This window comes from Choloepus didactylus, chromosome 21 (genome assembly GCF_015220235.1).
Source record: "Choloepus didactylus isolate mChoDid1 chromosome 21, mChoDid1.pri, whole genome shotgun sequence".
Classification (NCBI taxonomy): domain Eukaryota; kingdom Metazoa; phylum Chordata; class Mammalia; order Pilosa; family Megalonychidae; genus Choloepus; species Choloepus didactylus.
Window position 1 is genome coordinate 18,475,406 of NC_051327.1, and position 288,358 is coordinate 18,763,763.

A 288,358-nucleotide genomic window follows, 5' to 3' on the forward strand; every position below is an offset into this window, starting at 1 on the left:
ATCAACCTAGGGGGCCAGCATCCATCTAATATGAGTTCTGGGGAGAGAAAGAGGAAATGGAGGGCAGGAAATATAAAAGGAATAATTCAAGAAAGTTGCCCGCAGCCAAAAAATGAATTTGCAGACTGAAAGTGTTCACCAAGCACACTACTCAGTGAATTAAAAAAAAAAATCTACATCACTGCGTAATTTCAGAATATCAAGGATTAAGAGAAGAGCCCAGAAACTTTCATATACAAAGGATTAGCAGTTGGAATGGTATCAGATTCTCAATAGCAATTCTGGACTCATGAAAGTCAATAGAGTGAAGTCTTCAAAATTCTGAGCAAAAGTGATTTGCAATCAAGATTCCTAACCCCCACTATCAATAAAATGTGAGGATAGGATAAAAGCAATTTTAGACTTGCAAAGTCCCTTTTTCTCCTGATGTTCTGGCTAGAAAGTCAGAATTTTAGTTTCCCTGTGCTATCAGCACTTCCCAACACTGGGTCCACCTCAGGGTGAGGTGGCAAGAGCAAAAGGGAAAAATACAGGGATTCCCCACCCTCTTCCAACCGTAAGAGCCCTGTTGTGGTTTGCTAATGCTGCCCTTATGCAAAATACCAGAAATAGATTTGCTTTTATAAAAGGGGTTTATTTGGTTACAAAGTTGCAGTCTTAAGGCCATAAAGTGTCCAAGCTAAGGCATCAACAAAGGGTACCTTCACTGGAGGATGGCCATTGGCGTCCGGAAAACCTGTTAGCTTGGAAGGCACGTGGCTGGCGTCTGCTTGCTACCAGGTTGTGTTCCAAAATGGCGTTCTCCAAAATGTCGCTCTTGGGGCGTTTTGTCCTCTTTTAGCTGCAGCTCCTCTTCAAAATGTCACTCCCAGTTGCTGTCTGGTCCCTTTGTTTGTGAGCTCTTTTTATAGGATTCCAGTGAACTAATCAAGACCCACCCTGAATGAGTGGGGCCACATTTCCATGGAAACATCCAATCAAGAGGTCACACCCTAATTGAAGGTGTCACTCACAGTTGGGTGGGTCACATCTCCATGAGAACACTCAATCAGAAGGTTCCAACCTAATTAACACTAATACATCTGCTTCCACAAGAGTGCATTAAAGAATATGGCTTTTTCTGGAGGACATAATATAGACAAATCAGCACGAGCCCCTGTCCCAGTTTATTTGATAAGAAAGGAAATTTGTCTCTCGGAGTTTTCAGTGTCCGTGGGACAGCCGCTGACTCTGTGGTGGCTGCTGCCATCCCAGGAGGCAGCTTTGTGATGGGGCCTGCTTCAGAAGATGATCAGGAGAGTAAAAAGTGAAAGAAAAAAAAACGAGGTTCCCCTCACACTCTCTGCCAACAAGAGACCCCCTTCCTAGTTCTCTGGCCAGAACAACAAGGTTTTCCTTGGAGCTTATTCTTTCTGCACTTACTTCACAGTTCCAAAATGTGGGCAGCCCTAGCATCTAAACTGGGAGATGTAGACAAAAAAACACACAAGGGAACTCACAACTATCTCAGGGATTCTCAGGGATTCTTTGAGTTTTTGTATGGCCTGTCAATCCACCTCCTATGATTTACTTTTCATAGCCCTTAGGTATTTGCTTTCTGTGTTTTGTCCAAGATTTTTAATTGTAATCAGTGGGAGAAGTGAGACAGAGTGTGCTCACACAATTGTGGCTGAATTCAGAATCCTACGATCATTTTGTGTATACTTACATGTTCAAATGACAATACTACACTTACTTATTAATACTAACAACTGGCTCTGAGACTTGAGAATTTCTCAAATTGAAAAATCATTTCATCTGTGAATGATTGAAATTTATTTCTTCCTGTTGAATCTTTATACCATTTTCTTGCCTTATTGCAGGTGTTTGCAACCTTTTTGGACAGGCCAGGTAGTACATCTTTTAGGCTTTGCAGGCCATGTGGTTTCTGGTGCAAATACTCAACTCTTCCACTGTTGTGTGAAAGCAGAGATACACAATATGCAAATAAGTGGGCATGGTTGTGTTCCAATAGTGCTTTATGTACAAAAACAGGTGCAAGGAAGTACTCTGGAAAGGCAGAGCAAGGACTTCTGAAAATCTGCTCCACCATAAAGCATTGAGAACACTCATTGGCAAAAATTGTCAAAATCAACTTTTTCAGAACTCTGAAAATTAACCAAAGGCTTGCAACAAACTGAGGAGTGTTTATTTTTAAAAACACGGCTGAACTGTGGTAAGAACAAGGAGCTTTGCGATGTTTTAACTTGCCCTATTCCCATCCCTTCTCTCCAGCTCCGCCGTAGGCTTGAAAACCAATAGCCTTATAAATATGATAGCTGTGAAAACCAGCAGGCCAGCAGTCACTGGAGGGGGCAAAATGGATGTGGAGCTCTCCAAAAATCCCCATCCCCAGAGAATTGTCATTGTTTGTTCTATTTGACAATTCTCTGAAAGCTCCATTCTCAGGGACTGTCTTTGTTTGATGTGACTCAGAGCTTGCTCTATGAACAAGTGTCAGGTCATTTGCCAAAAATAATCAGTTGTGATTATTAAGTATCTTAGGTGCTGCAATGGAGAGACACGTTAGGGTTAACAACAGGCTGAACAAAAAGCTTAAAGAACCTTGGGAATGAGATTCCACTGGAGGCTTTTAAAAACTCCAATATATTTCTGGGAATCTAGAAGGCGACACACTTGTGCAGAGCTGTGTGCATACTCAGGAAAGACCTGAGAAGACGCTAATCTCTCACCTCTGCCTGACCTTGAGGCTGTGCCCAAATAGGACGTGAAGGCTAAGGCAGAGTTGAAAAAAACTGCTTGCTGCAGCATTGAAGGCAGGCCCCCAACACACACAGAGCCCACCCTCAACCTCTCCAGCAAAGGAAATCTCTGTCCAATCATCAGCTGACCACTAAGCTAACTGAACAGAGACTTCAGTGGCCACACACAACACAGAACACAGACTTTACAGAGTTAGTTCAGGAAAAGTCACTAAGCAAACAAGCAGTAACAACAACAGACCCTGGGAAGGAGGTAGAATCTGATTTCCAGAGTTGGCAGATTATATTATTTTAAATGTTCAGTGTTTGACAAACAGTTATGAGACACGCAAAGAAACAGGAAACTGTCCCTGAGGAAGCCCAGATTGGACTTATAAGACTAAGACTTTAAATCTGCTATTATAAACATATTCAAAGAATTAAAGGAAACCATGCCTAAAGAATTAAAGTAAAAACACTGTAAACCAACTGAATCTAACCAACGTCTATGGAACACTCCACTCAACAGCAGCAGAATAAATATTCTTCTCAAGTTTGCAGGGAACATGTTCCAGGAAAAAAAAATTAGGTCATAAAACAAGACTCAATAAACTTAAAAGAGCTGAAATCATACAAAGTATATCCTTTGACCTCAACAGAATAAAATTAGAAACCAATAACAGAAGGAAATGTGGGGAATTCACAAATATGTGGAAATGAAACAACACTCTCCTAAATAGCCAATGAGTCACAGAAGAAATCACAATGGAAATTAGAGAATACTTAAAGATGAATAAAAGTGAAGACACAACATACCCCAAATTATGGGATGCAGCTAAATCAGTGCTTAGAGGGAAATTTACAGCTGTAATTGCTTGAAATAAAAAAAGAATAAAATCTCTTCAATTTAAAAAATTAACCTTCTACCTTAAGGAACTTGAAAAAGAGAGCAAACTAAATCCAAAGAAAGTCAAAGGAAAGAAACAAAAAGATTAGAGTGGAAATAAATGAAATTAAGAATAGAAAAACAACGGAGAAAATTTAAGAAGAAAAAACACCCAAAAGTTAGTTCTTTAAAAACATCAACAAAATTGACAAACCTTTGCTAGACCAACCAAGGAATAAAGAGAGAAGATCCAAATTACAGCTCAGGAAAGAAAGAGCTATTATTAAAAAAAAGAAAAAAAAAAAAGGCACAAAACAGGCAGGGCCAGATTTGGCCCACAGGAAGTAGTTTGCTGAGACTGACTTTTTTGTATCATCTAGAAGTGAGTAAAAATGATGATGTGCTTGTCCTTTTTCCAACCTTGGGAGAGAAATGTTCAGTACATCACCAGTAAATTTTGTTAGCTGCCGTTTTTGTATATGCTCTTTATCAGACAAGGAGGTTTCCTTCTATTCTTAGTTCAATACCATAAATAAGTGCTGAATTTCATCGGATGCTTTATCTACACCTATAAGGATGATCCTATGATTTGTTTTGTTTTTTAGTTGGATGACAACTCTTTTTCTCTTTTATTTCTCCTTTATTCTGTTAATGTGGTGAATTTTATAAAGTGATTTTCAGCTGTTAAACTAGCCTTGTAGCCTTGGAATAGGATACACTATGATTTTTATATATCTCTGAATTCAGTTTGTGAATAATTTGTTTAGGATCTTTGCACGTATGTTCATGAGGGATATTGGCCAAATGTTGTCTATCATTTGAAACATCTCTCTTTATGTCTTTTATACAACTTCTTATGTTAAAGTCTGTTTTATCTTATAATAATTTAGCTACAGCAGCTTTTCTTTGGTTCATATTTGCACGGTATATCATTTCCATTATTCTATTTTCTACTTTTCTGTGTCCTTTTATTCAAAGTGTGCCTCTTATAAATAGCATATAGTTGGTTTTTTAAAAATCCAATCTGACAATCTTTATCTTTTAATTGGATTGTTTGTGTTTTATTTACATTTTATGTAATTACTGAAAGAGTTTAGTCTACCATCAGGCTATTTGCTTATTTATTCCATCTGTTATTTTTTCCTTTATAGCTCTTTTTTTTGCCTTTGTTTGGATTAATCGAGTATTTTCTGTTATTCCACTTTCCTCTTCCATTCACTGCTGAGTTATATATTCTTATAAAATTCCTTCAGTGGTTTCCGTAGCTGTGTGTTCTGAACATCAGCAGTGGCTATATTTTAGGTTTCTGGTAAATCACTAATAGGATTTTCGTTCATGTCCTATGTTGGGGACATACACTTTTCACCCAGATAAAGAATAAAAGTGGAAGCTGATGGGATAATAGGACGGCCTGAGCCAGATGACATTATCTGCTCCCTCAGGGACCCCTCCAGTCTTGTCCTTGGGGTGCACTTGGGTTTCGCCAATGGGGAGCCCCGGGTCGGAGACTGGAGGGGGTGAGCAGAGCAAGGAGGGGTGTTTATTCCCCTGGGTCCCTCCCTGTGGGCTCACCCCTCAAACGAAGACCCCTGCTTCTTCCCTGGGCTTTCTCCAAACCCCCCTCTCTCTCAGGGGTGCCAGCAACCCCTTCTGCCCCCCAGCCCTTGGGCTCTTACCAGCTCTGGCTCACGACACTCTCCCTTTGGTTCTTCTGCACCCCACTCACCCCTTTAAACACAGTCTCCTTGAAATGAAATCTTTCTCGCATTTCCCCAGTTGGAATGTGCCCTCTGTCTCCTGTTGGAGCCCGAGCTGAGGCCCTTCCCCACTCCCCAGCCTCCAGTGCAGCTCCAGTGGGGCCGTGGGGCCAGTTCTGAACACCGCACCGTGCACAGGCTGCAGTGGCGGCTCCCAGCTGGGGGGCAGGAGCCAGCGCAGCCCCTCTGTCCCCCTCTTCCATCCGGAGGCTACACGCTCCCCACGGAAGAAAGATAGAGTGGGGCTGCCTGGCTGTGTGTGAGTCAGAAGTCCAGGTTGAATGGGTTACAGCCCTGAGCTGTCAGGGTGCTATCCTGACCCAGGATTATATAGTCTATTTACTTCTATAGCCTGCTTGTCAGGGGTGCTTGCCTTTTCCCCTTCATTCCTCCCTCCCTCCCTTCCTCCCTTCCTTCCTTCCTTCCTCCCTTCCTCTTTCCTTTTCTCCCTCCCTCACTCCCTCCCTTCTTCTCTTTCTCTCTCTTTCTGCCTTCCCCGTCCTCCTTCACTCCCTCCCTCCTTCCCTTCCTTCCTTCTTTCCTTCCTTTCTTCTTTCCTCCTTCCCTCCTTCCCTTCCTTCTTCTCTTTCTCTCTCTTTCTGCCTTCCCCTCTCTCCTTCCCTCCCTCCCTCCCTCTCTCCTTTTCTCCCTCCCTCCCTCCCTTCCAGCACTTGAACCACGGGCCCTCCTGGCTGTGGTGACTCTCACGCTCCATGACTCCGGGAAGGCAGTGTGCACCTTCCACTAGAAGAGATGAAATGACCACACCCATGTTCCCTCCTGAGTCCCGGCCCCTCCCCTCTGCCACACACGCGTGTGCACACACACAGATCCCGAGCATATGTCAGGTCTCAACCGACCAGACAGCCCCAGATGGAGCAACAGACACTGAGAAGGTGGCAGGCGCCTCCTGCGTCCGGGGCTGTGGGGCCGCGGTGCCAACCCCGGGAGGCTGTGGTCTGCGCAGCTCGGTGCTCTGAGCTCTTTCCTTTCCAGAAGCTTCCTGACTGGGGCCGCCTTTGTGGCTGTCTTGCTTCCTTGCCATTTTGTCAGCCTGGTTCTCCATGTCCTCCTGATTTGAGCTCTCCAGTGTTCTCCAGTGAATTCCTTTGCTAGTTTACCCAGCCAGAGTGGGTTTTGGTTGCAAGCAGCAACGATTCCCAATTCATATACTATTTTTCCACTTAACGTATTTCTGTGCCATTAAATATTATTCAAAATATTGTTTTAATCTGCTTGACCAAAAGGGGGATGTGAAATGAAATGCAATAAAGCTTCAGTGGCTGAGAGATTCCAAATGGAGGCAAGAGGTCACTCTGGTGGACGTTCTTACTCACTATATAGATAACACTTTTTAGGTTTTAATATACTGGAATAGCTAGAAGTAAATACCTGAAACTACCAAACTCCAACCCAGTAGCCTTGACTCTTAAAGACGATTGTATAACAATGTGGTTTACAAGGGGTGACAGTGTGATTGTGAAAACCTTGTGGATCGCACTCCCTTTATCCAGTGTATGGACGGATGAGTAGAAAAATGGGGACAAAAACTAAATGAAAAATAGGGTGGGATTGGGTGGGGTGATTTGGGTGTTCTTTTTTTACTTTTACTTTTTATTCTTATTCTGATTCTTTCTGGTGTAAGGAAAATGCTCAAAAATAGATTGGGGTGATGAAGGCAAAACTATATGATGGTACTGTGAACAGTTGATTGTACACCATGGATGACTGTATTGTATGTGAATATATCTCAATAAAACTGAATTAAAAATATTGTTTTAATGGTTGCACAATAGTTCATCGTATTTAGCTACTATAATTTATTTAACCAAGCCTTAGTGTTTGAGTGGATTACAAATTTGTATTAAATACTTACCATGTATTCAAATATTTAGTTTCAGTTGCAGCCATCTCCTTAGGATGTTTTAGGAGTGAGATTACAGTGTTAGTGGTAACATTTTAAAAGCTCTTGTGTCATAAAAGCCAATTATTTCCCAGATGTTTTAGACCAGTCTGTATCCTCACATGGGTGACAGGCAAGAATGCTCAATTTCGGTCCACTTGGCAAGATTGGACGATATAATTTTAAATAATTTTTGATAACCTTTCATAATCTCCTTGATGTTTTAATGCGCACTTCTCTGAAAACCAGTGAAGCTGAGTATTTTAAAATATATTTATTACATATTTTTATTTTTTCCTTTGTACATTTCTTGTTGATCATTTTTCTATTGTAATGTTCATGTTGATTGAACTGTAATTGCTGTTTGTATATTAGAGAGAATCCTTTGTCATATTTGTTGCAACTATTTTATCCTTGTTGGTCATTTCCCAATAAATTTAGTTAATGGGTTTTTTAGTAGTTAAAGTTTTTTAAAACACAAAGAGATTTAAAGTTTTCTGTATTCAATTCTATCTGCCTCATTGTTTGTTATTTTTCTCATCACTTTTAGGTTTAAAAGTCTTTACTCGCTCCGAGATCAAATATTCATCTATAGTTTCTTCTAGTTTTTAATGATTTCTCTTTTTACATGTAAATCTTTGAAATCCTCTGGAATTTATATTGGTATGTGGTGTGAAGGAAAGATCTAATTTTATTTCTTTCCAAATAGCTAACCAAATGTCCCGGCATCATTTATTGAATAATCTGTTCTTTCCCCACAGATTTGCAATGCCACCCCAGTAAGCGCAGACACGGTGGTCGCCATGGCAACAGGGCTGCGGTGACAGCGTTTGTTCTCACCGGTGCCCGGCAGAGCTCAGCCTGGTCTCACTGCACGGCTCCCCGAATTAAGATGCACCTTTTGGTTTTGTCTTTTTAAAACATTCTCCCTTTAGATCCATGATGCAGGAAAAAAAAAAAGAAAAAATGAGGCCGAGCCCCTTCCATGCCCAGTGTGTGATGGGCTGGGTCCTCCGAGCTGGTCAGGGCAGGGGAGTGGGGGGTGGCGGGGGCAGCGTGCAGTGAGGTGAGGAAAACGACGGTGATTTGCTCCAGTTATGTCCTGGGAATGTGGAGGGATGTCGTCATAGTCCTAGAATAGCTGAGGGGTTGGGAATGGGATGGGTATGTTTGAAAAGTGCGGCTCCAACGTAAAACTGAACAGAGGCTGTGCTGCTGCCCAGCAAGGGCCAGGCCTGGGTCCTCAGCACCCCAGACCCTTCTGGGCTGGCAGTCTCTGCCATCAACAGGGACAAAGCCCACACTTCCTGCTCCCTGGGGATTCAGGCTTTCACACCCTGGAGTCCTCCTACCTTATCAGGTACCTGTGTCCGGGCCTGGGAGGACAAGGCCTGGGCCTGCCTTGTTGGCCAAGGAATGGGGTGTGGGAGGAGTGGGGAAGGGCCCAGTGAGCCTGTGTGCTGGAAGTGGGGATGGGGAGACAAGCTTAAGATGTTTGACAACCCCTTTGACAGCAGAATGTTGGGTGACTGCAAAGCCCCCTGCTGCAGTGGGGAGAGCAAGTTCAGGGTCGTGGCAAACCACAGATAGAAGGGATCAGAAGTCATGAGCAGGTAGAAGCTCTGGGCCGGGGACAAGTGACGACTTGCTGAGAGAGGAGGGATGGACACTCGGCAGAGCCAGTGGGACTCAGCGGCCCACTCCTGCCATCGAGGCCCCGGAGCTGACTCAGATCCAGCTCTGCTCCCCGGGGCCTGCCCCTTACCAGCCCCTACCTGTGGGTTTCCCCAAGATCCTGTTACCCTTCCAATAAGCTTTCACTGCTCGAAGCACTTGGTGTGGGTTTCTGCCAGCGTGCAGGGGGCGGGGGAGTTGTGCCCTTGGCTTTCGAATTGGCACAGCTGTGGGCAGTGTGGTCAGCCCTGGGTCTCTAGCCTCAGCCCCCTGCCCTCTCCCGCTCCCCATCCTCCTTCTCCCTGAGGACCGGGTACTCGGGCCTGCTAGAGCCCTGGCCCAGGTGTCTTTCCTTTCAGGCCTGGGCAGTGGCCTGTCCACTCTCCCCACCTCTGGGAGGGCAGGTTAATGGAGAACACAGCAGGGCAAAAGGTGGGGTCAGTCCCCCGACATCCTCACACACAGCTGGTCCCCAGGTGCTGCCTTTTGCCTCCCAAACACCTCGAAACTCTCCTTTCCTCTCCTCTCTGTCGCCTCTTGTGGGCCTCCTGCCCTCTGGTTGGAGGGAGCTTTCCAATCGGAGTCCACAGTGGCCACTGTAAGAGCGTGGGCTCCAGTTCAGCCATAAAGAAGAAGAAAGCACCGATCCACGATCCTACCTGGGCAAACATGGAAAACATGATGCTGAGCGAAAGCAGCCGGTGTCAAAGGACCACCTTCTATGTGATTCATTTATATGAGGTGTCCAGAATAAGCGAATCTATAGAGACAGAAAGTAGCTCAGTGGTGGCTTGGAGCTGGGGGTGGGAGGTAAGGACAGAGAAGCCATAGCTGAAGGGTACAGTGCTCCTTTGGGGGGTGCTGAAAATGTTCTAAGATGGATTGTGGTCACGGTTGCACAACCCTGTGAATATACTAAAAACCACTGACTTGTACACTTTAGTTGGGTGAAGTATATGTTATGTGAATTATATCTCAATAAAGCTGTTTCCAAAAAATTAGGGGGTGTGAGCTCCAGGGTCCAAAGGCCCTGGTTCGACCACTTATTAGCTGTGCAACCTTGGACAAGTTACTTAGCCTCCCTGGGCCTCAATTGCCTTGCTTGTAAAATAAAGATGAGAATAGCACCTGTTTCACAGGGTTGGCATGGGGACCATTGAGTCAACACATGTGGGTCGCAGAACAGCACCCGACAAACAGTGAAGTGCTCAAGAAACGGGAGCTGCTGTCACAAGTTGGGTGATCTGGGCCCTTTGTTCCACTTAGTGGAAAACCAAAGCCCAGAGACATTCAGGACCTACCCAGAGCCACTGTAGTGGTTGAACCCCCAAAAGGGTTGCCAACACCCCAACCCTTGGAGACTGAGACTGTTGACTCTATCTGCAGATGTAATTGAGTTAAGCATCTTGAGATGAGGACCTCATCCTGGATTACCCAGGTGAGCTCTAAATCCACAGACACCTGGCGGAGCAGACAGACAGAGGGGAGGGCCACATGAAGACAGAGGCGGAGCCTGAGTGATGCAGCCACAAGCCAAGGAATGTGGGCAGCCACCAGGAGCCGGAGGAGGCCAGGCGGGGCCCTGCCCTGAGCCCCCAGAGGGATCGTGGCCCGGCCGACACCTGGATTTCTGCCTTCTGCCCTCCAGAGCTGGGAGAGAGCATCTGCTGTGGTTTTAAGCCCCCAGGTTGGTGGTAATTTGTTACGACAGACAGAGAAGCAAATATGATCACGGAGCTCATCAGCTACACAGGGTTCTGGGCTCCCATTTCTCACACAGGATGTTCATCATGTTTGTCTCTGAGCAAACGCTGGAACCAACCCCTCGTGCCATGAGGGCCCTGGAGGTGCTATGACCCCTTTTTCAGACGAGGACACTGAGGCCCAGGGCCTGTGGTCAATAGCCCATGTCGCAGAGCTCACGGACGGGAAAGCTGGGGCGTGTGCGGGAGGCTGTCTCCTCTGGGAAGCACCGGCTCATCAGATTTACCAGCCCCAGCCTGAAAAAGTATTTAATTTGCCTTTTACAACACACCGATCGCACGTTAATTAACTGGCAATTGAAAGTTATAGGTGGCATTAGAATTTATTAATAACATTGGAAATAAATCTCCCTGGAATTCAATTAATTGAAAATCTCATGAAATTCTCTTTTTTATAATCCATTAAATAGTTCTGGAAGAGAGGTGTCCCAGAAACCTCCGGGGTGGTTGGCATCGCAGGTGTGAGATAGCTGGGGTGGGGGAGGGGGCATCCGTTTGACCCGCCTGCTGCCTCGGTCAGTCTCCCACTATGGATTCCCCATCAATCACTCTGGTTCATGGCTCGGGATCAAGCCCGGAGCTGGGGTTTGGGGGTGCCGATGTGACCCTGCCCACCGGAGCTCCCAGCCTGGCTGGGGAGACAGAGCTACATGGGCTCCCTTTTGATCCGGGGAGGTGAGGGCTGGGCCTGGGGGACCCAACGGGACCTAAACTGCCTCTGGGTGGGACCCAGGGCTGGAGCCAAGCGCTCCGGCCAATCCGGAGAGCTCCCCCTTGTGGGTCTCTGAGACATACCAGGGGCAGGGGAGAGGAGAGCATGCCCTCCAAGTGACCTTCATGAGCAGCCTGGAGCGGCCGCCCACAACCCACCTCACACAGGTAAGACTGTTCCCGGTGCATTCTGGGAAGGGAGAGGCTCATCCCTGGAAGGTGTCCCGAGACCCTGGGGGTCAGGCGAACATCTGATTAACTCCCAGCCCCATCCTGATTCCCCTGACCCAGGGGAAGCGGGAGTGGGGGCCCTCCCACTATGTGGTCAGGGCGGGGTGGGGGGTGCCCAGTTGGGGCCTGGCCTGAGTCCCGCAGACCCTCAGGGCTTTGCACCACACAGGGCTGAGCTGGGCAGAGGGGTGAGGAGGGGGTGAGCCGTAGAGCTCAGCCACAGCCAGGCCCTTGGGACCAATGGGAAGTGGGGGGCCTGGGGGGGAAAGTGCTACTGTGCTGATGTCACACATACTGCACCCAAGTGCACACTCACGTGCACACGCACATACATGAGCACAGTCACACAAACATGTGCCACACCTGCACATTTGCACGTGTGCACAGTAGCATGCACACTCATGCACACGTGCACACACGCACATCTGCACATGCACACACGTTTATGTGCACACTCGCAAGTACACGCACACATGCACACATATACACAGGCACCCACACTTGCACCTGAGCCAGCTGGTGCTGGAGAAGTGTGGGGTTTGAGCCGGACACTGGGGCGTGGGAGAGCAGGAGCGCGCGGGCTGAAGGGCCTGTGGAGCCCGGATGTGGCTCCAGGGTGTGGGCAGAAAGGTGAGCAGAGGAGCCTCTGGGACAAGTCCAGACAGGCCTGGGCCGGGAGAACGTGGGGTGAGGTGAGGTGAGGGGGTGGGCTGTGCTAATGCTCCCTCAATAACCCCTGGGTGACTAGTGCAGGTGCCTGGAGGGGGGTCTCAGGGAGGTCTTGCCAACCCTCCCTACCTCCGGCCCGCAGAGCTCGGCCACTGAGCGGGATGGGGCCTGAATCCCTCCCCCGGACGCTGTGCGTGGAGGGGCGGTTTTGGGCAGAGGAGGTTGGGCCCAGCATCCTGGCTGGGGGCTCTGGGTGATCTGCTTTGCCTTCTGAGTCTTGGGGCACGTGGGCTGAGATTAGCGGTGCAGGTCCCCAGGTACAGGACAGGACCAAAGAGCACGTGGACCCCACCTATGTCCTTGGAGCGCGGGGGTCACATGAGGCAAAGGGTCCCAGAATTTTGCAGCTAGCCGAGTGCGGGGCCCGCATGCGGACCTTAAGTGCTGGAATGCCCTGGGCCTTTTCCCAACCTTTCCCAACCTGCTCCCGCACATTTCCTGCAGCCCCAGTCACCACCCTGTGGCCAGGGAGATGGATCCACCAGCCGGACAGAGAGCAGGCCCTGAAATGAGAGATGCTCCCAGCCCACTCCTCGGGCTGCAGCAGCTGCACAGCGGGAGGCAGGTGGACACAGCCCAGACGCCGGGGCCTGGAACAGGGGAGCCACTGCAGGTTCATGAGCTAGGGAGGATCACAGCCAGCCGTGCCTTCCAGAAAGATCACTCGGCCACCCAGATGGAGGGGAGGAGGGGTCACACGGCAGGCGCCTCAGCTGCAGGTGCCCCTCGGTGGGCCAAGCGATCTGCTTGATTTTTCTGATTCTATAAAGAAGGGGGAGGAGCTCTGCCCTTTGCATCTTCAATAAGGCAAAGGAAAGTTGGGAGTGAAACAAGTTGGAGCAGTGACTCCTGGGCTCAAAACCAGGGGTCCTCATGTCACTCCGATGCTCACAGTCCCAACAACGACCCCAGGGCCCTTGACCCCACACCCCCAGCCTGCCTCCCCCGGCGGCCTGAGGACCTTGTCCTTCTGTCCCCTCCGTCCCCCTGCTCCAGCCACTGCAGCCTCCTCACTTTTCCTTGAGTCCCTCGAGGGTGACTCCAGCTTGGGTTGGTGCCTCTAGCTTTTCCCCCACCTGCTCCCACACCAGTTATAATTGTTTGCTCAGATGTCACCTTTCCCCAGTGAAACTCCCTCGATCTCCCTATTTGGCACGTGCCAGCCCCCAGCCGCTCAGCTTTTCATGACGCTTGTCACCTTCTAGCATATCCTAGGAGCTACTTTAAAATATATAGATATGCAGGCTATTTGCACATCTCCCACTGGAATTGTCAACTCCCTAAGAGCAGAGAATCTTGTCTCTTTTGTTTGATGAGTGTCCCCCAGGGCCTAGAGGACACTGCCGGGCTCAACAAAATTGCTCAATGATTTGTTGAATGATTTCCTGCCCTGGGAAAAGAAACGAAAATGCTGAGGACCCCTCCCTGCCAATTGACACACACATGCACATACCCACACACACCTGCACACCTGCACACATACTCCCTGCCTGGGACAGTTGCCCAGCTGTCCCTGCCAAGGTTTCAGGCAACATTTCTGAGTGAGCTGTGCCAGCCACGGCCGGGCCTGTGGGCTGGGAGAGGGGTCCACTTCCTGCAGGGCCTGGAAGCCAGACGCGGGCTTGGGGAGTGTGTCACGAACCCATCAGCAAACAAAGGCAGCGTGCAGCTCGGGCAGGCTCATTCTTTTTTTCTTGGATCCTGTCCCTTTCCTTCTAGTGGCTAATTCCTTGTCATCTGGCTAAACGTCCCCTCCTGGCCAGCCCTCCCTGGTGCCCAGGGTCCCCCAGAGCAGAGTGGAAGGTCCTTTCCTTCACAGATGGGCTGGCTGGTCCACCAGATTGCAAACTCCCAGCAGAGGCCTAGGCCCTGGGCGCACAGTAGGCACTTAATGCCCACAAATGTCAGTCACAGGATGACTCAGCAGCCACCTGGGACTCTGAGTTGTCCAAGCTTCCCACTAGAGCCCATGGCCTCCTGGGGGCTCAGGTGGAGAAACTGTTCCCAACTCCAGGCCTGAGGCAGGAAGTTAAGGGTTAAGGGGCCCCTGCCCAGAGTTTTGAGGCCTCCCCTACTCCTTCTGCAGCCCCCAACTGTGAAGCCAGGGCCAGGCCCAGGCCTCTCTCACTCTCCCGGCCCCTCCCTAGGTTCCTGAGGCAGAGCCAGGCCTCCCTGCCCTACGGCCTGGGGACTACCCTGGCTCCAGGGGCTCCCAGCCCGAGCCCTCCTGGGGCTGAGCCAGGCACTGGGGTACCTTACAAAGGGCCGGCAGGCCAGGCCCCCCACCCCCATGGCTGCCAGCACGTGACACCTGAGTCCACCGAGGTCGGACACCTTTATTGTCAGAGCATTACAGCCTGGCGGGGCCGGTGTGGACTTCCGGCTGGACCTCCAGGAAGACAGAGGGCGGCTGAGGGCGGCCTGAAGCCTCAGGTGAGGGCGGTCAGGACTTCCAGGGCTGTTGGGAGGTCGCCAGGGCCCCGCGGGACCAGCCCACAGCCCCCCACAAGCACTGGGAGCACCAGAGATGGAGAAGTGGGGGGAATTTGCCAGGGGCACAGCACCTTTGGATTAGTAGTTTGTTGCCTTGGCAGAGTCCCGGGTCCTGGCCCAGAGAGACAGGGGAGCACAGGGGTGGGCCTGGGGGCCCTGGAGGGGTGGGGGTTGCTCTGGGCAGCTCAGAAACCTGGTGGCCCGGGGGCCTGCCTAGGAGCCAGCCTAAGCCCCCAGCCCTGGGACAGGAGCCGTCCAACAGGGCCCGGGCTCTGGCAGCTTTCCTATCTCTCGCTTGTGAGGGGACATTGGACTTGCCAAGTCACACACAAAGGATGGATCCTACAGTTTTCCCAGAGAGGCTGGGGAGGGGGCAGCGGGCTGCAAAGTTCCACCCCTAACGGCCCTCTTCAGGGCTCACGTTCCCTGAAAATCCTCCTCAGGGCTCAGAGAAGGGTCAGGGCCTCAGGCAGGTGGGTGGGCTCCAAGAGATCTGGGGGTGACAGTGGGTGATGCGAATCTAGTTCTGGGGCTCTCCCACCCACAATACACTTCTGTCCTAGCCCCCAAGCCTGGGGGACTGTCCTGGGCTTGTTCGGGGTCTCCCTGGCCTTGGAGGGCAGCTGCCGGATCACACAGCAGGTCCGAGCCCCGGGGAAGGGGGTTGAAGAGTGTGGGCCCGGGGCCCCGAGAAATGGCCGTGCTGGGCTTCCTCGTGAAGAGGGGAAGCTGGCAGGGGAGGGAGAACTCGGGCTCCGGAGCCAAGAGGCCTGAGTTCAAATTCTTACCAGGCCCTGGGCGGGTTACTTACACTCTCTGAGCCTCTATCCCCCCAACCCCTTGTACAGCGGGGACGGTAAGCCTACCTCCTAAGGATTAAATGTGACAATGGACAGAGGCCCCTTGCACAGGGCCCGAGACATCACGGGGCTTGATAAATGACACAGATCAGGATGATTCTCATATCCATCTCCCAGCCCACCCAGACCCTGTCTCCAGCAGGGAGTGGGGAGTGGGGGAGGGCAGGGGAAGGGGGCAGGTTCTGGACCCTGCCCCTGAAGGTGCCATCTGTCCCAAGGCCCCCAAGTCCAGGGAGCCAGTGTCCTTTACATCTGTCCATGCCTAGAGCCCAGCCTCACTTGGGTGGTCTTTGGGAACCAGCAGCTGCGTGAGCTCCTGGGGCAGGTCTCTGATGGGGCAGAGTCTTGTCTGGGAGAGCAGGGCTCCTACTTCTTGCTGGCACAGCCAGCACTCGTGGGCCCAGGGCCGGGACCGAGCCGGGCAGCAGGGGCACCATCGAGGGGGGAGCCACCCCGCTTCATCTTGAGGTTGGCTCTCAGGGCGGCATCCTGGCTGGAGCCCCCATCTGGGGAGGTCAGCGGATCTGGAAGGAAAGCAGCAGAGTGGGCTTGAACCTTTGCTTTTGTCCCCCAGCCAGTGAAGAAGACCCTGCACCTAGGGTGGACGGGGCAAAGCAGCAGCTTCTGACTTCTCATGCATTCATTCACCCATTTATTTACCCATTCATCCCTCCATCCATCCATGATTCATCCATCTACCCACCCATCCATTTACCCATCCATTTACCCATCCATTCACCCATTCATCCAGCCACCCATCCCTTCATCCACCCATCCAGCCAGCCAGCCAGCCATTCACCCATCCATCCACCCATTCATCCACCCATCCATCCATTCATCCATCCACCCCCCCATCCATCTACCCATCTATCCATCCACCCATCCATCCATTCAGCCATCCGTTCATCCATTCATCCATCCACGCATCCGTCCATCTGTCCATCCATCCAATCCATCCACCATCCATTCACCCATCCATCCACCAAACCATCCATTCACCAATTCACTCATTCATTTGTTCACCCATTCATTGTTCAATAAATGCTGAACAGGGCTAGAGTCCAGTCTCCTCAGTGGCACTACGCTGCCAGGAAGAAACCTAGAAACCCCACTCAACACTAGAATGGAAGGTCCCGGGGAGCACTATGAGAACAGAGAGGAGGGTTCAGGGAGGCTTCCCAGAGGAAGAGATCTTTGAAGCAGATCTTGAAGTAGGAGCTGGAGTTCACCAGATGGAGCAAAGGAGCAAATACACAGAGGTGGGAAGGACCCGGGGTGTTTGGGTGGTAGGTCTACGAGGCTGGCATGGGGTTATGCTGGGGAGTGACCTGGGGAGCTGGGCTGATGAACCTGGATGGCACCCATGGGCAACAAGGAGCCATAGAGGGTCCTTGAGCAGGAGAGGGACACGTTCAGACTGGGGATTGGCAAGACCATCTGGCAGCCGGAGGGGTCTCATGGCAGCAAGGGAGGAGGGAGGCAGGAGAGGACGGAGATGCCCAGTTGGGCGGCCCCGGTGCTCACCATGGACCCCGATCATGTGTTCCAGAATGAGCACCCGCTCCGCCAGGATCTTCAGGGCCTCCCGCAGCTGCTGCACTCCTTCGCCCTGCCAGGGAGGAAACGGGCAGGGTCAGGGCTGGCAGCAGGGCCGAGGCGGGACCACCTTGCTCCTTTGTGCATCTCCTCCCAGCCTCCCCCTCCCTCCTCTCTTCCACCTGGGTCACCATCATCTCCACAAATCGCCATCGTTTCCTGCATTATCTACTAGGGCAGACCCTGGGAGGGCTGGAGTCGAATCCTTGTCCACAGAGAAGGAACTGGAGACACAGGGAGAATACCCAATGTTCCCGTGGCCACACAGCCTGGAAGTGGCAGGTCCAGGCTTCCCACACAGGACCCGTCAGTCTCAAGCCTGAGCTTTTCCTTCTGCTCTGGCTGCCTGGCTGCTGCCCCTTCCGGAAAATACCCAAAGAAGACAGAGCGCCCAGTGGGGGCCGGCCAGAGGGAGGGGTCTGCCCCTTTCCTTCCCAGCGCCCTGCCAGCCCCAGAGCCCCTGGCCGGGTTAGTGCAGCAAACGGGGCTCCCCGTCGGCCAGGTGTGGCTGCTCAGACAGGAGGGAGTGAAGAAGGAGCTGCTCCTTTGGGGACACTTAGCAAGGTGAGATGAGGAGTCTACATTCTACCTGTTGGTAGGAGGCCTCGTGCCTGGAGACACGTGAAAGAGCCGAGACCTGGAGGCTGATTTATCAAGACAGGTGCCAAGGCCACTTGGGCAGGGAAAGTGACGGTGCAGAGATGAGGCCGCTGTCCTGCCAGCCCAGCCCTGGGAACCGGCAGCAGCACGCCCGGGGCTTCTGCTGTTTCAGACTGACGGGTCTGTCGTTATGTTTAGATTAATTTAACTTAAAACAAAATGAAAGAAAGCACCCCCCCCCTCCAAAAAAAAAAAAACAACAACAACACATCCTGCTGGGTTGTAAAGAGATGTCTTCCCATCGGGAAGCTGATGTGCAGTGTCTGAGGGCTCCAGGAGCAGGGCAGGGGAAGGGACATGGGTGAGGACTGCAGGGTTTGAGGTCCCCTCTGTCAGTGGTGAGTGACCCAGATAAGCTTCACGTCCTGGGCCCCGGATGGCTCTTGTTATGAAACGGGGTGGGGGTGGGGGTCATGGGTAACTTCTCAGGCTCCCATCACAAGGGACCGCTGAATCTGCTCCCCAGCATCTGTCACATGTCCCTGCCCACCGCCTCCTGCATCACAAGGTTGCCCCGAATCCGGTGTCTTCCCCCTTCTCTTGTCCAGCAAGGACCCCCTAAAGGTCTCCTCCCCACCCTCACCCCAGACTTGCCCCTCCAGACCAGCTGTCACACAGATGCCTGTCTCCAGTGTCCACAGGGCACCCCCGTACTGAAAACTTCACCAGACACCCCCTTGCTTCTAACCTTCCCAAGCTCACTCATTCAGTGTGAGCTGCGGAACCCCCGGCCTGGCCCGCTGAGCTCTCAGCTTTGCAGGCCATCCCTGCTAGACCCCAGCCCTCACCCTCACCCATGGCCTCAGCCTCACTGTCCTCCTCCCAGAAGGCAGGGGATCCCCTCTGCTCACTCAAGCCCTGCACCCCCACCTTACACCCCTAGCATGAAACCCCCTCCTCCCCGACCCCTCCTCCCACTTCCACCTGCCCTGTACCAGGCACTGTTGGAATGACAGCTCCGTCCCTGGAGAGTGACTGACAGCCCCGTGGCTCCTCCCACCTCTCCCAAAGGGCTTCCCTGACCCCCACCCCCGCCAGCCCGAGCCACCCCTTGTGATCTCTCCTTCAGTCATCCGTGTCCCCGCTAGGCTGTGAGTCCCTGAGGGCAGGGATCCCGTTTGCCCCGTGGCCGCAGCACCCAGCTCGGGCTGGGTGATGGGGGTCAGTCTGGAGCCGTCAGAGCCACACACCCCACCCCACGCACACACTGAATGGCCCCGATTCTGCAAACACGAGGGGCGGGAGGGGAGCCCAGGTGGAAGGCACACTCACCTCCGCAGCTCTCTCCCCTTCTTCCCCCTTCTCTCCGGGCTCACCCTAGGAAGCAAACACCATGCGGTCACCAGCCCCTGTCGGAGGGGAGTGCCCCGCTGTCCTCTCTCGGGTGACTTGGGCAGGTCCGAGGGCCTCCAGGGAGTCGCAGAAAGGCTGGGCGGGCAGGGCCTGGGGACAGGACACCGGGACACCGATGCCACGCCCAGGCCTCTGCAGTGAGCAGAGTGGGTTGGGGGCTGCAGCCCCAGGGCACTGCTGCACAGCCCGGCACCGGGAGGTGTCCAGGGTGGGCTCTAGGGGCTTAGTTCTGCCCCTGGGGCTGGGGGTGAGGGGCGTCAGGCTTGGAACCACAAGTTCACATCTCGGCTGCTCCAGGGTCAAGGGGTCTGCCTCTCGGGGTTCCGCCTGTCTCTAAATGGGATGGGTAAAATGGGCCTCACAATGACATCTGCTGTGTGGCCTTGAGCAAGTTACCGCCCCTCTCTGTGCCTCCATTTTCTCATCCCTAAAATGCGGGGACTTGGAGTGCTCCCCTCTCTGAGTTATTGTGGGGGGAGTATGCCAACATTTGCAATGATCTGATGCTTCATCTCTGGTGCTTGTTTCTAGGCTGAAGCACGGGGAGAAGGCCGGCTTTAGAAGCTGACACTCCTGGGTTTAAAGCCTGGCTCTACTATTGCTCTGCTGTGTGACCTTGGGCCAGTTACTTAACCTCTCTGAGCCTTGGCTGCCTCATCTGGTAAATGGAGATGATAAAGTATGGTCTCAGCTTAAGTAAACAATGGATGGGGGGCTCCCCTGGGGTCAGCACACGATGCTCAGCCAAGGCCAATCCCTCCTCCCTGCCCCAGGCCCCCTACGAAGGGCAGCAAGCCCGGGCAAGAGAACGCGACTGCCTCCTGGGCCCTGGAGGCAGGAGATGAGATTCAAATTCTTGCCCCCACGAAGGGTGATAAGAGGCCAGCTTGTCCAAGCCTCTAAGCCCAGAGAGGAGAAGGGACTTGCCAGGTCACACAGCCTACAGACCCGGCCCTTGCTTGCACATCCTCAATGAGGGGTGCATGCCCCTCCCAAGATCACCCCTTCTCAGTTCGGGTGGCTTAGGCTGCGCTGGGGTCACCCCTTCCCTTCCCTCTGCCCCGTCTTGCCTGGTTGGTTAAGGCCGTGTCTGGGAGAGCCCGTGGCACTGAGCTCAGGCCCGGCTGCCCAAGCTAGACCCCTCTCCAGCCCTGGGTCAGAGCCCACCCCCCTGCAGACGTAGTGTCTGCGGGCGCCCGGGCCCACTGCACCAACTCGCACTTACAGCCGGCCCCGTCACGCCCCGCTCGCCAGCCAGGCCCTGCGGGAAAGCAGCCAGCAGTTAGCCCCCCATGCCCGCACCCCCACCCCTGTCCCGGCCCCACGAGGCTCCAGGCCTGAAAGTCAGGAAGGGAGGAGGATGGCGTGGGGCCAGGGGGTGGCCCAGGGCCTGGAGCCTCCCCCCACCGGCTGCTGTGGGACCCTGGGCCTCAGCCGAGCCCTCAGTCTTCTCACCTGAGAAATGGGCAATGCTGAGTGTTGTCGGAGGAGAAGGGAACGGATAGAATCCCCTGTCCCCCAGCGCAGGAGAGGGGGCCCCTTTGAGAACGAGTGATCTTACCAGCCGCCATGGTGATCCCCGGGGGGCTCCCCGGGGCTGCAGGCCGTGAACCCGGAGGCCCTCCAACAAATCCCACACCTCAGCCGTCCACAGTGGAACTCTTGGTTTCTCTCCATAAATCTGCCCCCACCTCCCCCCAGGCTCCCCACCTCAGCAAGTGGCTCCGGGATCCTCCTAACTGCCTCGGCAAATACCTGGGAGTTGATCCAGAGCCTTCCTTTCCCCCACTTGCCAGATTTATCCCCTCCGCCAGACCTGTCAACTGCATGTCCAAAATATGTCCGTTCGCTTTCCCATTCCCCCACTGCCACCCTTGCAAATCCCCACGGCATCCCCCTCCCTGCACTGCTGTGGCTGCACCCTGTGTGTCTCCCTGCTCAACACCCCACCCCAGACTCCCACCTTCCACTCCCCACAACAGCCAGAGAGGCCTTTTAAAGGTGCAAACCAGACCATGGACGCCCCTTCCCTGAGGCTCAACCTTGACAAAAATCCACATTTAGCTCTCAGGGTTAGCCACCCCCACCCCACCCCCATGTCACCTCACGCCAGCTCTGCTGTGCTCACCGCGTGCCAGCCCATCACCTCCCCACCCTGCCCCCCAACACCTCTACCAGTGGCCCCTTTTCTGATTACTCTCTATTGCACGCCCCCTTTACTTCTTTCACCACCCAGAGCAAGCTCTGTCACTTTCTCACGTGCTTCCTTCCTTCCTTCTTCATTGCCTGCCTCCCCCATCAGACTGTCAGCCACATGGGGAGAGGGTCCTTGTCCTCTGCCGTGTCCCTGGGCCTAGGACCGTGTCTGGCACAACTGAGGTCTCAGGAGAGATTTGTTAATGAATAAAGCTTTTACTCAGGATCTCCTAAGTGCCCGGCATTTTACAACTATTGTCGCCTTTACTCCTCCATCAAACCTGCCTGGGAGGGATTGTATCCGCATATCACAGATGGGGAAACTGAGGCCCAGAGGGTCAGTGACTTGCTCAGGGCCACCAGGCTGGGAAGTGGCAGAGATGGCCCTCAAACCCAGGTCTGTCTGACCTCAAAGGAGACAGTAGAGGCCACCGGTTCTCCGTCATTGTCCCTTCTCACTCGCTGTCCCCGCCCTAGTGACCCCCACTCCCACCCCTCATCAGTCCTCAGAGGCCTCAACTCCTTGAACAGAGAAGGAGACGGGGGCTGGGTCACCAGCTGGCCACAGTCCACAGTGAAACCTGACCTGGCCCCTGCATGGTGAGCAGAAGATGCTGTTCTGACATTGGTCACTGTGGGCTAACCTTGGAATCTATCTCCAACCCTGCAACGTGGGGGCCTGGCTGGGCCCTGACAAAAGGGGTTCCTTGGGGCCTATTCACTGGAGCCTTGGGGGGCTGGAGATGGGCCAGGAGCTGCTGGGTGCCCTCCGCCATCCCAGCCCTTCCACCCTTAGGGAAGGACCCAGGCTCACAACAAGGAGGGTGGCAATGGCTGAAGACCCCAAGCCCCCACGCCAGAGCCTGGTCACACCCGCTCATAGGGGCTGGACAAGCAGCGCCCTTTGTGCCCTCTTGGATCCCCCTGGGCCTGGGTCCCTACAAGGCTGCTGTCGGCATGGCCTGCAAAGCCACCTGGGAGACCCCAAGAGCAGATACCTGGCAGGATGAGGCTGTCCCCAAACCACACACTGCATTCTTGGCAGGGGGCAGAGGCTGCTGGAGAAAGCCCGAGAGGGACATGGGGTTGCCCAGAGCCTGCTGGGCCCCCCACTCTGCCTCTCCAGCTGTGTGATTCAGACCAGTGGCCAAACCTCTCTGTGCCTCCACTTCCCACCACTGCTGCTGGCTGGGGGCTGAGCAGCACCAGGCCCTTTCCGGGGAGGGCTTCGCCCACCTCTCGCGCCCTCTCCTGCCCCTGCTCCTGTCCCTTAGGGCCGTGCCCCTCCACCCTGGAGGGAGGAGAGAGCCTTGGAGAGCAAGCAGTGTTCCTGGCATGGAGCTCCTGGCAGGCCTGGGGGCCTGGGGGCCTGGCCAGATGCTGTCCCCCCACCATGCCTCCCGCTGCTCTCCTGCCCTGGGTCTGGGGGGCCTCCCACTCTCCTGCTCCTCGGGCCAGGAGGGGCTTCGGCAGCCCTGCCCCACCTGGGCCCCACCCACCGGCCTGCCACTTGTCGCCCCGGGCCCAGGGTCCTCCACAGACGCTCCCCGCCCGTCCCTTCCCACACCCCGGGCCCCTCGCCTGCCCTTGTCTTCCGTGGCACAGCCTCCAGTTGTGAAAACACAAAGAGGGGACAAAGGGACAGGGCTCGAGCAGGGACACCCACTCTGGCTTCTAGAACATAAGCTCTAGAAGGGCTGGGGCCATGGCCCCTGGTCCCACGTATCCTCAGCACCCAACTCGGGGCCAATGTCCCCCAGGTGCTCAGTGAATAGTTGCCGAATGAATAAAGGGGTGAATGAACCTGGGGGACCCCCAAAGCCCAGGTCCAGCCCCTCACAGTGTGGCAGCCCCCTCTCCAGCCACCCCCACCCCCCAAAGCCTGAGATCCGGGACGTGGCACCCCACCAGGGCCAGGCCCCCAGTGGGGGCTACAGGAAGCTCCACTAAGCAGGACACCCCCAAACACCCCCCTTTCTGCCCCCAGACCATCCTGTGTCTCTGCTCCTGTGTGCCTTTCCTTCCAGGCCCCCTCGACTCCCACCCTCTGTCCCTGGCATTTTATTTTTCTTTCCTGCCCTGTGACAACCCCCCGAGGGAGGCCCTGTACTCTCCCCATCCCAGCCAAGGAGCAGCTGGAGCCCAAAGGGGTTGCCTGGCTGCCCAAGGTCACACACCAGGCAGGCTTCGGGGTGCCCCCTCCACAGGGTGACTCTTGGGGAGGAGCTTGGGGCTGGGGGGTGGACACCCTGAGCTTCCTGGCCCAGGCCCACCCATGTCCTCTGGGTGATCTGCCTCTTCGGGCCTCGGTCGACGCGTCTGTGAAATGGGCACGGCGCTCCCACCTCACTCAAGGGGCCTGGCACAGGCAGAGGGGCAGCAAGGGGGCTGCTGGCAACGGAATCGGGACCCACGGCTACCTGTCCCGCTGTGGGCTGGGGCCAGGACTGCTCCTTCCTGAGAAATGCAGTGGGGCTCCTCCTTTCTGGGGGACACAGTGCCCTCCCAGACCCTTCCCTCCAGGCCAGAAGTGGGAACGTCCTTACCTGGGATCCGGGAGCACCTGGAGGTCCTGGGGGGCCGTGCGGTCCTGGGGGGCCTGGCAGCAGAGCCACAGATGGTCAGATGGGGTCAGAGAAGCCCGTCGCCCCCCATCGGCTCCAAGAGGGACATTCCCCAGCACCTGCCCAGGTCTGAGTCCCACGGTGGCAAGTGAAGGTTTGTGGAGTGAATGGTGGGGTGAAGGCGGCACACGCTCCCCAGGTCTCTAGCCCACCCCTCAGAGCTGGGAGCCCCAGCAGCCGCCCACCTGCTCCTCCTCCCAGACCTGGGCGACAGAGGGGGGATGGGAGGCCAGGATCCTGCCACCACTGCCCAGACAGGGGTACCCTGGAAAACCCCTCACATCTGCCCCTACTCGGAACCCTGGACCTGACTCACCCCCTTCCTCAGCCCCCAGAGCCCGTGCTTCTTGCTTCCGACCATCCACCCAGGGCCAATTTTCAGAAATGCCAACCAAGATGGGTCCCTCTCGGGGCCCCTGAAGGCCTCAGCCCGACCCCTTTCCACCTGCATCTCCCCAGATGCCCTTCTGGAAAGTTCCTCTGCCAGTGCCACTCCTTCCACCCAGAGTGCCTTCCCAGCCCCCTCTAATTCCCCAGCAAGCTCCTTCCTATTGGCCTTTGCTACTAGCCTTTGGCTGAGCAGCACCTCCTCCAGGAAGCCTTCCCGGTACCCTCTTCTAGGCAAATCTCTGATGCAGACTGGTCATTGCCCACAACTGGTCCTCTGGCGTGAGGAGGAGTGAGGCCTCTGCCCCAGAGTCCCCACACTCCCTCGGATCCTATCCTACCCTAACTGACTTGTGATATGTGTGTATCATTTGCCTCTCTCCACTAGAATGCTCATTCCCTGCAGACAGCAATCTTTGTTCTGTTTATTAACGTATCTGGGAGCCCAGAACACTGCCCAGCCCACAGCGGGTGCCTGGGAAATATCTGTCAAATACATGACAGAATAAACGAAGGGCAGGGAGTGAGCTCCCCGGCCTGCAGCTGTCCCACATGACCAAGTGGTGCCCTCCATGCCACCCCACGGCCTCGGCCGCTCATTCTTTCTCTCGTAAAACCTGTGTCTGGCGTGACACCCACATAGCTGGGGCAGGGGGAAGTGCTGGCAAGGTGGGGGGCCGGCCCACACCCCACTCCTCTCCTTCTCCCCAGTGAGGCTCGGGGGAGATGGGGAAAGGCCTGGCCTGAAAGCCGGCTCCCAGCCCACATCAGGAGGACCCCCCACCCTCCCCCCAACCCCGACCCTTGGTTTTGGGCCTCCTGCCTCTCACCGGCGCCTTCCCCGCGAGCTCCCCGAGTGACCGCCTATGCTGACCCCATGCTCCCCCTTGGGGTTCATCAGTCTAGACCCTCAGGAGAAGCGCAGCCCAGAGAGGGTGGAGCCTCCCCCCAGGCCACACAGCAGAGCCGGTCCCCAGCACCTTGCCGAGGCCACGCGTGGGTCCCCAACCGGCCTCCAACCAGCCAGGCCTGGGAGGAGCTTCAAGTCCAGGCCTCCTGTGCTGCTGTCCAGGCCACTCACCTGGTGGGCCAGGGGGGCCCCGGGGCCCCGGGACGCCCGCCAGCACCGTGTCCACGATGGCTGAGGCCAGCCGGGAGTCTCCGTCTGCAGAAGAGCGGGGGCTGCAGTGCCGGGGGCTGGCCCTGAGGCGGCACCCAGGCCCTCGGAGCCGGGTCGGGCGCCGCTGACCCCACTGGGCCTCCCAGCAGCCTGTACTGCACCCGCTGCCCAGGAGAGCACATGGACGCCCGGGGAGTCCGAAGACAGAGCAAGCCGGTTTGGCTTGGAGTGAAGCATGAACTCCTACCTGATGTTCCAGGCCCTAAAGGACGCTGGCCCCACCCTGCCCACCTCCCCGAAGCCCCAGGCTGGTGCTGTCTACCAGCCGCCACCCCAGAAGCCCCCCCTGATGCTCCCCAATTGGCTCATGCCATGGGACCTCCTCCAGGAAGCCCTCCTGGATTGCCCCTCTGAGCTTCAGGGCGCCGGGGCTGTTTCCATCATGACTGATTGCCCGGCCTGGGGATCTGTCTAAGGGCCCTCCCTAAGGGTCAGCCAGACTTTGCCCCCACCCCATCCCCAGAGCCAGATTCACAGCAGTCAGGCCCAGGAAACGTTGGGAAGGCGGCTGCCTCCTCTGTCCCCACCCCCCTCTGCCACTCCCCGACCGCCCCTGCCCCAGCAGGCGCCACAGCCCGCGGGCTGGCCTTCTCCACTCTTCCCAAATGCTCGCACCCCGGCCCTCCAGGAAGGCCACCCTCCTTGGGGGCTGGGGGTGGGTCTGAGGACTCCAGCTGCCAGGTGGGAGGTGCCAAGCGCATGCATTGCTCCCAGGCCAAGGCAGCTGCAGGATGCCGCCCTGGGATGGCTCCTCCGGACCCAGGGTGAGGGCTGCTGACACTCCCCCAACCCCAACTCCCACCCCCGGTTCCCAAGGGCTTCAGGGGGGTCACTGTGACCACGGAGAGGAACCCGAGTCTGCAGGCAGTGAATTAGCATCGCTCCAGAAGGCCCCGCCCAGCCCAGGGCACCCTGAGGGCAGCCCTGGGACCCCCATTCCACTGGGAATGAGTCCCTCTTGGGTGGAGGCACTGGCTGGGGGCTGTTTTTTTAATCAATCCCCAGAGCAACTCCATCAGGGAGCATTATTCTCTCTACTGCTCAGATGGGGAAACTGAGGCTCCAAGTCAGCGCCAGGATGCAACCCCCAGATCAGGGCCAGGCTGCCTGGGGAAGAGAAGCCCCGGGAAAAAGGGTCTCGGGTTTTTCTGACAGCTGGGGAGGAGGTCCCCAGGGCTGGCCGGACCCTCCAGAGGGGAACTGGAGGCTGCTGACCAGGCCCCACTTCTCTCTGTGGACAGAGGTCTGGCCCACCCAGGAGAGATCCCCCTCCCTGAAGCTTCCTGGGGCATCTTTCCTCCGTACCCAGCCACGGCATTGCTGGATGCCCCCACACCCCCCACGTGACTCTCCCGGACCCTCTCCACGGGCAAGCAGAGCCTGCGTGTGCTGGACACACTGTGGGGTCCACACGGGCAAGGGCCGGGTCTGTTTTGCTCACTGCTATATCCCCACTGACTAAAACCGCACTCGGGGCACAGAGCAGGCTCACAACCTCGGCCGTGCCACTGCCACCAGCGGGCAGAGGGCCATTTGGGGGTTCAGGACCCCAGGGCAGGGCGAGCACCAGCCCCAAACTCCGCCAACCAAGCTGAATCCCAACCCCCCAACTGAGAGGGGCTCCTTCCAGGGATCCTTCCCGAGCAAGGAGGGTATGGCCCAGCCCCCCGGCCCACCCACGCTCAGCGCGGCACTCACTGGCTCTGTCCGTGGGTGGCTGCAGGGAGTAGAGGACACCTTGGGGGCCATTTGGTGAGAGGCCCGGGCTGCCTGTGGGGCCGGGTGGTCCAGGGGGGCCAGGGTGCCCCATCTCTCCAGGGAGCCCACGGGGCCCTGGTGGCCCCAAAAGCCCTGCAGTTGGGAGGAGAGGAGTCAGCATGAGGACAAGGGCTGGCAGCCAGGACATTACACACAGGGAAACCAAGGCCCTGAGGGGTCAGGACTGGCCCAGGCCACACGGGCGCCAGTGGCTGCCTCCTGACCCACCCACTCCCTGAAGGAATGTGCTGGAATGGAACTGAAAGGGCTTCCCCTTCCCCGCCCGGTATACAGGGAGCACTGGGGATGCAGGGTGGGAGGTGAGGGGGATGGGGAGGGCAGAATCAGGCCCGAGCTCTTCCTGTCTGCCCCCACCCCAGGACACGAGCCGGGGGTCGGGGGCACCCAAGGTGGGCTGGCAGCCCGGATTGCCAGGAGCCTGCGTTGACCAGGGGGCACCCACCCTGCAGGGCCCAGGAGGAGCTGAGGGAGGTCCCTGGAGGTGTTTAAGTGGCTGAGAACAACCCCCCTGGCAGCCCCTCCCCCTGCCATACCTGCCCCCCAAGTCCCCTGGGGCCTTATCTTTGCTGGGTTCCTCTGGAGACTTCCTGAGGTCCCGAGTTGGGACGTGGACACACACAAAGGGGACAGAACTGCGGCCAGCAGCTATGGCCCACCTAACCGCAGCCCAGGGTGACGCCTGGCCCCTCGGTGCTCAGGGTGGGAGTAGAGGGGGTGGGGAGGAAGGGAACCTGAAGCTCCCCAAAATGTCAGTTGCTAACCCAGCAAGATCAGGGGTTATGGGACACCTCGCCTCTTCGGGTGGGGAAGAAACCCCAGTCACCGCCCCCTGGGGGATGAGCCAGGTCTGGAGGTCCTTACCCGGGGGCCCGACTGGGCCCTTCTCTCCTGTCTGGCCCCTGTCACCCTTGGAACCCGGGGGCCCCACAGGCCCTGGTGGTCCCGTCTGCCCCGGGGGACCTGCAGAGAGAACAAGATACAAGGCATGAGCACCCCTGGGGGGCTCCAGGCCCCACCACCGGGGCCGTGTGATCAGAGCCACCCCCGGGAAGGCCCCTGCCAACCAGCAAAGCCCCCACCATCACCTCCCACCTGTCAGCCACTACAGTTTGCAAACCACTTTTGCACCTACTACCTCTTTGATCCCAAGAGGTGCTTCCATTCCCATATTCCAGGTGGGGAAACTGAGGCTCAGAAGGTCTGGTCCCTTGCTCAAGGTCACAGAGCCGAGCAGGGGATAGGCCAGGCAGGAACTCAGGCTTCTCAGCCCCGAAGCCCTTTCTCTCCACTTCCCACCGCCCCCCTGCTCGGGAACTGGGCTGGTTGCAAGCACCCCCCAATATGACCTCCTCAGAGACCCCAGGGCTCGGGCTGCGGGAGCCCTGAGGGAGGGGCCTGTCCAGCCCCAAGATCTCTAGGCCCCCATGGTTGGGTGGGAGTAGAAGCTGGACTCCCCCCCCCACCCCCACCTGTCTCCCTCTGGGTAGCCTGCGGAGGATGCTCAGGTACATTTGCTGAGCTGACCCTTCCAGCTCAGGCAGCACGCGGTCTGGGAGGAAGGATGTGGCCGGAGGGGAGGAGAGGGGGTGCTGCTGCCTCCAGGAGACGCCCACCCACAGGAGACACCCACCCAGGACTTCCCGCCCAGGGTCACCATTTGTAGAGCGTGTGCCCCACCTGGTGGCCATTCCTGGGAACTGCACTTTCCCATGGTAGGGAGAAAGGATTTACCCAGGGGACCCCATGTCCGCCCCATCCCTCTTCCCACAGCCTTTGGGGGCGAGACCCTGGGGATAGTGGCTAGAGGGGCAGCAGGCCTGAGCGCACCCCTCCTGCCACAGCCTCCAGCCTCCTCGAGGAGTGCCGGGTACCTGCTCCTCCAGCCTGTGGAGCACAACCTCTCCCACTCCCCGGGCGAGCGGCCCTCCTCCTCTGCCTGGCCCCAGCATGACAGACACACATACAGAAAAAGGACAGAAGAGGCAGGGGGAGGGGGCTGGAGGTGTGTGTACTCAGCTGCATTTGGGAGGGGTGCTGAGAACCAGGGCGCAGCTGAGACGGGCCCGAGGGTGCTGAGATCTATTGAGGCAAATTGCCCCTGGCTTGCTGGGTGGCCCCAGGCCAGTTACCTAACCCCTCTGAGCCTCAGTTTCCATCTCTATAGCCCCAAGCTTCATGAGCTTATTGTAAAGATTAGAAAGAATATCTGTGCAGCCTTGAGTGCTACAACAATATTTCATCACTGGCACAGCACAGCATGGACACTGACTGGTCAGAATGACACCAGCCCACACCACGGGGCTCGGCTGGACTGACACGTGCCAGCCCAACATCCACCTGAGTCTTCCCCCGCTGGCCTCACTTACCGGCAGGACCCGTGGGTCTTCTCCTTTGGGGTTCCGGGTGGGCGAGAGGGATAGCGTCAGGGAGGAAGTCCTCATTCCAAGGTGGCAGGGTGCTCTGGGGGGCTGGCAGATCATTGTCTGGGCCCGAGGGCGGCTCTGCTGCTTCCAGCAGGAGAACCTGGGCCGGGAGAGGAGCAGAGAATCAGCCCTGCCAGGCTGGGGGCAGGGACACGTGTGCAGGAGTGTGTGTGTGTGCAAGGACAGGTGTGCACTGGGGAGTGTGTATCTGCAGTGGTGTGTAACTGCAAGAACAGGCATATGCAGGGGCGTGTGTCCAGGCACAGATGTGTGCAGGGGTACATGTGTGCAAGGAGAGGCGTGTGCACAGATGCATATGTGCAGGGGTGTGTGTGTAAAAGGGATGTATTTGGGCAGGGACAGGTGTGTGCAGGGGCGTGTTTGCAGAGATGCATGTGCAGTGGTGTGTGTGCAGGGCACGGACCCCGCCAGGCCTGTAGCTGCCCAGCCCTGTGCCCATGCATCATGCTCCTCAGTGGGGTCGTGGCCCCCTTTGCTGGGTGGTCCCCCTGCCCTCCTCTCCGTCCCTTCTGGACCCCAGGCTCGGGCAGGGCCCCATCAGACGCTCCCAGGTCCCCACAGTTTCCTCTGGGGTACTCACCCCAGGTGTGATTACAGATCTGTGGTTGAGCGACAAGCTGTCACCCCTACACTGGCGATTCAGGGAGCCCCCACTGCCTGGCATCATGACAAACTTCTTGCCCAGGGAATGTTTGTGGACGGACGGACAGATGTAGGATAATGAAGGGCTTGAATGGGCTCAGCACAGAGCACCATGGGAGGCCATGGTTACTCGGGCCCAGCCTGGAGAGCGGCCTCGTCCTCTCCCCTTGAGGGGGCAGGGGTCGAAGTCCGCAGGCCCAGAGGGTGATGGGCACCCAGGTTCAGAGGCCCCGGGGTGTCCCGCTGCCCCGAGGAGGCCGGCAGGGGCTGCTGCATGCCCAGGCCTGGCCCTGGCTGAGGCCCCAGCCGGCCTCCTCTCAGCTCTCCCAGGGCCCTGGGCCGGATCCCACGGGGCTGCTTCCTGCACCCCCCAACCCCGAGTGCCCCTGGCCCAGGGGTCAGCTCTGCCCACGGGGGGAAGAGGTTCTGGGTCTCGGGGTCCTCCGGCCCCGCTGAATGCCAGACCCCGGGGCCGAAGGGTGTCTGGGGGGTTCCGAATGCTGGGCTGAGGCTGGGACTGGGGGGTGGGTGGCGCTGCGACAGGATCACCACCACGACCTTCAGTTCCACAAAGGCCTCCCCAGGGAACCGGCCTCCCACCAGCGCCCCAAAACCCAAACCCTGAGGACTCCCCCAGGCACTGCCCCCTGCATCCTCCCCCTCCAGGAGGGGAAAGGCCGTCCTCTTGGCCTCCTCTCAATGCCCCTCAGCCCTGACGGCATGGCCCTCACACCTCCCCTGGCCCCGGGCTCAGCACCTGCCTCCTGTCCCCCCAGCCCCACCTACAGCCCTGCAGCTGCTGCCCTCTCTACCAGCTCCCCCCTCCACCTGCCCCCTTCCCTACCCCCCACCTATCCCCCCTCCACCTGCCCCCTCCACTTATCCCCCTCTACCTGCTCCTCCCCCACCTGCTCCTCTCCATCTACCCCCTTCCACCTACCCCCCTCCACCTGCCCTCTCTACCTGCTCCCCACCTGCTCTCCCTTCCACCTGCCCCCACCACCTGTCCCCTTCCACCCACCTGTCCCCCTCTACCTGCCCCTCTTCCCCTCCTCAGGCCTCCTGCACAGCAGCCAAGTGAGCATCTGAATGCAAAGAGAACTGTAAAGCCCCAGCCCCAAACCCTCAACATCCTCCCACTTCTTCCCAGTTGCCCATCTGAGCTCTGATGAGCCGTCCTCCGCCCCTGTGTGCTCCCCGGCCCTCTGTGCGGCGGGGCCGTCCCCTCCTGTGGGTCCCTTGGCCGCCTGCACAGCCGCTTTGAGCTGAGGGCTGGGGTGGGGGAGCAATCGCACTGGCTGGGCCGTCGGGGGCGCAGGGCAGGTCGCGGCTCCTTCCCGAAGCGTCAGCAGCAGTGCAGGGTAGGGCTCCCCAGGGGCAGGGTCTGCCTGGGGTGTGGGGGCGGAGGGGCGGCCCCCTTCTTCGGCTCTGAGACCAGATAGGGTGGGTTTGAACTCCCACTCTCCCAGCCTTTCTGTGACCTTGGGAAGCGTCCTGACCTCTGTGTGCCTCAGTTTTCCCATCTGTGAAATGGGGGTCATGATGCTGACCCCCCTCTGGGCTGTGAGAGGCGGTGAGGGTGCAAGTGGCCTGGGGGGCAGACTTGCCAGGGATCCCTGGGAGCAAAGTGACCTCCTGTGGCCCAGCCCCAGCAGGCGAGACCCCAGGGGCTGCTCAGAGCTGGGACTGGCACCCAGGGTCCTGCCGGGGCTGCTGGGCCGGGCCCTGCCGCAGGCAACAGAATAGCTTCTCCTCTTCCCACGGCCGGACCCAGCTCTCGGATGGCCCAGGGGCTGCCTCCCACCGAGTCCCAGGAGGCCAAGGCCCCTCCCACCCCAGCCTCAGGGTCTCCATCTGTGTGTGAGCAGGTGGGTTCCATGAGGATCCCCATGACCCCCTCCCATGACCCCCAAGGCTGTGACGCCCAGGGCTGCTTCATGAGCCCCTCCCCTTTCTGGTCCTTAGGACACCCCAAGAAGCCAGAAGGGCCCCTGGGCCACATCCCAGGAGAGGAAATAGAGGCCCGGAGGCTGTCAGCGAGCTGCCCAAGGCCCGGGCGAGCGGTCAATGCCCCCATGCGGTGTCTCGTCCTCTGACCACAGCTGTCCTCCCCCACGGCCACAGCCACAGCCATGGTCTCAGCTGAGTCTCATGGTGGTCAGGGCAGGGAAGCCTCGGACACACAGCAACTCATGGTGTAACCCAGTGTCTGGGTCCCCAGAATCCCCAAGAGGAGGGGGTGCTGCAGTCCCCACCCCAAGTGCCCATCAGTCCCTCCGTCCTCTGGGAAACTGGCCACGGTCAAGGTTAGGGGTTCTGGGGTGTGGAGGAGCCGAGGGGGCCATCCAGGGGATTGTGGATGAGGGTGGTACTGACGGGGTGGTCTGGGGCAGTGGGTGTGAAGTGGTGGGGGGAGACTGCCAGGACTTGGCATCGGGGGGCTGGGGGCAGGAGTGTGGGGAAAGGCAGGGGTGGCTCCCCGTTTCTTGCCTGGCTGCTGGGGACAGTGGGATTGGCCACAGTCAAACAGGGGCACGGGAGAAGGGGCACGGGAGAAGGGCAAGTGTGGGGTGGAGGCGATGAGCGCAGGGGGGTGGGATGAGCCTCAGTCTTGGGGGGGCCCAAGTGGGGGTAGTCTGGAGCTGAGGTGGCCAGCGAAGGTGGCTGAGGGGCAGGCAGAGCTGGGAGGAGGAAAATTGGCACCGTATGCCTTGGGCAGGGGCAAGGGCATCTGGGGCAGGAGCACTCCTGGTTCCTGGGTGCTCACCCTGGTGGTCCTTTCGGGGCTCAAGGCTTGCACACGACACCATGGCCCACAGAGCCCACTGACCCAGGCACAGGAGCCTCGCCACGGCCAAGTTCACATCAACCCTGGCGGGAGTCCAAGCCCTCCTGGCCCGGCTGTGGCCAACCTCCTGGAGAAACCGATCCCATCCATGCCCAGGCCATGAGCTCACCCGGGTGGGCACAGTGGGTGTGGGGACTCGGCCCAAGAAAACCAGACCGCAGCCCTCAAGGGCAGCAGCCCAATGATGTCACCGTGGCCCCGCTGACGGGCCAGGGCGCCAGCCCAACGCCCAGAATTCCTTGAGGTTCATGCCGGGAAATCCCCGCAGGCTCCCTCCCACTCGTGGCCCATGAGGTCAGAGTGCAACTGAAGGGGAGGAGCAGGAGGGGCCAGAGGGTGCCTGGGAGCCCTTACCTCCCTCCCCACCCTCCTCCAACAGCCTGTCCCAGGCATACAGGATGCCTAGTGTCAGGGTGGCAGGAATCCTGGGATCAGCTACTAGGTCTGGGTCTTTTGGCAATTTGCCAGTGGTGGGCATTGGACATGGAGCAGGCCCTGGGGGTTGCCTGGCTCCCATATCCCTTCTTCCGTTGCTCCAGAAGCCCCTGTTGTGTATGTGTTGGCAATGTCTTTCTGTTTGGCTAGATACTCACTTTCCCACCCTCCTTTGCAACAAAGGGGTGGTCATATAGCCTAGTGCCTTTGCGAGGATGTGATGCCTTGAACTGCAGCAGCCACTTTATAACCATGAGGACAAAAGCCAAGTTGTTAAGGAGGCAGAGGAGAAGGTGGTTCTTAAGGACATCAAGGAGCCATTATGCCAATTCTGTGTCCTCCTACTTCTGGACTTCTGCCTGAACCAACAAATGTCCTTAGGAAATAAGCTACCTTGGCTGGGTTTCTGTTACTTGCAGCCAAACAGATCCCACTAGACGAAACAGGCTTCTTGTCTGAGGGAGCAGGAACCTCAGCTTCCGAGCCTTGCGGTTGCCATTGTCTCATTTCAGCTGCCTGGTTTCTGACTCCCCGTCTGGGGCCTGGCTGCGGCCCTGGCCTTGCCCAGGCTGACCCCAGCCGCTGACCTGAGCTGACCTTAGCTCCGTGTCCTCTCTGAATCCTGCAGGGTCTCCTGGCCTCAGGGAAGCCTCTGGGGCTGCTGGGCTGTCCTGGCAACTGGTCCCCTCCCTGTCTCCAGGGTGCTACCTCCCGGCCCACTGACCTGAGGCCAACACAGTTCCCAAGGTGGCCTTGTCTCCCCAGGGGTCCCCTGGGCATGCAGATGGCAGGTGGGCAGCTGTAAGCTGCACCCAGACAAGATACAGAAACCAGGAAGAGTCTCCCGGCCCCTACCTGAGAGCTGAGAAAACCATCAACAGGAGTAGGCTGGGGAGCCGGCTCTTCTCCCTGGGCCCAGGCTGGCTCCTCACCAGCAGAGGCCACCCCTCTGCCCACCCCAGACTCTAGATCCTCCCCCAACTCCCCAAAAGGAGCTGCCTGAGCTCACCCCTCTACACCAGCCTCAAACAACCCAGTGGGGAGGTGCAGGGAAGTGACTCCTTCCATTTCCATTTCACGGGCCAGCAGATGCAGGCCCAGGGGGAGCCCAGATTTGCCAAGTCCCTGGAGCTGCTGGACTGGACTTGGTGCTTCTGTGTCCCAGAGCTGGCTCCTCCAACACCTCCTGCCATCCCTCCCACCAGCCCCAAGGTTGGCCTAGGGGCCCCGGAGCAAGCCCTGCCCCAGGCCTGGCCGCCTGTAGCCCTGGCATTTGGGCCTGGGCGGAGGGTAGGGTCACGGCTGGATGAGCCACGTGGGTGGGGACAGCTGGCACAGTGCCAGGCTTCCCCTGGAGCTGTGACTTTTAACACTCCTGGATGCTGGGCAGGTGCCAGGGCAAGCTGTCGGCCTCTGCTTTGTGCCAAACCTCACTGCAGCCTCAGAGGCCTGGCCTGGAGACCCTGCCTTTCCTAATACCTTGGGTACCAGAGCAGACCCCCAGCATCTTCCCCAGCACCACACTAACCCCTTCCAGGGCTGCCGCAGCCCCCAGCTCTGCCCACTTGCCCCCTAAAGCCTTCCACCCCCAGAGAGCTACTGCCCCGAGGAGGGCTGCAAGCAGCTGAGTCCCAACCTGTGCCCAGGGCCCTGGGCTGCTGGAGGATCTGGATTCATGCCTTGGGGCCTCCCACACCAGGTGCTCTTCAAGGGTGTCTCCCACACACCTGTATCTGTCTGCAAGATGGGACACTAACCCTTCACACCTGTTAGCACTTTGCCATTTACAAAGTCAGGGTATCACCACCATTGCATGCTTTGACTCATTCTAGAAGAGGCCACGGGAGCTCCGAGAGAGCTGCCCAAAGTCACCCAGCTGGTGGGGTGGGGGTGGGGGATGCCACACATGTCAGACTCTAAGTGACTCCCAGTGACACTCACCTGGTCCCCACTGATGGGGTAGGGGCCTCAGGGCCATTCTCTCAGGGCAGGAGGCCAAAGGGCAGTGGAGCGTTGGCTCAGGTCACCCAGTTTCCCGGGCCCGGCCCTGCCCTCGGGATCCAGGCAACCCCGGCAGGTCTCGCTGCCCCAGGGGCTCCCCAGAAGTGCGGAGATGACCAGTGTGAAGGAGGGTGGAGCTGCGGCCCGCCATGCATGTCACCCTCCGGGGCAGAAGCTGCTGGGGTTCCACCTGGCCCTGGCTTCTGACTGCAGCACCCACGGCTCTCTCTGGCCGCAGGAGCAAGCTCAGCAGGTATGCAGGTGTAATGCCCAGGAGAAGCCTCCATCCAGTGCTCCCCATGGTCTCCCAGGGGGCCCCGAGGGACTGAGCCCAGCTGCCCACACTGGTTACCTGCCCATGAACACACCTGGACTGCTACCTCCTCTCCCCTGCCAGTGCGGCCTGGGGCCACCCCCAGGTGAGTCACATCCCAGGGTCTGCCTTGGGGGACTCAACCCAAGACACTTTCCTTCCACGGATGTAGACGGGCTGGGAGCCGGCCCCCCACAGCACCTCTGGGCCCAGTCCCTCACCGGGCCGTGGGCATGGGGAGGAGACTCAGGCCTTCCAGAACTCCGGGCACTCAGCCAGAGACACGGATGTGCCACGCTGGGGGCTGCTGTCCCTGCCCAGGAGGAGCCCAAGTGGGGGACAGCAGCCCCGGAAGGTCCACGACGGCTCCTCTCTCCTCTGAGAGTTTAGCTTCCCAGCATCCCCTCCTGTGCTCACCCCAGGGGGCTGGTGCAGGCCAGAGCCACCCTGGGACCCAGCACCCTCCAGCCCCGGGACCAGGCTGCAGCTGGCGGCTCAGGCCTGCTGGGCTCCATCGGGCCACACAGGCAGGTACCCGACAGCTCCCCCCCCCCGGCCCCCCAGGCCCAGGCTCCCAAGCCCATCTGACCTTGGCCTCCAGCGCGGTCAGCCGCTCACTCATGCTGCTGAGCTGGGTGCAGTTCACGCATTCTGAAAAAGGAGAGGAGCAGAAGTGAGGCTGCCGCGGACCCTGGGGAGAGCAGCCCAGCCCGAGAACATCTGCCAGGCAGGGCAGGGCCTGCTCTGCTCCTTCTGCCTCGGCAGCTCCTACCCAGCCTGCAGAGCCTCATCCTCAGGGCCCCCTCCTCTGTGCAGCCTGCCTGATCTGGGAAACTTCTCTGAGCATCCCCAGCACATAATACACTCCATTTAGCCAGCAAAGGGGTGGCGAGTATCTCTATTCCACGTCAGGCAGAGTCAGCCCTGGGGATGCCAGGTGACAGGTGAGCTCCATGAGGGCAGGGTCCTTGTCTCCTCATTCACCTACGAATCTCAGTGCCTGGCACAAAGTAGGGGCTCAAAAACAAATCTGATAACTGAATGAATGAATGAATGAATGAATAGTAAATAAGATTCGCTCCTGACTTTGTGAATGACGGTCAGAGAAGGAGCTGAGCAGAAAGGCCAAGCTGGGGACGGCCACTCTAGGTTGCAGGAGCACATGGGGGGATGGGGGACACCAAAGCCAGTCTGGGGTGGGAGCAGTCAGGGAGAACCACCTGGAGGCGGCGGCATCTAAGGTGAGACCTGAAGGATGCACAGCGGTTGGCCAGGTGAGGAAGGGGGCAGAGGCCAGTTTCATCAGAGGGAACAGTAAGTGCTCAGGCCGAGGGGCATGAGAAGGGGGCAAGGCCTGCCGGCAGCGTGCTCCTGGGAGCCTCCCGGGGGCAGCCGAGGCTGGATCTGCCCAGTCATGTAAGGTCTGGGAGTGGGGGCTTGGATGGTGGCCTGAGGCCAAGGGGAAGTGACTGGAGGGTTTTAGATAGGGGGAAGTCAAGTTCAGATTTGCATTCTTAAAAGCTGACTCTGGTGGCAACCCAGTGCCCAATGGGTGGGAATGGGAGATAATGGGGGACAGGGAGGCCGGCTGGGAGGCCCGTAAGGGATACCCCAGACACACAGCAACCTGGTCTGTAATTATCTATTTATGTCTGTCTCCCCCACCCTGGAGACCCAGAGCTCTTTAACAAGGAAATAAATGGTTCGAAGCTGTTCCAAAGAGCATTTATTGCTCTAGAAGTCAAGGGATGGCCTCATTCCTCTTCGTCGTGGCTCAGTTCAAAGCCTGATCCTACAGGAGCCCTGTTCGGGTTAAACAGACACAAGAGACGTCTGGGTAACTCATCAGGTCCTGCTTGGCGTGCTGTGGCTGACACAGGCCCCAGGGATGGGTGGAGGCCGGGGGGCTACCATCACAGCCTGCCGGGTCCCCCACCACCACCACCGTGGCCCCTGACTGTCCCCAGATTGTTTTAAGCCTGCATGCAAATCACCTTGCAATTTCCTTGTTCTGTAATTTCCATCCCTCAGTGAGTGATGTGGGGAGACCACGGGGGTGCTTGGTAGTTCAAATCCAGCTGCCTTCTGCTCCTGCAGCCTTCCTGGGTTGACAAGTGCTCTGGGGGGCTGGTGGAGGCCCTGCTCCCCCCGGCTCCCCCCATTCCCACCCTTGGCTGGGCGAAGTCAGGGGTTTACAAGCATCTCTTCAGAACAAAACTCGTTCTCCCTCTCAGTAAAACCTTGTCAGTGACCCCAATACATAAAACAGACTAAAGATGGATGTATAATCAAAGAAACATTAAAACAACTCAAAGAAGTTATGCATTTTTCTGACTTTGCGCTGAGGAAGGACTTTACAAAAGAAAAGCTCTAGAGGGAAAAGCTTTTTGGTTAAACATGGTGGATGGAACACACATGTTTCTCTCTAGTTTCTCCCAGAAAAGTGACCAGAGAGAAATAAAAAGGTTTAAAATTTCAAAGCAAAGAGAAGGGTCCATGAGACGAGAGCTGCCAATCACATTTTGCAAAATGGAACGCAGCCCGCCCCACACCACCTCGCAAACCAGAGGTGGGGTCGAGGTTAGACCCCAGGCTTTCCCGAAGGCTGGGAAGGCCCCGGCCGGGCAGGGGGCTCCTCCCTGGCAAAAGGGACTGGCCCGAGAGCCAAGGCCCACAGACACTGACATTTGTGGAGGCAGCTCTGTTGACAAGGCCCAGCCACGCAGAAAGAGCCTCAGGGGCTTTCTGGCATCTCCCTCTTGAATACAGACTGTCAAGGATTCCTGGACTGTAAAAGGAAAGCCTTTAAGGGGGAAGACAGGTAAAAGCAAATATGGTCTCCTTTGTCCGCCTCCTGCCCCGTGCCCTAACTTTTCCCATCCGCTCACCCGGGCACACCCTCCCAACAGCCCCCTCGCGCATCTGGAAGCTTGCTCATGAGGCGACTGTGCCGATGCCGATGGGGTGGGTGCCAGGGCAGTAGGGTTGGGGCACCTGCCCCTGAGGGGCTGACTAGTTGGGCAGAAAAGGCCCAGGGCCCTTCGGGGCAGCGTGTACTCCAGGGAGAAGCGTGGCCTCGGGACCAGGCCTGGCCTGATGACAGAGAACAAGTGACTTTCCCACTGGGGCCTCAGTTCCCTCCTCTATGTAATGGAGGGAGGGCACCCCATCCACCCACGGGCCAGCTGGAGAAGTGGAGGAGGGAATGGACGTGGGCGAGCTGTACATTCGAGCCCCAGTCACGGAAAATGGCCACTCCCCTGCCCAGGGTACTGTGCAAGCCGCACATTCCTGAGGCCCTTAGAGGCCCCAAACACAGTTTCCAGGTTCTGAGGCAACAGAGAGGACTCTCGGCAGGGGACAGGTCAGCGAAGGGAGGGGCGAGTCTATTTCTGGAAAGTGTGCCGGGCTCCTGCCCAGCCTGCTCTGGCACGGGCACCCTCTTGGCAGGGAGGGTGGCCTGGCTGTCAGCGGGCACAGGGCGTCCAGCTCCCCCGGGCAAAGCGGCTCCACGGCCTGGCCAGCGGGCAAAGAGAGGCCGCCAAATCGGCCGCCCCACACCACCTGCGCCTTGGCAAGTGCCCCGAAGCGGGTGGGTTTTATGGCCCCCCTGGCACTCTGTCATCGACAAGCAATTAAACGATGTTTGTGTAACTTTAATTATTCATCAATGCAGTGGAAACAGAGAAACAGTGCTAGTGGGGCCGGCTCTGCCAACTCCAAGCCCTATGACCCGCCCTGCTCTGGGCCTCAGTTTCCCTCTAAGACAAGGGCCCCAAGGGCTCTAACTTTCTGGAATGCTAAGGATTCCCACATTCCAGTCTCCTTTTGAATGGGGCCACAGCCCATTTCCTGGTCTCGAAGATGCAGACGCAGAAACCAGTATTGGAAAATCTTTGCCAACGTCTGTAGGTTGGAAGTATGGACGTGCCAGGCAAACCATTGTGTGTATGTGAGTGAATGTGTGTGTGTGTGTGTGAGAGACAGAGAGAGAGGTGTGTGTGTGTGTGAGGGGCTGTATAGTGGACAGACAATCGTAAGAGACCTGGGTCTGCTCTGCCACCAACTTACTGTGTGGTGTAGCTTGAGTGAGGCCCCTCCCTCCCTGCCCTCAGTTTCCCCATCTGCAAACGGGCTTGCATTGGAAGCAGCACTGAGGGCTTAAGCTCCAGGACTTTTTTGCTCCTGCCACCTGTATCCCCTCCTTGTCCCTGCACTTCTGGGCTCCACCCCCCCGCCCCCAATAGGACGGGAGGTGGCCAAGTCCTCTCGATGGGCTCCGCTGCCCACGGAGTCTGCTCTGTGGCCCTGGTGGGGGGAACCAGGGCATGCAGGGGGCCCGTCCCCAGAAGCCCAGCTTCCGTGGCCCTCTGTGAGAGGTCCTGGAGTAGAGTCCACAGGCAGGGGATGTGCGCGGGGTGGGGCCCAGCCAGAGGAGAGCCCCAAAATCCACCTGGAGACCTCTGACCCCAGCCCAGACTTCCAGGCCCTGTTAGAAGAGGAAAGTTCTGAGGAGGCCAGTGGGATCAGATGCCCCGAGGGGAGTGGGTGCAGGGGCCCATGGTTTGGCCATGGGTGGTCACAGGGAATCAGAGGAGTAAGGAGATGCTGAGTGGCCTCGGCTTGCCCCCAGCGACAGCATGCGAAGAGCTGGACTGGGCCACGCCGAGGCATCAGGCATCTTTCCAGTCTGTGTCAGCCTTGGCACACGCATTGTTTTAGTGTCTCCCTCCTCCCCCACTGGGCCTCTCGGGGTCACCAAGGACCCACCTCCACCGGTCAGACTTTGGTCATTTCAGCCTCTGCTAGAGACACTCAACAGCTTCCACTGTCCCCAGGAAAAGTCCTTGTCTTAGCTCGGCTTACTGCCCCTGCCTGCCTTGGCCACTTTTGCCTTCTCTTTCACAACCATCCATCCTAGCGAGGCCATGCTTCCTCCAGCCAGGCCACACCCCTCCAACCAGGCCACACCCCTCCAGCCAGGCCACACCCCTCCAACCAGGCAGCCAGGCCACACCCCTCCAGCCAGGCCACACCTCCTCCAGCCAGGCCACACCCCTCCAACCAGGCCACATCTCCTCCAGCCAGGCCACACCCCTCCAACCAGGCCACACCTCCTCCAGCCAGGCCACACCCCTCCAACCAGGCCACACCCCTCCAACCAGGCCACATCTCCTCCAGCCAGGCCATGCCCCTTCAGCCAGGCCACACCCCCGTCATTTTCCCCACCCTACAACCCCCAAGGACTAGAGGCACCTTGGAGTCCCCAAGCTTTTATACAAGCGTTTCTTCCTCAGGACAGCCCTCTTCTCTGCCCCCTTCTTTGTCTCACCAACCATTTCATCCCTGAAAACTCAGTTCTGACCCAGGCAGAAAGACACCCTGGCAAGCCCGTGGGCAGCACAGCCTACCAGGGCTCTGTGAGGAGAAGAGCTAGAATCCTGTGAGGACCCCGTTTTCAAAATTCCAGGGACGGGGACAGCAGCAGGGGCGTGAAAGTAAGGGCAGGAACTGTTAGACCTCCATGAGGGAGAGCTGTGAGGGGAGAAAAGTACCTAAATCTCTCAGTCACCTCCTAACTTAAGAATCAAGTAAAACAGAAAATCCTCTGCGGTGATATCCCAGCACCCTAACCCCAGCTGGCTCCAGAAGACAAAGATTATTCACCATCCCACAAATCATAAGGTTGTTCTCTGGCGAAACTGACCAACCCAAGAAAGAAGACTGGAGATGGAGCGACCGTGGGCCCAGCAGAAGCCCCTGCGCTAAAGCCCGTGAGGAGGCAGAGCTGCCGGGCTCATGCAGAGTCCAGCCAGCCCCAGTGTCTGACGACTACATCTGAGCAGACAGCCTCTAACATGAAAGGCAAAGACCAAACACCAAACAGAAAAAAGCAAACTCGGAAAACAGTGACCATGCAGTGGATTCAAGAAAACACAACAACAACAACAACAACAAAACAAAAACCCTCTAATATTCTTAGAGAGATATGAAAAGATATTGCATCCCTGAAACAACAGGAGCCTATTAAAAAGGAACATTCAGAAAGCAAAAGTGAGCTTTTAGAAATAGGGGAAATTTTTGATATAAAATATTCAGTAAAAGCGTTAGAAGATATGGAAATTTTCTAGAAAGTTGATAACATGGGTGAAAATTGGACAGAAAAGATAAGAAAACTGGAGGAACAATCCAACATGTGACTAACTGAAGGTTCCAGAGAAAAAGACCAGAGAAATGGAGAAAACGACATAAGAAGATCTTCTAAAAATGAAGGCATGAGATTCCGAACTGAGAAGGCATACGAAGTGCCAGAAGAAAAAAGGATTCACAAGAAAAGCATGTTATCACAAAATTTCAGAATCCCAGAGATAAAAAAAAAACTCTAAAAGCTTCCAGAGATTAAAAAAAAAAAAGAGGAGGCCTAAGGAAAAGATCAGGAATCAGCATGGTGTTGAACTTCAGAGCTGTCAGTGGAAGCTGGGAGACAGTGGTGCTCTTTTGAGGCAAGTGGGTTTCCTAGCTAATGTTGGGTATCTAGCTCAGTTATCCCTCAAGGGCTGAGAGTAGAGTTAAGGTATTTTTAAACATGCATGACCTCAAAACATTTACACTCCACACACCCTTTCTGAAGAAGATGTTAAAGGATGTACTCCACCAAAACAAGGGAGTAAGTAAGAGAAAGGAAGACACAAAACAGGGATATGCAAAAACAGTATCAACTTCCTAGAAAATAAAAAGTCTAAAGAAAGCAAAGACATCTTGGTATGCTACCTGATTTGGCTGTGAATTCTATTTACCTTGATATCCTGTTCTTTTTATTTGTCTATTGACCTAAACTGATTCATGACACAAATATGTTGGGAGGATGGGAGGATGAGGAGATGTGGAGGCTGGGGCAGGGATTTTTAAAAAAAAGAGCCAGAGTATTCCACAAGAGGAAGTCAACAGAGAATCTCCAAGATTAAAAGAAATAGCAGTGTATAAATGTTCTTTACAAAAAACAAAACAAGACAAAACAAAAAACAACTATAGGGAGCAAAAATTGGGAGTAGAGGGGGGATACAGGAGACTACCTTTTTCATTGTAAGTCTTGAACCACCTATCTGTATTTTTCACACAATATGCTTAAGATATGGAATATAATTAATGTTGTTAAGTAAGTAAAAATGTTGAACATGCTAATGATACTGTGTGAAAAATATACAAAATTTTATCAGTATTCTGCTTACAATTATATAAAAAAGATGGACAGTCAGGAAATGGAAGGCAAAATGGAAAAATAAAAATAGTTGCAGTGGTAGGGTGGTGGGGTTGCGGGTGACTTTTTCCCAATTGTCTACCGTTTCTGGGTGGTGTGACATTGTTTTGGCTCAGTTTCCCGATCTGAAAATGCTGTGTGGGGAGGGGAGATGTGGGGGGAGAGAGCAGAGTCTGCTCTGACCTTGGCCCTTTGCCTCAGCCTGAGTCCCTGGGCAGATGCATAGACAGATGATAGAAATGCAAAGCCAGTTTCTATCAGGAGGTCATAGGGAGGGCCCGGCACCTGGCTCCTCGGCTTCTGCTTTGGCAGGTTCTGCATTCTGGGCTTTGTGACCCCCTCACCTCCACCCTTCAGCTCTGCCTCTCACTTCTCCATCCAGGCTGGGCAGATCCTGTGGGCTCCCTGGGCCTCAGGGAGGAACCCCCAGCCCCAGGTCCAGTCCCGGAGAAGGAGGCCCCCCCTCTCTCCTGGGCCTGCCATCCGCTTGGAAAACCAGCCTTCCTCTCCTCTCTCCCTCTAAGGCAGAGGCAGGCCAGGCTCACCCTGGGAAGCTGGCACAAGATTGCTATCCCCATTTTGCAGATGGGAAAGCTGAGGTTTGGCAAGGGTGGGAAAATTTGCCACAAGTCTCCTGGCCAGAGACTGAGCGGGAAGTGCATGCTGTTTGCTCTTAACTGCTCATCCAGATAAGGCCTGGCATCAAGGCCAGCGTTCACCATGCCTGCTCCACTGAGGGCCAGTGCTAAGGGCTTCACCATCACGACTCACAAAATCCCGGCATCAGCCTGGAAGGACCCTGTCATCCCTCCCTCTTACCAAGGAGGCAGCAGAGTAATGCGAATGGCCAGGCCTGACTGCAAGCAGGGAGTAAGTCCGAGCTGGGGCGGGTGCCCAGGGTGTCTCCTCCCAGCCGCCCAGGCACCTCACCTGTACGAGATTCTGACCTCACTCAAGCCCCTGGTTTAAGTTCCTGTAACGGGTGGGAACCCAGCTGGCAATGCATGTGGGAGACAGGGCAGGCTGGAGTTCCCAGAGCCTCCCAGAGCTCGCCGGGCCCTAGGGCCTTCGAGGCAGGATGATTCTAGATTTCTCCCCACCTGGTGTTTCCGATTCAGCCTCTGGCTTCATGGTGTCCTGTCTGGTGCTGGGAGCCCAGCCCTGGGGACAGCACAGAGGCCACGGTAGAGTCTGCGCCTGGGAAACCACCCTTCAGGTTAACTTCTAGAAAGCCGCTTGTCCCAGGTGACTGAAGACAGTTTGGGTTTCTCTAAGTCACATACCCCAAAAAGGAATGGTAGAGAGGACAAGGCCAGGCCAAGGGTGGGAGTCCTGCCTTGTGCCACCCCTGCAGCTCCCCACCAGATGCCAGCACAATGAACCCCGTTGGGGATACAGCTGTGGCTGTCCGCCAAGTCCAGCCGTGGGGCTCATGGACAGGACAGAGTCATTAATTCCATCCTTCTCTTTATCTGGGATCACAGAGAAGACACGTTGTTTTCAGGAACTTCTGCCAAGACTTTTATTGAAGAGTAACCTTGGAGAGGGGCAGCCTTGCACGGCTGTCCTCACCGTGGAGACACAAATCCCCTAAGGCCCACCTACGCTGCAGCTTCCCGGAACACACTTTACGTGGGCACGGCTGTCCTGTCCCCAGGCCCCGCTTGCCCAGCCTGGACCTGACTCCCTGGAGGCCCCCGTGGCCTGCCCGAGCTGCTGGAGAGGGTGGGGAGGTGCATCCCTCTCCCACACGGGCTGCCGACCACACGGTTTTGCTTCCTAGGGTTAGCCTGGAGGGAAGGGGTAGAGGAGACCACAAGCGAACACAGGGGTAGCTGGCCATCCCCACCCAGCAGCCCCCGGACTGTGGAACTTTCTGGTGATGTTCAGAAACACCCCATAGGGAAGGGGCCAACACTGGCAAGTGAAACTATGGGGTGAGACAAATCCCCTGGTCTATCGCCACCTTTGCAAGTGAGGAAAGCAAGACTCAGAGAGGTTCAGCAAGATGCCCAAGGACACACAGCCAGAATCAGAACCCAGGTCTTCTCTGCCCATGAGGCCTTGCTAGGCTGGGCTGGGCACACCAGCTTCCAGCAGGGTGGGCTCAGGGTCCACACACAGTCCAGGGCGTGACCTTGCAATATGATGTGAAGACAAGCACCTAGGCCACGGCTGGGTACGGACGAAGACGGCCCGTGACGTCTGCACCTGCCACAGCCCGGGACACTCTGCTGACCCGGCCAGCCGAGTCTGTCTCCCTCCCTCTCTACCTCCACATCAGCCCAGAGCTCAAGGCTGCTGGGTCTTGCGCAAGAAATCCAGAGAGGAATTATTAGAATTGCTGAATGAATCTAGCAATGTTGCTGGAATATAAAGACAGTTTACAAAAACCAACCATATTTCTATAGACCAACAAAAAACAAATAGAAAGTGAAATTTTAAAATGATACCATTTACAGAAACATCACATTACCTAGGAATACACTTACTGAAAACTTGAGTGTTCCCGAGGACCCCGGGTTTTGTACACCCCCCGGCTGTGCTGCCCTGCCTGCCCCAGACGACAGGTGTTTGGGGGGCTTGCCCCAGGAGCGTACTAGGGGGGCCCTCACACTCCCTTCTTCAGCCCAGAGATGCTCCTGAGGGCGTCGGGACATGGCAGTTGCATCTGCCCAGGACAAACACAGGGCACGCTCACCCCTCTCTGTCGTCTGGGGCAGGCAGGGCAGCACAGCTGGGGGTGGGTGGGTGGGTCCTTATGGCTCCAGGCACACAGAGCTGGCCCTCTCCTCTGAACAGTCTTTTGGATTTGAAACATTTTGGAGAGAAGCTCATGTGAGAAGTGACTGTCCATCTGTCCCCCGGCCCCTCGCAAGCAGAGGGCACTGCTTACAGGCACAGCAGTCTCGTCACCAGGGTTGTCACACTCGGAGCACTGGACTGTGCAGTACGGCTCGCCCCGAAACGAAACACCCCTCTTCACAGCACCCGGCACACCTCCGCCAGCCGCCGCCTTCTCTAAGCGCTGGGAGCTGAGTTTGGATTCACAGTCGTCCTGATTCCTTCTCGGTGTGGATGATGTTGGCTTTAGCTGGAGCTTTCTCGCCGGTTCTCAGTGGCCATCGTCTCAGTCGGCCACGGCTGCTGTAACAAACACCACCCATCGGTGGGCTTCATTCAGCAACAGAAATTATTGTCTCGTGGTTTTGGAGGCTAGAAGTCTGAAATCAAGGGGCCAGGGGACCATGCTTTCTCCGAGGTCCATGGTGTCCCGGAGGTGGCTGGTCGGCCACTCATCGCTCCGTCACACGGCCGTCTGTGTCCTCCTGTCTCCTGCTCCCTGTGTCCAATTTCCTTTTCTCATGAGGACTTGAGCCATATGGGGTTCGGGTCCACCCTGGCCCATCTGGCCGCACCTTAACTGATAACACCTTCAAAGGTCCTGATTGCAAATGGGTCCAGCCCCACAGGACTGGTGCCTGGGAATGAACACATCCCATGGGGGACAGGATTCTGTCTGTTTATCACACTGATGCAAATGGAGTGGTTCTCCCTGGGCACCCGAAATGCTCACCTGGGCATCATGCACTGAGCACCTGCACACAGGTGTGTCCAGCCCTCTTGGACAGTTGATGAAAAGGAGGCTTCCAGGGGTCAGGAAGTTGCCCCATGGGGCAGGAGCCCAGAACTCAGATGCTCCAAAGCCCATATGCTTTCCACAGCAGTTCTCTGCTTCTGATGGTTTTGGGACCTGGGCAAACTCAGGAGCAGGTGGATGACAACTTCAACATAACCTGGCAGACAGGTGCAAAGCACCAGCTCCCAGGTAAAGGGCATGAGCTTTGGTGCCTGGACTCTGAGGCCCGCTGGGGCCGCTCTGACTTTGCCATGGCTGGGGTCACCGACTGGGCAGGTGAGTCTGGACAGGTTATGGCAGGTTAATTTGACTAAATTAATATATTTATCATGGGCAGTGTTTCGAACGGGCCGTGGAGTGGCTGTCCTCCAGACTGGACGTGGCTGGGAGAAGTCCCCGGAAATCAAAGGCAGGAGTACAAAGGGTAAGACAAGCCTGCAGTTGAAAACACCTCTGGGCCCCCGGCTAGAGATGGGTTGGGGTCTCCACGCTGTCTGCAGCTGAGGCCGCTTGCAAGCCGACAGCTGTGTTCCAGTTTGCTCAGGGGAGGGATTTCAAGTCTCGCAGGAAAGCCTCTCTGGACTTGAAGGGGGTTTCACCACAACAGAAGGAAGTGACCCCGTCTCCGCAGCCTTTTGGGGGAGGGAGAACACTGGGAGGCAGTTCCCACATGTGTTTTATCTTTAAGGGTTCAGCAATTCAGCTGCTTCTCTTGGGCAGATTTCTGCGTCTCATGTTGTTAATCTAAAGTTATTGTTTAAAGAGTTCTGACCCTTTTTTCCTCATCCAGAAAGAAATCATAAATGCCTCCAGGGTCCCCCAAAGCTGGCAGCCAGCCTGCCCGGGCCTGCAAGATGACACTGAGTGCAGCCGAGAGAGACGAGCCCTGTGATTCCTGACCCAGTTGGACGTGTGGAGCCGACCCTGCCAGTGCCGGGCGTCCCTGGGAAAGAATCCCTTTCAGCAGGGCTTCAAGGCCAAGATCAAGGTTCAGGGGCAGTAAAGCAAAGCCAGCTGACCGGGAGCCCCCAGACCAGAGGAGGGGGCTGCCCAGCTCTTCTGAGGGCTTTGGAACCCTGGGGGGCCTGGGAGATGCACCCACAGCCTGCCTGGGGCTGGGACCTCAGCTTCCCCCAGCACCCACCAAGGCTCAGGAGGAGGTGGGGACTGAGCTCTCCGTGGGAACAGAGGAGGCGCCCCAAACTAAGCAAGAACCCCGAGCATTGCTGGTGGGAATGTAGAGTGGTGCAGCTGCTGCAGAAGAGGGTTTGGCAATTCCTTGGAAAGTGAAGCAGGGAATTCCCATAGGACCTGGCAATCCCACTTCTAGGTCTACACCCAAAAGAACTGAACGCAGGGACTCGAACAGATGTTTGCACAAGGACGTTCACAGCGGCATTATTCACAGTAGCCAAAAGGTGGAAGCAACCCAAGTGTCCGCTGATGAACAGCTAAACGAAATGTGTTATATACGTACAGTGGAAGATAATTCAGCTGCAAACAGGAACAAAGTTCTGATTCACGCTAGAACACGGATGAATCTTGAGGATACAGTGTTGAGTGAAATAAGCCAGACACGAAAGGACAAATGTATGATCTCACCGACATGAAATCAGTGGAATAAGCAAATTCATGGAGTCAAAATTAGAATACAGGTTACCAGAAAGGAATGAGGAGCTAATGCATAGCTGGTTCAGAGTTTCGGTTTGGGGTGATGGACGGGTTTTGGTAACGGATGGTGGGGATGGTAGCGCAACATCTTGAATTTAATTAACACTGCTGAATTGTATGCTTGAAAAGCGGTTAAAATGGGAACTTTTTTGTTGTATATGTTACTGCAATAAAAATTTAAAAAGAAAAGTACAGCAAGAGGAGGGCAGCAAGGTCGCTGTCTCGTTCTCCCCCTGGTGGTGGGACGGGGCAGTGCAGGGCAGGACGAGTGACCCAGTCAGCCAGAGCTGCTGTAACAAACACTCCCGAGCAGCTGGTAGACAGCAGGGATTTATTGTCTCAGGTTCTGGAGGCTCCGAGCCCAAAGCCAAAGAATCTGTCCCACGTCTCTCCCCTGGCAGCTAGTGGGTGGCCAGCAAACCATGATGCTTCCGGGTTGCAGCCTGGCTTGGTCTCTGCCCCTGTGGCGTGGCTGTCTCCCTCTGTCTGTCTGTCACCATCTTCGTCACTGTGTCCAAATCTCCTCTGCTCATAAGGACACCAGTCACACCGGATGAAAGTCCTGCCCTAATACAGTTTGGCCTCATGGTAACTAAAAAAGTCTCGACAAATTTCCCATTTATGAATAAGTTCACATCTATGGGACAGGGTGAGGACTTGAACGTATCTTTTGGGGGGACACAATTTATTCCATAGAGCACGGGGCCCTGGGCAGGGGGAAGGAGGCTGGGAACAAGCTCCGCAGCCTTCCCCGTGGCTGCGTGTACCTGGGCAGGTCCTTTCTGCTCTTGGGGTCCCTGTTCCCCCGAAGGCAAAAGAGGGCTTCTGGCTTTAAGTCTGCATCCTGCCGGGCTACACAAAGGGGCCTCGGTCTCAGCCGTGGGACCATCTCTCGGTGGTGATGGTTGTTTGGGGGTCTCAGAGGCGAGCGTGTGGGGGCTCCCTCTGACATGGGGTCTCCTGAGTTCTCTATCACAGGCCCAGGCTGGAGGGGCCACAGCTCTGACCTCATGTTGAAGATGGGCTTAGAGCAGCTGTTTCCAAATGTTTTGTAAAAGTGAGAAGCATTTTTTATTCCATGCAAAATTGTGCCCAGAACCCAGAACCCAGATAGACAACAAATAAAAGAGAAGCTTCCCTGACTGAAGTGGGGGGAGCCCAGAGTCCACTGACCCAGTTGCCTCCTGGCCCCTGGGGTGGCTCGTGGGCTCGGGGACCGTGGAGCAAGGGACAGGCCTGTCTCAGTGGTCCCCAGGGTTCCTCAACACCCCAGGGGGCAGCACGGGGATGCCATCCATCCCAGCTTCTTACAGCGGGGCTGTCAGGAGGCATCTGGGGCTTCCAAACTCCTGAGCATTAGGGGGCACTGGGCCTGACCCTCCCACTCTGGGGTGCCCTGGTTGGCTGCCCAGGCCACCCCTCCTAGCCAGGACTAAGTCTGCTGGACTACAGGCCAAAAGACATCAGACTTGTCTCCACCATGGTGGGTAAGGCAGGGGCAGGAGAGGGGAGGCAGGCAAGGAGAAAGGGTGGGCAGGGGACGGGTAACTCCTTGACTCGCAGGACCAAACCCCAAATCTACATCTTTTTTGGGGATGGGAGGTTGCCATGGCAGCAGAAGGAGCACTTGATGGGGTCCCCCCCCCCCAAGCCCAGACCTTAACCTAGAGGGATTTTCTTGTCACTTGCCTGTATTTTCCAGCTTGGACGATCACTCGGATACAATCTGGTTCTTTCCTAAACACACTCTCCCTTCCCCCACCCCCCCAAAGAGTTTAAAACACATCTGAACAACATGAAAGGCATTTGCACAGGATTTTCCAGTGGATGCCTAATAGCTTAAGACTTAGTCATCTCTCCCGGCCCGCCCTGCCCTGACAAGCTGTGTGACTTCATGGAAGTTTCTTCACTCTCTGAACTTGGTTGCTTCACTACCTGACAAGGATAAGCACGGCCGCCTCTGGGGGCCACTGAAAGGGTTGGGGAGAACGCAGGTCCTCCCGAGCTAATGCAGAGTGCATGTCCAAGAAAGAGCAGCTGGTGTTTGTCCTGTCATATTAAAAAGCAAATCTCACACAGCTGCAAAGGCTAGAGGGACCTCACGGTCATCTCTGGGACAGAGTGGGATGCACAGCCAGGTTTGAAGTGGTGCAGAACCAGGGCTAAAACCCAGGTCTCCAGTGGGCTCCTCATCCTCCATGCTCTCCCCCTCTGCAGTCATTTACACCCTAGCGAGAATGAGTTCACACAGTACCACAGAGGGCATGTTTTCCACAAAGCACTCTCCCAGCCACATCGCCTTTCATTTACCCAGGAGCCTAAGAGGCAAGTAGCATGATCCCCACAATTAAGGAAGGGAGAGAGGTGACCCGGCCCAAAAAAGATAAGAGAGGGGGACTTGGATTCAGAAATGCCAACCCCGCTACCTCTTTGGTCAGCAGCTCCATCTGTGCAGGCTGGAGGAGGGAACGGGATGCCGTCTGCTCAGGCACTGAGTAGTGCCAGGGACACTGGGATCAGAAGCTGCTCTGGAGCCACAGGGGAAGCTTCTGCTGCTGGACAGTGTTGGTGTCCGCAGAGGGATCCCAGCTGGACTGGCCAGGTGGCAGATAAGGGGAGGCTCAGGCCATTGCAGGACAGGTGGGGGGACAACCAAAGGCCGGCCTCAGTGCCTAGTGTCTGCTCCTCGCTCACAGCTGGGCTCGAGGGTGGGGGGAGCTGGCATGGGAACCCATATCTCCTCCCCTCTGCCTTGCTGAGCTTTGGGGATGGGGTGCTGAGGGTGCAGATCCTCTGGGGGAAGGGTCTGTTCAGGTTGCCCTATGCCCCTTCCCCTGTGTCTCCCGGACCACCCTCCCACCCCACCCCCAATCTGCAGGCCAGGCCAGGATGCTCTCAGCCACAGGCACATCTGGCTGCCTGGGAGAGGGGCCCTGACACCAGCAGATTCTGCAGGAACAGAGCCCAGGCAGGTCCCAGAGGACCTGGGGTGGCAGTGCTGGGGGAGGGGGATGGAACCCAAACAGCATGGCTTCACCAGCCACTGCCCACTGGCCCCTGCACTCTGGCCGGCCCAGGCCAAGTCCTGCAGGACAAGCAGGAGGCAGGAACTAGCCTCAGGAATACAGGGGCACCGAGTCCCCAACCTCCCCCAATCCCTGTCCCCTCTCCCCACCCTGGAGCCGGAGAGGCAGCCGTCCAAGCTGGTGAAAGCACTGCCAGTCTGCTGGGTGAAATGGTGCCTTGGGGTGGGGATGGGGGATGGAGGGGCTCGGGTGTTAATCTACATTTTCCACATTGCTAATGAGGAGAACCTCTTCTCACCGGTTTTTGCATCATGTCTGTTTCCCACCCTGTGCCACGCCTGTTTGGTGTTCTTGGCCATTTTTCTATTGGCATGTTTTATCTTTTTCATATTGATTCATAGAAGTTCTTTATGTATTTCTGATGCCGAGCCATGCCAATTTTATGTGTTGCAAATCTCCAGTCTGTGGCTTGTGTTTTTGCTTTGGTAAAAGTGCCTTTTGTCACACAGAAGTATTTGTCTTCCTTTGACTTGTCGGATTGCACAGGGCAACACTGAACAGAAATCCTGAGAGCTGCCTCCAGATGTCATTCATGACTTTAAAGGGAAGTTTCTAATGTTTCACATTAGTGTAATGTGTGCCCAGGCATTGGGTAGCTGGGATCTATCAAGTCAAGGAAGTTCCTTTCTCTTCTTCTGATTTTTAATCACAATTAAGTGTTGCATATTATCAAATGCTTTTCTCTTCTGACTTGTTAATGATCTGCATTACATTAGTAGATCTTCTAAAGAAGTCTGGGAGGCGGGGCAAGATGGCAGACTGGTGAGCTGTATGTTTTAGTTACTCCTCCAGGAAAGCAGGTAGAAAGCCAGGAACTGCGTGGACTGGACACCACAGAGCAATCTGACTTTGGGCATACTTCATACAACACTCATGAAAACGTGGAACTGCTGAGATCAGCGAAATCTGTAAGTTTTTGCGGCCAGGGGACCCGCGCCCCTCCCTGCCAGGCTCAGTCCCGGGGGAGGAGGGGCTGTCAGCTCCGGGAAGGAGAAGGGAGAACTGCAGTGGCAGCCCTTATCGGAAACTCATTCTACTGATTCAAACTCCAACCATAGATAGACTGAGACCAGACACCAGAGAATCTGAGAGCAGCCAGCCCAGCAGAGAGGAGACAGGCATAGAAAAAAAACAACACGAAAAACTCCAAAATAAAAGCGGAGGATTTTTGGAGTTCTGGTGAACATAGAAAGGGGAAGGGCCCTGAGGCGCATATGCAAATCCCGAAGAAAAGCTGATCTCTCTGCCCTGTGGACCTTTCCTTAATGGCCCTGGTTGCTTTGTCTCTTAGCATTTCAATAACCCATTAGATCTCTGAGGAGGGCCCGTTTTGTTTTGTTTTTTGTTTTTTTTTTTTAATCGTTTTTTCTTTTTCTAAAACAATTACTCTAAGAAGCCCAATACAGAAAGCTTCAAAGACTTGCTATTTGGGCAGGTCAAGTCAAGAGCAGAACTAGGAGAGCTCTGAGACGAAACGCAATAATCCAGTGGCTGAGAAAATTCACTAAACACCACAACTTCCCAAGAAAAGGGGGGTGTCCGCTCACAGCCATCATCCTGGTGGACAGGAAACACTCCTGCCCATCGCCAGCCCCATAGCCCAGAACTGCCCCAGACAACCCAGTGTGATGGAAGTGCTTCAAATAACAGGCACACACCACAAAACTGGGCGTGGACATTAGCCTTCCCTGCAACCTCAGCTGATTGTCCCAGAGTTGGGAAGGTAGAGCAGTGTGAATTAACAAAGCCCCATTCAGCCATCATTTCAGCAGACTGGGAGCCTCCCTACACAGCCCAGCAGCCCAGAACTGCCCTGGGGGGACGGCACTCATCTGTGACATAGCACAGTCATCCCTCAACAGAGGACCCGGGGGGCACGGCCTGGAAGAGGGGCCCACTTGCAAGTCTCAGGAGCCATATGCCAATACCAAGGACTTGTGGGTCAGTGGCAGAGACAAACTGTGGCAGGACTGAACTGAAGGATTAGACTATTGCAGCAGCTTTAAAACTCTAGGATCACCAGGGAGATTTGATTGTTAGAGCCACCCCCTCCTCCCTGACTGTCCAGAAACACGCCCCATATACAGGGCAGGCAACACCAACTACACACGCAAGCTTGGTACACCAATTGGACCCCACAAGACTCACTCCCCCACTCACCAAAAAGGCTAAGCAGGGGAGAACTGGCTTGTGGAGAACAGGTGGCTCGTGGACGCCACCTGCTGGTTAGTTAGAGAAAGTGTACTCCACGAAGCTGTAGATCTGATAAATTAGAGATAAGGACTTCAATTGGTCTACAAATCCTAAAAGAACCCTATCAAGTTCAGCAAATGCCACGAGGCCAAAAACAACAGAAAATTATAAAGCATATGAAAAAAACCAGACGATATGGATAACCCAAGCCCAAGCACCCAAATCAAAAGACCAGAAGAGACACAGCACCTAGAGCAGCTACTCAAAGAACTAAAGATGAACAATGAGACCATAGTACGGGAGATAAAGGAAATGAAGAAGACCCTAGAAGAGCATAAAGAAGACATTGCAAGACTAAATAAAAAAAATGGATGATCTTATGGAAATTAAAGAAACTGTTGACCAAATTAAAAAGATTCTGGACACTCATAGTACAAGACTAGAGGAAGTTGAACAACGAATCAGTGACCTCGAAGATGACAGAATGGAAAATGAAAACATAAAAGAAAGAATGGGGAAAAAAATTGAAAAAATCGAAATGGACCTCAGGGATATGATAGATAATATGAAACGTCCAAATATAAGACTCATTGGTGTCCCAGAAGGGGAAGAAAAGGGTAAAGGTCTAGGAAGAGTATTCAAAGAAATTGTTGGGGAAAACTTCCCAAATCTTCTAAACAACATAAATACACAAATCATAAATGCTCAGCAAACTCCAAATAGAATAAATCAAAATAAACCCACTCCGAGACATATACTGATCACACTATCAAACACAGAAGAGAAGGAGCAAGTTCTGAAAGCAGCAAGAGAAAAGCAATTCACCACATACAAAGGAAACAGCATAAGACTAAGTAGTGACTACTCAGCAGCCACCATGGAGGCAAGAAGGCAGTGGCACGATATATTTAAAATTCTGAGTGAGAAAAATTTCCAGCCAAGAATACTTTATCCAGCAAAGCTCTCCTTCAAATTTGAGGGAGAGCTTAAATTTTTCACAGACAAACAAATGCTGAGAGAATTTGCTAACAAGAGACCTGCCCTACTGGAGATACTAAAGGGAGCCCTACAGACAGAGAAACAAAGAAAGGACAGAGAGACTTGGAGAAAGGTTCAGTACTAAAGAGATTCGGTATGGGTACAATAAAGGATATTAATAGACAGAGGGGAAAAATATGACAAACATAAACCAAAGGATAAGATGGCTGATTCAAGAAATGCCTTCACGGTTATAACGTTGAATGTAAATGGATTAAACTCCCCAATCAAAAGATATAGATTCGCAGAATGGATCAAAAAAAAAAATGAACCATCAATATGTTGCATACAAGAGACTCATCTTAGACACAGGGACACAAAGAAACTGAAAGTGAAAGGATGGAAAAAAATATTTCATGCAAGCTACAGCCAAAAGAAAGCAGGTGGAGCAATATTAATCTCAGATAAAATAGACTTCAAATGCAGGGATGTTTTGAGAGACAAAGAAGGCCACTACATACTAATAAAAGGGGCAATTCAACAAGAAGAAATAACAATCGTAAATGTCTATGCACCCAACCAAGGTGCCACAAAATACATGAGAGAAACACTGGCAAAACTAAAGGAAGCAATTGATGTTTCCACAATAATTGTGGGAGATTTCAACACATCACTCTCTCCTATAGATAGATCAACCAGACAGAAGACCAATAAAGAAATTGACAACCTAAACAATCTGATAAATGAATTAGATTTAACAGACATATACAGGACATTACATCCCAAATCACCAGGATACACATACTTTTCTAGTGCTCATGGAACTTTCTCCAGAATAGATCATATGCTGGGATATAAAACAAGCCTCAATAAATTTAAAAAGATTGAAATTATTCAAAGCACATTCTCTGACCACAATGGAATACAATTAGAAGTCAATAACCATCAGAGACTTAGAAAATTCACAAATACCTGGAGGTTAAACAACACACTCCTAAACAATCAGTGGGTTAAAGAAGAAATAGCAAGAGAAATTGCTAAATATATAGAGACGAATGAAAATGAGAACACAACATACCAAAACCTATGGGATGCAGCAAAAGCAGTGCTAAGGGGGAAATTTATAGCACTAAACGCATATATTAAAAAGGAAGAAAGAGCCAAAATCAAAGAACTAATGGATCAACTGAAGAAGCTAGAAAATGAACAGCAAACCAATCCTAAACCAAGTACAAGAAAAGAAACAACAAGGATTAAAGCAGAAATAAATGACATAGAGAACAAAAAAACAATAGAGAGGATAAATATCACCAAAAGTTGGTTCTTTGAGAAGATCAACAAGATTGACAAGCCCCTAGCTAGACTGACAAAATCAAAAAGAGAGAAGACCCATATAAACAAAATAATGAATGAAAAGGTGACATAACTGCAGATCCTGAAGAAATTAAAAAATTATAAGAGGATACTATGAACAACTGTATGGCAACAAACTGGATAATGTAGAGGAAATGGACAATTTCCTGGAAACATATGAACAACCTAGACTGACCAGAGAAGAAATAGAAGACCTCAACCAACCCATCACAAGCAAAGAGATCCAATCAGTCGTCAAAAATCTTCCCACAAATAAATGCCCAGGGCCAGATGGCTTCACAGGGGAATTCTACCAAACTTTCCAGAAAGAACTGACACCAATCTTACTCGAACTCTTTCAAAACATTGAAGAAAATGGAACACTACCTAACTCATTTTATGAAGCTAATATCAATCTAATACCAAAACCAGGCAAAGATGTTACAAAAAAGGAAAACTACCGGCCAATCTCCCTAATGAATATAGATGCAAAAATCCTCAACAAAATACTTGCAAATCGAATCCAAAGACACATTAAAAAAATCATACACCATGACCAAGTGGGGTTTATTCCAGGCATGCAAGGATGATTCAACATAAGAAAATCAATCAATGTTTTACAACACATTAACAAGTCAAAAGGGAAAAATCAATTGATCATCTCAATAGATGCTGAAAAAGCATTTGACAAAATCCAACATCCCTTTTTGATAAAAACACTTCAAAAGGTAGGAATTGAAGGAAACTTCCTCAACATGATAAAGAGCATATATGAAAAACCCACAGCCAGCATAGTACTCAATGGAGAGAGACTGAAAGCCTTCCCTCTAAGATCAGGAACAAGACAAGGATGCCCGCTATCACCACTGTTATTCAACATTGTGCTGGAAGTGCTAGCTAGGGCAATCCGGCAAGACAAAGAAATAAAAGGCATCCAAATTGGAACAGAAGAAGTAAAACTGTCATTGTTTGCAGATGATATGATCTATATCTAGAAAACCCTGAGAAATCGACGATACAGCTACTAGAGCTAATAAACAAATTTAGCAAAGTAGCGGGATACAAGGTTAATGCACATAAGTCAGTAATGTTTCTATATGCTAGAAATGAACAAACTGAAGAGACACTCAAGAAAAAGATACCATTTTCAATAGCAACTAAAAAAATCAAGTACCTAGGAATCAACTTAACCAAAGATGTAAAAGACCTATACAAAGAAAACTACATAACTCTACTAAAAGAAATAGAAGGGGACCTTAAAAGATGGAAAAATATTCCATGTTCATGGATAGGAAGACTAAATGTCATTAAGATGTCAATTCTACCCAAACTCATCTACAGATTCAATGCAATCCCAATCAAAATTCCAACAACCTACTTTGCAGACTTGGAAAAGCTAGTTATCAAATTTATTTGGAAAGGGAAGATGCCTCAAATTGCTAAAGACACTCTAAAAAAGAAAAACAAAGTGGGAGGTCTTACATTCCCTGACTTTGAAGCTTATTATAAAGCCACAGTTGCCAAAACAGCATGGTACTGGCACAAAGATAGACATATAGATCAATGGAATCGAATTGAGAATTCGGAGATAGACCCTCAGATCTATGGCCGACTGATCTTTGATAAGGCCCCCAAAGTCACTGAACTGAGTCATAATGGTCTTTTCAACAAATGGGGCTGGGAGAGTTGGATATCCATATCCAAAAGAATGAAAGAGGACCCCTACCTCACCCCCCTACACAAAATTAACTCAAAATGGACCAAAGATCTCAATATAAAAGAAAGTACCATAAAACTCCTAGAAGATAATGTAGGAAAACATCTTCAAGACCTTGTATTAGGCGGCCACTTCCTAGACTTTACACCCAAAGCACAAGCAACAAAAGAGAAAATAGATAAATGGGAACTCCTCAAGCTTAGAAGTTTCTGCACCTCAAAGGAATTTCTCAAAAAGGTAAAGAGGCAGCCAACTCAATGGGAAAAAATTTTTGGAAACCATGTATCTGACAAAAGACTGATATCTTGCATATATAAAGAAATCCTACAACTCAATGACAATAGTACAGTCGGCCCAATTATAAAATGGGCAAAAGATATGAAAAGACAGTTCTCTGAAGAGGAAATACAAATGGCCAAGAAACACATGAAAAAATGTTCAGCTTCACTAGCTATTAGAGAGATGCAAATTAAGACCACAATGAGATACCATCTAACACCGGTTAGAATGGCTGCCATTAAACAAACAGGAAACTACAAATGCTGGAGGGGATGTGGAGAAATTGGAACTCTTATTCACTGCTGGTGGGACTGTATAATGGTTCAGCCACTCTGGAAGTCAGTCTGGCAGTTCCTTAGAAAACTAGATATAGAGTTACCATTCGACGCAGAGATTGCACTTCTCGGTATATACCCGGAAGATCGGAAAGCAGTGACACGAAAAGATATCTGCACGCCAATGTTCATAGCAGCATTATTCACAATTGCCAAAAGATGGAAACAACCCAAATGTCCTTCAACAGATGAGTGGATAAATAAAATGTGGTATATACACACGATGGAATACTACGCGGCAGTAAGAAGGAACGATCTCGTGAAACATATGACAACATGGATGAACCTTGAAGACATAATGCTGAGCGAAATAAGCCAGGCACAAAAAGAGAAATATTATATGCTACCACTAATGTGAACTTTGAAAAATATAAAACAAATGGCTTATAATGTAGAATGTAGGGGAACTAGCAATAGAGAGCAATTAAGGAAGGGGGAACAATAATCCAAGAAGAACAGATAAGCTATTTAACGTTCTGGGGATGCCCAGGAATGACTATGGTCTGTTAATTTCTGATGGATATAGTAGGAGCAAGTTCACAGAAATGTTGCTATATTAGGTAACTTTCTTGGGGTAAAGTAGGAACATGTTGGAAGTTAAGCAGTTATCTTAGGTTAGTTGTCTTTTTCTTACTCCCTTGTTATGGTCTCTTTAAAATGTTCTTTTATTGTATGTTTGTTTTCTTTTTAACTTTTTTTTCATACAGTTGATTTAAAAAAGAAGGGAAAGTTAAAAAAAAACAAGGAAAAAAAAAAAGATGCAGTGCCCCCTTGAGGAGCCTGTGGAGAATGCAGGGGTATTCGCCTACCCCACCTCCATGGTTGCTAACATGACCACAGACATAGGGGACTGGTGGTTTGATGGGTTGAGCCCTCTAGCACAGGTTTTACCCTTGGGAAGACGGTTGCTGCAAAGGAGAGGCTAGGCCTCCCTATGGTTGTGCCTAAGAGCCTCTTCCCGAATGCCTCTTTGTTGCTCAGATGTGGCCCTCTCTCTCTAGCTAAGCCAACTTGGCAGGTGAAATCACTGCCCTCCCCCCTACGTGGGATCAGACATCCAGGGGAGTGAATCTCCCTGGCAACGTGGAATATGACTCCCGGGGAGGAATGTAGACCTGGCATCGTGGGACGGAGAACATCTTCTTGACCAAAAGGGGGATGTGAAAGGAAATGAAATAAGCTTCAGTGGCAGAGAGAATCCAAAAGGAGCCGAGAGGTCACTCTGGTGGGCACTCTTATGCACACTTTAGACAACCCTTTTTAGGTTCTAAAGAATTGGGGTAGCTGGTGGTGGATACCTGAAACTATCAAACTACAACCCAGAACCCATGAATCTCGAAGACAGTTGTATAAAAATGTAGCTTATGAGGGGTGACAATGGGATTGGGAAAGCCATAAGGACCACACTCCACTTTGTCTAGTTTATGGATGGATGAGTAGAAAAATAGGGGAAGGAAACAAACAGACAAAGGTACCCAGTGCTCTTTTTTACTTCAATTGCTCTTTTTCACTCTAATTATTATTCTTGTTATTCTTGTGTGTGTGCTAATGAAGGTGTCAGGGATTGATTTGGGTGATGAATGTACAACTATGTAATGGTACTGTGAACAATTGAAAGTGCGATTTGTTTTGTATGACTGTGTGGTATATGAATATATCTCAATAAAATGAAGATTAAAAAAAAAAAAAAAAAAAAAAGACATAATGCTGAGCAAAATAAGCCAGGCACAAAAAGAGAGATATTGTATGTTACCACTAATGTGAATTCTGTGAAAAATGTACAATGTTTTATACTGTAGAATGTAGGGGACCTAGAGATACCAATTAGTGGAGGGGGAATGATAATCTAATAAGAACAGATAAACTATGGAGGGTAATCTCAATGTTATGGGAATGCTCAGGAATGATTATGGTTTGTAAACTTTCTTGGATATAGTAAGATCATGTTGGAAGCAATAGAGTTATTTTAGGTTTTTTTTTTCTCTTATTCCTTTGTTTTCTTAGGGGTTGTTAATTTTCTTGGGGTATGGTAGGAACATGTTGGAAGCAATGTAGTTATTTTAGATTATTTGTTTTTCTTACTCCTCTGTTTGGACATGGTTTATTAATTTTCTTGGGGTATGGTAGGAACATATTGGAAGCAAAGTAGTTATTTTAGGTTATTTGTTTTCCTTAATCCATTGCTTTGTTTGAAATGTTGTGGGGTTTTTTTGGTTGTTGTTTGCCTGTTTGTTTTTAATTTTTTGATAAACAAAGTTAAAACATTGAAAAAAAATCAGTAGAAAAATGGGAGTAAAAACTAAATGACAAATAGGGTGGGATGGGGGGATGGTTTGGGTATTCTCTTTTCACTTTTATTTTTTATTCTTATTCTGATTCTTTCTGATGTAAGGAAAATGTTCAGAAATAGATTGTGGTGATGAACACATAACTATATGATCATACTGTGAACAGTTGATTGTATACCATGGATGACTGTATGGTTTGTGAATATATTTCAATAAAACTGAATTAAAAATAAATAAATAAATAAATAAATAATTAAAAAAAAAATTAAAAAAAAGAAGTCTGCTTGCTCGTGATACGTTTTTATGCACTCCTGGAAATGAAGAGCTAATACTTCATTTTGGAGTCTTCGCTTGAATCATTTTTAAGTTTCTTCTTTGATAGCTGCAACCTAGAACCAAGCTTGCAGCTTCTGCACCAGACCACGCAGAGGAAGGGTATATCTGAGTCCTGAACCGTGGGAGGGAGAGGCCCAAGATTTTCACTTCTTAGACTTATTTTTTTCTGCACCCCAAGTCCAGACAGAGGCTGATGAGCGTCCCTGTCGCCTCCGTGAGCCTGGAGTGGACTTTTCCTAAGTCACCCCTTCCCCTCTCAGCTCTAACTTGCTGTGGCCCAGGAGCCTGGCACCCTCCCCTGCTCTGGCTCCAGGTCCCCGAGACCCAACCCTCACCACAGACACCCCCTCTCCCACCCCCAACCACAGCGGCCACGGCATCAGCAGCAAAGCCTTCTGATTCTCGCCCCGGAACGTGTTGCTGCCTCAATGCAGCTGGGTATTTTAAATAATGCTCACACAATTTCATCTTTATTTTGCGGTATTTGCAGTAGGAGAGATTCTGGGTTATCTGAAGTCAGAGTCTTCCCAGGACTGACTTAAGAACTTAAGGTGTTGGCCCTTGTGTTGGCTGCTGTTCCGGTTGGCTAATGCTGCCAGGATGCAAAACAACAGAAATGGATTGGCTTTTATAAAAGGAGGTTTATTTGGTCACACAGTTACAGTCGTAAGGCCATAAAGTGTCCAAGGTAACACATCAGCAATCGGGTACCTTCACTGGAGGATGGCCAATGGCGTCCGGAAAACCTCTGTTAGCTGGGAAGGCACGTGGCTGGCGTCTGCTCCAAAGTTCTGGTTTCAAAACGGCTTTCTCCCAGGACGTTCCTCTCTAGGCTGCAGTTCCTCAAAAATGTCACTCTTAGTTGCTCTTTGGGTGTTTGTCCTCTCTTAGCTTCTCCGGAGCAAGAGTGTGCTTCCAACAGCCTTCTTCAAACTGTCTCTCATCTGCAGCTCCTCTCTCAGCTCCTGTGCTTTCTTCAATGTGTCCCTCTTGGCTGTAGCTCCTCTTCAAAATGTCACTCTCAGCTGCATGAGTTCCTTCTGATTGTCAGCTCATTTATACGGCTCCAGTGATTTAATTCAGACCCACCCTGAATGGGTGGGGTAACACCTCCATGGAAATCATCCAATCAGAGTCATCACCCACAGTTGGGTGGGTCGCATCTCCACGGAAACACTCAAAGAATTACAATCTAATCAACCCTGATACGTCTGCCCACAGAAGACATAATACATTCAAACCGGCACAGCGGCCGTGGGCAGGCTCTTCTGAGAGGACACTGCCTCTAAGGATGCAAGTAGTGACACAAACACTATGTATTTGCCGATGTCCCGGGACCAGGGAGGGCCTTGCCTACAGGTGGCACTTGGGGACACCGTGGTCAGGGACAAGCAGGGCCTGTCTGCCTTCGCTCAGCCAAGCTGTCCTCGGATGGGTAGATGGAAGCTGGGGTGGCTCGGGTCCTGGGCCCAGCAGGCCGGACAGGCACCTTCCCTGCAGCCGGGATGGCTGCCCACTCCACTCCCCACCCCGCAGGGAGGTGCCCTCCGGCTGCAGCTCTGACCTCAGCCTGGGTCCCAGCCCGCGGCTCACCCATGGGACTTCCCTGATGTGTCAGCCCCCGGGGTGGGGGTCATCATCCCCGGCTCAGCACCCAGGCAGACAGCAGACATTTCGTAAGTGGGAACTATTTTTATTCAATCCTGATTTTGAGGCTTTTTGCCGAGTGACTTGGGCAAGTACTTCCCTGTTTCTGGCCTTCTGTTTTCTCATCTGAAAATGAGAGGATTGGCCCAGAGCTCCGAGGACCTTCCCAGCCCTGAGAGTGTGGACTCCGTGTGGGAGTGAGGATGCCGATGCTGGACACACCCACACACACACACACACACACACACACACACACACAGTGTCCTCTTAAGCTGTCCCTAGAGGACGTTCCAGGCTGAGACTTGACTCAGAAGCCAAGAGGTGGGTCTCCCCTCCCCTCCCCCGGGCCCCCCAGGCCTGGGAATGTGGGGATCTGGGGGGAACAGGACAGGGCCAGTGTGCCCAGCTCTGGGGAGGCCAGGCTTTTGACATCACCTCCTGCCTGGAGCATTCCAGGATGGAAATGAACCTGGGAAGTTCTAGAACACAGAATCCTTTCCAAGTAAAGTAAGGCACTTACCATCATTATCCAACATTTGGAGCCACAGATAGTCAATAACCTCACAGATATTCATTCAACAAACACTATCGTAACCTCACAGATATTCATTCAACAAAATCGCTGTAACCTCACAGATATTCATTCAACAAACACTGCTGAGCGCCCTGGCCAGGAAGCACTCAGGGAATGAGGACTGAGGACACAGACCCAGTCCTCGGCAGCACCGTGGCCCCCATGAAGACAATCCAGGAGATCATTATAACAGGAAGCTAAGGAAGCCAAGAGGGCGGGGCAGGCTAAGTATTTAAGGAAGGCTTCCTGGGGGTGGTGATACCCAAATATAAAGCACTAGTCGGAATTACTGGAAAGGGGAAGAGGTAGGTAGGGTTTATAATTGGGTTTATAATTGTAATTGTAATTGGGTTTATAATTCCCAAGATGGATTCTAGGAGCCCACGGCTTCACCTCCTTCTGCTCAGGGCTCCACCATTGTCCAGTGGTCTGAATCAGCAGGATCTGTCCCTATCCATCTGACCTCTGTCCCAACAGCTGAGACCGGCCTGAGAGCTCCAGCATCCCCCACCCCAGCTGGGGGGAGGTACGTTCCAGCTATAACCACAGGAGGTCCCTTGGAGAACAGGAGGCCAAACCCTTCCTGGTCCAGACGGGAGACAACAGCCCAGAGAGGGCAAGGATGTGCCTGAGAACACACAGCCAGCCAGGGGCAAGCTGTGGCCAGAGCCCAGGGCCCACCTGCTATTTCCAGCAGGGCTCGGGTCTCTGCAAATTCTCGAACCCACAGCTATCCTCAGCCCTGGCTCGAGGTTCCCTGGGCTGTCACCAGCTCTCTTAAGGAGAGTCTCAAATTCTTAGGATGACAGGCTCCCCATCACCTATATCATAGGGTGCAAACTCCTTAGCTTGTCTTTCAAGCCCATCACAGCAGGGCCTCTGTGCAACCCCAGCCTGTCCCCCATCTCTCCCCCCACCCACCTTCTCTTTCTGCACTGCAGCATGTGGCCTGCTGTTCCTGAAATAAGCCATGCCCTCCCACGGCTCCTGGCCTTGGCACACCATCCCTTCCGACCTTGACACATCCCTGGGATACAGGTCTTTTTGTCCCCACTGACATATGGGGAAACTGAGGCTCCCAAGTCCATTCCCCCACAGGTTGAGTGGCAGTGCCATCAATCAAGCCCAGGTGGACTCAGCTGGCACCTGGCACTGCCCAGGATGTGGGAACCAGAGGAAGTGACCTCTCAGATGAGGGTCAGCCCACCACTCAGCTCCACTGCCCTACAATGTCATTCTGCTGTGGTGAAGACAGTAATAATAATAATACAGCTGACACAAGGGACTTACCAGGAGCCAGGAACTGCCCTGAGCACATTGCATGCATTACTCAGTTAAATCCTCCCATCATTGGCCTGGTTTCACAGATGGGGAAACTGAGGCACAAAAACAAGCTGCTAAGATGACACACAGCCAGTCACACAGCTGGTAAGATGAATATGACCCAAAATGGGCCTGCTCAACTTTGAATGGGCTCCAAATCAAGCATATCTGGAACACGGCTATTCCCAAAAGACCAGGTCCACCAGCTGGGGGATTTGATCTGGGCGTTCGGTTCATGGCCTTCCCACTGGGCACCCAGGAGGTCCAGTCCTGCTCCCCACATCCCTGGGCACCCTCCTGGGCTGCTCACCTAAGGGTCCTTTCTTTCCCACGTCACAGCCTGCTGATGGGTACAGCATGGCAGGCCCCTGGGGGTCCAGGGAGGCCCCCTGCCACGCGCAGCCTCTGACATCAACTTTGAACTCAGATGGAAACACTTGTGAGAAGAAATGAGATGTTCAAGTGCTTTTGAATCACCCCGTGTGGCCAACTCAGAGGAGCCTCCGTTGCTACGAGAGGCCCAGAAGCCAAACCTGGTGCCGTGGGGCCCTCGGCTCCCAAGCCAACGGCAAATTCAAGGACCCAAAGCACCCTCCACTCTCTCTGTGAAGCCAGGAGGGGACGCTTCTGACCCTGATCAAAGACAAAGAAGTAGAGACTCAGAGAGGAGATGGGGGTTAGCCGCCATGCCCCAGCTGGTCTCGGACATAAGCCAGGCCTGACTCCCAGCCCAGTGATCCTTCCTCGATGGCCACGCTGCCTCCAGGTCTAGGGACTTCGTCTGGGGTCCCTGAGCAAGAGTCAGCCCCTCTGCCCTGGATCAGCGTCTCTGCAGGACCCAGAGCCCCCACACACTTCGCATGAAACCGGCCAGGATCAAGGGACTCGGGGGAACCCCACCCCTCCAAGCCTGCCAGGGAGACAGACACCCCCACGCTTTATGGTCTGATGATGGGAGCAAGACTTAGGCAGCATCTTCAAGTGAGAAACTTCTGTCTCCTGGAAGAGCTGCCTCCAGCTTGCTGTAGCTGATGAGTTCTCGGGGTGCCAGCAGCTGGGGCTCCATGTGGCTCCCACAAGGGCAAACACTGAGCGGCCGGCACCCTTGGGGCCTGGGCAAAGGAGGGCTGTCAGCCTGCTCCCTCTTGCAAGGGGTCTAAGCAAAGCTGACACAATCACTGTCTCTCTCGTCCACACCCCAGGTGCCCACTCCCATGCCCGTCCCTCCAGCCAGGAGCCAAGGAGGCAGGTCATGACAGCTTTTTGGGGGAGGGAGAGGGAAGGAGCACACACTGAGGCCAGGACTGAGGAATGCTGGGAGAAAAATCCCAGTGGGAAGGAAGGAAATAATTCCCCTAAATGTGTCACCCCGGCTGCCTTCAGCAGGATTCAGGCGAGTCTGGAATCCTGGCCGAGTGCAAATAATCCCAGTACACCAACCACTAGGACCCATTCTGTGGAGGCCCGGAGCTGCTTTCAGGCTAAGGGAGGTTCAAGGTGGGATGAGAATCGTTCAGGATGCCTTTCCTCCCACCTTTTCATGTTCAATGTTCCACCCATCCATCCACCCACCCACCCATTCATCCACTCACTCATCCACCCACCCATCCATCCATTCATCCATCCATCCATCCATCCACCCACCCACCCACCTATCCATCCACCCATCTACCCACCTATCCAACCATCCAATCATCCATCCACCCACCCATCCATCCACCCACCCATCCACCCACCTATCCAACCACCCACCCATCCACCCACCTATTCAACCATCCACATATCCATCCACTCATCCATCCATCCATCCATCCATCCATCCATCCATCCATCCCACAGTGTGTTGAGTCCAACTGCTTCCTTGCTCCCAAGGAGCTTACAGCCCACTGGAGGCAGCAGCAGAGGAACCAGACAACTACCTAGGGTCCTCCATGCTCGGGGGTGGGGGGATGGGGGGTGACGGGCGCTTGGAGACACGGAGAGGAGCCTCAAATCCAGACCTAAGCAGTCTGTGGAGGCTTCCCCAAGTAGGGGTGGGGAGCAGGCAAAGATGGAGGGAAGACAGTGAGGTGGACAGCCAGCCTGTGCATGGGTCCAGAGCCCGGGGAGGAGGCCAGGGAAGCTGGGGCGCAGGCCCCGGGCTCACCAAGCAAGGCCCTGAGAGCCTCTGAGCAGCCTGGTGTCATCCTCAGAGAGGCAGAAGCCAGTGAAGAATTTTACACAGGGGTTGAGAAACCTCACCTGCAAGGGCTCCTTCGAGGCCCTCGGAGATACCTGGGCAATGCTCCCAGGTGTTTGTCAAATCTGCCAAAGTAAGATTTTCCGGTATATTCTCTCTCTTGAAAAGCCCCCCAAATTGTATAAGTGTCAGGCCCACAAACCCAGTTCTGCCCCCCAATGATGAGATCGGATTTGGCTGTTAGGAAGTGCTCCCACGCTGTGCATGGGAGGGGATGGCTCCACTTTTCCTAGACACCCCATCAATCTTGGCAGACACTGGGCACTCTGGAAAAACTTGCTGGTGGAGCGAGTCCTGCCCCTTGCCTTTGCAGCATCTTTCCTGGCTTTGAGCTTAGGTGGGTACCAAACGCTGAAGGCACTGCTGACGGAGGAGAAAGGTTCCCTTCCCTCCCAGACTCAGTGCCATCTGCCACCGATGACCGTGGTGTCTGCAAGGCCCACACCTGCCCCCTCGGGATGGGGCAGCTGCAGGGGGTTGGTGGTGACAGAGCTGGGCTGGGAAGACCAATGGCATCTAATTTTCAGTCTGACATCATCCAGCTGCAGTTCCCAGAGACTAAAATTAGGCAGAGGAAATTTAGGATGTTGCTTCAGACTTCCAAAGCAAACAGGGGCGAGGGCCAGAAAAGGGATCAAAAAAGAATTTTTGTGACTCAGTCCCAGCTAGGGAAACAGGCCTGAGCTCCACTTATGGGAAAAGGCAAAGAATCTTTTATCCCTTCGCAATAAACAGAGACCCCAGCTCCCCGGGTGAACGTGCTCCCAGCAGGGGGTTCTGGGTTCAGCCCCATTTCACAGGTGGGGGAATGAAGACGCCGGGAGAGCCTGGGCCGTGTCCAACCGGCTGAGCTCGGGTTGGGGCCACCCCTGCAGCACCCTGCTCTGCTACCCCAAGAGCTTTTGGTTTCTTTTCCCCCCAGGAGAGTGGAGGGGGTCCCAAAAGGTCCTGAAAGGTCCGTTGCTCCTTCTGAATTTAGTGTGTCTGTCCACAAAGACGACCTGAGGAAGACTTGGGCCACTTGGTGGGTGGGCAAGGGCCTGAGAATTTGGAAAGTGGCCCCGGGCCCCTGTGAACGGCAAGGATTAGGGCTCACTCTCCCTGTTCTGCCACCTGAGCTGAAAGACTTTAGATTCGGGCTTCTTAATGAGATCTGGGAGCCCTGAAGGGTTCCTGAAAGCACGAGTCTCTGTGTCTGGGCATGTGACAGGAGAGAAGGCCCAAAGCTTCATCCAATTTCTCAGAGGGGCCCCTGAGCCGCTCAGTGTTAAAACCATTGCCTTAATTATCCAGTTCAAACTGAGACCAGAGAGGCAGGGTTATTCACCCAAAGCCACACAGCCAAAAGGGGGCAGGAGTGGGACGGGCTTCCGGCTAAGGTCAGTCTCTCCCCTCCCACTGCACACTCGTGCAGCTGAGCGCCGGAACGAAGACTGACCACTTGCCAACAGATCGGAGTTGGCAGCACCATGCACAGTGCCATGGGTCACGGGCAGGGGAGGAAAAGTCTGGACAGACAGATACAAATGGGGCTTGGGGCATTCTGGAGGGCAAAGCAAGGACAGAAAACAACCCGGTATGAGAGTAGCCACATTGAGGGTAGAAACTGCCAGCTGCTCGAGAAAAGCTGAACTTTTACTTCTGGCAAAGGTCTGCCATCCTCAGAATTTCTGCAGAGACCTCTCCAAAAGGAGGCTGAGTGTAGGGGTGGTGCTGTCCCCAATCCTTTCTCGGCAGGAACGTGGCACAGGCCCCCCAGCAAGGAGCGCCCTCAGCTGTAGCCCAGGACCTCTGAACCACCATCCCGCGGCTGGCGATACAATTAAAGGAACGCGCTGGCATGGCCTTCCCCACCCCCGACTCCCGTCCTGAGCCTGGCCCAGGCTTAGCAAATGTGAGCTTTCTTTCTCGATAAGAAAGGAACAAGACAGGTTCTCAGTGGTCACAGTAAGCCCCGCTGAAGGGGAGGGAGGTGTGGGGTGGGCACCGGTTAGGGCGAGCCCCCGAGGAGGGGCCTCTGTTTTCTGGCACTTTCAGGGACACGGTTGTTCTGGTTTGCTAATGCTGCCATTTGCAAAATACCAGAAATGGATTGGCTTTATAAAGGGGATTTACTTGGTTACAAAGTCACAGTGTGAAGGTGATGAATATGTCACATGAAGACATCAACACAAGTATACATTCACCGAAGGAAGGCCAATGGCATCCAGAACACCTCCGTTGTCTGGGAAGGCAGGTGGCTGGCGTCTGCTCCAAATCTCTGGTTTCAAGATGGCTTTCTCCCAGGAAGTTTCTCTCTAGGCATCTGGGGGTATTCTCTTCATTTCTCCCAGACAAACTCCGGACTAGCATAAGTCTACTTTCGATGGCATTCTCCAAAATGATTCTATTGGCTGCAGTACCTCCTTCTCTCTGTGAACACTTTTATAGGGCTCCAGTGATTCAATTAAGATCCACCCTGAATGGGTGGGGTAACATCTCCATGGAAATTATCCAGCCAAAGATCTCGCCCACAGTTGATTGAGTCACATCTCCATGGAAACACTCAATTAAAGGATTCCAACCTAATCAACACTAATATGTCTGACCCCACAAGACTGCATCAAAGAACATGGAGTTTTGGGGGACATAATACACCCAAAACAGCACAGCAGTATACCCAGCACAGAGAGTGAGAGCCCAAGCTGGCAGATTCTAGGATTTTGTTCCCAACGTATTGGGCAAATTCTTTCAGAGCTGCAGAATAAATAAATGGGAAAGTAGATGGAAAGATCTGCAGTTCCAGCCTGCCCTCTGCCCCGGGAACAACAGCTTGGAGGCCCAGCTCCAACCCCAGGGTGGCGGGGAGGGTCCGCTGCAGGAGGCTTTGAAGTTCCTGAAGATTTTCAGTAGCTGAGCTAACGAGGAACAAATAAGGAGCAGAGGCTGAGAGAGGGGACGGCCCTCCCCACAGCACACGCTGGAAAGCAGCAGGGCCAGGGGAAGACCCCCGAGCTTGGCACACATGCCAGAAAGCTGATGATAAACCACAGGTCACCCTTTCCCAGGAGGGATGAGCCCCCACCCCACCCCTTCTCGGGCCCCCAAACCAACAAGACTTCCCCGACCACCCCACAGGTGGCTCAGCCAGTCGTGCCCCCAGGCTGAGCAGCAGGAGATGCCAATCCAACCTCGGGCTGGCTGGTGCCGCCCGGACCCCACCTCAGCAAGGTCACTCCCCAAGAAGCATCTGACTCTGAAATGGTGCCACTTCCGGAAACGCAAATCCCCTCCTCAATCTCAGGCTTCCGTCTCCTTTCAAAAAGGTAACTGCCAACTTCACTGGAGAATTGCTTCCCCATGGATGCAACACTGGGCCATCCTGCAGGCACTGCTTCTCTCTGGGGCCTCTACAGAGACGTTCTCAGGAGCTGCCTGGTGGAGCTGCAGGCACGGTTGGCCTGATGCAGCTGAGGCTCAGGGGGTCACGCAGCAGGTGGAAGAGCCAGGGCTTGACAGGGTCTTCTGATACCCCACTGCACTTCCTGCCTCTCCGTGTAAATCCCAGAATGCCCATGGAAAGGCCACGACACCTTTCTCTGTCCCTGGGGCTCCAGGCCCTGTACCACCCATCAAATTCCCACCCCAGGATGTCTGGAGAGGAGCCAGCGGCCCCCAGGGGAAGAGGTAGCACCCCGCCTGTCATCAGTCAGAACCGGCCTCCAATCCTGGAGTTACTTTACCTCGACAGACTCAATGTCCTCATCTATAAAATGGGTCTATGAATGAGGCTGTCGTGAGAATTAAATGAGGGCAGACGCTAAGGATCTCTCCATAGAGGTTAATAATTATTCACCTTTCCCTTCTGTAAAAGGGATTACCTATTTTACTAACGACATTTACTAAGGAATATGAACATTATTTCACCATTTTGAACTGAGATCCCATATAACGGCTACTTGGCTTAGAGTCAGTGTTAAATAGCGAAAGGCTCACAGTGAGTCGGGGAATCTTTTCAGGACAAGATTTAGGAAGTTTCTGCTCTGAGGCCAGCATTAGTCAGGGCCTGGAGACTCAGACCCTGTCCCTGCCGGCGTGGAGCTCACAGTCCAGGGACATCGAGGGACAGAGAAGGGGACACAAGGCCAGCTCTCGCCGAGCTGTGCTTGAGGGACACCCAGGGACTGGGGGAGCCTGGAGAGGAAGGGAAGGGAACCCGGCCTGACCCAGGGGTCAGGAGAGGCTTTCGAGAAGTTGACCAAACAGGGAAGAGGCGGGATGGGGTGGGAGGGAGAGTTCGGAGTGGAAAGTCTATATGCCAAGCACAGAGGCAACAGATGATGATGATAAAAGAAAATATGAACACAGTATTTCCAATGTGCCAAGCCCTATCTTACACCCCTTACCAATGTTAACTCAGCTGCTCCCCACAGAGCCCCGTGAGGAAGGCACTGCTGCTGTTCGCACTTTACGCAGAGGCTGATAATGTCATAGCGGCGATGTGGTAGAGGCCACGTCCCAGACCACCCCAGCACTAGACCACTGCCTCGGTGCGTTTGGAAAGCCCCAAACAGACTGACGTCCTTGGAGGGTGAGACGTGAGTGGGTGACAGGGGAGGGAGCTGTAAGGCTGGAGAGGATCAGGGTGCCATGAGGCGTTTGGGTTCAGGACACCGTGTGTGCACAACTCTAGGGAGCGCCATTCGCACTCTAGGCATCGGGTTTGTTTCTTTCTTCTGACAGTTTTCCAGCAGATGGCAGCTACGTGCCTTGAGGAAGGGGCGCCTTCTCCTAAGCAGGGGCACTAGCCGTGCTGCTGCCTGGCTTATAGTCACCAGGGGGCGGGAAGCCACTGCAGGGTCTGTGACAGGGAAGGGGGGTGCCTTGCTTTCCACTGCAGACAGCTCTCTCCTGGTGGGGAGAGGCGGGGGGCAGCCGAGGTGGCCTGGCTGGTAGCATGGAGACCTACACCAGCTCATCGGCAGTGGGGCGGAGGAGAGGGGATGGGTCTGCGTGGACAGAAAACACCACAGGACTGGGGGGGTCCCCGGAACCAGACAGCAAAAGGGAGGAGGGAAAGGGGCTTTGGGGCTACTGGATACGACAGCTGAGAGGCGAGTGATGCTGCCGGCTGAGGAGGATGCCGGGAGAAGCAGACATGGTTCCAGGATGGTGCAAGATGTTGGCTTTGGGGCAGGGGCATGTGAGGGGCCCGTGGGGCAGCTAAGAAGGATGTTCGGAGTGTGAGTGCACGTGACGTCGTGAATTCCAGCGCGTGACCACTCAATCCGAGAGCCAGCAAGGACTCTGGTTGGAAATCTCCGTAATGGTCCCAACAGTGGCGTCTTGCAGGGAGGCCATTAGAAACCCAAGAGGGACAGTGACTCTCAAGGTCTCCGAGCAAGTTAGGGTGAAGCCAAATGAGCGCTGCTTTTTGCATCACTGTCACCATCCCACTCCCATGCCAAGATCATTAAATCTACTCTCCCCGTGGGGGTGAGGTGCCACATCCTAAAGGGAGCCCATGTCTCCAGGGACAAATGGAGTCCTGGTGTCCCCAGAGCCTTGTCTGCAGCTGGGCTCACTGAGCTTGGGAGAAAGGAGGAAGTGATTCCACTGCTTGGGTGCAGGGGACCCCAGGAACCGGGGGTCTCTGGGCCCCAGACCAGCCCCGCGGCCCACCCATGGCCTGGGGGCCCCTCCTGGCTCCCTGGAGACACAGCCACCATCCACAGGGGTGACGGGGCGGATGTGGCCCACAGGCGCTTTGCTTTCTGCTAAGAGGCCCCCACCGGCTCTTTGATTAGCAGCCAAGCCATGCTTCTTTCCAAGTCGAAACTAAAATAAAATAAAGCAGGTTACCAAGTGACTCCCTCTCCTCCAGCTCATTTTAATGTGGTTTTCAGCTTTGGTTTATTGTGAGCAGCCCCACGCTCCAAAAACATGTGCTTGCAATATGCCTGCCACGGCGGGGGTTTTGGGGGGGCACCCGGCCACGGCCACCGGCACCAGCAGGAAGGAGATTAAACTCATGTCAGGTAATGGGGGACCCTCGAGTGTTGTCCTAAGGGCTCTGGACGGCTGTGTTCTCACTCTGTGTCTTTTCCCTCTGTGGAGCTGAGGCGTCCCTGAGTTAGGACTGAATGGGGGTGCTGGAGGGCCGGGGCGTGGGGCCGGGGTGGGCAGGAGGCAGCTCAGTGCATGGTTTCTCCCACCTCAGGGTCCTCGGAGATGGAACGGAGCGGGGAGAGCAGAGCTCTCTGGGGACCAGGAGATTTGGGGTCTGGTGTAGCTCAACAGTTACCATCTTAGGCATGTGCCTGGATTTCCCCATCTGTAAGAGGAGCTGTTTGGCCTGGATGACGAAAGCTCCCTTCCATTCCCGACATTCCCTGGGTGGGGGCCTCGGAGCAGGGCTGGTGGAGGGGCCCAAGCCCCACTCCAGGGAATCAGAAGGCACCCTAGATGTGATCAAGGCCACCCCCACCAAGCCGTTTGACCCTCTGCCTCAACACCTGCCTCCACGTGCTGCCCAGCCTTTGCACACCCCCTTCCCATCACAAGGGGTCCCCTGCCTCTCAGGGGGGCCCTGCCCAGTCCACCTATGGATGCCGTTTCTCCTTGTCCCAGGCTCCTTCTGCAGCCTCGACAGCCCTGTTGATGTCCGGGGAGGTAAGCACGTGGCCTCTGAACCCTTGACCTGCCATCCCCGCTCCTGCAGCTCCCACCTGTGGGTCCTCTCGGCCGGGTTCCTGGGGGCTGCTCTGCCAGCCACCCTCCTGAAGGGCGAGGCCCCGAGCTGAGTGGGAGAGAAGAGGCAGGGGAAAGAAAAGGCAGAAGAGGGGCTGACGGCTCGAGCTGCCACCGAGAGCCAAGCCCTGTGCTTCTTTCTCACCCTCTGCCCTTCCTCCTGGGTAACCTTGTTTTATTACCATGTCATTTGCCCAAAGTCACAAGACCTGTTGGTGGGGCCTGGAGTCTCGGGAGGCAGTGCAGTGTGGTGGTTACACCTGGATTCAGGCTCCAACTCCACCACTTTCTGCCAGATGGTCCTGGGCAAGTCACCGAATGTCTCCAAGCCTCATAGGCAAAGTGGGACAGTAGCAGAACCCAGCTCAGAGGGCCGCGGTCAGGATTGAATTCACACAAAGCCCTTTGCACATGGCCCGGTGCAGAGGTGGTGCCCACCAGCAGGTCAGGGGAAGTGGCGGGGGTGCCAGGGGACCCAACTCCACCAGACAAGGCCCCCTGCAGGGTCTCTCCCAGGAGGGAGGCCCAAGGCCACCATCGGCTGGAGACTCTGAGCCTCCTGCTCCCTTACGCCATCTCCCCTGGTCACAGACCCTGCTGCTTTCCCATTCAACTTCCTTTCGTTCCACTGGGCACCCTGCCCCACCTTGCTGGAACCTTCCGAGGCCTGGTTCGGAAGGAGCTCCCCTTGCCATGGGGTGGGACTCCAATAACAATTTAAAGTGAATATTGCAATTTGTGGTTTCCCCGCAGTCATCCCGGCTCCAGGCCATTTCCGAATGGCGGGGGAAGGACAAGCCCACACTCACATACATGCCTACACACACTCATGCACACACACACACACACACACACACACACACACACACACACGGCGGGCTGGGCTGGCGGCCAGAAGGTCTGAGGCGGAGAATGCAGGTCCCACTGGGATTTCCCCGCTCTCGCCCCTGGGGGCTGGGCACCGTGGGCACGTCACTGAGTTCCTCTGAGCTGGTGACCTCAGGGGTGCAGCTGGTGAGAAACAAACCACCTCTCCCCTGCCGGTTTCTCGGAGACCTTGAGAAGGAGCAATGGGACGGCAAGGGAGAAGTTTCATCAATCACAGACCTCACTATGAATGTCCCTTGCCAGCAGCAGCGGCATCGCCCCAGCAGACAGAAATGCCAGAGCCTCTTTGGCACGGAGAGGAACATAGCGGAAGTGCCCGGAATCGGGAACGGCATACATGGCAGAAGTGGGGCAAAGCCTTGGTCCCTAAGTCCCGAAGCCTGAGAAGGTTTGAGTGAGATCAGCTGGAGCGGGGGAGAAGAGGAGGCGCCGCTACCAGGACAGGGAACCCAGTGGGGGCGGGAGGTGGGGGCTGCGGAGGAGGTGGGCGAGCCGAAGGGCCTGCCGGGTGCGGGGCCGACTCATCCTGGGCCCACTGTGGAGAGGGTCGGCTCGGCCTTGCACACAGAGCCCTTCCCAGAAATTGCCGTAAATACTGAAACGTTGTAAAAAAGGAAGTAGAGACATCATCATGGTTTATACGACAGCTTTGGCACTTGTAGTCGATAACCTGAGAGGGTTCCCTCAACAAACTCTCCAAGGGAAACAGGCAGCAGGCCACCCATGTCTCCGAATAACGGTGCCACCCAGCTGCACTCAAACCTGATTGCACCTACACTTTTGGGCTGGGAGAGGAGTCCCAGGGCCCTGTCGGAGGCTCCCTTCCTGCAGCTCTTTATTTCATTAACTCTTCGCCACCCCAGGCAGCTTCAGACCAGCAGCTTCGGGGTCCCCTGGGAGCTTGTTAGAAATGCAGAGTCTCAGGCCCCACCCAGATCTACTGAATCCAAATCTGCATTTTAACAAGATCCCAGGAGAGGCCTGTGCACATCATTTACATGCGTTCCCCAGCCAGGTTTCTGAGATGCACAAAGCCAGCTGCGCCCAAGACATACAGGCAGGGTGGGCACTGTGTTGCTGCCGCTGGCCGCTGAACAGGGTCCGAGAGGGAAAGCGCCGCAGGAGCAGTGGAGAGAGGGGCCCCCACAGAGCCGCGGCTCCCAAGACCCAGTTCTAGGGCCCTGCGAGGAAAACCAGAATCAGTGGGCAGATGCCATCCGGGAAGCTTCCGGCTTGATCTGAGGAGTTTCTCGTAGCTTGAGCTCCCTGTAGAGCCAGGGCTGTCCCAGGAGGATGGGAGGGATGGCCCCAGAAGGACCCCCAAGGAGGCTGGGTGGCCACTTGGTGGGCATGTTGAGGGGAGGGCTGGGCCACCCACATCAGTGCAGGGGAGGGGCCTCCCGGTCACACCTAACGCCCAGCTGCAGCTGCACGGCCCCTTTCATGGGCCCCTGGGGACAGTGGGGCTCCCGCTCGGCTCCTGCTGCAGCTGGAGGGTGCCCAAGCCATGCGCTCCCCCCACCCTCATAGAAGGAGCAGCCTCGAGCATGGAAGGAGTTTCTGCATCAGTGGCCAGCCAGTGTGCAATGCCCTGTCCTCTCTCTGAACCTCAGTTTCCCCATTTGAACAAAGAGGGGGTTGGGCCAAATGAGCCCCAAGGTTTGGGCAGGAGTAATATGTCCCCTGGGTATTTTTCTAGAGAGCTGCTTTGAAAAAATATTGCAGATCCCTGTATACACAGCCCATGCACACACCCACTATTCACATACTCAGAGTTGTGCACACAAACCATCCATATACACAATTGCCCAAACGCATGCACACACACGCATTCAGAGCCCATGCTCACACACACAGCCTATCTAATGCACAGCCCATGCACACATACACACAGCTCATGTACACACATGGCCCGTGCACACACATATGCAGCTCATGTACATGCACTGCATCACACACATATACACACCCCCTCTGTGCTCACACACACTCCATGCACACCCATCACCAAGAGTCTGAGCACCACTATGGACAAGGCCTCATGCTGGGCACCATGGGGATGAACTCAATGGCCATCTTGCCAAAAGACACGTGCAGCTAGCTGAGCAAGGACCAAGCCTGCGGCAGGGGACAAAGGCTGCAGGACAGGGGAAGCTCCTGGACAGAGGCTGACTTCCATCAGGGCAGACCAGGGCAGGCATCCTGGAGGTGCCCGGGAGGCCAGAAGAAAGGGTAGAAGATTTTGGACCTGAAGAGATGGGCCTCTCCACAGGGTAGCACCGCTGAGCTGCAACACAGCCCCTCCCGGCTTCACCCTAGCAGCCCTGCAGAGGCAGGGAGAGTCAGGGAGCCCCTCAACCCTGACACGGCAGCAGTGGGAGCTGGAGCAGGCCCAGGGCTGGGTGGGGTGGAGGATGTTGCCATGTGCGAGCCTCCCTGGCCAACGGCTCTCCCAACCACCACCCCATTCCCTCCCTAACCCTGCAGGCCTATTCCAGCTGGCAGATTCCTAAGCGATATTTAACAGCCTCGACTAGACCATTGGGGCAATTTTCTTTTTAATAAGAATAAAAATAAAACACCTCCAGATCTGAGGCTCAGTTCTTGGGCTCTGCAATAAGAATCCAGTTACGATGAAGCTGAGGGGCCCCTACCCCCAGCCGCCTGGCTCTGCCTCTAGACCTCACATCAACGTCTCCAGGTGGTCTGCTTACATGAGGGATGTTTAAGATGAGTGTGACTTGGTACCAAAGTCTGGCACCAAAAAGAAGCATCTAGGAACATCCCAGATTGGGGGTCTCTGCACAGAGCTGGGTGCAGTGGGCAACTTGGGTCTCTTCTTGACCTGGCAGAGATGCTTCCAGCCGCCCGGGCCACCTTTCCATGTAGGTCTCGGCCCCCTGATACCCAAGCCCTGGGCATGTGGGCCAGTGGAAGGGGAGACACCCCCACGGGCATTTTCTACACACCCCTCCTCAAACACGCCAACTCCCGACAGAGCCCCGGAATCCCTTGAGATGCAGGAGGGAAGGGGGTGGTTGGTGAGAACAAGCCTGCTCCTTCCAACACGGCTGTGCTGGGGTCACGGTCTGCCTCTGCCCCCAGGGCAAGGAACGTTTCCTGCAAAATGAACTTTGCAAAGAGGCAGATCTGGTCTTGTCTCCCCTCCCTGCTCCTGCTCAGGTGGAGACAGGAAAGCCTGCTGGGTCAAGAAAGGCCTGGTCTCCACGGGCCTCTGGCTGGCTGTGTGACCTTTGGAGAGTCTCTTGACCTCTCTGAGCTTCAATCTAGTCATGTGTAAATGGGGACAACAGCAGGGCTGCTCCGTGGCCTTGTTGGGAGGATGGGGTGAGAGAGAGCATATACTGAGCTTTGCATCGTGCTTGGCCCAGAGGAGGTGGTCACGAACATGGCTGTTCTTTCCATTATGAACCCAGGTGTTAAACTGGAAGCCCACAGACAAACACCAAGCTGTCAATATCAGAGTGAAATTTGAAAAAACCATCAAACAGAATAGTTCAAAGTAGGTAGCCGAGCTCCTCCGCATCGAAGACGAAAGGGTGGAGGGAGTGCAGGTTGCAAGAATTCTTGAAGACTGGTTTGGAGAGGATGGGTAGGCGCAGAGGCCTGGGAACCACTCGGATTGTCTAACGGGAGTTCCCTGCGGTGATAGGAAGGCTGTCAGGGAGCCCCGGCCCTGGAATTGTCTGGAAGGTGAGAGGTCGGCTGGCTGGCTGTGCTGGCAGCAGAACCAAGAATTGCAGGATCAGCCTGCACTTTCAGAGCTTTTCTCAGCAGAGAACGTGTGGCTGCTTCTCTGGCCCAGATCTGGGCCAGTCACACAAGCAAGCTGGCGAGAGTCATCTCGGTGCCTAACGACAGAGCAGTACGGGCTCAGCTGAGAAGGCAGAGGTGGCCTCTGACTTTCTGGAGGCCGATCGGGTGTAAGCCACCGCCAGAAGGGACAGCGCTTGCCCAGGCCAAGAGAGTCACAGCGACAAACTCCTAGGATTGGGGGGATGGGGTGTCCTCCAAAGAGAAGGGCAGCTTTAAGCACGGCACCCCAAAGAGGAGAAAGTCCTCATACATATCCTAAGCTGCAACATCCCTGCCCTCCTCCCTCACCAACTGGAGATGCCAGAGAGGGTGGTGAGCGCGATGGGGAGATGTGGCGACTGGGGCAGGGGGGTGGGGACTCCCCTCCTCGCTCATGGCAGGCCCCAGCAGGGGAAGGGTGCACACTGGATCCTAAGTCAAGTTTGGGGTTTTGGTAATTACATGGAACCAGGCATTTTTGGTTGAGTTGAGAAGGAGCATGTGACTTCAATTGACTGTCAAGCCTGCTATCACCGGCAGACGGACCAGAATAGTCACGAGGAGGTCTACCTGGTGAGAGTCAAACAACCCTGGGAACGCGTGGGAGACAATAACAAAGTGGTTTTCTGATTGCACCCCCAAGCCCCGCGTTTCACATGCCGGTTGCTAGGATGGAGGCCTCTCCCGGTGACGGGCACGGCGATTGCTTGCATGCAGCAATGCTTTGCCCATCTTCAGGTAATGACACCCCCTTCTTTTGGGGACAGTTCTTCACCCCTGCCTCCCCTCCCCCATTCCACTCCTGGCTCTGGAAGTGAGAGCCGCCGTCTTCTTAGATCCCCCTGCCTCCCCGCTCCGAGGGGAAGCTGGGATGGGCATGGGACCCCATCTGGGCCAGTGGTAACCCTTCCCTGGGAATTATTCCTTCTCCAGCCTCAGGGAGGGGTAAGGCTGTGTGTTTGGGTCACTTCTGGCCTTGCCCTGTGCTCTGGGGAGAAGCTGCTTGGAGGGAATGAGGGTGGCCTCCTGGAGGAAGACACCCTGAGAAGATCTGGGAGGAAGGGCAGGGGCTGACTGCCTGGTTCCCAGCCACCCCGGGGGCAGCTCCAAGCCCCACTTGGCTGTTTGGTGACGGGACTCCCCTGGTGTCCCATCAGCTGTCCCTTACAGCTGAAGGCATCCAGATGAATCCGGCTAGCCCCAGAAAAGTGGGGATGGGGCTCCCTGCTAGCGAGGCCCAGCTGTCGGCAGAATCACTCCCTGCTGGGTGGGAGCCAAAGCCAGCTCCCCACTGTCCCAGTCGCACGCAGGCCCACGACCCTCATCAAAATTCCATTCAGCAGGGGGCTCATCGGCTCACGTGGCTGCTTCACGAATGCGATGTCACCGTGTCCTCTCAACAAATCCTTGAGGAAAGCATAGCATCTCCTTTTTATAAATGAGAAGGTGACGTGCTTTGCCCCAAGTCTCACCTTGGGAATTGTCACTAGGACTCGAACCCAGGTCTGCCTGCACCCCCGGCTGCGTTCCTCCCCTCCCCGGAAGCTGCCCAGTGGGTCCCCTCCCTGCAGGGAGGTCATGCGAGGGGCTCGAAGGAGGCTCCAGACTCAGAAATCTCTGTGGCCCCTCCCAGGGCCAACTTTAATCTAGTATCCTCAGTTTCCCCATCTGCAAAAGGGAGCACGTGCAGGAGCATGTGGGGAGCTGTGCAGCACGGCAACATGCCCTATGATTTTGCAGGACAAGATGACACCCCAAGGCCCACCCGCGTCGGCTCCCGTGGAGAACAAGTCATCAAGTAAAACTGGCCCAAACTCATGCCTGCCATGAGCTTCCTTGAATCTGGGTGGGGCCCCTGGGTGGCCTCCCCACTCCTCCCATCCAAACAAAACGGGGTGCCAGGTCACCTTTCAGGATGCCTGGTCCTGTGTGAACATTCATTTATACATTCACTCATTCTTTAAATATTCATCATGCATCAGGATACATCATGGAACAAATCAGACAAAATCCTAGAGGAGCCTACATTCTGGTGGGAGAGAAAGATGATTAGCATAATAAATAAGCAAATCCTGTAGTGCACTGGGGGTGACAAGTGGTAAAGGAACAGATAGACTGGGGGGAGTGGAGCAAGGGACAATCGATTGCCAGTTTAGACAATGAGTAGGAGAGTGCGCCAGTAAGGATTCCAGGACGTGCAAAGGGCCTGAGGTGCGAGCGGCTTGCAGTGTTGAGCAGTAACAGGGGCCAGTGGGACTGAGGTGGGGGGCAAGAAGGGCCATGGTACAGTGAGCCAGAGGGGCAGAGAACAAAGCAAGGAGCTGCCCCATTCGGCAGCTGCCCCTCCAGCCAGGGCAGAAGCAGCGATACCCAAGGAGGAGAAAGGACCCCCCACACCTGAGAACAGACCAATAAGGCTGAGGCTTGGCATGGGGGCTGGGGGCAGGCATTCCCCAAGGCATTTCTGGAGCAAAGAAGAAAGGGTCTGGGGAAGGGGCAGAAGCCCCACCTGTCCCCTCTCGGTCTGTCACTCGGACCACAGCAGGTCCCATCACTGCCTCTGGTTTGCTCAGCTCTAAATCGAGATGCCCACCTCACGGGATCGGTGGGAGGACACGGGAGGTCACGGCTGGACTCGCGCTGTCTCAGGGTCCGGGACAGCCCTGCGTCCACGCCCGGGGCCGAGCAGGGAGAGGGGCTCTGGGGTCTCCCCCTCCCCGAACCGGGCCTTCCCGGGAAGACACATACCTCTGCTCCCCCAATCTGGAAAGCATTGAGGCCGGATGGCTCCGTTTCAAGCGCAATTATTACAAACCCTTCAGGGAATGTGAGTTCCAAAATGAAATCTCTCTGTCAAAACTTTCATTAACGTGCCATTGCTGGGCCAGGATCGGCTTACACGCCGTGCCCACGAGAGCTCAATGGAGACCAGATTTTGGGGGGTGCCGTGCGGCGGGCAGCCAGCGCCAGGTCTCCCTGCCTCCTTGGCGCTTGCAAACCCCAAAGAATCCATCTGCAGACTGTGTCTCCCACAGACAACAGCCTTTGTCTTGGGACAGGCCGCTCGGGTTTCATGGGCGACAAACGTTCAAGTTAAACTAACACGCCGGCTTGTTTAGCGCATGGTCAGAAAATGCTCATTTCTCTAAACTAGGACCAACATCAGGAAATAACGCCGAGAGTGTGGCATTGCACACGCACAATGTGTGTGCCCAGCCGCCAGGTGTCGGGGCCCCATCATCACTTTCAGACGAGGAAATGAGCTTTAGAGATGTCGGATGATTGGCCAAGGTTTGGCAAGGATGCTCAAAGCTGGCTTGAGAATCCCAGGCCCCCGCCAGCATGCCCGGTGCTCATTCTGCCCCCTGGGGCCACCATGCCCACCTCTGGGTCTTCCCTCAATCTCTGTGATGCTACTTGGAGGACCCCCAGGGAACCTGGCACAGTGGGCAGCCTCAGGGTTAGTTTTCCGATAAGGCCCCCCTTCCCACAAATCCACGTGGCTCTTCCCGGGGGAGGTGGTGGTGAGCGGAAAACACCAGAACAGTGTCCCCAGTGGCCCCTGCATGCCTTCTCTCCTCTGGAGTCCCTCCTCCATCCCACCAGGGAAGTCTTTCTGAAGCACAGACCTGAGCTCTGCTCGTGCCCCGGCTCATTAACCTCGCATGGCTCCCCATTGCCGACAGGACCAAGCTCCGTAAGGCTGGGCCAGCAGCGTCCCCATGTCCAGCCACAAGTTCCGTCCTTCTACCCCAAGCACCCTGCCTTCCAGACACAAGAGCCACCTGCTGCTCTCCCAACACACCTCGCCTCTCTGTGCCTTCAGGTTTTTGCATCTGCTGCTCCTTCCACAAGGGAACTTTTCCAGCTAGTCTCCTCTGGCAGATCTTAACGCATCTTCCCAGCTCCACACCTCCTCTGTGAGGCCCTCAGGGACTCCCAGGGGAGCCGGCTGCCCCTCCTGAGCATCCCCGGCCCGTGCTCACCTGTTAAATGGCACATCGAGATTATCTGCCTCTGTGTTTGTCCCCTCGCTAACTGACCTGAGCTCCTCGGGGACAAGCACTGGGTCGTATTCCCTTAGAGTCTCCAGCACTTTCTGAGAAAGGGAAAGCATCCAAAGAATTCCACGTCATAGTCTAGTGATCCAAGGTTCAAATCCCAGCCCCGGCACTTACAAGCTGGCAAATGATTCAATCTGCCTGGGCCTCAGTTTTCTTGTCTACAAAATGATACCTCTCAGGATTGGTGGGGGTGTGTGAGAGGGGCAATGTCCTCAAAGGGCTTGGCCCTGTGCCTGGCATCCTGAGGTGCCCAAAACCTGTTAGCCAAACTAAGAGGGTGAGCCTCCTGCTCCCTGGCCACACACTGGGGCTTTAAACACCGGGAGGGCAAAGCAGTCACCCCGTCCTGGCTCCCAGAGGCTGCAGGTGCAGATTCAGCCAAAAACTAGATCCCAAGGAAGAAAGAAACGAAGGCCAGGGATGACACTGAGGTCTCCAGCCAGCTGGATGCAGCCTGCTCGTGAGCCACAAGAGCCCACTCCTAGGGGGCAGAGGTGAACGAGGGGGCCGTTTGGCTAGAGCTGTGAGGCCTCCAGTACCTGGCAGGTGTGTCCCACCCCCCATGCTGGGGACCAGCAGCCCAAGCCACTCCTTTCTCCTGAGCCCTGATGGTTCCCGTGGCGTGTGGCGTCCGGCCTGGCCACAACCGACTGGTCCAGGAGTCAGGTGACTTGAGATGCTGCCCAATAGGATGGTGGCAAATTACCTCGGGAAGTGACACATAAGTGTGCCCAGAGTTGTGGGCTTGCTGGGGTTCGTGCCGGGCACCACTGAGCCATCTTGCTGGCTGTGCTGGGGCCTTCAGAGGCTCCGAGCCCAGAGAGACCACACGGGGTGGGGACAGCACCCCAGATACCCAGAGTGCCTGCCTGTACCCCTGCTCCAAACCCCACCTCCAGAGGTGCCCCAGAAACCTTGAGGAGCCAGACAACTCTCAGAAAGATGGGGATATCGAGTCCTCGTGCTCTGAAGAGCTTGGTCCCAGTGTCTCTGACACCTGGTCTGACTGTCATCCAGCCGTGTCTGGCAGATAACGTAACAGGGCTGCTGCGTGAGAGGGTGGGTGACAGCCGGGACCAAAGCCCCTCTTCCCCGGGCAGCCCCCTGCTCGTCTGGCATTCTCAGGGGATAGTGTAATGCCTCTTGAAGACAGCACGCCATACCTGTTTTTTTTATCTGGACCAAAATAACACCAGGTCAATTAATTTTTAAAGCCGCACAGCTCCTCCAGGCTGCCTTTGCCAGGAGGAGATATGGAAGCAGCAGGGAAGCCCAGGCTGGGGTGGGAGGATCAGGTGGGATGACTCATTGCCATCCCCCCGCGGTGCCATGTAAGCATCGACTCAGAAAGGGGGTCTCACTTTCAGTCTGGTGTGCTCCGGGAGGCTTGTGCTCCCCGTCCCGGTGCTGGCAAAGCCAAGTCACGTTCACGCGGTTAAACAAGTGCAGCTGGAGGAGGGGGAGCCTGGGGGAGGCGGCCGGCCCCCTGTCTGGCCTCCCTTGACAGAACTCGGTCACTCACTCACTCAACAAACCTGCTGTTGGCTGTACTCGGCTTGTCCGCAGATAACCAGGCATTCCGGGAGGCATTCCGGGAAGTACCGGAATGGCAGACAGAACCCAATCCTGGCCCTCAAGGAATCCCCAACTCTGGAGCAGAGACTCTTAGCCAGAGCCCCAGGATCAAAATCAGGGGGTTCATGAACTTTGATGGGAAGTGGATGACGTTTGTATTTTTACATGCCTGTAGCTGAAATTTAGCATTTCTGTCCGTTATGAACACAGTTTTTAAAAAACGCAGTAGAATGAGAAGTACCTGTGCCCTTGTTCAGGATAGAATTCACAGGTGTTTCTGCCTCACCTTACAATTATTGCAGCTATCTTGAAATATCATTGATACGCATCATGACGCTGACCCTCTGTTACATCTTGCTATTTTGAAAACTGTATTTCTCAGTAATTTGTAATCCTGATGGGCTACTTTTGCAGTTAAAAACATTACTCTGAGAAAAAGCATGCAGGCTCTAGTGGCAGAAAGGGGTGAAAGGGCCTGAGGCACCAAAAAGCAAAGGCCCCCTGTTGGCCTGGACCCACAAGCAGTTTTCACTTAGTGGGGTGAGGACTCTAACCCTGGGGAGTCAAGGAAGACTTCCCGGAGGAGGTGACGTCTTACCTGGGCAGACCAGCAGAAACTGCTGGCCTAAGCCGGAGCTTGAGTGAACAAGAAAAGACGAGAGGCTGGTTTGCCGGGTGGGGAGGGGAGGCAAGGAGGTCAGGGTGGAAAAGCCCCCCGCTGGGGCAGCCAGGAAGGGAGGCTGCCCAGCCCATCCCGGCTTCTTGATCTTCATGTAATGAGGAGGGAAAAGGACGAGCTTCGGCTCAGACAGACCCTGGGTCCAGCCCAGCTCTGGCGTTCACTGGTTGAACGCCCCCGAGGATAGAGACAGCTCCGTCAGGTCTCATCGTTCTCCTCCGTGAAAGGAGGGTGACAGCGGTGGCCTCTTATAAGGATTAAATGAGCCGATGGCCAGTGTTTGCCCGGCACACCTGGCACAGCCCAGGACATGGTGGTAAATCATCATCATTATCCATATTATTTTACCACGACTTTTCTTAAGGAAAAAGAGAAAAGCCCCCTCCCCACTTCCCCAAACATACAAACACACTCAAGATCACACTGTCCGGGCAGGAGAAAAGAGTAGGGGATGGCATTTCCTTGAGAGATCAGCTCTTACCTCCCTAAATTCATCCTTCATGCTGATCAGGGGCCTCCCTCGGACCCCCAGTATCTTGGCCTTGGGGCAACCCCCACCACCACCATTGTTAGCCCCTCCAAGCAGTCCCCCAGACTTCAGAGTAGGATCAGAGGCCCAGCCCCAACGCCCGGTACTCTCGCACCCCGCCACCCCAAAGTCCTCACACCCCAGAGGGGCGGAGCAGCCCCAGCACTGGGCTCCAAACTCCCACTACACATTTGCACAACCTCCAGGGGCCTGCTGGTGAATGCTTATCAACTGCTCTCGGGGGTGGAAGGGGGTCCAGTGCATGCTGACAGCTCCCTGCTAGGACAAGCATGCCCGTCCCCATTTTACAGGTGAGGAAACTGAGGCCCAGAGGGATTAAGCTCACACATCTAGAGACTCTGAGCTATTTCCCTCTGCTTTCCCACGAGGCCTGCTCTAAAAGTGCGCTGTTTTCAGAATGGCCTTGTCCTCAGGTCTTGCTGGCAGAGGACGGATGAGGGTGACCTGGGGTGCTACAGGGGCTGGGAGCCAGCTGCACGGGGCTCTCCGCCTGGGCTTGTTTCAGGACGGCCCAAGGTGACCTGCTGGCTCCAGGCCAGCTGCAAAAAGAAACAGGCTGCAGCACCCCCTGCAAGTCCCTTAGTGACAAATGCATTTTTCCAACCAAATCAACAGCCACCCAGCAGGCGGTATTTTCATTTCTCCTGCAAATGCTTTTTACTGTTTCGCTCTTTTTTTTTCTTTTTCTTTTTAATGACTCGCTTTCTTCTGAACCAAACAAAAGCCCATTGTCTGAGCAGCTCCAGGCACCCAGGATTGCTCTTTGATCCACTGGGGACCACTTGGGTCCCTCTGCCTTTTGAACCCCAGATGTGCAAAAGGATCTCGGGGTCCCTTCCAGCTGTGGCAGCTGACAGCATGACTGCTCCCAGGGTGACAGAGGATGGACTAGATCTGGCACCCCTCTCCCCCAGGAAAGGGTGGCTGGGCTGTAAAAGCTAAGAAGACCCCAGGCCTTGCCTTCCCACAGGTAGGAAAAGCACCTGGATCCCAGTCCCAACCCAGGCCCGGGCTCCCTGGGGGGCTTCAGGCGTGAGTTTCTTTTCTGCAGATACGAACAATGCCCACCCCATGGGATCTTGTGAGCAACGAAGGGAAGGAACTGGAACTTCCCAATCCCTGCTTGGTGTCCGCATGTTGTAACCTTATTTCATCCCAAGTGAAAATGTGCCTTTGGCCGAGGAATTTTAGGAGTTAAGCTGCAGCTCCCCCAACTCTACAGACTCAAAATCTGTTACAAAAGGACCGCTTTTAACGAAAGGAAAAATCATGGCTCCCGTGCAAACATAAAACGAACATATGTCTAAGATTTCATTTAACACATTAATTGAAGAGGGAACAAATCTGCAAGATGCTACAACCAGTTCAAAGGAAAATTCCTTTGACCACACACAGATGGAGGCAAATGATGAATTTACAAACTGATGCATAACGGGCCTAGCCACAGGGTGACCATCAATTGCACTCTACTGGACACAGTTAACGTACATTAATACGGACAAGAGTCGTTCGCATTTTTGTTAGTTTTGTTTGAATTTACAGGGCTGTAAAACAGCTCAAAGACAATAAAAGGCAGTGGGGACAAATAACTAAGGGCTGACAAGAGCTGTGAGATGTTTTGGGTCATGAGAATTGTTTAAAATGGAGAATACTAAGGATTGTACAACTAAGTGATGATAATGTGAGATATGGATGGATTAGCATGGACAAAACATATGCTATGTGAACTTAGGAACCCCCTACTTTATAAGTCAAGCCCTCAATCTTGAGGCTTGCTCTGGTGAAGCTTATGGTTGTAAAACGGAGGCTAAGCCCACCTATAATTATGCCTAGGAGTCACCTCAGAGAACCTCTTTTGTTGCTCATATGTGGACTTTCTCTCTCTAAGCCCAACTCTGCAAATAAATTCATCACCCTCCCCCTGACATGGGACAGGACCCCCCAAGGTGAGTGAGTCTCCCTGGCATCGTGGGACATGGATTCTGGAAATGAGCATGACCCTGGCATCAAGGGATTGAGAATGCCTTTTTGACCAAAAGGGAGAAAAGAAAGGCAACAAAATAAGGTTTCAGCGGCTAAGAGATTTCAAATAGAGTCAAGAGGCTGTCCTGGAGGTTACTTCTTTGCAAGCTTCAGCTAGATTTGCCAAATGGCTGCCATATACTAAGCCCAAGTCAACAGTAGTCCCGAAAACCTTAAAGAATACCTGGGTCCCTATCTCAGACTCTATAAAAGTTTCACTCACTAAGTTTCTTCTTCAGAAACTTAAATCCTCCAGAGAGCTCCTATGCAGCTAAGTCCCCAAACCCAGAGGCAATAGCCTATTCAAGAACGTCGACTAGATGTGTCCCCTTTTCCCATAATGTCAACACCCCTTTTCAACATGAACAAGTTAGGGTGGTCACTGCCTAGACATCCCTGAAGATTGAGAAAATGATTAAACTAGAGGAAGGGGTAGCAACAGACAAGATGGAATTTAACAATGGATTATGAATATTGAATCTCTATATAATTTTCTTTTTCTTAGTTGCTAAGGTATTAGATTAGCTAGAAGGAAAGAACTGAAATGATACAACTGTAACCCACAGCATCCTTTGAAATTTGTTCTATAGCTACTTTTTAAATTGTAATTGGAAAGCTGTACCTTGTATACACGTTGTCTCTCACAATAAGGAAATAACTGAAACTATGGTCCTGTAACTCATAACAACTTTGGAAATTTCCTATATAAACTACTTGTTAAATTATACTTTGAAAGACATTATCTTTTTTACGTATGTCATATTTCACAATCGGGAAGTGAATGAAACTGTGGAACTGTGAACTATGATATTCTTTGAAATTTACTCTCTGCTTGTTAAATTGCACTTGGAGAGTTATCACTTCTATGTATATATGTTATATTCTACAACAAAAAATATGAAAAAAAAAAGGCAGTGATGATGCAGAAGGCCTTATTGGACAGGACACTCAGAAAACTTTTTTTTTTTTTTTGGTCCTGTAATTTAAAAGACACTGCACGAGCCCCAACAGTGACATTGTGGGTTCGCTTCATGGTCTCCAGGCCTAGCTCTGACCTGCCCTGGGAGTTGGTCTTTTCTGCTCAGGACCCCTCTGTACCCCCTGCAGGGAACGGGCTGCTGTGAGGTGGAGGGTGGGCAACCAAAGGACTCGCGCACAAGCAGAAGACCCTGAGGACACTGGAGGAGATGGGGGGTGGGGAGGCCTAGATATCCCACTGCCCCCACAAACACCCCCCAAGCACCGTGGCTGGATCTGAGCCCCCCACCCCACCCCCTGAGAGGACCAGAGCCCTTCAAAACAGACCAGAGAAGATGTCCAGGCTAAGGGGAGAAAGGACCAGACACAGAGCTGGAAGACGAAGGGTGAAGGAGCACGGAGAAGATCCCCCAGGGGCGAGGTCAACCCCAGTCCTTAAAACCTGGCAGCAGGCAGGGGGGGTCGGCCTGGTTGGGGAGCCCTTGGAGGGAGGGTGGGCTCCAGCCCCCTTTCTCCGAGAGGGTCCTCCAGCTTCGGTTGCTCAAAGCGAAGGGGCAGCCTCTCCAGGGAGTCCTCTCTGCCCAGGACAGCAGTAGGTGGCCGCAGCAGGACGGTGACAAGCAGGTGGAACCACCTAGAAGCTCACTTCCCCTCCTCAGCCTCCCTGACAGCAACAGTCCTGGGGGCAGGAGCCCCCCACCCCCACCGCCAGCCTGACATCCAGGCAGGCCGTGAACCCACAGGTTTGGAGGCCTGACCTGGGCAAAGCAGGTCTGAAGACAGAGGCTCAGGGCACCGAAGAGACCCGAGCCACCCCTGAAGCCTCCCGCTGCCCCACCCGGGGCCTGCTCAGAGAACTCGGGGCCAGGGACACACATTCCCAGAGTCCCCGGCCGGCCCGCCTGCCCGCCCGCCCTCCACCTTGGGCACCTTTCTCTAACTCACACCAGGGCACTGCAGCCCTGGAGTGTGGCATTTTGCCAGTCACTGTGCACCTGCTCAACAAACAGGTGCAGGGGCCCACCCCAGCTGGGCACGTGCTGGGCAGTGCACCGGACGCCATGCCGCCCTCGAGAACGAAAACTGGCTGAACTTCTCCAGAACTTCCGCATGGACATGACCCCTGGTATATGTTTCTAAGGCTCGGCCATGGCTCTGGGCACAGAACCAGCCTCGGGGAGGGGAGTGACCATCCCAGGGTCACACAGTGAGCAAGTGGCAAAGCTCGGCTCAGACCCGGGCACCACTTGCCCTCCTGCCTGGAGGCACCTCCCTGGGGCTCGGCCCTCCTTGGGTGCCCAGGGAAAGTTCCCCAGGGGATCTCAAGCTTGGATCCCACGTCTGCAAACAGCCCTGGGAGGTTCTGCAGGTTGGGGGAGGGGGGCTGGTGGTGTTGGGTTACATCTGTGCCCTCCCCACCCTCACCACCCACATCCTCTTGGCTTCCTTTGTCTCTCCCCCAGCACCCTCTGGCCTCCTCCCCCAAGCCTGTCTGGAATTCCCTTAATTGGGAGCTGTTGGCCTGGACCCCCCTCCCCCGCCGTTCCTGGGACTGTGGTCCGCCGACCACGGGGCGAGCACAGGGTCACAGCCTCCCTGCAGATTTGCCCAAAGGTTTCAGAATTAATAGCATGGAATCTGAGTCCAAAATAGCATCAATTACATCCTGGAATCCATTACGTTCTGATCTGCTAGGCAGGAGGAAACGTGGTCTGTAGTGAAATGAAAGACATCCTGGAACCCATTACGGACTCGGAGAGAAGACAAAGGCAGCAAAAAAGGACATTATGGGATCCACGTGCCTAATAAAGGACGTGTTGGCATCTCCCTTCCACCAGGATGTGGATTAACAACAGATGTAGCACACTCATGTCGATTTGTATGCTAATCTAAAACAAATGCGTGGGCTTTGCAGACAGGAATTCTATAAATGCAGCTCCGGCCCCGCTCCCCGCTCCCCACAGCTGCCAATGGCAGGGGCAGGGCCAGCTGGTGGGGAGGGGGCGCTGGCTGCAGGCACCCCCAGTCGGGGTCCGGGTGGGGTCACAGCCCCGGCCCCTCCCTCCTTGCTGTTTCTGGTGAGCCTGCTCCTTAAACCCCAATACGCAGCTGGGGTCTTCTCACGGGGAAGGGCACAGAGAACCCCAGATTCTGGGGGGGATGTGGAACCAAGAATTCAGCGTGGTTACTCTGTGGGGCTCTTGATCCCTGACTGTCTCTTTCCCAACTCTTGGCCATGCCCAAAGGCTGAAACAGACCCCAGCATCCCAGAGAATCTCATACCTGCTGAGATCGCTTTATCCCCCACTCCACCTTCTGAGATGAGAAGTCTGAGGCTCAGGGAGAGAGTGTAACTACCACAAAGCCATGTGGAAGCAGCAGCCGGAACCTGACCCACCCAGGTCTCCTCTGTCCACTGTCCCATGCTGCCCTTATGCTCGGGCAGCCTCCAGGGCCCCAACACCTGCAGGGGTGTAGCAACCTGCTCAGGGAGATGCCAGAAGAGTCGGATCTATCCCCCCAAAGAGCCTCTCCCGGGGCCTCTCCAGGGCCGGGCCCTGTCCCGGACACCGCAGATGCAGAGATGAATCTGACGAAGGGCTCAGCATCCTGCACGAAGCAGCAGCCATAGATCGGAGGTGGGAGAGCTGTGACAGAGGCCGGGACAAGCTCCAGGTGGCCCAAAGGAGGAAGTGATCAGGATGACCACATCCTTTCTGGTCCTCAGGTATATGTCCCAGTGGGGGGGCTTAGCGGCCCCTGCAGCACGCTTAGCACGCAGTATCCCTGCCTGACTTTGGAACGTGTTTTTACTATGCATGTGTTCTGTATGAAATGACTATACTCTGAGGCCATGCTGTGAATTCTCCACTCAGGGGAGATGGAAGGTCGACCAGATACCTCCCTGTTGCTGGGTCTCAAATGGGAGAAGCAGTGTCCACTCGACTCCAGCAAGCTGTGAGCTGCCCTCCAGATTCCTCTCACCTCTCTCTGCATCTGCTTGTCCCTCTCTCTCCAGGTCTTTCGCTTCCCTGGTCAAAATATGCAATGGGGTCAGAAGGGCGACTTCTGACCTCTGCCACTCATTAGGTGTGGCACCTTACACAGTTTCCTTTAACCTCTCTGAACGTCCATGTGTTCCTACACAGCTTTGCCTTGCGTGCAGGGCTGCCGAGCGCTGAAGGAGAATGTGGGAATCTGGACACTTAGAAGTTACTTGATAAAAAGTCACTTCTTTCTATTCTGCCTGTGGCAGAGATGTGGTCACGAAAAATTCCATTTCTTTCCTACATTTCCTCGACCCCTTTGAGTTGACCAGGGCCACGGGTCTAGTTTTGGCCCGTAAGTCATAAAGGTTTAGGCGTTGAAAAGCCCATATTCAATTGTTCAGTCTCCCACCAGTTCCAGAAGGTACAGTTGCAAGATGGCGGAAGCTCTGTCAACCTGGAGCCCCAAGGAACTCTGTGAAGCGGAGCCCCCCACTGATGCGCAATGGACATTAGCATGAGCAAGAAAGAAACTTTTATTAAGTCCCTGAAATCTTGGGGCTGTTTGTTACCAAAGTGTAACCTAGTCCATCCTGACTATTGCAATATCCTACATTATTAGGGTTATCATGGGGATGATATGAGATGATATATATTAAAATAACTAGCCTAATATGGGAACACTAACATCTAGTCTCATTTCTTTTCTATCTCCTTCTCAGGATAAATTTGGCATAATTAACGATCACAGTTTGAATTGGGAGAAAATTAGTTATTTTATTTTCAAAGACCTCCAGCTAGGCTACATAAAAATCTCAATAAAGAGGAAAAAATACATATGGCATCAATATAATAATAATTATTATGGTTAGCATTTATCGAGCAGTCACTACATGGCAAGATCTTTTACTTAAATTCTTACCTAGTCCTGACAACTCCTTGTAGAAGGCAGTGGTATTCCCACTTTACAAACAAAGAAATTGCCACTCAAGGAAGTGAAGTAGCCATCCCTAGTGCTGAGAAAATGGCAGATAAGAAACTCCAAAAAATCTCCTGCTACAAACACACAGAAATCCTGGATAAAATAAAGGAAAAATAATTTTTAAATGCATAGTTGTGTGCCCAAGACAGAAAGGAGGTACTTACAAAAATAAAGAGGAAACTGGGGGTGCAGTTATCACCACAAAAAACCGGCTTGGGTTTTTAGGGCTCTCACATACACAAGCTTTGAGGGTCTAAGACATGGGGAAGGGCTACACCCTCCATGAAAAATTTGCTAGAAGACAATTTGGCAGTCAGCCCCGGGAAGGAACAATGAAGCGTCTCCATTTTGCCTGGGTTTAAATTGAAAATCGCTCCGATACATCCAAACCTCAGGCCTGTGGATCTGGGATTTGAATTAATACTAGAAACCCACTAGAATTTCTCTAGAAACCGATAAACCAAGAAATTAACATGAAAATCAGTGCCTGCCCAGTGATACTCTGGGAGCCATGTAAAACTGTGTGGACGAATGGTTCCCCAATGCGGGCTGTAAGGGATTCTTATGGGAAAAGAAGCTGTGACTAAGGTGAGTCACCATAAAAAATGACAAAAGCAAGCACGGAAATGATCCGCCATGAGTGAGAGCAAATAAAACAATCAACAACACAAGAAAATAGAATTTGGACGTCATTAACATGGTGATGTAAACAGCTACTGAAAACTCCTCTCCAGAGATTCAACAAAAGAAGGACAATTCTGAATTGTTTGAAACTCTGGAGGAGGATATAGACTGGAGAAGGATGCAGATGCTAAATTGATGCAGATGCCAAATTGAAAAAAGAGAAGAAGTATCAGGTAGGAATCTTCTGTCCCAGATCAGCCAGTCCTCTCCCCTCCCCCTCACTCCGGATCAGTGTGGGAAAGGCACAGAATCAGCAGACAGGAACCCTCCCACCAGGGACACAGATTTTAAAATCTCTCAGAACAGTGAGATATACCCCCACCATTTGAAGACCTGGGGGAGAGGTGAGGACATTTGAAGGCCCAGGTCAGTTAGGGACAAAGAGACTGAGACAACATGGACAGAGGCTGTGTTTCTAGCCCTGGGTCTGAGAGCCCTTACCCTACCCTCGAGGGAAGCAGCAGCCAGTTGCCATTTTCTAGCCTTGGGGGATGAGTTGCCATTTTCTAGCCTTGGGGGATGGCTAGAGTACTGGGTCAGCTGAGGGAGTACTCTGCCAAAGTGAGCCAGATTTGAACCAGTAAAGTGACAGCATAGGAATCCTGTAGTTTCATCTCACCTGTGTAGACGCAACCTGTGCTGTTAGGCAAAGCAGCCTCTGAGGACGATTAAGTTGCCAAACAGCACCATCTTCTGGGCAGTCAGGAAAGTGCAAGGGAATACAAACACTTTTAAAAAGATGTTTCAGACCCTTCATTGGGACCATAGGAAATGGTCTACACACCCTGCACAGAAACCCAGCCCAGTTTTGGCTGAGAAATATGGACAACCTGTCAAAGCAGGGCTCTAAAACAAACCCAGGTCTTGCTGACTGGAGGAAAACAAAGCACCACTGGAAGCCAACAGATCTATTTTACCACACACAGTGAACTTGCTGGGGGCCCAGTGCCTACCTACCATCCCTGTGGCAGGCCACGCTGGGTGCCTGACTATGTGGGAAGACTGGGGGTCAGAGTCAATCTGACAACTGGCTAGCGAGAGAAACAAAGAAATATAGAGACCAAAAAACCAACAAAACATCCCAAGGCAAAAGAGAGAAAACAACCTCCAGAATAAACTAATCAAGAAAATCAGAAGCCTAGACAGCAAAAATCACGAGCCATACCAGCAAACATGAAGATACGGCCCAGTCAAAGGAACAAACTAACACCTCAACTGAGATTCAAGAGTTAAACAACTAATTAAAGATGTTCAAACAAATCTAAATCAAATCAATGAGTTGAAAGAAAATGTGACAAAAGCGATGAAGGTTTAAAGAAGACACTGGGTAACTGTAAGGAAGAATTCATAAGCTTGAAAAAACAAACGGCAGAACTTACGAGTATGAAAGGCACAACAGAAGGGATGAAAAACACAATGGAGACATAAAACAACAGACTTGGAAAGGCAGAAGAAAGGATTACTGAACTAGAAGTAAATCTGAAATCCTACACACAAAAGAAGAAATAGGGAAGAGAATGGAAAAATATGAGCAGGGGATCAGGTAACTGAATGACAACATGAAGCTCACAAATATATGTGCTATAGACATCCAACAAGGAGAAGAGAAGGGAAAAGGGGCAGAAAGAATAATAGAGGAAATAATAAATGAAAATTTCCCAACTCTTATGAAAGACATAAAATTACAGGTCCAAGAAGGACAGCATACCCCAAACAGAATTGATCCAAATAGACCTACTCCAAGACACTTACTAATCATATTGTCAAATGTCAAAGACAAAGAGAGAATTCTGAAAGCAGCAGGAGAAAAGCAATCCATCACCTACAAGGGAAGCTCAATAAGACTAAGTGCGGACTTCTCAGTAGAAACCATGGAAGCAAGAAGGCAGTGGTATGACATATTCAAGATACTGAAAGAGAAAAACTGCCAACCAAAGAATCCTGTATCTGGCAAAACTGAAGTTCAAAAATGAAGGAGAATTTAAAATATTTACAGCTAAATGGACACTGAGAGAGTTCATGAACAGGAGACCTCCTCTACAAGAAATAATAAAGAGAGTACTACAGACAGATAGGACAAGACAGGAGAGACAGCGTTGGAGAAGAGTGTAGAAATGAAAATACAAGGTGATAGAGGGTAGAGATTGGGCATTTAATGCTGAAGGAGTACAGAATGTTTATCAGGATTGATTGTATAGATCCAGAAACAGATAGAACAATATTGGGTGATAGTAGCACAATATTTTAAGTACACTGAACAAAGATGACTGTGGGAACAGTTGAAAGAGGAAGGTTAGGAGCATGTAGGACACCAGAAGGAAAGATAGAAGGTAAAGACTGGGACTGTTTGACTTAGTGAAACCTAGAGTGGTCAACGATTGTGATTAAATGTACAAAGATAAGAATGTTTTTATATGAGGGAGAACAAATGAATGTCAACTTTGCAAGGTGTTAAAAATGGTGTGGTATTGGGGAAGAATACAATCAATACAAACTAGAGTCTATAGTTAACAGTAACATTGTAATATGCTTCCATTAATCGTAACAAAGGCAATATACCAAAGTTAGATATCTATAAGAAGGGGATATAAAGGAGAGGTATAGGATTCTTGGTGTTGATATTGTTGTGTAACTTTTTTGTTGTATTGTATTTTTATTGTATTGTATATTTTTCTTTCTTTTTCTTTTTTCTTTTCTCACCTCTTCTTCTTTCTTTGTGGAAGAAATAGAAAAGTCCTCATATAGATAATGGTGGTGAATGCATAACTATGGGCATACAGGGAACCACTGATTGTTTACTTAGGATGGAATGTACAGTGTGTGAATAAAACCATCTAAAAAATAAACAGAGGGATACAAGTGCTGGAGAAAATGTTGAGAAAGGGATTGTTCTAGTTTGCTAATGCTGCAGAATGCAAAACACCAGAGATGGATAGGCTTTTATAAAACGGGGGTTTATTTCACTACACAGTTACAGTCTTAAGGCCACAAAACATCCAAGGTAACACCTCAGCAATCGGGTATCTTCACTGGAGGATGGCCAATGGCGTCCGGAAAACCTCTGTTAGCTGGCAAGGCAGCTGGCGTCTGCTCCAAAGCTCTGGCCTCAAAACGGCTTTCTCCCAGGACGTTCCTTTCCAGCAAGCTTGCTTCTCTTCAAAACATCACTCCCAGCTGCGCTCTCTTCTCCCTCTCTGAGTCGGCTCATTTATATAGCTCCACTGATCAAGGCCCACCCTGAATGGGTGGGGCCACACCTCCATGGGAACATCTCATCAGAATCATCTCCCACAGCTGAGTGGGGCACATTCCAAGCAAATCTAACCAGCACCAAAATTTCTGCCCCACACAAGACCACAAAGATAATGGCATTTGGGGGACACAATACACTCAAACCGGCACAGGGATGTAACTAATCACTGTTGGTGGGGAAGTAGAATGTTGCAGCCCATCTGGAGGGCAATGTGGTGGCTCCACAGGAAGCTAAGCATGGGGTTGCCATATGGTCCTGCAACCCTGTCCTTGGGTATATACTTGGAAGAACTGAAAAGAGGGACACGAATGGACATTTTCACACTGGGGTTTATGGTGTCAGCATTCACAATTCACAGTGGATGGAGGTGGCATAAGGATGTAACGACTGATGAACAGAATGGTGAACGTGTGGTATATAGATACAATAAAATATTGAGCTGCTACTACAAGAAGGAATGAAGTTATGAGGTTAATGGACATTGAGGACAGTATGTTGAGTGAAATATAACAGAAATGAAAAGAAAGACATTATAATGCCTCATTAATATGGAATAACTATAATGTACAAACTCTGAGAGTTGAATCTGAGAGCACAGATAATCAGGGGAAGGCTTATTGTAAAGGTCTCTTGATCGTAAGCTCTTATAGCAGTTACACAGCTATTCCTGAGTTGGAATGGCTATTTCTAAATTCTGAGACGCTGAGCTCTTTGTGTATAACCTGATCAGTTGAACTTTGGGTATCTATGTGACACCTGAGACTCAGAGCCAGAGTCTGGCAGCTATGGATGTCAGTACTACCCCATACAGCAAATGTTAAACTGTCTGAAAAAGAGACCAGACGTCATTCATTTTGTTCAAATACCAACAAAATTGACTTCGTTAGGACTAAGGTAAATCAGACTAGGAGGTAAAGGATGATATTGACAGTGTTTTAAAATGTCAACTTCTGTGTGAGACCAAAGGAAGAGATGTTCATTAGGTGCAAAATCTATATTTTTTGTAACACAGTATATAATTTAACTTGTATGTATGGTCAGCTTATTCAAACAACAGAATTACATAGAACATTAATAGGGAGTGAAATCTGGTTGGTTTGTACAGGTTAGTGTGAAACCCCATTACATCCCAGAGTAATGTGGACAGAGAATAAAAATGTATTTGCAAAACCCCCTTGAGGGACTGGGGGAAAATGAGGAAATATTAAATTTCCCCACCTAGAGAATTAATGACATTCTCACAAGCATTGGGGGCTACCAATTTAGAAGGCCAAGTCCTCAAACTTGAGGCTTGCCCTTATGAAGTTTGTTATTGCAAAGGAGAGGCTAAGCCTACTTAAAATTTTGCCTAAGAGTCACCCCCTGAGAACCTCTTTTGTTCTCAGATGTGGCCTCTCTCTCTCTAAGCCACCTCTTCAGGTAAACTCACTGCCCTCCCCCCTATGTGGGACATGACTCCCAGGGGCATAAATCTCCCTGGCACCATGGGACATGACTTGCGGGGATGTGCTTGGCCCTGGTATCGTGGGATTGACAAAGCCTTCTGGACCAAAAGGGGGAAGAGAAATGAAACAAAATAAAGTTTCAGTGGCTGAGAGATCTCAAATGGAGTTGAGACATTATTCTGGAGGTTATTCTTATGCATTATATAGATATCCCTTTTTAGTTTTTAGTGTATTGGAATAGCTAGAAGGAAATACCTGAAACTGTTAGTATGGAATGAACAACTTACACTGTGTGACTGTGTGATTGTGAAAACTTTGTGGCTCCCACTCCCTTTATCCAGTGTATGGACAGATGAGTAGAATAATGGGGACAAAAAGGTAATGAATAATAGGGAGGAATGGAGGATGGTATGTTTTGGGTGTTATTTTTTACTTTAACTTTTATTCTTATTCTTTTTTGTGTGGATAATGAAAATGTTCAAAAATTGATTGTGGTGATGAATGCACAACTATATAATGGTATGTGAACAACTGATTGTACACAGTGGATGATTGTATGGTATGTGACTATATCTCAATAAAATCAAATTTATTTAAATTTATTTAAAAAAAAGAAAACAGAACTCCAATATGAAATATATACAAAATAAGGATTTTTAAAAACATATAAACAGCTAAAGGAAGGAGTTGAAAATTGGGCAGAAATGGAAAAGATCTAAGTAGAACTTACAGAAATTGAAAATATAATAATTAAAAATAAAAATTAAACAGGCATGTTAAAAGGCCTGTTACATGCTGATGAAAAGATTAACAAACTAGAAGACAGGTGTAAGGGTGTTCTGGTATGCTGATGCTACCAGTATGCAAAATACCAGAAATGGACAGGAGTTTATAAAGGGGATTTATTCAGATACAAATTTACAGATCTAAGGCCATACAAGTGTCCAAACTAAGGCATCAGCAAGAGGATACCTCCACTGAAGAAAGGCCGATGGCGTCTGGAACACCTCTGTCGCCTGGGAAGGCACGTGGCTGGCATCTGCTGGTCCTTTGCTCCTGGGTTGTGTTTCAAAATGGCTTTCTCCAAAATGTCTCTGGACTTCTTTCTTCACTCCTCTCTCTCAGCTCCTGTGTGTCCTTGTTTCTTTCTCCCAGGGTGTTTCTTTCTAAGCAACTGGGGGTCCTCTCTTAGCTTCTCCAGGGTACACTCTGGGCTTCATCTCTTAGCTTAGCATCTCCAAACATCCTTCTGTCTGCATCTCCAAGCATCTCTAAGCATCTCTGTTGGCTCCTAGCATCTCAGTAGGCTCCCAAGTGCCTCTTAAAGGACTCCAGTGATCTAATTAAGACCCACCCTGAATGGGTGGGGTCCACACCTCCATGGAAATAATTCAATCAGAGGTTCTACCCTAATCAACAGAGTAATCAGTATGCCCCTACAATATTGCGTTAAAGAATACGGCTTTTCTGAGGGACATAATATATCCAAACCAGCACAAAAGGCATGGCACAAACATAAACAGATGAAAAGCATGAGTGTTAAGAGACATGGAGGATAGAATAAGGAGACACAATATCTGTTTAAAAGGAGTTTCCAGAAGCAAAGAGTAAAGAAAATGGTGAAGGGGCAAAATCCAAAGAGATAATGACTTCGGGTTCTTCTTGAAATGATTTTAAAATATATGAATTCTCATATATCAAGGATTCAAGAATTGTAATGAGTCTCAAATGAATAAATGAACACATCCACATCTAGACACATCACAGTGAATCTGCAGAACAGCAAAGTTAAAGGCAAAATCTCATAATTAACTAAAGAAAAAAGATGAATTACTTCCAAAAAATGACATCTTCAGCTGACTCTCAACAGCAACAACAGAAGTCAGAAGATAGGATACAGCATCTTCAAAAGGCAGAGGGAAAATATCTGTCAATCAAGAATTTTATACCCAACTAAACTATTATTCAAGAGTAGTACAATACTTTTTGGATGAACAAAGATGGAAAGAACCTGAATCACAGATGTATTAGAGGAATGCAAAATTGTTAAATTATATAACATTTCTTATCCATCAGATTGTCAAAAATCAATAAGTCTGCTAACAACAAACATTGGCTAGGATATGAAGTAATGGGAATTTGCACATAAAGCAGGTGGGAGTGAAAAGTAGAACAATGTGTTTGGAGAGCAATTTGACAATATCTAGAAGAGTCAAAGATAAGCATTTCCAGTCTGCGAAAGCTTTTGCTCATATGCACAAGGATCCAAGGACCTTCGAAATATTTGTGATAAAGTGGAAGGCAATGATAAATAAACTTCAATATATTCACACATGGAATATTAAAAAGCAGTTAAAATAGATTAACTAGAGCTGAAAGAGTCAATATATCTCACAAATATCTTGTTGAATAACAAAGCAAACTGCAAAAGGATGAGTCAGCAGAATTTATGTACCCAAAATTTAAAGCACGTAATGGTATATATTCTTTTTATTATATAGATATAAACATATATGCCATAACATACAGAAATTTGCCTGGGAATGATGCACCCCAATTTGAGATTAGCATTACATCTGAGAAGGGAAAAGTGAAAAAGGCATGGAGAGTAGCTCTTTAGCTGTACCTGTTTTTAACCATACCTGTAACCGTTTATTTCTTTAAAATACATTGTTATGAATTATTTCAGAATAAAGAGGTTAAAAAAAACAAACAAACACTATTCTGAAGCAAATAGGACTTAATGCTAACAACTACTTAATCTCAATGGTAGGTATGTAAGTATCTTCCATGGGCATTTTATGTACCTTTTAGTTTGAAATATTTCTTACTTAAATTTTAAAAGTTACGAGTTTAATATCACCATTAGGACAGTAAGAAGCGCGAGCAGCTGCTGAGCCCGGCTGCTCCTTGGCGGGACCTGCCTTATAAAGGGCCTTCCATTGCCCCTGCTCACCTATTTTTGACGGAGAAGGCAGGTACCCTCCCCCAGCACAGCCTCCTGAAACCACAAGGAGGTGGCAGAAAAGGGATTTTTTACAAGATGTAAATTCACAAGGTTATAAAAATGGGAGAGGAGGCAACAGCAGCAGAAAGGGAGAAACTGCAAGACAAACGGACAAAGGGTAGGCAGCTTTGCCGACTCAAGAAAATGGACACTGACATCAGCAGTGGGGAGAGCAGAGAGGGCCAAAAGGGAATAAGAAAGCCTCGTTTACGCTGCAGACCTCCCACCCCCAGCCCCAAACTGCAGGGTGTCAGGGACCTGGAGAAGAGGCACATGAAGAGGCTAAAAACAGGACAAGTTCAACTGGCTGAGACATAGGTGGTCTCTAGCTCCTCTCTCCTGCTCAGGCAAAAAACCTGGAGACTTGCTCTCTAGAGAGAAAAGAACAGAGGCTCTCCTGATTGAATCATGAGGGAAGGTATGACTGAGGGTGAGAACCACACCAGAAACAGGGTATTTAAGTGCAGGTTTATACACTGAATGTCACAGCGCAGCCCACCCAGCCCCCTTCCCCTCCTCAGCTTCCAGAAGGCAGGTAGCCAGGTGTGCACCCTCTGAGCAGGAGATCAGATGAGTTTTCTTAGGGGAATCTAACCAGCCCAAGAGAAGGTCACTGAGGGCTCACGATACACACACTCCACACTCACTCCACATCCACACACGTGTAAACCTCACACATTACACACTGATACACACTCACACAGAGGCACACATTACATATGCCATTTATACACACTGCACACACAGCATACAGATGCCACACGGGCACACAAACATATCTCACAATCCACAGCACACACTGACAAATACATACCCCAAGGCTTGTTCACACATCATGCACACTCACCATGCACAGACAGTAGCTCACGCCTCTCACACGTGCAGGCACACATACCAACACATGCACACACAGTATGCACAATCACCACACACACACACTACACACCCGGTGCACACACACATTGTAAACATACAACACAGATACATACAAGGCACATGATGTATGTACACACACCATGCACACCCCTGACCCAGGAGAACAGCCTGTGGCCGAGTGGCCCTGACATCCGCCTTTGGCCTTGGAGCAGTGAGGCCTCTGCAGACCTGTTCTGTTGCCAAAGCAACGAGCTGGCCCTCTGCTGCTCCTACCAGGCCCTGTACCGGCCCCAGCAACTATGCATCCCCATATTTTAATCACTCATTCATTTATTTCGTCCTCAATGAACATGGTACGGTGGAGAGACAAGACCTGAGTTCTAGTCTCGGTTCTGGATCAATCACTCCTTATCCATGTGGCCTTTATCTAATCACTTAACCCCCCCTTTCTCACCTGTCATTGGAACACAGCAACAACTGCCCCACAGGGTTGCTAGGAAGCTAAAGTGAAATCATGCTGTAGGGTTAGTGCTCAGTCAGCTGTCAGGCAGCATGTGCTTTCCACGTGCCAGGGCTGGGCCTACTTCCCAGGTGTCCCCCAGGTGCTGGGCACTGAACCAGGAACCTCCAGAAGCCCCTAGGCCTCCCAACATCCCTACAGGGTAGGAATTGTTTCTCCCATTTCATTGATGGGAACAGTGAGGCTCAGGGAAATTGCCGAGCTTGTCCAAGTTCTCAGAGCTAGGAGGTGGTGGGACCAAACTGGACCAACCCAAATTTATTTTCCTCCTCTGGCTGGATCCTCCCAAACCAAAACGCAGCAGAGAGTCCCAGCCCTCAGGCACGGTGTGACCCCAACCATCCTGTGCAAATGCCCTTCTGTCACCCGGCCAGCTCTGTCATCTGGGCAGAGCCCGTGTGCCAGCATCACAAGGGAAAAGACCCCTATATCAGGGCGCATGGCGGCTGTCACCCCAGAATGTCACTGCCCGACACCAGAGCCTCCCACTGCCTCCTGAATAAAGGCCCAGGGTGAGTGTCTTCGCCCTCAGTTGTGTAAAAAGAAATAAAACAAAACAAAACAGAGTTACTGTGTCTAAAAGCTTTAAAATGGAGTCAGGAGGTCATTCTGGAGATTACCCTTGGGCAGATCTCAGCAGTGAGCACAGACTGCCCAAGTGTGCAAAGCCTCAAGCAACAATGTTCTGCAAAATCCCAAGGACATCCAGACACATAAAATAAACCCCAAGATAAAGAACTCAGTAAGCTTCAAACCTGAAGGACGTTTGGAGCCACCCGAATATCCACCAACCACAAACAACTTATGTAATCTTCCTTTTCTTTAAAAACCCTTGCCGGGCAGTGCCAAAAAGGGACATGATTGGGTTGCTACCTGAATCTGTGCTCCTGAATTGCCAATTCTAAGACCACAAATGAACGCCGTTTGTTGCCCTGCAGCTCAGTTTATTTCTCAGCTGACAGTAGCATCTAATCCCATCTCGGACAGCTTTTCAGGCCACCGGTATAGCTTTCAGTCCTTCTCCTAGGAGACCCCAGAATTTCCAGGAAAGCCCTCCCGGCAGCACAACACTTTATAGTTTGCAAAATCTTCTCTCTGTCACCATAGCCCCAGGAGGTAGGGTTTAAACTCAAAAAGAAATTCCAGCTGCTCAACACGTGCACCTACACCGATCTGCTCTGCCAGGTTTTAGATGGTCAGGAGATGGAAACGTTTGTTCTGGAAGATTCTCTCTCTCCCACCCCCATTTTACAGATAAGGAAACTGAGACCCAGGAGGCTGTGACCTGCCCAGGGTCTGCCCGGCGTGGCTGGGAAGAGCTCCTGCTACCAGAGCTGCACTTCCGCTCCGGTCGGAGCTGCCCTGTGAGTCCAGACCCCCAAGGGTCCTGCCTCCCAGGCGGTGCTGGGGCCCCCCAACAGATGGCCAGAGGGGGAGTGAGAAGGGAAGTGAGCACAGCTCCTCCTCCCTCCAGAACAGTCTTCCCAGCCCATGTTCAAGACACAGAAATCTCTCGTTAAAGTTTTACAATTGAACCACTGACCGGGCTGCTTTGTCTCTGTAATTTATACCTGACCCGCGCGTCTAGACATGACATCATGGTAAGGTGGGCCTCGTTCTGCGGGAAGTTTACAGAAACCAGAGCTGAGCGGAGTGACGGGGCCCCGCAGACAGCAGCAGAGCCACCCCCTCCCCAGCTGTACTGCTTTCGAGGGGAGTAGGGGGTTGAGGCTGTGGGGTGGCCTGATAAAGATGGGAAAGAAGCAGAAAGACAGGGAGTGAGTGAGGAGAAGCTAAATGGAGGGGCAGAAAGCTCTGGGTGCCCTAATTCCCCTGCTGCAGCCCCACTCCGTTCTGGGTCTTGGGGGGTGATCCCATGGAGCTCCTGGCTGAACCCTGAGAATGCAGGAGGCCGGGCAGGGTAACAACTTCTGGGCTCCAGCCCCCAGCTCTGCCCACACCACCAGCTTTGCTGGTGCTGACCGCTGCCCTCGAAGGGGAACGTGGCTGGACCCCAGCTCCCAGCCCCAAATCTCCACTCCCTCAAGGAGAACGGCACCTTGGGCAGTGCAGGTCACCTCTCCTGGGTCCCCTCCACCTGTCAAGGGCTGCACAGGGTCACGGGCAGCTGGGCTGTCCCCACTTCTGTGGTCCACAGTGCCCAGGGAACCCATGGGCCTAAAATCCCTTTACTGCCCTCAGACCCCAGGCACAAAGGAAAATAAAGGAAAGGAGATTAAGAGGGAGAGATTTCATCTCTATCTGTGTCTCTGCCTCTCTCTCTGTCACACACACACACACAAACACACACACACACAATCCCACCAGGGCACAGCCAAGGCCTTAGGGTCCTCTCAGCATGGAGCACCCCATTCTGAAAGGGAAGACTCAGAAATCAGACAACACACATTGCTGAGTCCAATGCGCCCAGTGCTGGGCAACCGGGAGGGCTAATAACAGTGACGAGCACAGCCTCTTAAGGCGACTGTGTGCTGACCTGAGTCATGACAGCCCCTCTCATTCATTCGTCTCACTGCTCTGGACAATTCTGCGAGCTTGGGGCTGGGGACTGAGTCACGCCCCCACGGAAGACGTGCTCCCACGGGCATGAAGCCATCGCCTAGGAGGATGTTTGAAGACTCTTATCAGTGAAGGTGTGGACGCATTTGTGAACAGGATCTTCGAAGATCCTAGTTGGATGAGGCCAAGGTGAAATAGGGTGAAGTCCTTGTAAGGAGAGGAAATCTAGACAGACAGGCAGACAACCGAGCAGGAGAAAGAGATGGCAGAAGGAAAAGCCATGTGACACAGGCCAAGAAGACTCAAGGACGGTGGCGGCCAGCGCCAGCTCCCTCCAGACCCTGGGAGAAAGCAGGGTCTGTCAAGACCTGATGTTGGATTCCAGCCTCCAAAACTCTGAGATGATAATTCCTGCTGCTCAAGCCAGCCCGTTGGGTGGCATTTGTCACAACAGCCCTGGCAGACTAAGACCCCAGGCCTCACTGCACCTGATTTACAGAGGAGGACAGTGAGGTTTGGAGAGGAAGGGACCTGCCCACACGGCAAGCGTGTAGAGGGAGGATTTAAACCCTTGATCTGGGGGATGAGGAAGCCAGAACCATTCGGCTCTCCAAGCAGGTGAGGGATACAGGGTCACTCAGCAGGGAGAGACTGACTGCTCCGCTCTCCTGGAAGTGAGAAAAATGTGCAAGCCAAGTGCAGAGGCTGCTGTCCAGGAGCTCACAGCCCAGCTGGGAAGCTGAGCCAACACGGGCAGGGCGGTTAGCTTTGCAGGTGGTGGGGGAGAGCGGGCCCCCCCTTTGTTTCCTCGCAGTTGGCTGGAAACCACCGGCCCAGAAGGTGCTGCCGGATGCCCTTTCCCAGGGCCAGAGGCCCTGGCTCAGTCTCACACTCCGGGGGGCTTGTATGGGCCCTGGAGGTGAGGCTCTGCTCTCTATTCCACTTGTCCTGTTTGTAAAACCAGCCCATGCTCTGTTCATGGTTTCCGGTTACATGGGAAGGAGCCTGATGGCTAATATCAGTGCCACGCTGGGTCCCGAGTACTTTCTGATGTTGCCCTGTGGAGGGATTTGTAAGAGGGGAAATGGAGAGGCTGAGCAGCAAGCGGGAGACCTCCCCCTTGCCCTTCTCCCAGCCCAGGGCCCAGAGGCTACAGAATCTCCATTAAAATGGTGGAGGAAGAAAGTTCTGGGTTCCCAGTGGACCCCAAGCTGGCCTCGGTCAGTCATGTGGCACTAGGAAGAGACGTTTTTAAATGGAGCACATTGCCCAGCAGGCAAATTGGGAGCAGTAGGAAGCCCTGGGGCCTGGGCCCAGACCGGGCTTGCTTCCCCGCACCCGACTCTCCCCCTCCCCAGGGGCAGGAGACCAGACAAGGAGCTGGGTGGAGCCAGGGAGCCCCATCTGGCCTGGGAAAAGGCTGGGGAAAATGAGCCCGTTCAGGAAGAAAAGATGCTCTATGAAGGGAAACTGCAAACACGCAGACACGAGCAAGGTGGGGGATTTGGATGCACCAGAAAAGAGGAAGGAAGGCTTCTCCGAGGGCAAATGGGCTTCTACCTAGGATGGGAGAACCACAGTCCCCATGGGCCACAAGCACCCCAGTGCCCCAGCCCCTGCCTAAACCCCTCTGTCAGCCTTGAAAGCCAACACGATGGTGGAGGATTGGGGACAGGGACGCAGCTGTCCCCCACCACCTGCCAAGGAGTCTCGGCCTCAAAAAGCACCAGAAGACAAGGGGCACGTGCACCCTCAGAATCGGCCCGGGCTCTGCGGGTAGAAAAGATCCCCAGTGTGTCTCTTTCTTATACATTATCTCATGTGACCTTGGAAACGGCCCCAGAAGGTGAAGTAGGCCAGACACAGCCTGCATTTGTCAAAAAGGAAACCAGGGTGTTGATTTGATCCGAGATCTCCTAACTCAAAATCCCAGTCCTTCCACACTACACCTCAGCACCTGTCTGGAAAATAAAAAGGATTTGACAGTTCGCATTTGAATTCTGCTCGTGCATTCCCCTTGGGGGAGAAAACCCAACCAGTCCTTCCCTGTCCTTCTGTACATCTGTGGCTTGTGGCCTGCTGGTCTTCTAAGGTAACACCGAGGAGGAAGCTCAGCCACATGCAGGTGGGGGACATGCCAAGTGTCCAAGGGTCCCCCTCCCTCCCCACGAGAATACAAACTGTGCTGTCACCTCCTAAAAACAAACCGGTCAGGTTTCCCCAGGGGCACTCGGATGGCCCAGAGGGTGGCAGCCAGAGGGCAGGACCCCATTCTCCCTTGGGGAAGGGCAGCCCGGGAGCTGTGTGTGGTGCTTCCTCGGGGCCCATGGATGCAGTGGGAAAAGGTGGGAAGAGGTGGACTCTGGAGACTCCCAGCAGGGCTCGAGCACCTCCCCCCCACCGTGAGACCCACTCAGACCATCTCCCTGCTCAGGCTCTAACGTGGCTGAGGAAAGGGTTATGATCAGGCGTGAAGAGCGGGCAATGCCCTGCCCTGCCCATAGTAGGTGCTTGGCAAAGGGTAGCTGATTCTGAAGTTACTGGTGCCGTCAGCTCCCACCCACCCTCAAGCCCAGGCCACTGGTGCCTTCAGAGTTGGGCCCTCCCTGCCCCCCACCGGGGCTCAACTATTCGAAAATGCCCTGCTCAGCATTCAGGAGGGCTGGACCCTCTTTCTGTCATCTTTCTAGAAAAGGCTGAGCTTAGCTTCAGACCATCAATGGGCTGCAACAGAGAAAGTCCAATTTCAACTCGTTGACTCCCGGCTTGTCAACTGAGGCTTGAATTTGCCCTCTAAGAGGCCTGGATGCCTCTTCCATGAAAAGAGAAGCTCGTTCCCAGCCCCATTACTCCATAAAATCACTGCAAACCCAGTCACTGTGGGAAACGCTCCCTGCAAGCCCCACTCTACAGCTCAGGCATGGGGCGTGTGGATTGCTCACCTCCTCTCCTCAGTGTGTCCCAGTTCTAGGACCTCTCACCAGGGGTCCAGTCCTGCCAGCTGCTGAGCTCCCCCACCCTTCCCACGTGTCCATGGGGCCAGAGGCACGGAGGTCCCAGGTAAGCAGGATGGGGAGCAAATGCTCCCTGTGTGAGCCCGTCCGTCTCCATCTCCCTAACGAGCCAAGGGCCCTGCTAGGCACCAGAAGCCCCAAACGATCAACCCCATCATCCCAGTGGCTGGGGGTTGGGGGAGGACCAATGGGCTCTGCCGGCCACCGACTCTGCCCGGCCAGGGCCAGCACAGCACGGACAAGACCCTGAGCTTGTCTTCCAGCCCAGCCGGCCCACGGATGGCATTGGCCAAGGCCTCAGTGTGGGGGTGATGTGGCCGCTGCCCAGGACCCCAGCCCCAGGCAGGAGGCTCCGGAAATGCTTCCCTGGCAATAGTAAGACACGGCGAGGACTTCCAGCCAACGCTGTCCTCCCCAGCGCACGGGCCCTGGCAGTGACCACAGCCACCCAAAGCCAAACGGAGCCCCAGTGTGCGACCTCAGCCCCAGCGAGGGTCACAATTAGAAGGAAAGGCAGGGAGAAATCCGAGCTTCCTGATTTGTGGATTCCAAGGCTAAAGCCCAAGTCCTTTCACACCCAGAGGCCGGGGCTGGCCCAGGGACTCAACCCAGCCCCCCTCAACACCAGGGGCTGCCCCACGTAGAATCCTTCTCATAAGCATTAAAGGAGCTCAGACATCACGCTGTGTATAAATCCCCCAGGTCCCTGCCACACACTCAACAGTGACTGAAACCACTCCGGGTTGGCAGGGAGCATCCCAGAGCCGGGAATCTTGTCCACAAGGCCACACAAGCCAAGAGCAAGAGCAGAGGCGGAACGGAACAGACCCTCGGCTCATCCCCTCCGAGCAGGAACTGGGACCAAGGTTCACAGGAGATGAAAGGGAAGAGGTAGGTTTTGGAGGTGACAAAGCGGTCAGGGCTTACGAAATGCCTTCAGCTCAGCCAGTCAGTGAGCTGGCAGCAGCCCTGGGCGCCCCCCTCTCATCCCCATCACTCAGCTCCCACCTCTTCCATTGCTTCCATTAGGGCCTCCCATAAACAGTATCGTTTCCCCACACCTCAGTTACTAGCCTATGAAGTGGGGCTAATCATACATCCACCATCTAAACCTCACATCGCACACACTTGAAGATGGTGATGATCTGAGGCTAAAAAGATCATGTTCTTTTGATCCATTTCTGTGGGTGTAGACCTATTGTAGGTAGGACCTTGCGATCAGATTACTTCAATTGAGATGTGACCCATCTCACTCAAGGTGGGTCTTAATCCTCTTACTGGAGTCCTTAAGAGGATAAAAGACAGAAAAAAGGCCCAGAGAAGGTTAGAGAGAAGGACCTACAGAAGCTAAGAAGGACAGAAGCTAAAAGGGAGAAACAGGCAGAAGCTGAGAGATGAAGCCACTGAAGCCAGATGCTGGAAGCAACGAAACCCAGGAAAGAAGGACCAGCAGACGTTGCCATGTGCCTTGCTATTGGACAGATGAGCCCAAGCTCGCCAGCAGCTGATCTTCAGAGTCCAGCTATCATCCTGCTGATGTCTTGATTTGGACATTTTCACGGCCTCAGGACTGTAAACTTGTGAGTTAAAAAACCCCCATGCTAAAAGCCAGTCCATTTCTGGTATATTGCATTTCATCAGCATTAGCAAACTAAAATACAGATTGCCTTTGCAATCATCTATTCATTCAAGAAACTTATCAGATTCCAGCTCTTTCCACTTGCTGAACTGGGGAAGCAGGAATAAATATGACAAGGACATACAACAGGCGACGCGGATTCAATGAGACTGCTGTGGTTTTCTTAAAGATGAGAGATGCCTGAGTATTGTAGGTGCTGATCAGAAGGAACTAGCAGGGACACTGGAGTGGGGTCCTGAGAAAGTGAGCAATGTGGGATCCAGAGAACCCTCTTAACTCCTTCAGGAGCCAAAGCACCTCAATCACACCTCCAGCAAAGCCCCCTGTACCACCATATTGGGATTATTTTCTCACTGCCCTGGACCCTGCCAAGCCACCAACACAACCTAGCTGGGAGCTCCTGAGGTTCCCTTTGCATCTCTGTGACCCAAGCATCTAGCACAGGGCCTGGAACCCCCAAGCACTTGGTTAATTTGAATAAATGGTCCTACTGGCTTGTCCCTAGCTTTAATGACAGCCGTGAAAGCATCAGAGACATCATCAGATTTACTGAGAATAATTTCTCCGAAATGCTGAGCTCTGCAGATTGGCCAGAGGCTGTGGCCTCCTCCTGGGAGAACTCTATCTGGCTTTGAACCTTCAGCCATTCAAAACACAAACACTGTCATATGCAGAGCTAGAGCCAGGGGTGAAGTATCACCATCAGTTTGGATTCAAATCAATCAGCTCAATGCTTGGACGCCCTGGCTAAGCCACCTCACCCCAGGCCTGCCTGGCCTTGTCCATATGGGGCCCAGGAGATTTATTTCCTGTCCTGGACAGGACTCCAGCTGGAAAAAAAAAAAAAAGAGGAAAAACCCCTTAACTGGAGTTAACTTATCACCTCCTGATGGTTGAGTCCACCAGCTGTGTTTCTGGCAAATATTCCTATGACCCAAGGCCATAGGACATCTGGCCTCTAAAATACTAGGGAGCAGGCCACCTTAGGTATGGCAGAAAGGAGCCAGCCAGAGTCCAGCTGACCTGCCCCTGTGCTGGGACACGTCTGGGTGGGATTTCCCACAACCTCAATGATCCTCGGTGACTTAGGGTGAAGTGCACCCAATCAGGAGCAAAATGACCCGGCTTTCAGTTCTGGTTTTGCCTCTTCTTTACTGAATGACCTTGGCCAAGTCATTTCTCCCCTCTGAGCCTCTGTTTCCTCATCTATAAAAGGGAAATAGAGAATAAATAATGTGACTAAAAGCCCTTTCTAGATCTTTAAAAAGCAAGATCCAGCTACATACTACCTACAAGAAATCCACTTTAAATTTAAATATGCAAATAGATTAAAAAGCAAAGAATGGAAAAAAGCAAACCATTAGAGTACTAATCAAAAGAAAGCTGAAGTGGATATGTTAATGTTAGGCAAAACAGATTTTAGAATAAAGAATATTACCAGAGATAAAATCCATATGAAAATGCAAAGGACCTAGAATAACCAAAACACCTTTGGAAAAAAAAATAAAGTTGGAAGACGTATTACTTAATTTTGAGACTTACATATTATAAAGCAACAGTAATCAAAACAGTGCGGTGGCTGGCAAAGATATGGAGCAAGAGGAAATCATTTATTGCTGGTGGGAATGCAAAATGGTACAGCCCCTTTGGAAGACAGTTTGGCAGTTTCTTACAAAACTAAACAAAGGCTTCCCATATGATCCAACAATTGCATTCTTAAGTTTTCAAAGGAACTGAAAACTTACGTCCCTATAAAAACCCGCACAAGGCTGTTTATATCAGTTTTATTCATCATTGCCAAAAAACTGGAAGCAACCAAGATGCCCTTCCATAGATGAATGGATAAACAAGCTGTGGCACATTCATACAATGGAATGTTATTCAGTGATAAAAAGAAATGAGCTACCGAGACGTGGAAAAACATGGAGCAACCTTAAATGCATATGACTAAGTGAAAGAAGTCAGTCTGAAAGGGCTACGTATTGTATGATTCCAACCCTATGGCATTGTGGAGAAGACAAAACTACAGAGACAAGTCAAAAGATCAAGGGTTGCTGGAGGGGCAAGATGGCGGCATAGAGAAGAGTGGAAGCTAAGTAGTCCCCCTGGAACAACTACAAAAAACCAGAAACAACTAGTAAATAATCCAGAATAACTGCATGGGGACAAACGAGACCATCACTCATCATACACCAACCTGAATTGGGAGGAATGCCCGAGAACACAGCATAAAATCTTGGAGAAAGTCCCAGTCATTTTCAGTTTCCAGGGCTGTGAAGTGGAGAAGGGTGGAGACAGCACAAGCAGAGAGCGAGACCATTGAAATGCTAATGACCTCCACCTGGGGGGTCTGTCTTCTCTAGGAGGAAAGGGATGGGGCCGTTTCCATTCAGAACCAGACCCCAGAGCCTGGGGGAACACGGCCATACCTCCTCACACCAGTCAAGAATTATAGGCTAACAGGCATCACCTGCTGGGCAGAAAAGCACAGTGACCCGAGGCATCAAAGGGTGAAGCAATTTTCTAAGACACACCCGCAGGGAAACCAGATACTGAATATTTCTTCCCTCTGGGACCTGAGCCTGTTCTGGTCTGGGAAAACCTGATTTGGATAACCAAGGAAACCATGCCTAGACAACAGGGGATTACAACCTACACTAAGAAAAACAAAGTTATGGCCCAGTCAAAGGATCAAACGTACCCTTCAACTGAGATACAGGAATTTAAACAACTAATGCTAAATCAAATCAAAAAGTTTAGAGAAGATATAGCAAAAGAGATAGAGGCTGTAAAGGAAGCACTGGGCATGTATACGGCAGAAATCAAAAGTTCAAAAAAACAACTAGTAGAATCTATGGAAATGAAGGGCACAACACAGGAGATGAAAGACACAATGGAAACATACAACAGCAGATCTCAAGAGGCAGAAGAAAACACCTGAAAGCCTACACGCAAAGGAGCAGATGGAGAAAAGAATGAAAAAATATGAGCAACGTCTCCGGAAACTCAAGGACGAAACAAAGTACAATAATGTACATATCATTGGTGTCCCAGAAGGAGAAGAGAAGGGAAAGGGGGCAGAAGCAATAATAGAGGAAATAATTAATGAAAATTTCCCATCTCTTATGAAAGACATAAAATTACAGATCCAAGAAGCGCAGCGTACTCCAAACAGAAGAGATATGAATAGGCCTACGCCAAGACACTTAATAATCAGATTATCAAATGTCAAAGACAAAGAGAGAATCCTGAAAGCAGCAAGAGAAAAGCAATCCATTACATACAAAGGCAGCTTAATAAGACTATGTGCAGATCTCTCAGCAGAAACCATGGAGGCAAGAAGGAAGTGGTGTAATATATTTAAGATACTGAAAGAGAAAAACCGCCAACCAAGAATCCTGTATCCGGCAAAGCTGTCCTTCAAATATAAGGGAGAGCTCAAAATATTTTCTGACAAACAGACAATGAGAGACTTTGTGAACAAGACACCTGTCCTACAGGAAATACTAAAGGGAGCACTACAGGGTGATAGAAGACAGGAGTGTGTGGTTTGGAACACAATTTGGGGAGATGGTAGCACAACAATGTAAGTACACTGAACAAAGGTAACTATGAATATGGTTGAGAGAGGAAGGTGGGGAGCATGTGAGACACCACAAGAAAGGAGGAAAGATAAAGACTGGGACTGTGTAACTTGGTGAAATCTAGAGTATTCAACAAATGTGATAAAATGTACAAATATGTTCTTTTACGAGGGAGAACAAGCAAATGTCAACCTTGCAAGGTGTTAAAAATGGGGAGGCATTGGGGGGAGGGATGCAATCAGCATAAACTAGAGACTGTAACTAATAGAATCATTGTATTATGCTTCCTTTAATGTAACAAAGGTGATATACCAAGGTGAATGCAGATAAGAGGGGGGATAGGGGAGGCATGTTAGACACTTGACATTGATGGTATTGTCTGATTCTTTATTCTACTTTGATTTAAGGTTATTTTTCCTTTTGCTGCTTCCTAGCTGTCTTTTTTTTTCTCTTTCTTTTGCCTCTCTATCTTCTCTGACTCTCCCTCCTGCCTTGTGGAAGAAATGTAGACGCTCTTATATAGATAGTGGTGAAGGTGGTGAACACATAAATGTATGACCATGCAGAGAACCATCGATTATTTACTTGGGATGGAATGTATGGTGAACAAAACCATATTAAAAAAAGATGGGTTGATGACAAAACCTCGAGGGCAATATACTGAGTGAAATAAGCCAGACACATTAGGACAATTATTGCAGGGTCTCACTGATAGGAACTAAATATAATACGTAAACTCATAGACATGAAATATAAGGTACCAAGATATAGGACGAGGCTTAAGAATGGGGAGTGGTTGCTTAGTATGAGCAGAATGTTCAATTAGGATGAACTTAAATGTTTGGAAATGAACAGGGGTGTTGGTAGCAAGATGTGAGAATAACTAACAGCGCCGAATGGTGTGTGAATGAGGTGGAAAGGGGAAGCTCAGAGTCATATATGTCACCAGAAGGAAAGTTGGAGGTCAAAAGATGGAAATGTACAAAACTGAATCCTATGGTGGGCAATGTCCATGATCAACTGTACAAATACTAGAAATCGCTTCCATGAACCGGAACAAATGTATGACAATACAATTAGAAGTTAATAATAGAGGGGCATATAGGGAAGAACTATGTACCTATTACAAACTATATACTACAGTTAGTAGTATTTCAACATTTTTTTTCATAAACAGTAACAAACTGTTACTATATCAATACTACGAGTCAACAATTGAGGGGGGTTGGTTAGGGATAGGGGAGGTTTAGAGTTTCCTTTTCTTTTTTTCTTTTTTCATCTTTCACTTTATTTCTTGTCTGGAGTAATGAAAAGTTTCTAAAAATTGAACAAAACTTAAGTGTGATGGATGCACAGCTGTATGAGGGTACCCAGGGGCAAGTGATTGTACACTTTGGATCTTTGGATAATTGTATGGTATCTGAACAATCTCAATAAAAATGAAAAAAAAAAAAGATCAAGGGTTGCCATGGGTTTGGGGCAAGGAAGAAACAGGTGGAGCACATGGCATTTTAAGGACAATGAAACTACAGTGTATGACACTGTACTGGTGGATTCACGACATTAAGCCCATAGAATGGTACATATAAAGAGTGAGCCCTAACATACACCATGGACTTTTGCTATTAATGAAGTACCAATATTGGTTCATCAATTTAACAAACATGCCCTACTAATGCAAGATGTGACAGAGAGGGGAAACTGGGTATGGGAGGGGAGTAGATGGTAACTCTATATAGTTTATGTTCTATGTAATTTTTCTATAAACCTAAAACTGCTCCAAAAATAAGATTTATTACTTAACGAGGAAAAAAAGTTTTAAAAATCCACTCAAAAAAAAAAAACAAAAACCACACAACAGTGTGGTGTTGGCATAAAGTTAGAGAAATTGATCAATGGAACAGAACAGAGTCCAGAAATAGACCCTCACATATATATTCAATTGACTTTTGTCAAAGGTACAAAGTCAATAAAGTGGCTAAAGGATAATCTTCTCAAGAAATGGTACTAGAGCAATTGGATATGTGTATGTGAAAAAAAATCCTTTAAAAATATTATCAAATCCAGAATTGTATAAAAAAGGATAATATATCATGATGAAGTGAGGACTATTCTAGGAATAAACACTTAATTTTACACTTAAAATTCAATTTTAAAAATCAGTCATATGATCATTTTAATAGATATTGAAAAGGCACCTGACAAAATTCAATCTCCATTTATGATAAAAGAAAATCTCTCAGGAAACTAAGAGTAGAAGAAAATGTTCCCAGCCTGATAAAGTGCATCTATGAAAAACCTTCATACTTAATGGAGAAAGACATTTTCCTGGAGGCCCTAGCCACTGTGCTAAGGAAAGAAAAAAGAAAAAGAAAAGGTATACAGATTGTAAAGAAAGACAAATAAATAAAAGTATTTATTCACAGATAATATAACGGTATGTAGAAAAATCTAAGCAATCTAAAAAAGACTAGTATAACTAATAAATAAACTTAGAAAGATTGTGGAACACAAGGTCAGTATAAATAAATCAAATATATTTCTATATACTATTAAACAAATACTGTAAAAATGAAACATTTTTATAAATATTTAAAATACCACCAGAAAACATAAAATATTTGGCAGTAAATTTAACAAACAATGTGAAAGAAAAGTCTAAACCTGGAAAACTCTAAATATTATTGAAATAAAGTTCTAAATAAATGGAAAGATATTCCAAGACCATCACTGGAATACTATCAACAACACTGGGTAGTCCATTATCCCCCAAATTTTCTATGAACTTTGGTGCACCTCCAATGAAAAACTCAGCAGATTTCTTTGTGGGAAAAGACAACTTACTCTAAAATTTAGAAGAAAATGCAAATAGTCAAAACACTGTCTCAGAAGACTGAAGTTGGAAGGCTTATGCTATATGCTATTCTTCCTGGATTTACTATAAAGCTTCAAGTTAACAAGAGAATGTGGAATTAGCACAAGGATAGATCAGTGGAACAGAGTCCAGAAATAGACTCACACTTTAATGATTACTTGACTTTTTAAATAAAAGCACTAAGATAATTCAATGGGAAAAGAGTCCTTTCTACAAATGATACTGGAACCACTGGATATCTGTATGGGAATAAACAAACCTAGATCTTTATCTCATACCATATGCAAAAACTAACTTGAAATGGATCACAGATCATAAACCTAAACATAAAAGATGAAGCTATAAAACTTCTAAAAGAAAACATATAAGAACATTTTTGTGAGCTGAACAAAGATTTCTTAGAGCACAAAAAAAACAGAATCATAGAAGGAAAAGTAACTTGTATTTATCGAAATTAAAAATGCTTTCTCTTCACATAATAAAGAGGCAGGACACAGACTGGGAGAAAATATTCACAATACACATACATTTGACAAAGAGGTCGTATTCAAGATATATATTAAAGAGCTCTTACAACTCTTAATAAGAAGACAAAAAAATCAAAATGTTAAAAAATGGACAAAAGACCTAAACAGGAACTTTTATCAATGCACATATATTTGTAACAAAATAACACACATGAAAATGTGCTCTGCATCATTAGTCATCAGGGAAATGCACATTATGATCACAATAAGATAACATTATGCATCCACTAGAATGGCTACAACTAAAAAGTCTAAGATAACAAATATTAGCCAGAATGTGGAGTAACCAGAACTCTCGTATATTGCTGATAGGAATGCAAAATGGTCCAACCATTTAGGAAAAGAGAATGAAATGTTCGTAGAAAATTAACATAGACTTAACCTACAACCGTAGGTATCTTCTCAAGAGAAATGAAAACATATGTCCACACATAAATGGAGAACTATACTGTGTTCATGGATCAGAAGATTTACAATTAAAATGCCCATTCTCCTTAAATTGATACAAAAATTCATCACAATCGTAAATCTAACGTACATTTTTGGTACACACTGACAAGTTCCTTGTAAAATTTATTTGGAAATGCAAAGGCTCTAGAGTGGTCAAAAGAGTCTTTCAAAAAGAAGAAAACAATTGAAGAACTTACACGGCTTCAAGTCTTACTGCAAAGCCATTGTAATCAACAGAGTGAGATATTGTTCTAATGGTAGACAAACAGAACAATGGAACTGAAAACAGTGTCCAAAAATAGGTCCACACATGTAGATTCAATTGATATTTCCACAATGGTAGCATGGCTGTTACACATGGATAGGAAGGTCTTTTTAACAAATGGTACTAGAATACCTAGATAGCCATAACAAAAAAAAAAAAAAAGAAGAAGAAGAAGAAGAAAGAAAGAAAGAAAAGAACAGCAATCCTACCTCCCATCACATGTTTTAGTTTCCAAGCTGACAAAGCAAATACCATGCAATGGGTTGGATTAAACAATGGAAACGTATTGGCTCAGTTTTGAGAGCAGGAGAAGCCCAAAACCAAGGTATCATCAAAGCAATGCTTTCTCCCAGAAGACTGTGGCATTCTGGAGATGGCTGCCAGAGATCCTTGATTTTTGGCTTTTCTGTCACATGACAGTGCATATGGAAGCCTCTCCTGGCTTCTCCTTTCTCTTCCAAGTTCTGTTGACTTTGATTCTAATTATAAAGGACTCCAGTAATAGGATTAAGACCCATCCTAAGTCATTTCGGCCACACCCTGACTGAAGTAACTTCTTCAAAAGGTGCTATTTACAATGGGTTCACATCCTCAGAAACAGATTACATTTAAGAACATGTTTTTCTGGGGTACATGGCTCCAAGCCACCACAGCACATAAAGGTAAACCTATAAAGCTTGTGGAAAAAAACACAATCATCTGGGAACTGCAAATTAAAACCACCATTACACACCATTTCATACTCACTAGAACAGCTAAAATTAAAAAGACCAAAAACACCAAATGTTGGCAAGGATGTGGAGTAATTAGAACAAACTTTGTTAGTGGGAATGTAAAATGGTACAACTTCTTTGCAAAACAGTTTGACTGTTTCTTATAAAATTAAACAACCCAATTAAAAATTGGCAAAAGTCTTGAACAGACTCTTCACCAAAAAAGATATAAGAATGGCTGAAGTAAGCACATCAAACAGGCATACACAAAAATACCCGTGAGGCAAATGCAAATTGATATCATAAGGAGCCACCATTTCAAACCTACTAGAAGAGCTAAAATTAAAAAGATGTACAACGCCAAGGCAAGGATGTAGAACAATTGGTACATACTTCCCTGGTGGAAGTAGAAAATGGTAAAACCACTTTGGAAAATAGTTCAGCTGTTTCTTATAAAGCTAAACATACACTACAACCTAGCAATTCCACAACTAAGGATTTACCCAAGAAAAATAAAAACATGCCTACAGATATGCATACACAAGAATGCTCAGAGAAGCTTAATTCACTGAGCCAAAAATTAGAAACAAACAAAATATCTAATCACAGAAGAAGGGATAAACAGAACTGTGGTTATTTATACGAAGGGATAATACCCAGCAACAGAAAGAATAAACTAAGAGAAGATTGCAGGAAGATGGTGGAATGGGAGGATCCAGGAATCACGCCCTGCACCAAAACAACTATTGAATTGGCAGTAATTGTCGTAATCAACCATTTTGGAACTCTGGAGTCTACTGGAACATGGTGTAACATCCAGGGAAGAGCTGGAGGAAGAGGGAGGTAAAATCTCGGTGAATTTCACCCTCCCTGCAGTGGCTACCACCCCTCATCTGACATCCGCAGGCAGTAGTGGGGACTGCAGCCCGGGGTCCTGGGGCAGCTTGCTGGTGCCAGGGTGGGCTATGAGGGTCTGGGACTCCAAAATCCTGGAATGTGTTGCCTGATTGCTGATCACTGCTTTTGATCAGCTGCTTCAGATCACTGGGGCTGTGGAGGCTGGTTTCACTGTTGAATTCCACCAAACATTTAAAGTAGATTTAACACCAATCCTTCTCAAGCTCTTCCAAAAAATAGAAGAGGAAAGCTTACTTCCTAACTCATTCTATGAGGCCAACATTACTCTGATACCAAAGCCAGATAAAGATAGCACAAGAAAAGAAAATTACAGACCAACATCTCCTGTGAATATCATTGCAAAAGTCCTCAACCAAACCCTGGCAAACCGAATCCAAGAGTGTTTGAAAAGCATTATACACCATAACCAAGTGGGATCTATTCCAGGAACGCAAGGATGGTTCAACATAAGAAACTTAATCAAATAATACATCACATTAATAAAATGAAGGGATAAAAACACATGATCATATTAATTGGTGCAGAAAAAGCATTTGACAAAATCCAACATCCTTTTATGATCAAAAAAAATATTCAGAGAACTAGGAATAGAAGGGAACTTTCTCAACATGATAAAGGGCATTTATGACAAACTTACAGCAAATTCAATGGTGAAAGAATGAAAGCTTTCCCCACAGGATCAGGAAACAAGACAAGGATGCCCACTGTTAACTACTGTTATTTATGTTGTACTGGAAATTCTAGCCAGAGCAAGCAGTCAAGAAAAAGAAATAAAAGGCATCCAAAGTGGAAAGGAATAAGTCAAATTAACTGAATTCACAGATGACATGAACTTATATATAGAAAATCCCAAAGAATCCACAAGAAAGCTAGTAGAATTAAAAATCAAATTCAGCTAAGTTACAGGATACAAGGTAAAATGCAGAAGTCAGTTGAGTTTCTAAACAACAGTTATGAACCATCTCAAAGGAAATCAATAAAACAATTCCATTCACAATAGCATCTAAAGGAATAAAATACCTAGGAATAAATTTAACCAAGGAGGTGAAAGACTTGTATACTGAAAACTACAAAACATTGCCGAAAGAAATTAAAGAAGACCTAAGTAAATTGAATGACAACCAATGTTCATGGATTGGAAGACATAATATTGTTAGATGTCAATACTGTCTAAAGCAATCTACAAGTTCAGTGCAGTCTGCATCAAACTTACTGCAGCTTTTCTGCAGAAATGGAGACGCTGATCCTCAAATTCATATGGAATGCAAGGAACCCCAAATAGCCAAAACCATTTTGAAAAAGAACAACTAGGAGGACTCACACTTCCTGATGTCAAAACTTACTACAAAGCTATAGTAATTAAAACAGTGTGGTTCTGGCATACATATAGACATATAAACCAATGGACTAGAATTGAGAGGCTAGAGATAAATCCACACATTTTTGGTCAATTGATTTTCAACAAGGCTGTTAAGTCCATTCAATGGGGGAAATAATAGTCTCTTCAACAAATGGTGCTAGAACAACTGGAAATCCACATGCAAAAGAATTAACACGGACTCCTATTTCTAACCATATATAAAAATTAACTTAAAGTGGATGAATAACATAAATATAAGAGCTAATACAATAAAACTCTAACAAGAAATCATAGGGAAATCTCTTCAGAACTTCGTAGTAGACAGCGGATTTTTCAATTCTACAAAAACACAACAAAAGAAAAACAATAGATAAAAATGGACTTCATCAAAGTTATTAAAAACGTTCATGCATCAAAGAACATTATCACGAAAGTGAAAGGACAAGTTACAGTATGGGAGAAAATACCTGGAAGTCATATATCTGATTAGGGTTTAATATCCAGCATATATAAAGAACTCCTACAACTCAACAACAATAGGACAAACAAACCAAATAAAAACTGTGCCAAGGATTTGAATACACATTTCTCCAAAGATATTCAAATGATCAGTACATATATGAAAACATATTCAACATCATTAACCATTAAAGAAATGCAAATTAAAACTATAATGAGATGCCACTTCACACCCACTAGGATGGCTCTTATTTTTAAAAACTAGAAAATAACAAGTGTTGACAAGGATGTGGAGAAACAGGAACCCTTATACATTGCTGGTGGAAATGCAAAATGGTGCAGCCACTGTGGAAAACAGTTTGGTGGTTCCTCAGAAAGTTAAACATAGAATTACCATATGACCCAGCAATTCCACTCTGTGGTATATACCCAAAAGAATTGAGAGCAGGACTCAGCATTTGTATACCAGTAGACATCACAGCATGATTCACAATCAAAGCATGGAAGCAACCCAACTGTCCATCGACAGATGAAGGGGTAAGTGGTCTCTCCATACAAAGGAATATTATTCAGCCATAAAAAAGGAGTGATGCACAGGTACATGCTGTAACGATGAACGTGAAGATGTCATATTGAGTGGAATAGGCCAGACACAGGGGCCAAATATTGTATGATTTCTCATCCATGAAATACTTAGAATAAGCAAATTCATAGAGACAGAAAGAGGAATAGTGGTTAGCAGGGAGGTGGGATGGGGGAATGAGGAGTTATTACCAAATGAGTACAAGTGTTGGTTTGGGGTGATGAAAATATCCTGGAAATAGATAGTGGTAAAAGTTGCACAGTACTGTCAATTTATTTAATGTCACGCAATTGTCTACATAAAATTGCTAAAATAATTTTTATGTTATGCATATTTTACTACAATTGAAAATTAATTAATTATATATAAAAAAGAACAAACTACCGATACACATGTAGCAATGTGTACCAAAAACATTACATTAAGTGAAAGAACCCAGACACAAAAGAACACATGCAGTATGATCCCTTCTCTGTGAAGTTCAAGAACAGGCAAAACTGGTGTATGATGATAGAAATTGGAACAATTGTTGCTAAGGAAGGGTGGGGATTGAATGGAAGGGGTACAAGGGAACTTTCTGTTAAGTGATGGAAATGTGTACCCATTTATCAAAACTCATCAAATTGTACACTTGAGACCTGTGCCTTTCAGTGTACGCAAATTTTACCTCCATTGTTTAAAAAAAAATGTTCTAAGCAATGTTAATTAAGAATTGAAAGCAACTTAAGTATCCTGTAGGAGGGGTTTAGTTAATAAAGCGTGTGCACCCAGATTCCACAGCCGCAAAAAATTTATATTGTAGAAGGCTGTCTATTGATAAGGAGAGATGCTGGTGGTAACTTATATGAAAAAGAAGGTTCCTGAACAGCAAGTCCGTACAACCGACATATAGGCACAATAAAAGGTCTGGAGGCTTTCACCAAACTGAGACTAGAGGTCACCTTGACAGGTGGAATTATGAGCATTTCCACTCTTTCTGCACTGAAACAAGCATTTGTTTTTGTAATAAGAAAAAAAATGTTTCAAGCTATGTAGCTACAGTTACAGATATCGATACATAGGATATGTAGACACATATGAGGGGAAATAAGCCCAAGCCTAACACCTGCATTCCTGGGGTGTTCAGGGAGGAAGAAAAGGGGGGCAAGAAGGAAGAAGAGCCTGAGAAGAGGCAGGAAACAACTACCTCCAGGCAGTTACAAGCCCCGAGGCATAAATACCAGAGGATCCTGAACTCTTAGAAGGAAGACCAGACACAGGCAAAGGAAAGGAAGTTTCTCCGAAGGTGCCTCATCTGAAATAAAATGAAAACCATTGATGAGCACCTCCTGGACCCCGAGGTGTTTCCAAAGAGGCGGGAATGAACACCGGGAGAATTACGGGTGCAGGACTCCCCGCAGCCATCCCAGGAAGGCTCTGCCCTTACCTCGCCCGCTCTCTTTGTTGTTTCATACTCGGGATGCAAAGCCTTTGCCAGTCCCAAGGCCCTCAGACCCCCAGGAAGTCTTGACTGCCAGTCTCCCTCGGTGGAGTTTCAGGACCCTTGACCCCGAGGTTCCCTGCAAGGGGCAAGCCTCACCTGGCCCCGAAGTGGAGCCACGTCCTGAGCAAGGTGGGTGTGCCCAGGGAGGGGCTGGCAGGGGCTCTGGGGCTGAGGGTGTCCTGGGAGGTGTTGGCAACTCTTAATAAAGTGCCCAGGAAACTCAGATAATTGATAGGGATGTGGTTTATCGGATAAGAACGCTCTTCTTGAGATGAGATGCCGAGGCCTCGGGGGAGGCACCTTGGGGGGCAAATGACCAGATCACCATCACCCCCTTCTCTGAGACCTCCCCCTGGACCAGAAAGGGCAGCCCTGCCCCAGTGCTTGAACCTGTTCCTGCCCCAATGGCAGAGCCCCCCCCCGCCCCACAGCAGCGTTTGCCCTTCCAAGAAATGCTGGGCTTCCTCCGTTCAGTCTGCAAGAGGAACTCTCCAGACTTGGTATAAACCAAAAAGGTGGCCGCCTGGCCTTTTGATGTCACACCAGGGCACTGTCTAATGCTCCCTGCCCCCAACTCCACCCACCAAGTGTCATTTGGCCTCTAGGAGAATCTCATTTCGAGCATCCAGGTTCTGCCAAGTTGGAGGGTAACTTGTACAAAACCGGAACGATGCAAATGATTTCTGTTCAATAGAGAAGATAATCCCAAAGATATTGTTTTTATTGTCCTGTAGTGATTGCTTTCATTTCAGGAATATACATGTATGTGTGTATGTCTGTACGGATGCACGTAGGTATGTACAGGGTAGCAAGGAATTGACCTTGCCCCACAAGAGGCCTGGCCTTTGCCCTTGGCTCCTGGGAGGCGATCTCTGTGCCCCTGGTATGTCCTGCCTTTTAAAAGTGTCTTTGTTTAACTGGCGGACTTGGGCCATGCCTCAGAGTCTATGCCAACACCGCGATTTTCGGGGGCCTTGGGCCAGGCAGGACCAGTTCGGCCTCCAGAGGGGCTGGAAACAGATGAGCCGCACCGCAGCCAGACACATCTAGCCACGTGACTGAGCCCCTGAGCTTCAGGGAGCCTCGCTGGCTGGCAATGCCACATGCATATTGTCACACGCTGTTGGGAGAAATCAGTGCCGTCCACTGGGAGAGGACAACAGGAAGCTTCGCACGAGAACTTGCCCGGACTCTGCCCCATGGGCCTCTTCCCTTGGCTGATTTTAATCTGAATCGTTTGGCTGTAATAAACCATAACCATGAGGATAACAGTTTCCAGCGAGCCTGCAGCTGTAGTGGGTGTCAGAAGTGAAGAAGATCGAGCCGTCTATAGATACAGATATAGTTATACAGATAATCAGTTTCTTCTATCCTCTTTTGAGTCAGCTTTATCATACTGCTGCTTCCCTCATCAACTGAGTTAAATAAAACACATGCTCACTGTCCACTTGTATAAGAATTACAACTTGAGCATCCTGAGCCTTATACGTCATCTATCAGTTCATTCATTTATTTAACAAAGAGACTATGAAGGGACATGAAAAATATATATGCTTAAGGACCACAGTGGTTTCCAGGAGAGGGAGGGAGGGGCTCAAAGAACCAGAAGAATCAGACAATCCCACAGGATGAAAACCCTCCTTCTCAGTCAACGGAGGCAATGATGGAGGGCGGGTGAGCTCAGAGGCTCTTGGAGCTAAAAGAAGGGCCCAGAAGCCCTCCTAAGGCAGGAGACAAGGCCTCGATGGCAAGCCAAGAGAGGGGCCCCCCACTCCTTCCCTGGTGGAGCCTAGTGCTGCTCATTTATTCCCGGCCATTGAAAGGGGCTCAACCAGCTACCGAAGGGAAGGTCAATCACATCTTGCGGCGTCTAGATGGCAGGTCTGTGCTGTTCCATCTCGGAGGGAACAGACACCTCGCCCCACAGCCAGGGCACCGACAGGAAAAGCATGTCCGAGATCCAGCTCTGAGGGCCCCAGGTCTCCAGGAAGGACCCAGCGTGAGCTGCGAGTGGTCAAGTCTTGACGTCCAGCGGCCCTGCCAATGGGGAAGTCGGGCTCCCCGCACATCCACACACTCACACACACACACCCGTCCAGTCCCGTGCCCCCAACAAGCGTGGCCCATCCCCGCAGGCCGCCCGCCCTCCCTGTACCAGGCACTCTGTAAGTCAGGAAGGGCAGCGTCTGTTTGACTCTTCCTACAGCTCTGTTCGGCCCACAGGCCCGTGACACATCACCAATATTATTATCACGATGCCTGCTATTATTTTCTGGCTATTTGTAAGCCACAGAGGGTTTTAGGCCACTTACAATAAAAGTATACACATAATAAAACTACACAACAATCAGGTAATTTTTTTTAAAAGGTGCAGGAGAATGATTTTGTCAGAAAGTCAAGGTGGCAGAGAGCTCTTGTGTGTGACACAAAACTGACGTCCAAGCTTCCGGACTGACCAGCTAGAACAGGGAATGAGGGGGGGCTGCAGGCCTGTTCTTCAGGCAGGACCCCTCCCCTGGCTGTGTGTGGCAGAGATCCTCTCTCCCGACTACCTCCGCCCCACTCTGGGGGCTGCCCCTTGCTCCAGAGGCTCCAGAACTGGGCTGAGCCCAGACCCCGGGGAACTCCAGAAGGAAGGGCCCTGGCATCCCAGCCCCCTTTGAGCCCCAGCAGGGCAGAAGGGCAGGGAGCAGCTGAGCAACACTTCAAGGCTGGGGGGTTCTCATCTCCCTCTGCCCAAATATCTGACTCCACCTGCTCCAGGGCTCGGGTGAGTTGGAGCCAGAAGCGAACAGCTAGGCTATAAATCAAAGCCCCCTCCCCTGGCCAGTGCCCGTGACGCTACCCCCACCCCTATCGTGGCAACCAGGGGCTAAGAATCACATGGTTCAGAAACAGGGACCCCCCCACACCTCAGTGCCCAGGGTAGGGGTGGGTGGCCTGCTTTGGCCTTGCTTTGGAGTTGGCTGGGAGACTTGTCCACAGGAGGATGTGATGGAGAGGGGAGGGGGAGCAGAAGCACCCAGAGACCCCCGACCCTGCGCCCCAGAGGACTCACCCTCATCACAGTTGCTCCCGGTGAACCCGGGGCAGCACTTCCACTCCAGCGCTGTCACCGTGCGGTAGGACACCCTGTACGTCGGTCTGATCAGAGTCCTGTAACTAACACAGGGACAGCGTCAGGGCACGCCAAGTCCCGCCACCCCCAGGCCCCAGCCCCACTCCTGTAAGGGCAGCCCACCTGGCTGGGGCAGTGGAAGTCGCTGCCCCCTTCACCATCACTACCCCCATCTCCCCCTCCCGCCCACTCCCCACCCCAGCTCGTCACCAGCCCCCTCTGTCTCAGGCATGTCCTAAAACCCCTTCCGGCTCTGCATTCCTGGACTCCCCAAGCACGACCACCTATGGTGGAAAAATGTCTGGCACACTGACCATGATAACGAATAAGGTAATAGAAATGATCATTAGGATCTGCCCTGCACAACTTCCAACCTCACCCACGTCACTGAACCCCAAACTTTCTCCCAATCGCTGTTTATTTTGGTGGATTCCTATAATAATTATTATTGACCACTGACCATGTGCTATGCTGTGGTCACAGATTACTGCCCTGGAGAAAATCGCAAGCCTAACGGAAAAGAGAGACACTGTAATGGAAAATTGCAATACAGCAGGGGGTCGACTGCAACAATAAAAAGCTCCTGTGAAATGCCATGGGGCCCAGGGTAAGATGTCACATTCTTACAGTTTTGACATTTTTTCTTACAAATATCTCATAAATCTCTTTCGTGAAATTCCAAGAATGGGAATATAAAACACATAAGCAAATTTCACAAGGGGGCTAAATTCGGCTTGTGTCGTTCACTTTACAGACATCCTTTATAACTGCTGCTTGCTCTAGTTTGCAGAATCACCTCTTTAAAACCAAACGGCATGACTTCACAAAATTTAAATCTGCTAACTCAGAGCAACTTAATAGGTGCATGGAAAGATTATGAATCAATTGGGAGCTGTGGGCACGATGTTTTGAGATGCACTGTTGACAGGAAAACACCCAAACACTTCTTGAATTGTGGAAACAGTGCTCTACATCTGAAAAATTCTGTTACACTAATTTCTCTTTTCACACACACAAAAAAAAAATCCTCTCATTCATGTTTCACCGACATCCCCACAGACCAGTTCCCCCCTGGAGGTCCAAGAGGTGGATGAATGGCTGTGGCTTCTACAGGTGAGGGGCTAGGATGTTGCCAGGAGGTGTCCACAGCTGGGACCTGAAAGTTGGGGCTCTCAATGCCCCCCAGGAAGCACCTGGAAGAGCTCAACAGGGAGGGGGCGTGATGGAGCAACTGCATCAGTGTCACCACTCCTTATGGCAAGTGGCCTGGGGGGACCCTGGGTCCAAGCAACACAGGCACACCACCTGCATAATAAATGCACTCACACCTCCCACGTGCAAGCTTCGTGGCCGTGTTCCAGGCGCCTGACACGAGACTCTTTGGCTCCCAGAGTTGCAGCAGAGGTTGCAGAGGCCACCAATGCCCAGCACCCCAAAGCAGGGAGCTAGACCCTCCATAGAAATGCCACAGCCTGGGGAGCCGGTTCTTAGTCCCACATCACGTAAAAGAGAGTGGACAGCGAAGCAAATGCCTCGCCTCACGACCCTACATATGCCATTCCCTCTCTGTGCCAGTTTGGGTATATTATGTCCCCCCAAAAGCCATATTCTTTAATGCAATTTTGTGGGGGCAGATTTATGAATCATTTTTATTAGGGTGTGACCTCTTGATTGAATGTTTCCATGGAGATTTGACCCCACCCATTCAGATTAGGTCTTGATTAGTTTACTGGAGTCCTATAAAAGAGTTGACAAACAAGGAGCCCAGAGCAGCTGAGCAGGACATTTTGGAGAGAAGCTAAGAGCTGACACTGATGTTGATGCTTTGAGATACTAGCCCAAAGAATGCTCCGGAGAAGCTAAGGGAGGACAAAACGCCCCAAGAGCAGCTGAGAGACGCTTTTGGAGAGGTGCTTGGAAGCTGGCAGAGATGCTCAGAGATGCTTGGAGTTGCCAACAGAAGGACATTTGAAGATGCTAAGCTAAGGACACACAGGAGCTGAGAGAGGAGCAGAAACACAATCCAGGACCAGCAGACACCAGCCATGTGCCTTCTAAGCTGACAGAGATGTTACGAACACCACTGGCCTTTCTTCAGTGAAGGAATCTCTTGCTGATGCCTTAATCTGGACACTTTTATGGCCATAGAACTGTAAGTTTTTAACATACTAAACCCCCTTTAAAAAAGCCAAAAAAAAAAAAAAAAAAAGAGAGTGGAGAAGGCATCGGGCTTGCGACTGCCCTGAGCGGGGCTTTCCTTGGAGAGCACCACAGAGGAGGGGAGGAGGGGCTGGGACGCTCTCCTCCACCCCAAGTTCAAGACAACCTTGCAGAGAGTGTGATGCAGACCCCTGCAGTTTGAGGGGCACGGGGTGCAAATCAGGGACAAGCTGAGAATGAGGGGGAGCAGCTGGCCCCCGTCTTGGCAGGGTGGGAGATGTGTATGTTTGATGTCTGCCAGATGTGGAACCCCATCATCCCCAAAGGAAGCAGGAGACTTAAGAAGGACCCTGCTCAAGAGAGGCCCCCCAGCGTGTGGAGACCCCCCCCCCCAGCAGCAAGCAGGACCCCCGGGGAGTCGGGGCTGGCGGGGAGTCATGAGCAGGCAGCCCCTCCTGAGCCCAGGAGCCTGCCAAGCAGAATCACCCCCAGCTGGGTGTGTTCCACGCTGGGGGATCCCAGAAGACCCCACAGTGGTGCCAGCCGTTCACGCCAGCCACTTCCAGGGCCTCCGAAGCCAGATCCCAGCAGTGCCAGCCCAGGAAGCTTCTCCTGCTCCTTGCCTCTCTCTAGTCCACCTTTTCTCCCGGAGGGGCCCTGCTCAGCATCTGGCAAATTGGAAGGAGAGAAGAGGCCCACAGCCCCCGCCTACTGCAGACCTCCCAGCCTTTCATTTAGATGAAAGATGGCGGTTGTAAAATTAATTCTTGAAATGAGATTGTTGTTCTGAATAAGAGAGATGAGGAAAGCTACAGAGCCCACCCAGCTGACTTAGAGGGCAGGGAAAGGGTCAAGTTGCTTTCTGCTGGTGCCCCTCTGGGAGCAGCAGATGCTGTAAATGGGTCCCTCCCACAACCTCAGCACACAGGGCCGATGAAGTGTGGGGACCTGGGGACAGATGGGGGTGGGGACAGGGCCTTGGGGGCAGGTGGGGGGCTGGGCGCGGGGCACAGGTCCCGGGATTCAGGCTCTGCCCCATTCACCATGTGAACTTGCACAAGTTACTTAACCCTCGGAGCCCAATTCCCAGTCTGCAGGGTGAGGAGCACACAGGGACCAGGGATGCTGGGTGGGGGGCTCAGCCTGGGGGCACATTCTCCAGAGCTGGAAGGGGTGCCCGGGTGCTGGGCCGGCAGAGTGCAGGGCTGATTTCCGCCTGGCATCACACCTTTGCCCGCCCCCACTGTCTTCGAGGAGAGTCTGAGCTGCTCAGCCGTGTGCACCAGCCTTTCTCCAGATGGCCCGGCCCCTCCACGTACCCCACCCCCCACACCACCCCTCGCCCTACAGCCTTTGAGCCTTCCAGATGTTCCAGGCATTCTCTCTTCACTCCATGCCTTTAATAATGACGATGGTGACAATAGCATCACTCAAGCACTCCCTGTGTGCCAGGTACTGTCCTTAGCGCTTCACCTATATTGATGCATAACACTTCTAACGGGGTTATTATTATTATTCCCAATTTGCAGATGAGGAAACTGAGGACCTGAGAAGTTAAGTAACTTACTAGAAGGTGCAACCAGGAACCGAATCCAGGCAAAAGTGCTTCCAGGATGGGGAACATTTTTCCGTCCTACATCTGCACAAGTGTACCCATCTCAGCCCCCTCAAACTGGAAGGGAGAGCTCAAACCCCAGAGAAGGTCTCTTTCTGCCTCTCATTCTGGGAGCCTGGGGCTCCTCCGAGAGCTGATCCCTGCAAAGCCATCAGATACCGGCGGCGTCCAGTAGGTGGCGCTGCTCCCCCAGCCCAAGGGGCCGGGGCTCAGCTTGGCGTCCCGGGGGTCTCACTTGAATGCCCAGGGCAGGGTCAGTGTTCCCGGCCACCTCCCGACCCGGGCAAGGACCTGCAGGAGCGTCGCCCTCCTAGGCCCACAACGAACCCCCAGCCCCTGCTGCCGGGCTCCAGTCTGCACACTCAGTCATCTTTCTAAAGCACAGATCCAAATTTGTGACTGCTCTCTCTCCAAACCTTCTAGGGCTCCCATAGACTAAAGACCAAAGTCTGTAGGTCAGCAAACAAGGGCTCTCCATCCCACCTCCTTCTGCCACCGCCAGTCACAGCTCCTTCCACGTGGCACCACAAGCTTCATGGGCAGCTCAGGTTCTCATTCCCACCTCCGTGGAATCTCTTTCCTGCCTCCTGGTCTTTGCACATGCAAGCTCCCCAGCCTGCAGAACCTTCCCCACATCTCGGGAAAATACCGAGGGCCTGCTGTGTGCCAGGCCCTGGGAATACAACAGAGAAGGCAGCAGGTGTGGCCACCACAATTCCAGAGACAAATACTAGTTGTATAATCATATCATGCTGTGTCGAACGCTTTAAAGGAAAGCACCAGACTCACTACTTCCGTTACAACAGAATGCTTTTTCTTCATTTTTAAAAATTAAAATACTATTTACCTGCAGTAAAATATGTAAATCTAGCCTCTATCTATCTCCATGAATTCTTGCCTGTATGTATGCCAACTTTCCATTACCCCAAAAATGCCCTCCACCCCTTCCAAGTCAATTACCTCAATTACCCATCCTCTCCCCCAGAGATAATCATTATTCTGATTTCTATCACCGTAGATTAGTTTTGCCTGTTCCAGAATTCCATATAAATAGAATCCTGCAGTATGTGCTCTTTTGTGTCTACCCCCTTTAACTCATCTCATTCCATCTGTAAATTCACCCATTGCTAAGTATAGCAGTATTTGGTTCCTTTTTTTTGCTAAATAATATTCCATTATATAAATAGACAACCATTTGTCCGTTCTCCCATTGGTGGACATTTGGATTGTTTTCCATTTGAGTTCTGATAAATAAAGCTGCCATGAACTTTCTTGCACAAGTCTTTTTGTGAGCATACGCTTTCAGTTCTCCAAGTATACACCTAAGAATGCAACCGACGGGTCACAGGATAGAAATACTTTCTACCTTGGTACATACTACAAACAGGTTTCCAAAACCTATTTGGTCGAACCAGTTTAAATGCCTATCAGCTTGTATGGGAATTCCAGTTGCTCCGTAGCTTTGTCAACATTTGATACTGTCAGTCATCTTCATTTTAGACATTCTAGTACATGTGTAGTAGTCTTTCACTGTGGTTTGAATTTGCAATTCCTGTTGACTAAATAAATTGAGCCACATTTTATATTTATTAGTCATGTGGAAATCTTCTTTTGTGAAATAAAACTTTCTTTTATTTAAGACTTGTGCCCACTTTTAAATTGGGTTCTTTGTCTTTTTCTTATTGATTTGTAACAAAATGTTAGGTTATATATTTTTTTTCTGGATATGAGAACCTTGCCAGATATATGTATTGTGAATATTTTCTCCCAATCTGTAGCTTGCCTTTCTCATTTTTTAAAAGGTGATTAGCAGTTTTTAATCTCTATGAAATCCAGTTTATCTTTTTTTTTAATTTTATGATTTGTTTGGTAGGAGTAAATGTCCATTTTTTCAATTTGGAGATCCAGTCTTTCTAGAAGCATTTATTGAAAGACTTCCTCTCCCTGTTGCATTATTTTAGTGCTTTGTTGGAAATCAAATAACCAAAGTAGCTTTATAGTAAGTCTTGAAATCAGGTACTATAACTCCTCCCACTTTGTTCTTCTAGATGGTCTTGGCTATTAGATATTCTAGGTCCTTTGTATTCCCATGTACATTTTATAAATGGCTTATCAATTTCTGCAAAAAATACCTCTGTGACCGTTTCGGTTTGCTAATGCTGCCATTTTGCAAAACACTAGAAATGGATTGGCTTTTATAATGGGGGTTTATTCAGTTGCAAAGTTAAAGTCTTAAGACCATAAATTGTCCAAGGTAAGGCATCAACAATAGGGTACCTTCACTGGAGAAAAGGGGGCATCCGGAAAACCTGCATTAGCTGGGAAGGCACGTGGCTGGCATCTGCTTGCTCCCAGGTTGCGCTTCAAAATGGCAATCTCCAAAATGTCTCTAGGCTTAGCTTCTTGGGGCAAACTCTGGGCAAGTATCTTCAAAGCGTCAGCAAAAGTCTGCTTTCAATGGCCATCTCCAAAATGTGTCTCTCAGTTGCAGCAGCACTGGGTTCCTTCTGTCTGAGCTCTTATAGGGCTCAGGTAAACTGAGGAAGACCCATGCTGAATGGGCGGGGCCACACCTCCATGGAAATCATCCAGAGTTATCGCCCACAGTTGGGTGGGTCACATCTCCATGGAAACAACCTAATCCAAAGATTCCAACCTAATCAATACTAATACATCTGCCCCCACAAGATTGCATTAAAGAATATGGAGTTTTGGGAGACATAATACATCCAAACCAGCACAGTGGTTTTATTAAAGATTACATTGAATCTATGGATCAATTTATAGAGAATTGGCATCTTAATAATAAGGATTCTTCCTGTCCTTGAATATGGCATAAATTTCCATTTATTTAGGGCTTTTACATTTTTCTCAGCAACATTTCACAGTTTTCCACGTAGAGGTATTACACATCTTTTGTTAAATGTATTCCTAGGTATTTATTGCTTTTTAATTCCATTGCACGTGGAGAGGATTCTTTACATTTCAGTTTCTACTTGGTTGTTGCTAGTGTATTGGTATACAATTTTTTTATTCTGACCTTGTATTTTGTACCAAAATGCACTTATTAGTGAAGTCAATTACTAGTTCTTGTAGTGGATTTGTCAACTCCTTTGGGTTTTCTAGGTACACAACAGAGTCACCTAGAATAAAGAGTTCTGACTGTTTGGGATCTGTATGCCTTTTATATCTTTTTCTTGTGTTATCACCTACAATGCTGAACCGAAGTAGTGATGATAGACATCCTTTTCTTGTTTGCAAACTTAGGGGGAGAGTGTACAGTATTTCATCAGTTAAGTCTGATGTTTGCCGTAGGTTTTATTGCAGATACTCTGGCTGTGCAGCTGGAGACAGCACAGCCCCGACTTGCCTGTACCACCGGGAAGTGGAGGAGCCAGCCTGGAACCTGCCTCCCACCACCCTTGACCCCGCATCCAAAGCCCCATTCTTCCCATAAGCTGCCACCCCACTCCTCCTCCAGGAGCCCCTGAGAGTCAGATGAGGCTGCTGGGGTTCCCGCAGCGAGTGAGGAGCTGGGAAGTGTGTGCTGGAGAGCCCCCCAAGGATGGCCCAGGCTGGAGGGAAGCAAACACACAGCCAGGTGGGAAGGAGCCAGAGCTCTCTGGCTGCTTTGTTTCCAGCAAATTCCAAGGTTCCTCTACTCTCTGTGAGCTGTGGGGTTAGTCCCTGTCCTCTGTGGGGCCCCTGGAAAGTCTGGGCTGAGATGCACTGGCCTCTCAGTTCCTTCCTGCCCTGAGGGTCTCCAAATACAACTCTCCCCCACCTCTCAGCCCAGTTCCGGGGACTGTGATTTCTGTGCATTTGCTCATCCGAAGGGCGGATCCTGGGACTTCCCTGTCCATCACTTGGCCAGTTCAAGAACAAGGGTTGTTACTCAATAAATATCCACGGAAACCTTCATACACACACACACACACACACACACACACACACGGAAACCTTCATACACACACACACACACACACACACGGAAACCTTCATACACACACACACACACACACACACACGGAAACCTTCATACACACACACACACACACACACACACCTCTTTCCCCTCCCGTTGCTGAGCCCTGGGAGTTCTGCCTCCTGGTGTAACTGCTGCCTGCCCGCTGCTCTCTTCTCACCCCACCCTGTTCCATCCTCCTCCAACATCTCCCTCCAGGACAGCTGCCAAGGCCTCCGAACAGGGGTCCCACGCCTCTGCTCCCACCCCCAGTAATGGGTCTCCACGCAGAAGCCCGAGAGATGGTTTCAAAGCACAGTCTCCTCTGTGAACCCTTCAAAGCTTCACTTCGATCTTAGGACACAATCAAATCCTTGGTAGGATCACGCCGCCCGGCAGGGTCCCGCTACTTGTCCCCCTCAGCTGCCTCCCGCTTGCTCCGTTCGGGTCAGGTGGAGCTCCTCCCGCCTCCTGGCCTCTGCATCTGCTCTTCCCACTGCCTGGGACATCAACTAACCCGTACACAGCCCCCCAGAGTCAGGATGAAGTGCCCCCTCTTCCAAGAAGTCCTCCTAGACTAGCCCCACAGCAGGCTGGTCCACTCGATTTACCTTCTCCCAAGCACTCGCCGCCCTTCTAATTAAAGACCCACGTATATATTTGTCTAATGTCTGTCTCCACCTCTAAGCTTCTGGCTGCATCCAAGGTGGGTGTGGTCCATCCCATGAACTGAGTAAGCCCTGGTGGAATGAATGAAACAATCGACGAACAGTGGGTGCCCAGTGCAGTGCTGGTCCTGGAGCTGGGAGAACGACTGAAATACAGGGGGTCCCTGGAGGAATGCATGGTGCAGGGCTGGGGTCAGCGTGGACCCTGGTGGCTGCAGCAGTGAGACAGCCAGGCACGGTCACCCACCAGGAGGGGCAGCAAGGGAGATCTGCTGAGCCGGGCAGGGGAGGGGACAGCCAGCACCAGGAGAGCCCAGGAGGTGGTGCAATGGCCCCGGTGCATTTGGGGACCAGAGCGCTTTGACCAACAGACGGGGTGTAGAGAGGACAGCCCCCAGGAACCAGGCTGTGAGTGGCCCTGAAGGCAGTTTGGGGCCCCAACTCAGCCCTGGGTCCCTGCCAGTGCTGTCCCACCTTTGGATCATGCTCCTGATCAGTAAAATAGCCTTGTGCCTGCAATATCTGCATATTGATGCAAACATACACAAGTGCACTTCTGCCTTGGCCTATATCCCAGATCTGTAGGGCTTAGTCTTGCTCTTATTTTGTAGATTAAAATGTACTTGGAGGCTTGTGGGGTTGCATGGCCGGAGCTGAGGGTGCAAAGAGCTCAGGGCTGCAGCTGACGATGGCCTCAGTAGATGGGGAAGATGAAAGGTAGCCGGATCGAGCTGGGAGATGCAACACTACAATATATTAAAGAGTTGAAGAGATTAAACCAAGTCATCTTTCCAGTCAGCCACAATGACACGTTCTACAAGGATGTACCTAGCAAAACTTGCCTATTTCAATGACACTGCAGTAGGTGTGGCAAGCTGTAGTGCAGATCACTCACAGAATCAGAAGACTTTACATCAGGACGCTAGGAGGACTGGCCCCTTACCAAAGACTGGGACTAGGAACTAAAATGTTAAATCATGTCGTAAACATCCGTGAAAAAGATGGCATTTTTGACAACATCTATCTGCACGTCCAGATAAGCAGTGGGTCGGCAATTGACTTCTACAGGAAGGTTTGGCTTTGAGATTACTGAGACAAAGGAGAACTATTATAAGAGGAAAGAGCCACAGATGCTCGTGTGTTGCAGAAAAACCTCAGTCCCTTCTGGCCAGAACACAGATGTGCAAAAACAGACAACTGAACAAATTACAAATGAACTTTCTCGCACTTGCTTGTTGCCAAATAAAAGAGAGGCCCATTGATTTTTAGCCCTTCTTTCTTTTAAAGCTTCCCCCTTCTTATTCTTGTTTCTCTTTCTTTCTCCTTTCTATCTTTCCTTCCTTTTTCTCTAAAAGTTTTACTACTTTCAAAGATTTTGAACATTAACCATGTTTGGATTGTTTTAGTTTTCTGACTTTCGTGAGGTGGTTTCATTGAAGAAAGAAGTTATAGGCATGTTCAGTTTCACGGTTAAGATACATGGTCCCAAAAATTGGGGTGTCAAATAATTTCAAAGTTTTTTAGCTAATTTTTAAAAACATCCTGCTTTCACATTGAAAGGCAGAGCCTTCAAAATATTTGATATTTCAAAAGACAAAAAGAAGCAGCAGCAATATCTTGTTCTCTAATTCATAGACAAGTTAGTATGTTTGTGGTACTTTGGGTTTTCTAAAGACCATTTGCAAGATGCTAATCCCTAAGTATTGCCTTCACTTCACCTTTAGTCCTTCTGGGCACCATTGCTATCCTTGCAAAAAATACTTAAACTTTTGTTGCTTTTTTAAGCAGTTATTTCTTCTCCTCCTTGCTGGTGGTTGAGGGCAGTTTGGTCAGATAGTGTTTATACTTTGGTGTCAGTATTTGAGTTAAACTGCTTTTTGCTAATGAGTGGGCTGGTTGTTAGCAGGTTTATTTTTCCTGCTGTTGATTGTTACCAGTGGCATTAACTTTTAGATTATGGGCTGGTGAGACTAATTTATTTTAATATCCCAGCTAGAGATATGGCCTTTAACTGACCTAAAGAGGTTTGTTGTGATTTACTTTTTTTCTCCTGTCCTTTTTCTTCGGTGAACCGAGCAGTAGTTTTAGTCAACATTGTTAAAATGGACTTTATGTCCTTATAGGTCAAGACCCTAATTAAACCTGAAGCAGGTGTTTTCTCTTGGACATATTAAAAGTACTTAAAAGGAAGTTTAGATGGACTTGTGGCACAAAAAAATGCATTTAATGTCAGCTAATGCAGGCTGCTAAACCTGTGGCCACCGAGCATTTGATTAAATAGGAAAGAATATCTAGGCAGTGTTTTTGAGTACATAGTTGTGCTATTGCTTGTCAGTTGGAGAACATCCCTGGTTTGATTACACTCTGTGCCTACAATGTTGAGTTTAAGGATTTGGGGACGAGTGGACTTGTTAAACGTGTTGCTTCTATTCTTGGAAAAGCAGAAGTCTAAAAGTATTAACACACACGTCACTGTGACCTCGTCTACTGACAGAACTGACTTACGCCAGAATATTTTCTGGCCCATAGACAAGTGGTTTTGATATTGATCAATTTTTGAAAGATGGGAAACATCTGAAATGCACATCTTTTCCTCCCATAGTCCAATCTCCAATATTTAAAATTATTTATATTGCCAATATTACGGCCCATTACAATGTCCCATTAGATTCTAAAAACTGCACAGGGCTTGAGTTTTCTCTCGCTTGACTTTAAAAGGAAGGTTGATTCACTACGTTTACTTCTTATGTAAAATTCTGGTATGAAAGTGTCATCTTTCCAAATATGCTATTTACACAATGTTTATGCACATTTTATAATCCTATATTCTAATTTGAGAATGTGAAACTACGATAGACTTAAAACTCTTATTGAGTGCCAAGAATAACACGGAAGAGGAAGGTAGTTGATGAATGAACATACAGGGTTTTAATCTTAAAACAGTAAAAATCTACAAAGAAAAACAAATGTAAATGGAAGCCCTGATGTGGTTTTCCCGCCCCTCAACAGGAGCCTGTGTCCCCACCTGGCAGGCCACCCCTCCGGCCACGGGAGGGCCACCCGGGGGCTGCAGTGACCAGATTCCTTTTTGAGGAAGATCGTCTGTGGGAAGGGCAGTGACAGGAAGCGGGAAGGCGAGCCAGGGGGCTGCAGGTTGGGAAAGGGACGAGACAGGGACGGACGGCCCCACCTGGAGCAGGGAACTGAGGCCGAGGGGGGTGCTGGGTCGGACTCCCAGTTGCACAGAGGCAGAGGCTTACTGATGGGGGTTCCTGGTGGGGCAGGCCGTCTGCTCATCAGTTCAGCAATACCGGGGGCTGCCCCCTCCCCACCCTCCGCAGTCTCCTCCAGAACCCTCCGGGAGGATGCAAGACTGAGTCAGGTCCTTGGAGGAGCTATAGCAGCCCCAGTTGTCCAGCCTGCAGAGGCTACCCCTGGCCACAGTCCTGTGGTCACACTCAATGACTGTCCCAGAAAGGGGTGCCTGTGTGTCCTGTGTGTCCCCAAAGGCAGCCCTATGGGTCACAAGAGGACAGAGCTTCCGGAGGGGGTGAGGCACCCGTCATCAGAGGCATGCAAGCAGAGGCCATGACTCTCTGGCCCCCAAATGCGATGTCCCAGGACCCTGAGGTCCCTCAGCAGGTGACTGGACCCTGCCTTCGCCAGGGCCTTGCCTGCACGGAACGGCTCTGCCAGTCCAGAGACCTTTTCCGGGGCGGCCGGCCACCCCATCCCTCCCTGGGCCACCTCAGCTTCACAGGCCTCCGATCCTGGCCCAGCCCCCACTTTCTTACCAGGGACCCCTGAGAGCAGGAGCAGACTGGGACCCTGAGGTCCTTGGTGGGTGACCGGACCCCATCTTCACCAAGGCCTCCCCAACACGGAATAGCTCCACCAACCCAGAGACCTCGTCCCTCCCTGGGCCACCTCAGCCTCACAGGCCCGGCCCCCACTTCCTCACCAGGGACCCCCAAGATCAGGAGCAGACGGGGAGGTACGGAGACAGGCTGGAGACTCGACAGGAAACAGGAGTGGGGTTTTCAGAGAGGGGGGCTGGAGAATATTAATCTCTTGATTAACAGCAGAGGGCAGGCAGGGAGGGGGACGGGCTGCCCCACCGCAGTTCTGCAGTGCGGGGGTGGGGGTCTCCGGCCTCTGGCCTCCCCCCAAACCACACCAGTCGTTCTTAAGTGCCAGAAGGAAGGAGGGTGGGCCAGCGGGCAGGGTCCTCGCGCTCCAGCAGTGGGCCCAGGCCTCTGGGGGCGGGGGATGGTGGGAGGTGGATGCAGCCCAGAGGGGGTGGGGGCAGCTTTGGGGGGCTTCTAAATCCAAACGGGCCGGGCTGAGGAGGAGAAGGACGGAAGAAAGGCTTCGTTTAAGAAAGCGCCGACGTCCAGGGCTTCCCGTGGACCTGCCCAAATCCAGCCCAGAGCAGCAGGCGACCCAACCAGAGGGGGAGGCCGTCTGGCAGGGGGGCAGGGAGGAGGCAGATGCCGCCTGGGACAGTTCCAGCAAACCCCTCCACTCGGCACATCTGGAAAATGTTGGCTTCTAATGCCATCAAAGCAGACCTTGTTGGTGGGGCCAGAGACGGCGGGCAGGGGAGGCCCGGACTGGGAAACTTAACCCCCGCGTCCCTGCGACTCGTCCTTTTCAATCTATCAGGCCCCCGAAGCCAGGCCCTGGCCCCAAGCCCAGCCCCTCCGGCAGCGGATGGAGGAGCTCAGGGACGGGAAGAGAGCATCGTGACAACACCTGACAACCAACAAGGCACAAGCCTGGCACGTGGCATCCACCCAAAAGCAAGGCCAAAGGTTCTATCCCCATTTCCCAGAAAAGGAAACTGAGGCACAGAGAGGGGAAGCATGGCTTGTGCTTGCAGCCTCGGATCCCTAGGTGGTCTCACATCCGGGCACTCAAGATCAGGCTCAAAGGGTCCCCACGGGTGGGTCTGCCAGCCCAGCCCCCGCCCCGAGGAGCCAGATGGGGACAGAGCCACCGGGCCAGTAAAACGGGGACTTGCCCCTGGTGTCTGCCCCAGACCCCGGGGCTGTTTCCTCCACGGGGATCCCTTGACCCCACCAGCAGCCCCCGCCCTAATGGAATCCCCTTGTGCAGCAGATTTCTGCTCAAATGGCCTCCCCCAGGGAAACCCCAATACTGGCTTGTCACATCCACTTCTGCGATTCTTTGATTAACATCTAAGGGCCCCGTGTCCTTTGCTCACTAGCGCCAGGCGCTTAGCTGCTGGATCGATTCTAAATGAACAACTGAACCAACGAACTAATGATGTGAAAACCTGATGCAAGGCCGCTGTTCCCCGCTTCCTGCAGACGACCAGATGCCGCTAGTTGCCTGGGAGGCTTGGCTCCCCTCCATGCCTCCCCCACCACCGACAGGCTCACACACACTACAAAAATCCAGTGTAAAAAATACCCAGCATGGGAAAATCTGCATGGGAAGCAACTGTATTATAGACTTTTTACGTTTAACAAGAAGGGGATGCAGTCATTTCATGAATCTTTCTTGAGCACTTACTATGTGTCATCCTGCCTTTGAGGCACTCAGGATATGGTGAAAAGAGTCAGACCTGGAATCAGACAGCCTGTGTCATGTGGGTGAACCCCCATCTGGTAAAACCCCCAAATCCACTCTCTGCCTTCCCTCCTTCTGCTGCTTCTGACAAAGGGCCCGACTCTCTCCCCTCCCCAGCCCCCACTCCGCTCCCACTCCAGCCCCTCTTGGCTTTTCACGTCCTCTGCTCTACTCTGCTCTCTGCTCGTGCACATCCTCTGCCCACACCATCCGTTTGTCCCTCTACCTCCAGATCTTTCTCAGCAGTTTACAAATATGCTTCCATATCTCCCAACTTGAAAGCAAACAAACAAAACACATCTCACGACCCCATGCTGCCCTCCACCTTCCAAGCCCCAGCTCCCTGTTCCTTTCACAGCAAAACTTCTTGAGTGAGTTTTCTATTTTTCCAGTCCCCCACTTCCTCACCTCCCAGTCTGTCCTCAATCCACGCCATTTCGGCCTCCATCCCACCATTCCCCAAAACTGTACTTGTCGGGGTCCCTGGTGACCCCACATTGCCCAATTCTATGGTCACCGCCCATCCTCCATCCCACAGGGGCTCTTGGAAGCATCTGGGACAGATCTGCTCTCCCTCCCTCTCCAAGGGCTCCCTCCCAGGACACCCAGCCCCGCTGACAGCCTCCCTCTCTGGCCGCTCATTCTCGGTTTCCTTAGCCAGCTCCTCGTCCTTAGCACCGACTCTAAGGTTGGGGTGCCCAGGACTCTTTGGGGGCCAGCACCCCTTCTCCAAGGTGACCTCATCCAGTCCCCCAGGTTTAAATACCATCACATACCATCAATCACACATTTCCTCCCTTCTAGCAGGCACATATGGCTACCATCTTTGAAACCAGGATTCGTATTACAAGTTGATGGTGGGTTATAGTTTAATTAGCAGCATTTGTAGAGATAATTAAATAATATGCTTCTTAAAACCAATGGCATCTTAGAATTGATGAAATACGACATGTCCTTACTGATTATTTCTGGTACTCCAGACTTTTTTTTTTTTTTTAAAGAAAAATAGAAGGCGGCATTTATTTCAACATCCAAATTTCATTAAAGAAAATCACTTGTGAGCCTTAATTGCAATTCTCAAATACTTAATCCAAAAATTCCCTGAAGATAACTATAATCTGGGAAAGTTATTAGCATACTCAACTATAAATGTTTCTCCAGGATATCTCAACTCTGATGGCCTGGGCAATAGCCCTTCCCCAGTGTTTGCTGGGATTATCCTTGGGAACGAGCAGCAAAGCCAGAAGCAATGGAAGCTGGACCAGTCATGGGGAACGTACTTATGAGCAACTCCCTCTCTCTCACCATCTCGAGCAAATACGTTTGTTTCCATCCACAGACAAGACCCGGTGGTCCACACAGACACTCCTGAGTGTACTCTACTTATTCCACCCTGTGTCCCCAGTGGCTGCCAAAGAGGAAAAGCAAACCCGAGTCAGAAGAGTGAGGCTCCAGACATTGTTACTCAACCTCCCCTGTGACACCCCCACATGGAAGCCCCAGAGGCATCTCGAACTCCATATGGCCAAAGCAGAACTGTTGGTTTCCATCCCCCAGGCCTGACCACCTCCTGGTGTCTCCGTCTCCATGAACGGCATGCCCAGCCAGCCAGCTCCTCAAACCAAAAGTTGAGGCATTATCCCTGATTGTCCCACTAAATGATCAGACACTCCAGACATCTCAATTTCCAGACGCTTCCGGATCCACCCACTTCTCTCCACTTCCCCAGCAATTGTCCTAGCAGGAGCTGCCGTAATCCTGCTCCACCCCACCATCCTGCTGCTTTGCCCACTCTCCACACAGTGATCCTTCCAAAACCTAAATTAGCCCACCTCAGGATACAAGTAGAGGGAGAGCACAATAAACTCAAAGCAACAGAAAGACAGAAATAATAAAAGTAAGAGCAGAAATCAATGATACTGAAAATAGAAAAACAATGGAGAAAATCAATGAAACAAAGAGCTGGTTCTTTTAAAAGGTCAATTACACTGATAACTCTCTAGCAAGACTGATAAAGAAAAAAAGAAAGAAGGCACAAATTACCGGTATCAGGAATGAAACAGGGGATATCACTACAGACCCTGCAGACATCAAGAGGATAATAAAGGAATACTCTATACACACATTTACCAACTTAGATGAAATGAACCAGTTCCTCAAAAAAAAAAAAAAAAAAAACACTAATTACCATAAGTCACCCAATTTGAAATAGTTTGAGTAGCTCTGTAATTATTAAGGAAGTTGAAATTGCAATTAAAAAAAACTCCTTGTCATATGTTGAATTATGTACCCCAACAAGCACGTTCTTTATCTTAATCCAAGTCCCCGTGGGTGTGAACCCATGGTAAAATGCACCTTTAGAAGACGCTGTTTTTAGTTAAGGTGCCAAGTGACTCAGGGTGGGTCTTAACTCATATTAGTGGATGCCTTATAAAGTGAAGAAACCAAAAGCCAGGAAGGAGTCATAAAAAGCCACAGGGAAGAGCCAGAAGCTGAAAGTCAGTGGAAGCTGGAAGAGCAGAAAAGGAGAGGAGAGCACCATGTGCTCGGAGGCCGGGCAGAGATACAAGCCAAGGAACCCCAAGGCTTGCCGGCAGCCAGCACCAGCACACCACAGACTCTGGGGAGAAAGCGTGGCCTTGCCGATGACTTCATTTTAGACTTCCAGCCTCTGAAACTGTGATCCCATAAATGCTTGTTGCTTAAGCTAACCCAGTGTGTAATATTTGCTACAGCATCCTGGAAAACTAAGACATTCCCATAAAACAAGTCTCCAGACCCAACTGGTTTCACTGGAGAATTCTACCAAATGTCTACAGAAAAAGTAACACTAATTCTACACAGTTTCTTCCAGGAAATGGAAGAGGAACACCTCCTAATTCATTCTGTGAAGCTCATATTACCCTGATACCAAAACTAGGCAAAGATAGAAAAAGGAAACTATAAACCAATAGCTCTTGTGAATATGGATGCAAAAATCCTTAACAAAATATTAGCAAATAGAATTCTATACACCATGGCCACGTGAGATTTATTCCAGGATGCAAGGCTGGTTCAAAATACAAAAATCAATCCATATAGTCCACCATATTAATAGACTGAAGAGGAAAAAATCACTATCATATTAACCAGTGCAGAAAAAGCCTTGACACAAGTCAATACCAATTCATGATTAAAAAAAAAAAAAAAAAAAATCTCAGGAAAACAGGAATAGAGGGGAACTTCCTCAACTTGATAAAAAGCATCTACAAAAACCTACAGCTAACATCATACTCAATGGTGAAAGACTGAGTACTTTCCCCCTAAGATTGAAGGATGCCTGCTTTCACCACTCTTATTAACATAGTTCTGGAATTTCTAGCCACTTCAATAAGGCAAGAAAAGGAAATAGAAGTCATATAGATCAGAAAGGAAGAAATAAGAAGCTCTAAATAATGGAGAGATACACCATGTTCATGGATTGGGAGGCTTACTACTATTAAAATAGCAATTTCCACAATTGGATATACAGGTCTAAAGCAATTCTTATAAAAATATCAGCAAGATTTTTTTTGTTGCTCTGGACAAGATTATTCTAAAATTTATATTGATAGGCAAAGGAACTAGCATTTTGAAAAAGAATAAAGTGGGAAAAATCAGTCTACCTGATTTCAAGACTTCCCTGATCACTACGCTAACCAAGGCTGTGCTGTATAGGTGGAGGGATAGACACATAGAACAATGGACCAGAGTAGAAAACTCAGAAATATGCCCATGCAAATATGCCCAACTTATTTTTGACAAAAGGGCAGAGGCATTTCAATGGTGGAAGGATAGCTTTTTCAACAAATGTTGCTGGAGCACCACTGGCCAAAAAACAAACCTCTACCTACATCTCACACCTTACACAAAAATTAACTCAAAATGTATCATGGATTTAAACATAATATGTAAAACTATAAAACTTTTGGGAAAAAATAGGTGAAAACTTCACAGACTTGACACCAAAAGTATGATCCATTAAAGGAAAAATTGATAAAAAGGACTTCATCAAAATTAAAACTTTTGTTCTGCAAAAGATGCCATTAATAGGATAAAAAATAAGCTAAAGACTGGGAAAAAATATTTGCAAATCACATATCTGCAGGAGGACTAGTATTTCTAGATATGTGAAGAAGTCTCAAAATTCAACAGTAAACAAACAATCCAGTTAGAAAACGGACAGAAGATATGAAAAGACATTTCACCAAAGAAGAGGAACAGATAGAAATTTAGCATATGAAAAGATCAATATCATTAGCCATTAGAGAAATGCAAATTAAAGTCACATCTATGAGACAGACTACACTCACTATACACATATGCGGTTGGTTAAAATAAAGTAGTGACAACACAGAATGCAGGCGAGGATGTGGAAAAGAATATTTAAAGCAGCTTTATTTGTAATAGCCCCAAACTGGAAACAGCCCAGATGTCCTTCAGTGGGTAAATGGTTAAACAACCTGTGGTATATCCATACCATGGAATATTACTCAGCAAGAAAAAGGAATGAACTATCGATATGCAAAACAACCTGGATAAATCTACAGAGAATTATGCTGAGTGAAAAAAAAATCAAACCCTAAAAGGTTACATAATGCATAACCATCTCGAAATGACAAAATTGTAGTAACGGAGAACAGATTAGTGGTTGCAGGAGGTTAAGGAGGATGTGGGAGAGGAAAGTGGGTGTGGCTATTAAACGGCAACACGAGGGATCCTTGTCATGACGGAAATGTTCTGTATCAGTAGCAATCAGATTGACCGACTGATGGCAATATGTCAATATCCTGGTTGTGATATTGTTTGCCACCCAGGTGGCAGGTCCTGTTATTGTTATCCCTTTTTACAAATGAGAAAGTGAGGCACAGAGAGGTTGCACATGATACTAGATATAAAAAATTATAAACTGAAATTTTGGGGTGGAGTGGGATGGAGATACCTAAGAGAACTTTTACTTTTTACTCCACAAACTTCTAGAATGTTTGGACTTTTAATGATCAACGTGTTATCTTTGTATTTTTAATAAACTCTTATTTTAAATAAATAAGCGCAAAAACAGATACAACAGGTAACAACAAAATAAGATGAAAGTGGTGGAAAGATTAGTAAACAGACTACATACCTTCAAGTCCTGTGCTTACTACAGGTGAGTCAAATGTGGCTTCCTAGCAGCCAATGCAAAAGAGGAAAATAGTCTCACTAATGAGATTCATCATGTCCCATAATATAAAAACAAATCACTTGGAGGCTTCTGGGGAAGATGGCAGAGCAGGGAACACCAGTTCTCAGATCTCCCACCATAACAACTATTGAACAGGCTGGGACTGTCTGAAACAACTATTTTGAAACTCCAGAGGCCAGAAGAACAAGGTACAGCATCCAGGAAAGAGCGGGAGGAAGAGGCTGCCCATATACACTGTCACGAGCTTGTGGGTCAGTTTCCGTGACAACTCTGGATGTAGCTCACAGCCCAAGGGGCTCAACGATCTAGGAACAGAGGTCTCCACAGGCCAGGCTCAATCCAGAGCAGACCCGAGAACACCCGGGCTGTGGTTACTAATGCGGCGTTGGGGGTGGGATGCTGTGTCAGCTCCGGGCTGCCCTGTGCACTATGGGACCCGAGCATCTTTAGCTCCCACTCTCTAACCGCCACGGTGGCAACCAGGAGCGCCCTCCACCATTTCCAGGTGCCCCCAAGTGGGCAGTTCCACTCTGGCTGCATTATTTTTAGAGGAAGGGGAAGGTACAGTTGCAGAGCATGACTTTGAGCTTTCCAAGCTTTCTGCCACCTGTTTCTTATGTAAAGTTCCCGGTAAGAAGTGACACAACAGGAGTGTGCCTGAAGCCGCCCGATGCCCCTTATCCCTCTGCATCCTGTCAGTTTCCTCTTTGGGTCAAGTCAGATCATCCAAAATGCTGTGCCCACATCTTAGTGTCTGCACACCATTCTGCAAGGGGTCCTGGGAGAAGCGACTGATTCCAGGGCTGGGGCAGGGGAAATGCAAGAGGGACCTGGAGCATCTTTTGGTACCAAAAACTAAGAACGGGCTTTGGCAGCGGAGGAGGCAACCTGAAGGAACTCCTGATGGCCAAAGCAGGGACAATTGCAGCAAAAATAGATAAATAAATAAATAAATAAATAAATAAATAAATAAATAATGATAGCACTTGAATTATAACTCAAAGAATAAAATAAATTTCCATGAATTCATACTGATACAAATAAATAATTGGATAAATAAACTAATGCAGTAGAGGAGAGCCCCTCCTTCTAAAGCATTACAATTAATAAATATAGAAGAAATGAGGGAAAGAGAAAAATCACTACCACAGTAAAGAATTGAAGTAATCGAGCAAGCTCCACCGATGGATGCTGAAATCAGTGGGCAAACGTTTGAGGGGAAGCAGGGTATTTGCACAGTCTCAAGGTATCTGCCACGACTTTTATGAATTACACGGGGACAAATTGTGGCTTCAGGACAGAGACCTGGGGGGCTCCACTTTAACCAAATGATCAAGGTGAACCTTACAGCATATCAGCCTCAAGTGCCCCCGATGGGATGCACCGAGAAGGACGCAACTTCCTTTCTGGGGTGTCCTTGCCAAAAATGCGTAATCCCATTCTAATGAGAAGACAACCCCAAATTGAAGGACATTCAGGAAAATAACTATCCAATACCCTTCAAAAGTGTCAAGGTCAGAGGGGGGTCAGAGAGCAAGGAAATGTGGGGTCCTGGATTGGATTCTGAAATTGAGTGGATTCTGAAATTGAGTGGAAGAACCTGTGAAATGTGAATAAAGTACTTATCGAATTGTGCCAGCGTTAATAGCCTAGTTTTGATCACTGCACTGTGGTTATGCAAGATGTTAACATTTTGGGAAGCTGGATGAATGAACTCTCTGGAACATTTTTTATAACTTTTCTTTACATCTAAAATTATTTTAAAATAAAAAGTTGTAAAACAAACTTTACAAAATTAGGGGATGGGGGAAACTGGGCACTTAGTTTGGGCACTGTGTTTGGCCCCTTGGAGAACTGCTTTTTCCTAATTTCTCATTGGTGCAATGCCAGTGGTGTGTCTTAGGAAAGCCAACTGGCCTCTGACAAGAATGTTGCAAGAACAACGCCCACCAAGCCTAACACACACCCCTCAGGAGGAGTGATGACACACACTCCTCTCAAGCTTTGGAACTGGAAAAACTTGGCATCTTCAGAGCCTCTGGTTTGTTGAATCTCTTAGACCTATAATTCACCATGCTTCTCTCTTTGCTTTGGCCACTGGGAAACTCAGAGCTGAATTTAAAAATCCACCTTATTTTATATAATGTTCCCACCGCTGGCTTCGTTTTTCTTTTCTTACCCTTGGTTTGATTTTTTCAGCTACTTTCTTTTTCTTGCTGAACCTCATGTAATTTGAGAATTCACTCATATCCTTCTGGGGGCAGATACATGTTACATGAATAGTCACACACACTCAGATACCCACATACACTCACACAGACACACACACACACGGAGCTCTTCTGGAAACTCCATGTAACCAACACAGAGCACAGTCTCCAGTGAAGGGGTGACTGAGGAAGAGGAGAAGGGGGTGCAGTTCTGGAAGCTGGACCCTCAATCCTCACCCATGGGCCTCCCCAGGCCTCCCTTTCTGGTGCCCAGACAAGGTAGGAGGGACTGCGAGGCAGGAGCACATGGACCCCTGCCCACATCCTCTCCCCCCAGTCAGGCCAGCCCCTAACGTTTGCAGACCTGGGCTGAGAGTGGAAGCCCACCTACTCTACATCTAAATACGTAAAAGCTTTAAGTCAATAGCAAACTGTTAATAATAAACTGTTAAATTAAATACCCTTATTTGTTGTTGTTTTTAGTTCCTACCTTACCGAAAACCAACATAACAACCTGGAAGGCATCCCCCCTCCCCCCACCTTGGGATGGCAGATTCAGGCAAGAGGCTGATTCTGAGCAGGCTTGGAAGCCACTCGGGGCTGTTTGGAAAGGAGATCCAGGATGCAGAGAACGGTCTAGAAGAAGGGGGCAGGCTGCAGATGGTCACGTCCCCTTGGCCTCGTGCACTTTTGTCCCTGGCCTGGGCACGGCTAGAGGAGGGCTAGAGAGGGGCCCCTAAAGGGCAGCCCCAGGGCGAGGGACCCTCTTGCCTGGGTTTTCTCTGCCCCAGGACCTCTGCTCTGCGGTCCAGGCGGGCAGGCAAGCTCCCTGGTCATGAACCAAGCACCTCCTCTACTTCTACCCGAGCCAATGGCTATTCTTCCGTTCAAATCGGGTTAAAGCATGGCCTGCCAGCCAGACAGCGACCCATCCAAAACCAAGGACTGCAGCCTAAACTCCAAACACTAAGGGAACACCTTGATCTCTGAATCTTTATTGTGCTGTTTTGTACTGGGCATTCTCTGTTAGTCTGTTGTGCTTATAAAACAATCAGCAAAACAGTGCCTGAGTCAACCAGAGGTAACAGAATCTTCTGCCCGAATCCTCCACCATCCTAGAGCCGGCTCGAGCCCCAACCCTCACGGTGGAGCTCCCCGAATAGAGAAAGCCCAAAACTAACGTGACTGAACACCGGGCATGGGGCTGGGCCCCCCATCTGAGTGGCTCTCAGGGGCCCATGTGATCCAGACAGACACCGGCCAGCTGACGGACAGAAGCTGCGCGGCCCCTGGGGTTTCCTTTCTGTGCAGAGATGAAGTGGCTGCTCAGAGCAGGAGCTGGAAGCTTTTGGAAAACACACAACACACGAGGGAGCCATTCACTCTGCAACTTGAAGAAATGTTCTTGGGCCCAGCGGCAAGTATCTCACAGAACCTTCCAGCTGCGTAGGAAAGGAATTATCAGCGGTCTCCAGCGTGCAGGTGAGAAAACTGAGATTCAGGCAGGATAAGAGGATCAGAGCAGGGCTGGGATGGAAGGCGGGTCTTGGGACTCCCAGCCCAGTGCTGGCTCCACTGTCAGCCCCTTCCCCCTTTATTCAAAGTCCTCCTGAGAACCTTCCAAGCACCTCCAGCTGAGGCTCTGCTTGGAGGATTAGCCCAGCAGGCAGACTCCTGGCCCCAGGCAGACCCTTCAGAACACTGCAAAAGTCCACTAAATTTACCAAGCTTTTTCTTACCTCGGTAAGCCCCCTCACAGAACACCCCCTGTTCAGGAAAGCTGTCCCGACAGGTGCGGTGACCCCTCCCCACCTCCGTCCCTCCTGTCACAGCACATCCAACAGTTGTAACTGTGCACCTGTTTCTGCCGCTCTTTGATTCATGTCTGCCCCCAACCCCCATGAGCTGTCAGCAACCCGGGTGAGGGGCTGCTCTGCTTCTCACAGCACAGTCTCCCCGGGGCCTCCCAGGGACCTGCATGCAGAGGCACGTCGGCCAAGGCTTGTTTGGGACTGCAGGGGGCTGGGCCTCGAAACCTCAGAAGCACAGCAGCGCGGCCTGTTTGACGGGCCAGAACCAAAAACCCAGTCCGATCCTCTGTGACGAATGAGCCTGGTGACCTTGGGCAAGTCGCTGTGACTCTCTGAGCCTCAATTTCCCCATCGCAAGTTTGGGTGTCCATTTATATAGGGAGTTGACCTGCACCCACACTTCATCCCAGGCACCCACTCTGCATGAATTCAAAGCACTTGCCAGCTTTGATCTCGGTTCCCCCCCTGGCATCTAAGCATGGAGTCAAGGGATGTCACCTGAGCACCTGCGCCTGCCTGCGGGCCACCCCCCCATAGCTCCCACGCTAGTGGGGGGCAGACAGCTCACCAGCAGGCCACGGAGTGAGTGCTAAGTTTCAGAGCATGATAGTGCTAAGAAGAAACCAAAGCAAAATACAGCGCTGGAGAGTGGCAGTGATCAGGGGAGCCTCTGGAGTAGAGCGTGGAATCCCGAGGGCACCGACCATCCCAAGCTGCAGGTTAAAAGCAGTGCAGGCTGAAGGCTTAGCAAAGGCCAAGGCCTCCAGGAGGGAAGGAGCCCGGGTGGCTGGGGCCAGGGGCGAGTGGAAGGCTGTGGGGCCAGGAGGGCAGCGTGGACAGCCGTGGAGAGGGACCTGGGCCCTACGTGGGGAGGAAGCTCCTGAGGGGCTTGGAGCAGGCGAGTGACATGATCGGACTTGGGATTTTAAAAGCCCCCTCTGGCTGCTGTGGGGAGAAGGCCCTGGAGAGGGGAAAGGGGGAAGTGGGGAGGCCAGGGAGGGGGGTGCCCAAATGTGATGTCTCTTCCAGGCAAAATCAGCACGAGAACAAGCAGCACCCAAACCAGGAGCCCTTCCTCACCCTGCCCAGCCAGCAGCCGGAGGCCACGGCCATCCCAGGGCACGGGGTGGGGTGGGGGGACCCCAATGCAAGCTCCATTACGAGTCACTGGTGAGAAAGAAAAGTATATTAAGCTCTCCTTCCTTAACAAACAATAATAGTCCCGCTGTGTAAATTGTCAGTAATCTTTCCCTGAACCATCATGAAAAGCCACAGTGGCCCAATTTAACTGTTAAACAATACAAAACAAACAACAATGACAAATAATAATAATAATAACAGTCATGATGATGAATAAGATTAGAAGTAGGGAATTCCTCTAAAAGAAGGGGAATTGCGGTTTAGTCAATAAAGTTCCTGCTGGCTAAATTTCAAAGGCAAAGGGAAGAACTGTGTGTGTGTGTGTGTGTTTGTGTGTGTGTGTTTGCTCTGACAGGCTCTCTGTTCTCAGTTCCTAACCCCAACAGAGGGAGAGAACTCCCTGGCAGACAAGAAAATCCCACGGGGAAGACCTAATGCTTCTGAGATAGTGTCCTGATGGTTCCCTGAGCCCTCAAGCAGAGGGCAAGTGCAAAAATGAAGGATCATTTGAAAATGTGTCAGATGAGGTCAGTGATTCTGAAGTTGGCTTGCGCAGCTTTGCTTAATGATGCATAACTGTATTCAGAAAGTTTAAACACCTCAACTCCGCGTTGTGACCTTGAGAGCCAGCCCACCCTTCCCTTCCTTCCAAGGTTTTTCAAAAAAGGGAATCCTGACAGCTCGTTCTCTAAAGCCCATTTGCAACAGGGTGTGCACATGTGTGTGCACGTGTGCGTGTGTGCACATGTGTGTGTGTGTGCACGCTTTCTTGCTTCCACCCTGGAGTACCCCCAACACACTGACAATGGGTTTATGGCTAACATCCAATTTGGCTACTATCTGCAGAGAAGAAAAACAAGTCAGAAGTTCACGACTCTTCGTGTTTACACCTCAAATTCTAAAGACAACAGTAGTTGGCTTCAGTCAAACCCTATGTCTTGACAAGAAGTCTTTCCACGCACGGAAGCATCGCTCCCCCCAGGCAAAAATGGTAGCGTCCGCCAGGTGAAATGGAAGCGGGGCCTGGCTTCTTGGGGCTCCGCCAGCAGCCACCACACAGTCAGAACTCAGAGCCCAAATACACCCCGCCAGATGCCCCCGGGAGGGAGAGGCCGTGACCTGTGTCACCTGAGGCTCCCGGCTGACCAGAGGGGCAGGAGGGTCTTGGAAGTCAGCTCTTGGGGGTGTGAGGAGAGGAATCATGATCCTGCCGGCCCTTTTGAGTAGAAAATGGGCATTCCACATTAAGTGCCATCCCCCTTGCAGAATGAGCTAGGTAAAAACACTTGTGCAGGTATTAAAAAAAAAATAAAGGTGTAATAATGCTCAGTGAAGCATAACTTGCAATAGCAAAAACTAGGAAACCACTTAAATATCCATCAGTTAAGAACATGGGAAATAAATGAGCCTTTCCTACAACAGAACATTAGGCAGCTGTTAAAAATGAGGTGGCTGCAAGGGACTGATTGGGAAACGTTTGGAGGTGAAGGTAAGTGCAGAACAAAATAGCATCGCTGGATCTTTGTTTAAGACACACACACTCAGGAGAGAAAAAAGTCTGGAATGACACAGTTAACAGTGAGGCTGGAATTGGGGAAGGGGATGTTCATTTTCACCTTACTCAGTTCTGTAATGTTGCGATGATTTTTACAATCATTTCTTCATTCTAACGATAACAATAAAAGATAGAATGCAAACCTAGAAAACCAAGCGACAGAAACAGAAACAAAAAGCTACAGCCTCCCACAACAGCTGGTGGCCTGTGCTCCAGGACCCCTGCAGGCAGGTTCTGTGCGTCCACTCCATGGTGAGCCCAATGGGGGACACTGTAGGGGGGCAGAAGCACAGGCTCTGGCTCATGGGTTCCCTTCCTATCTTGGGTGATGAAGGCATAACTAGTTTATGATGTCCCCCAATCAAGTGTCCAGCTAGAGGGTGGTACAAACTATTGCAACAGAGAAGGCAGGGAGGGGGAGTTTGAGGAGGGAGACCCCAGGCAGAGATGGGGAAGGGTCTGTGGAGCAGAGGCCCAGGGCTGGACAGGTGTGGGGTGGGGAAGGGAAGCCAGTCCCCGGGGCTGGAGCAGGACCTGGAGGAGGAGAAGAAGGGGAGGAAGGCGAGGTGGCATCTCCAGAACCCCGAGCAGGCACCGATATCCCTCCCTGGGGCGCTGAGGAGCCCCTGCAGGGCTGTGGCCGGGGCGTGGCGAGTGAAAGAGGGCAGGGATGGGCTGCCAGGGGCTGTCACAGCCCACCTCCTGGGCTGGAGTCCCAAGGCTGGCTGGTTCCCTCCTCAGTCCCCCCGGCACCTCCCTCCCCCTCTGCCCCTCACCCACTCCTTGTCCAGGGTGGTCTCTGCCCAACTATCCCCCCGCTGCACTGTAAGGTCCTGTCCCTTTCATCTTTGCACACACACACACACACCCATGCTCTGTACACAGGTGTTGTTCAATAAATGCACATTTAAGTCTCATTTCCAAGTGTCAACCCAGGCTGCCCCAGAAGCAGTACTGGAATGGAAAGGAGGGCAGAGCGGGCCAGCCCCGTGGCCGTTACCTCACGAGGTTGGCGCAGGGCCCGGGCCACCGGCAGCTCTGGTACACGCGCTGGACCACCGTCTCCGAGCCATTCTGCACCTGGCAGGACACCGTCCGTGTCACTGTGTGATGGCACCAGTGTCTGCGGGGAGAAGAACAGTCCCATCAGTTCCGCCTGGTCCTGGAGGCACCCAACTACAGGCCAGAAGGCTGTGCCACAAACATGGGAGGGTCGTTCTCTTGGGGAAGGGGGCCACTGAGACCCGCTGTCTGAGCTGATGGAAGAAGGGAGAGAACCCATGCCCCTTGGCCACCATTCTTTGGCATCATTTGTTTGTCATCAAACGCTCCCTGTGGAATCAGTGACAGAGCCTCAAGCCCTGCCACTGGGAAACCCCACGAGAGACAGACCCACAAGAACTTGGGGTACCAGGGACCACCACGTGATGAGCCCAGGGGCGACGGGAACAGAGAGGGCACCCACCCCAGCAGGTCCTAAGAAAGGCCAGCCAGCTGCGTGGTGGAAGATAAGGGCAGCTGACCAAGAGTGTGGGGGCCAGGCGAGAGGATGGCGTTAGCCGAGGAGGGAACAATGAGCGGGGACAAGGAGGGGGAAGCCCGTGGCCTGCCCAGGGACCCGCCGGGGGAAGGGGAGGAGCCAGAAGAAGAGGCGAATCCCTGCCAGCCTAGCCATGCATTTATTCGTGAGGTCAGTGGTTGAAGGACTCTGAGCAGGGCAGTGACTCGATGGTCTGCATCTTAGAAAAGTCCCTCTGGCTGCAGAATGGCTGGGAGAGACTGAGGCAGGGGGGACTCCCAGGAAGCTGAGGGCCATGGGGAGGTGGGCAGTGGCAGGAGGCAGGGAAGGAGGGGACGGACGCGGGGAAATGGCATTACAGGAGGGTTGGCTCCAGATGGCAGATGCAGCACACGTTCCCTCACACCCCCGCACTCCCAAAATTTAAAATCTAAAAAGAAGTCCCTAACACTGGCCAATGAGAATTGGGCCAGAAATTCTGCAGCTCGTTGAGAGACAGAGCAGACGGGCGGGGCAGCCCTGAAGGAGGAAAGCCAAGCCCAAGGTGTGCAGGGGAGGAGACGGGGCAGAAGGCGAGCGCAGCCTGGGGTCAGGGGTGCTGGGCAGGGAGGCACCCAGAGGTGACGTGAGAGGGGCAGCAGCCAGATGGGTGGCTCCCAGTCCCCATCCCTGGCTGGCGTCAAGAATTAGGCCCTGAATAGGGACTCACGTGTCCACCAGCATCCACTGCGGCATAAACACAACAGCCAAAAAGTGGGAGCAGCCCGAGGGTCCCTCGACATGGATGGACAAGCAAATCATAGTCTGTCTGTATATAATGGAAAATTACTCAGCCAGAAAAAAGGAATGAAGTTCTGATACAGGGAACAACACAGGCGAACCCTAAAGACATTCATTATGCTGAGTGAAGTAAGCCAGACCCAAAAAGACAAAAATTGTATAATCTCCCTTGTAGGAAATCTCTAGAACAAGCAAATTCATAGATACAGAAAGGAGAGAGGGAGGAGGGAAGAGGGTGTTACTGCTTAATGGGGACCGAGTTTCTGTTGGGGGCAGTGAAAAGGTTTTGGTCGTGGATGGTAGTGATGGCAGCACAAAATTGTGAATGCAGCCAATGCCGGTGAACTGTACACTTAAAAATAGTTAAAATGGAAAATTTCATGTTTTAGATATATATATATTACATAATATTCATAATATACATTAATATACATATATATCCACAATTACTGAATTACTGATGTTCTTACAAGCAATGGGGGCTGCCAATTTAGAAGGCCGAGCCCCTGATCTTGGGGCTTGCCCCTATGAAGCTTATTACTGCAAAGGAGAAGCTAAGCCTACTTATAATTGTGCCTAAGAGTCACCCCCGGAGAACCTCTTTTGTTGCTCAGACATGGCCTCTCTCTCTAAGTCAACTTGGCAGGTAAACTTGCTGCCCTCCCCCCTACATGGGACACGACTCCCGAGGATGAACCTGGACCCGGCATCAAGGGATTGAGAACGCTTTCTTGACCAAAAGGGGGAAGAGAAATGAAACAAAATAGTTTCAGTGACTGAGAGATCTCAAATGGAGTTGAGAAGTCACTCTGGAGAGTATTCTTATGTGCTACATAGATACCACTTTTTAGTTTTTAGTGTGTTGGAATGGCTAGAGGGAAATATCTGAAACTGTTGAACTACAACCCAGTAGCCTTTATTCTTGAAGACGATTGTGTAACTATGTAGCTTACAATGGGTAACTGTGTGATTGTGAAAACCTCGTGGCTCATACTCCCTTTATCCAGTGAAAAATAGGGACAAAAAGCAAATGAATAATAGGGATGGATGAGGGAATGGGATGTTTTGGGTGTTCTTTTTAACTTTAATTTTTATTCTTATTTTTATTTTGGGGAGGGTAATGAAGATGTTCAAAATTGATTGCGGTGACGAATGTAAAACTATAATGGTACTGTGAACAATTGTTTGTACACTTTGCGTGACTGCATGGTACTGTATGGTATATGAATATATCTCAATAAAATTGAATTTGAAAAAAGAGTCAGGCATTGGATTCACCTGCCCCAGGCAGGTGTGTTCAGAGGGGGTGTCTGGGCCCCAAGGCTGGGGAGCCTTGAGAGGAATGGGGGACCCTCCCAAGGCCAGACAAGAGAATTCTCTCACGCCCTCTCCCCACCCTCCACTCAGACCAACAGCCTCCAGGAGGCAAGCAGAAGTGAAGAAAATCTGCAGACAAGCTAACGGAGTCTCCCTGCCCAGAGGTCCAGGGGGCTCCCCACCTACCCAGCAAGAACCCCAACTCCTGCCTCTGCCCCGTGCCCAGCCACCTCCCGTGCTCTGTGTGTACCTCCCCGAGATGAAAAGGTGTGATTCTCTTTGGGATGAATATTATCCTATCAGATGACAAATGCTTCACCCCAAGATCTGCTCCAGACAGGGGCTGGACCAAACCCACAGTCAGCCCTCTGAACCCCACTTTGGCACAGGCTTTCCTTCCATCAGGAAATGAGCTGCAAATTGGAAAACATTTTCAAACGACTCAAATCATCATCTCCGGACATTTGATCTTTTGATGGGCCGTAAATGGCTTCCCAAAATCAAAAGCCGGCCAAACGCAACGGGGAAGGCAGGCAGAGACGGGGAAGGGGGGCTCCGGGCCTTTCCAGATGGAATTCAGAGCCCTGTTCACTGCCCAGTCAACCGTGGCTCCCGAGGACTCAGGGTTCAGGTGCTCCGCTCCCCCACGGCCCCCCTCTCAAGACCCCCCGTGTCCTGGGCATTACGTCTTCATCTTCTGTCCCTGGGTGGTGTCCCACCACCGCCCACCCCTGACCATGTGGGGTGCTCAGTGCTGGGTGGACGGTGCCATGTGGGTTATCGAATGACCCCACCCAGAGCCAGGCTTGGCAGGGAAGGGGTATCCCTTTTACAGACAAGAAAACCGACCCCCTGGGAAGAGACTGGCCCAGGGGTATGGACACTTGGTGTGGCAGGGCTGGGGCTGGGGGCCTTCACCAAGATGGGCAAGGGCTGGGCTACCCTTGGGCAGTTTCCCAGCAATGTTTCCTCCTCATTTCTCCTGCCCCCTCCCCAGCTGAGCTCTCACAGGGGGGCCACTCCCAGCAGAGGCCTTCGGGCAGAGCCGCTCCCCTCCAGGGTCCCTTTCAACTCAGAGAAGGGGGTGACGGCTGGTGGGGGAAAGAGAGAGCCCTGGCCCGCTCCACCGGGCTGGCAGCCCGCGTTCCACAGCCGTGTTTGCCAAGCTAAGTGTTCGGCTCTGTGGCTTGGCTGAGCAGAGAAATGCCTGGTTTAGGGTCCTTTGGGGAAACAAGTGCTAAGTGGCTTCAGGAAATTGTGTGTTGGCGGAACGGAGGGGCGTTCAGGATGTCCCCTGGCCCATGCCCGCCTCTGAGCAAGACTACGCCAAACCACCCCAAGGCCTCCCCGGGCCCTGGGACCACTGCCACCCCCAGGCCCTGGCTGGCCCTGGTCCCCACCCCCCAGGTCTCGCCCCCTTTGTGCTTTGCTTTGGGACCTGATCTCAAGCTCAACCTCCCTCCCCAGGGGTTGACCCCCCACCTCCAGGAGCGTGGTCCGGTCTGCCATATTTCCCAGTTTCCAAGCTCTACCCCACCACCATGCTGAGTCACCCCAACACTCCCTCCTGAACCCTGCTGTGTCTGTCCACTGCCGAGTGGTCAGACATCATCATAGCCCACCAGACAGACGCACAATTTCAATTTGTCCAATCCTGAACCAGTCACTTTCCAACCCCAACTCACTCCTCCATCTTGGTGACCAGTGTCACTTCGATCCCAGAAACCCCACGTGCAAATCGCCCCAGACTTCACCTCTCCCTCCCTCCCTCCCTGCGCACCCTACCCAGACAATTCTACCTCCTAAAGCCTGTGGCCCTGTCCCCCTTCCCTGCACCTCCTCCCATCAACCTGATTCCGGCATTTTCACCTGTCACCCCTCCAGGTCTCCCAGCCTTGGTCCTGTCACCCTACGCTCTATCCACATGGCACTCTCTAAACCACAAATCTGGCTGTATCATCCCCACTCCTGAAACCCTTTATTAGCTTCGCATCACCCACAGGGAACCCACCAAGCTCTCCATCCCACCCACCCCACCCCCAGAGCCACCTCCCACTGTCTTGCCATTTATGCGTCATGAAGTCCCGGCTTCACCCATTCTGTTCCTTCTCCCTGGAATGCCATTCCACCTTCCTTCTTTGGCCAGCTCTGACTCATCCCGCCAGTCTCCTCCTCCAAGGGGCCCCGTGCATGCTTCTACCTTATGCATTACCACACAGCAGACATGGGCTCCCGGGGACAGAGGGCTCAGGGCAGGCCCCCAGGGAGGTGCACCCCAAAAAGACCTTTGCCTGTCCACATTCACTCATGCCACAAAAACCACTCGGGACCCTCCAGGTCAGCTCCCATCACTGCAGCCGCCCCTCTCAAGGTTGGAGGTGTCCAGTTTCAAGCCCGGAGCCTCCCCCTCCTGCCCCATATTGTTCTAATTACACGGCCACACACTGCCAGGCTCCCAGAGAGGCCAATTCCGCTGGGCCTGCCTGCTGGCTGGGTTCTAGAAGCTCTGCTAAAACTAACATTGGCAGTCCAAAGGTGACGGCCCAGCAGCTGGGCAGCCTGGGTGGCTCTGAGGTCACTCCAGGGAGTGGGTCCCACGGGGCTTTGGCTGGTCCCAAGAGAGCCGAAGGCAGAGGAGCAGCTCCCAGCCCGAAGCAAGCAGAGGGGGAACTGACACTGACACAAACGGAGGCCGCCTGCCCCACACCCGCCCGGCTCCTGGCCACAGAGGGACCGTCTCCTGCAGGCAGAGACCAGTGTCCCAGGGGCTGGTGGTGATCAGCAGCATTTCCCTAGAGCTTTATGGTGCAAACCACTTCCACATCTGTTCTCCTCTTCAATCTTCTCAACAGCCACACGATGTAGGAGTCGTACAAATGAGGAAACTGGGACTCAAGAGAAGAGTCCTCAAGGTCACACGATGCAAAAGTGGTGAAGTCCAGGACTTGAAACTCGGTCTTCTAATTCCAACCCCCAAGTTGTTTCCATCTCATTAATGAGGATGGGTGGATAGCCAGAAGGCAAGTAAACTGTCCCCTGCCAGGCTCTTATTATTCTCACGTGAAAAACAACAAGCAGGAAAAAGTGTCCCAACCCCATTGGAAACCACTCAGACAACAGGTGGGAGCAGCTTGGTGGAACTCCAGCCCCAGCAGGGTGCACTGGGGGGCTCCCAGCCAGCCCTGCTCCCTCCCCTCCCCACTGCTGCTCCCTAAGTGAGTCCTCCCACTCGTCCTCCCCCAACAACTTGTTGTTATTCCTCATTGACACTTAAGGAAACTGAGGCACGGGGAGAGGATAAACAATATGTCCAACGTCACCCAGCAAGCCAGTGGGCAACCGATATTCGAGCCCAAGCCCGTAGCCCTTTGGCTGAACTGCTGGATGTTAAGCAACCCCCAGAGTGCCTGGGTCTTGGCAAGCAGGGGCCTCCCCACCTGGGGCCACACCACCAGGAGAAGGCCGTGCAGCAGGTGTGGGTGGAGAGGCAGCCGCTGCTTCTGGAAACTGGCAGAGACAGGGCCCCGAGCATTAGGAGAGAGTCAGGATCCAGGGTCTCCAGAGCCTGGAGCAAGGAGCCAAATCTAACAAGATGAAACAAGACCGGATGAACGTAGAGTCCTGCCCTGCAGCCCCGAAACCCAGCGGACCAGCCCCAGATGGGGCGTCGAGCTTCTGGCCAACAGTAAGTTCAGTGTGAGTCAATGGCGTGTGTGTGTCATGGCCTCCAAAAAGCAAAGGCCATCTCAGGCCGCCTGGACAGCAAAATAACATTGGGAACAAGCCTGTCCCCCCACCACGTGCCCGGAAAGCCCCCATGTGGCGGACACTGGCATGGGCCACCCAGGACCCCCCCATGAAGGGCTTATTGTCCCCGCTGCTGGAAGTGCGGTCGACAGACACTTTCCAGCAGTCAGCCCCTTCGAGGATGGCCTCAGCACTCAGAGCCGCCTGCCCAAAGCCACACTTTCTGGGGCAGCCCACAGACATAGGCTGGCAGACGCGGAGGTCAAAAGGCCTGGCCACTGCGGCCAGTGGGGTCGGAGGAGGCCGTAGCTGGGGCCGCAGCTCGCCTCGACTTCCCCTCCTGTTCCTGATACGGATGGCACAGACTCTGCGGGCCAGACAGAGCCCTGAAGGATGAGAGAGTCACGTGGCTCTGCGTCTGCAGGAGACAGACAGTAGGCACTGCGTGCATGTCACACTCAGGGAGCACGGCCATGCCACACGCAGCGTCTCGGCTTCCACCCACTTCATTTTCGTCTGCCTTCATCTCCTAACACCTTCTGCAGCAGGGACTTCGAGAAGCCTGGTCACCTGATAGAAGGAGCTGCAGCTATTTTCCAGCACACCATCCAGGGAAAGCTGGCAGGGCCCTTTATAGATCGAACTTCCCATTCAGAAAGGGACAGCGATGGGAGTATATGAGTCGGCCAAACCGACTGTGTGGTTTCAACACTTCAACAGCAGTCCACAGAGAGTCCTACTCAGAGAAGTGCCAAAGTTGAAAGGTCGTGGTGAGATGATGCCAAATGCTCTCTGTGGGATCACATCCTGTGCACACCCAGGGAGGTGCAGGGCTGAGAATTCTCCGGCCACACAGAACCCGCTACCAGAACTGGAACCCACCGGCCTTTTTCCTGCCCTACATCAGCAAGGCACTCAGCCTTTGTTCTAGAAATGGCAGAGACCCCATCTGCGCACAGTCATCACTGTCCATCATGGACTGTAATGCATTTGGCCAAGTGACTGCTGTAAAGACTGGAGCTTTCTGTGTGTCCAAGTTCAGGACAGGATCCAGCATTTATGGTCCATGGTGGCCTTTCTCAAAAGGACCACCTCTTGGAACCACCTCCTGACTCAGACTGTCTGGGGGGCAGCCCAAGAACATGCATTTTTTTCCCTTTCCCTCCATATTATTTTTGACCTTTTTTAAAATTCAATTTTATTGAGACATATTCACATACCATACAGTCATCCAAAGTGTGCAATCAATTGTTCACCATACCATCATACAGCTGTGCAATCATCACTCCAATCTATTTTTTGAACATTGCCCTTGTATCATAGAAAGTGAAAATAAGAATAAAAAATAAAAGTAAAGAAGAACACCCAAAACACTCCCCTTCTCACCCTATTTTTCATTTAGTTTTTTGTCCCCATTTTTCTACTCATCCATCCATACACTGGATAAAGGGAGTGCGATCCACAAGGTTTTCACAATCACAATGTCACCCCTTGTAAGCTACACTGCTGTACTGTCATCTTCAAGAGTCAAGGCTACTGGGTTGCAGTTTGATAGTTTTGATAGTTGATAGTTTGATAGTCTCAGCCACTGAAACTTTATTTCGTTTCAATTTGCATCCCCTTCCCACTTCATGGAAGTTGGGAAACAAAGCAGTTATAAGAGTAGCTAACATTTATTGAGCAGTTCCTATGGTTTGTCTCACTCTTTATAAAAACCTACCAGGCAAGAGCTATTACCGTCCCTAATTTACAGATGAAGAATCCAGAAGGGTTAGAGAACTTCCCCCCAAAAGAAAAATGTGTGTTTGATGATATAGCTGATTTGCATTCCGGAGGGAACTTCTTACCTCCTGGCAGACCACATTCTGAGTGGCACTAAGGAGAGCAGCTCATCCTCTCCCAGTTCCAGTTTCCGGGGCAGAGAAGCAATCTGATTGGCTCAGCTCCTCAAGCCCAGGGATTGGTTGCCTTTGGTCAGCTGCTCACCCTTGTCCAATCAGCTGTGGAGGGGAGTCACCTGACACAAAACAGGCTGCTGGGGGCTCTCCTTTTCAGGGGCTCTGGGATCCATTTCCCTTAGAAGAAACTCACAACTGATCTTACCTATCCCCGTGATATCATAAATGATACTGTATCCCCAAAGATCATCACTTCCTCCTCCTTCCTTGCTAACAAACCCTGAGTTTTCTTCAGATTCTGGACAGCAGTACATTCAAGAAAAGTGGGCAAGATCGTCCTCTCAGTGGAGGTGTGGGAACGTTGACTTGGTTCTGTTCAGCGACAAGCAAGGGGAAATCTGCTGAGGTGCTTCTGGCAAAAGTTATCCTCTGTGGGGAGGAGGATGCAAGAAGAGAAGCATGTTCCTGTCCATGGACCTGGTGGTATGAGGGCATGATGCCTGGAGCTGTGGCAGCCATCTTACCACCATGAGGCAAGACAGGCTGGGAAGGTAGAACAAAAGACAAGGTCCTTGAGCGTGTGATGCTGTCAGATTAGCCAACTCCAGAGCCACCCACTTGGCCTTGCAGTTTAAGCCCTGGTCAGTAAGGGTTTATGACTCTCATCTGAAAGCATCCTAACTAAAGCCACCTGTTACCAAACAGTAAGCTCGAGGTACGAGAATGTGAGCCAGGGGGCCTGCTTTGTGTCCTGGTTGCACCACTTTCTGCCTGTGTGGCTTTCGGCAATATTAGAGCCTCAGTTTCCTCATTTGCAAAATGAAGGGCCGCCTTTGAAGGGCCACCAGGTTTCTCAAGAGCAATAACATTGATACAAATGTAATTGTGGACTGTAGAGCTCTAGGCAAATAGCAGGTGTTACTATTAAACTGTAAGTGATCGTACTTCATGATGGTAATAGAATCACGACCCTGAAGTAGCTCAGTCTCTTCTCTTCTGGAAAAAAAGGTCATGCTCTTTACCCAAGCAACATCTGCACTTTTTCTTCCGCTCGATTACCTTCACAGACAGTTTCATAGATGGCATCTGGGTCTGTGGGGGTCAGACTGCTGCAGCTTGACCAGCCCCTTGGTTTGGGGATTTAGGCTCCCCGGGATATTAAGAGTCTCACTTCCATAAACGTCAGCACGGCTCAGGCACACAGCGAGGCTGCTGGCCCAGGATGGTGTGGGCCAAAGTGGCATTGCTCACCGATTCCACAAATGCACATAGTGTCCTTGCCCCATGCAAGGCCCCAGATCAGGCGAGTGGTCACTGCAATGCCCTCAGGCGCCCTGGGGTCATGGAAGGAGCCCAGGATGTGGAGTGGCTCAGAAGAGCCAGGCTTGAGCCCTGAGTGTGCTCTGCCTCACCACACCTGAGCCTCAGTCTCCTCATCTATAAAATGGGAATAATGTGCACAGCTCAGGATCACAGCATAAAGAAGGCATAAACAGCTTCTAAAAAGTAAAGGGACATCAGCGGTGGTTACTGCCAGGGTCATTATTGCAATTAGCCACAGCAGGAGGCCACTGGGCACGGAGGGGCAAACTCATTGGAACGTCCCCCTGGGTGTCCAGCCCCTCAGACTGTGAGCATTTCAGGGGGAACACTTCCTTCTCCACGAGGGAGGGGACACATCTAAAGGCCACCACCCCTAAGCAAGCCCTACTGCAACTGGGCTCAGTCTCTGATCAGTGAGGCGAAGACAGAATATCACGTAGGTAAACTGTTTCCCAAAAACATCTCGCTAAGGACTGGGATGGAAGCTTGGCACCGGAAGGGGTTTCAGCGAGATCCTCTGGCCCCAGCGCCCGTTTCCCAGGTGAAAAAATGGGTCCAGGGTGGCTCAGCAGGCTGGTGGACGAGCCGGGACGAAAGCCAGAACTCCTGTTTTTAATCTTCTCCCATCCTCCTGAAATGGGTGGGAAGGAGGGCCCCCAGTGTTCACTTGAGGGGGAAAGGAAACTGATAAGCATCTGAGGAATGTAACCGCTGAAAGGGACCGAGTGTGGAATTTGGCATTTGATACCCTTGCAGGAGGATCACGCAGGATTACAGCCAGGGGAGCCTCTCGGTGCACAGACACCTTTAGGATCTGAGCCTTTTCCCTAAAGAGCAGTGCTCTGGGTCCAAACACCGGGCCTAGCTGGGCGGCCTGTGCCCCACGCAGCTGTCTTTGAGTCTCTAAGGAATTCCGCGGAGTTCTCTGCAAGGGGCAGGCCCCAGAGGATTTGAAACAACTCAGAACCCAGGGGTGGGAATGAACACGGCATTCTGAAATCCTGCTGCTCGTGGAGTCTGCTGGTTCCTTCTGGATCACTGCTTCTTTTCAGACCTGCCTTTTCTTTCTGACTCTTAGAGCTGCCTCACTCCTGTTTAATCATTTGCAGCTCATTCAACCCCCAGCAAGTCGGGGGAAACATGAGCTAAACAGCGCTAGATCCCGCAGCTTTCGCTTGGAGACAAAGAGATCCTCTCCCAGAGAGCGTCTTCTTCACAAGACAGCAGCCAGAGCCCCGGGTGGGATCCAGCTGCAGAATCGCTGTGTGACCCTGTGCTCGTCCCTCCCCCTCTCTGGGCAGCAAACGGAGCAGGAAAGGCGGAATCAGCGTTGGGAGGGGCTTTCGAGGCCCCAGCAAGCTGCCTCTCTCCCCGAAGTCAGAGCCGCTGAGCAAAAGGCCTCTTCTTGCTCTCCAGTCCACCAGGGATGGATCCCTACTGCTCAGGGAAAGCCTGAGCCCTACGGCCTCTCCAGGCAGGTAGTTCTACATGCACCTGGCAGGACAGCTCCATCCTGGGTCTGCAAAATCATCCCCAAGCCAGGGACTCAGTGACAACTTCCAGCAAAACAGAGCCACGGATACCACCTGCCCTGTCTAACTGCCGGCTTCGGCTTTGGGGCAGACACCTTGAGTTCCCATCCACCCCGGCACCTGGCCAGGGTTTAGCACGTCAGTGAATAACTGTTGAAGGAACAAATGAATGGAGAAGGAAGGTGCAGGGCTGGCGTGGACTGAGGTCTGGAAGGAACAAAGCCCACACCTGGCCACCATCCAGGATCCACTGGGGGTCTCCAAAACTGGGCCCTGCCTGGCCGTCCAGCTACCCCATCCCAAACGCTCCCTGGAACTCTGGGCCCCTGGCATCCCCGCCCTGCTGGGCTGTGATCCCCCTCCCCCTCCCTGGGCTTTTGACCCCTATTGGTCCCTGCCAAGAACACCCACTCCTCATCCCATCCCTGTCCCCCTGGGGGCTGCCCACTCATCTTCCATGTCCAGCTGAAGTGGCCCCTACTCTCTCAAGGCTTTGCTGTCCCCTGTGGACAGGCCTGACCCCTCCTTTTGGAACATGCCGGGCACTTGTGGACTCACAAAACCATCTCTCCCGAGGTCCCTGAGAGCAAAAATTTTCTCAACTTGTATCTCAGTGTCTGGCATTGAGTGGGTGATATAAATAAATGTTTCTGAATGAATGAATAAACGAATGAATGAATGAAGTGAGTTCAGTGGAAGAATTAAACGAACAGAAATCATGCATTGGAAGGAGCAACTTTAGGACTCTCACATTTTTGGCATATCACCCTCCTCAGATGATTTCCCACGGAAATGCATCTTTGTAATTAAAATGCAATCCCATTAGAAACAGAATTCTTTCTACAGGTATTTGCTCTATTCACATTTAGGGACTTTATATAATGCACGAGAGAAGAAAGAGCTGCAAAGCCCAATACATGCATGTGTTTGAGAAAGAGCTGGGGTTGAGCCTGGCCAGGTGTGCAGGGAAGGGGGGCCCTTTACCTGACCCTGACCTGGCCACGTGGTCACCCAGCCGGCACCCTCCAGCAGCTGCACACAAGGAAGGTACCAGACATGGGCCAGAGGGCGCCTCGCTTTCCCTCCTCACTCCACTTGCCTTCACCCGTGAGACATCTGGCTGTGCACCCTTGGCCAAGTTACTGAGCCTCTCTGTGCCTCATTTTCCTACATACAAAATTAGGAAAATAACAGAACCTCAAAGGGTCCTGGAGAAGATTAAATCACTAAATCCTGAAAAGCACTAGAATGGAGCCAGGCACTTGACAATGTCTCTAAAAATGGCAGCTAATGTTACAATCACTAACGTATCAAGCCCCCAGGATTGCAGTCAGGGATTGGATAAAATGCCTCATCTGATCATCCGTTGGATTCTACTAACTCTACCCGCCCGCTGTCGTTTCTAAACTAGAGGGACAATTCTGACCCAAGGAGGGTACTTCGGAGCCCTGGCCAGCCCCCAGGGGCACACTGCACTCTCTCTGACCGCCCCTGCCCATCCCTGGGGGAGTAGCCCCCACCCCCACTTCCTATATGGGCTGGAACCAGGCAATGCTCTAATCAGATTGCCACCCAATTATGAGCTAATTATGAAGGGCCTCAGATCTGCATAATTCCACACCTCTCCCCTGCCAGAGTCCCCCTGAGAGCTCTACACCATACTTTGGGGTGTGATGGTCATTAGTGAGGGGATTGAACCCACTTCCCAAGGCGCCCACAAGGAAGCGGAAGAAGAGGATAAAATAACGCACGTACCCTCAGCACAGGGCCTGGCACACAGTGGCTATGCAGTGACAGACGGCCGCCACCCCAAGTGGGGAGCTCCCCCGAGATTGCTCAGGCCCCGGGAGAACTGATGACCTGTCACGGGTTGCTGGACAGTGACAGTCAACTGTCCCTCAATGAGCAATGGCCAACGTGTGGATTTGGCTGCCCGGCTCTGACAAGAGGAAGGCTTTGCTTGCTGAGTGAGCTCAGGGATCTCTTTCTGCCCCTCCCCAGGGGACGATCCCTGGGCTCTGGGTCAGGAGACGGGGGTCACCTCCTGGCTCTGCCCATGCGTCCCTGGTGTGACCTTGGGTAAGTCACCCCGATTCTCTGGGCTTCGATTTCCTCATTTGAAAATGACAGGTTTGAGCTGACGCTCTCCAGCTCATCTTCAGCAATAGATTGTAAAGTGGATTAGGTGGGAAACGGCCAAAATGTCCATCACAAGGAGAATGAATGAAGTACCGAATTCATCCAGTACAATGCCACACAGCGGTGAAAAAGACAAACTGACGGATCCCTGAACAGACTCCGTGTTCAGCGAAAGGAGCCAGACGCAGCCAAGCGCGCGCTGTGTGATCTGGTCCACATGACGTTCACAAGCAGGCAAAGCTCTTCCATGGTGATGGAATCAGAACCGCCGTGACCTCTGGGGGTGCCGCCTGCCAGGCACCCAGGGGCCCCTCCAGGGCCCTGGGAATGTTTTGTGTCTGCTTCTGAATGGCAGCTGCGTGAGTGTGCATGTAAGTAAAATCCAGCCAGCTGTATACTTAAGATCGTGCACTCTGCTGTATTTCAGTTATACCTCAAAAAACAAGCTTAAAAAAAAAATGAAGGACAGGGCACTTCTGCACCATTTGTTCAATCAACATTTCTTGAGCACCTTATATGCACCAGACCCTGAAATGGGCATTGGCAGGACAGAGATGAAGAGGAAACCTCTGAGCTGGTGGAGAGAGGATGCAGACAAAGCAAGGAACCACAGGAAAATGTCTCACCGGACAAGAACAGGTGAGCCCCCGAGGTGCTGGGGGGCCCTGAGCAGGAGGAGCTGGCTGAGTGGGGAGAGGGGGAGGGTCAACCTCACCCGCAATGCACAGCCTCTGACCTCCCCAAAGCCCACCCCAGGCGGCCCCATCCTTACCCCCTCAAGCCCCCCATCCCCCCATCAACCATCAGTGCCCAGCTGCCTTTACTGCCCCCCACCCTCCTTGCCTTACAGTCCCACCCCCCAGCCCTGGGCTGCTGAAGGAGAGTCCCCCAGCCACCCCCAGGGGTCTCTGCAGAATTCCCTCCCCTCCTCCCCCTTCCCCACCGCCTGCAGACACCCCCAACCCACTGAGAAAGCTGAGTCCATCCCTGAGCACCCCCCGACTTCCTCCTAGTCCCTCCAAGCCCCAGCACGTCCTCCCTCCCTGCTCACGCCGCCCGACAGAAGCAGGGGCCCTCGCCAGCTCTTGTGCACCCCACACCTACGAATCCCCCTACCCCAGCCCCATTTTCTTCTAGGCTTTCCTGTCCCCTTCTCCACTGGATCTTTCTCCAGCCATCCTGGTGCTCCTGCCTCTGGCATCAAACCCCTCACCCGGGGTCCTCATCCTTGTCCTCCCTCCTCCTCTCAAGGGAAGAGTCCACACGCCCCAGCCCTCGGCCTCCTGTCCCCTCCCTCCACCAACTGTGCCTCCGCTGTCTGGCCCAGGCCCTCTTCTCTTCCTTGGCCTCACTGGGGCATGACATTTTCCAGAAATTACTCTGTCCCCGAGTCTCTCCTCTCTGGATCTTCCGAGCTCCCCCAGCTCCTAGTTTCCATCCTTCTAGATGCTGGGGCTCCCCAGGCCCCGTAAGGCCCTTCCTCCTCTCCTTCTGTACCACATTGTGGGAAGTTCCCCCCAGTCATCTTCACAGGACTCTGCACACCCCACTTTCTGCGTGCACAGATGCAGCCCCAGCATCCCCACGGCCCAAAAGGGCTTCTCTTCCTGGGTCACTTCTCCAGGCTTGGGTCCCGGGAGGCACCGTCCCCTCAGCCTTGCTCCTCATCTACAGCCACTGTCTCCCGTGGCCTCTGCCTCCCCTCTGGCACCTGCTGCCGACTGTGCAGCCTCTAGAGTCTCTCTCCAGGCTCCAGCAAATCCTGCCTCTCCCGTGCCCTGCCACGCTGGGGCAGGGGGGTCAGGACGGCATCATGTCCCCCAGCCTCAGGACGCAGCAGACGGACATGAGAAGGGAGATGGACACTGACAAAGACACAAAAAGCTCTGGAAATCGCCAAGGGAGCAACTCCGGAGTGGCCAGTTCAGGGGGTGGACAGTGACACTGAGGCTTGAGAGTAGGTTGGAAAGAACCAGACGACAAAAGGCCTCAAATGCCACACTGAGGGATGTTCCAACCCTGGTCTGAGGACGCAGGGAGCCATCCAAGGAGCTTTTAAGCAAGGGCAGTGTGTGAACAACAGCTGAGTTCCAGAAGCTTCCAGAAGGCTGTTCTCCAGCAGCCTCTGTACGTAGGATGAACCGGAGGAAGGAGAGGCCGAAGCAGGGACCCCGCCAGAAGGCTGCGGCCTCCAGAGAAACCCGAGCTGCCCTCACCCCCAGCCAAAGGCAGTGACTTGCCCCCTTTGTTCCCAGCAATGATTAAAGGCAGAGGCCCCTCGGGTGGGGCAGCCCACCTGCCCCTCACCTTCCCCCAGACTCGCCACAAAAAAAGGCCGGACGTCACCAAAGCGGAATGGCAACTCTTCCTGGCAGCGGGGGAAGGACGCTGTTTCAAGTTCTCAATGGGTTTCTCAGAGCTGTTTTCCCTCAGGCCCCACTGATTAAAGGGCTTCCCTCCCGGAGAAGCTTTGCAGCCAAGGGGCTCCGACAGATCACCTCAGGGGAGCCACGGCCCCAGCACCCAGGGGCGAGGCTGCCCCCGTGGAGAGGCCTGGCTGATGCACTTCTGTTCCTCTGCGGCTCTCGCCATGGGATCAAAACAGAAAATTAAATCCATCTCCAGCTGCAGAATGCTCTGCACCAGGCCACCCAACAGTCACACATGAAAAGGCTGGAGCCTAATGACTTGCAGTTCTCATCCTAGAAAGGTTTCTTTTAATCAGCCCCGTGGTGGGCTTGTGGGGTTTGGGGTTAGAATTCCTTGGGATGAGGTTTTCTCTCCAGAAGAGACCTCACAACGGGACATTTGGAACCCAATGACAGCGAGGCCCAGAAACCTGCTTTATGGTGACAGAAAAGATTCTGGCAACAGCCAAGAAGGCCTGAAGGCCCCCTGCTCTCTAATTCCCAGAGACTCTGGGAGGTAGGACCGGGTATTGTTAAGAGAGGGGATGAGATGTATTAGTTTCCAGTGGCTGCCACAACATTTTACGACAAATTTAGTGGCTTAAAACATGCATTTATTATCTTATGGTTTGGGAGGCCAAAACCAATCTCTGGGCTGAAGTCAAGGTGTCAGAAGAGCTGGTTCCTTCTGGAGCCACTGAAGGGAGAATCAGTTTCCTGGTCTTTTCCAGCTTCTAGAGCTTCCCGCTTTCCTTGGCTCAAGGTACCTCCCTCGAATCTCTCCAACCTCCTGCTTCCGTTGTCACATCTCCTTTTCCTCCTTTCTGACTTCCCACCTCCCTCTGACAGGGGCCTTGCGATCACATCGGGCCCACCCAGATGCTCCAGGGGAATCTCCCTGTGCAAGACCATGAACTTAATCACATCTGCGAAGTCCCGTTAGCCATGAAGGGGACAGTCATAGGTCTTTGGGGAGGAGGGCATCGCTGAGCCCACCACCTATGGCCGGCCCCAGGGCACCCAGCTGGACCAAGGATCCAGGCCTTCTACCTCCAAGCATCACACCTGGGCCATCCCTGGGTGAGGAGCAAAGCCACACTGCAGACAAGCAGAAAACTGGGTCATGAATATTTGCCACCCTTTCCGAGAGCTCAGACGTCACCCTAAGCCCAGAGGGTTCATGATTGTGAAAACTGACTGGAAAAAAGAGCCATGCAAAGGTACCCGGTGGGCAGAAGGGCTGCAGGAGGTGGGTTTGCATGGCCCGAACCTGCCAGCCCGGCTGCATCTCTGCTTACTCTCTTTCCACCGCCCCGGGATGCCTTTCTGGCCCATCGAGGCCCAGTCCACAGCTCCCCTCTGCTGTGAAATCCATAGCGACTGCCCCTCCTCTGCAGGGCCCCTGAGCCTTCCACACCCCTGACTCTTGCGCCCCCAGCCCCCTGCCTCGCCCCTGCTGCAAGGCTCCTGAATTGCTCTGCTTTCCTCCCAGAAAGCACCGCCACACCCTGCGACATGCACAGGGCCATGTACACGTCTCCTGCCCACGGACAGACCACGGCCACGCCACCCCATCTCTGTTTCCATCCCTTCGTCACTTACCCGCCACCCTCAGGACAGGCGGGTGGCACAACAGTGAAGGGCTCGGGCTCAGGTGCCAGGCGGCCTGAGTTCAAATCCTGGCTCTGTACATATTGGCCACCTCCCGTATCTCAGTTTCCCCCCTGGAAAATAGGGGCAGTAGTAGCACCTAACCCAAGGGCTCATTATAAGGAATACCTGAGTTAATACACCTACTATGCGTCAAATCCCGCCTGACACATGGTAAGCACAAATTAACAAATTATGAGTTGGTCATTAGGCATCTGTGACGTCCCAGGCATGGCGGAGAACAAGACAGACCTGCAGGTTCTGTCAACAAACAATTATTAAATAATTAATTAAAATAACAAATATTAAATAAGTCATTAGTTAAATAATTAATGCCAAGTTAAAATTGGGTGTAGCCTAGCATGCTCGCCCTGCCTGAGGTCCCTGGGGCTCCACATCAGCTGAAAACAGTGGCCGCCCCAGGTCCCCGCCTGCCGTGTCTGCACTTGCTTCTGAGCTGGCAACGCTGGAACACGAGCTCACGTGAGAGCCAGCGGCTCTGTCGTTCCAAACACAGAGCCCACGTGGCACAAGGCCGAGGACACGGGGGACAGAGGCAGAAAACCTAGGTTCCCGCCCTGGCTGAGCCACTCCTCGGCTACACAAGCTCAGACCTGCCCCTCTCGTGAGAAACAAATGCAGGCTCCCATGATTAAGGTTCAGTTCCGAACTGAAGCCTACAGAATTTGGAGGCCCCTAAAATTGGATCCAAATGCAGAGAACACCCACCCCCACCCCGGAAGGTGGAGACTCTCCTCGCCCTCCCCGAGGTGTCCTGGGTCTAACTGTCACTCGCCCCCCCAGGGCATCAGCTGAGCCCCCGACAGGCTCCCCAGTCGTGCTGGAAGTGTCCCATCCCTGCCCAGGATGAATTCACAGCATCAGGCGGCAGGAAGGTAGAGAGTACCCAGAATCGAAGCCAACAAAGGGGGCGACTCGCCCCCCAACCCAGCCACCAGCCCCACAGACTCACACACGGCTCCCCAGACCAGAGAAGCTCCTGTCTTATAGCGAGCCAGACACCCCAGGGAGGTAAACAAGAGCCATGTTCTCCCTCCCCATCTGCTCCGGCTCAGAGTGGGGGCCCTCCCCCCAAGAGCCTTTCCTTCGCCGCTCTGTCCCCAGCAAGGCTTTTGTTACCACGGCCGCACAGACGGCTCTCCTTAGCAGGTCAAGCCCGGGGGGCCAGGCGGGGTCGAAGGGTACAGGCCACGGAGGAGGCAGTGGGAGAGGAGTGCGGGCAGAGCGCAGCTTGGGGGCCTGCGGGAGGTTCTGAGGCAGGGCCACCCCCTCCCCAGCCCCCTGCAGCTGCCCTCGGAGAAGCGGGTCCCAGGCCCAGAGAACTAGCAGCTGTATACGGGGAGGCCGTCCCAAGGGATTTTCAGGAAAAGCCTTCCTTCTCCCCCACATTCCCACTTCAAAGAGAGAAGCATCTAGAGCTGGGAGCCTCCACCGTTTCTTTAAAAAATGCCTTCAGAAAGCTGCCTGGGTGGGAACAAAGCGCAGACAAGGACCACACTCCAGGATCCCTTGAAATTACAGACAAATCTGGAGGAAGGGTGACTGCCTCAGTTTCCCTGTGGGAGTGGGCCAGGCACGTGTTCACGCATTCTTTCATTTACCTGAGTTTTGTACTAGATTGTCGGCACTGTGTTTGTAGCCCCAGACACTTTGGGCCTTTGCTCCCAATGCATATCTAATGCCCCACCCCAGATCTGAGCCCTCAGGCTGTGGGGCATCAGCTCAGTCAACCCCACAGTTCCTAGCCCACAGTAGGCCCCCAGAGAGCACTGGAGTTGGAATTCCCTACACACGGCAGTAGAGTCTCCCCCACCTTGGGACTTTGGGAACCAGGCTCACATTCTCATCTTCCCCAGCCCCCACCCAAGGCCCTTGTCTTGATCACGAGCCCCTTTTTGGTTCAGCACAACTAAGGATGCTGCGTAAAATATCAAGCAAAAACTATTATTATTTAATGCTTGGCTAAGCTGAAAAGAAAGAAGATTAGAAACTAATAGAAGGTATGAATTCATAGGGATAAACTTGCATTGCTGTGGCTCTCAGATCTGTCTCACCTGGGGCTGAAGAGCGTAAGGAAGAGGGTGGGAGATCTGGAGTAAAGCTGAAGCCCCTGAAAGACCCTGTGGCAGAGGTACAAAGGGGAGATGGATACATGTCTTGGACTTGACTCTAGAGAATTCCTAACCCCAAGCCTCATGCATACTCCATTCACCTTTTCTCGAGACGTACTAAAGGATGTGCTCCATCCAAATGAGGGAGTAAATCAAAAAGAGTGGATATGAGACGCAGGCCACAGGGGGTCCAGCTCCAACACAGGGGCAAGGCTTGGGGTAAAGGGAATCCCCAGCATGTTGGAAAAGGAGGATTCCAAGGTTTTTGGCCTTCAAACAGCCCAGGTCTCAGCAGATCAGAAGGCCCCAGGAGCAACCGGGGGAGCTATGGAGATGAACTAAGAATAACCACGCAGGAAGCTAAGCAAATAAAAACAAGGAGAGTAAAAAAGATATGCAGGAAAAGGAAAAGCCAGCCTAGTACCCTACATGGCTCAGCTATCACTGGATATAGAATGTAAAACCTGAATATCACTATGATATAAATGCAGTGTTTTTGAGAAAATGGAGAGGCAGGAAATGTAAGCATGTGGAGGGGTGGATGCTTTCAGAGTATAAAGTCAATACCTAATGCCTAACATGGAAAACTCAAGATGTAGCAATAGAACTATGTTTTTCAGAGTTGTGGAGGAAAAAAAAAATATATATATATATATAAATACATATAAAAGATAACATTGTCTCTAGGAGCGCAGGAGGATGGAGATGGATGATAGAGCACTGCTGTTTTTCCCCATAAGTCTCATAGAGTTATTTGATTCTTTAAACTATGTGCATGCCCAACTTTAATAAATAAAATAAAAATAATAATAGTAATAAATAAAAGTAAAATTTCAAATATATGAGCCAGTAAGAATAAAGCCATGTGCTTTAAAGACTTCTCATTTACTCTTCCCCTCCAACACTTTGAGGTCAAATGATGGCTGTTGCCACCTTACAGATGAGGTCATCGAGGCTTGTGGGCAAGGAACAGCATCTCAAGATCACACCGCTGATGGGTGGGAGATCCAGGTCCTCAAACCGAGGGGCAGACTCTGGGTCAGCATGCCAGGGTGCTGACTCACTCCTCAGCCTCCAAAGGCACTGAGGGAGGGTGGCGCTAGGTGGCAAATGTCAAGAATAAGGCCCCACGTGGATGTGCCACTGAGCATTTGCCATTTGCCACCTGCAGAGAACCTCCGTCAGACAGCCCACCCTCTCCTCTTTGCTTCCTGCCTCTTGTCCTCAGGGGCCCTGGGCCACTTCCATGCTCTTTCCTCAGCCTTTTCCTTCTCCGCCTCCTCTTCCTTGGGATCCACCCCAAATGCCATTTCACTTCGGGACACCTCTGTTTTGTCATATGCCCTTTTCCGGCCAGACCTTTGTGACTACAGACCCCATGACCAGCCACGTATTCTCCTCCACTGAACTCTGAAGGCAGTGGACGTTTCTAAATCTTCTTCACATCCTCAGCCACTGACGCAGCCCCTGGTGAACCGTGGGCATCCGGAAGTGTCTACAGAATGAATGGGGGCAGCGTCACAGAGCCTTTGGGACAAATGTGTTAAATGGAAAAGGCAGGACTCCAGACTAAATATACCGACCATCCTCCTTCATAAAGCCTGCGTGATCTCAAGTCTGCTAAACAGCTAACTAGCTAAATAAATAAGAGGCCAGCACCGAGCAAAGACTGAAAGGAAATACCCCCAAACAGTTGTCACCTCTCCAACACGGAATTATGAATGATGTCTTTCTTTCCACTTTTCCATATTTTCCAAATTTCTATAATAAATATGATCAGGAAAACAAAATAAACTTTGTTGAAAGGAAATGGGTCCGGCCCCTTTCACCTAAACATCTGTGCTGGCCACGGGGGGCCTGTGCCCGCTGCCCCCCAGCCACCTGGGCAGCCGAGCACCCGCCATTGGCTTTCTCTACCTGCCACCAACATTTGGTTTCCATTCCCAGCACTTCCCATCAGTCCTGGAGACCAGCTCGGGCAGATTCTGGGTCCGGCGGAAGGCGACTGGCTCCTGGGAGGGTCAGCTTGCGCCTCGTGGGGTGGGTTTGGCTCAGCCGGCGGCCAGCCGCCTTGCCTGGTCCTCCCCGGGCCCAGGAGCCCATCCATCCTGCTCGCTGCCCACCCGCTGTCGGGAAGGGAAGGCCCGTTTCCTGGTGTGGGTAACCCAAGCCCCTCTCGGCACCCTGCGGGGCCAGGCCAGGCTCTGTTATTAATCTCGAGGTGGATCCTGTGTCCAAAGCACAGACAGCTGTCCCCGCAGGCGGCCGCCTGGGGCCCCGGCCCAGCAGGCAGACAATTTCCAGCGCTACCACCTTGCTGCCAACAGCCAGGCAGACAGCTGCGCTCACCTGCCAAGTACTTTGCTCAAGCAATGGCCCGGAGCCACGCACCATGTCCGGTCTTACAGGCTCCCTGTTCACTTCCTGATTTCCTCCAGGTTCGGATGTGTCTCATGAGCTCCTGGGTGTGTTGCACTTCTCTACCTGAAGAGTAAACACGGCGTATCCTGAACAGTCCGGCTGCGTTGAATAACCAATAAGGGATAATTTTAGTCTCCACCCTATGCAACCCTGTGGGAGGCAAAGCTCTCCAAGACAGAGCTCCTGGTGCCAAGGGGTTCACAGCCCAGCTGTGCAACAAGCACAGGAAACAAGAACAAAGCAAGTCAGGACAGGACCAAGGAAACCTTTTCATGGTACACAGCCAGGTGCTGTGTGATCAAAATGCAGCACCGCCAACTCCGAGGGGCGCCACTCGCCCCGGATCGCACACACCCAGCCCTGATCCAAAGGCTCATGTAATGTTCCTGCAGCCCTGTGAGCTGGCTATGATTAGTCCCATCTTACAGACGAATAAACTGAGGCCCAGCAAAGTTAAAAGTAACTTGCCCACAGCTACAGGGGGAGCCAAGTTTCTGACCTAAGTTTGCCTGACTCCAAAGACCCAAGTCTATGCTTCCAGCCCCACTCGGCTGCCCCAGCCTGAGCCCACTACGTCTCTACACACTTACCAAGCCCCCCACCCACAGCTGGCAGGTGCCCACCTGGCACAAACTTACTTGGCTTCAGCACCTGTTTCTGGCTTCAGATTGGCTTCTAAGTCGAGAAAACTGATTTGGGTCATATTCAATATGGCAGATGCCAGGGATAGAATGAAGAATAAGGTAATCCCTGTCTCCACTAAGATTCCCTGTTGGGTGTCCCAAGATGCCACATAGTTTCGATTTTGATCCTCTGTATTGCCTGGGACACAGATGTGACTTAACCCCCGGCTCTCCCTGTGTCTGGCCAATCGGGGTGATGCCCCCACAACCACACCAACAAGCATGGAGGGTACAGGGTCAGCCCACCTGGCCAGTCCCAGCCCACGAGGCAACACCACAGCCATCTCCTGGACTAGAGTTAGCATCAGTCTATTAAAAGGCATCCGCGCCCGTCTCAAACACGGCTCAAGCATCCTTGAGAAGGTTCGGGCCACCTGTGGCTTTTTGGTGGCCCCACCTACCTGGGGCAGCTGCATGGAGGGACACGGTTTTGTGCTCTTGGCTTGAATCATCAAGATGGCCCTTGGTTTTCATTTTAACTGCATTCCCCAGCAGAAGATGAGCTGGGTAAGGGGAAGAAGGAAACTCATACACTTCACACCCAGCTCGGCACTCAGCCCTCCCTCGCACGGAAGCCAGGCTCTGATCTGGGGAAGGAGAAAGACCAAACGGAAGCTGGCAGCTCGTGGTCGGGGTCCAGCTCTGCTTTTAGGCAGAACAGGTTGGTGATGGTGGTGGTGGTGGGAGGGCAGGGGACAATGGTAAAAACAATTTAGCCTCAAATCAGATTGACAGGTCCTGGAAGGAGTCTAGAAACCATCAGCTACCTTATTTAATAAACAGGAGAGATGCAGGGGAGGGAAAGGGAGATAAACCCAGTACCCTCTGAATCCCATAAAATAGTCTATCTCCAAACCAAGGAGCAAGGTGCAGGCACATTTATCCTTTAAGCATCACCACCCGCCTCTCCTCAAGGCAGACAAGGAGCAGCAGGGAAGAAGAAGCAGAGAACTATGGGTGGGACCAAACCATCATCTGCTTTCCAAACACCTCTTCTCTCACCTGAGAGTCCTCTGCTTCTCCCAGCCCGTTGCAAGAAGATGGAGCGCCCATCTTTCAAGCTCAGACAGGCTTTTGACATTGCACAATGACCAGCAGACATACACCACAAACACATACACTTGGGAGACTATATGATTCCACCTCAAAAACTCTAGAGAACCAGCTGAAAAAATATTGAAAAAAGAATTTCTTAAAAACATTCAAATACCTAAGAGGTGCAGGGCTTCTGCGGGGGGTGATGTGAAAGTTCTGGAATTGCACAGTGACGAGGGTAGCATGAATTTTGCATGTGATTGATCCCACTGAATTGTATGCTTGGGAGTGGTTGAGATGACAAAGTTTATGTTGTATATATGTTTCCACAATTTTTAAAAAATCAATTAAAGAGACAATGACAGAGAGAGAATAATAAAAACAAATGTGGCAAATTGTTAAAATTGGTGGATCTGGGTAACTGGTGGAGTTCGCTCTATATGGGATTTGTTTTATTTCTGCCTCTGTCCTGTAAGTTTGAAATTATTTCAAAATAAAAAATTTAAAGAAAAAAAATGTTCATGCAGGTAAGTGGATACAAGATCAACATGTTCCAAATCAAGAGCTTTCCTATTTGCCAGCCACAAACATGGAAAAATGACAAGGAACAAAAGAACCCATTCACAGTAGCAATAAAAACCATAAAATGCCTAAGAATAAATCTAACAAAGGGAACTGAATAAATGTGGTAGTATTTGTTGTTCCTGAAAAGAACAAGATATCATAAACATTTAATTCCACTAATCCATTAATTTGTCACAGCCTAGATCAAAATCTCAGCAGGATTTTTTATAAAACTAAAAAAGATGACTCTAAAATTCACCCAAAAGAGAACATGGACAAGAAAAGCTAAGACTATTTTGATAAAGATGAACTGCGAATGAGGACTTGCTCTGCTGGTTAGCAAAACATATGATAAAGCTATAGTGATTAAAACAATGTGGTTTGGGCACCAGGCCAGAAAAAGAGTTCAGTAGAAGTTAAAAGTTCAGAAAAAGGAATTTCGTATATAACAAAAGTGGCATTTTCAAATGGGCAGTTTTTCTGGTTTGCTAATGCCGCCTTTTCGCAAAACACCAGAAATGGATCAGCTTTTATAAAGGGGGTTTATTTGGTTACACAGTTACAGTCTTAAGGCCATAAAGTGTCCAAGGTAATGCATCAGCAATTGGGTACCTTCACTGGAGGATGGCCAATGGCGTCCAGAAAACCTCCATTAGCTGGGAAGGCACATCCCTGGCATCTGCTCTAGAGTTCTGGTTTCATAATGGCTTTTCTCCCAGGATGTTCCTCTCTAGGCTGCAGCTCCTCAAAAATGTCACTCTCAGTTGCTCTTGGGGCATTTGTCTTCTCTTAGCTTCTCCAGAGCAAAAGTCTGCTTTCAAAGGCCATCGCCAAAATGCTGCTCTGTAAGCTGCACCTCCTCTCTCAGCTCCTGTGCATTCTTCAAAGTGTCCCTCTTGGCTGTAGCAAGCTTACTCCTTCTGTCTGAGCTTATATAGGGCTCCAGCAAACTAATCGAGGCCCATGCTGAATGGGCAGGGCCACACCTCCATGGAAATTATCTAATCAGAGTCATCACCTACAGTTGGGTGGGTCACATCTCCATGGAAACAATCAAAGAATTACAATCTAATCAATACTAGTATGTCTGCCCACACAAAGATAATGGCGTTTGGGGGGACATAATACATCCAAACCAGCACAGCAGGGAAGGCTGGATTAGTCAATAAATGTATGAGAGAAGTAACCATTTGGGGAAAAAAACTGAAGTTCAATCCCTACCTCACAGCCTCTGTAAAACCTTGGGTGGGAAAGCCATGCCACCAACATGACCTTCACTCCAGGCTGAGTCTTCCCAGGCTCTTGATGCTTGAAGCCACTTTCAGTCTTGATACTGACGGCTGAGGGTTTAGGGTCAGTCCCACCTCCTAAGGTCCCACATGTCTGACTCAGCTCTCCCTTTCCCTTTCTGAGCATGGAAGGCTGAATAATGGCCCCCAGAGATGTGCACGCTCTAATCCGCAGAACCCGTGAATATGCTTTCTTACATGGCAAAAGGGACTTTGCAGATGTGCTTAAGCTAAGGATCTTTAGATGGGAGCTTATTCTGGATTATCTGGGGAACCCCAATGTGACTCCAAAGGTCCTTATCAGAGGGAGGCAGGAGGGTCAGTGTCAGAGAGAGGAGATGTGATGATGGAGAGACTGAAGTGAAACTCTTTGAAGATGAAGGAAGGAGCCACGAGCCAGGGAATGTCGGCTGTGTCTAGGAGCTGAAAATGGCAAAGAAATGGACTCTGCCTTGGAGCCTCCAGAAGGAACCAGTCCTGCAGACACTTCGATTTTAGCCCAGTGAGATGCATTCTGGACCTCTGATCTCCAGAACCATAAGATAGTAAATTTGTGTCTTTTTTAAAGCACTAAGTTTGGGGTAATTTGTTATAGCAGCCGTGGGAAACGAATACAGCTTGCAAAGCGGCTGGTCCTTTCCTGGGCACTCTGCAAGCGAGGCACGCTGCAAGAACCTGGAGATGCGGCACCAGACAGGACAGACAAGACCCCTGCCTTCGGAGAACTTACAGTCCAGGGTGGACAACCATTAACTGATTATCAATCGATTCGTTGTGGGGTTTATTTACAGTTGTTATGAGCCTCCAACTAGTAGAGCACACTCTGAGAATATCCAACAAAGGGGCCTGACCTTATCTTGGGGGACAAGAAAAGGTTCCCCAAAGACATGTTGCTGAAACTGAGCTCTGAGGTCTGAGCCCGAGTTTTCCAGGCCAAGAGAAAGCAAAGACTGATCAAGACAAGGGGGACAACAGGTGCCAAGGCCCTGGGGCAGGAGGGAGATTGGCATTAAAAGGCAGCCAGTGTGAGCAGAGCACCAAGAGAGAGGGGGAGCAGGCTGGGCAGGGCCGAGGTCTTTCCTTCCTGCTCAGCCGCCCCTTCAAGAAGGAACACGAGTTCAGAGCCCTTTCATAAAGAGAATCAGGGTCTGAGCTAATTGTCCTCCTCAGCCACGGAACAAAAGAGAAGAGCCTGGCAAACCTGCAGCAAACCCAGTGGAGTCCCAGGATCACATCACCACAGAAACAGCGGGTGCTTGGGCAGCGGAGCCCATGTGTCCAAGTCAATCCAGCAGGCACAGGAAGAGAGAAGGGCTGATTCCCAGGATGAGCTCCTGAAGGGAAGCAGGAATGACAAAAATGTCGGATGCCGGAGGCATTCCCGGCATTCCAGAGACAGCTCCATTCCAGAGACAGGAGGCATTCCAGAGACAGCTCCCAGCGGGGAGAGAAAGCCTGAGCCTTTCATCAAGACCCTCCAGAGCCTCCTGAGTGCTAAGAACCTTGGGGCTGCTGAGGCGAATGTCCTTCCAGAACATATGGGGACCAGATACTTAGAAACAAGGACACAAAACTTTTGAGCTACAAACTGCAGCCCAGTGCAGGTGCAAACCACACACACACACAGGGCAAATGTCTGTCCACATGCAAAGGTTGGTGTCTCTCTGACCTTACCCAGGAGCAAGGTGGAAGAGGGGTGGAAAGAGCTCATCCAAGTGAACAGAAATGCGCTGAGTAAAATCATCAGGCTGCATGTTAAACAAACCCATGTTCTCATCTGATCCAGGGCGATCCTATAGGTTCCATCTAACCTCCAAGGCACTGACTTGGGGTGGGCAAGTGCCAGCTTGAATGTGGCTCCTTTGGGGAGTCAGGGCAGGCCCCCTGGATGAGACACACCAGAGAAGCCCCCTGCCCCCCCCCACACACACACACATGCACACACCCATCCCAGGGTTACGCAGGGTTCCCCAGCTTTCACACTCCCTGGGACACGAACCTCCTCAGAACTCCTCAACCTCGGACCTCGCCATGGCCATGGGCGTCTCGGCCACCTGCTCCCCGTTGGATTCCAGGAGCCGCCCCTCTGTGCCGACCCCTGCAGGGCTGAGGTTCACCTGGGAGTGTGGACCTCCCCGTCCTGGCCTTGGAATTGAGAGCAAGGAAGGAGTTAAGGAAACATGACAGGGTCCTTTCTTCTCTGTTTCTCTGGCTCCCCACAGCCCTGAGGATGGACAACTGGAAATGACCTGGCGAGAGAGCTGCAGACCAGCCATAGACCCTGACCAGCTGTCTGTCCCGAGCACCATCCTCACAAAATGCTCCCCAGAAGAGGTTCCCCGCGGCCTCCCAAGTTTATCAAGCCCCCCATCCCTCTGCCAGCTCTTCAAGGCCTGATTGCACACTGCCCGGGCCAGGAAAGCCGCCTTCATTTCACCTGCCCACAGGAAGCATTTTCTACACCTCGTTCTAAGCACTTTCTTAATATTAACTCACATCAGCCCCAGAACAACCTCTAACTAAATCCTATGATCACCCCCATTTTACAGATGAAGAAACTGAGGCAGAGAGGAATTAGGTGACTTATGGTCAAAGAGAGCCAGAATTCAATCCCTGGCAAGTCGTGCCCCGGAGCCTGCTCGTCACACATGCTCCCCCCTTTTTAAGGAAACTCGTGAACTTCCTTACAAGCATTGCCCCAACTTTTCCTCACAGCTCCCACTCACACCTAACAGAAAAGAAAAAACCCAGGAAACGCCGCTACAGGCAGCAGAGAGCTAGCAAAGGCCAGCATGTCAGCAGACATCTGGCGAGCTCTGAACTTCAGACACAGCTCTGTCGGCAGCTGGGGGTGGGGGGCTGGCAGGGGTGGGAGCCCCCGCTTTTCTTTTCTAGTATTACAGAATTAACCTGGACAGGGGCCAGCTTGTTCCAAGGTGGTCTCTTACCAGCCACCAAAGAGAAGCATCTAGACCTTAGTTTCTAGGGGAGTGAGAAAAGGAAGACCAGGCTCGAAAAGCTGGGGACATTTATATCCTTCCATATGATCGTCCACAGGGCTCTTAGGCCACTTTGTACTAACATTCCCGAAAATCCTCCAGCGGTTGGTGATTGTAGCGCTATCCCCTTACCCCAGACAGAGTTGGTCGGGGTCCAGCTCAGACATTCTAGAAGCGGCAGTGAAGTGTCAGGCCAGTTCAAGCCAAGAGAATCCTGGAGCTGCGTCCCCACTGCCATAGGAAATGTTTCTCTGGGAATGGATTTTAAAATAACAGACAAGCTGAGGAGGCGGGAGTGAGATGAAGAGAGAGGAGACTCAGAAAACCCTGGGGCTCGAGGGAAATGCCCCAACAGACATGTAAAGAGAGGCTGTCCCTTGTGATTTTGAGGAAAAGTCCCCCTTCTCTGCCACACTCCCACTTCAAAGTAAGAACAAGACACCCTAAAGCTGTGTGGCCTCCGTGGCTCCTTGAAAAGTGGCTTCCTGCTTGGGAACGACAGACCTGCCCTGGGCAGAGGCTGCTGCCTCGGTTTCTCAGAGGAGGGAGGGTCAGGGCATTTGATTATTTTTCCTTTATTTGTTCATTCATTTGCTCAACACTCGATGAACACCCGATATGGGCAAGCCCAGTGCTAGACGCTAAGGCTCTGATATGAAAACTCCATGGAGAAAAAAGAAAAGCACTTTACAAAAACACACAGTGTGGGAACACCACACTTTGCTTCCTTTTCAAAGCAGGGAAAACACTGCAAAGTCTTTGCAATGTTCTGAGGACAAGAGCTCCTTGGCAGCCACCACACTAGGGACAGCCAGAAACCTCTCCCTGCCTCTCTGCTGTCCACCAAGTGGGCAGGTGCCCCGGCTGCACCCGTGGGTGCTCCTTTCCTCTCTGCTCCATCACCACTGCCTCTGCCCCACTTCGGGTCTCAGCGGCTCCCGCCAGGACTCCCAAAACTGCCTCCAAAGTGGCCTGCCTCCTTCTGCTCTCCCTCCCTCTGCCAGGTCTCCACACCACCAGCAGAGCTGGCCCAGAACTGACGGCAACCATGCCTGGAAAGCAAAGCCCAAGCTCCTCAGGGGGCAGAAAAGGGGCTTCACACTCAGGCGCCAAATGCCCACCCAGCCTGTCCCCCACCACCGCCCCCATTCTGGCCATCCTGAGCTCGACGGCATTAAACACAAGCCAGCCACCATCAGAACTCCGAACCCCAGCACAGCGGTGCTGTCTGCCCGAAATGCCCTCCCCAGTCACTGCCAAGAAAACTCCTGCTCATCCTACAAGACCCACTTCAAACACTGACTCCTAGGGGAAGCCACCCAAACTCCCCCAGGCAAGTAAATGTCCGGACACCCCTTGCCTGGTCACACACTCCACACACATTTGTATCCGAGCAAATGCCTCACTGCAGCGTCCCAGCTGGCTCAAGGATCTGTCGTCCCCAATGGGTGTCTGAGCCCATCAAGGGCAGAGGATGGGTCTGATTCATCTCACGATCCCCAGCACCGAGCACGCAGTAGGTACTCAATAGTAACTTCCTGAGTGAAAGGCACCAGGGCAGAACGAGGCAAGGGTCAGACCTCGCAAGGACATGTGATCCGTTCTGAGGGACAAGTTCCCACAAACACGATCATGAACCTCACCAGGGTTTGCTGAAGCCTCCTACAGGCAGGCCACGGGGCAGAGTCCCCCCCTGCTCTCAGGTTTGCGCCCGCAGCCTCTGGCCTGCCTGAGCGACTTCTGGGTGATTAGACACCTGACCTGGATCCGCTCACATGCCCAGGACACCGGGCGTCGGTGGTGGGCAGCAAGGGCTCATGGCACAGAGCCAGCTCATGCCCATGTGTCCAAGATGGGCTGGTTGGGGTCACACAGACAGGGTAGGAAAAATGATTTCATCTACAGGGAAGGAGCCTGGGAAGTGAGTGCACAAGACCAAAACCCACGAATGCACACAGATGTAAGAGGTGCAGGGAGCCACACAGAGACTCGATAGGCAGAGCAGGGAGGCAAGTCCAGGAGGGCTTCCTGAAGGAAGGGGCATTCGGGATTGCACTGGAAAAGGGTGGAGCAAGGTGGGGGGGAAGCATTTTGGGTGAGGAGGGGACACACCAAGCTCTCGGCTCAGCTGAAATATCAGGAAAGAAACTTCAGAGTCAAAAGAAGCCTTGAGAGAGGCTAGGCCTCCCTGTATTTGTGCCTAAGAGTCTCCTCCTGAATGCCTCTTTGTTGCTCAGATGTGGCCCTCTCTCTCTGGCTAAGCCAACTTGAAAGGTGAAATCACTGCCCTCCCCCCTACGTGGGATCAGACACCCAGGGAAGTGAATCTCCCTGGCAACGTGGAATATGACTCCCGGGGAGGAATGTAGACCCGGCATCGTGGGATGGAGAACATCTTCTTGACCAAAAGGGGGATGTGAAAGGAAATGAAATAAGCTTCAGTGGCAGAGAGATTCCAAAAGGAGCCGAGAGGTCACTCTGGTGGGCACTCTTACGCACACTTTAGACAACCTTTTTTAGGTTCTAAAGAATTGGGGTAGCTGGTGGTGGATACCTGAAACTATTAAACTACAACCCAGAACCCATGAATCTCGAAGACAGTTGTATAAAAATGTAGCTTATGAGGGGTGACAGTGGGATTGGGAATGCCATAAGGACCAAACTCCACTTTGTCTAGTTTATGGATGGATGTGTAGAAAAGTAGGGGAAGCAAACAAACAGACAAAGGTACCTAGTGTTCTTTTTTACTTCAATTGCTCTTTTTCACTCTAATTATTATTCTTGTTATTTTTGTGTGTGTGCTAATGAAGGTGTCAGGGATTGATTTAGGTGATGAATGTACAACTATGTAATGGTACTGTAAACAATCGAAAGTACAATTTGTTTTGTATGACTGCGTGGTATGTGAATATATCTCAATAAAATGATGATTAAAAAAAAAAAAAAAAAAAAAGAAGCCTTGAGGGCCAGAGACAGGAACTGGGAGCACAGAGCTCCAGCTCTCCCTGCCCCAGATCAGCATTCTTCCAAAAGCGGGGCCTGGCCAAGGGTGGCTGGGGAATTAATATGCTGAGTCTGGACAAGCACCTGTTCATGAAATCGATAGATTACTAATAAAAAGAAAAAAGAGAGCAAGACACAAGGTAATAGTATTATTTTGTGAAACTCATTTCAGGTATGTGTGAGGGTGTGTGACTCCATCACCAGGTAGCAGGTATTTCATCATGGATCATGATAAAAGAACTTCAAAAATCTCTGTCCTCAATGCAGTGCTCCCCAAACCTGGCTGCGCAGAAAAATCACAGGGGGAGGCTGTTAAATGCACGCCCCCCCAACTTACTGAACCATGTGTGGGTTTGAACATGCAGTTTGTTTTACCTCCCCAGTTCATTCTGACCAGTCAGTGCCCTGTTGTTTCGGGCTCCTGTACCTAAATCAGAGGAGCAGGACCAGCTAAATCATTTGCAGGGCCCAGAGGAAATGAAAAGGTGGGGCCACTTATTAAAAAGTAGGGAAAATGTGCTATTAAAGGCTCTGTACCAAAATATAAAGAAAGCGTTTTCCTCTCAACTGCCTCCTCTCTCACTCGCAACCTGTCGATTATTTGCTATTTAACGTTGTGTTCCCTTGGGTATGGGGACCCTCGTGGGGCAAGCACAGACCCTCAAGGGTGCCTGGGCCCCACCTGCAGCCCCAGGAACAGCAGGTGCACAACCCAGCAGCTGCCAGGTTCCCCTTCCTGCCAGCACCGGACAGAAGCACTGGTGACCCCCGGTATTGCCACCCCTGGCCGGGGCGTACTGGGTACCCGGGTGGGGGTGGGCAAGAGGCCGACCCCCACCAAATTTCCCACTAAACATACCATGGCCCTGCAGCCCGGCATGGGTGGAAAGGGGAAGCCAGGTGGGCTTGGGGTGCCAGAGGGTGGGGAGCAAACGGCTGAGAAGCCATCCCAGGGAGGTGGGAGGTGGTGGGAGGCAGAACCTCACAGGATCTGATGCTCCAGGTCCCAGAGTGTGCTCCATCGTTCCATCAGACTTCACTTACGAAACACAAATTCTGCAGCCTCACTGCTCAAACGCCAACAAAGTTGGCCCAGCACGGGGAGACACGAAGGGAAGGAGGGAGAGAGCAGGGAGCAGTTGCAAATTTTGACTTCCATCCCTTCCCTGCTTATGACAGTGTGAAATGGATAAAGCCCTGAACGTCAGGCCAAAACATAGCCACGTTCCTATGAGGTCGGAGACAAATCCACGAGAGTTGGCTTGACGCCTTCTCTTCCCCCCAAAGCTTCCTGTCGTTTCTGAAAGGGGCCTGTGTGGCCATGGCCTTGACACGGTCTGGTGCCTCCCAACCTCTGCACAGCGATGTTTTCCTTGGTAGGAGCTGATCCTATCTAGATTCAGAGCCTCGGTGGGCACTTGGCAGATGCAATCAGCAACTCAGTTTATTCAACAAAACTGGCCAAGCCCAGACTCTAGTCTGTGCTATGGGTGCGATGTCGCCCTCGGGGACATTTGGCAATGTCTGGAGACATTTTTGGTTGTCAGAGCTGATGGCGAGGGGTAGGTGCTACTGGCATCTAGTGGGTAGAGGCCAGGGGTGCTGCTAGATGTTCTACAATGCACAGGACAGCACCCCAACAGAGGATCATCCAGCCCAAAATGTCAAGAGCACCAAAGCTCAGAAACCCCCCGAGACAGAAGGAAGCAGAGTGTTCTAGTGCTCCTAGGAGGGCATCTATCAGGGCAGAGGAAGATACTCCAAGCAAAAGGAACAGCACATGCAAAGAAACACATCCAGGAATCTGAAAATAATTCAGCACAACTGGTGGAGAGAGGCAGACGATGGGGCTGAGAAAAGTCACCCTTTATCTGCAGTGCTGAGAGCAGTGGGCTTTATTGTCAAGGAAGAGGCTGCAGGTACATCACACGGGCCTCCACGCCCCGCCCCTGTCCCACCCTCACGGGGACATCGCTCAATTGTCCCGGCACGCCTTCTCACCGAGCCCAGACTCCACCTCAGAATCCTTCTCAACACACTGGCCTGGGCCAGCTCCTGCCAATCAGTGAGCGTCGACAGAAGAGTTGAAATCTCTCTGCCATCCTGATGACAGAGATGGTGGGACACCAGAGGGTTTCAGCCAGATGGGAGACGGCCACTATGGTGGCAGCATTGTGGAGGAGGACGACACGGGTAATTATAGAGCTAAAGCTGCCATCGGATAACAGCTAGATTGCTAGGCCTCCAGGGCTTGGTCCAGACTCTGCCACGTGTCCCCATAGCACAGGCCCCTCTCAGTGCCCCAGCCATTGCCAGCACCCCCATATCCTGGGCAGAGAGACACGAAGCCAGCATGGCAGACCCCTCACCACTGCCAACCAGCAGCAGCTTTGCTGAAACAGACCAACATTCCGCTCGACCGTTCTGCAGAAGCCTGGAGCTCCCCAAAAGGCAGGGGGCCTATTTAGGCAGCTGTGAGAGAAGGTCAAGGGGACAGAGAAGTTGAAGGTAACAGCAAAATCCAAGCTGGACTGGGAAGGACAGGAAGACGGAGTGGGCAGTGGACGAGCGTTGGTCGGCCATAGAAGTGAGGGAGGGAGAGATGAAAGAAGAGCTTGGGGTCAGAGTTTAACAACCTGTGGGGGAGCAAGGGCCAGGGCAAGGGCTTGCAGGAAATGGCTGAGGTCAAGGGGAGGGAGAGAAAGCCAAAGGGTGTGACACGGGCAGTGGAGTCCCACACCTGGACATCTGGGGGGCAGAGGGGGCAGGAGGCCTCAGCAGCAGGTGACGAGAATCACGAGAGGACTCAGGTCCGCCCAGGGAGGGCCCACGGGGCTCAAGAGAAGCCATGACTGTCATCAATTTCATCATCATTAAAAGTGTGACCTGGAGTCAGAGCATCTGGAGGCCAAGGGGTGGCATGGGGGGTGGGGGGTCGAGGGGGCCCTGGGCCAGCTGCAAAAGGACCAGTGCACCTGGCTGAGCAGCTCAGACCCTCCCCGAAGACAGTGGGGACAGCTGAGGGTGTGACTCTGGAAGGAGCAAGGTTGGCCCTGTCCTCCGCCAGCGCAGCACCCAGGCACCCCTTCCGGCTCTGGAGAATGTGCCCCCGGCTGAGTCCCCACCCAGCATCCCTGGTCCCCAGGGGCTCCTCATCCTGCAGACCAGGAATCGGGCTCCAGGAGGTTAACTTACTTGTGCAAGTTTGCATAGGGAGTAGGGGCAGAGCCCAAATCCTGCAGAGGTGAGGGGGCAATGGATCCCTGCCCTGCCCCTTCCTCAAGTCTGTGGGGCCAAAGTGAGGTGCCCATCCAGCTCCCCACCTCCTTCCAGACCTCATGCCCAGGACTCAGCTTCCCTGCAAATGGCCCTGAGCCCACTCCCGGGGCCTCCTCTCTCAGGCCCTCCTTTCGAGGGCAGACCCCACAGCCAGCCTGGGCGCCCCTAAGCCAAGCCATGGCCTGAGCTCAGTTGTGCAGGTTGAGGGGCCAATAAGCAGGTGTAGGAAGCCCCCCAAAATGTGGGAAGAAGCCAGCATAAGAAGAAAAGAGGGTGGGTGGGGGGCTGGTTTGCCCCACATCACCATTTTCCAGAGCAGAACTCCAAGAATCTAAGAATGCCTCATTTGAACTTGGCTTTCCAGGTCATTCGGAAGGCCTGTTTCTCAAGGTTGGAGGATGGAACCTATTTACTTAACCGTCTGTTAGCTTGAGTCACAACCTGTAAATATTTAGCCCTGTGGTCTGTGGGCCTCCGTTTGTTCTCCTGCCCCGGGCCCCACAGAGGAATAACTGGTTTATTGAACAAGCTGCATTCTGCAGGGTTGAAGCAAAAAGCAATTTTATCCTTTGTCGTTCCCTGAACGTGTTGGTTCCTTCCTGTGTCTGAAATCACGGGCAGGTCCCCCTGCAGCTGCTCTTCATCAGGAGAACACTCCCAATTCAAGAATTAATATTAAGGTTTTATCTTTTACCAAAATTAATGCTTCTCCCTCCCCCAGCTGGGAGCCATGCAGCAGTGACGGGAGCGGGGCCCCTTCTCCACGCCCCCTCCTCATGCCCTGCTCACTCGCTGCTTTTTTGGCCCCTTCAGGGAGGAAGGGAGGGAGGGATTGAAGAGATAATGAATATGAGTGAGATGTGCATACTTTAAAGTGTTCTGCAAATGTATTACCCTTTCTGGGGTAGAATGAAAGAACTGGGGGGACGGGAGGGGAACTCAGTCCTTAGGGCAGCCCCTCCCAGCCAATTAATGTGGCATATCCCTTCTGCTTTTATTTGGCATTTCAACAACCCCACTGCTGGCAGAAATCATTCGTGGCCCATACGGAGGGCTGCAAGATTCTACTGGAAATGGCCCTCGGTGGGGATCAGGGTCCTCTTCTTTTGTCAAAATAATCTGAACAGAGGGGTCCATCCTGGGCTTCAACAGGAAGAAAGAGCAGTGCACCCCTGGTTGAGGCAAGTGCCAGACCCCAGACACCCCGCACAGGAGGGTGGGCACAGGTGTGTGCACAGACATGCACACACACATGCACACACATGCGCAGAAAGGAAAACACAAATCACATCCAAAAATCGGACTCCACCAAGGGGCAATAACAGTGAAATAAAGGAAGCCGATTTGCTAAGGACCAGCCCTGTCATTTTACCCATCAGCTGGGACCAAGCCACCGTCAACACACTCACGGAGCCAATTCAGGCGCAGAAGCCGCCGAGAGCGCCAAACACTGTGCCAAGCACTCCGCTTCCCAGCTCTTGGATTCCCATGGCTGAGAGCACACGAGGCAAAGGAACGCGTAACACCCAGAGCAGCTCAAACCCAGGAGGCACCCAGCCACAGAGCAGGTGCCTGCACTGGCCACGCCAAGACTCCGTGGAAGGGCTTGGTGACACTCTGGAGTGTCAACTCAAGGGTCTAGAACCTGCTCCAAGCCTCCCTAGTCCCTTCTGAATCCTGTTCAGGAATCCATCTCCCACAAATTCATCCAGAGCCTTCCTGAACCTAATTATACTGTCTCTCTGCTCCAGTCCCGGTGGAAAGAGTTCTGGAAGTTTCCCACTGTTTGTCTGGGTCACTTTTTGTTTGTGCTAAAACAATCGCTTCCCAGTTTCTGCACAGATCCCCAGGTTCCAGTTCATCAAACCTCAGAATGCCAGGGCCTGCTCACTCACCCCTTCCAGAGACTTCCCTTCTAGCTCCTCACAGCATGCATATTCCAGGCTGCAGAAGCCTTTTGTTCCCTTCCATGCTTTTTAATTGCAAAAGTAATACATGAATACATGCTCCTTGGGAAAAAAAAAATGCAAACAAGACACAGCACACAGTATGTCTTCCCCTGACCCAGCTCCAGGCCTGTCCATGTAGGTAATGCTGAAAATGATTTCCTACAAATTTTTTTCTGGACATTTATATACCTAAATGTACATCGGATACTTTTTTTTCATAAATGACATCATCCTATACATATTATTCTGCAACTTGAAAAGCTTATTTTTTTAGACACTCTCATATGGAAGCAAGCAGGGGCCAGACAGACTACTGCGGGAGTTTGGAGAATAATCTTCATCAAAGCCTCCAGCCACTAGGTGCACGTTTTTTCCAGCACAAAATATCCCTGTCTCCTTGCTATAAGACATCACCAGAATTCGTCTTGGTAGATCTTCCGGGTTTGGTAAACATCAAGGAGGAAAAAAGAAGTGGACCGTGTCTCTTGGCTTCCTAACGATAAACAGAGTGATCGGCAGAACGCACAGGATGCGGGCAAAGACTACGAGCGGCCAGGCCCGACGCTGCCACTGAATTTGGGCCCTCTCTCTGGGCCTCAGTTTCCTTGGTTAAAGGAAAGTTAATACTCCAATAGCTAACCCGGGAGTTGGCCTAAGGCTCAGAAGAGATGGAGATCGTGGCTTCTGGAGGGTTATCACAGCCGTATGACCTGTAATTATATTAAGTGGGGAAAATCCAAGCTCAAGTGAGTTGCGCAAAAGAGGCGTTTGGAAACTTGGATTTGCGCGCAAGCGTTTTCTGAGGGGACTCAACTGGAGGGTTAGGAGACGCGGCCCTAAGCGTCCCGAGGGTGGGCCGGGCGCCCTCTGCGGGCGGAGAAGGCGGCATCGCCGGGGCCCGACACCGCAGGCTCGGTGGCCGCGCTCCTTCGCGTCCCCGAGGCGCAACCATCGTATCCGAGCCGGTTCCACGTCCCCAGGTGGCCGGGGAGTTGCATCCGAGGCTCCTCCGCTGGCCGCAGCCCGGATGGCCAGACGGAACGGCCTGCTCGGTGCCCCCGGGCGCAGACGGGAGAGGCGCGAGGCCCGGACGCACGGCCTTGGCGACCCGGAACCTGCTCCCAACACAAAGCCGCGGCCGGGCAGGTGACTGCGACGGAGCTACGTGAGCCGGTCACGTCCAGGGGCTGAGCCCTCGAGCCCCAGCTGGCCGCGGTCGCCCCCTCCGTGCGTCCCCAGCCGCAGGTCTGAGCGCTCTCTACCGGGAGCTCGGAGCCGGAGAGGAGAGGGGTGGGAGAGCGAGGAAAGGAAGAAAGAGGGTGGGCGCGGCCTCGGTTCCTCCGCCCCGCGCCCCCAGCCCCGCCATTTGCGCCCCTAGCCCCGCGCCCCCATCTCTCCGCAACCCCCCCCCCAAAACCTCGCTGTCGGGAGCCCGGCACTCCCGGCTCCCAGGCGCCCCGCGCTCCGCTACTCACCGGCGGCTCGCGTAGCCGCTGCCGGGGGAGCCGGCGCCCGAATCGGGGTAGCCGTGCTGCTGCAGGGCTGCGGCCGGGAAGGGATAGAGGAAGCCGGTGGCCAGCGCCGACCCGCAGAGGCAGCAGCACGCCCAAGGCAAGAGAAGAGCCAACTGCATCTTGCGCGGCCGCCCGCGGGCCCTGGGCGCACGGCGCAGGCAGGAGCGCACCGGCGGCCCGAGCCGACCCGCAGCCCCGGCAGCGAGCGGAGGGAGCGAGCGGAGCCCCGGTCTGAGCTGCAGGAGCCTGGGGGGCGCCCACGCCTCTCCAGGGCCGCCTTTTCAAATTCGGCGAGGTGGGCGCTGCGCCGTCAAAGGGGGCGTGGGGCTTTCTCATTAACCCTCGGCGGTCCGGAGCCGAGGAGGCAGCCGTGGCCGCGGCTGCAGAGAGGTTCAAACTCCGCTTGGGGGTCCAGGGAGCCGCGTGCCCCGAAAATCAGAGCTTGCGCTCGGCCCCGGGGCTCCCATTCAAACCCTTCCCAGCCAAGCCTTCTTGGGGTCCCGCAAACGCGCGTGGAGCACCCATTCTGTGCCTGGCAAATTTCACCTGGACAATCTTGTTTCCTCCCCATGACACTTGGTATCATTCCCACTTTTCGGAGGTGGAAATCGAGGCTCAAAGAAAAGTAGGCCAGAAAATATGTCATCTGCTGGGGTTCTTCAGACCAAACCACTGCGCCACGGAATCCTCCCTTCCCCCTCTCACCTCCAGCCCCCTAACCACCCTACTTCTGCAAAAACAGAAGCCGCTGGAGAATAAGAGAAATGCTCAATTTGGGATGAGAAGTTGGTACCTAGAACCACAGGTTCATGAAGCATGTAATTTGGAAAAGCCCTGGAGAAGGTGTAATACAATCCCACCATTTACAGACAAAAAAGCTGAGCCCCAGATCCCACACAGTGAGCCCAAGACAGTCTGGCCCCAGGTGTTCTTTGCTGTGCTGAAGGAGGGGCAAGTGGAACCTGACACCCAGCCATGCCCCACTCCCCGGGTTGGGAGCCTCTTTCTAATTCTCCCAAAAGTGTCATAAGGGCTGGCAGGCGCCCTGAGGCTGGCTCTGCCCCTGTAACCATGAGACGCTCCCGATCTGTAAAATGCCTACAGGTCTAGAGAGAAACGATCAAATATAGAAGGTCTTTTGTGGACTGTAGCACATTTGGTAAAAGGCTTGAGGGACTGTTGTTAAAAGAAGACAGGAAGTGGCTAATGAAAATGTGGTGACTTTTGCCCTCCTATTTCGAGTATATATCCCAAGATATCATATTCGGCCCCTTCACCCTCTCAATTGAGTAAATTGAATTTACTCAATTCCCTCAAATCCCTGCCGGCGTCTTTTAAATGAAACTTCCACCGCCAAGCCACGAGACCTCACTCGCCGTCAGTCCTGAGTCTCCGTCTGGGAATCAGGATTGATCGTCTCAGGGTGGACAGCCCCCAGCAGGAAATGTAACATATACCCAGGACCACTTCCTTCCTCTTGCCCTCCGTTCTGCCCTCAAGACCTAAAAGCGTTGGAGAATTCGGGTTATTGGGATTTTCCTGTGCCTCCCCCAAAAGGAATCTGAACTGTGCTCCTTGGGCAGTTGGCCAACACCTAATAAATGATGAATTTGTAGACGATCTGTCTTCCACCTTCCCTTCCTTTACTTGCATAACGAGATCTTAAAGACCAGAGAAATTCCATGTTGCTGTAAATTGGCTTTATGTGTGGCTGTTAGAGTGAGAGAACAAGAAGTTTGTTTTGCTCTTAAACTCATTTTTCCAGTCCCACGAGCTGCACCCAAGCTAGAGATCAAGGAGAAATGAGGGAAGGAAGAGTTGACACTATTCCCTGTACCACAGGTTTATTTTAGGATGAAAAGCTTTAGGAAAGGAATTAACACTTTCCACAGACATCAGGTCCAAGAAGGCAGCTGTCTGAGTTTGGACTTCCTCTTTGTTCATTCTGTTCGTGAATTTCCTGGGCATCTTCTGCATGCCCAGCACCGCGCTGGGTGCAGCGAAGGCTGTGGAAGAAGCAAATCACGGGATTCTCACCCTCGAGATGCTTGCACCATATTCTAGGAAGTGCTTAAAATGGCCTTTTTCCTTCAAAAGATAGTAGTAGGCAGGCTGGACGAATGTTCTCCAAATGAGAGGAGGTTCCATTTAGAGGATAAGGGTTAAAAAGACAAAGAGGCACAAAACAAATTAAAGAAACACACCACCCAGACCCAAGGGCCCAGGACTGCTGCTGGCTTGCTGGGTGAGGTGGAGCAAACCCTTGCCCTCTCTGGTTCTCCCCAGGATCTTCATCTGTGAAATGAAGTGGATGAGCTGGGTTGCCTCTGAAGGCCTTTTCAGCTCTGGCCTTCTCTAACTCACTTTTCCCTTTGTCCTCCACTCCCATCCCCCTGGGCAGCTGCGGAAACCCCCAGCGGTTTGAGGCTGTCACTCTTGTTGGCAAGCAGCTTTTCAGCTGCAGCACCACCCAGCAGGGCCGTGGGAGCCGAGAAGAATGGAGAAGGATTCCGTGGCATCATGCTTTGCCCTCCCTTGGAGAACACCAGTTAGTAGCATCCACCTGCAACAAGTATCAGCTGTGTGACCTTGGGCAAGTCACCTAACCTGTCTGAACATCCTCATCTGTACCATCAGAATGATAACTTCCTAATTGGCTGAAAGGATTAAATTAATTGTGCACATAAAGTGCTTGGAACTGTGTGCCTGACATAAGGCTCAACACATGTTATGATAATGATGATTCACAGGACTTTAGTGAGGATAAAACTGAAGGACACCCCACTTCTCAGTCCCCAGGGTGGGCCCTGCCAAGAGGCTTCTACTCAGGAAAACTCAGAGCTTTCTCAAAGGACCCCTGAAGCCTGGTTTAAACCTGATACATCTTCCTGGAACATGAATCCCATGGGAAACAATTTAAAACAAAACTATGTCAAAACAAATATGGAAATATCAGTGAGCAGAATGTGCCATTTTCATCATGTTTAAAGGTAAAACACACTTCTGCGGTGGGTGGCAAAATTGCAAACATTCAAAATTTCAAGAAAAGCCCTGAAATAAAGGACGCCGCGGTGCTATGGGCAGGTCTAGCGTGTTTTACAGTGTCAGCTGCTGCTGCTGTCACAGCTGCCACCTCCACCCCTGACCGGTCAGGCCGGGGCGTGATTGTCACCCGCTCAAGTACTTGTCTGTCTATTTCAAAACTGTGCTCTCCACACTCCACAGATACATGTTAAACCTCCAGAGAAGGCAGAACCTGCTTTTCCCAAAGAGCCCGAGAACGCTAGTGTCAGAGGCTTGGATTTGGAACCCCGGTTTGTTCTGGCTCCTTCTTTCTCACCTCATTGATGACTTTGGGCAGCCCACCCTGCCCCCCAAATGGCTCAAAATAGAAGCTGGACAAAAAAGGCTTTTTGGGGCTTCACTGGTCACAGAGGACCTTCTCAGCCCTTAGCTCCGCACCCACTCACGGCAGCCCCCCAACGTGGGCAGGACAGCAGTTCTCATTAGCCCCACTTTACAGACAAGGAGGGGAGGGGGGAGAAACATGTCCTGGGTCCCATCTCTCGCCATCCTATTCTAGTGACAGAGCTTTGGAAACACAGCCATTTGTACAAAGAGGGATCCAGTTTCTCAGTGGAAGGAGACAAACCCCCAGCTCCGCCAGAAAAGTGGGCTCTGCAACAATTGGGTTTCCAGACCGTTCTGATAAGAAAATATCAGCCCGCATCCTCTTCAGCAGACAGAAAGCAGATCTTCACTTCTGCTGAGATCAGCACAGAGAACCGCTGTACAGACAAGTAAATACTCATCAAGCCAAAGCCAAGGTAAATATTGACCTTCTGGCATGGTAAGTCCTCCTGGTAATCTAAAACAGAAATCTCCCCCTTGGATTGCCCTACCGGATGTGGATTCTGCAGTTCCACCAGAAGCTCAGGAAGGCAATGATAGCAACTGAGTAGTTTGCAGTCTGCTTTCTCTAGCAGCCCGTGTCCCCAGCTGTTCTGGATCCCAGAACAACACAGGAATGGGCTAGTGGTTCAGTTCTGACAAAAAGGCTTCTTTGTTTTGCTCCAAGCTTGGCCAGGGCAAAATACGAGCAGAAAATGGATATTACAGAAGAGCTGACTTTGAATTTTCTTCTTTACCTGGGCACCCCCCAAATCCCACCCAGGCCTGATAAAAGTGAAAGTTGCTTTTCTCAGCCCACCTCCAAGCATAAGTCTACCTGTTTCCCCAAACTTTGGCAGTGAAGTAGACATTCAGAAGACAGCAGATTAGACGACTGCCACCGCGGCATGCTATCTTAAGCAGAAGTTTAAAAGGAAAAAAAGTGTTGAAAGCAGAAACTAAAAAATGGAGTCTGCCCAATTGCCAATGTTGAAAGCCCAAATCAAAAGTGGTGATAAGAAGCCATTTAACTGCTCACTAATGTAGCCACAGCTAAACAAATGCTTTCCAAGGAGCTTTACAAGAAGACCTGGTAACAAATGAAGAAAGGGGAACAAAGCTATAAAATGGAGTGGAGGTGACTGTCAGGGGAGGACTGGCCTTAAAAGCATCACCCTGACCCAGGCATGACACTGGGAGGGGTTTAGACACAATGATTCCATGTCACATTGTCCCCAAAAGTGACCTGAACTGAGGGTCTGTAGGGGGGCTGGCCTGGGTCTCCCCACCCCAACTCTCCACCCTCTCTCCACTGCCTGGTTCTGCATCAAACACTCAAGACTCCTACCATGAGAGATGATGGTCAAACAGACTGACCGTGAGTTAGGAGAACCGCCAGGCTGAGTTACCCAAGGGGTGCTGGATTTCAAGAAGAAAAGTTGAGGGACGCATGGTTCAGATCTTCAAATCCATGCATGGAAAAAGAATTAAGCTTGTTCTCAGAGCTCTGAGGGGTTAATTTGGGGCCGGTAGATGAAGTTAGAGGGTGAGGGATGTCAGGTGGACAGAAAGGAAAAGATCTCTAATAATAGCCAGGGCTGCCCCCGGCTGGAGGAAGCTGCATCGGGAAGGGGTGAGTTCCCCATCACTGGAAAGATGCAGGCTGAGAATGCAGCAACACGTGGTCAGACCCTTGTGACTGGTGATTATGGACCAGATGACTACAAATGGCCAGGATCCCAGCCCACAGAGGCAAGAAAGAGGTCTAATCAACTGTAGAATTTTCCCCAACCAGCCATTGGTAAGCATGCTAGACTTTGCTAGAGCTTGCCCGCGCCCAGCTCCGCTCTCCTCTCAACACAGGGAAGACTCCCTTGCCAGCCTCCCTTGCAGCTAGGCAGGGCGTGGTGATTAGTTCTGGCCAATGAGCCAGGAGCAGAAGGGACATACACCACTGCTGGGCCAAAGATAGAAGAGTGGGTAGGAGCTCTCCGAGCGCCACTCCCACCCCTCTGTCCCTACCGCAGCCAGTGTTCCCTGGGCTGGACCTGTCAGCCTGGATCCCGAGTGACTGTGTACAGAAGACCTTCACCCACCCGCCCCATCCTCTAACTAGCATCGGGCATGTATCCTGAGTGAGAAACAAACCTTTGTTCTGTTCTGCCATGGAAGTGCCAGGGTTGAGTTATCGTTGCAGCAGCACCTGGCCTCTCCTGACTGCTACCCTAAGGAGATGCACGTGATGTGGTGGCTCTGCCCTGCAGAAGCTTCAGAAAATGATCACCTGGAGGGAAAGGCTGGCCCCTTTGGATGCCTGTCCTTCTTGATGCGTTTCTGCATGATCTAGTTCACATCCTTCTGTCACTCTCCCAGCTGTGTCCTTCATTCTCACTGAGCAAACCTAATCTGTGACGAACTGGACTCTGCAGGGGAGGCCCTGTGGGGGGGGGGGGGCAGGCAAGTTAGACCTCATTTGCACCCTCAGTTGGACATACAGGATCCTTACGAAGGAGGCGATAAAGAGACGTTGTCCCTGATGCCATGGGATTCAAAGTTAGCAGTTCAGAAGGGCAAATGAAGGATGATGATGTATTAGTCGTTATTAATTACTTATTATTACTTGTTATTTTATGTAATTTTATTGAAATATGTTCACATACCATGCAGTCATTCAAAGTGTACAACGGTTATTCACAGTTTCATCATAAAGTTGTGCATTCAACACCACAATCAATTTTTGAACATTTTCGTCGCTCCAAAAAGTAAAAATGAAAATAAGAATAAAAATAAAAGTAAAAGAGAACACTCAAAGCATCCCGTACCCCTCCCCCCCATTTACCTTTTTTTAGTTGAAATATATTCACATACCACACAGTCATCCAAAGTGTAATTAGAATAAAAATAAAAGTAGAAAGAACACTCAAAATGTCCCATATTCCCCTCCTCCATATTATTCATTTACTTTTTGTCCCCATTTGTTCTACTCATTTTTCCTTCCATGAGTAAAGGGAGTGTGAGCCATAAGGTTTTCACAATCACACGGTCACACCATATAAGCTGTATAGTTATTATTACTTATTATTAATTGATTCCTGGTGTTAGTGATGCTGATGACTCAACCAGCATCTCTGCACCCTCGCATCCCTGCACCCTCACATGCAGCCCTGCTGTGGAGCCCAGGGCTCACGAGAAAACCCAGGAGGGGGAGTGGTTTGTGGGACTTTGGGGACCAGGCTCGGGTCAGAGCCAGCAATAGGGAGCCAAGGCCTGTTGAAGAGCAGGTCTGAAGCTGGAGGGGCTGAGGAGGGGTGGGGAGGTGGGGGGCTTGGACTGCATCGGGGAGCAGAGCCATAGGTGTGGGCGAAAGCTAGCGTGACGGGGAGCAGGCCTGGACCCGGGTGATCGACGGGGGGAGGTGCTGCCACCTCTCCGTCCTGTAGCCCTGGAGGCCCCTGAGCCCTCCAGTCGCCTCCAGGCTGCTGCCACCGACCACCCCTTGGACGTCTGTGTCCCCATCTCCCATGGGCCCTCAAAGGCAGCAGCTTACAACTCAACGCCACCCCCCAAGGACACCACAAGCCACACTCAGCTTAGTGCAGATCATGGGAAGGTGCTGCCCTTTTCTCTGGGCAGACACAGCCCCCATCAGGCATGTCCAGCAGAGCTCAGACTGGCTTTCAGCCCCCACTGACCCCTCTGGCCAGGCATCCCTGGTCAGGGCCACCCAGTGTGACTCAGCAGCCCCCAAACCATTCCCCCACCCCACCACCTACACCAAAATCCACTCCCCACCCCACATCTAACAGGGAGTCTGGTCTATTCTAGATAATTCTTAATCCATTCCCCGCACACTGCCACCTCTGCTGGCTCTCGTGGCTGCTGCCGCAGCTTTGGTCCCAATCCAGCCTCTGCTGGGTCTTCTCCAGGCTTTCAAAATAACTCCCCAAAAGGTCCCCCCTCCGCCTCCTGTCTCCCGCCCTCTGTCCTTTCTTCGATGTGGCTGCCAGGAAGCTCCTTCTAAAACACAAGTGCGATCCCATCACTCCTGCTGACACTTACCTCTTCTGGATTCCCATCATACAGGAAAAGCCCTCACCTCCTTGACTAGGCACATGAGTCCTTGGTCACCTGCTCCCAACCTGCCTTCCCTCCTGTCCTCCCCCAACTCCTCCATCAGCCGCTCCCCCACCTTACATAGCTCCCCCTCCCCAAGCTCCATCGCTAGTTGCAACACTATTCTCATTCCCTAAACGGGTTGAGATCTTCCCAATTGCCAGGACTTTGCATATGCTGTTCCCTCTTCTTGGAACACCCTTCCACCCTCACTCTGTCTCTGCTGATCCTCCTTCAGGATCCGGCTCTTTACCAACCCCTCCCACGGGAATGAGTGCCCACTCCATGCTCCCAGGGATCTTTCCACAACCCTCCGTGTCCACAGCCACCTCCCATTTGCATGTTTGTTGTCCTCCCACAACACAGTGCACACCCCAAGGACCAAAATGATTTCGCATTCGTCTCCGGATCCCTGGAACAAGCAGCCTCACACTCAGTTAAAGCTTAATCAGTGTTGTCTGAATATCTGAGTTAATCAGTGACTCATCAGGTTGGTTCTGAGGCTTCCAGGGAGGGGAGAACCGGGGCCAAGCTGCCCTCGCAGGGGTGGGCTGGCAGCAGGGCTTCCACCCTTGCACTCGGGACACCGTCTTGCCGGGCAGGGTCTGTGGCCAGGGCCAACTCAGGCCTTGGGCACCTTCACATTTGATAACTTGAGTTGTAGTTTCAGAGGAAACTGTCCACCGTGGCGCGTTATGCAATTGCTTGCTGAGTGTTCTTATTTCTTTTTATGTGACAAAGAAAAAGAGAAAACCCCAAATGAAAACGTAAGGTGGGTGCTGCAAATCGCCAAACAGAAATGTATCCCCTCCATGAGAAGAAGCTCGCCATTTGTCCCAAGAGCAGCTGTGGCCTGTCCCCCTGGCACCTGTATCCTAAACAATTGCATTTTAGCAATTAAGAAAGGATTGTCTGGTGCTGTCTTCAAACAGAAAGTCCCCATATAGTCTTGTAAATATCAGCCCGCCATCATCTTAGGAGGATCTACAGTTATCCCTTCCACATTGCACCTTTCCCCATCACAGTTTCGATATATTGCGGGTTGTCATAAGAAATTAAATGGGGGTTTGGGGAGAGTTTTGAAAAGCCACAGATGACATGCGAAGGCCAGTAGATGATATAGAAAAAGTTTAGAAACTCAGAAATGTATAAAACATATGGACAGTGTGGTATGATAGCAACATATTTAGTCTTTCAATACCATAAATATATACAATTTCTTTCTTAAAGTTAAAATAAGTAAAACATTTTACACAGATTTTCTTGATCGCGGGGATGCTGCACCCCTAACCCCCACGATGTGGAAAGGAAAACCATGCTATGGAGGCCTTTATTGTACACAACTTAAAACAGCTTCCCCTGAGCTTTCCCGAAGGTCTGTTTTGCTGAAAACCAGATCAGCGATACTAAGACCCAGAAGAAAGAGAAGGCAAACGTTCCACTCGATAAAGCCTTCCTGCAATTTACTATTATGAAGTGTTTGTTTGAAGTTGAAACAAGTTCTAGATAAGTCCTTCATTGAGAAACCAGCGCAAAGGGTGGGGGCGGGGCGGGGTAAAACAGAGTGCAACACTGATTGCAGAGCCATTAATTAAGACCCAGAAAGTCCAGAAAGTCCAAGTCCATTTTGATTGGAAAAATGGATGACTGCAGAATTAAAGGCTTTGGGGAAAAATCCCTTCATACTGAAGAGAGCCAAAAATTATTTCAAGGATTTGAAAATTAAGGCATTATTAAAACTGAGGCTTTGGTTGTGACCAAAGGCCCCTGTCGATTTAATCAGAATCTTATGAAAAGGAAGGAGGAGGTGCAGCAAGGAACCCGTTTTCTTTCCAAGTCTCGTCCAGATGTTTGATGGCGCTCAGAGGTCCTCTGGGCCCGTGCTCCCCCGTGGAGCACCCCCCAGGGTCCGGCGTGCCCAGCTTCAGGGTGCAGGCTGGTTTTGCTCCTGCCCGCCTCTCCCCAGCCTCCCGGCTGTTGTTTTCACAGCACTCCAGCGAGAGACAGGTGTCAGGACGCTGCTCAGACATTTACCACTTGGGACTTGGGGCAACTCTCTTAACCTCCCCGAACTTCAGTTTCCTTCTCTGTTAAAGTGGAAAGAATATTTTTGCCGTTGGGTCACTAGGAACATTCACATGTATTTACATTCATACATGTATTTGAAAAAGGCCCGGAGTATAGAAGGAGCTCAACATGTGTTAGTTCTTTCCTTACTTTCTCTCTCCAACCCCTCCCCAAGTGGCCTTCAGAAAAGATGGTTCCAGAATGCAGGTCACAATTCTCCTCTGGGCCTTTTCAGAGGTTCCCTAGGGTTGGGATTTGACCTCATTTGAACGTGAAGCTCAGGCCAAAAGGCCCTCCTGCCTTCACCCCTTGCTGGCCTGACTCTCCTCAAACACCTTCAATAGCTCCCTGTTTACCTACAGAGTAAAGTCTGAACTCCATGGCCTGACATTCAAAGCCCTTCATGGCCTGGCCCCAAACTATTTTCCTAGAACCATTTCTCATGGCTCTGTTTCATTCATATACATCCCAGAGCGAGTCACGTACAATCTCATCTTAGCTCATGCAATTTCCCAACCCTGGAATATCATAGTCTCCCATTCTTTGCCTACCAAAATCCACCTCCATTCTACTAAAATCTTTGATGGGCTTCATCTTTGACCTCACCATTCTCCTCCTAGGAATGTATTCTAGCATGCGAAGATATTCATTGTACCATTGTCTATAACAGTTCCCAAACTGTAAAATCTACACTAATAGAGGATTGACTTTAAAATATTATGGTATGCCCATACAGTGGAATGCTAGGCAACTGGCATTGCTGTGGAAAGACGTCCAAGACAAACTGCTACATGAAAAGCGGAGGTGATGGATGGTATATTCCCATTTGAGTCAAAATTTTTACTTATTTGTTGATAGAATATTTCCAGAAGGACACAGAAGAAACCACTAACTGTAGTTACCTCCGGGGAGAGAGACTGGAGAGTGGGGACTTGTGTCTCACTTCATTCACTTCTATTCTTTTTAAATTTTTACCACGGGTATGATATTTTGCATATTTAGATTGTTAAAACTCCAGGTCAGCCTTTGAAGCCCATCTCACGGCTCCCCCCTTCCCCCGTAGTATATCACTCGTGACTCTGTTAGGCTCTGGATCCTTCTGTCATGTTGGAGCTGCCTGCTCCTGGGTCTGCTGCCTACATTTGACTCTGAGCCACTTGAAAATACAAACCCAGCGTGGGGCCTTCCGCGCAGTGGGAATGTCATAAGTGTCTGCACAGTGCAGTGGCGTGATAGAGCTCCTGAGGAGTCACAAAGGCCATGAAAACCCATACAAAGGTCGAGAACAAGTGGGTCTAGCAGAGCTAAAGAGATGGTTTGTTTTGCATGTCCATTCTTGGCTTTGTTTAGGGAGACTTCCATGTGGCGGTGCGAGCTCGGTGCCCAGGACCCAGAGGCAAAACACAGTTGTCCCAAGGGAGCTCGGGTCCTGCAAGCACAAGCAGTGCCATGCCCGCCGGGACAGAAACCTGCACAGGCTATTAGAAAGCACCGGGAGGGAGACTGACTATCAGAGCAGCCTGTGAGGGTTAAAGACGTCCCAGATGAGCCCCGTGAGCTGCGTCCTAAGAATGCGCAGGAGTTCCCCCGAGGGAAGGGGAAGGGTGAGCGGGAAGGGGAACTAGCATGAGCAGGGCAAGAGCAGGGCAAGGCTCGGAAGGAAGGTGGCAGGGCCACCCTTAGGAACTGAGTAGGAAGCCCGAGTTATCCCATTTGCAGCAGATGGTGCACCACTGAGGGATTTGAAACAATAAATTATCAGGGTTGCGTTTGGGGAACACTTTTGGCTGCAGAATATATAAGGAGCTCGAGCAGGGGAAGCGGGAGGCTGGGAAACCACTTCAGAAGTTCTTGCAGACACCTGAGCTAAGAGATCAGTGGAGACGGCAAGGAGGGAGCAGGTTAGAGAGAACCCACGAGACTGGCTGTCCGGTTCAACCCGTGCTGTCCAGGACAGCAGCCACCAGGCACGCGTGGCTATTGCACACTTGAAACGTGACTGGTCTAAAGTGAGATGTGTGGTTCGTAGGGCAGATGTACCAGATCTCAAGGAGTTACTTCCAACTTAATAAAAGAAGGAAAAACAGCTCATTGATAATGCTTATATTGATCACAGGTTGAAATTATTCTGGTTTTGATATATTGGTTTGAATAACATTGTTAAAAATAATTGTGCCTATTTCTTTTTTTGTTTTTGCAATTTTATTGAGGCATAGTCACACACCATACAAACCATCCAAAGTACACAATCAATGGCTTACGGTGTCATCACATAGTTGTGCATACATTCTCATGGTCAGTTTTATGTTTCTATTTTTTTAATGTAGCTACTAGAAAATTAAAAATCACAAATAAGCCTTGTGTTATATTTCTATTGGATGGTGCCATATTAGACCAGGACGAAGGGGCGGGAGGTGGACTTTTGGCCTCCCAGCTCAGGAGACAAAGGACTGGTTAGTGGGTACCACACACAATACTTGCTTACTGGACTCCAAGCACCTTAAATCATTCACTCTTTTACTCCTCCCAACAAGCTAGCGAGATGGGCTCCATTATCATCTCCATTTTACAGATGGGGAAACTGAGGCACGGCAAGGTTATGTGGCAGAGCAGAGATTTGGACCCAGGAAGTCTGACCACAGACTTGTATACCGCCCACTTCTGGAAAAGTTATTATCTGAACCTGGGAATTGGGGGGCAGACAGGGCTGGGGTGGTGGAAGAAAAAATTTATCTGGAGCTGCATGAAGTGTGGGGCCTTCAGGATATCCAGGGAGATTTTTCTAGGAAGTCACTGGAGGGACTGACCCAGAGCTCAGGAGACAGATCTGCTTTGGAGACAGGGACTGCGACATCATGGGCAGGGCGTGAGGACTCCTGGAGGGAACCCAGCCAGGCAACCCTCCACTCGGCCTGCCCCTGGCCACTTCCCACCTCCCTCAGCCTCTGATGCTCCGCCTCCAGCATATACAGGATCATCGATGCATTTATTCATTTTACAAATTTTTTTTGAGTGCCTTCAACATGCCAGGCACTTAACTGTAAGAAGTTTTTCAAGACACATCAATTCACGCTTCCTCATAGCAACACCCACTTCCTATCCCAATAATATATCCCTTAGCCTTCAGATTGGGGAGATAGATTTGAGCCTTGCCTCTTGTCTCCTTACTGGTCAACTTTGCAATAAAGCTCTTTCTTTTCTCAAAATCCCGATGCCATAAAATTGACTCCTGTGAGCGGCAAGCCCCTTGCTTGGTAATAGCAGAATTGTTTGAATGACTATCCCTGGCAAAACCACAAGAACAACTTAAGGAAGGAAGGGTTCTCTACCACATATAAAGCCACTTGAAAAGAATCTACATTGAGTTTAGTGAACATGACACTCCAAGCTCCTGACATCAGGATATTTACATTCTGCTCAGGCAGATGGGCAGCAAGTAAGTAAACAATACAGAAATCTCATTTTAATTTCAGGTGTTAGGAGTGACGGCAGATGCTGCTTTAGATGGGGAGGTCAGGGCAGGCCTCTGGAAGGACGTAACATTTGAGCTGAGACTTTGATGATGGGAAAGAGTGAGCCAAGTGAAGTTCTGGAGGAAGAATGTCCCAAATGGAAGGAAAAGCAAATGCTAGAATGTGACATGTTCAAGGAAGAGCAAGGAGGCTGGTGTGGCCGGAAGGAACAGAGCAAGGCCCAGTGGGCAGGGGCTTCCAGATGGTGTCAAGATTTACAGGTGAGGAGCTTGGACTTCATCCTAGGTATCATGGGAAGCCACAGAAGCTGGCAAGCAGTTGGCAGGGGTTGGCAGGATGTGGGCAGGATCGGGGAAGCCAGTGGCTTGTACCATGGTGACAGCAGTGGAGCAGGTGAGAAATGGGCCAATTTTAGATAGATCTTATCATTAGAGCCTAGAGGACCTTCTGAAAGATAACGGTGGCAGGAGAGGAAGAGAGGATTTTAAGGAATGGCTGGGTAAATAGGAATGCCCCAATGAGGGCTAGGACTGCCATTTGCTTAGTTATCTATTTGAACGGCGTGCCCTGGATTTATGCCATGCACAACCTGCACAGATGAACCCAATAGCCCTGAATTTGCCCAAAATCCTCCTTGGCTGTTGCACCACCTCAAGCCACCTCCCCACTCTGCTGAACCCCCACGAGATGAGGTGAGAGCAAAGCTGCAAAGTACATTCTGACTCTGGCCTTCCAGGCTCAGCTCAACCGTAGGCACATCCACATTGGCAGCGTCTCCCTGAAGAACAGGGAAAGGGAGCTCATCTCAGTTCCTGTTTTGCAAACTTCTTGCCATTGATAATGATAAGAACTATTGAGTGTGTTTATTTTAAGGGCAGAATCACTAGTGTCAAAACTGTGCTTCTGGCAAAAGTTGATTAGAAAACCATTTAACAGAGCATTTAAAAAAAAAAAAAAAAGACCTTTAAACAATGCTACTCAAAGAGAGAAAACTTAGGTTTTGAAAAAGTGCAATGATAGAATAAAAAGGTAATGTGGATTGCAGAAGGCCCTCCCAAAGTCACTGAAAGTGGGACCATCAGACATGATGACCTCATAATGTGATACAATAGAAAGTACACAGTCCCACCCATGAAGAATTCCTGTCAAATAAGATGGAATCTCAATCTAACCAAGCCTCTGCACCTAACCACCAATTACAGGAAATACAGGGGACAGAGGAACAAGCTAAAGAACACCATAAGGATGCAGTCAGCCAAGTCTAGAAGGCAGCACATTCTAAGGGCAGGGGACCTGGTATATCCAAGCATCAGCGGCACCAAGAAGGAAAAAAAGGTGGGGGATAGGGGGACTTTTGTAGATTCAATGAGATTTACTAAATGCTATATGGATCCTGGAACAGAAAAAAGACACTGGTTGGTAAAACTGGTGAAATCCAAACAAGCTCTGGAGTTGCGTTAATAGTAAGACACCAATGCTAATGCATAAGTTTTGACAGATGATAACATCAGAAAAAACTGGGTGAAGGGTATACTGGAAACTCTCTGCACTGCTTTTGCAACTTTCCTGTAAATCAAAAATTATTCCGAAATAAAAAGATTATTTTTTAAATGAGAGACTTAAAAATTATAATAACCAAAAAATGGATGGCTCTTATTTGAGCAGATCAATTATAAAAACATTTTAAGACAATCAGAGAAATTTGAATACAGGCTGAATATTGGATGGTATTAAGGAATCATTGCTCACGATTGATAATGACAGGGTTGTTATACTTTCTAAGAACCCCTGTATGTTAAATACGTTTATTTACTGGTGAAATGACATGATGACTGATTTGCTTTAAAATATTCCAGGAAAAAAAAAAAGTGATGATGGTAGATAAAATGAGACTGAAAGTGATTGACAATTGTTGAAGCAGATACTGGAAATATATTTTAAATTGTCCGTATCAATATGTTAAGAAGTAGAAGAAGAAGGAACAGGAGGAGGGAGAAGAAAGGAGAGAAGGAGGAGGAGGGAGAGGAGGATCGGGGCAAGGGGAGGAGAGAATGGGGGCAGGAAAGGGAGAAGTGGATGGCTGCACACCAGCTCCCCCTCCCCATTAATAGGTTTGGAAGCTTCCCTCTGAGAAGGGACAGTCTGCAGTCTGCACCATATCCCCCTGCTGGCTTTGTTCCCAGTATAATGAAGACCGCTGGTTGAAGTTGCATCCTGACATCACACAACGTTGATTCAAATGCTGGGTGACCTCAAACAGGTTTTACCTTCTATAAAGTAGGGATGGTGATAATAATAGTACCTACCTCATAGGTTGTTGAGAATTTTTAATGACTTGATGTCAAGTGCCAAGTGCTTAAAATTGGGTGTGGCACTGAGTAAGGACTTAATAAATGTCAGCCAACTTTATCATCATTAATACAGGTAGTTTTCTCCTCCACAGGATCCTCGTGCTTCTACGTCCACCACAATTTGGGGGTCAGAACCTCTTGCTTCCCAGCTGCTCCGCGGCTCTGTAACTTATCCCATATGAATGCGAAGAATTGCCTCAAGTTGTTTGGCCAGTTTTCATATGATCCCCATGTTCAAATTAAATTCTCTGGTTTTCATGGTCTTTGTCAGAAACAATTTGATTAATCCCCTTCACCGTTTGTGGGTCAAAAGGATCCTTTCCTCATACGTGAATTTACCAAACCCCTTCAGCCCTTCCTCATAAGTGGTGGATGAAGGCAGCTGTGTGACTTTGGTCCTTGCTGCCTTGTTTCCCCTGGGGGTGGGATCTGTCTGTCTGTCCTAAAGTGCAGCACCGTTCCCCACGGATGGTGCGGGATGGATGGCGCAAGAGATGACAGCTTAGACACAGGATCTGTTCTCTGGCCCTGCAGCTGTTCCAGCGGCCGAAAGCTCGCGATGGACGTGTAAAGGAATCCTCTCCAGACATCCCAGTCCTCGTCTGAGCGCACTGGCTCTTTGCAGGCAGGCATTTGGCTCATGGGTTTACCTTTGACTGTGTAACCCAATACAATCAAGCCACTTCCAGGCTTTCTCCTGGCTGTAATTTGTGGTGATCTTTCTTTGCCATTTTTCACGCATGCAGAGAAAGAAGCTGCTTTCTTTGTGGTTCGTGAAGCAGCGCTGCGTTGGGAGCTGGGCCAGGCTCTCATGGTTGCAAAATCCAACATCTATTGAGCCTTTTCCAGGTGCCAGAAACTAAGTATGTGGGGTGAGGTAGTGTAACCCAGAAGTTAGTATTTAAGAAATGATTATGATTACTGAATCATTATTTGGATACTCCTTTTTATTTTCTAGTAAATTGGAATAGCCAGAGGGAAATACCTGAAATTGCTGAACTGTAATGCAGCTGCCTTGATCTCTGACAGTGACTATATAACGATCCAGCCTTTATCTTGTGATTGTAAAAACCTTGTGACTGGCTCTCACTTGTACCCCCTTATCCTGTTTTTCAACTTTAGAGCCTTATGATCATTAAGGACAGCCCTTACCGTTTATTAGTGATGGACCTTGAATCAGCCCAGAACTAACCCACCCCAATTCCAACTCTGTTTTGCTAGACAGAACTGGATCTAACCAAAATTGGTCCATTGACATGCCCAGTAGCTTAAACTTTAACCTGTAAGTGACCTATACCTAAGCATGTAATTTATTGTGCCTGCTCAATAATTAGATCATCTCTAACTTTGACATCTTGAGCTATTGTGCTCATTATTCTAAAACCTGCCCACTTTTTGATACTATAAACTATCAGCCTTACCGCAGTTTGGGGAGACAGATTTTTAGGCCAATAAGCCATCTGTTCTCCTGCTTTGCACTTAGCAATAAACCCCTTCTCTCTGTGAAACCACGGTGTCTCAGGCATTGGTCATTTGAGCACATCAGGCAGAGAACCCACTGCTTTTGATCGGTATCCGCAGCACACTGATCCTCACAAAGTGGGTGCCGTCACCATGGCCATGCTACGGGCAAGAAAGCTGAGGCACAAGCAGGCAAGTACCTGGTCCCCCGTCACCCACCTGGGAAGCAGTGGAGCCAAGCTTTGAATCCAGGTTTCCAGCTGCCGATCTCCATCTTCGCTCACACATCACCCCCTTTCCCAGCAATCTCGCAATGAAGATGGATTAGATAAGGGTGGCAATGTGCATTGAAGGCAAGTGATGGAGGAAACACCCTGCATTTGGGATGATTCACAGGGGACTTTGGACCAGATTAAGGCTGATGAATGGGTCTGCTTGGGTTTCTGGGCCATTTCATGTGGGAAAGGAACTGTTTCCCAAAACGTTTCTCTGAGAGGGACAGCAAAAATCACCCAGCTCTGCTCCAGGCCCAAGTGTGTCTTCCTTTAGCCTGTAATTATGGGTTTTCAGATGAGAAAAAGGAACTGTATGGGTTGGTTTCACCAGGGACTGGTCCATGAAATGGAGTAACGGGCTTAGATATTGAAGCATGTCTTTGGTGAGAAATGATTCCATTGTGATTCCAATACATAAGTCATATTGGGAGGGAGGGAGAATTTAAGTGAATAGATGAGATACATCATCAAATGAAAGACGATCGGGACAGGCAGGAACAGCCCAGGGCACATAGTGGGAACACCTACCCCCACTGGGCAGCTCATGGATTAATCACCAGCTGATATGTAAAAGAGGAGGGACATGATGGAGTTAGCCAGTGGTTTCAATGTAACTATTCCTCTCTCAAGCAGTAGGCATCATTCGTTTGGGAAGTCTAAAAGTTAATTTTATAATACACTCTGCTGATGGCACCATAAGGAAGCAGGAACTAAGCTAGACAGAGGGCAAATCAGTTCTATTTATTCAAATCGAACATGCATTTTCCCTTTGACCCAGCAATCTGCTTCTGGGAATTTATGCTACCTGATTTACCTGGAGAACTGTGAGAAATGACGTGCATATGGTGTCATTCGCTGCAGCCCTGCTCACAGTGGTATCGGGCCAGAAGCCACCAAGTGTGTATCCAAGAGGATCTGGTTAAAGTCGGATATGCAGCCACGTGTGGAACACTCTGCAGCAGTGGAGAAGACAAAACTCTCCCTATCCCCATAAAAAAAAAAGATCCCCAGCTGGGTTGCTAAGTGAAGAAAAGGAAGGTGCTGAAAAAGAGGCATAGAGCATGATATCTTTTGTGTGAGAACTGGAAGAAAGAAGACCGTAAGGTCCTATTTGCTTGTATGAGGAAACAATTCAAGGATAAAAGGGTTTTACTTATCCGGGAGAGGAGGTAGGGGGTATGGTGGATGGGAGTGGGGTGAGAGAGAGTCATACTGGGGATTTATCTTTTTCTAACACTTTGATTTTGAACCAGGTGAATGTTCCCTACTCAAAAAATATACATAAAATTTAAAAATAAACACCAACAAAATGAAATTTAGTCCTGAATTTTATGGGGGAAGGTTAGGGTGCAGACATCGGAGTCTCCTGTTTAACCCAAGAGCTCCTGACCTTTCTCTCCTCAACCTCCCCGGCTTTTTCCAGCCCTCCAGCTCAGCGCCCCAACCCGGCTGTGGGATCCTCCATCCCTTCCCACTGATAGAGGACACTTTGCCCCTTCTCTCCTTTCTCAGGTCTTGGAGACTCCAGATCCTCGAGTTTTGACCTGAAACTACTGAGGCACTGACAAATCTGAGTAGGGGGAGTGGGCTCTGGTCCCAGCGCTGAGGGGAGCTGTGGGGTCCCCACCCACTCTCTCCACCCACAAGGCTGCAGTTCATTTTTTCCCTAATTATTTAAGAAACAAGCAGATCTCACTAAGTCAGTCATTGTTTCAGGAGACAGCCAGATCTGGTCTCACAGGAGGAAAGAAACATCCCTCCTGTCCCTTGGGAGAAGATGGCCCTGGCATTATTCTTCTAGGGCAACTTCGAGTTTTCTGAGCCTGGCCTGAAGCGTGGAAACCACCATGCTGAAATGTCCACGGCCCTTCCCGCCCCAACCGGAGCCCTTTCGGTTCCTGCTCTCCCACTTGTAGAAGGAGGGGGTCTAGTGTCCCTTCACCCAATCATGACCTATTAGACCCAGTCACCAAATACAACTTAGTAGCAAGAGATTTAAATACACACATTAAGACACAGCAACATATACGGTGTGGCCATGTGATTACAGAAATCCTTGTGGCTCACACTCCCTTTATCCAGTGTACGGACAGATGAGTGGAAAAATGGGGACAAAAAAGTAAATGAACAATAGGGAGGATGGGGGGAATCAGTTGTTTCGGGTGTTCTTTTTTACTTTTACATTTATTATTATTTTTATTTTTGGAATAATGAAAATGTTCAAAACTTGACTGTGGTGATGAATGCACAGCTGTAGTATGATGCTGTGAACAATTGATTGTGCACTTTGGATGACTGTGTGATATGTGACTATATCTCAATAAAAATGGCAAAAAAAATGCAGGAAACACACACACACACACACACACACAAATGATAAAATAAAAATAAAAAGAAGAGGACAGAAACAATACCTTCAAACCATAGCAAGTGGCAAAACTCAGCCCATAAAAAGGCTTTCTTGAAAACCAAAAAGGATGTTCTCTAATATGCTCATTAATATTCAGTGACATGTTTTATGTGAAGGTGGAATTTATTCAGAAAAGAAGCCTCCAGAATCATCTTGGTTAAATTCCAGGTGAAAGTTTGAACCAAGAAGAGATCATGCACCAAATGTGCAAATGCACAAGGAGAGTAAGTCTTTACATAAAGGTAGGAAAATGGCTCACTCCAGGTTGCAGACTATCCAAGCAATCCCCTGGTGGGCCTCGGTCATTGCCAGGCCCTGCTGGCTTCATTCTCTAACTTACTCTTGAGCATCAGTGCAGGGTAGAAGGTATGTAAATGCAGACTTCTTAAGGCAAGGACCAGACTTGGAATCTGAAGCTACCCATTTGTACCACAGCCTCCATTTTCAGCAAATGCAATAGACAGAATTTTGAGCAAAATAATTTGAAAAAGCAGGAAATTAGTTAACTTTAGCAAAAGTGAGATAGTCAAATATAAAGAAATTTCTGCAAGGGTGCATCCTGTGTTAGTCAGAGGTCTAACTTATTTGCAATCGGTTAAATAGAAAAGTGCCCCCTGCCCTGCCCTGCCCCATAAAAAGAAAAAAGAAAAAAAGGCAAAGGAAGATTGCAAAGGCTTTGGGCTCAAAAGGCACAATCAGTGTAATGTGAAACTCTCACTGACAGGGACATGGAGGGGGTGAGTCAAAAGCATCACAAAAGTGTTATAAAGGTCTGAGAGGGCTCCAAGTGGTGACAGCTACCAGGAATCAACCACTGCTCGGTGCCAGGATTTAGGCTAGATTGCTTGCATGCTCATCTCATTCAATTCTCCTAACCCTATAAGATTGGTTTTAGAATCCCCATCTTACTGAGGCCCTGTGTCAGTTATCTATTGCTACATAACAAATTGCCCCATAGCTTAGCATCCTAAAGCAACAATAAAGAAGTGTTATCTCATGCAGTTTCTATGGGCCAAGAATTTGGGAGTAGCTTGGCTGGGTGATTGTGGCTCAGGACCTCTAACACAGTCGCAGTCAAGATATTGATCTGGGCTGCCACCAATCCGAAAGCTTGACTGGGGCTGGAGGACCTGCCTCCAGGATGGCGCCCTCTTGGCATCATGGCTGCCAACATGGCTGGCAGGTTAATGCTGGCTGGTCGGTGGGAGGCCTCTGTTTCTCGCCACATGGAGCTCTCCACAGGGCTGCTTGTGTCCTCAAGACATGGTGGCTGACTGCAATGTCTTTCATGCTCAGATTCATACATCCCTCAATATCCACTTGGCTACACAGGTCAGCCCTCTTCAGTGTGGGAGAGGACTAGGCTACAGTGCATATCCACAGACGAGTAGCGCTGGGGCCATCTTGGAAGCCGGCTTCCACAGAGCCCCAGAGATGAGTAATTTTCTTCAGACTCACTCATCTCATGTCAAACTCTTCCGTACTCTAAAATCAGTACCCTTTCCACCGCACAATGCTGTCTCCCAAAAGATTTCAAGCAGGACACTGCCAAGTCAGGTCCTTGTTTCTCTACTTTTGACAAAAGTTTCATCTTCGGTCTGCTGGGATTTGTGTGTGTGTGTATTGAGAACATAACTTAGGCTAACTAATGGCAATAGGTGAAAAAAGATTTTTACTTTATTGATTTTTTTCCCTGAATGCTGGACCTCATCTCTGACTACATCTTTAAAAAAGAGGACAAAATATTTTCAGGTTACAAACTATCATTTCTGCCTCTGAGAGTTGAACTGAATGTGTGCAGATCTGTGTGTTGTTCTAGGAGTTAATTGAAAGGCAATCCTATTCCCTTGGATAAAAGGAAATCCACAATTTATTCTCCAGTAATAAAAATTGCCTGTATAGGAACTGGGACCATGGCAGTTCAACTCAAATTGAAGATTTTATTACTGGCAGTTATATTAAATCTTTTCAACAATTTATAGGAAGCATTTGAAATATGCCAAACTTATTTCTTTAAGTTTTTGCAAGTGAGAGATTTTATTGCAGCGAGTTGCAGAATCGGGAGAAAAATAGCTCTTAGATTATCCAGTCCCCACTTCTGCCAAATGTATATTGCTCCCTTCAGAACCAAAGGCCGGGTAGTAAGCTGTCTGAAATCAACCTTATCTAATTAAAATGAAAGTCATAAAGCAAAGTATTTCAATAATTTACAATAATAATAATCCCCAGTTTATATAGTTCATATATCCAAAAATGTTGAGCATGTCACATTTTTTATTCCTCTCACCTGGAAACAAAAATTAAAGCCCCACGGCAAGTCTAAGGGAACATTCATTAACTTAACTATTTATAAAGTGAATGAGTGTGTGTGTGTGTGTGTGTGTGTGTGTGTGTGTGTGAGTGGCTCTGTGTCTGCGTGTATGTGCACAGGGAGAGAGGGAGGAGAAACTGGCAGGTAGCAAGCACCCACTGTAGGCAGACTTGGAGCTGGGTCCAGCTAGTCCAACAACGAATGAGACTTTTTGAAGAAGTCCCGGATGTTAAGAGATGTCCCACAGAAGCAACTACCTCCCACTGTGATAAAGTGGATTCAGAGGCTTAGGAAGCCTGGGGTCAGGACCCGACACAGCTGGGGTAGACTGAGAGGCCAAGCCGTTCCTGTGCACAGAGAAGGCATGGCATCTTCCCACACAGAAAGGAGAGCTGGACCTGTTGCAAAGCCTGGTGGTTCCTTCCTCCTCCCTGATGTCAACTTAGGGTACTCATCTTTTAATAATAGGCTCAATAGAGAATTTAAATGAGATTAGGTATAGGAAGCTGTTTTAGTTTGTTAAAGCTGGCAGAATGCAATATACTAGAGGTGGGTTGGCTTTTACCATGGGGATGTACTAACTTACAAGCTTACAGTTCTTATACTGTGAAAATGTCCAACTCAAGGCATCAACAGGGGATGTTTTCTCCTGAAGACTGTCTACTGGCAAGCTTGGGCTCCTCTGTCAGATAGCAAGGTGCATGGTGATGTCCGCTGGTCCTTCTCTCCTGGGTTTCATGGCTTTCAGCTTCTGGCTTCACTGGCTTCCTCACTCAGCTTCTCTGGGGCTCTTTTCTATGTTTTATTCTCTCATAAAGGACTCCAGTAAGGGGATTAAGACCCACCTTGAATGAGCTGGGTCATATATCAATTGAAATAATCTAATCAAAAGGTCCCACCACAATAGGTCTACACCCACAGGTCTGGATCAAAAGAACATGATTTTTTCTGGGGTACATAGAGCTTCAAAGCATCACAGAAGCACTTTGCAAGCTGAAAGACCCTCCACAGGTGGTCTCCCCATCTAGACTGGGAGCTTCCGGGGGCAGTGTCCAGCACCAGTTCTAAAATCCCAGACAGAGATCTTGGGATGTGATTCATGCAACAACAACAGAAAAGCAAAATCCCCACCCCACCCCCCAGTTTTTCCAGGTGTTTAAAGGAACAACTCTTTTGAGGCTCCTTGAACTTCTGAAATTCTTTTTTTAATGCTGTTTAACACACACAAAAGAATGTGTATAATATATGCTTATGAAGCAATGCCAACAAAAATAACCACTTAGGAACACCTTATGGTATCAGAAATTAAGGAATAGCTCCAAGAAGGACAGGGATACTTCAAAGGAACACAGAAACCAGCTCGAATGGGCTCCCCATGGCCAAATCAGGGACAAATCAAGCATCAAAATAAACATTATAATCTGATGATAGCAGATTATAATCCAGTGAATGAAACAGGAACTCAGGAATCAGATGTACAGAGAGATGATAGATAGATAGAGATGGATTCTATCTGGACCTGACAAACGTTTCATGAAGAGGATATTTACAAATTTTCCAAGTACCTTGCCAAAAAACACTCATTAATGACAAAAGGGAAAAGAGCAAGTTTACAAGGGAATTTTAGCAGACACCATCGTAAACAAGTGAGCAAAGTGAACGTCAGTGACAAATCTAAATTGGGTGCCGGCAGATAGGATGTAATAAGAAGAATATGGTACCACATCTGTGACATTCCTGCCAAATTTAATCATGAAGAAAAATCAGACAAAACCAAATTGAAGGACAATCTGAAAAATAACTGGTCTGTAATCTTCAAAAGTGCCCAGATCAGGAAAAAAAGGAAGGAGGGGCTTCAATTTCAGACTGAAGGAGACTAACAAGAAATGACAAACAAAGGCAATGCATGATTCTGAACTGGATCCTTTTGCTGCTATAAAGACATTACTGAGACAACTGACATTTTAATGGGGTATGAGGATTACATAGTAGCAATGTATCAATGTTAATTTCCTGATTTAAATGGTTATTTTGTGGTTATAGAGAAGAAAGTCCTTGATTCTTAATTATTTGGGAGTGATGGGGTATCAGGTTGGCAATGTATTCATGGTTCCTGGGAAAAAAGTTTCTTCATACTCTACTTTTGTAAATTTGTGATTGTTTCAAAAATTAAATTACACACATACACACATAAACACACACGCTTACCATTTGAGCTGGCAATTCTACTCTTTACGTAAGAGAAATGGAAACATACGTCCACACAAAGACTTGTAAACAAATGCTGACAGTGAACAAATGTTCATATCTCAAAACTAGAAACAACCTAAATTCTACCAACAGGTGTATGGATCAAAAATTATGGTGTCTCCATAAATGCGATAAAAGAAATGAATAACTGATACATGCAACATGGATAAATCTTAAAAACATTATTTTGAGTGTAAGAAGTCAGATAGAAAAGAGTAAATGATGTGTGATTCCATTTATGTGAATTCTAGAATAGGCAAAACTAATCTGTAATACACAAAGTATGACAGAGGTCTCCTGGGCTAGTGGTGGGAGGAGGTTGACCGTAAAGGAACATGAGGGAACTTTTGGGTGTGGTAGAAATATTCTTTATCTTGAGCATAGTGATAATTACACAGGTAATATACATTTTTCAAAACTCAACACTTAAAATGGGTTAATTTTATTGTATGCAAATTATAATGTAATGTTGATTTTAAAAGGGGGGACAGACTCAACTGGCAAAGCTTTTGTCCTTCCTTCGTCCTCTTTCCTTAATTGCAGGCTTGATGCCTGGAGGCACAGCAGCTACTTTGTGACCATGAGGCAACAAACATGCGGACAAAGCCTATAAATACCCATGCATAGAAGAGAGAAAGGGCTTTTTGCCTGAGGGCGTTAAACCAGCTGAGGCTGTCCACTTCCAGACCCTCCTGTTGCCCGGTAATAGGGTTTTGTTGTTTTAGTCAAATGAATTCCCAACCAGAATGTAAAGTACCTCTCACCACACACACACACACATTTCCACTCCATCAATGAAAATGTATCCCTTTTCTCCCTCAGAAACCCAACTCTCTTACTACATACTTTATCCATAGAGCACTTCCAAGGATTCAACCACACAATCTTCAAAGTTATATTTTGAAAATGAGGGCTAAGCGAAGTTAATTATGCTGATCCACATGATTACTGTCCTGCTCAAGATGGCGTCAAGGAATATACAAAAGAGCCAAAGGGAGGAGAGATAGCAGCCCAAGGAATAGTACAGAAGACTTGAGAGTCGATGAGGAGACAGAGGGAAGGATTCACAGCGGGGATGGATGATAAGACAGGACAGGCAGGTAGGCGCCAGCTTACACAGGGCTCAGGCTGTACACCTGCCCAGTGTCACGGACCAGCCAGGCCCCTACCTGTCAGGCGGCAGCACTGATTAGCGGTGTATTAACATTTGAAAGAAGCCGCATCATACGTGGGTTCTAGAGCATTCTTTAATAAGCTATGCTCTCCCCTCTATTAGCTTGTAAATTGTACACTCTTTTACAATCTTTTTAGTAGTTTTCCTAAATATTAAAGCATGCCTTATTGACTTATCTGAGTTTAGCATTAATTACCCTATTTCTGGATATTGCAAGAAACTTAGAGCACTTAAACTTCAGTTAACTCCTGACTTATATTTAATATTTAGTAAATATAACATCTACTTAAATATTATGTATATTTAAATATAGAATTAAACATAAATACACACTGTAAAATATTATGTATCTTTTTAACCTAACAAGATACCATTATTGCTATTTTATACAGTCCATTTTTATTTAGATTTATCCACACATTTACCACTTTCAGTGCTCTTCATTTCTTTCTGTATGTCCAAGCGTCTACCTGGGGTAACTTTCCTTCTGCCTAAAAGACACTCTTTGTTATTTCCTTTAAAGCAGACCTTCAGGTGACCAGTTGTCTCATTTCATTTATTTTAAACTGTATTTATTTCACCTCATTCTTGAAGGCTGTTATTGCTGGGTACAGAGCTCTAGGCTGGCTGTTATTTTCTTTCCTCATTTTAAAGGTATCATTCTGTTATCTTCCAGCTTACATGGTTTCTGTTGAGAAGTTAGTTGGGGGTCTGACTGTACCTTTAAAGGCAATGTGTCCTCATTGCTAAGGGATAGAAGACAGTAAAAGTGATGGGACGTCACTTCTAAGAGACTCATTCTCTCACTTGCTTGCTCTCATTGAAGCCAGTTGCCTTGCTATGGACAGACCCACTACAGATATGCAATAAAGAACTCAGGCAATAAAGAACTGAGGTCGGTCTCTGGCCACAGCTGGCGAGGAACTGAGCTCCCTGAGACAACCAGTTCCTAGGAACTGAAACCTGCCAAGTGTTTCTGGAAGCTGGTCTTCCCCCAGTCAAGCCTAAGGGGGACCGCAGCCCTAAATGACACACTGCCTTTAGCCTGTGAGAGACACTGAGCCAGAGGCACTCCTGGGCTGCACCCGGATTCCCAAGCCACAGGAATTGTGAGATAATAAACTTTGTTGTTTTAAGCAACTACTTTCTGGAGTGATTTGTTACGCAGCACTAGATAACTGTTACACTTCTCATTCTCTTTTTAACCTATTCCAGTCACACTTTCCTCCTCATCACTGCATTTAAACCATTTGTCAAGTTCATACACGATCAGAAAAACACAAATTATTGACAGAAAGTAAATGCTGGAGGAAACGTTGAGTGTTGAAACAGTGGAATGGCAAAGTAATATGGCAATAGCTACTGATATTTAAAATGTACATGCCTTTTCACCCAGTAATCCTCTTTCTGGGAATCTATTCCATAGAAGTAAAAGCATCAATAAGTAAAGTTGTATGTTCAAGGATTATCTTTGCAATATTGGTTTTAGTGGCCTTAAACTGGAAACACAGTGAGTGCCCAGCATTGAGAAAATATCAAAATAAATTGTGGTGATTCAGACTGTAAAATAGAACACAGACTTAAAAAGAATGAAACCGAACTACAACAAAAGACTTGGAGCAATTTTTACACAGTATGCTGACTAAAGAAATAAAATATAGAACAATACATAGGACATGATCCCATTTTAGTAAAACAATGAACCCCCAAATATCCCATCTATATGTATTTGTGTATGTTCAACCAGTACATTAACTGAACTGAACTTGATGGCTGCACATAGAAAACCACTTTATTCTTTCTCTCAGCTGCTTTCTTCAAACCCTCTTTGTAGACTAATTCTTCCTCACACCTTAGAGGAAATCACAGGCACTTCCCAAAGTTTTTCAGTCAAATCCAGGTAACAATAAGTCCCACGGGCACTGTCAGCTCCAAGAACCATCTCTTTGCAATACTTAAAATATCCAGTCCAAAATGTACTAACCAAAACTAAAATTAAAGTTGCTACTCCCCAACCCCACCTTCCAAGCCCTGGGCTGGCTTCAGGCTGGTGAGACTGTAGGGAAAAGGATGCCATCAAATTTCCTCTTCGCTAGTCTCACGCTTCTACTCCTGCTCCCCCAAGTTTCAGGCCACAAGGCTACTCTGGGCTCTTCTGGAGCTGGATTGGATTCGGGGGGAGTGGAAGAAGAAGAGGCAAAGGATAGAAAAGGTCTTATTTAACAGGTACACATATAACCCAGCACCGATGTCCTCTGGATGGAGCAGATTCCCTATGTTGATTCATAGCTCAATGGAGAGTTTTGGGGGTTCCTCAGACATATGTGGCAAGGGCCTCTGACGGCTGCTTCTCATCCAGCTAAAGGCTTACGAGATCCTCCCTCAGCCTGGGCATCAGCCTCTACCTTCTCTGGATAGTCCACCGCCACCACCACCCCACCCCGGGAGACTCAGGCAAGGCCCCAAGTGACTCAAAGCCAGCTCCCACCTCGGGTGCTTAGGAAAATCTCTCATCTCCTTGGCTGCTCCCAACGCAAACACTGCCTGTTTCTTTCCCTACCCTCCTGCCTCAGGGCAGATTGCACTCCAGCTTCTCACAGCCATCCTCAAGCCGCCCAACTCCAGGGCACACACATCCTCTGAAGCCCTGTTTCTCAGTTGCCCCGAGGAGAGCCAGCAGCACTCCTTAAGACAGCACTCACTCAAGACATTAAGTGAGAAGTGATTTTTAAAAGTGACTGGCGACCTCCCTCTTACCATCTTCACCTTGCTGTACCTCACCGGACCTCGTAGAAGCCTTTGACAACAATCTACCACTCCCGGTCTGGAGACATTTTTCTCACTTGGTTTCATCATAGCTTGCTCTCCTAGTTTTCCTCTTCCTTCTCTGGCTGCCCTTTTGCAGCTCCCTGGAAGGATGCTCCCCCAAATAGATGCCCCTTGCCTACACTTCCTCCTGTTTCCTCTCTCCAGGTCCGGGGCTCTAATTGTTCTCCAAATGCTGTCTGATGACTTCCAGATTTAGATCTCTAGTCCTGCCGGCTCCTATCTCTCTCTTCTATCTTATATCCCATTTCTCCCTCCACAACTAACAGGCATCTCAAAATGAGCACATGCAAAATGAGCCCTTAATCTCCCACTCCCTAACCCTGCCCGGCCCGCAGGCTCCCCAAATAAGGAAATGACAAAATCTTTCATGTACCATTTAACTCAGTATCCTTGGAGTCACCCTTGACTCCCCTTTCCCTTATACCTGGTGTCTAAGTCGTCAGCAAATCCTCCTGCCTATACCTTCAAATATGTCCCTAATCCAAGCCCCACTGTTTTCACCCTAATTCAAGCCACCATCATTCCTCTCTTAAACTACCTGAATACCCTCCTAATTTGCTATCTGTGCTTCCACTCCTACTTCCTTGTCCCCACACAGCAGCCATAGTGATAACTGTTTTATTTTATATTTTTTTATTTTTACAAATAAACACTCTCCCTCCCCCCATCCCTCCCAACCTCTAATTTGCTTTTCATCTCTGCAAATCTGTTTCTAGTCATGTCTTATAAGAGATGGCATACAATCTTTGTCCTTATGTGCTGTGGTGGTTTGCAGCTGTATGCACCCCTATGTTCTTAAAGCTAATCCGTTCCTGTGGGTGTAAACCTATTGTACTGTAAATAGGTTTTCATGAGGTCACTTCAGCTAAAACGTGGCCCACGGTGGCCCTTAATCCTCTCACTTTATAAATGGGATGAATACAGAGGGAGAAAACCATGGCAGCAAGAAGGTGAAAGCAAAGAAATCCGGAGGGAAAAGAGAGAACAGCAGACGGCCGCCATGTGCCTTGCCATGTGACAGAGGAGTCCAGCATCGCTGGCAGCCGGTCTTCAGGAAGAAAGCATCTCCTTGATGATGCTTTGTTTTGGACACTTCCACAGATTCAAAACTGTAAGCTTGTAAGCTAATAAATTCCCATTGTTAAAGCCAACCCATTTTATGGTATCCGCTTCCAGCAGCCTAGCAAATTAAAACAATCTATTGTACGTCTATGCCCCATTTTGTATATCCGTTCATTTATTGATGGACACTTGGGTTGTTTCCACCTTTTGGCTATTGTGAATAATGCTGCGATGAACACTGGTGTACAAGTATCTGTCTGAGACCCTGTTTTCACTCTCTTTCAGTATATTCCTAGAAGTGGAATTGCTGGGTCATATGATAGAGAGTGATCATTTTTTAAAAGATAAATCAGATCATGTCAATTCCCTGCTCAAAACCCCTAATGACTTTTTCTGGTTAGCTGTCAATCACCCCTCTACCCTTTTTTGGGAAAAATAACGTGGAAAGCTACAATTTACATTTCTCAGATTTCCCTGCAGTTGGGGAGGTCATGTGACCCATTTCTATCCAATGAGGTATAAGTGGGAAATCATTGGCTAGGGATTCTAAGAAAGCCACTGTTTTCCTGATAAACAGGGAGACTGTAGCAGCATGTATCTTTTGATCTTTGTTCTTCTCCCTTGTTCCTGCCTTAGAATAAACTCCCAAGGTCAGACATGATCTGTCCAGCTGCACCCCCTACTGCTCCCTTCCTTATTCCTTCTGCACCAGCCTCGCAGACCCTCTGGGCTATTCTTCTAACAGGCCAACTTAACTTCCATAGCTTCACATCTTTGCCCCTGCCATTCTTTCTGGAATGTTCACCTGATTTATTCGACCCCTCTCTCCACTCACTTTTCTTCTTCATTGTCACCTCTGCACCAAGACCTTGCCTTGACCACTTTCCAAAGTCAGCTCCTCACATTCTTTAACTCTTTAGGGATTTATCTTTAATTCATAGCACTTACCACTACCTAAAATTGTCTCTCCTGAGAGTATGTTCTGTATGTATTTGTTTGCTTAATAGCTATTACTCCACTAGAATTAAAGCTTCAAGAGGTGGTATAAAGTAGGCGTTCAAAGCAACATATTCAATCAATCGATCAATCAAGTAATGGCATTTTGAAGTGAGGAAGACTTCCTTAAAGATCACTCAGCAGTTCTATAATACAAAGTCCACATCACCATCCTACTGTCAACCAAGAAATAACAAACTAAGCTGCAAGGCAACACAGGTGTTTATCTGGGGACTTGGAATTGCAATTCTGTTCTGTCTTGGCATTTCCAGACAAGGATTTTTTTTTTTAAAAAAAAGAAAAAGGCTAGATAAGTTTCTTGTGGTTGGTGGATATTTGGGGTACTACAACTGTCCACCTGAGATAGCGTACTCCAGAGTTCTTTATCTTGTGGTTTCTGGTGTCCAGATGTCCTTGGGGTTTGGGGGAACATTGCTGCTTAAGGCTTTGCATGCTCTGGCAGTTTGTGATAGCTAGTTGAGATGTGCTTAAGAGTAACTTCCAAATGACCTCCCAACTCCATTTTAAATCTCTTAGTAACTCCATTTTGTTTTATTTCTTTTCACACTACCAAAACTTAAAGATGTGATAGGGGGTTTATTTTGGCATTTTTTGTCATGCTCACATTTCTTATATATTCTATGTCCACACTCTTGGAGCACAGACACTTAATTTCAAGGCCTTATCCGAATTTCTGGACAGGCTCCCAAAATTTAAGGCTGACCGAATTCAGCCGCAATGTTTCCAGACATCTGCACCGACCCTGAACAATACCAGGTTCTCATTCTTTTGGTTTCTCACGGATCATCCAAATAATGGTAACTGGTCAAACCCTTTACAGACACCAAGGACTCTTTTATCCCCTGACTTTTTCTAGACGGAGCGAGGGCTGTGAAAATTCCGTTCCCAACGTGGACAGGAGTCAGAAGACCTGGTTCCAATCCCAGCGCACCAGGTACCTGGCCTGTCTGAGCTCTGGGGTTACTGGAACAAATAAGATTCAAGGACCGAGCATCACGCCTCCTCCCGGAGTCTGGCTTCTCACTTTCTGCTTCTCTACAAAGAGCGGGGCCGGTCTCGCGAGCTCTGCCTCCTTCCCGGCTCAGAATGGAGCCTGCATCCCGGGGTTTTGTTTCGCGGGTACCCTCCTGGTCCCTTGTCCACCCGCTTCATGCGGACTCCTACGCCGCCGCCGCGGCCCGACAACCACGGAGCAGCCCTCGCTGCGCAGCAGCTCCGCGCGCCCGGAACGCGCCGCGTCCCGTCGGCCCTTGCGTGCCTCTCTGGTCTCCATGGAAACCAAGCTAGCCAATCAGCGCGCCGGCCTCCGCTCCGCCTGACAACCGCGCGGCTCTAGCTGCGCTTGGGTGGGCCCGGGGGGCTTCCGGCGGCGGGCGGCGATGCTGAAGGCCAAGATCCTGTTCGTGGGGCCCAGCGAGGTGAGGCAGGGCCGCGGGACCCGGTCGAGCGCGGGTGTCCCGCCCCGGGTCAGTGCCTTGCGCCGGGAGCCCCCAGGAGGCGGGGAACTCGGTCCACCCGCGCCCACCTGGGTATCCGCGGCTCTGACCTAACCCGGAACCCGACGCAGCCGAACCTGGATCCACCGCGATCCGAAGGAGGTGGTGGAAGCTGATCCGGTGGTGCTGAGGCCGGAAGGCTAGTGGGTGGCATAATTGGAAGCGTGACTTTTTCCTTTGCCCCCGAGTTGGTGAATATGTCTGTGGGCCAAGAGACCCAGAATGAGGAAAGACTGGACTATTAAATGGTCTGGGAACAACTGGCTGTTAATGTGTGCGGTGGTGGTAGTGGGGATTAAATCTACCCGTGTACTTATTTACCAGACGTAGAAACAAAATTCAGATGGACAAAAAAGCTAAACGGTTTTTTAAAATAGAAGTGTAGATTTAAGATCTGCACCTGGAGGGCTTGTTGTAACGTAAATTGCTGGGCCCCACCCGAGTTTGATTCTGTAGGTCTGGAGTGAGACCCAAGAATTTGCATTTCTAACTAGTGCCCAGAATTTGCATTTGTGGGACCAGGGACCGCAGATAGAGAACCACTGTAGTAAATGAATGTGTGGAAAGAAAGGTTGCTAATCTTAGAAATAGGGAAGGTCTTCTTTAGAACAATGCAAAAAAATGAAAAAGCTAAAGTTAAAACCTGGGAAAAGTCATTGCAAAATAAATTTCAAAGAAAAGATTAATAGCTAGAATACTTAAGATTAAAAATCAGTGAAGAAAAGAGAAATAACTCAATAGAAAATCAAGCAAAGGCTCTTTACAGTTCTTGGATAAGCTTGAGAAGATGCTGAACCTCACATTCAGAGGTGTGAGATAATTAATTTACTTTAATTACAAATTAAAACAGGTGACATTTATTTGCCCATCAGATTGGATGGGAAAAGTTGGAAATATCCTAGGTGCCCATCAATAAGAAAGCATCTAAAGATATAGTAAGGTACATTCTTACTTTGGAATACTGTCCAGCAGTTAAACAAATTGAGGCAACTCTGTGTGTGCTTACATGCAAAAATCTCCAATGCATAAAATATTAATGAAATAAACCAGTAACAGAATAATATACACAGAATTTTGAAAAGCCAAACAAGCATCGATTTTTTTTTTTTTTTACTTTTTTATTACGGAAATTCTCAAACATATACAAAAACAGAACAGTTAATTTGTACCCATCACTCAGCTCCAACAAAACATATTTCTGCATCTACATTTCTTCCCCTCTCTCACTGCTTTTCAACCTTACTGACCTTTTTGGTCCTTTAGTATGTTCCTTTACCATTCTACCTAGAGTCCCAGGTTGCTCATTGTCATTCAGTGACAATGAGTAAGTGACTAACTGGCAATTTCTTCATTTTCCCATAAGAAATTCGACCCCCCTCAGTAAATTGTTTTGGGCCAACTACAAGCATCCCAAACTGGCATTGATTGAGGTAGTTTTATTCATACAGGTGTTCAAAATAAAGTGGTTGAGAGAGAAGGGCATAATTTGAGAGGTTTTTATAAGAACTCAAGTATAAGAGACTCCCTTTTTTGTGAGGAGTAATTTTGGGAGGAAGAAAGACTTATTTTATATTCAGGCCTATATAATCTTAGTTAAATGAATGATGTAAATGTATAGAAGAGACCTGAAGAGAAGATAGGAGTTATTAACTTTGGGAACGAGAACGGGATGGTTTGGGTGGAGGTGATCAGGGGGGCTTTTATTTTGTGGTTTTGTTCATTTTTTTATGGGAATGTATATTCTTGTACGATCTAGAAGAAGGAACAGCCATGTATGAGGGTGTGGTGTAGCAAGCCAAGAGTCCCTAGATCTGGGACCCAGCCCTGACCTTGACCCACTGAGTGACCTTGAAGAACTCCCTCCTCTCTGGGCCTCGGTGGCTTCATATTTGTGACAAACTGTGGTTATTGGAAGATGTGGAGAGGCGCAAGGAAGAGGAGAGAGCCACACACCAACAATTATTTTTTTCTGTTGTTCTCGGATAAGTGAACCGAGAGCCACCAGGAAACAATGTGGGAAGAGTCACCCAGCAGCAGAGCCAGCCCTGCCAGCCTGTGCTGCCTGGTTCCCAGACCAGGCTGTCCCACCACCTGAGAGCAAGGCAGTGAGGCCCACCCAACCAGGGAGAGCCCTCTGTCTTGGTGATCTCGCGGTGGCCATAGTCTAGACTCCATCTAACCCAGTTCCATGGTAGCTGAGGGTGGGGACTCATTTATGGTTTACTTCCCTGGTGTTCAGCAAAGATCTTTTATTCTCTGTCATTTTCAGAGTGGAAAAACCTTTCTGGCCAACTTTCTGACAGAATCTTCTGACATCACCGAATACAACCCAACCCAAGGAGTGAGGTGAGCCCTGACAAATCTATGTCCCCAAGAGTCCCTATCCATCAGGCCTCCGACTCCCGCATTTTGTGTTCTTGGCATTCCGAAAGATTAATGTTTCCTAAGCATAGTTGCCACTGTGGTTGTTTTTATTTGTAGGATCCTGGAATTTGAAAACCCACATGTTACCAGCAACAACAAGGGCTCAGGCTGTGAATTCGAGCTGTGGGATTGTGGCGGAGATCGCAAGTATGTTTTCTTTAAAGAGGGTTTGCTTCACCAAATCATTTAAAAATAAGCTGCCCACCAGGCATCTTGCACCCAGGCCTAGCACAATGCCTGACACATGTTAGGGCCTTGATGATATATTTAGTGACATGAATTGCTTTATAAACTTTAGCGATTAGTTTATTATATGGTTAGAAATTATCCATCAAGTATTGATAAGATATTTTAAATTTTATTGTCTTAGCACATAAATAATATAAAATTTGCCATTTTAACCCCTCTCAAGTATACTAACTACATTCACATTGTTTTGCAACCATTGCCACCATCCATTAACAAACCTTTTCCATCTGTTACCAAAACTTTCCCATCACCCGCAACAGAAACTCTGTACCTGTAAGTAGTAACTCCCCAGCCCTCCAGCCCTGAGCCCCGGTCCCTGGTAATCTACCTTCTGTCTCTCTGAACTTGCCTATTCTAGAGATTTAAGATAGTATTTGTCAAGTCCACCCTTAGAAACCAAAATGAGCTGACATTCACCCTGACTCCTCTTCTGCTCTGAAGGTTCGAGTCCTGCTGGCCAGCCCTGATGAAGGACGCTCACGGAGTGGCCATCATCTTCAACACTGACATCCCAAGCCACCTGAAGGAAATTGAAATGTGGTATTCCTGCTTTGTCCAGCAGCAGCTATTACAGGATAATCAGTGTCTATTAATTGCGCATCACAAACCAGGCTCTGGAGGTGATAAGGGAAATCTGTCTTTGCGTAAGGACACTGGAGTTTCTCCTTTCTACTTTGGTTTTGAATGTTGTAGGCATTTATACATTTCTTTATGTCTTTGAAACCAGCAGCTACACATGGTTATTCAGCACCTGCGTGTACTAGGCCTTTGTTTTTCTCACCATGTAAATCAGAATTGCCAGGATGGAAGTTCTGCTATACCATCCAGGCAGGGATAAAGGCAGTTTAAAAGCAGGCAGACACTAAGAGAGGAGAAAATCTGGTTTTTTAGCTATTTGTCAGTACTTCTAAGGACTCTTTTTCCTAACCAGCCTTTTCTCAAGAAAAACCTGCAATTCACATATGACATACACATTACAGATGTGACAAAGCAATCATGGAAAACGGCTCAATTAGAAAATACCCAGAAATAAATGGGAGTAAAAGAGAATTTCTTTCTTTCTGGTTTAAGAACAAAGAGAACCTGGAAATGGCGTATAGTATGTTTCCCATCACCAGGTGGCAGTATGGGAAACCCTTCTCTGTTAAATTGTATCAAGCAAGACACTTAAAACTTTATTTTTGGACTTTAGAAAATTAAACTAATTAGCTTCTAAAATATCAGGTCATTTGGAATTAGTAATGGCCTCTCCTTAAAAACTCCCGTCTAATTACCTTGTCTTCCTTTTTAAGCACCACCCTTGAACAAGCTGAAGCTGGTACACTCGAATCTTGAGGATGACCCTGAAGAGATCCGGATGGAATTCATAAAGTATTTAAAAAGCGTAGTCAGCTCAGTATCTGAGACCAGAGACCGGGAAGAAATGTCAATTATTACCTAACCAGCCTTCATCAAGGAGTATTCCGCATCCCAGATGCAGTCAGCCTGTTCCCCCAAGCAGATCTGAGATCTCAGCCAGCTACTGATGTTTCTTCCCTCTGGGGCTGTATAAGAAAAATTTTTTATCTGCCAGGGGGACATTTGACTCATGCCATCCACTCCCTGTCTTTAGTTCAGCTGAGAAAATCTTATTAATTCTGATTCCCTTGCCCCAGACCTTTCTAAAGAACTGGAATTTGAGGGTTTTTTGTTTTTTTTTCAACCCCTCTTCACATGTATCTAGTTATAAAAATGTGGAGTTGTAACTACTGTAGCCCAAGCAGTAATTTAATCCATGTGTATTGGTCCGAGTCAGATTTTAATTCCTTGGTGCATTCTACAGATACTGACTTTTTGAGGACCTAATGTGTGCCAAGGACTGTTCTAGCTGCTGAGCATGAACAAAACAGACTAACATCCTTACCCTCAGGGTAAGTTGCCATTCTATTTTTCTAAATAATATGGAGATAAAGTAAAAAAGTTAAAGTATTGCATCCTGGATGTGCAAAAATTATAGATTCTGTATTTTCTATAACTGGTCTAAATCTCACATGCTCCCATTCCCCTAGATAGAGTGGAGCCGATGTACTTAACTAGACCAGATGGAATTTAAAAGCCTTTCAGGTTAGTTCAGTCTCTCTTAGATAAGTATTTAGTCAATTCAAGGTTATAATCCCCGTTTATCTCTCCCTAAGATGGTTTCAAGGTGTCGGGAAAGTATACACGGCCTTGTTAGGACAGATCAGCTCGTCCAAGGACAGGTCCTCTGGTTCTTCCCAGACCTCTGCAGAGATGTCACTGGCCAGCCTATTGGCCACCTCCTGCTGAAGTCCAGGACTGGTGAGGCTCTTGGCCACATCTGTCTGCACATTTCAGAACCAGTGGGCCCCGAGCTGACTTGTCCCATCCTGGCTCAGGCTAGTCCTGCCCAACTGAGAGTCACCTATGGCCTCCACCCTATCCCAGGTGTAGGCTATGTCCATAAGGCAGGATCACTTTGCCCTTTGCCACAACTAGCCCTTGGCATGACAATTCATTCTCAACTCTGTTTCCTGGGAGAACAGGATTTTCAGGGGAATCAAGAATATGTCAGGTGAATATTTTTAAAATATTCCTATTACAATAGCAAAAAATGCTATAACACTTTCATTATAAACCTAAAAAAAGAGGAAGCTTTACCTGATCACTTAGGCTGTTTTTGAAGAAAATTAGCATTTAACCTCTCTGAAATTTTATGTTTATTTAGATACCCTTGAGTTCTGGTCACCACATCAAATTGGAAGGTGGCATACATATAGAACTTGTAAAAAGTCTTTTAGGATCTTGGGAATGTCCTTCTTAAACATAATTTCATGTGATACATGTAAAACAATGTTATGTTGTTATAAAACCTAATTTGTAAAAATGTTTAAAATATTTAATGCTCAGGATAATCAAATATGGTGACTTTATGGCTTACCATACATGCAAGTGTATTTTAATTATCTTAGGAATTATTTGCATTCACAGTTTTTATATTTGTCATTGTTTAATATAGCAAATCTGAAATGAACCAAAACTACATTAAATAAAAGCTAGATGTAGATCTTTTCTGCTGAGAATGGGAGAAAAGTAGTGGCACCTAAGAGACATGAGTAAATATTCGAGGGTGCATTTCACTTTTATATTAGAAGAGCTGAAATGTAGCTCTGTGGGCATTCTGTTTATGAGAGCAGTTTTTGCAGATCATGATCATTCCTTGGTAAACTTATATTGAACTACCGTCAACTCGATTAGTAAACTGCGTGGGTTATCTGGGACTACATTTTAACCCAGGTTTAATTTTTCTTCTGCCGCCCAATGTGCTATCAGTTGGTACATATGCAGGGAAAACAAAATAACTTTAACACTAACTGAAGCAAACAATATTACATAATTGCTGCAGTAATTATAACTGATTCTGCAAAATATATTTCAAAACCAAGTGACCATGGCTAAGAGCATCAGCCTCTCAGACTAAAGCCAGTAAAGCACTAAAACCACAGCAACCACAAGGCAAGTAAGAAATAATCTAACCATTTTTTAAACCGAGGCACTCAGGAAGATGATTTGCATGTATGTGGCCGATACAACTAGCATCATATTTCTTGAAACCAATCAAATAACCAAACAGTATTCTGAAGTTTTATCTGTTGTAAAGAAAACTATGAATTCTTCACTTACATTGTAACTTGACTCTCTAGGTCTCAAAATTGTTCAGGCAAAGCTCCTAGACATCACTGTACTTCCTGTGGGACACTGGAAAACACTTGTGGGGTAGGCTAGACTATAATAAAAAGAGTAGAGCTGGGCTGGTAACTGAGGATTTACAAGGGTTAATTAAAAGAAGAAAAAAACGCAGTACTCTAGATACCTCTTTTTTAATGCGGTTTTATTGAGATATATTTACATAATCCAGATACCTCTTGACAGGTAACTGGGATATACTGCTTAAGAAAAATACTCTATTATGGCTCTTCAGCCTTCCACACCTGATCACTGAGAGCTGCATGGACTTTGGGTGAGGTTTTCTCAACAAATATACCTTTCCTTTGACAAGATGTGAGCCCTTCCAAGTTTTAAAAAACAAAACCAAAAGAAATTAAATGAAGAGGGAGGAAATTCTCTGCTTTTCAATGTTAAGAATAGATTACATGTTTTTTAGATGACTTAGAAACTACTTTATCAGTTTAGTACTTCTCTGTATTTATGATATGGGCCATTCTTCCTACTGAAGTTAAAACCAGTGAGAGTGTTGTGTCTGCCACCTAGTCCCACTTCAAAAGGAAAGTTCTTGGTGCTTTGATGTGAGCAACACATTTATCTTTCTACACTCTACAGTTCATTTTTATCTAGGTTTTTTGAGAGGCTTTAAGTGTTTCGCCTTGCTCTAAACCCTCAGTGCAGATTTATTCCACACTTAGCTCTTTAGATCGGTGTAATTATAGATCTTAGGGCTTCCAGGTGTTGGATAAACCAAAAAGAACCCATTTATTTTACATTTGTAGTCTTATTTGGGATTTTCTGATAAGAATCATGACCCCTTTCTTCTGTGACACTTTTTTAAAAGACCTGGGAAATACCTAGTTGTGTATTAACTATAGTGATGAAATATTTTTCAGAGGAATAAAGTGCTGATTTTTGTTATCAGGGTAAATGAGGAACTTGGTTTCTGTTTATAGAAATCTATCCCACATGCTTTTCACGAATACATACATTTTGCAAACCCAACTACACTGGCATTTTTTCACTCTTTTTGGGTGCAACTGTTAAAACAGGAAGTTGAGCACTGCAGTTTTTAATAGTGACAATGGCTCTAAGGTATCAGTCGCAAATGAGATGAACAATTTAAAGAAAAGAGAATGCTTCTCATGACGAGGAGAATGGTGAGGGACAGGTATATAAGTAGGTGAGGTCAAATTATATATGCCAGCCAAAGAGCTTGGACTTGACTCCATTAGCGGCTGAAGAGCTGTAAACAAGAGCAGGGACAGATTACTATGGTGACGGCGTGGAGAAGAGATTTAAGCGGAACAAGACTGGAAGCAGCCAACCAGGTAAATAAATGATCCAGGTAGGAAACGCAGAGGGAAAAACAGCACTGAGGGTTGGCAGGAAAAGAAAGGGACAGATTCCACAGTATTCGGGAGGTAAAAATTGTGTTTGAGCGGACGTGGAAGGGAAGGAAGGAGGGGATCATAACCCCCAACCTTAGCGTGGCGGGCCAACGGCAGGAGGGCAAGGTGGGGAAGGTCACTTGACCGTGCTTCCGGTGGACGGCACCGCAGCGCCGCTTCCATTTCCCAGGGAGCTGTGCGATGTTTGCGCTGGTCCTGAGTGTCAGTGGAAGCAAAAAAAAGCAAACAGGAGGGGATGTGCACCTCAACGCTGCCGTATGCCCACATTTCCCATTCTCCTTCCCTTCACTGTCGGGGCTTCTCTGCCTCCCGCTTCTTCGCCTCCGCTTCAGGAGGATGCTCTTTGCAGGAATACCTCCCGGCTTGTCTCCTTGGCAACAGCTCGAAGCCTGTGCCCGGAGCCTTCTGGGAAATGTAGTTCAGCCTCTCCAAAGGCCCCAGCCGGGTCGAATCGATCTGCCTCGTTGGGCACAATGAGCGAAGGGCGGGAAGGGGGAGAGGGGCGACAAGACCAGTTCTGAAGCCTTAGGGGTTACTGGGTGCGCCGCCGCCCGCAGGCCCAGGCCGGGGACGGTGGTAGAGTAGACACACTCCGCCCGTCTCCGTGGTAACCAGCTGGCCGCTGAGGCGTCTGGGAATTGTAGTCAGGCGGGAGCTGGGCACGTGCCGGGAGGTTCCAGCTGGTACCGTTAGCGTTTGTCATCGGCTGCAACGGGCCAGAGGCCGGCGTCCGGGTCAGGCAGAGCGCCACGACCCGCCGCCCGAGGCGCCCTGCGGGGGGTGAGGATTTTCTAGCGACCGGGACGGGCTCCTCCCGTGTTACCTCAGCCTTCATCCCAATGGGACGCCCCGGAGGCCGGGCACCCGGGGACCCGCCAGGGGATGGGCGGGTGTCGGCGCAGATCCGCCCCGGTGCGTCCACCTGGCTCGCCCCCTCCAGGCGGGTGTGCTGGCCCCGCTCGGCGTGGGTCACGTCGAGAGTTCCCTGGGAGTATATTTGGCTGGAGTTTGGAGTGGAATCAATAGAGTGAATCGCAGTGGAGCCTTTAGATGACATCTAGTCCAGCCCTCTTCTGTTAGAGAAGGGAGAACCGACGCCCAGAGAGATTGAATGATTTGCCCCAAAGGGGCATGGCTGGCTGCTCACTCCATTTTTACTAGCGCGAACCACAGTGCCAGGCACAGGAACCGGCGCTCAAACATTTATTAAGGGTCATTTCATTCTGAGGACAACTCAAGTACTTCAACAAATAAATTGCAAGATGAAAAACTTGAAGAAGGAGGATGTGAAGTGAGGTGGGATGTGAAACAAGAATGGCAGGAAATGACTAGTTATTGAAGCTGGGTGATGGGTATGTGAGAGTTCATTGTATCATTTGGTCCACTTTAGGTGGGATTGAAATTTTCCATAAGAAAAGAGTTTTTAATGGGAAAAAAATGTATTTTATGTGTTGCAGGAATGTTTCTGGAAAACAAGAAACTCTTGAGGAGTTTCTCTGAAGCTCAACCCTCCCACAGCACCAGTGAGTCTTCTTGGGGACTTTTCCAGTCAAGAATGGCCAAAGCAACCTGACTCTGTCCTTGGCCCCCCAGATTCTTCAAAAGCAGGACAGAATTCTGATGGTGAAGATAGAGGAAGTGGACCGATTGTGGGGAAAGAACCCTGCTCCAACAGAAGCATCCACCCAGCGGGGAGGTGGCCCATCAATACTTCCCACAGTTCTACTAGGAGGTTTGTGCCTTGTGACCTTCCGAGATGTCTGGGAGCTCTGCCCACCAGTGGCTGAGACTCCAGGGGCATAACCAGAGCCATCTTAGAGCTGAGTCCAGGACTCAGACTGAGAACATTAGAGAGCACCGAGGAGAATGCAAACCCTCTTCTTATTTAGCCACAGATGCATCAGCCACAACTGAGTATCATTCATTCCCTGAATTGTTATACCTGACACAGCAGTGGGCTTTTTGCCATCAGCACTCCATGGTGTGGCTCACAAAGCCCTTTATTGACAATGACATCAGCTCTTCATTTTTCCTTCATGTAGCCTATATTCAGGATCTGAAGGGAACCCCTGTGAGATCAACCCACTTTGTAGGGTGGGTGGATGGGAGGCTGCTCCAGAGAAAGGCAAGGGGAATTGGAAATCAAGAGGCTATGCATCCCAACCCAGGGCCGGGTGGAGGGGCTGGACACACTTCTATCTCCCCATTCACAGAGGATTCATTACTTCACTGTTTTGGTTTGCACTCAGTGGCCCGAATTCTCAGCACTCAGTACATTCCTTTCTAATGGGGCTGTAAACACTCATTGCAGAGCCAAATAAAAACATGATGAAGTTCCTGTTTTCGATTAGCAGTGCCCACTGATCTTTGCTTGAGCAACCAAGATTTTGACATGTCCATAGAAACATACATTGGGGGAACATCAGGTTCCTGCTCTTTGGAGTGTGGTTTGACAAAATTGCCGCCACACTGAAATAATTGTTGACACATCAGACAACTTCTAGGGTCTCCTGTCAGCATTGGAATCCACATGACATAGAAGTAGGGGAGGCCATAGGCAGGGATGATATTCACCTGGTGCCCACCAGAGTGGATGAATAGATTGTTAAAGGACTGAAACACTTCTGCACTGGTTGGTAACCAGCTGCCGCTCTGTGTCTTAAGGCCCTACCAGCCAACTTGGCCACCTCGGCGACTTCCCCATGTTCGCTCAGCAACTTTTCAGGGTCCAGCAACTAAGAGTTATTGCCTGGTCCAACAAAGGGCCCCTGGCACCTGCTCCACTGCTGCGGCCAGCATCTGTTCTGAGTGGTCAGCGTTTGGGTTCTGCCGGTTGTTAAATATTTTCAGTACTCTCCTTGGCTGCAAGCCTCCTTACACCTTCAGTGTCCACACTTAAGACGGCTCAGCAGCAGAGTACAGTGATCTTGGGCAAGTATTTAACTTCTCTGGGCTGTACTTTCCTCATCAGTGAGCATCAAATAAAATAATAGATGAGAAGGTACTTTGTAAACTACAAAGTGGCAAACATATGAAAGCTATTATTATTACTTATGATGTGTTTGAGTTCCTTGCCCAACGCAAGATCACACCCTCAAACCCAGCTCTCTTCATTCTCCCTTGGCTCTCTCCATTTACCCTTTCTGCAGTTACCTCACACCGCCACCCACTGCTGCCCTCCTGCTGGCCCCAGAAGGTTCTTGAAGCTTCCAGCCTTGCCCCATAAACTATGACTCCTGCCTTCCTTCCCACCCTGAGGGACGCCTCAGGACTCCCTCTTTGGAAGTCGCTAACCCCAGCCCCTGGGGCTGCTTCCTCAGCTCCCAGCTCGCCACAGCCTTTTCCTTTGTGACCAGAACTGCTCAAATTATTCTTCCCAAACTTCTCAGGCTTCCTTCCCTGTCATCCCACCCACCACTTCAATCCCCTGCTTTTTCTCCGTCTTCTCCCCAGACTTGTGAAATAATTTGGGTTATTTTTTCCCCTTAATATGAAAGTAATACGTGCTCATTATAGAGCATTTAGAAAATACAAATGAGCCAAAAAAGAAAATGAACGTAATTCATCATCTCACTTTGTAACTATTAAAAACGTGTGCCTTTTCAGACCATAACATATTCTTCTGCAGCCTCATTTTTCATCATTGTATTTCATACCTCAGGCTGAATATACTATAATTTATTTGATCCATCCCCTATGGTAGGCATGGGTTTTATTTAGATGGCTTTTTTTGCAGAGGAAATAGGTAATTTTCTACTTATAATTTCAGATGGTGACATTACGACTGAAAACAAGGGGTTCACTTCATCTCAGGAACTTTCTGAAAGAGGATCCCATGGGGCGACCTCAAGAAGACTCTCCAGGGAAGCTCTTTGGGTGCCAGCACTGGGAGACACCTCTGGGTGTCCCGGTACCTTAGAGCAGCATCTGGGGAACCTCTCAGAAGAGAGGCCAAGCAGCGCCCCTTCCCAAGAGAAGAGTTTCAAGCTAGAGAGAAGAGAGAGAAGCTGTTATGGTGACAAGAGCAACCAAACCTGCAGGCCAGGTGAGCCCTTTGTCCCAAATCAGAGAAGGTGGACAGACAAAAGACCCCCTTAGAAGTAGGTCAGTTTCTGACCATGCCCAACTCTTACTCAGCACCAGAGAGTCCGCACGGGAGAGAAAACTTTGGCGTGCAGAGAGAGAATATGGCCGACCTTCGGCAGAACCCTCACCTCACTCAGACACTCCACCCAGGAGAAAACCCCTCAAGGGCAGAGCTTGTGGAAGGGCCTTTGCCAGAGCTCTGCCATCATTAAACACCAAAGTTTCAGCCCAGGGAGAGAAGCCCTGTGAGCCCCTAGATCATGGGGAGGCCTGCGGAGAATCCACACCCAGGAGTGACCCTGCGTGTTGATAAACATGTGGAGGCTCCATGTGTGGCCCCTGAAACAACCTGTTTGAAGGCTGCAGGCAAAATACTGGCCCCCCATGACTTTGACTCAGCCTCCTCATTTCACCAGAGGTTCAGAAATTAAGAGGCAGCATAAAGCATTTAACAGATCCCTCAGAAAGAACACACTGAGTGTCCCTGAAGGCCAGGCCTGTGGAGAAGTGCTTCAGTGAGAACCCTGTGTAGTGGGAGAGCAAGAGGGCTGGTGGCAACTTCCACCTCAGAAGGAATAGGCAGTTACCACCGTGGGCATCTCAAGGGCTTTTTTCCTGGGATTGGGTTGCCAGAAAAGCCCCAGAGAACCATTCGTGCCCAGCATGATGCTGAGGTGCAGCTCTTTCTGAGATTGCTGGGCGACTTAGCACCAAACTATCGAACTATTGAAATCGGTTCACTGCCGCCTGCCCGTCAGCTCCCACGTGACTCTAAGCGACCCAAGCCAACTCCCTGTGTGGCTGCCTTACTTTGGATGCACCTGGCCCCCCACTTGTGGATCTGCCTGCACCAGAAGCTTTCCTGGTTCCTGCGCTTCACTAGCAGAGAATTCGTGCCCTGGGAAACCCACTGAATGGCAGCACTGACGTGGCATGTGGCAATTGAATGATTCTTTGCTAACAGGGTCCAACGTGGGTCAGGCACAGAAGTCCAACCCAAGCTTCTGAGAGGCGGCAGGTGTCCTGAGGAAGGCCCCGACAGGACTCAGAAGAGCCAGCATCGAGTACCAGCTCACAGGTAAATGGGCGCACACTGTCCCTTAGCCTCAGTTTAGACGTCTCTGAATAGGAATCTCTGAATGTGTACAGTGTGTGTGTGTGTGTGTGTGCATGCATGCATGGGTGTGGCACTTCTACAGAGCACATTCTGATAGCTGAATTAATCTTCCCAGGAATTCTGAGGAAAAGGTATTCTATATATGACACATCATAGGCTCAAAGAGGTTCATAAACATTTCCAGAGTCATTAAAGTAAAAGTCTGCCCTGAGTTCATATGAAGATGCTCCTCAAGAGCAAATGAAGTAAATGTGGAATTATTCCAGAAACTCTAAACTATCACAGATGTTAGGAATTGTTTACACTACCTCTCTTGCAGATGAATGGAGTACAATATTTCAAAGCAGTGCTTCTCCAACTTCACGGTGCCTAGGAAGCCCCTGGGGCTCTTGTGAAAATGCAGACTCGGGCTTGGTAGCTCTGGGGTAGAGCCTGAGATTCTGCATTTCTAGCAAGCTCCAGCTGATGCTGATCTGCTACTCAGCCAACCACACGGAGCTGCAGATTAGTGCTGTCCCGTAGAAATATAGCATGAGCCGCATGCGTAATTATAAATTTTCTAATACCCACATTGCAAAAGTTAAAAGGAGCAGATTAAATGCATTTTAATAATTTAAATTTCATTTAATCCACCATATCTAAAATGTTTTCTTTCCAGTATGTAATCAGAATTAAATTTTATGGAGATATTTTACATTCTTCTTCTTCTTTTTGTTTTTTTAACTAAGTCTTCAAAATCAGATGTGTGTTGTACATTTCCAGCACATCTCAATTTGGACCGACCACATTTCAGGTGCTCAGTAGCCATACGGGCCAGTAGCTGCTCTATAAGTCAACACAATTCTAGATCTTCCTGTGAGGGAATGAATTATCTGAGAGAAGGGAGTCCCAAAGCTCTCTAAGAAGGCAATATGTTCCAGTAAAAATCATCAAATGAAAACTTATGCATACTGTACAATTAAACTGTAACATAAACCATAAAAGAGAAAGAAAACAGCCTGGTAATTCTGGGTTTAACTTTTTGAGGAACTGCCAAACTCTTTTCCACAGCAGCTGCACCATTTTGCATTCCCACCAGCAATGTGTAGGACTCCAGTTTCTCCACATCCTCGCCAGTGCTTGCTGTTTTCCATGCATGGCTGTTATAAACAGCTGGGTTGGTGCTTCCCAGGTTTGGAAGGAAACAGAGAGCTGGACTGGGCAGCAGCTCATCACCAAGCCACTCTGCTCTCGTGTCAACCATGTGGCCTCTGCCTTAGTCCTACCTGGGAGCAGTTTTCTATCATTTCTGTTATTTTTCTTTTTTTTAAACACATAATGCTCTTTTCTTATTTTTTATTCAAAAGTTATGCCCATGTCCATAGAAAAAAAATTTAAATACATATAAACAAAAGGAAAAAACTTTAGTCACTGCACTGGTTTGTATATATTATCTCCCCCAGAAAAAGCCATGTTCTTTGATGCAGTCTTGTGGGGGCAGATGTATTAGTGTTGATTACGTTGGAACCTTTGGATTAGGTTGTTTCCATGGAGATGTGACCCACGCAACTATAGGTGATAACTGATTAAATAATTTCCATGGAGGCATGGCCCTGCCCATTCAGCTTGGGCCTTGATTAGCTTACTAGAGCACCATATAAGAAGAGCTCAGACACAAGGTTCCTGCTGCAACCTACAGAGACATTTTGAAGACTGCCGTTGAAAGCAGAGATTTGCTGATGCTTTGGAGTACTAGCCCAGAGTTTGCCCCGAGAAGATGACACAGAGACATTTTGGAGAATGCCATTCTAAAGTGGAACCTGGTAGTAAGCAGATGCCAGCCACGTGCCTTCCCTTTCACCAGTGAAGGTACCCTACTGTTGATGTGTTACCTTGGACACTTTAGGGCCTTAAGACTGTAACTCTGTAACCAAATAAACCCCTTTATAAAAGCCAATCCATTTCTGGTGTTTTGCAAAACAGCAGCATTAGCAAAGTGGAACAGTCACCTATTCCAGGTATTACGGGTAACATTTGAGTGTCTTTCCAGCATTTTTTTCCTAAGTGTATGTGTGTATGAATATATGTATATTTTTCCCCTAAAGATTCATATTTTTCTTTAAAAAAAAAAAAAAAAGGTGGGTCCTAAGCTGACTGAACCCCACCTGGTTTTTAGAATGAGACTCAGGAGAAGGTCCTTTCTGCCTATATTTAAGGCTCTTCACTTAGCAATACCGAAAAAGGCCACCAGAGAGAGATGTTTCTTTAAGAATGTCCATCCCAAAATCGATCTGACAGCAGCAGCCCTGGTGCACCTGTCTTTTGTGCACAAAGCATTTTTTTCTCCTCAAGTCCAGGAACTAGCAACTCCCATGAAGTCACCCCCAGATACCCGCCGGCTTCAGTGCTCACTCTGCTCCCCGGGCCTCGCCACGAGGAAGTAAAGTCAGAGCTCACCAGCTGGCCCTTTCACCACGTCCCCCAGGGCTCACAGCTCTTCTCATCCTTGTGGTCTTGGGTGTCCCAGGGAGGGGAGAAGCTGCACAGCTGCTCGAGTCAGTCTCCCCACAACTTAAAACTCTGATTCCCCATGGTCTTGGGAGCAAGTCCGAATTCCTCATGTGACCTGTACGGGCCTGGGTGGCCTGGTCCCATCTTTCCTGCCTCCTTCCTTGCCGCCCTCCGCCTCACATACTCTTTTTTTCTGGCAGAGCTGGCCTTTTCCCGGCTCCGTCCACACTGCTCCCTCACTGTTCTCTGTGGAAGGCTTTTACCCAATATTTCAGCAGGTGCAGGCCCCCCAGGTCTGGGTTTTGTCACTCTCTTCAGTGCTTCTATGGCACCCTGTATGCCCCCAATCGAAACATGTACCACACTTTATAGTCAGCCTTCCCTTTCTAGAATGTCAGTTCGCAGGTGGGGCCTGTGTCAGGTGTGTTCACTGTCACATCCCCACCTAAGCATGGCGCCTGGCTTGTTCTGGTTTGCTAATGCTGCTGTTTTGCAAAATAACAGAAATGGATTGGCTTTTATAAAGGGAGTTTATTTGATTACAAAGTTACAGTCTTAAGGCCATAGAGTGTCCAAGGTAAGGCATCAACAATAGGGTACCTTCACTGGAGGAGGGCCGATGGCGTCCGAAAAACCCCTGTTAGCTGGAAAGGCATGTGGCTGGTGTCTGTTTGCTCCCAGGTTGTGTTTCAAAATGGTGTTCTCCAAAATGTCTGTGTCAGCTTCCAACGGCCGTCTTCAAAGTGCCTGTCTCAGCTGCAGCAGCTCCTTCTGTCTGTGAACACTTTATAGGACTCCAGTGATTCAGTTAAGACCCACCCTGAATGGGTGGGTTAACACCTCCATGGAAATTATCCAGTCAAAGGTCTCACCCATAGTTGATTGAATCACATCTCCATGGGAGCATCCAATCAGAAGTTCACACCCTAATCAAAAAGATTAATTAATCTGCCCCCACATGATTGCATCAAAGAACATGGCCTTTTCTGGGAAACATAATATATCCCAACTGGCATAGGGCTTAATGGAGATTTATTAAAAAGATGATTGAATGAGTAAATGGAAGGAATGAATGAATATCTTTCCCTGTTCCCTGAGGTAGCGTCTTCAAAAGCAATTCCATTTCTCTCCTTCCATCATCCTTCCCCTCCCGGTTCACCAGGGGCCTCTGATGGTCTCCCAAGAATCTGGAAACATACCCCAGGAGTCCTGTTGGTAGAGGACCAGTCCCCTCCCCTATGCTGGGAAGACAGTGGGGTTTGGAGGAGGACAGGCCTCGCGTCAATTCCTGGCTGTGCATCGACCTTTTTCTCTTTAATTTCCAAGTGGAGATACTGGAGACGGAGCTGACAGGGTTGCTGTCATATGTTAGTCAGAAGTGAGGCCAGGGAGTCAAGGGGGGCTCTCTCCCTTCCCCACCCAGTGCGCTCTCCCAAACCCTCCTCTGAAACCTTGGGGCACAGACACCCGTGTGGTCTTACAGGGGCTGCTATTTCCTGGTCCCCCACTCTTCCCCCGAGGTTGCCAGGCCACTTGTGCTGATGCTCCCCCTTCCCTCTCCTGTCCCCAGCATGGAGGAGGTGTTCAGCGTGAGGACTGCAGCAGCCACCACACCTTCCCAAACCTGTAACGGGAGTCATCAGCTTGTCGGTGGGCAGGGGGTCTCCTGGAAGGGAAAACCGAGGCAGCCACTTGCGCATGGGAAACCGGGAACTACACCAGATAACAAGTCGAGCATGTGCCAAGCCCACGGGTTCCCTATGAAGGCAGCGGTGCCAGCACACTGTCACGAGATTAAGACAAGGAACAGAAAAAGTGACACTAGACTATTCCAAGGAATGAAGACAAAGTGGGAGGAAAGAAGGACAAAAAGTCATAGCCCCCTGGAAAAGCAAACTGCCAAGAGCTACCGGGCCAGAATTCTTCTTTCCTGCACAGCATTAGGTACCCTGTGTGTGGACCCCAAAGGGTTATGTGGGCACGACTGTGTCACCTGAGCAAACACCCTCCAGAAGGGTGTCTGCATTCCTTAGGGCTGTAGCCTTACTCTTCCTTATTGAAAGATGCAGGTTCCAACAAAATCTCTTTCTAAAGTCACCCCTTTCCTCACGTTTGCCTCTCACATGAACATTTCCTGTCGCGTGCACTCTGAGGCCCCCCTCACGGTCCTCTTAGTGCCCCACTCCATCAGCTCCAGGGCTCCATTAGGCCCGAGCACCCTGGTGACACTAAGAGCTGATTTCTCAAATGATCTCCACCCCCTGATTCATTATGCTCGACAGATTTAGCTGCACCGTGGCTCCTCTGATGCTGGTGAGGTTGCTTTCTCGGAAACATCATTTCCTTCCTCGAGGCTGTCAGTTTTCTCCTGTGTGACACTCCTAAAGGTTGAGCTCTGATGGGGGGTCCTGCTTTTTCTTGACTGTAGCCCTCTGCTGTCAACTCTCACATCAAATGCCTGCTCCCCTCCATCCGAGGGTCTTCCTACACCTGCCCCATTCACAGGGAATAGCTCTAGGATGAATTAAGAGAGGAATCACAATTTTCTCTTATTCACAGTATTCAAAGATTTCCCCCAGTGCATGAATTCTTTGATACTCTGTCAAAATGCTGTCTGAATGTTTGGCCACGTGTATCATGCCGGTGGAGCAAGGTTTGGGCTTGGAGTCTGTGGTTTCCCTGAAGCAATAAAGTCTCCTCCCATCCCTGGCCTCCAAGAGCATCCATCTTCCCAGGATGCCCCCTTTCCCACCCATGGGTTCACACAAGGCTGAGCTTGTGTTTGACATGTCCTCGGCCCCAGCCTCACCCTATGATGAAACCGTAGGACAAGGGACTGCTGCAAGCTCCCATTTCTGAGAAACAGCTCTTGCACGAACCCTCAGACCTCTGGCTCTGGCTGTTTCCTCTTACGATTAGAGCATACACAAAGGAGAGAGCCCCAGATGAACCCCTTATTTCACAAGGGGAGTAGTGAGCAAACTACATTCTGGGCACTGTCATGTTGCAGTACCCCCCTGGAGTGCAGGCCCCCGACCATCACCACCACCACACTCTGAAATCTGTCCGTCCTTGAAGACTGGCCCACAGCCCACCTCTTCCCTGAAGTCTTACTGGAGCTATGTTGGTCCACAATTAGACTCCACTTCTGAACTTCTGGGTGAATTCACTGCCGGTAAAACCCATTTAGCATCCACTTACAGCTCTGGTCTCTCATTATTTTTTAATGTTCCTTTTCCTTCTCAAACAGATTGAAAGCTCTTTGAGGCTGAACCACATCTGGTCCTCTGTATTCTCCACGGCACCTAGGAACACTCCAAGACTTGGAAAAGGTTGGCGGATTGGCTGCTGGAAAATGGTGGTGGACACTGCAGTCTAAGCAATGGATTTGTGGTTCAAGGCAGTCATGGATGGAGACGTGTGCGGCCCTGCCTGAAGACGTATCCTGCCTCTCTGGGGTGGTTGTTGGTCATTCTCTTCCACCAAAGTCACACAGGGCGGGAGGCGAGCTCATCATCAACCCCCTTCCCGCCGAACCCCCTCACCAGGCAGGCAGCCAGGTTAGCCCCCGTGATCCAGAAGGTGGCAGACACTTCCTCTGTGTCACCTCCGCTCTGTCCAAGAAGCGTAGCTGGTTGCCGTGCATTGCACCAGGCCCTGGGAGTGACCCTGGGCCGGGAGGAGGGAGAAGAGGAACAAGAAACCAGTACTGTTGCCGAGTTTTCCATTCAGAGGACCCTGGTTAAGTGTGACTGGCTCAGAGACCACGCTTGATGTGGCCTTGGAGCTCTTGGAGGGCGAGGCCTATGTCTTAGGCGTGTCTGTACTCACAGTGTCAAGCTGAGCTTCTGGCACATAGCAGGTGTTCACTCGGTCACTGCTGTGCGAGGGAGTGCCCCTCCAGGTGCCAGGCGGCCAAGCAGTTCACGGAGGTAAGAGGAGAACAGTGTCAGTGAATGTTCAAATGTATCACATCTCTGCCTTCCCCAGCCCCAGATGAGCCTGTTGCCCCATTAGATATATGCCTGATTTCTGGGTCCCAGGAACAAAGTGCAGAAAAGTCTTCTTTTATTGGTGGCAAAATCTCCATCTCCCTCGAGAAAAAGGGGACACAGTCTGTGTGTGACTCCAGAGTTTTGTACAGCCTTGGAGCTCTCTTCTCTTTAAAAGTTGGCAAGTTAAAACTGTTCTTGGTCGCAGCAGTAAGAACTGGTCCTAGTGTTGGTACTGCCAACCTAAGAACTGCACTTCCTCGGAGCCCAGGTCTTCTGAACAGCTAAACTTTAACTTGGTGAGGATGTGGTCAGATCATTGAGTGTTCAGTTGCTAGCTGCCTCCTTGTCTACTTGCCAGAGGCTTACCTGCTCACCTGGTTGTCTCCAGGACACAGGAGAGAGCTGGTCACCCAGCTTACATGCTCCAGTCTTGGAATTTTGTAGCTGAAATGGCATTTATGTGAGTCTCCAGAATGCCCTCTCAAAGTGCTCTTCTAATGATTATCCCAGGACCAAATGGGATAAGAAATTACGGAAATAGGTAGATGAGGTTGAAAAGGATGATCGTGTGAAGGCTATTGGAGAACCTAGGGCTGGAGGGATAGGGAACTCTCCATGGGCCTGCTTAGGGATCTGGGGTAGGCCGCTCCTAAGGGAGGGAGTGTGACTGTGGACTGATAGGCTTCCAGGAAATAGCCCAAGAAACAAGGTCTAAAAGGAAAGCTGTAAAATGTTTTATGGTATGTAAAGGCAACCCCCCTCCACTGTCCACTCCCCACTATGGGGGACATGAAGAGAGTTCCCCCTCCAGGACTGCCATGCCAGCCTCTTTTGATACCTCTGACCCTCATTCATCTAGTGGGTTTGAGACTCTGGTAGTAGTAGTAATCAACACATAGTGAGTGCTGACTCTGCCAAGTGCTTCACATACTGCAGCTAATTCAATCCTCCCAGCAACCCACTGAAATAGATATGTTTCTCTCCTCATGTTACAAACGAAGAAAATAAGACACTAAGAGGTTAAATAACTTGCCCAAAGCCATGCAACTAATAAGTAGACTAGAAACAAGGATTGCAATCCAAGTCTGCCCATTACCCATGCTTTGAAAAAAGTTGTTTTTCCATGGCAGGGTTTTTCATTTCATTTGCTAGAATAGCCGACCCACTTTTTGTCTGTGTTATATCTAGGCCGGCTCGCAAGAGTCCTGCCTCATAAACCCTTCTTTGGCCTGCCAGAGCTGCAAAATGGTTTCTAAGAGACCAAATCTAGTAGGTAACGAACGCTTCCAGTCCCCTATTAAAGCCACGTTCATGAGAGACACTAAGCTTTCTGTTACCAGTCACTGGAATTTCTGCTGTAGAGTTTTGTGCAGTTTCTTGAGTCCTGGTGGATATCAGGACCTGTGATGATACTCTCAACCCTTTCAGTTACTCAAACAAAACAAACAGGAAATCATTTCTTTCTGCTCCACAATGTGTGGGGCCCCAACTGGAGCAGCTGGGATGGCTGAAGGTGGCCAGGCTGGTTCAGCTTGGGCCTTGTGTCAGGAGCCTCGGTTCTCTCTGTCAGCTGGATTTCTCAGTTTGTCTCCATGTGGCAGCCCCTGGGGATTTCATGTCCAAATGGCTTTTTCACTCAGGTGCTGGTCCTTCCATATTCTTTTTTGTCCCTCTTCTCAGTGGAGTAGCCACACCTTCTTACATGGTTGCTCAGGGTTCCAAGAACGCATGACCCCCTGCTCTTCTCCATTCCACTATACATATCCCACCCCTCAGCTCCCTTCTGGGGTCGGGGGCGGGGACTGCCTCATTCAGTCCCTGATGCCCAGGGGACTGTGTCATTTCACATGGCCCTGCCCCTGGCCCTCCCCATGCCCACACACAGACAGTTCATTGGGTCAGGATCCGATACAGGCCTGTCAGTGGCTTTTGAATCAGTTGGCTCAAAAACATAAGGAACACCAGTCAGATTCCCCCTTTTGGCAATCTGAACAAAGAAATCAGACAGCGTAGGATGTGTGCTGTAAGAGGTCGTGAGGGTGGGTAGGGCCCGCTAGATAGACCAAAGTGCGAGTCAGAATTACACTGAAGAAGGAAGTTGGAGTTTGAAGGAAAATAAAACCCAAACCGGGACATGGAGAAAATCCACTCATACTGGAGCAAAAATAAGTCTGTTTTTGGCAAGGAAATAAAGGAAGGAATGATCAGAGTAGAGCTGGGACTCCATGAGAGACAGAGAGAGGAGCCAGCCATAGAGCTGCTCGGTCCTGCTTTGCCCATGTGTGTCATGGCAGCAAGCTTGTTAATCATTCCCTGTGCAGTCAGTTGCCTTAGAAGTGGCAACTTCGAAGTGATTCAGTTCTGCCAATAAAACTTAAGGGGAAATTGGCTGGGGACTTTGGGGAAGAATTTTGCTATTTGATTGAGAGATAGTGAGTTTGCCTGTCCCTTCTTCTTGCTTTGAATATGGATATTTGAGGATATGATAGTTGGAGCTGAAGGAGCCACCTTGAGGCCATGAGGCAGTGTGAAGGAAAATAGCCAACATGCTGAGGATGGCAGAGCAGACAGAGGAAAAAAGAGCCTGGGTCCTTGATGATATTGTTGAGCCACTGCACCTATCCTGGAACCACCTTCTTCCAGCCTAGGTAATATAAAAGTTAAATGCCTTTATTTGCTAAGCAGATTTCTGTTACTTGCAGCCTAAAGCATTCCTAACCAGTATGGCAGTCCTCTTAACCTCTCTGTCATCAACTCCTTGAAGCCCTGTGGCTCTTGCTATAGCTCCAAATGGAATATCAGCCCATGTTTAGATATTGGAAATGTTGCTTATGTGGTAGGAAATTAAAAGCCAGAATTTGTCACAGTACTTAGTCCCAGCTGCTGAGCCTACAGGGCACAGACAAAGAAAGAAATCAGAAAATTCCAGAGGTATGAGCATGAATTTTCAAAAATATGGGACTCTATGAATTTTAGGAAGAACAGGTTTGATGAGGTTTTAATCTCTAAGCTGTGGCACCTAAGCAAGAACCAGGAAAGCAGGGAAGGCTCGAGGAAGGAGGGATGAATTCTGGAAAAGGAAGCCAGTGTCCATGGCAGGATTTTATGAGCTCCATGTACTAGCTGGAAGAAGTTAAAGGCAGCTGGAGTGAAACTGGTGAAAAACTAAACCCTTGGGTTACTCTGCAACCAACCTTACTGACCTTTTAGATTCTTTTAGGAATATGGAGCCTGGAATTGTGGCCCTCTATTTCCACTCTCTGTATATAGACACTCCCCATTTTCTTCCTTATCTCTTCTCCACCTCTCCCTTTGTTGCTCTTTTTCCTTATTTTTTCTAAGCAAAGCCAGAAGCCAGAAATACACAAGGCTTGAATCCCTTCTAACCCCAGTGGAGGCAAAGGCATGTCTTGTAAGACTGAGAATGCCGGTCCAGGGATGACAAAGTAGCTTGGCGGGGTGGGTGATCAGATAATGAGGACTGGAGAAAACTGTCTTCTGGCCCAGCTTTCTTGAAGCAATTTAACACAAGAACATATGCCTCATCCCTCCCTTATGAAATGAGAAGCTGAACTCAAGAACTCCAGCCCTTCCTCTTTAAATTCTATTATTTTCATGTAAAACAAAGAGGAAATGAGTTCATTGCATTGGCATCCTCCTAATGTGTCCTACAAACACAGATTATCCCATTACATTCAGCCCTTAAGAGTCACCCAACCATTTCCCAACTCAGATCATCTACAGCAGTGTAGGAACACAGCCCAAAGGAGTTTATCAGATTTAGGGGACCCACCGTGGATGTGTTGCAGTGATACTAGAAGTTGCCATCTCCAGATTCTACTGAGCCTAGCCCCTTTCAATGCACTCTTTATGCACCCTGCCCCCAAAAGGCCCAAAACGGAGCAACTAAGGTGTTTGCCTATTTTGTTACTTCATTTATTCAACAGAAATATACTGAATACCTAATGGAATGAGAATTTAAGCTTATGAAAGGAGTGATAATGTAAGGAAGATAAGGCATTAGATACCAAAAGGAAAAATCCTATGAGATAATCAGAGAAGGGAATGCAAGCTTTGGTTGGAGTGGAAGAATCAAAAAAATTCAAACCCCTACTTTGATGTGAGTAGCGCTTTAGTGTGATACTTAATAAACCCTGAATCCCCCTGAAAGTTTCCCTGTATTTCACTAGGGATTCTCTGAAATCCAAAAAGGAGAAGTAAAGGCTTTCCCCCCCTCTTCATAATCAAGGTTTTTCTCCAGTATGAATTAGCCTGATTGCTGACTAAAAGCTCTCCCACAGGCTATACAAGAGTTCTTTCCTGTGAATTCTCCTATGATGAGAAAGGGCTGAGCTATCCCCAAATGATTTGCTGCATTGATTATTTGCATAGCCTCCTCTCCAAGCTGAATGATCTGATGTTCAATAGCTTCCCCTAATAGTTTTCCATATTCATTACATATGACCAGCTTAAGTCTCAGATGAATCAGCTGCGATTATCTAAGGATGCAACTTTGATTGAAGTTTCTTCCTCATCCATTTTACTCATAGGGTTCTCTCTGCTAATTAGCTCTGAGCTGCATCTAAAAGCATTCTTTTATCCATTACAGGCATATGGTTTTTCTCCAGTTTGAATTCTCTGACGTTGAATGAGCGTTACTTTCCTGAAAACCCTCACACATTCGTTGCATTTGTAGAGTTTCTGTTGCCTGTGAAGTAGCTGATGCTGTGTGGTGTTGGGATGCTGACAGAGGCCTCCCACACCCACAGGGATTCTCTCCAAGATAAATGCTATATATTTGATTATACATTTAGGAGCCCCAAGGAAATTTGCCCACAGTCTTAACAGTCAAAGATGATGTCTCCAATATGAATAACGTAATATTGAATACATTTGGAATTCTTTCCTAAGATTTGGCATATAGATCTTATCTTTGGTTTTTCTCACTTCTGAAAAATGTTGGTATGTAGATAGAATTGCAGATTTTTCCCATTTTCATCACACTCATGTGGAAGGGTACCTAAAGCTTCTAGAGGAGGTCTCCATTTTCTCAGAGCTCTCCAAACTCAGGGACCTGGTCAGCATCCTCCCCCCAATGTGGACCTTCTTATTATGTCCAACTCTGAGTCTCTTGCAAAAAGTTCCTGCTTTGGGGTCAGCTGTTTTCCTTGGTCCCAGTTTCACAATATGAAATGACAGAAAATGTAAATATCAACCATTCTCTTGAGGACAAGAAAATTTCTTAGACTGGGAATGAAAGATTTTGGAAGAAGGTTTAAGGACAAGAGTTCTTTGGGACAAATATATAAAATGATGGGTACAGCATATTTCTGGTTGTTTACATTCTCTTTTTTCTGAATGAACCCAATTTGGCTTACAGTGGCAGTGTACCCCTGAAAAATACCTTCTCTGGTGACTGGGAAGGGAGCATGTGGGGAGTTGCAAAGAGGCTATCGATAGTTGATCCAAATGCTGCTCATTTGGGTGTGTGTTTGCTTGGTGAAAATCAATCAAGTTATATACTTAGGCTTTGTGCACTTTACAATGAGAAGTTGTTTAAAAAAAAAAAAAAACCACTATATCCCCATACTCCTATGCAGCCATGTGACACAGACACAGTTCTGGCAATGAGATGTAAGCAGAATCTGCTGGATGGGCTTCCAAGAAATTTGTCAAAGAAAGCAGACTCTGGAGCATAAAACTTTGGTCTTTTACCATACCCATTCCCCCTTCTTCTTGCCTGATTCTTAGGGGTTCAGTCAGCATCCCGTGAGCATGCAGATAAGGACCATGTGCAAGAGATGGTACCATGAAAATATGGAGGGTGCTAATCCCTGATGGCTTGGACTGCTTACCTCTAGTGGGTAAAAAAGGGAATCTCATTTTGATTTGCATTTAATCGTGTGAGGTTAGTCATCTTTTCCTATGTTTATTGGCTACTTACATTTGCTATTTGTCTTTTCCTTTCTTGATTTGCAAAAGTTCTGCTGTATTCATTGAAGACATTAGTCTTTTGTGTGTCAAGTGTATTGTAAGTATCCTTCTAAATCTGACATTTGCCTTTGAGTTGCTTTTTGTTATTTGTTGTTTTGTTTTTTTTTTTGTCCAAACAGAGGTTACTATATTTTTATTTACTCCTTTTGAATTTTGCATAATGTTTATACTCTTCCCATTCCGTAATTGTTAAAATGTTAACCCTTTTTTATAGTGCTTTAAGGATTTTGATTTTTATGTTTAAATCTTGGATCCAATAGGAATTTAATGTAGTTTCAAGAGTGAGCTGAAGAGCCAGCTTCCCCCCACCCATAATCAGCCTATTGTCCCAACCCCATCGAGTGAATAATCTATCTTTTCCCAACTATCGAAATGTCACCTTTATCATGTATTAAATTCCCATTTGGATTTAGTCTTTTTCCTGAATCTCTATTTCATTTGTCTGTCTGCTGTTCCTTCTCCAGTACCAAATTATTTTAATTATTTTACTCTGCAATTTATTTTAATACCCGATAGTGTCAGACACCCTCATTACTCTTCTTTTTCAAAAATACTCAGGCTGAAAACAAGGTAGTTAAGTTGGAGTTCGTGAGAGTCACTTTCTTTCAGAGATTGAAAGATATTTTCAAGAGGTGTTAAATATGGTCAGTTGTCATATGGCCAAGAAATTAGATAAAATCAAAAAGGGTTACATGAGAATAATGTAACATAATCGCAAAATAACATATTAACCATGACGTCAGTGATTACATAAAGGTTCCTTAATATAAACCAGAATATTTTAATAATATCCTTATTTTAAGCAGTCTCCCTTTTTCTCTATAATGTATTCCTGGACCATTTTGTTAAAAAGTCATATTTTCTCTTATTGCTCATGTCCAGAAACTCAGCACCAAACAAATTATAGTTGTAAAAAACTGTCATAAGGCAAAAACATAAAAATTATGATGGTCTTAATAATATAAAAGAATAGCATTTTGTATCTAGTTCTATTAAATGGATATGTATGTACTCAAGATTGATTATTTTACAGGGCTCAATGTACTATAAAGCCTACAGAGAGCAAAAATCATTCTGTTATTCTATCCATTCTAAAAATAGCTCTAGCTATGACCAAAAGTAAGAAAAATATGTGTGTGCTTTAAAATAAGGATATTATTAAAATATTCTGGTATATATATATATAACAATTGTACTTCCCTTCTTGGAATGTAAGAGAGCCTTACGGAAATCATACGTAAGATCCAGGTCTCTTAAAAATAAACTTGCCAGAAAAAACTGAAAGAATTCTCTCTATTTCTTCTGATAAATTTCCCTGAAAGAAACAAAAGCATTCAGAATAGTTCCCTCAATGATATAGCTGAATATGATTTCAGGGTTCTTTTCCTCCCCCTAAAAATGAGTCATGAGTTATGAATATATGAGAGTACTAAGAGAACTAGTTTCTTGAATCATGCCTTTTTAGTCATCTTTTCTTTGCTGCAAAAATGTTCCACTCTGGTGTAATCAACATTAAAATGGAACGTTTGAAAAAAGTATGGACCCAGGAAAAATGAATTCTTCCAAAAAATCAGAATTTGAAAGAGCAGAACAGAGTTATGAGGTAAATGTTAAAAAAGAAATCAAATGGGCTACACATAATGACTTCCAAAGAACACAGGATGGCAAGAGGGGGAAAGAGTAACTTTAAGCGGAGAAACACAACCTGATGACCAAGGTCGGCATCGAGAGTGGTACCGGCATCGATAGTAGGTACCCTTGATGTGATGTGATGAGAATGGCCACTTTATATTTGTGGTCTTCCTCCCCACAGCCCATAACCCCCAGCTAACTGTGAGGAAAACATCAGATAAATCCCTGTTGAGGGGCATTTTACAAAATACCTGATTACTCAAAACTGTCAAGGTCATCAAAACCAAAGTCTGAGAAACTGTCACAGCCCAGAGGAGCCCAAGGAAACATGACAGCTAAATGTAATGTGGTGTCCTGGATGGGATCCTGGAACAGAAAAAGGAAATCTGGGTAAGTATGGGCTTTAGTTAATAATATATCAATATTGGTTCATTAATTGTGACAAAAGTGCCATACTTATGTAAGATATTAATGATAGGAGAAACTGGATTCAGGGAATTCTCTGTATTATCTTTGAAACTTTTCTGTAAATCTAAAGCTATTCTAAAATTTTAAAAGTTATTTAAAAATAACCCAAAAATTATAAAAGTATTAGAAGAAGTCAATGACAGTTCCAGACAAGATGACCTAGACATATTTTTCTCTATTCCTCCTACTAAGTAGAGCTAAAAACTCTGGACATAATGTATAATACAAATAATAGAAGATTCTGATGAAAGGTGGAAGGAAAAAGAAGACTAGGGATCTCCAGACTCAAGGAATGGCACAGCACTGAGTTCCCTGGATTTTCCTTTTGCCTTCTGTATATCTTGGACAGGGCAGTGGAAGAGCCTGCAACCAGAAAGGCCACTGGGCACAACAAATATAAAAATCCCAAAGAAAAGCCTTCTCTCTCTAGCCAAAGGACCAGGAAAGGGGCATCCTAGACCCTAGCAGCGCAGAAACTTTTTTGACAATGCCTGCCCTACATCAGCCAAACACCACGGGGAGGAAAAAAACAACAACCATGCCCCATCCTACCCCCCACCATCAGTGGAGACAGAATGGGAGCCTGGACTCCCATCCCCACCTGGGAGTTACAGGTGCAATCCCCCTTCCCACAGTGTCACCAGAGGTCAAGTGGGGAGTGTGGTCTTTAACCCCACCAGTGTGGTATCAGCAGAAAATTTAAACAAGATCCAGAATCTCAAAATACCCAAAATGCCCAGGGTACAATAGCAAATCACTCGTTAATATCAAGAATCAGAAAAATCTCAACTTGAGTGAGAAAAGATGACACTGATGCTGAGGTTGTCTCACAAGAGTTTTAAAGCAGCCCTCATAAAAATCCTTCAATGAGCAATTATAAGCACACTTGAAACAAATAGGGAGAAAATGGTCTGAGAAAACAAATAGAAGCCATAAAGAAAAATCAAATGGAAATTTTAGAACTGAAAAATGCAATAACCAAAATTTAAAACTCACTGGTTGGTCTCAATAACAGAATGGAGATGACAGAAGAAAAGAATTAGTGATCTTGAAGACTGAACAACAGAAAGAACCCAAACTGAACAACAGAGAGAAAAGTCACTGAAAAAAAAATAATAATACAGAGCCTCAGAGACCTGTGGGGCAATGGCAAAAGAGCTAACATCTGTGTCACTGGAGTCCCAAAAGGAGAAAGGTGTGGGGCTGAAAAAATATTTGAAGAAATAATGGCTGAAATTTCCCCAATGTTGGCCAAAGGCATCAACTTACAAATTCAGTAAGTCTCAAGGGAAATAAAAAATATATTCAACTGAATGAAAATACAACATATAAAAATTTGTGGGCCACAGCCAAAGCAACCTGAGAGGGAGATTTATGGCCTTAAATGCTTACATTAGAAAAGAAGGCCTCAAATAATGTAAGCACTCACCTCAAAGTGCTCTTCTTTTTTAGATAAAGAAGAGCAAAAATAAAACTGCTAACAAACAGCTTGAAGGAAATAAGAGCCAAAGTCAATGAAATGAAAAAACATAAACATAATAGAGAGAAACAATGAAACAAACAAAACTTGGGTTCTTTGAAAAGATTGATAACATTGATAAACCCCTAGCAAGTCTGACAAAGAAGAAAGAAAACACGAATTACCAATACCAAAAATAAAACCTGAGCTACCACTGCAAACTCTGCGGACATATAAGAATCCTATAAACAGCTTTACCCATATCAACACAGATGAGATGGACCAATGCCTTGAAAACCACAAACTGCCAAAACTCACCCAATATGAAACAGATAATTTCAAAAGCCCAGTAACAAAGAAATTGGGTTCATAATTTAAAATTTAAAAAACTTTCTCAGAGGTCCCACAAATTTGGTGATTCACTTGAAGAACCCACAGGATTCAACATAGTTACACTTACAGCTAAGATTTGTTGCAGCAAAGGAGACATTGCAAGGACAGCAGGAAAAAAGATACCCAGAGGCAAAGCCTGCAGAGATCAAATGCACATTTTCTTGTCCTCCCTCTGCAGGATCACACAAATACATCTCCAGCTGCAAACTGCAGGAACACGTGCAAGATGACCTTGCCCAGGAAATCCCGCTGGGATCTTGGAGTCCAGAATTCTTAGAGCTGGTCACACATACCTGCCATATGACCAACCATGGTCTCAAACCAGGGGTTTACTTCAAACATGGTGACAGTCTGGTCCATCTTGGCACATGCTTTGGGCATATAGGATAACATCTTAGCCAGTAGCTAGGTGAATATTCCAGGAGTTTAGTTCTCAGAGTTTGACCAAGGGTCATTACTGTGGCTGCAAAGATAAGTGAGAAATGAGTGAAACAGACCTGCTGTGTTAGCTCTTTCCTCACACTCTCAAAAAAGAAACCTGCAGGCCCAGAGTGTTTCATTGGAGAAGGCTACCCACATTTAAAGAAAAATTAACACCTCTTATATACAGTCTCCAGAAAATAGAAGAGGGAGCACTTCCTAACTCATATTGTGAGGCCAGTATCACCCTGACACAAACTTTCAGGAAAATGAACTGGCAGTAGATTCTAAAGGCTTAAACCTATCTGATGCAGTAATTCCACTTCTATGGATTTATCCTGAATAAATAGAGGTGACCCAATGGTTTAGCACAAAGACATTCATAAGCAAACATCCAACAGGAGACTGGCAAATAGTCATATATCCATACAACGGATAGCCAAGTAGCCATTTCAAATGACATGGAAAGGGGGTTATGTAGGGAGATTCTAGGAGACGCTGGCTTGGCCTCATGGCTGAGGCCCTCTTCTTTCCTTCTCAATCTAAAGCCCATCAGCGGGTAATCGGATAAACAAATTGTAGTACATCTACACAATGGATCACTGCTCAGCAGTAAAAAAAGAATGAATTACCCATCTCTGCAGCCACAACTTGGAGGAATCTCACAACATTATGCTGGGCAAAATAAACCAGATATAAAAGAATCCAGATTGTACACTTCTATTTATATGAATTTCTAGAAATTTTAGGAGAGGGAAAGCTCATTTATAGTGACAGTAAGGAGATCAGTGGTTGCCGGGGTGGCGTGGGGTGGAGTGGAGAGGATTGAGAAGAGGTTCAAGGGGAAATTTTGGGGTGATGGAAATGTTTGACCTCTTGATCATGGTCATGGTTACGAAAGTGTATGTTAAAACTCATCAAAATATACTCTTTAACAAATGTGCATTTCAGGTATCCATTTTGATGCATTTTGACAAATGTATACACCCATACATAAATTTACACACCCACATATAAACTTCTTTTCCTTATTGACTCTACTTTTATTTATACTAGCTTTATTTCTTTATAATTCATATCATACAATTTGTTTATACATTTAAAGTTTTAGCATGCTTACAGAGTTATGCAACTACCATCACAATCAATTTTAGAATATTTTCTTCACCCCAGAAAGGAAGCCTGTACCCATTAGTAGTCACTCCCCGTTTCTCCCAAAACCTCACACCTCAGTGTCAGGCAACAACTAATCTACTTACTGTCTCTGTGGATTTGCATATTCTGGACATTTCACATAAATGGAATCATATGATATGTGACCTTTTGAGTCTGGTTTCTTTCATTTAGCGTAATGCTTTCAAGGTTCAACCATATTCTAATATGTATCTGTACTTCATTTTTTTTATTGCCAAATAATATTCCATTTTATTTTCCATGCATCCATTGATATTTGTGTTTCCACTTTGGGGCTATTATGAATAATGCTGCTATGAATATTCTTGTATAAATTTTTGCATGGACATATGTTTCCATTTCTCTTGGGTATCTATTTAGGAGCAGAATTGCTGGGTCATATAGTAACTCTATGTTTAACCTTCTGAAGAACCATCAGACTATTTACCAAAGTCACTGAATCATTTTACAGATTATTTCTTTTGAGGTACTTTCTTATCAGGTTTCAGGTCAAAAAAATGCTTGTAAAATCTCCCTAACGGTTAGATTCCTTCTAGGATTGACTAACTGAAAAACTATTAGCATGTGTTTCACTCAAAGATGGTATTTCTATAAAAATCAAATCATGAAATGGATAAACATAAAGCATAATTATTAACTTCCCCTAATACTATACATAAAATTCATTTAGGTTTAGAACTAGATGTAGAGAACCATAAAACCTTATAAAAGTGGGCTATTTTTTAAATATTTTTTATCACATTTTTTATCTATGATTTTAAAGACAGAAACTTAATTTGTTTCTTAACTTGAGTCATATTTCCTAGGTTTTGTAGAGTTCCTTGATGCTTGGAGTAGAAATCTCCCTACAATATTTTTTTTCCCCATGTTTTAGTTTGCTAAGCTGCTCAGAGCAGATACCATGAAATGGATTGGCTTTAACAATGGGAATTTACTAGCTTACAGGCTTACAGTTTTGAGGCCGTGAAAATATCCAAATCAAGGCATCGTCAAAGCGATGCTTTCTTCTTAAAGACCAGCTGCCAGCGATCCCACTCCTCTGCCACGTGACAAGGCACATGGTGGCATCTGCTGGTCTCTCCTTCTCTTCCAAGTTACATTGCTTTCAGCTTCTTGCTGCCATGGCTCTCTCTCTGTCTCTCTGTCTGAATTTCATTCTCTTACAATGGACACTAGTAAGACGATTAAGATCCTCTCTGAATGAGGTGGGTCACATCTTAACTGAAGTAGCCTCACCAAAAGTCCTACTTACAATGGGTCCACACCCATAGGAATGGATGACCTTTCAGAACATACTTATCTCGGGTACATACAGCTTAAAACCATCATACTTCACCTGCTGGACCCCACTAAGACATGTTCTTTCCACATGCAAATACCTTCATTCCATCACAATATCCCAAAGCCTTAGTCATTTTAGTAAGAATACTCCATTGGTTACAGGTACGGTCTGTCCTGGGGCACAGGTCCCCTCCATCTCTGGACCCTTTTCACATACATGGATGGGTCCACTCTCTTGGCTCCAGAAGATGTCTTTGGTCCAGACCTCAGCTTCCATGGTTCTTCCTTTGAAGTCATTTTCCCCTCAATCTATCCCTTTTCTGTCCATTTTAGTTATTTTCTTACGGACAGTTTTGAGGCTGTGTAAATGTCCAAATCAAGGCATCATCAAGGTGAAGCTTTCTTCTTGAAGACCAGCTGCCAGCAGTGCTTGGCTCCTCTGCCACACAGCAAGACACCTGGTGGCATCTGCTGGTCTCTCCCTTGTCTTCCACGTTTCTTTGCTTTCAGCTTTTTGCGTCCGTAGCTTTCTCTGTCACCCACATATAAATTTAAATAGATGTTGAGCTATACAAATTCTATGTCAATAAATTGATAAAGAAGACTAATAAGAGCCTGGCAGCTGTCCTTACCCCCTATTCGCCACACAGCAGTCAGACTGGTGCTTTGAAAACATGGCAGATCATGCCTCTTCTGTGCTAAAACTGTCCCATGGCACCCATCTCACTTAGAGCAAACACCAGTCTCACAGCCCCTACAAAGCCCCACCTGCTCTGCAATACCCATGCCCCCCCCCCTTACTCTCGGAGCTCACTTACCACTCTCCCACCCCCTCCACTGCAGCTACCCCGGCCCCCTCCCTGTGTCTGAAATTCCTAGGCATGTTCCACTCAAAGCTTTTTTTTTAATTGAGGTAAAATTTACATAGTATAAAACTGATCATAACCATTTTAAAGTGATCAGTTCAGTGGCAATGTTCCAGAACATTTTCCTTACCCCAAAAGGAAATCCCTGACCCATCAAGCGATCAGTCCCTATTCCCTCCTCCTCACAACCTCTGGCAACCACTAATCTGCTTCCTGTCTCTGTGGATTAACCCCTTCAGGTCATTTCCTATAAATGGAATCATATAATATGTGACCTTTTGTGTCTGGCTTCTTGTACTTAGCCTAATGTTTTCAAGGTTCATCCACATTTCAGCAGGTAAGACTGAATAATATTCCACTGTATGGATAGACCACATTTTGTTCATCCATTCATCAGTTGATGGACACTTGGGTTGTTTCCACCTTTAGCTATTGTGAATAATGCTGCTGTGAACATTCATGTACAAGTATTTGAATGCCTGCTTTTTTTGGGGGCGGGGGGGTGGGGAGCATATACCTAGGAGTGGAAATTGCTGGGTCTTTCTTGTACCTTAAACTTTCTTCTGTGTTTTCCATCTTTTGTCTCTGTGTACTGCATTCTGGATGATTTCTTCTGCCAGTTCACTAATTTTTCTCTGCTGCCAAATATATCCATTTAAGGCTTTTCTTTTCTTTCTCCTTCTCTGACCATGAAGTATAACAAACACAAAGAAAAGCACGTAAAACATCAATGTACAACTTAATGAGTTGTGTGACACAAGCTTCTGTGTAACCATCACCTGTCAGAGGCTGAACATTGCCCCCATCACAGAGACCTCCTGCACCCTCTTCCTGATCACCACCCCCTCCTCCCTAGAAGCAATCACCATCCTGACTCTTCTTATACTCATTTATTGGCTTCTTTATACTTTTGTAATACATTCTTAACCACTTCCAGAGATATCCCTGAGGCCTACAGTTCAGTTTTGCCTAGTTTTGAACTCTCTATGAATGGCAGCACTATCATCTAGCCATCATCTATTTATATATCTCTCTATATATCCTTTGGTATCTTGCTTCTTTTGCTCAACACTGTGATGTGAGCTAATCCATGTTGTTGCTAGATCTGTAGCTTACTTATTTGTATGGCTGATTGATATTACACAGTATGTAATGATTTTATCCATTCTGTTATAGACATTTGGGTTGTTTCTCCTTTGGGGTTATTAGACACAATGCAGCTATGAGAACATATGTCCCCTACTACGCACATGTATGCATTATTCTTAAGATACGTATTTAGGACTAGAACTGCCAGGTAGAAGTGTGTAGCTTCAACCTGACTAGATAATGCCAAACTGTTTTCCCCAGTGGTTGCAGTAGTTTATACTCCTGCCTGCAATGTGTTCCCCTGGTTCCATATCCTCACCTGCACTTGGTATTTTCAGACTTTACATTTTTGCCAATTTGGAGAGAAGCGACATCCTCAATAATGAGTTTTCCAGTCCATGAACATAATATGTAGCTCTCCATTTATTTAGCTCTTCTTTGATGTCTGTCATTTAGACTGTCACAGTTTTCTACCTACAGGTCTTACTCGTCTTTTGCCAGATTTATTCCTACCCACTTAAATTTCTTATTCCATAGTAAATAGCTCCCATTTTTAAAGTTCATTTTGTTTACTGCTGCATATAGGAAGTTCTTTGTCTTTAACTGAAGTGTTATTTCCATTCACATTAATGTAATAGGTATAAATGGCTTTTAAATATCCTATCTTATGCTTTTTATTTGTCCTCCTCTTGTTTCTATTTCTCTTTCTTACTTAATTTTAGGTTGGTTACATTGCATTTCCCCCCTCTGCTGATTTGGAAATTATATATTATTTCTGCTTTTTTTAGTGATTACTCTAGTCCACTGAGTTTTACATTTTGGTTGCTAAGTTTTTCATTTCTAAAAGTTCTACTTGGTTCCTTTTCAAATCTGTTTGATCACTTTTTATTGTTTTTCTGTTCCTTTCAAATATTTTAAGTTTGTCCTTTTTTAAAGCTGTAAGAAGAGATATTTTATGATCTCAGTCCAATAATTCCACTATCTGAGGTCTTTGGGATCAGTTGTTGCCCTCACCTCTGCTGATATTCTCCTACAAAGCCTTTTCTCTCCTGTGCTTTATCTTTGATTATATGCTGCTCATTTCCCTTGAAAAGTACTTCTGGGGCTTTCCCTAGGCCTCTTATGAGAAGATTTCCTCCAGAGAGGATTTGCATTTGCTTTTGCCAGATGTCTGGGGCACTGTCAGACCAGAACCATTTTCAACTCAATTCCCTGCTTGAGTTTTCTTGAACCACTTCTGAGATGCAAATCTGGGCTACTGTTCCTCAGGAAAACTGGGTTTGGTTTACTGGCTCAGCGCCCTTTTCCCCTTTGCTCTTCCTTTTACCAAAGGAAGGTGGGTGCACTTCTGCTCTGTCCTTACCCTCAGAGTGTGTTTGGTGGGAGGAGGGAGAAGTGGTTGATGGATCTGACTTCTCACCTTAGGTGTCCCCTAGACTTTCACTTCTGTCCCTCAAGCTGTGGGGCCAGTCAGCTAAACTGCAAATCGGTTTCACAAAAGTTTCCTGCTGGGTTGGCCAAGGCTTCAGGGAAAAGGCAGTTTTTAAAAGTTTTTTAAGAATTCACTTATCCCTTTGGGTTCTCACTGTGTCCTAAATTTTGACCTGGAAATTTTTCACTATCTCACTAGATCTTCAGTGCTTTTAAGATGCTTTATTAGACTTCATGCAGCATTTTTAGTTTCCCGCAGGGGGAAGGTTGGCCACAGTTTATGAACAGCCTTCACACTTTGCGTAAAATGCCCTTCTCCATCTGCCAAATTGATCCTTTACGACCCAGTCCAAATATTTCCTCAATGAAACCTTTCCCATATCTTCAAAGAAGGGTTAGTTCCACTCTCTTCTGAGCTCCCAAAGCACTCTCTACCCTGCACTTTTAGAGGCTTCATCCTTCTGTATTGTTGGCATGGGGGGTGAGAAGGTAGGGACTCTGTGTTCTTCATTCATCAAACATTTTTCGAGTGCTTACGTATATCAGGCACTGGGCTAGGTTCACTGGGGCCCCAGCATTCACAGTGTTCGCAATTTGGAGGAGAGGTTGCTGGCCAAGTAACTGCCCCTCTGCCATTCCACCCACTACCAACCCTGTCAATGCTGGGGCCCCAGTCAGCAAAGTTTTGTAAGCCCCTAAATATTCAACTTGATGCCACATTCTCAATAAAGTATTAGTGGTTGACAATAAGGAAGCCGTTTTGAAAGTGGGGGGGGGGGGGGAACGTCACAGTTTGTAAAGGAGAAAGATATTTCCAGTAGGGTGTGATGAGTGCAGTGGTGGACAGGAGCAAAAGAGGCTGAGGAGGCGTGAGGGAGCAACACCTGTCTGGGACCGAGAAGCTCGTGGAGAGCTTTTTGTACGAGAGGATGCTTGGCTGGATCTCACAGAGCTCCAATTGTCAGCCAAAGGAGCGATATGTGCAAAGCTCTAGAGGTGTGGAAAGACGCGGTTTAAGAACACGTGGTAGAGATAAGACAGCCCAAAAGATCTTAAGCTGAGGAGAGTCAGGAAGTGATCTGCAACGTAGATGATTGGTTTGGTAGCAGGGGCTAGCTGGGCTGGTGGTGGGTGGGGGCTAGGGATCCAAGGCAAGGAACAAGTAGCTCAGAAAGGGGCTGTGGAAGTAATTATCTCCTCGGTCCTGGAGCCTGGGCTCTCCTCCCCTGCTGACACGCTCCCCAATGCTATTTCAACATGCTCAGGTCTCTATTTTTTTAACCAGATGTCTTCCTCTAGCAGCCACCTATCTCCTTCTCCAGCCTTCACACCCAACGACTTCATCTGCCTTCTCCAACTACACTGAATCTGCTCTTGCCAAGGGGCCATAATCCCGTATTTGCAAAATCCAAGCAATCCTTTCCAATTTCTCAGCAGCATACAATATTGACCATTCTCCTCTTCTTAAAGCTCTTTCCTTGGCAGAGGGATACTCTTTTCTGGTTCTCCTCCCACCTCTTGGGCTCTTCCTCAACCTTCCTTTAAATGTGCCTCTGGGTATTTCCCTAGGCTCACCCCTCTTCTCACTACAGGCCCTGCACACATGTAAGGCTTCCTCCCCCATCCTGATGCTGAAGTCCCTCCCAGCACAGGGTGGGCCCTGATATTTCACCCCATCTACCCCTCTCCCTCTGCTCATTGCTCTCCCTCACTCTCTACATCCAGTCTGTTACCAAGTCCTGGTGAACCTGCCATCAAAATATCTCTGGTATCCATTCCCCAGACCCCACCTCAGTCCAGCCTCTCCCTGAATCCCTCTTCACCACGACCAGTGCCTCCCCACCTCCTGCTCCCTATACCATCCTCCCCAGTGCTGTCAGTGACAAACACGACCTTGCTCTTCTCTGGCTTCAACTTCCAGTGGCTCCCCGTGGTCCACAGCATGGCATCTCAGCTCCTTTAGCTGAGCCCACAGACCCTACGTGATCTGGAGTGGGCTCCCTCTTTAGTCCTCATCCCTTGCCTTTCTCCTCTACATATAAGACATGCCCCAGCCAGGGAGGCTGTCCCACCAGCCACTCCACCTCCTTTTGTACACACTGTTTCCTTTCTTTGGGAATCCCTTATGATTTATGGAGCACCTACTTTTTGTCAGGGAATATACATCATTTCATAGGATCCTCAAAATAACGTTATGAGGTAGTTATTCTTATTTCCATTTTACAGAGGATAAAACTGAGGCTTAGAGAGACTGAGAAACTTGCTCAAGGTCACTCAACCTAGGTAGTGGAGCTGGATCTTAGCCTTTACATGAAACTGTCCTTGATCCCCTTTCGATGCCTGACTGGCTCCTACTCACCTTTAAAAACAAACTCTGCCATTACCACTTCAAAACTTTTCCCTAACTTTCCAGTCTTAAGTTCAAGACCAACCTACCTTGGAGCCTCAGTCATCACAGGAGATAGGCCAAGACCTTTCTCTCAGTGCCTTCATTACACCGGGTAACTGAAAAACTGTTTCTATGTTCCAAACGCAGCCAGAAGCAAAGAGGCCAGGAATGCAGAGACTTGTCTGGGAAATAGATACAGAAAGTTCTGGAATAGAAAAACTGGACCCAAAGGAAGATTGTATTGTGTGCTCACCAGGACTTCATAAAGAATGTTTTTCTATGATTATAAAAAAGAAGTGAGCTAACTGACTTTTGCATGTAGAGCTCAGGCAATTCACTGAACAAAAGCCTTGTAAGTATAAAAAAATCTACTTAACTTACAGATTTCTGCAGGCCTTTCCACTACGTTCGTCCCATGTCAGCTGTTAAATCAGTAAAATCTCAGCATTTTAAAAATATCTCAACAATTTTGACATTTAGGAGCATTCGATGCCTCAGCTAGCTCTCCGATTTGCCTAGCTTGATACTCTCTTGTTTTTCAGAGGAAATGGCCCCTATTCAGCTCTTAGTCACTGTTGGCCTTCTGGAACATCCTTTGTAGCATCTGTGCCCATTCACGTGGTGAGAGGGGGTGTCCTTTATCCTAGAACATTTTGAGTCATTTAGCTCGTGCAGGCATTTTTCTCATGAATAACTGAGCTACCTGACTTTTTACTGGAACCAGATGATTTTGCATCAGAATTACTTTTCTTTAAAGTTGATCTACCCCATATCTAGAGATGATAGTGCCTAGTAAAATTGCTGTGAACTGAGTCAAAAAGGCCTGGGGGGTCTTCTATTACAGGCCATGAGCTTTCAGAAAATTACTTAGCCTCTTCAGTTCTGTTCCTTCGCTTGCACCATGAGCAGCTGGATTAAAGGGCTTCAGTCCCTCCCTGCTGTAAAATTCTAAAATTTTGATATAAAACACACCCGCAGAATTCATCACACTGCCCTCCTTATTCACCCAATAAATACAGATTATTACATTAAATTCTGAACTTCAACCCAGTAACCCAATCATTACCCATCTCAAATACCCCTTAGCAACACAGACACAGCTCATGGAAGTGACTAGATTTACAGGGCCCAACTGTGGACATGTAGTAGTGATATCAGACTTAGTAGCCCCAATTCTGCCATTAGACCTCCCATCTCATTCAAAACATATCCTTCTGGCTTGGCTCTCATGCTCCCTCAATGTTTTATGGAGTCCTGACCCCATGACTTACCAAGGTCCTTGCAGTCCTATATTTAACGCTTCTCAGATTTAATAAATATGTATTAAAGGCCCCATAGTATGGGAGAAAATCTCATACAAATTAAAATACAAGTCCATGTGCTAAATGGCAACTAGGAATATAAAGTAATGAGACTTCTGGAAAAGAGAAGATTACTTCCAAATGAGCAGTAACTGGGCATGTTAAAACTCTTTATGTCCACAAAATTAATCTTTAGTATAAATGCTCTGATGTTTAATAAGCTTTCAGTGTCCTTGGAAAGCTCCTCCCACTTCATTTCTCCACTATGAATTCTCTGATGTCTAATGAGATAGGAGCTTGAATTGAAAACTCAATTCAATTGAAAAACTTCTGCAAAAAGTTCCTGCTTTTCAATCAACATCCTCTTCTCACCAGACCCACCAGATTTTTCACCAGACTTTTTCCCCCCAGTATGAATTCTCAGATGATGCATCAGGCTTGATCACCAACTGAAGGGCTTCCCATATTCTCTTGCCCTTCTAAGGCTTTTCTCCACTATGAATTTTCTGATGATGAGGAAGGGCTGAACTCCCTCCAAACAATTTCCCATATGCTTTGCACCTGTAGGGTTTCTCTCAGTGTGGATTATTTGGTGCTGAATAAGATTTACACTTTTCCTGGACAGCTTTTCTGTATTTCTTACACTTGTAGGAATTCTCTCCTGTAGGAATGACCCGCTGTCGCCTCTGGCTTAAGTGACGTTCTTCCCACAGTCATCACACTTACGGGCTTGAGAAGCTCCAAGGTCCACCTGAAGGTTTTTCCAAACCCTTTGCACTCACAGGGTTTCTCTCTAGTGTGAATTCCCTGATGTCGAATAAAGTGTGAGGCCCAAAAAAAGATTTCCCACATTCAAAACAGTTAAAGATTTCCTCTCCAACATGACTTGTATGCCGAATGAGTTTTCTTTTCCCTAGAAAGCTCTTCTACAGGGACAGTTTAAGGATTGAGCTCTGGTTGGAAATTTTCCCACATTCATCACATTCATAGAACTTCTCTCCACTATGAATACACTTGTGCCTAAGATCTGAACTACACTGAAATGCTTTCCCGCATTCCTTACAGTCACACCGCTTTTCTCCAGTGTGGATTCTGATGTACAAGATGTGCACCTGGAATAACATTTTCCCACACTCGTTACATTAAGATTTTATATCTAGCATGAATCCTATAGTATTATGTTCTGATTCCACATAGCACTTGATCAGAGCTATGGTGTTGTTCTTCCATAGAAACTGTCTGATGTATACTAACCATTCAGCTCTCAGAGCCCCCCCAAAGCTGCTCTAGACTGTTTCCGTATTCACAGATATCCCCAAACTCAGATGTGTAGACAACTGTCCTTGGGCATCTTCTCAGTGCCACAATCAATTATTTCACTTCCGCAAAAGTTCCTGCTTTTCAATCAACATCCTGTTCTCACCAGACTCACAAGTGGGAACAACAGAAATTACCGATATCACCAATTCCCTGTGCAGAATTGAGTATCTATGGAGTTTCAGGGGCAAGCTTAAGGAAGAGATGCTTTTCAGAGATGCTTCTGAGTATCTATATCTATATCTATATCTATATCTATATCTATATCTATATATACTCCTTTGTCTCTGAGAGTTGACACTTTATCCATAGTAGATGCAGAGTAAGAGGGAGCACTGTCCACAAGACCACTCTCACTTCTGACACCAATTTGCAAGTTCAGGGAGTTTCCGAAAACACCCTCAGTTTTGATAATTTGCTAGGACTCACAAAACTCACCAAAAGCTGTTATATTTATGATTACAGTTTACTACAGGGAAAGGATACAGACTAAAATCAGCTAAGGGAAGAGAATAATGGGGCAGAGTCCAGGAGAGTTCCCAGCATAGTTTCCAGCTGTCCTTTCCCTGTGGAGTCATGGACAGCGTTAAATCTTCCTACCATGGGTGACAACACCCATGGAGCACTGCCAACCAAGGTGGTTCCCCCAAGCCTTCCTATCCAGAGTCTTTACTGAGACTCAGCCACATAAACCTGGCTGACTCCAGCTCCTCGGGAGGCTGAGCTGATACCATGTGACCCAAATCCTCCATGCTAAACAAAGACACAACAATCAGGCATGGCATGCCAAGGAGCCAGGAGCAAGGGCCAGACTTCTCTTTGGGCAAGGTTAAATTCTTTACTACACAGCAGACAATAACAAAATATTTGTGGATTGAATATAAATAGATATAAAGACATCCTTCTGTGAAAATAGCTTTGATTTTTCTGGTCTAGAGCTGGTTGACCAGTATGTTTATAATGTTTATTCTTGTGACAGTGATAAGTTGACTTTACTAACGACCTATTTCTTGGTGGAGTCAAGATTCAGGATAGCCTTGAAAAAATTTACCAGTATTGATATAGGAGTTTGGCTCTGGGACTCTATGGAGAAAAAGTGGGAGACAACCAGTGGAGCTCTAGAATATGTACAAAGGTGGAACTTAGGTATGATAATCTGATGGGAAAGGGGTGGAGCTGGGTCAGCATAGTAAGCATTGAGATTTTACTAGGACTATAATAGAATCTCTTGGGATCATTTTGGGAAAGGGAGGTTAATGAAGATTATGGGGAGTGAAATCCTCCTAAGCTAGTCCCGACGCTGCCACAACTTTCAGCATCCCGTGATCATTCAGGAAGGTTCCTTTCCTTTTGTTATTGTGAAAGTGAGGTGGGGGCAATTAATTTAGTAGTTCCAGTTGCATCAGACATTAACTAAGACAATTGTGCATAAAGCCATGAAGTCACTGGGTGACCCCACAATGATTACCATTAACTTTTAGAGCTTGGGGAGGCAGAGACTAGGAATGCTATCCTAGCCAAGGGAACTCTAGACTCATTTTTCTACTAGTAATATGGCCATGCTAAATAAGTGAATGAATGAATGAATGAATGAACAAATCTGGATCTTGTGGGAAAACACTGCTACTTGGTGCAAGCACTGCTAAATTTGTTGAAAGTTAAGGAAAATAAGCAAAGCATACAAAAAGGGAACTTGCTGACTCCTATTTGATTTCCAACCAAGTAAGCTCAGAGGTACAAAAAGAGGGAGTCACCTATTTCACTTACCTTGGCCAGGATAGCAACATGTTATTAGCACTTGAACCAAAAGGCTCATTTATGATGAGCTTCTATGATTTTGTTGTTAATTCATTAACCTGTCAGCCACAAAGGCAAAGTAGACATAGAAAATAATGGAAGCCAAATGAAGCAGGAAGGATCACCAAGAGGAAGCCAAGTTGGGAAAAAAGTAAAGAAACAGAACATTCGAGTACAGAGACAACATTTAGGAAGATGCTAGATGTTATCAGTAGACAGATTGGTCTTTAGCCACCTGGCCAAAATCTGGCAAAAGGGAAAAGAATAAAAGTTATGGAAAAACTTAATTGAAAGGAAATATTACGATGTCAAAGAATAGCATGACTTATAATCTGTCTTGTTATAACTTACAGATTGAAAATAAATTTAATATATGAATTCAAATATCTCCTCCTTTGTACTGCAATGTATTCCTGAGAATCATGTTTCAAAGCAGATCATATTTCCTGAATGAATAAAGGTACATTCCCGACCCAAGAGAGAGCATCATCTAAATCACAACTTTAAATAAAATAGCATGAAAGAAAATACTCAAATATTCTAAAAGTAGGCTCCAAGTTCTATACAGTTGGCATGGAGGTACTTATAAAACGGAAAGCCTCATTTAACTGATATGCTCCAAAATATAAATTCAGCACATATAAACCGCAACTCATATCTAAGGTTTGGGAGCTGGTTAATATCAGTGTCAAGTCATCATAAACACGGGCACAATCTTTTTGGACTCCTTATATTTAAAAGCACTCTCTGAGGAGAATATACACAGATGGCCCAGATCGCCTACAAAGGACTGTCCAGGGGAGTCTGGGTTGAAGGCCGCTTCTCCTGATAGATTTCTCTGTAGCAAGCAGCGGCATTCAGAATCATTCCATTGACCTTAGAGCTGCGCTTGGAGTTGGGATCATTCTTTTCGAAAATAGTCATTGCAGTGTCTAAGTAGCCGAGCGCCTCACTAAGAACTTCAGGTGTGAGGGTGTGAAGGGAAGGGGTCTCCTCCATCTGGTCCTCCCCATACTCCTCTTTTCTTTTCTCTGCCAGTGGTGCTTCGTAAAGGCTCCACCCTGATATAATTAACATAAGCAGAAAGTTACTTAATAAAAACAGACACCGTCAAACCTCATTAACATACCCCACTAATTCATAAGTTGCCATGACTTGAATAGGAGTTAGGCTCTCTGACTTCTTTTATCCGTTCAATAAACATGTATTAGTTTCCTACTTAGTAGAAGCAAGGTGCTGTTGGGAGGGGTGTCCACAAAGGTGGTAAGGCAGGAGGACCGGGTCCTCAGGAACCCTAAAATCTACTTTCTACAATTACAGTCAACTCTCGTTTATCTGAGGGTCAAAGCCACGTCCCTTAGATTTTAACCACAGTTAAAAACCAGAGCATATGTGAAAAACGTAAATAACTACATCCCAGCAAAAAGCATCAGCATATTAGCAACAGTCCATAATTTGGAATTACGTATCAACCAGAGCTGCCACATTTTGTCTGCTATGGAACCTCTCGCCTTGCCTGTTGGCTGTCCATCCTCCAGGGCTGCCGGGCTAAAGACTCGGAACTCAGGGACCCTTTCTCTACGCAAAATTTATTTATATGGCAGTCAGGAAGTAGCACTTTGCTCTGCCTGCTCCAAATTCTTTTATTTTTAACCTAAACCATGGAAAAGTAGGTGTAGGGGGGACTGGAAGCCAAGATGAAGGTAAAAGCCCAGGAGTTGGCTGTGACAAGCTTTGGGACTGGAATGAACACCTTTCAACTGTGCAGTACTGAGCTGGGGACCGAACACACAGAAAGGAGAGCCATCGGAAGGCGGGGGGACGGTGTGGAAGGGGGCAGACATTGAGGAGCTGGTTCATTCAACCTCTGGGTTGAGTGGCTCGGCTGGGATGAACTGCTTGAAGGCTTGAGGCAAGGACTCACGGGCGAGGAGGCAGCTGGTGGAAACCAGATCACACACGGTGCTACCCTTTGTCACCCAGGGTAGAGACTTGTTTGGTTTTTTTTTGTCATTGCCCCCCACCCGTGGGGTAAAAAAACACTTTAAGAATTTGATGAAATCTACGGACCCTTTCTTCCTCCAGAAAAATGTCTATTATACATATATGTGTATATATTTTTTTTCACAGACGTTTTTGGAGTTCACGAATTCAAGTCCATCCGGAGATACCATCACCACCCCACCGCCAGGTTAAGGACCCTAGATGTCCGCTAGACTATGAGAAAGCATGAAGGATGGTGTTCTCAGTAGCCAACTCCATCCTACTCTTTTGAAAAACAACAGAGCTCAGTTAAAAAGCAGATAATAAACTTCTTTAAGTGTTACAAGCATGGCTGTTTTTTGTCAAGCAATTATGTGATTTTTTTTTTTTTTGGTATTTTGGTTTTAAAACTATTTTACTTGTACTTAAAGTATTTTGTACTTTTCAATAATGTCTATAAAATAGTGAAATGTATAAATATATGTAGTGTTAACTAAATAGGTTTACATTTAAAAATATACATTTCGCATCATGTTTTGTTTTAATCACCATCTTGAGGCCTACATGACCACCCTCCCATCCCCCTATAAGTAACCAGAAATTGATGGTGCTTCCTAACCATACTTCACATTTCAAGGGAATAATCAAATTAGTTAAGTGAACTGACAACTTCCAAGTGCCTTTTTTATATTGATTTATTTGCAAATAGTCAACACATTAATATAGAACATTCCTATTACAGAATGACCCCCAAGGGCTTTCATTAATTAATACTAGGTCAACTTGCTATACTTGAAAGTGATAAGGCTATACTCCTTAAAAAAAAAAAAAAAAAAAAAGAAATCCACAACTTGTAGTATAAGACCTACTATGTGAGCATAATACTAATTTTGCTCTGATTCAAAATTATTTTTTTCACATGCAAATTAGTCTAGGTCAGCATGTGAAATTAAAGTATAGCAATCAGGAAAATAAAGCAATGAAAAGGAGAAACTGGAGTAATAATTTAGAATATTAAATAATATAAGAGTTGCTTTTAATATCATGGTAGTAGTGCTTTGGGGGCTGAGGCTAGGATTGGGATTATAAAAGAAATAAATTATTTGAAATACTAGAAAGTTCCACTAAATTTCTGCAATAGGTGCAAGGTGATTCAGGAGTTCCTACAACCATCTGAATGAAAGTATTATTATTTTAAGATGAATTCCACGCTCACCAGATGGGTCCTCTAAAAATTAACTTGATTTCTTTGAAAATAAGTGCCCTATCCCCAGAGTGGGGTTTCCCAACTTTTGGATATATAGCCTTGCAAGTCCAGTTACTGGTAAAGTTCAAGGGAATAGAGATAGGGGAAGTATTATCAAAATGTTTTAAGTCCCATAATGTACCACAACCCATTGGACTTCCTACTGTTTCAGATAACCATGACAAACTATACAGAAGAAAAGCATTTCAGCAGCAGTGCACTTGGAAATATACTAAGCAGAGCCTTAAGATCACATTAAAGAGTCTTGTGTATGAGAATATGTGAGCATCACATCTTAACGAGGTATTTCACATAGGGTAAAGTATCTCCATGTCAACATTCTGAAAAAATATGAAGGACTTACTTGCGGGGGACACGTAAAGTTCAGCGATTATCACTACCTGCTATAAACTGGCATTCTCTGTTAATTAGATTAGTACATGTCATTTAGTCATGGCTTGGTCAGAACCCTAAGTTCCATGAAGAATGTTCCAGACAGTGGTTCTCAAAGAGTGGCCCCTCACCGGCAGCATCAGCAATAGCTGGGACCTTGTTTAGAAATACAAATTCTTGGGCTATACCTCAGATCCACTGAATCAGAAACTCTGGGGGTATGCCCCAGCAATCTGTGTTTTAATTAGTACTCCAAGTGATTCTTAATGCATGCTCAAGTTTGAAAACCACAGCTCCAGAACTAACATAAAAATCCAGGGCCCAGTGCCAGCTAAATCCAATTCTAAACAGTGAAGCTAACAGTAGCATCACAGTGAGACTGTGGTGTAGGATTTGAGTAAAAGGAGATGACAAAAGGAGCTTTCCCTAACCCAGTCCCATGTGACTAGGGTGACCATATGATCTGGTTTGCTAGGACAGTCCCAGTTTATTCCTGTTGTCCTTGTGTAACTGTTAATATTGCCACTGTTTCACTCTCAAAGCTGTCCCTGTTTGGAAAATAAATTATATGGCCACTAACTTGATGCCTCCTTTGGTTAGACATGGTGGGGAGTGAGCAGCACTGAGAAGACCTTCCCATCCAGCGCATGCAGTGCAGCCGGGGCCTTAGAAACTTGGAAGGTTTCTTCCTTCTCTCCACCTGTCTTGCCCTGTGTCACGCACTTACCTGTGACAGCGTCTTTCAAGTCCTCTCTGTCGTCTTGCTCCTGCTCTTGCTCCTGCTCCTGCTCCAGCTGGGACAGCAGGGCAGGTTTGTTAACGGGAAGTCCTAATGATGGGAAAGGAAAGGGGAGACATGTTTTGTGATGGAAAAATGTAGCTGAAGCTGTCCACGATCAGCCTTAGCTCTTGAAATTTTGGGAGAAGAGGGAAATGACCAGAAGGGATAAGTATGAGTTGGCTGAAGAGGGCTCAGGGATGAAACTACTCAGGAATGAGCTTCTTTAAGAAGACAAATACAATAATCTGAACAAAAGGAACAATTAGCTCATGGCTCTCTCTTGAGTAAGTATACCCAAATTAAAATATTGGGAGAAAGGAAAAGCATTTTCCGTAGGGATTTTTAAAGCTCAGGGAATGTACAACTTTTTGAAGCTTCCTATTATTGCTATAGCCTAGCCCGGACCTATTTTATTACTGATTTAGGTTGATCATCAGTTTATATTTTATAAAGTCTCCCTACTTTAAGTAAAATAGTTGACGCAGAGGAAATTTTTCAAACAGAAAATTTTAGATGCGTTCTATTTCAGTAGAAAATAGACCTCTTCTGATTATTTAACATGGTTTATATGATTCTGATTAAGTAAATTTGTAAATAAAATCTGACTTTAATAATGTAAATATTCAGGTGATTAAGAAGATACATTTTCTTCTTAGAAATAACAGGAACTAACAATCACAATAAAATGAAAATTGAGTTTTGTTTTTTGTTTTTTAGTTTTAACAAATGTATCTCTACTTTTATCCATGATTTCAATTTAATTTGGAACTCTGAAAAATCAATGTGATGACTTCTGGTGGACTCAGGGATTCAGCCTATCTATCCTGCCAAAGACAACCAGGAAACCCAGTCAGATTATAAACTTCCTCTTGAAGGCATCAGAGAGCTAACAAAAGAGTAAAGAATTACTCTGCCAGAATCCCAGAAAGGATGGACTGGGGCCCTGGGATGGGAGCCTGGCTTCGAGGGCTGCCCTTCCCCTGCCAAGCAGTGTTTTTTGTTTGTTTGTTTGTTTTGTTTTGTTTTGTTTTTGAACTTCATAAGGGAGTTAATTATACAAACAGGAAGGTGTGCAAATCATAAGTTTACAGCTCAATTAACTTTTACAATGTGAACATACACACCTAGACTAACAAATAGAACAGCCTTCCAGAAGCCTCCCTCATCCTCCTTTCCAATCTCTACCTAGAGTAACTACTATCATCCACTCATGATTTATAAAATTGTAGATGAGTTTTGCATGTACTGAATTTTATAAATGGAATCATGCAGTATACACTTGTTTTGGTACATACACGCACAGGCAGAGGTAGCCCTGCCTTGTTTTCTTGTTTCCTTCTGGTCCATGGGTTCTCTTGTCTCCCCTTTTCTCTGTATATCTGATGCATTCTTCTCTCTATATATAGACTGGCTTGGCTGGCTTCTCATGCACAGAGCAAAATTAGGCCTCCCCATGGTTGCTGGGTTTACAAGTCCTTCATGTTGGCCACAAGCAGAGGCTTGACCAGCTATGGCTAAGTTATGATTCCAGAGAGAATCTGATTGGCCCATCCTGATCCCAATAACTGTGGACCATCTGGATGTATGCTGGCAATTCTCAACGAAAAGACATAATGAGGAACAGGGCAGATGGTCCAATAAAAAAGTCTGCTACAGAAATTACTTTACAAATGATGACATAGCAGTAATGAATTGCACAAGCCACATAACCAGATGTTTAGAAAAGTAATTTCCCTATAGCTCAGGGGGTCGAGAAAGAAAATATGTAGCCTCCATACTAAGGGTGGGTGCCAACCACTGTATAATCCAACTATCACCAAACAGGTTTCTTATTTAAAATAAATTACTTAAATTCTTAAAATTAAATTGCTGTCATAGAAGATAAATCCATAAAGATAGAGAAGACTTCACCCTTTATAATTAAGTATAATTAGCATGAATAAAGCCAATTCACCCAATGCAGAGGTCAAATTTTGGAACCCAGCAGGCCAATCTGGTCTTCCACTTGTTCTGTGGAATTACCATGGTATTGTCCTTGAAGTCTGAGTTTGAATACAGAAGGGTGGGCATGCACTCTCCAGAACCCCACATTTCCCTGCTCCTATTAGCCCCCGGGGCACTGGATATCCATCCAGTCCTGTAACCATCTGGCCCTAAAGGCACTGGGATTTGTGACTTCCAATCTAAAGAGCCTCGGTCTACTCAACTCGTTAAATGGTCAATTATTCAATCTCTCTTAATCTATCAGCTGTTTAAGTAATCAATAGTAGCAAAACCCAACACACTCAAATTCTAGGCCAGTTCGCCCAAAGTCAACTGTCTGAAGACAATTCACATAATGCCACTTATACCTACTGGTTTAATTCATTCATTAATCCAGTTACTTATAATCAATCACCTAAAGTCTTACCACACATATTTCTTAAATAAAATTATTTCCTTTCTGTTTGAAAATGTTGGTGTTTTTTACATGCATTTTTGTTTCATCTGGTTTTGAGCATCTCAAATGTAAGTCCACCTTAAATTTATATTTTAAATAAATACTTAGATTACATGTATTTCATACAGGATACGTACAATAGGATTGTAATTATCCTTCAGGAGTCTTTTTCAGCTTTGCATACTTTTGAATATCCAATTTTATCCTTGAAATGCTTAAACAAAGTAAAGCAGCAGCAGCAGAAGAGAAAGGAGGAGAAGAACAAAAGAAGGAAGAGGAGGAGGAAGGGAGAGGGGGAAGAGAAGGAGAAGGAGGAGAAGTGAAAATAAAGACATCCCAAAACACAGCAAAGCCAAATATATAGAGAGAGGCTGAAAATGTCCTATCATAAAATAAATATTTTACATAGGACTAAAATTAAAAGGTCAATGCATTACCTTTTGACATGGCCATTAGGCAGCAGAACTTTCAGCTCACTGACCTGCTGCTATCTAAAATTACCCAGTTAGTTAAAACTTGTACTTAATGGGACAACTATCTGGTTGAAAGACATGAACAGCTACTCACAACTCTATTTTCTTTGCAGCTCCATTACCAACCCACCACCCGCCCCCCAACATCAACAAAATGGAACTGACACCAAAATAATGGCTAAATTATGACCGGTGGTTATTAAAGTAATAAATGTTGATTAGAACAAAAATTCAAAGGGCCTCCTTTGTACATGACAGAATCCTCACCTAGTAGAACCATGTTCCTGTAATTCTCCAGCATGACATTCCGGAAGAGGGCCCGCTGAGCCGGGTCCAAGCAACTCCACTCATCTTTGGTGAAGTCCACGGCCACATCCTGTAAGGTCAGTGAGTCCTGAAAGAATTCCTTGAGTCAGAAATTGGGTAGCTCAGAGAAGGATGAGGCAATACGAGAGGAAGTACGAGAGGAAGGGAGTAAAAATATTCTGGTTCTTCCTTTGGCAGCTTGAATTCCACTCGTGAATGAAAACCCGCTGATCCAGCAAATTCTCTTGCCTACCTTTCCGATTTTTCCTTCTTCTTCCCCTTCCCAAATCCTAAAGCCAAAGTGGTAAATGGCACAGTGTCAATTCCAAATAAGCAAGCAGGGGAAAATGGTACCTAAATACTTAATCCAAAAGTGCATCTGTTGTTTGAAAATATCCTCCTTTGTCTTTGTTGTCAATATCCGAAATTCATTCATTTGGAAGAGGCATTCCAAATGAATGAAATGTAATTATTTATTCTTCCAAATGAATGAATTCAGGCACAACCACAATTGAGAAGTAATATTGTTCTTGTCACTACCGTCCAAGCCCAGTTTTTTCCCCTTTGGTGGACTAAAGGGTAGTTTATATTTATTTCTCCATGTGCTTCCCTCCCACACCTTATTCCCGGTACAATCTGTTTCTGTTCCCACCACACTAGTGAATTTATTCTAAGGTCATCAATGGCCAATTAGTCTCAAATCCAGTGGCCTATTTTTGTCCTCCTACTTGACATCTTTGCAACTTTTAAAATAATCAGCCACCTGGAACCCACTGAAATTCTCCCTTGGCTTCCAGGACACTGCTTTCCAGGATCTGCCACCTCTAATGAACTTAAGCTCTTTTTCTCTCTCCTCTTCCCCTGCCTACTTCTTAAAGGTGGCTCAGCCCCAGAATTCAGTCTTTGATTTGTATCCTATCTTTATTTACATGTTCTTCCTTCACTCCCACCCCAGGCTATAAAGCTAGGAGCCTCCCCCTCCTTCATCTTCCATATTCAATTGTTCACCAAATCCTGTCCATTTTACCAAAGAAGTACTTTCCTGTTATTTTCAGTGCCAGGGCCTTAGCCTGGGTCTTCGTTGACTCTGGCCTGACCTAACAGCTTACCGTTCAAACTGATCTCTGCCTCTCAGTACAGCTTCCCCAGTTCTGCTGTCCTGATGTCCTGTCCTTTCCTCCCAAGAATGATGCGCAAACATCCTAACCTGGCATTCTCCACCTCTGCCTTACTCTGCAGCCCCATCACATTTCCCACCCACCGCACCCTATGCTGAGTTAACCTTGGTTGCTCCCTGTTCCCAGAAAGCCTTTTCTCACCTTCTCACCTGGCAGCCCCATCCTGGTTCAAATATCAGTTCTAGATTTCCTCCCTGAAGACTTTCCTGACACCTCAGGCCAAGTGGGGCCCTCCCCAACGCACCCCTGGCGCTTGACAGTCAACGTTACAGAACATGTTCTGTGTGCCCAGCGCTTTACGTGCATCACCTCACATTTATTCCTCATCACCGATTCACAAGGAAGGCATTAGTAGTATTATCTTGATTTTTCGGGTGAAGAAACGGTAGCTTGGCCACACGTTGCCATCTGACCCCAGTCACAAGTCTGTGGAGGGATTCGCCTCAAGCAACTGGACTCCCGAGTCAGCACATTTCACGCCTTCCCACTGCGCCAGAGGGAAGCTTAATCCCCTACGGAGCTGGCGACAGCACCGGCTGCTGGGCCAGTCCCAGAGCTTCCGGTTCTGCAGGTCCCGGGCGGGCCCGAGAACGTGCATTTCTGACAAACCCGGAGCGACGCCGATGCTGCTGGTCCGGGGACCGCACTTTGGGAACCAGCCACAACAGCAGCGCCACTTGGTCACTCGGGGGCTTGTTAGAGGTGCAGGATCTCGGGCCTCGCCCCGGACCTACTGAATCAGACCCTGCGTGTTTAACAAGATCCCCAGGGGATTCGCGTGTACGTTCAGGTTTGCGCGCGTTCACCACACACTTCGGGGCCCAGACGGGCTCTCTAAAGAAGGCAACAACGGGTCAGTTCTAATTTGCAGGACGCATCTCTGGGACAAGGGTCAGGGGCGGGCCTCGGGGCCCCAAGGCCCACAAGGACAGCGAGCTCTCAGCAGGCGGGCCCGGGCGGGGCCGCGGGACGGGGCTCCGGACTCACAGGCCGCTGCACCGCCCCCTCCGCCTCCATGTCGCGTCCCGCCCCGCCCTGTCCACGCAGCCGCGGCCGTTAACCGCTCGGCCCCGCCTCCCCACGCAGGGCCGCTACTGCGCAGACGCCGACGCCGCGCGCTCCGCTCGCCTCTCCCTCTCGGTCCTCCACACCACCGAGTCCTCCTCCTAGAGCGGCCCCTGAGCAGGCTCCCGCTCTCTTCTCCCGCCCTCGGGTGCCAGCCGAATAGCCACAGGGAAGTGCGGTAGTCTCAGAGGTTGTTAGCGTCCCTTTTGGAACTCCTGTCGTTTCTCTTTCATTCAACCAACAAACGATTCTGGAGCGCCTGTCCTTTGACAGAGAGGATGAACGCTGCGCGGTGCCGGCCCACAGGAAGGGTTGTAGGACAGGGCGGTAAATGTTGCACCTGCAAGGAGGTGGGCGGGGGTAAGCGAAAGCTTTCCTGGAGGGGTAATGGCCCTGGGCCTAGCAGTTGCCCACCATGTAGTAGGCTCTCAGCTGCTTGGTGACCGGCGTTCTCCCGCGTCCGCAAAGGAGGCCGTCATGAAAAAGTCAGCATGTGCAAGGAGCATGGTGGGTTCCCGGAGGTGAAGCTGGAAAGGTAAGCAGGGGCGATCCTGAAGGGCTTCGTGTGCGGGTTAAAAAAAATCTGAACGGTACCCTGAGCAGCCTAGACGGACAGGACAGACGAGCTCTGATTTGCACTTTAAATTACAACCGGCAGCCAGGCTGGGTTGCCGGAGGAAAAATGCTGTTGGAGCATGGAGACAGGATGGAGGCGGGAATGGCCTGACATTAAATATTTATTCGTTAAGTCTTGTCTGTCCCACTAAGATATAACTTGCATGAAGGTGAGGTCTGTGTACAGTTCATTCTTACCCAGCGCTTAGAAGAAGAGTGCTTGACACGTAGTACGCCCGTAATGTTTGTTGGGCGGATGACTGAATGAATTGGCGGTCGAGAGGACTTCGTAACTGATTGGATAGCAGATGAAACTGGGAAGTAGAGGAACCCGATTACCGAAAACCGGAAGAACACAAATAGTGGGTGTTTGCTGAGCACTTCTGGCTGACCACTGACGAGGGGTTAAAGGGTGGAAGTGGAGAGAAAAGGGAGCAGTGTGCCCAGAACAGGCTCCAACTTTTAGTGTAGCCAAGGGAGGGGCCCAGAGCCCAAAATCTGCTGAAAAGACCAGATTTGGTTTTCATCTCACCACAAAAATATGTCGGTTTCCTTTCTGCCCACCCATATCACCGAATATGGGAAGTACATAATTTCTTGTTTTGTTTTGACGATTTACCATCCGCAGGCACAGAATCCATATGACTATGATTAAAGACTGTATGTTTTAACATTGTATTTATGCATCATCACTTAATAAAAGCATTCCCTGGTGTTTTTGTTTGTTTACCTTTGAGGATAAATGCAGGAATGAATATCTTCATGACTTCATTTTTCTTCTTATTATTCTTTTTCTTCTTTTTTTTTCTTTTAGTGTATTATTTTTCCACAGGAGTACATTAGCAAAATAATAAAACATCTTATAGCTCTTACATATATTGCCTCCCTGCTTTTCAAAAAGTGAATAATGGCAACAGCAATATCCATTTATGCAACAATTACAATTTGCATATTTACTGGTGCTAGGCACTGAGCTGGGCTCTATGGGCAAAATATGGGACATAAACAAAACAGTTACAGATGCTGCCCTCACAGAGCTTATGGTCTAGTACAGGAAGTCGGCCCTGATCAGATAAGCACACAATTGTCTAATTACATACTTTTTTGTTTCTCATTACATTGTACAAATACAGTGAAGAAAAAGTACGAGCCTTTAGCCAAGAGACTGAAACCCATTTGATGACGATTTCAGCAGAAGTGGTTGTGGTTTGGGGGGTTTTTAATTTTACTAAACTAGCAAAAGAAAAATGGTTTCTCAGGACTGCTTGGCTTGATTTGGTTTTGAATTAATTGTTCCTAGTTCTCCTACTATGTAAGGGAAGTCGTGGATGATTCTTCTATTGTAAAACAACCAAAAAATGACAAATTTGGGCCTAATTTTTTTGAAGATGAGTAACTAAAGCTTACTTATAGCCTTGCCCTAACCTTCCCTCCTCTCTATCCTTGGGCTGAGCACTTCTCTTCTCTAAGTGCACAGCCCTGTTTCCTCTCATCTGAGACAGCAGTAATCTAGTGCAGGACAGGACTCAGGTTTGAATCCCATCTCCTCCACTTCTAGCTCTAAGACCTTGGGCAAATGCTCAACCTTTTCAAGCCTCAGTTTCCTCATGGGTCAAATGGAGCTAATAAGAGAATTATCCTGGGTGTGATTTGTGGCCACGTCAGATATGAGGGTTCCTTTGTGTGTGGGGGGGAAACAGACTTGACAAATTCTAAGAGAGCAGAATGGAGTCTCTGGCTCCTGGCAGATTTTATTACCACACCCAAACCAGTACTTGTGTGGCTCAAAGAAACAGTGCCAGCAAAGAAAGAATGTGTGGATTCCTTTCTTTGCTGAATATTCTGAAAACATGGGGCTGGTAACCTGTTGCTCTCTACAGGGGGCCTTTCCTAAGGAAGAGCCTTTGAGCTGAGATCTCAAGGATGAGTAGGAGTTCACCAGCTTAGTCAGGGCACAACCCCACATCACCCTCCTCTCTTCTCCCGCATATCAGTCCATCAGCAAATCCTGCCGACTGTCCTTCTAGACGTATCTATTAATCTATGAACTCCACCACTGTGTCTTGCCTGGGCCACCACAGCAGCTTCCTAAGCAACCTCCTGCTTTCACTCTCCACCCCTACACTCTTCTCCACACAGCAGCCAGGAAGATCCTTATACAAGGTGTAGTTTCGCCCTCTTGCTCAAAACCCTGCAGCATTCTTCCCGTCACATGTAAAAGTAAATCCACATTCCACACCATAGCCTATAGGGCCCTACATGATCTGCCTCTGGCTTCCTATCTGTCCACATTTTCCATCCCTCTGTCCTTTGCTCACTCCACTCCAGTCACATTGGCTTTCTGGCTGGGCCTCAGACAACCCTTGCCTGCTCCCTCCTCAAGGCTTTCGAAGTTGCTGCTTCATCTGCCTGGAATGTTCTCCCCCGACTCACCTGTGTGGCTCATTCACGCACTCCAAGGCTCTGCTCAAATGCCACCCTATTAGACAGGGCTGCTTTGTACATCCCTTCTAAAACAGGATCCTCTTCCTTCTCAGCAACTTTACCCTGCTTTGTTTCCCTAGCACTTTAAACTCCTGATATTATTGTGGGAGCTTATTTATTTATTTACTTGTCAGTTTATTTTTTTCTGTCTTCCCCACAAAATGTAAGCTCCATGAGGGCAGGAATTTATTTTATTCCGTGCTGATCCCTAGCACTTAAACAGCACCTGGCACATAATAGGTGCTTGGTAAGAATTTGCTGAAAATCAGTGAATGAATAAATGAGTCAATATAAGCAAAGCAAGAGGGTGTAGGTGTTCCAGGTAGAGGAGAGCACATGTGCAGAGGCCCTGTGGCCACTGGAGCATGCAGGTTTCAGAACTGAGAGGCGGCCTGTGGAGGTGGGGCGCAGACAGGGAAGGGTAGTGATGGAGATGAGATGAGAACCAGGCAGGGACCAGACCACAGAGGACCCTGTAGGCTGTGGTAAAAGATTTGAGCCTTTGTTCTAATGGCAATGAGAAGCCAGTAAAGGGTTTCAGGTAAGTGGAAAACTGTTTTTTTATGAGATCCCTCTGCCTACCGAATAGTAAATTGGTAATGGGGCAAGAATAGAGGTAGAGGGACCAGTGAGGTGGACATGGAAGTCGTCCAGGCAGAGATAACAATGGTTTGCGAGGCGGGGCAAGATGGCAGACTGGTGAGCTGTATGTTTCAGTTACTCCTCCAGGAAAGTAGGTAGAAAGCCAGGAACTGCGTGGACTGGACACCACAGAGCAATCTGTCTTTGGGCATACTTCATACAACACTCATGAAAACGTGGAACTGCTGAGATCAGTGAAATCTGTAAGTTTTTGCGGCCAGGAGACCCGCGCCCCTCCCTGCCAGGCTCAGTCCCGTGGGAGGAGGGGCTGTCAGCTCCGGGAAGGAGAAGGGAGAACTGCAGTGGCAGCCCTTATCGGAAACTCATTCTACTGATCCAAACTCCAACCATAGATAGACTGAGACCAGACACCAGAGAATCTGAGAGCAGCCAGCCCAGCAGAGAAGAGACAGGCATAGAAAAAAAAAAAAACAACACGAAAAACTCCAAAATAAAAGAAAAGGATTTTTGGAGTTCTGGTGAACACAGAAAGGGAAGGGCGGAGCTCAGGCCTTGAGGCGCATATGCAAACCCCGAAGAAAAGCTGATCTCTCTGCCCTGTGGACCTTTCCTTAATGGCCCTGGTTGCTTTGTCTGTTAGCATTTCAATAACCCATTAGATCTCTGAGGAGGGCCCTTTTTTTTTTTTTTTTTAATCCTTTTTTCTTTTTCTAAAACAATTACTCTAAGAAGCCCAATACAGAAAGCTTCAAAGACTTTCAATTTGGGCACGTCAAGTCAAGAGCAGAACTAAGAGAGCTCTGAGACAAAAGGCAATAATCCATTGGCTGAGAAAATTCACTAAACACCACAACTTCCCAAGAAAAGGGGGATGTCCGCTCACAGCCACCATCCTGGTGGACAGGAAACACTCCTGCCCATCGCCAGCCCCATAGCCCAGAGCTGCCCCAGACAACCCAGTGTGACGGAAGTGCTTCAAATAACAGGCACACACCACAAAACTGGACGTGGACATTAGCCTTCCCTGCAACATCAGCTGATTGTCCCAGAGTTGGGAAGGTGGAGCAGTGTGAATTAACAAAGCCCCACTCAGCCATCATTTGAGCAGACTGGGAACCTCCCTACACAGCCCAGCAGCCCAGAACTGCCCTGGGGGGATGGCACTCACCTGTGACATAGCACAGTCATCCCTCAACAGAGGACCTGGGGTGCACAGCCTGGAAGAGGGGCCCACTTGCAAGTCTCAGGAGCCATACGCCAATACCAAGGACTTGTGGGTCAGTGGCAGAGACAAACTGTGGCAGGACTGAAGGATTAGACTATTGCAGCAGCTTTAAAACTCTAGGATCACCAGGGAGATTTGATTGTTAGGGCCACCCCCCCTCCCCGACTGCCCAGAAACACGCCCCACATACAGGGCAGGCAACACCAACTACACACGCAAGCTTGGTACACCAATTGAGCCCCACAAGACTCACTCCCCCACTCACCAAAAAGGCTAAGCAGGGGAGAACTGGCTTGTGGAGAACAGGTGGCTCGTGGACGCCACCTGCTGGTTAGTTAGAGAAAGTGTACTCCACGAAGCTGTAGATCTGATAAATTAGAGATAAGGACTTCAATAGGTCTACAAACCCTAAAAGAACCCTATCAAGTTCAGCAAATGCCACGAGGCCAAAAACAACAGAAAATTATAAACCATATGAAAAAACCAGACGATATGGATAACCCAAGCCCAAGCACCCAAATCAAAAGACCAGAAGAGACACAGCACCTACAGCAGCTACTCAAAGAACTAAACATGAACAATGAGACCATAGTACGGGATATAAAGGAAATCAAGAAGACTCTAGAAGAGCATAAAGAAGACATTGCAAGACTAAATAAAAAAATGGATGATCTTATGGAAATTAAAGAAACTGCTGACCAAATTAAAAAGACTCTGGACACTCATAGTACAAGACGAGAGGAAGTTGAACAACGAATCAATGACCTGGAAGATGACAGAATGGAAAATGAAAGCATAAAAGAAAGAATGGGGAAAAAAATTGAAAAAATCGAAATGGACCTCAGGGATATGATAGATAATATGAAACGTCCAAATATAAGACTCATTGGTGTCCCAGAAGGGGAAGAAAAGGGTAAAGGTCTAGGAAGAGTATTCAAAGAAATTGTTGGGGAAAACTTCCCAAATCTTCTAAACAACATAAATACACAAATCATAAATGCTCAGCGAACCCCAAATAGAATAAATCCAAATAAACCCACTCCGAGACATATACTGATCACACTGTCAAACACAGAAGAGAAGGAGCAAGTTCTGAAAGCAGCAAGAGAAAAGCAATTCACCACATACAAAGGAAACAGCATAAGACTAAGTAGTGACTACTCAGCAGCCACCATGGAGGCGAGAAGGCAGTGGCACGATATACTTAAAATTCTGAGTGAGAAAAATTTCCAGCCAAGAATACTTTATCCAGCAAAGCTCTCCTTCAAATTTGAGGGAGAGCTTAAACTTTTCACAGACAAACAAATGCTGAGAGAATTTGCTAACAAGAGACCTTCCCTACTGGAGATCCTCAAGGGAGCCCTACAGACAGAGAAACAAAGACAGGACAGAGAGACTTGGAGAAAGGTTCAGTACTAAAGAGATTCGGTATGGGTACAATAAAGGATATTAATAGACAGAGGGAAAAATATGACAAACATAAACCAAAGGATAAGATGGCTGATTCAAGAAATGCCTTCACGGTTATAACGTTGAATGTAAATGGATTAAACTCCCCAATCAAAAGATATAGATTCGCAGAATGGATAAAAAAAAATGAACCATCAATATGTTGCATACAAGAGACTCATCTTAGACACAGGGACACAAAGAAACTGAAAGTGAAAGGATGGAAAAAAATATTTCATGCAAGCTACAGCCAAAAGAAAGCAGGTGTAGCAATATTAATCTCAGATAAAATAGACTTCAAATGCAGGGATGTTTTGAGAGACAAAGAAGGCCACTACATACTAATAAAAGGGGCAATTCAGCAAGAAGAAATAACAATCGTAAATGTCTATGCACCCAATCAAGGTGCCACAAAATACATGAGAGAAACATTGGCAAAACTAAAGGAAGCAATTGATGTTTCCACAATAATTGTGGGAGACTTCAACACATCACTCTCTCCTATAGATAGATCAACCAGACAGAAGACCAATAAGGAAATTGAAAACCTAAACAATCTGATAAATGAATTAGATTTAACAGACATCTACAGGACATTACATCCCAAATCACCAGGATACACATACTTTTCTAGTGCTCACGGAACTTTCTCCAGAATAGATCATATGCTGGGACATAAAACAAGCCTCAATAAATTTAAAAAGATTGAAATTATTCAAAGCACATTCTCTGACCACAATGGAATACAATTAGAAGTCAATAACCATCAGAGACTTAGAAAATTCACAAATACCTGGAGGTTAAACAACACACTCCTAAACAATCAGTGGGTTAAAGAAGAAATAGCAAGAGAAATTGCTAAATATATAGAGATGAATGAAAATGAGAACACAACATACCAAAACCTATGGGATGCAGCAAAAGCAGTGCTAAGGGGGAAATTTATAGCACTAAACGCATATATTAAAAAGGAAGAAAGAGCCAAAATCAAAGAACTAATGGATCAACTGAAGAAGCTAGAAAATGAACAGCAAACCAATCCTAAACCAAGTAGAAGAAAAGAAATAACAAGGATTAAAGCAGAAATAAATGACATAGAGAACAAAAAAACAATAGAGAGGATAAGTATCACCAAAAGTTGGTTCTTTGAGAAGATCAACAAGATTGACAAGCCCCTAGCTAGACTGACAAAATCAAAAAGAGAGAAGACCCATGTAAACAAAATAATGAATGAAAAAGGTGACATAACTGCAGATCCTGAAGAAATTAAAAAAATTATAAGAGGATATTATGAACAACTGTATGGCAACAAACTGGACAATGTAGAAGAAATGGACAATTTCCTGGAAACATATGAACAACCTAGACTGACCAGAGAAGAAAGAGAAGACCTCAACCAACCCATCACAAGCAAAGAGATCCAATCAGTCATCAAAAATCTTCCCACAAATAAATGCCCAGGGCCAGATGGCTTCACAGGGGAATTCTACCAAACTTTCCAGAAAGAACTGACACCAATCTTACTCAAACTCTTTCAAAACATTGAAGAAAATGGAACACTACCTAACTCATTTTATGAAGCTAACATCAATCTAATACCAAAACCAGGCAAAGATGCTACAAAAAAGGAAAACTACCGGCCAATCTCCCTAATGAATATAGATGCAGAAATCCTCAACAAAATACTTGCAAATCGAATCCAAAGACACATTAAAAAAATCACACACCATGACCAAGTGGGGTTCATTCCAGGCATGCAAGGATGGTTCAACATAAGAAAATCAATCAATGTATTACAACACATTAACAAGTCAAAAGGGAAAAATCAATTGATCATCTCAGTAGATGCTGAAAAAGCATTTGACAAAATCCAACATCTGTTTTTGATAAAAACACTTCAAAAGGTAGGAATTGAAGGAAACTTCCTCAACATGATAAAGAGCATATATGAAAAACCCACAGCCAGCATAGTACTCAATGGTGAGAGACTGAAAGCCTTCCCTCTAAGATCAGGAACAAGACAAGGATGCCCGCTGTCACCACTGTTATTCAACATTGTGCTGGAAGTGCTAGCCAGGGCAATCCGGCAAGACAAAGAAATAAAAGGCATCCAAATTAGAAAAGAAGAAGTAAAACTGTCATTGTTTGCAGATGATATGATCTTATATCTAGAAAACCCTGAGAAATCGACGATATAGCTACTAGAGCTAATAAACAAATTTAGCAAAGTAGCGGGATACAAGATTAATGCACATAAGTCAGTAATGTTTCTATATGCTAGAAATGAACAAACTGAAGAGACACTCAAGAAAAAGATACCATTTTCAATAGCAACTAAAAAAATCAAGTACCTAGGAATCAACTTAACCAAAGATGTAAAAGACCTATACAAAGAAAACTACATAACTCTACTAAAAGAAATAGAAGGGGACCTTAAAAGATGGAAAAATATTCCATGTTCATGGATAGGAAGGCTAAATGTCATTAAGATGTCAATTCTACCCAAACTCATCTACAGATTCAATGCGATCCCAATCAAAATTCCAACAACCTACTTTGCAGACTTGGAAAAGCTAGTTATCAAATTTATTTGGAAAGGGAAGATGCCTCGAATTGCTAAAAACACTCTAAAAAAGAAAAACGAAGTGGGAGGACTTACACTCCCTGACTTTGAAGCTTATTATAAAGCCACAGTTGCCAAAACAGCATGGTATTGGCACAAAGATAGACATATAGATCAATGGAATCGAATTGAGAATTCAGAGATAGATCCCCAGATCTATGGCCGACTGATCTTTGATAAGGCCCCCAAAGTCACTGAACTGAGTCATAATGGTCTTTTCAACAAATGGGGCTGGGAGAGTTGGATATCCATATCCAAAAGAATGAAAGAGGACCCCTACCTCACCCCCTACACAAAAATTAACTCAAAATGGACCAAAGATCTCAATATAAAAGAAAGTACCATAAAACTCCTAGAAGATAATGTAGGAAAACATCTTCAAGACCTTGTATTAGGCGGCCACTTCCTAGACTTTACACCCAAAGCACAAGCAACAAAAGAGAAAATAGATAAATGGGAACTCCTCAAGCTTAGAAGTTTCTGCACCTCAAAGGAATTTCTCAAAAAGGTAAAGAGGCAGCCAACTCAATGGGAAAAAAATTTTGGAAACCATGTATCTGACAAAAGACTGATATCTTGCATATATAAAGAAATCCTACAACTCAATGACAATAGTACAGACAGCCCAATTATAAAATGGGCAAAAGATATGAAAAGACAGTTCTCTGAAGAGGAAATACAAATGGCCAAGAAACACATGAAAAAATGTTCAGCTTCACTAGCTATTAGAGAGATGCAAATTAAGACCACAATGAGATACCATCTAACACCGGTTAGAATGGCTGCCATTAAACAAACAGGAAACTACAAATGCTGGAGGGGATGTGGAGAAATTGGAACTCTTATTCACTGTTGGTGGGACTGTATAATGGTTCAGCCACTCTGGAAGTCAGTCTGGCAGTTCCTTAGAAAACTAGATATAGAGCTACCATTCGATCCAGCGATTGCACTTCTCGGTATATACCCGGAAGATCGGAAAGCAGTGACACGAACAGATATCTGCACACCAATGTTCATAGCAGCATTATTCACAATTGCCAAGAGATGGAAACAACCCAAATGTCCTTCAACAGATGAGTGGATAAATAAAATGTGGTATATACACACGATGGAATACTACGCGGCAGTAAGAAGGAACGATCTCGTGAAACATATGACAACATGGATGAACCTTGAAGACATAATGCTGAGCGAAATAAGCCAGGCACAAAAAGAGAAATATTATATGCTACCACTAATGTGAACTTTGAAAAATGTAAAACAAATGGTTTATAATGTAGAATGTTGGGGAACTAGCAGTAGAGAGCAATTAAGGAAGGGGGAACAATAATCCAAGAAGAACAGATAAGCTATTTAACGTTCTGGGGATGCCCAGGAATGACTATGGTCTGTTAATTTCTGATGGATATAGTAGGAACAAGTTCACAGAAATGTTGCTATATTATGTAACTTTCTTGGGGTAAAGTAGGAACATGTTGGAAGTTAAGCAGTTATCTTAGGTTAGTTGTCTTTTTCTTACTCCCTTGTTATGGTCTCTTTGAAATGTTCTTTTATTGTATGTTTGTTTTCTTTTTAACTTTTTTTTTTCATACAGTGGATTTAAAAAAGAAGGGAAAGTTAAAAAAAAAAGATGTAGTGCCCCCTTGAGGAGCCTGTGGAGAATGCAGGGGTATTCGCCTACCCCACCTCCATGGTTGCTAACATGACCACAGACATAGGGGACTGGTGGTTTGATGGGTTGAGCCCTCTACCATAAGTTTTACCCTTGGGAAGACGGTTGCTGCAAAGGAGAGGCTAGGCCTCCCTATATTTGTGCCTAAGAGTCTCCTCCTGAATGCCTCTTTGTTGCTCAGATATGGCCCTCTCTCTCTTGGCTAAGCCAACTTGAAAGGTGAAATCACTGCCCTCCCCCCTACGTGGGATCAGACACCCAGGGGAGTGAATCTCCCTGGCAATGTAGAATATGACTCCCGGGGAGGAATGTAGACCCGGCATCGTGGGACGGAGAACATCTTCTTGACCAAAAGGGGGATGTGAAAGGAAATGAAATAAGCTTCAGTGGCAGAGAGATTCCAAAACGAGCCGAGAGGTCACTCTGGTGGGCACTCTTACGCACACTTTAGACAACCCTTTTTAGGTTCTAAAGAATTGGGGTAGCTGGTGGTGGATACCTGAAACTATCAAACTACAACCCAGAACCCATGAATCTCGAAGACAGTTGTATAAAAATGTAGCTTATGAGGGGTGACAATGGGATTGGGAAAGCCATAAGGACCACACTCCACTTTGTCTCATTTATGGATGGATGAGTAGAAAAATAGGGGAAGGAAACAAACAGACAAAGGTACCCAGTGTTCTTTTTTACTTCAATTGCTCTTTTTCACTCTAATTATTATTCTTGTTATTTTTGTGTGTGTGCTAATGAAGGTGTCAGGGATTGATTTAGGTGATGAATGTACAACTATGTAATGGTACTGTGAACAATCGAATGTACGATTTGTTTTGTATGACTGCATGGTATGTGAATATATCTCAATAAAATGATAAAAAAAAAAAAAAACAATGGTTTGCATTAAGGTGCTGGTTGGAGAAGAAAAAGATAATTTGGGTATAAAATTAACAGCGACTACTTCCTATCTGTCAGACTGTCAGCACCTTGCTCACTGTGCCAAACTATTGGTCAGAAAGAGAGACACCTATGACCATGTCCAGGGGAGCAGTCTCCCTGCCAGAAAAGTAGAAAAGAGCATAACAATGCCTGCACCAAGAACTGTAGTCCTAGGATCCCTATCCACTCTACAGTTTGCAGGTGTTAGGGTCACCAGCAAAGCACGACTCACACAGAGAAGCGTGGATGAGGAACATTTACTCATATAGAGAAGAGACAGAGCAAGGCCATCGTCACTAATGGGCATCTGTTCCCCACGGCCAGCAGATCTCAATCTGCCTCTGATGCAGGCACATGTTCTCTGTGCACCCCTCCTGTACCAGAGTGGAAGGACGCCACTCCCTTCCCACCAGAAACACATAGAGCAGAGAATGGGCCAGGGGCCATAAAACTTACATACTTAGTCCAGGAATGTTTACATGTGTTCAGGGCAGAAGGGGAAGGAATGCGTGGGCAGACCACTTCTGAGATGCGCCAAGAAGGGCGTCAGCCTACATTTAGAAGGGAAGTCAACTCATCTAGTCCCAAGCTTAGGGTCTATTTGTGGGTCACAGGGAATGGCGGAAGGCCGCAGCTGGCCTCCACACTATCCCTGTGATCCAAGGTTCTGAAACCTGCAAGCTCCAGTGGCCACAGGGTCTCTGAACATGTGATCTCCTCTACCTGGAACACCTGTGCCCTCTCACTTTGCTTATATTGACTCATTTATTCATTCATTGCTTTTCAGCAAAAAAAAAAAGATAGAAACACACAACTAACATTTCTTCACTGGCACAAAACTGAACCAATTAAGTAAGGTACATATTCAGCAAACACAGATGGAGCTTTTACCATGTGCCAGGCTTATGCCAACCACTGCAGCAGATGCAAAGATAAATAAGGTGCAAAAAGAAGTAACATTCTAATAGAAGTAGTGTCTTTTGGGCCTTCCTATATTCTCTGCATGGCCAGTGCTTACCCTCTTTCTTCCGTTCTGTTTCCACTTGTCTGCTTCCTGTCATGTACCTTTTTTATCCTCTGTGCATACCTCAAGGCCTTGTAAAAATAAGGTGCTCAATACATCTATGAATGAACATGAATTTTTGGATATAAAATTAACTTTGATGATAGTGGTCATGAGGGAGGGAGATACCCAACCTAAGGTGTCTCTAAATCACAAGGCTATTATGAGAATAAACGAAATTAAAGGGGCTTTGCAAATGTGAAAGGTGTTTGGATGGTAATCCCCTGCATTTGCACTGCCCTCTTTACTGCTATGTTTGCCTTATTCCATGTTCATTCTACAAATACTTATTGAGCATTCACTATGTGCCTGGCCCTGTGCTAAGTGCTGGAGATGCAAAGGTGAATGAGCTCCATTCTAGTGCACTGTGGGTCAGGTTGAAAGAATTTGAGAGTCACTGCCCAGTCCCATCACTGCACAGGACGCTGATGGGGGAGTTGGCAGCATTTCCCCTTCTCAAATCTTTGATCGCTCCTCCCAGTCCAAGCTCCGTGTCACAGCCCATGACCCCAGGTGGCAGGCCTTCCCTCTTGGGTACACCCAGAAGATACTTTATCTAAATATTTTAAAGACTGGACCCTTTCTATAAGTAACGGAGCAACAGTTTTCCTTTAAAGTCAAATTAATAGTATCCCTTATTATCAACTCCAGTCTCTGGGTGTATGGGTAACCGATCCAGTTATCTATCCTGTCACGTTGCAAGAGTCAGCAGAGGCCCTGAAAACCCTGGTTCTAGTTATGATTTTGTTGTAGGCAGTGAAAAGTTATGTAGACTCCGGGGCTCTAGACTTCTCATAGGGATGGGGTCTTTAAAATAGTCCCCCAAATA

At 49.0% G+C, this 288,358-nt stretch overlaps 3 protein-coding genes across 8 annotated transcripts; 1 reads left to right on the forward strand and 2 right to left on the reverse strand.

The window, feature by feature from the left end:
* Positions 1 to 14,720: 14,720 nt before the first annotated feature.
* COL26A1 (collagen type XXVI alpha 1 chain) lies at positions 14,721 to 191,069 on the reverse strand. 2 transcript variants are annotated; one of them, XM_037814975.1, is made up of 13 exons: positions 190,750 to 191,069; positions 152,608 to 152,730; positions 125,627 to 125,724; positions 36,796 to 36,857; positions 29,890 to 30,046; positions 28,385 to 28,483; positions 27,443 to 27,595; positions 25,646 to 25,729; positions 24,100 to 24,152; positions 20,583 to 20,618; positions 19,277 to 19,321; positions 17,273 to 17,357; positions 14,721 to 16,272 (listed from the first exon to the last, which is right to left on the reverse strand). In XM_037814975.1, the coding sequence occupies exons 1-13, from the start codon at positions 190,905 to 190,907 to the stop codon at positions 16,115 to 16,117; spliced, it is 1,311 nt and encodes a 436-aa protein (XP_037670903.1). In that variant the 5' UTR covers positions 190,908 to 191,069; the 3' UTR covers positions 14,721 to 16,114. The 2 variants fall into 2 exon arrangements, with proteins under 2 accessions (XP_037670903.1, XP_037670902.1); XM_037814974.1 differs by having other exon boundaries at positions 125,627 to 125,730.
* A 31,202-nt stretch (positions 191,070 to 222,271) lies between these two features.
* On the forward strand, positions 222,272 to 267,290 carry IFT22 (intraflagellar transport 22). Of its 5 annotated transcripts, XR_005213570.1 has the most exons (10): positions 222,272 to 222,389; positions 224,737 to 224,813; positions 224,949 to 225,038; positions 225,582 to 225,784; positions 226,433 to 227,050; positions 231,733 to 232,007; positions 234,045 to 234,320; positions 235,326 to 235,439; positions 241,219 to 241,900; positions 267,125 to 267,290. XR_005213570.1 is itself a non-coding variant. In XM_037814469.1 (5 exons), exons 1-5 carry the CDS (start codon positions 222,351 to 222,353, stop codon positions 226,579 to 226,581), a joined length of 558 nt encoding a protein of 185 aa, XP_037670397.1. In that variant the 5' UTR covers positions 222,272 to 222,350; the 3' UTR covers positions 226,582 to 229,798. The 5 variants fall into 5 exon arrangements, 2 of the variants coding, with proteins under 2 accessions (XP_037670397.1, XP_037670398.1); XR_005213568.1 differs by having other exon boundaries at positions 234,045 to 235,439; XR_005213569.1 differs by lacking the exon at positions 267,125 to 267,290 and having other exon boundaries at positions 234,045 to 235,439; positions 241,219 to 247,548.
* LOC119517612 (zinc finger protein 317-like) lies at positions 263,668 to 274,814 on the reverse strand. The gene is made up of 4 exons (XM_037814471.1): positions 274,782 to 274,814; positions 272,578 to 272,704; positions 269,344 to 269,445; positions 263,668 to 266,055 (listed from the first exon to the last, which is right to left on the reverse strand). The coding sequence occupies exons 1-4, from the start codon at positions 274,809 to 274,811 to the stop codon at positions 265,775 to 265,777; spliced, it is 540 nt and encodes a 179-aa protein (XP_037670399.1). The 5' UTR covers positions 274,812 to 274,814; the 3' UTR covers positions 263,668 to 265,774.
* Between the last annotated feature and the right edge of the window lie 13,544 nt (positions 274,815 to 288,358).

Excerpts from the sequence above, each read along its gene's own strand:
- COL26A1 (XM_037814974.1), bottom strand. The coding sequence starts at position 190,907 with ATGCAGTTGGCTCTTCTCTTGCCTTGGGCGTGCTGCTGCCTCTGCGGG. Across the intron at positions 25,730-27,442 it reads GCCACCCACGGACAGAGCCA|ACGGAGACTCCCGGCTGGCC; the intron begins GTGAGTGCCGCG and ends GCTCTTCTGCAG. Across the intron at positions 16,273-17,272 it reads ACACATGATCGGGGTCCATG|ATCCGCTGACCTCCCCAGAT; the intron begins GTGAGCACCGGG and ends CTTTCCTTCCAG.
- IFT22 (XM_037814469.1), top strand. The coding sequence starts at position 222,351 with ATGCTGAAGGCCAAGATCCTGTTCGTGGGGCCCAGCGAG. Across the intron at positions 222,390-224,736 it reads TGTTCGTGGGGCCCAGCGAG|AGTGGAAAAACCTTTCTGGC; the intron begins GTGAGGCAGGGC and ends TGTCATTTTCAG. Across the intron at positions 224,814-224,948 it reads AACCCAACCCAAGGAGTGAG|GATCCTGGAATTTGAAAACC; the intron begins GTGAGCCCTGAC and ends TTTTATTTGTAG.
- LOC119517612 (XM_037814471.1), bottom strand. The coding sequence starts at position 274,811 with ATGGAGGCGGAGGGGGCGGTGCAGCGGCCT. Across the intron at positions 269,446-272,577 it reads CAGGAACATGGTTCTACTAG|GACTTCCCGTTAACAAACCT; the intron begins GTGAGGATTCTG and ends TCCCATCATTAG. Across the intron at positions 266,056-269,343 it reads CTTGAAAGACGCTGTCACAG|GGTGGAGCCTTTACGAAGCA; the intron begins GTAAGTGCGTGA and ends TAATTATATCAG.